General features: G+C 34.6%; 12 protein-coding genes and 1 non-coding gene across 24 annotated transcripts; 8 read left to right on the plus strand and 5 right to left on the minus strand.

The window, feature by feature from the left end:
• Window positions 1-1,744: 1,744 nt before the first annotated feature.
• On the minus strand, window positions 1,745-6,030 carry LOC128210029 (E3 ubiquitin-protein ligase RNF139-like). Its single transcript, XM_052914334.1, has 2 exons — window positions 5,650-6,030; window positions 1,745-4,170 (listed from the first exon to the last, which is right to left on the minus strand). Exons 1-2 carry the CDS (start codon window positions 5,897-5,899, stop codon window positions 2,360-2,362), a joined length of 2,061 nt encoding a protein of 686 aa, XP_052770294.1. The 5' UTR covers window positions 5,900-6,030; the 3' UTR covers window positions 1,745-2,359.
• A 21,228-nt stretch (window positions 6,031-27,258) lies between these two features.
• On the minus strand, window positions 27,259-31,995 carry LOC128209040 (E3 ubiquitin-protein ligase RNF139-like). The gene is made up of 2 exons (XM_052912853.1): window positions 31,691-31,995; window positions 27,259-29,804 (listed from the first exon to the last, which is right to left on the minus strand). The coding sequence occupies exons 1-2, from the start codon at window positions 31,956-31,958 to the stop codon at window positions 28,057-28,059; spliced, it is 2,016 nt and encodes a 671-aa protein (XP_052768813.1). The 5' UTR covers window positions 31,959-31,995; the 3' UTR covers window positions 27,259-28,056.
• A 4,507-nt stretch (window positions 31,996-36,502) lies between these two features.
• On the plus strand, window positions 36,503-36,579 carry Trnak-cuu (transfer RNA lysine (anticodon CUU)). The gene has a single exon. It is a non-coding gene; the product is annotated as a tRNA-Lys (tRNA).
• Window positions 36,580-37,899: 1,320 nt separating this feature from the next.
• LOC128209517 (male-enhanced antigen 1-like) lies at window positions 37,900-47,581 on the plus strand. 2 transcript variants are annotated; one of them, XM_052913569.1, is made up of 5 exons: window positions 37,900-38,291; window positions 38,915-39,060; window positions 40,478-40,639; window positions 42,771-42,849; window positions 43,025-47,581. In XM_052913569.1, the coding sequence occupies exons 1-5, from the start codon at window positions 38,216-38,218 to the stop codon at window positions 43,303-43,305; spliced, it is 744 nt and encodes a 247-aa protein (XP_052769529.1). In that variant the 5' UTR covers window positions 37,900-38,215; the 3' UTR covers window positions 43,306-47,581. The 2 variants fall into 2 exon arrangements, with proteins under 2 accessions (XP_052769529.1, XP_052769530.1); XM_052913570.1 differs by having other exon boundaries at window positions 37,900-38,153.
• A 3,581-nt stretch (window positions 47,582-51,162) lies between these two features.
• LOC128208755 (protein PALS1-like) lies at window positions 51,163-96,106 on the plus strand. 5 transcript variants are annotated; one of them, XM_052912311.1, is made up of 15 exons: window positions 51,163-51,268; window positions 54,443-54,990; window positions 69,746-69,855; window positions 74,216-74,270; window positions 80,915-81,790; window positions 83,541-83,827; window positions 84,727-84,882; window positions 85,228-85,389; window positions 86,029-86,106; window positions 86,461-86,663; window positions 88,482-88,597; window positions 90,083-90,244; window positions 90,754-90,980; window positions 91,866-91,979; window positions 92,665-96,106. In XM_052912311.1, the coding sequence occupies exons 2-15, from the start codon at window positions 54,474-54,476 to the stop codon at window positions 92,839-92,841; spliced, it is 3,240 nt and encodes a 1,079-aa protein (XP_052768271.1). In that variant the 5' UTR covers window positions 51,163-51,268; window positions 54,443-54,473; the 3' UTR covers window positions 92,842-96,106. The 5 variants fall into 5 exon arrangements, with proteins under 5 accessions (XP_052768271.1, XP_052768272.1, XP_052768273.1 ...); XM_052912312.1 differs by having other exon boundaries at window positions 51,165-51,268; window positions 90,754-90,974; XM_052912313.1 differs by lacking the exons at window positions 51,163-51,268; window positions 54,443-54,990 and adding an exon at window positions 61,652-61,881.
• A 1,158-nt stretch (window positions 96,107-97,264) lies between these two features.
• LOC128209041 (protein SPATA45 homolog) lies at window positions 97,265-100,671 on the minus strand. Its single transcript, XM_052912855.1, has 2 exons — window positions 100,330-100,671; window positions 97,265-98,376 (listed from the first exon to the last, which is right to left on the minus strand). The coding sequence occupies exons 1-2, from the start codon at window positions 100,571-100,573 to the stop codon at window positions 98,354-98,356; spliced, it is 267 nt and encodes an 88-aa protein (XP_052768815.1). The 5' UTR covers window positions 100,574-100,671; the 3' UTR covers window positions 97,265-98,353.
• Window positions 100,672-100,924: 253 nt separating this feature from the next.
• Window positions 100,925-148,131, plus strand: LOC128208080 (HEAT repeat-containing protein 5B-like). 3 transcript variants are annotated; one of them, XM_052911412.1, is made up of 40 exons: window positions 100,925-101,020; window positions 116,437-116,693; window positions 118,251-118,462; window positions 120,664-120,772; window positions 121,107-121,256; window positions 121,536-121,713; window positions 121,946-122,079; window positions 122,356-122,605; window positions 123,210-123,359; window positions 124,067-124,317; window positions 124,768-124,879; window positions 125,167-125,319; window positions 125,865-125,964; window positions 126,226-126,335; window positions 126,923-127,086; window positions 129,766-129,798; window positions 132,192-132,266; window positions 132,563-132,769; window positions 133,157-133,225; window positions 133,773-133,894; window positions 134,354-134,513; window positions 134,920-135,109; window positions 136,595-136,764; window positions 137,178-137,261; window positions 138,556-138,790; window positions 139,137-139,269; window positions 139,539-139,660; window positions 140,152-140,333; window positions 140,578-140,646; window positions 140,793-140,969; window positions 141,293-141,473; window positions 141,794-142,039; window positions 142,393-142,555; window positions 142,877-142,986; window positions 143,242-143,369; window positions 143,646-143,814; window positions 144,171-144,395; window positions 144,756-144,907; window positions 145,444-145,657; window positions 145,918-148,131. In XM_052911412.1, exons 2-40 carry the CDS (start codon window positions 116,568-116,570, stop codon window positions 146,238-146,240), a joined length of 6,138 nt encoding a protein of 2,045 aa, XP_052767372.1. In that variant the 5' UTR covers window positions 100,925-101,020; window positions 116,437-116,567; the 3' UTR covers window positions 146,241-148,131. The 3 variants fall into 3 exon arrangements, with proteins under 3 accessions (XP_052767372.1, XP_052767371.1, XP_052767373.1); XM_052911411.1 differs by lacking the exon at window positions 100,925-101,020 and adding an exon at window positions 104,986-105,278; XM_052911413.1 differs by lacking the exons at window positions 100,925-101,020; window positions 129,766-129,798 and adding an exon at window positions 104,986-105,278.
• Window positions 148,132-150,119: 1,988 nt separating this feature from the next.
• LOC128209044 (peptidyl-prolyl cis-trans isomerase FKBP2-like) lies at window positions 150,120-158,828 on the plus strand. Its single transcript, XM_052912860.1, has 5 exons — window positions 150,120-150,182; window positions 153,590-153,780; window positions 155,480-155,592; window positions 156,548-156,630; window positions 156,942-158,828. Exons 2-5 carry the CDS (start codon window positions 153,610-153,612, stop codon window positions 157,001-157,003), a joined length of 429 nt encoding a protein of 142 aa, XP_052768820.1. The 5' UTR covers window positions 150,120-150,182; window positions 153,590-153,609; the 3' UTR covers window positions 157,004-158,828.
• Window positions 158,829-160,558: 1,730 nt separating this feature from the next.
• LOC128209051 (AN1-type zinc finger protein 3-like) lies at window positions 160,559-170,147 on the minus strand. The gene is made up of 6 exons (XM_052912870.1): window positions 169,986-170,147; window positions 166,539-166,579; window positions 166,176-166,232; window positions 165,489-165,954; window positions 165,039-165,175; window positions 160,559-164,537 (listed from the first exon to the last, which is right to left on the minus strand). Exons 1-6 carry the CDS (start codon window positions 170,039-170,041, stop codon window positions 164,386-164,388), a joined length of 909 nt encoding a protein of 302 aa, XP_052768830.1. The 5' UTR covers window positions 170,042-170,147; the 3' UTR covers window positions 160,559-164,385.
• A 179-nt stretch (window positions 170,148-170,326) lies between these two features.
• LOC128209009 (uncharacterized) lies at window positions 170,327-192,971 on the plus strand. The gene is made up of 20 exons (XM_052912805.1): window positions 170,327-170,413; window positions 175,242-175,317; window positions 178,803-178,930; window positions 179,170-179,588; window positions 179,888-179,990; window positions 180,216-180,346; window positions 180,867-180,963; window positions 181,356-181,384; window positions 181,935-182,009; window positions 183,575-183,788; window positions 184,391-184,515; window positions 185,039-185,440; window positions 185,885-186,072; window positions 186,388-186,481; window positions 186,922-187,780; window positions 188,040-188,191; window positions 188,900-189,042; window positions 189,458-189,642; window positions 190,003-190,105; window positions 190,523-192,971. The coding sequence occupies exons 2-20, from the start codon at window positions 175,255-175,257 to the stop codon at window positions 190,676-190,678; spliced, it is 3,666 nt and encodes a 1,221-aa protein (XP_052768765.1). The 5' UTR covers window positions 170,327-170,413; window positions 175,242-175,254; the 3' UTR covers window positions 190,679-192,971.
• Window positions 192,972-193,296: 325 nt separating this feature from the next.
• On the minus strand, window positions 193,297-210,338 carry LOC128209617 (cryptochrome DASH-like). Its single transcript, XM_052913723.1, has 12 exons — window positions 210,190-210,338; window positions 208,451-208,623; window positions 201,105-201,204; window positions 200,681-200,808; window positions 198,951-199,099; window positions 198,193-198,355; window positions 197,670-197,899; window positions 197,129-197,211; window positions 196,448-196,522; window positions 194,838-194,957; window positions 194,378-194,551; window positions 193,297-194,061 (listed from the first exon to the last, which is right to left on the minus strand). The coding sequence occupies exons 1-12, from the start codon at window positions 210,253-210,255 to the stop codon at window positions 193,969-193,971; spliced, it is 1,554 nt and encodes a 517-aa protein (XP_052769683.1). The 5' UTR covers window positions 210,256-210,338; the 3' UTR covers window positions 193,297-193,968.
• LOC128209618 (uncharacterized) lies at window positions 201,508-207,926 on the plus strand. 4 transcript variants are annotated; one of them, XM_052913725.1, is made up of 3 exons: window positions 201,508-201,873; window positions 204,976-205,168; window positions 206,391-207,926. In XM_052913725.1, the coding sequence occupies exons 2-3, from the start codon at window positions 204,983-204,985 to the stop codon at window positions 207,333-207,335; spliced, it is 1,131 nt and encodes a 376-aa protein (XP_052769685.1). In that variant the 5' UTR covers window positions 201,508-201,873; window positions 204,976-204,982; the 3' UTR covers window positions 207,336-207,926. The 4 variants fall into 4 exon arrangements, with proteins under 4 accessions (XP_052769685.1, XP_052769684.1, XP_052769687.1 ...); XM_052913724.1 differs by lacking the exon at window positions 201,508-201,873 and adding an exon at window positions 201,920-202,022; XM_052913727.1 differs by lacking the exon at window positions 201,508-201,873 and adding an exon at window positions 203,984-204,596.
• A 231-nt stretch (window positions 210,339-210,569) lies between the features above and the next one.
• On the plus strand, window positions 210,570-224,019 carry LOC128207424 (S1 RNA-binding domain-containing protein 1-like). 2 transcript variants are annotated; one of them, XM_052910327.1, is made up of 21 exons: window positions 210,570-210,622; window positions 211,483-211,505; window positions 211,911-212,126; window positions 212,461-212,587; window positions 212,789-212,863; window positions 213,092-213,209; window positions 213,794-213,935; window positions 215,102-215,198; window positions 215,637-215,784; window positions 216,806-217,011; window positions 217,312-217,469; window positions 217,983-218,082; window positions 218,536-218,634; window positions 219,051-219,142; window positions 219,326-219,408; window positions 219,692-219,798; window positions 220,205-220,369; window positions 220,718-220,864; window positions 221,467-221,552; window positions 222,029-222,127; window positions 222,632-224,019. In XM_052910327.1, the coding sequence occupies exons 3-21, from the start codon at window positions 211,925-211,927 to the stop codon at window positions 222,913-222,915; spliced, it is 2,535 nt and encodes an 844-aa protein (XP_052766287.1). In that variant the 5' UTR covers window positions 210,570-210,622; window positions 211,483-211,505; window positions 211,911-211,924; the 3' UTR covers window positions 222,916-224,019. The 2 variants fall into 2 exon arrangements, with proteins under 2 accessions (XP_052766287.1, XP_052766286.1); XM_052910326.1 differs by lacking the exon at window positions 211,483-211,505 and having other exon boundaries at window positions 210,581-210,622.
• The last annotated feature ends 24,860 nt before the right edge of the window (window positions 224,020-248,879 follow it).

The raw sequence follows: 248,879 nt of genomic DNA on the forward strand, positions 1-248,879 counted from the left end.
AAAAATATCACCAATCCCACCCATTTGAGTTGGATTGTATGATGTTTACATCCACAATTGAACGGTCGTGTTAAATATTTTCGTCGTGAAAATAGCAAACTTATTATTGAAAAATAAAGTGAAACAAAAGAAGAATTAACATGACGCGGCCTGTCAGTCAAACTCGCCGGACTATACCCGACTGACCAATCAGCGTCCAGATTAGGCGGGGCTTATCAGTTGCCCGTTACTATCCGCCATGACCTCCGACAATCTGCACTTACCAACAGTAGTGTTATTACTCTGTGTTCTATATTTATTATATTAACACTGAGAGATAGTAAAGACAAGGAAATTTATTATACTGGCAGTTTCCCTTATTGCTGCTCAAATTATGCAAATTGTGCATTTTTAATGTGAACGTACATATGATAATATACGTATCTTCTTCGTTAGTCATAAAACACGAAATATCCTTATGAGTATTAGTGTATAATATTGACGACATCTCGCGATTATTTTTTTTATTTTTTCTCCTTCTTGTGCGTCAAGTTTTAAATCAGAAGCATAAATATAAATTTGCTTTTAAATTTGTTTGAACAAACTGTTCATATAGCTAAAGGTCAAAAAAACGTGTATACGTATAGATAAGACAAAATCATCTTCGTAAATGACGCAAATCAATGTATAAACCTGTACATTTATAATGACTATGATCACTTCTAACTTCTACATGTATGTTCCTTGTAAGAACAGTTTCGCATTTCATTTAATACGGATATTAATTCATTGAAAGAAATATTACGGTAGTTATATCAATAATAATAATTCACTAAACTTGTATAAAAGGTGTTTTTTTAATGGAGAAAGGAAGAAAAACAGCAAAATTCATTTGATCTAGACAATAGTCATATTTTTGTTGACTTTCGAAAGGAAATTAATACATGTTTTGTTTCCCTAAATGTTATGTTTACATTACTTCTGAAACAAATTCCGAAGTTTTTTTAAAAATTAATTATCTTAAACTTTAGACATTAAATTATTTTTACCTGAATCAAGCATTGAATTTAATTAATTAGAATAATTAACTGATTTAATTTTATACTTGCTTTTATTGCTCTGTTTTACCATGTTCCATGCATTTTTTATCTGATTGTAAATAAATTCTACGATTATTCTGTTTAATTATCGTCTGCTTCTGTGTTCATGTCGGAGGGCCCTTACTGAAGGGTCACGTGACACTGTAGGCGTAGCCTTATCGTAATCGGCGTGGTGTCAAATTTATTTCTTTTACGTTTATGGATCACATAAAACACATATAAAACCACAATTGCATACATTTGTACATTGTAAGATTTTATACCGGGTCCTTCTACGAATTGGTCGACCAGAGCAGTGGAACTAACATTTGACATTTTGAAGTTATTCTTTCTGTTCCCATTCGGGATTGATGTATAATCAATAAAATGTTAATGTTTTATACAATACCAAAGAGCTTGAGAAATAAATGTCTCTTGAATTAAATACATAAACAACCAACTTTAATTATTTGCACTTACCAATTACATTTTTGTATCCCCCAAATATGACAGTTTGTTATATTGACACGTACGGTATTTTGCGACATGCCGCAAACCGTCATGAATATTTTCACACCTACGTCTCGATCTACAGTTCGACATAAAGAAAATAGGAAATGTGTGAAATTCGACCACTGGGCCTGAAAAACGAGGTCGCCATAGCGAAAAAGTCGAGATAAAAAAAATCGACACAAACAGATTTATTTAATATAGAATAAGAAGGAATAAATTCGGAACCGGTAAAAAAAGTCGACGTATCCGACGTCGACATAGCGAGGCTCGACTGTACTACAAGTTTAAACGTAACGATAAGGATTTAATTACAAGAGCCCAAATAAGGACTAAGTACATTAAAATGGATATTAAATCACATATCATACCAAGCATTTATATATGAAACATCTTATAATATGTCAAGTCATTAATTCTAAGACGAAAGCACCACGTTATTTCTTTTGGATACTTTTTTTCAGTTAAATGTGTAAGATAAGAGAAGTTATTTCATAGAAAACAAACAAAAACAACTAGCAGAAAGTGTAACATGAGGATATTCATAATATAATTTTGATACGATATATTTTAGATATATAATACACAAAAAAAATGTAAAAATGGCTTTCAAATTCAATTTGTGTCAAATAGAACACAATTACCCGTTCTTGGACATGTTTGTTTAAATGAATTTTCAAAAGTCTTTATTATAATATGAAATTTAAGATAACTCTTATCAGTTTTTAAACCTATTCACGCGAGTTATTTTTTGTGTATTCCTGTTTTCTTGTTTTAGAAAAATGTTATCTTCATTGGAAATGTTCTTGGGGATGTTCTCGTAGAAGCGCTTCATTTCGCATCTGTTGCACTTGCTGTTGCAATTGTAATATCCGTTGTTGCCTTTGTTGCTCTATACCCGCTGGATTCTGGTTGACTGCTACAAGTCCCTGGGTAGTGAACATTCGTCGGGGAATGTCTACGGCAGTGTTACAGTATGGACACACGTTTCGCACCTGAAACCATCTCTTGAGGCAATCATGGTGAAACACGTGCCCACAAGGAAGTTTCTTCCCAACATCCATTTCAATGTAACATACAGAACATTCTGCGTTGTCTTCATTTGTAGAGGCGTTTGGAAGTCCACTTATAAAGTCCAGGAGGTCGTTTCTGTTTTTGTATTCTGCCCATTCAATGTAAATGATGCCAATAATCCCAAATGTTGCCCAAACGATATTTAAAACTACACGCAACCAGAAGAATGCCACCAAAAAGGGGGCCATCAAGCGATAGTATGTCATCAGAAGATTCGACGTCAACATTGAAATTCCTTTTATCACCCGGACAATATTCAACACTCTTTGGATGTTGTCGTTTAACTGAGTTAAATGCCATGAAATCCAAAGCAAGAAACATTCCAAAAGCAAGAAAAATACCCTCACTAATAAGGTAAGATTTCCGGTGAGATTGAACAGATGCCAAACATTGACATGTAAAGCCGGTGTGGCATGTGTGGTGACAAAAAATGTCGGTCCTATAGTTATGGTTGCTAAGACCAGTCCAAGTTTTACAAGGCGCATAGGCGATGTTCTTCCTCCTGCGTTTGCGAGGGCAAGAATTTCATTTTCTACTCTGCCAAGCGTATGCAAGAAAATTTGAAACATCGTCATCAACAGAACACCCTCTAAATTTCTTTCCCTTGTTTTTGAATCAACAGAAATTATACCTCCCTCGACGCTAACTAACATAAAGAAAATTTCTACCTGATAACGTAAGTTATCAAAGTTAGGTTGTGCTACATTCAGAAATGTGTTAATAGCATATATTAATATATGGGACAATTTTCCAAACACAAACGCCAATCCAATGAACGTTATACAATTGTTGGAACTCTCTGACAGAGAAGAGAAAATAGGTTCAATCAAATTATTCAGTTCTAAATAAGTTTTATCAGAATTATAAAGCAAAGACCAAAGGCGTGTAGATAGGTTCATGAGGATGCTCATCATACTAAAAATGGTAAAAATTGCGGTTATTAGATCGGAAACGTCCTTTGTTAGTCTAACATTCCAGTTGTTGGCATCAATTCTTTGCTTTTTCATCTCATAGTATTCCAAAAGATCATTAACACGTGTTCTTCTTTCACTGTCTTCTTCTCTTTCTAACTGGCCACGCAGTTTAAGTAGCTTTTTGTAAACACTCGATTTTTCATTTTCTTCGCATCGCAAAATTATTATTACAAGTGAGATGATCAAGAAGAAGCCGTTAGTCAGGTAGTCTACTTCAGCTACAATATACCAGGATGTCAAACTCATAAGCAGGGTTATTAAACTTGAAACCAAAGGAACAACCATTAAGACTGCATCATCGGCGTCGTGCAATAGCTGAAACATACACAATACCCGAACAACGATTGCAAACGTGGTAGGGATCCATAGATGATCTCCGGCGCTCCAGCAAGGTCCAAACGCTTCTGGAAAGCACGCTTCCTCCGCTGCACTTCGGGAAATCCAGTACACGTATTGGGAAACAACGGATGATACATAAACTGTACACGTTGCAACGTAGAATGGAAAGAGGTTCTCGAAACTGGATATAAACCTGACCAAGATCACGAAGAGTCCTAAAAAAGAAACGTGTTAACTTAGCAAAACGTCTAGATGTGTTACAGTAAACATATGTTGATGTATAAGTATCGCGTTTAATTGAAAAAAGATCGTATATAACAAGGTGACAAAATTAATATCTGAACTACTAATAGTATTAGTGCATATTCAGATTTATGATTTTGTCATCGTGAATTGGGTGTTGGGGTTACTAGCTTCTGAGTAGCCTATGACGTGTAAGAGCATATATATGCAATACATCCGAATGATTCAAATTAAGATTTTTCTGAACATTTTATCGTTCTTTGTAACATGTGTCAGGTAGAAGTGAACTTCTAAATGCTTGGCATATGCACTACTTGTGGAATTGACGCAATTCAAACGTCGGTTTGAAGGACCAGAACATACTACGTGTATGCTCAACGTTAAATCGTAGGCAAGGTTGTAAGTTACCTCCTTTAAAACAGGTTTTTAAGTATCAATTAAATAGCTTTAAAACGAAAAAAAAACGAATTTTACAGTATTTAGCTCGAAGGGCGTTTGCATTGAAATAGCAGATGTTTTTACCAGAATAGGAATAGTTAAACGCGTCAACATATGACACTACAAACAACAATCGATGATTGCTTTGTAGTGTTTGTTTCTATTTTAAGAAAAATACTTATTTACGAACAAGTTGAATGAAGGTCACTAATTTTCAATCATCAAGGAGCAACAAGAAATGTTTTATAAGCATTTTGGCAAAAGCAAATTTCTTTTACTTCTAAATAAGTCCACGTTGGAAAGGATGTATGTTTTACCCTTCCAAAAGCCTGCACTTGAAAAACAATGAAAATTTAAAATGTCAAATATTTTCGTTAATAGTTTTCTTCAACCACTCTGTATAGTGGAAGGCAATTCACAAACGCTTGCATTTTCTCAACTGTTTCTCCATGAATTTAGTCGCATTATATTGTATGAAATGTTCAAATAATAGATGAAAAAATATAAAAGCATTAGACGTCTACAAGATAGACGCAGAGGCTGACAGATTAACATCGGTGATGTAATTATTCGATGGAAACTTTTAGAAGAGATTAAGTTAAGACTGATGAAAATGGCAGCGAGTTTACGCACACGCATATTGACAGGTTAGTGTGCGAAACGGTCACATCACTTGTAAGGTATTCTGAAAAAATATTCTGCGTATTTAAAACGGGGAAACCATTCCGCGCTATTTTCAAACGAAAAATCTCAGCGAAGACTGCGTGCGGGCCGACAAGTGTGTTGCATTTATTATTCATTATTACAGAAATGAATTGTACAAAACTTAGATAAATTGTCCCATCTTTTGGCTAGTTTGCATATTCAAATACTGTTATTGGTTAATAGTATTAATTGGATAAATGTTGACCAATCAATACACGTGTTGGCTATTTTTTTCCAAACCAAAGAATTCATCTGTATTATGCAACTGGCTGCAGCAGTGTTTCATTACCTTGCACACACGCACTTACCTAGATATCTAACGATGAGGAAAGGTGCATCTAGAAGCCAGTTGTTATAGTAAGGAGCAATGCCATTCATCCAGAGATACATAATCACAACCAGTGGAAACTTCAGGGTTACTTCCAGTTTGTATTTCTTCCTTCCTGTTAAACCATCGTACCAGTCGTCCACATATGAGCCATATTCTGACAGTTTACTGTCAACCTCTAAACTTTTCCCATTTAGAAAGTCACAAAATGTTCTTATTGTCTTTGCCATTTTATACTTTAAAGACAGTTATATAGCACAAATGCTTTATTTTATTGGGCTTTCGCACAACCCTTTCTTTAACACCCAATGCTACATAAAGCTTAGATTCTAACAACGAAAGCCAAATACTGTACTTTCTATTTCCATTATTTCGCAATGACATTGACATGAATACAATGCTAAATATAGTTATATCGGAATTCCACTGGTTTTTCCAATGTATTACTTAATACTAAACCGAGATTAGTTTTTATGTTTTGAATTAATGCAGGGTTAAATCGTTTAAGTATAATACTCAACAAATATGACTAACATGTGTGTCTGGTGGTATAGGGGTCAACTCTCACGAAAATAAAGCTATTTTTCTAACAGTTTTTTGATGTTTGGCCTTTGGTTCCGGTCTAGTAATTTGACTCTAGACTAATGCAAAATATAGGTAAAATGGAATATCGGTGTTTTTGTCAATAATTAACCTTATTTATATTGTTTTTGTTTACTAAAACTAAATTAAGTTTATGTTTAATGCTACTAATTAAAAAATTCAAATTTTAAAGTATCCAAATATGACAACTGGGTTTGATTCTGCAGATTTTCATAAATATTTATTCAAAGAAAGAAATTGCATTTTATTTGGCTGAACGTTTAAAAGGCTGTTTTCTTCATTATGTTTGAAGACTTTATGTCAATGCTATACAAACACGTTTGATTTAAAGGGACTCGGCACCAGTTTATCAAAGAAAGTTTTTCAAGAAAGAATTGTCAAAAACTTACATTAATTTCAGTTCGTTGTGAATATATAACGCATTGAATCTTTCTGATGCATCACATCGCTTATGACACATTATTTTTCGCAGTCTTTGCGATTTTTTCCAATTTGGACTAGACCACGTTTGTCTACAGTCTACGTAAGTCTAAAAATAATGTATACGTAAATTTATCATCACTCTTCTAGTGACTTTCACATGCTAAATATAAACATTTCATGGCTCCTCAAAACGACGAACAGTTCAAGTAAGTCGAAAACTGCTGCGAAACAAGATAGACGCAGAGGCTGACAGATTAACATCGGTGATGAAATTATTCGATGGAAACTTTTAGAAGAGATTAAGTTAAGACTGATGAAAATGGCAGCGAGTTTACGCACACGCATATTGACAGGTTAGTGTGCGAAACGGTCACATCACTTGTAAGGTATTCTGAAAAAATATTCTGCGTATTTAAAACGGGGAAACCATTCCGCGCTATTTTCAAACGAAAAATCTCAGCGAAGACTGCGTGCGGGCCGACAAGTGTGTTGCATTTATTATTCATTATTACATAGTGTTTAATGATGTAATATCGGCCACATTCTAGCTCATTTTAACAATTTAGGCTTGTTTTCAGGAAATACTGTTCAAGTTGAGTTTAGGGCCATCTGGTGTCTAGGCCCTTTGTATGTGGGCATTGTGCCGGATGTTTACAGGAAGGCAACAGATAGATATCAAAAATAGTATAACAAAACAATATTTCGTTCTTCAAGGGTAACAAAATAAGAGCTAATTGTATGTCCATTTCCAGTTGAAATAAAGAGCAAAACCACTAACATATTATGTATATTTGGTCATTCATGTTATATATAAGTAATCAGCAAGCAATCACTATTTAAATTGTGCAAAAGTTAGATGGGGTCGCAAGGCATCGAAATGTAAGGGATCTAGCTTAGAGAACTAGCTTATTTGTCGACCGGATTCCTTACGTTCATTTAAAAGCCAAAACGGATCTGTAAAAATATATTGACTATTTATAAAGTCCCATTAGGATTAATTTAATTTCATTTGTGGTCCTTTAATAAGCCTTTGATAACACAATAAAAATCACTAAGGTCATTTTTTTCATTATTATTATTATTTTGATGTTTGACGGAAGATAACGGAGGATGTACAAAAGACAAAATAAAATATGAGGCCAAACAAACGGAACTTTTCGAACCATTTGTGTGGTATTATGTTGAAAAAGATAGCTGAACAACAGTATACGTCCATTTCAGATCAATTATTTTTAGGCACATTTTCGATCGCATATAGTGTGTGGTGTTGGTTATTGTTGGGCAAAAAGTATTATTACTCTCATTACTTAAATTAGTTTCAGAAGTCGCGAGCGTAACACTCGTCCACCAGCATTGATCAGAGCAAGGATTTTATTCTCAACGCGCTTTAATGTTTGTATGATATGTAATGCCCATATCTGTCCTGTATTCATTCTTGCTATGATAAAAGAGATACCTTCTGATATTTGAACTAATCGAAATTTGTTCGCGCGATATTTAGAACATTGTTTATTAAGTGCACAATAACGAGAGACAAATTAAATAAATTTAATTAAAAGATGAACATTTTATGTAGTATTTTGGGTCAGGCTGCCATTATTTACAACAAAGTTAGGTTCTGTTGAGTTGTTCCTTTTCCTTTCTTTGCATTCATTGACAACATCAACAACTATTGAAATTCCACTGAAAAACAGTTGCTAGCAAAAAATATACTTTAAAATGATTGACATGCTTGTTTCCATTAGCATGTCCAAATTTTACTATTGGTAAAACATTATTTATTTTGGGTTAAATGTGTAAGGGTAATTTCATAGAAAATAAACAAGCAATTGTCAATAAGCAGTGTTAGAAACATAACATTTATCATATCACAGTTGTACGATATATATTTATCATCAGCATGTAAAACAGAACACAAATACTGTTGCTTGACATTTGTGAGTTTAAGTTCATTTACAGAAGTAGTCCTTACTATCATATGATATGTACGGTACATTTGAAATCACTTCAGTTCTCAAACCTTCTCAGGGTTTTTTTGTGTTCCAGTTTTCTTGTTGTAGAAAACGTTGTCTTTATTGGAAATGTTCGTGGGGATGTTCTGGTAGAAGCACTTGGTTTTACCTCTGTTGCGATTGCTGTTTTTAATTTTGTAGAAGCCGTTGTTGCCTTTGTTGCTCTGTGCCTGCTTGATTCTAGTTGACGATTACAAGTCCCTCGGGTGTGAGGATTCGTCATGGAATGTACATGGCAGTGTTACAGTACGGACACATGTTTTTCACCTGAAACCATCTCTTGAGGCAATCATGGTGAAACACGTGCCCACAAGGAAGTTTCTTCCCAGCAAACATTAATACATTTTAACATACAGAACATTCTGTATTGTCTTCGTTTATCATGGCATTTGGAAGTCCACTAAGAAAGTTCAGGAGGTCGTTTTTGATTTTATACCTTGTCCATTCATTGTAAATAAATCCAGTGGTCGACAATGTTCCCCAGACGGTGTTTAAAACTACATGCAACCAGAAGAATGCAACCAAGAAGGGGGCCATAACGCGATAGTATGTCATCAGAAGACTGCTCGTCAAAATTGAAAATCTTTTGATCACCCTTATGCTGTCCAAAACACTTTGGATCTTGTCGTTTAACTGAGTTGAACGCCAAGAAATCCAAAGCAAAAAACATTCCAGAAGCAAGAAAAAATCTCTTATTAATACAGTAAAATTTCCGGTGAGATTGAACAGATGCCAATTAGCCGGTGAAGCATGTGTGATGACAAAAAATGTCGGTCCAATAGTAATAGTTGCTAAGACAAATCCAAGTTTCACAAAACGTAATGGAGGTATTCTTCGTACTGCGTTGGCAAGGCTAACTTTAAATTTCTATGTTGTCAATTGTTAAAAAGATCATTTGAAATACCATCGGCAACAGATCACCCTCTAAATTTCTTTGCCTTGTTTTTACATCAACAAAAATAATACCTCCTTCGACGCTAGCTAACACCAAGAAAATTACTACTTGATAACGTAAGGTATAAAAGTTAGGTTGAGCTACATTAAGAAATTTGTTAATAGCATATATTGATATATGGAACAAGTTTCCAAACACAAAGGCCAATCCAATGAACGTTATAAAATCGTTGCAACTATCAGTAGTATAGGGGCCCCTCCTTATTCAAATTTGCATAATGACATCATCAATTATAAATAGCCCTCCGTAGTCAAATTTGCATAATGGCTTTATCATTGAGATCTTGACAACATCCTCATATTTGGCGCTAATAAATTTGGTTTCGACCTAGCGTTTTGTATAATTAAGATTTAATCTATTTACATTAATAAAGGTGAAGTAGGTGTCTCGCCAGTCCAGCTTTTTTTAATTAACAGCGGATGACATGTTAATCATGTGAGTTTGATTGAGTAGCAGCAACGGCTGAAGAATCACAAAGCTTGTACTTTACGGGGACGGTCCGTCTTCATTAATCAAACACTTGATCTAGAGAAAAACACTTGAACTGTCAATGATCACTTAAAAACGTTCGCATGAATTCAGCACTTATGTTAAGAGCTCCTTTATATAAAGTCTTGACCCTTCGCGCCTATCATTGTAGTGAGATCAGTCATTAACACACAAAGAAGTCAACTTCAGAGGTAACTACATTTATTGTACATACCAATTTGAAAATAAATGAACAAAACCTTGTACAAAATTTTCAATAATCATTTTCTCAAGGAAATTCACTAAGATGTATGTTATAAATATGAGTATGTACTTGATAGTTTAAAAAAAACATTGATAAGAGTAATGTAAATTCATAAGTAATAATGTTGGTTAAATGTTTGAAGCAATAAAACGTTATCTAGGCGACCATTTACAAAAGTCTTTGTTACATTTCTACTGGTTTTATAAAACGTATTTCAAACAAAATTTCAGATAATCACTTGAAATTGTTAATCTTGGGAGACTACACGCCATAAGAAAGAAAAAAGGTCAAATATTCAAACAAGTATGGTTTACCCCCTTTTAGTAAATACAAACTAGCTTTCTGATTAATTATGAACAATGCATTATCCCAAGGTCAGTGGTCTATCGCGCGTTTACTTTTGAGTGATTAACTCTGATCCTGAAAGGTCTGAGGTTTGAAACACCCCATAGTTTTGTTTCAATGCAAACATATTTAAAAGTATCAAACTGGTAAAACAGAATACATGTTACAATCACATAAAATGTGACTAGTCCCGTTATTAAGTATTTAATTGTCATCCGTTAAGTCAACGATGGGCTGTGTATTAGAAGGTCCAACGGGACACGGGGCATACGTTGAAACTTTAGACTTTTGAATGATATTAGTGTTGTACTCTTTAGGCATATGGTGTAAAAAAAGAGTTTTCAGTGCGATAAACAGAGAGTAAAACTCTAAACGGTGAGACTCTCCATTAAATCCTTCGAGTACATGACTCAATTCATGTAGGAAAACAACTATCAAATGGTCAATACAAGAAATGCCACTTAAATTGAGTATAATCATAACCTTGGTCGAACCAGCACTCTTCATAGTAATACCTATGGGAGCATTGCCATGTGTTTTTATCAGTTTGATACCTAAAGTATTGAATTCGGTAGAACGCTGACCAATCAAATGGGTAAACAAACTTAAAACGACTTCTATAGTGGAAAAGGCTTCGTCAACTGTAAATGGCCGCCTAATATAGACATCATTATCTTCACAACCATATCTGATGCCGTACAAATTGTCAGGATATTGAAAACTAAATCTAGGTAAATTACGAGTGTTTGTTCGCACATTCCCATTTGGAAGTTCTTTAATAACTTTCAGTTTTTGCACAATATAACGGCCACATCCAGTTTGTATTAACATTAGCAGCATCATATATGCACTTGGGAAACACATTCCCTCCGTCACGTCACAGAGCTCCGGTATTTGGAACTTTTTAGCCACCTGAAAATAAAGAACACTATTTAAAATTGTTTTGTTAACAAACAAGCACACGCACACACACACACGCACGCACGCACGCACGCACGCACGCACGCACACACACACACACACACACACAAATAAAGAGAGAAAAAACAATGATAAATTGTGTTAAAAACCAGCGGTTTGATTATTTACTATGGTTTAAATCAATGTTAAACTTCACTGCACCTGAACAGTCAGATTGACCAGAGACTTAGTAATTGCCAACCGCTGGTCCATTTAAGGACACATTAATCTCACAGAACTGGTCAAGCGATTTTATGATTTAACAGGCAACCCCATGTAAATATGTTCCTGTCTATGTTCGTTACGGGAATTGTAGATAAAAAGACTTATCTTATTTCAATTATAGTTTTTTCGTAACATTTTAAGAATGATATTTTATCTTTATTATGATACACTTTTTATTTTTATTGAAAGGAATTTTTCTCTTCATTACATAAATTTTGAAAACATCTAATAGTTATCTACAATGACTGTTAAGAATTTTAGATATAAAGCAGCACTCTCAACACAGTTTAACTTGTTTATGTATAACAATACAACCAAACACCGACATACTGGTTGGCTACATTCATTTTGACCTGAGTAGCTTACTGTACAGGGGAATAATCTTTAATGTTTTTGAACATGACATGGTTAACAAAGTATTCTCCCATGATCTGAGTAGCTTACTGTACAGGGGAATAATCTTGAATATTTGAACATGACATGGTAAACAAAGTATTCGCCCATTGATTCACCTGTTAATTGAAATTTTGTCTAAATTGGGTCTATTCTTGAATTATTCCTTGAAAAGAACACTGAATTTTTCCAGTTTTTACCATTTTCCTTCGCTTGATGAATTATGATGATAGTTGATGTGTAGATGTGGATTGTTAGCTTGTAATTGGTATGCATTAGGGTAGCGAACAATGTCACTTTAACAAAAATAGAAAGAGTTGTTGTTTTACCCAACAACTTTTAGTTAAAATTAATGAATAGTGATGAATCATAGTGTGAATTAAAGCATACTGATTGGACTTGCTACCAATGTTGTAGAAGTAGATCAATGATTTCCGTACATGTAATTCATTGACTATAATTCCTGATTGCCCATATTAAAAACATGGTTTTGTCGCATTGTGACGTCTCTTATTCATTCTTTATTTACTGTCAGAATAAATATTTAAACCTAAATTCGCTAATTCGAATCTGTCTATTTCGAAATAATATTTTGTCTATAATATCTTTTTATGTGTATTTTATCAATCTTTATTTCCAATTCGAAATTGTACACACTGTCAATTTGTGTCCACTATTTGAAATACCCCCCACAAGATAAAATATCAAACCTTACTTCTTTAATCACAACTAGATTTACATAAGTCAACTAAGACTTCATACATACTTAATCTAGTCGAAATAGTAATTTTTTAAATCTTATTTACAATAAAATGTTGACAACAATTTATTGTTAGACTTTTTGGTGGTGTAAAAATGAGAAGCCATTTGTTTGAAAGCCAAGCTAAGCTTAGTTTAACGTGATTATTTAATTTGCCTTAATGACTTACCAGGTATTTCACAATCGCTATGAAATGATTATATGTATGGTTGAACATGTAAGTCTATAAATAATGGGAATGGAGACCATTGTTTGATTATCATAGACGATCTCATGCATCAGGTGGTTGAAAGTAAAGAGACACAGTTGCTGTTTACGCAAGGGTGTCATCATCGCCGTCTGAGTGTCATCTACTTGTCCCAAAATATTTTTCAACAAGGTAAATCAGCCAGAACAATCGCTTTAAATAGTTGGTATACTGTGCTGTTCAAAAATGTACGGGGTACGTCTCAGATAATGACCTTGGGACGTCAATTGTTTCCAGGTAAAGCCAATGTGTTATTGGAAGCTTATCAAGACGCAACAAATGACGTCTTTGGTTATTTAGTTTTGGACTTAACGCCAATGGGTCAAGATAAGTATAGAATGAGAACAAAGGTGTTCCCCCGCGAGAACCCTATAATCTACACACTATTATAAGGGGGATAGAGCACTTTACCATTAAAGATGAGTCGACTTGTCAAAAACATTGGAGCTACTTACAGCTTCTGATGAATACCTCGTCCAAACAGCAACGAAAAGTACTGTTGGATACCATTACCAACGATCAGTTGCGAGCGTTGACCCAGGTCGTGGTAAATTTGCTTGGAAGTATTCTCCCTATCACACCGTCACAAAAACAGAAGCTTAAGAAACACAAAAACATTATTCGCCGAATTGGAGATACGAAGCTTGGTAGTAAGAAGAAAAAAGAACTACTGTGTAGACAAAGTGCGCTTATTGCTCAACTGTTGAAATCTGTGGAACCCGCCCTACGGGACCTTATAAAATGAAATTTATACAAAAATCAGTACTGTTAAGTTACGACAAATACCAAAGGTTACTGAACCGTCCTATCACATCCCCTACATCACAGACAGGAGGAGTAGCTGAGATTGAAACCATGGAACATGTAGAAACATCAAAGGACTCTGGCTTGACCATTTCAGAAATCTTGGAAGTGATACTAAAACGGTATCGGTCTAAAGTAGAAGCGATACTGACCTTTACGTCACGAGATCCAAATGACACAATAGGGTGGAATTCAAAGGGAGAACTTATTTATAAAGGGTCCACAATTCTTGGATCTCATATAGTCGACTTGCTGAAAGACACACAGTATCAACACAAAAGTTACACGCCCGTCGGTGCCACACAATTTTACCAGGGACTGAAAGAATTACATATACCCGTCACTCTCATTGTTAAAAGTGATATAACATTGCGACCCCCAGGACGCCCAGTTGAAAAGAAAGAAAGACAACCTAGAAAAAAGTGGATACATGTATAATGAATTGGAAAGACTATTTAGCCACCATCTACTTCAACCCCAACCATCCTGCCAGTTTTTCGGGACCAGACAAAATCTATGAGGTCGTTAAATCAGAGTCCAAATATAAAATTGGGCGTTACAGAATCCGAAAATGGTTACAAGACCAAGAAGCTTACTCACTCACTCGAGGGGCGAGACGACATTTTCAAAGATCAAGAGTTATTGTGAATGGGATAGATAGCATGTGGGATATGGATTTAATGGATATGGTTTCATTGTCCAAAGAAAACGATAATTTCAAGTACGTACTCGTGGTTATAGATATCTTTTCTAGGTACACTTGGTGTCAACCATTAAAAGTGAAAACAGGGACGGAAGTGATTCGAGCCTTAACAAAAATATTAAATGGAGATAGAAAGCCAAATACCATACGGACCGACAAAGGGAGCGAGTTTAAAAACACACAAGTATCTAAGTTTTTAAAAGGACTGAATATAAACCATATTGTGACACAAAATGAAACCAAAGCCAACTACGCGGAACGGGTCATCAAAACCATTAAGCACAAACTGTTTAGATACATGTTAAAAACAAGAAAAAAGGAGTATATGAACAAGTTACAGGACTTTGTCTATAGTTACAATCACACCGTGCATAGAAGTCTGGGCAAAAACCCAGCGTCTCTTGGTAAAGACAACGAAAGTGAAAGTAGACTACAACAATACCTACTAAGACAAAAAGGTCAAAAGAAAAATGTAATGAAAGAGGTAAAGAAGAAGATAAAAAGAAAAATAGGATATAAGTATAAATTAGGTCAAACGGTACGTATTTCCCACGTCAGAGGAATGTTTGATCGAGAATATTTCCAAAAGTGGACAGGGGAACTCTTTAAAGTCAAGTCACGATATAAAAGAGAGGGAATACCTGTTTATACACTCGAGGCTTGGGATGGTGAGAGTATAAATGGAACTTTTTATGAACCAGAGTTACAAGCGGTAAACATCAATGAAACCACTGAGTATCATATCGAGAAAGTGCTGAAAAAGCGAACGCGTTACAAACAAAAGGAAGTCTTAGTGCGTTGGTTACACTGGCCAAAGAAATACGATTCGTGGATTCTAGCAAAGGATGTGACAGATTATAGTTTATAAGGGTTGAGGACGGTCTTGATTTTTTATACCATAATCATGACGACCAATGCTCTTATTATGGATTGTTTGGAAGAAGGCGAGGAAAGGGTGAAAGGCACTTTTAATGTCATGAAAGGAATAGGAATTGTACTGATTGCCTTAGTATGTGTCATACCGGGTATTGTGATGATAAGTGTGTCTGTCTCACATCACCCCCTAGACCATGAAATCAAACCCATAGATCTCAACCATACATCGTGTCTGTATGTAAAACAATACCACCTTCAGGAGAATGTGTACGGAACCCTATGTAACCAAAACGGACTGATATTTCTGGACATTCGACGCTTTTTGAACGGAACTGCCACACCTATAGGAATTCAATTGGAATTACAACAATGGCTCGCACTAAAACAGTTGACTCCACTCATCGACGAAGCCATATCCGAAGCGCGTACCTATTGGAAAACGCTGAAATCGTATAAGGGGCGCTAGGTTGACACTACTGATAATCACCATGGAAAGTCACTACCTGTTTCTGTCTAGTCAAGATTCTAAAGAACAATACCCGGCTAATACTGCTACCGATTTTACTATAGAATTACCTAAAGTGTATAACTTGGAAGGACGCTGGGAATGTGCCTTGGTAGAAATTGACCCTGGCGTCAATGCAAACACATTGTACGTATGTACCGATCTTTGTCAAGAATCTTATGTAGAAAACACAATGGCTCCCATATTGCGACGATTAAGTAATATTAAAAAAGGAAAGAAACAGTTTGAATATTCTGTACCCTTCTATGTAGAGGTTAAGAAAACACAAGTCGATCGAATTCGAATCTTTATAAGGGGAGGAATAGACACGAACAATACTATCACGCGTTGTGTTCTTCATTTACGACGATGGATGTAAACAAGTGGACACAGCATTTCAAAAGTATGGCTGAAGGAAAGCATAGACCTAATTATAAGGGACAGTACATTGTGGGAAAGGAACAGTCTGGTGGTACTGTAAGAGAACCTACAATACAATTTGTCACACCCATTGCCCAAGCGGTAGAATTAGCCAAGTCGGAACTTAAAGAAGTTTATAAGGGCAGGTCAGAAAAAACTCAAGACACGAATATCAAGACAGGAACTAAACGTCCTGTAAAGTCGAAGATAAAAAATACTAAAAAACGTTCCAAGATACACTTTAAAGATCAACTGTCCTAATGGAAAACATTCACGGTGACAATTTAGCTTTATTTCAAAACCCTGAGGTCCACGTGGGGTCACAAAAAACGGAATGGCTTATCTATAGAGCTATAAATCAACTGACTGAAGGTGCCGCTATCGAATTCAATGTGCCGGGGACATCCACGAGCTATATAGATTTGGCTAATACCTTGCTACATGTAAACTTTAACATTGTTAAGGCCAATGGTGAGGTCTTAGAAGTAAACGAGAAAGTGGGCGTGACCAACAACATTTTACATTCTATGTTTTCCCAAATAGATCTTCATATTCAACAACACCCTACCAGCGAAGTGGGTAATAATTATGCTTACAAGGCTTACTTGGATACGTTATTGGGTACGCCGACCAAACACGACTTAGATTGTATAGGATTCATCAAAGACGATAATGATTGGCCCGATGACACTGATCCTTCGGGAGGAAATACAGGATTGTATATGAGGTCTTTTTGGACGGTACAAAGTAAAACGGTTGATGTCATAGGTCATCTACAGGTAGACATGTGTCAACAAGACCGTCTTCTCTTAAATGGAGCACCAGTCAACGTCAAATTATGGCAGAGTAAGGACCCCTTTCGTTTAGCCGCTGCCCCGGACACCGAAGCTTACAAATTAGTAATTCGTGACGCTGCTTTAAAAGTGGCAATGGTAAAAGTTGACCCTGAATTGATTATCGGGCAAGCCAAAACACTTAAGAACTCAGAGGCTCTATATCCCTATACCAGATCCATCGTCAAGACCTTTGCGGTGCCGAGTGGACAATACTCCTTTATTACCGATGACCTATTTCAGGGTGAGGTTCCAAGACAATTGATTGTAGGATTAGTGTCTTCCTCGGCCATACACGGAAAGTACACAAAGAATCCATTTAACTTTCAACACTTTAACTGTAACTATGTGGGGTTCTTTGTTGATGGACAGTCAACCCCTTCTTCGCCGTTACAACCCAATTATAACAGCGATACCTACGTAGACGCTTTTAAGAGACTGTATAGCGATGGGATTCAACGTGTTACTCACTTGACTAGAAGAGATTTCAAGTCAGGAAGCTGCTTATATGTGTTTAACCCCGAGGGGGATTTGAATGATCGATCGTCTCAGAGAGCTCATACACGTTTAGAACTTAAATTTTCCGAAGGTCTACCTGAAACGTGTACAGTCATTGTCTACGCCAAGTTTCCAGCACTCTTGAAAATTGATGCCAGTCGAAACGTTACGTTGGAATCATGAACTCGTCAGAGATAAATTATCGCTTAAGACACGTGAACCAGTTTGGCGGTGTGAGACCGGCTGACAAACTTCCAAGTAAGATCAAGAGGAGACCAAGAGCGTATATTGTGAACACGGACAAAAGTCATCAACCAGGTCGACATTGGGTCGCCTTCTACTTTCCCTCAAGAGGACCTGCTGAGTTTTTTGATTCCATGGGACGCCCTCCTGATTTTTATCACAAACGTTTTAAAAACGTATTACTAAACAATTATATCTACAATGATAAACGTCTTCAACAGTACGGAACAAGGACCTGTGGACATTTTTGTTTGTATTATGTCATTCTTAGATGTCGTGGATGGAGTATGAGACGGATTGTTAATACGTTTGACTTTGTGAACTTGAACTATAATGAACGAATTGTAAATAATATATGCTAATGTGTTTTAAAATAAAATTGTAAAACTTTTATTGGTTTGTTTTCTTTTTCACAACAAGAAGAATTGGTTTTATATTTTATTGACCCCGCTCAACACAGTACGCCAGGGATTAGGGTAGTCCCCCGAACGCACTTTACAATAATGGTAGTTCAATAAGAACAGGTATACAAACATTGTACATTTGTTTCTCAGTTTTAATCCCCGTCATCAAGACGGAACCACTATGGAAGCATGTAAAATGTACAGAGTCTTTGACAAACATGACAGCTGGAAACCGTTCAGGTTCGTAACTTCCACTATAGTAGTTCACAATCTGTGTTAAATTTAACGAGCCTTCCAGTTTGAACGAGGCAGATATGGTGGTGACTTTAATATGTGTTAACTTAACACACCAGCCCGCCTTTTGTAAAAGTCGAGCATAACGTCTAAGACGTCGCTTAGCTTCTTGAAGTGTTGAGACTTTTCCATTGACTATCATTTTTCCGTTGGGGAATAACATACAATGGCCACCGACTTTCTTGTGTTTCCACTGAACTCCGGAAAATAATCTTGGATTGTAGACCATATTACAATTACGTAATGTAAGGTCTTTTAAATCGATGTTACACTGTAAGTCGGCACATACAACAACGTTGTTAATCATCCTCCTTCAGATCTCGTTTTATCGCAAAAATAATGATCAAAGAGGAGTACAAATTGTTCCGCTGCTTCTCTAGCTTCCCGTCGTCTTTCATGTAATGTTAGCCACCAGCCCACTTCATCTACTAAACGGCATACCATCCACAAGAGTCCGAACATAATGAGCGTGTGGTCGTCCAAATCAGTGTTTATATCCAGTGTGTTACAATTGTTCAACAGCATACGTCTTCCGCACTACTACTCGGGCTTGTGTTTGTCTGTCTCACAAACATATTTGGTGTTATTTTACTTTTAAAGCGAAAACCACACTGACCAAGCAAACTCCGTTTCGGAACACCCACCATCTTCAAATATTGACAGTCTGGAGACCATTTTTCATGTTCGTTTAAAGCGTTGTCGCTTTTATCCCAGTCTTTCAATTTAATGTCACATCGAAAACAAATCACCCGATCCGAAAGTCCGGTATAATAAAACCCGGCTTTAGCCAATTCGTACTTGTCAGGAACCATCTGTGGCGGATAGGTGTCAAAGGTTCGTAATCTATTCTCGTAATATTCCATTCCAAAAACTCCGGCTAGCGATGAATCTGATGAGTTCATGTTTTCAAAGTGAAGATCGACTCCAAAATGAGACTGTTAAGCGAGACACACTCCTATATACAAGGAATTTTAAGTCACGTGATGTCTATTAATAGAGTATGAAAGTAAATTCTGTTTTTAGACAGACATGTTCTAACGTGTCCATTTATCTGTCACGTGATGTCTATTTTTGGTGAATGAGTTTATTTCTATTTATAGACAGACACGTTCAAACCTGTCCATGTATCTGTTACTCAGGACTAATGGTTGTGAAAATCACAAGGATTACACTCGGAACATTTCAAAGCCCCCAACTGGTTCATGTGGTCACTCTGTAGGTAACAGGGGACCACCCCGTCTAGTTCTGGTAGCGTCCGGCCTACTTCAGGAATCAGTTCCTTTAAACACTGGTACTCTCCAGGTCTCAAACAAAGACCTTTCTTGGTAGGGACCACTTCGTTCTCGGGTTTCCAAAACTGTCTGATGTCCACACATACGCTTCCCGCTCCTATACATATGTACACATTTCCTCCTAGATGAGTTTTATAGCCGTCGTTGTTTCGAAGTCCCTGATCCACATACTCTATAGCATCGACCAAATTCTTCCATCGCATCAAGGTGAGACTGATCCCCTTCTTTGTCGGTTGGCCATTCTCCCACTCTCGAAGATCAACCCTGAGCTCCCCTTTCCACTCTTTTACTTCAATGTATCGACAGTTTCCCAATTGAAATTTCATTTTGTCGTACAAGAGGCAACACTTTTGTGACTGTTGAAACATTGTGTTTTATACACAGCAACCCACTCCCATTGGTCTAATATTTTATTTCTGATTGGTTGTCTGTATATAGAATTAAGTCATCTTCTATTTATAGTTTGTTCAAACTTGTACTCCACCACCGTCACAGGTAAAAATATATTTGATAGTTATGGATCCCTATAGAGGGACCTTATCCCTAAAAAGGGTAAATGCCTGCGAGAGGCTTGCTTTGTCTACTTTATTGGATACGCTGAAACAACAAAATCCTTTTTCTTATTGCAAATCACCCTGACTTTGTTTGTAAGGGTTTTGGCATACCCTAAAACGCCAATGTTAGACTTCATGTCTTTTTCTAAAACGAATTTATTTGATGTTAGTTTTACTCTATCTGGATCATTGAAACATTGTCGAATACAAAACATCATGATGTCCTTATTCAAAAAGACAGAGGCGTCGGTATTCTTCACCAAATGTTTTTGAGTAACGTGAGCTGATATGCACCGTTTCATGATGAAGAGCAGCAAAATAATATAGCAAAATATTTAATGAAAAGACTAACTGACCATTGCATTTTCATTGGTTCCCGCCAAATATGAGGATGTTATCAAGATCACCGTCGTGTTACAACTCACATGATTCACATTAATAAAAAAGCTGGACTTGGGCGACCCCTACTTTATTGATACATTAAATCAGTCCCCGTAAAGATTCTTCATTCATTGCTGCTATTCAATATCATCCGCTCAAAAGAGTTGGACTGGCGTGACCCCTACTTTATTGACTACGCAGGGCTATTTATAACTGATGATGTCATTATGCAAATTTGAATACGGAGGGCTATTTATAACTGATGATGTCATTATGCAAATTTGAATACGGAGGGGCCCCTATACTACTACTATCTGATAGGGAAGAAAAAATGGGATCAATCAAATGATTCAGTTCTTAATGATCGTTGTCAGTTTTATAAAGCAAAGACCAAAGGCGTGTAGATAGGTTCCTCAGGATATTCGTCATACTAAAAATGGCGAATATCGTAGTTATAAGATCGGAAACGTCCCTTTGTAGTCTATCATTCCAGTTCTTGGCATGAATACTTATCCTATAATATTTCAAAAGATCATAAACTTGTTTTCTTCTTCCAATGTCTTCTTCTTTTGCTAACTGAAAACGATATTTTATTATTTTTTTGTAAAAGCAAGATTTGTCATTTACTTCGCATCGTAAAATTATCATTAAAAGTGAGGCGATCAAGAAAAAGCCGTTAGCCAGGTAGTCTACTTCAGCTACAATATACCAGGATGTCAAACTCATTAGGAGGGTAATTAAACTTGATACCAAAGGAACAATCATTAAGACTGCATGATCGGAATAGTACAATAGATGGAGCATGCACAGTAGCCGGAGAACGATTGCAAAAATGGTAGGGGTCCATAGCGGATCTCCGGCGCTCCAGCATGGTCCAAATGCTTCGGGAAAACACCTTCCTCCGCTGCACTTCGGGAAATCCAGTACACGTATTGGGAAACAACTGACGATGCATAAACTGTACACGTTTTCATGTAGAGGGGAAGGAGGTTCTCGAAACTGGATATAAACCTGGTCAAGATTAGTAAGAGTCTTAAAAAAGAAACATGTGTTAACTAGCAATAAAAATCTAGATTAGTTATCAGTTATCTGTTCATGTATTAGTATCGCGTTCAATTGAAATATTCTTGTGTAAAACAAGGTGACAATATTTATATCTGAACTATTTATTATGTCCATGCACATTCAGTTTCATCATTTTGCCATCGTTATTTGGGCGGTGGGGGGTAGGGGAAACAATTTTCTGAGTTTACTATGTTTAGTTTGAGAGCATATGCAAGGTATCCGAACGATTCAAATTAGGATTTGATTCTGAACATTTCATAGTCATTTGTAACATGTGTCAAGTAGAAGTGAAATAAGAAAAGCTTGACATAAGCATTACTTATGGAATCGGCACAATACAAACGTTAGTTTGAAGGACCAGAACATAGTACTTGTATATTCAGCATTCACTCGTAGGCAAGCATGTTAATTACATTCTTTAAAACAGGTTTTTAAGTATTAAATAGCTTTCACACAAAAAATAGTTTTTACCTAAATAGGAATAGTTTATGGTGCAAAATTATATGACACTACAAACAACAATGACAATGGCTTTGTAGCGATTGCTTCTATTTTAACTTTTTAAGAAATTTATTTACATGTTTTTACAAGAAGTGAATTGAGGTCACTAATTTTGAATCACCAAGGAGCAACAAGAAATGCTTTGGAGCATTTAGGTTAAAATAATTTGTTCAAATCATAAAAGGCCATGTTGCAAAGGATATATGTTTTACCCTTCCATAGGCTTGTATCTAACAATGGACGATTAAAACTTGAAATATTTTCAAATTTTTTTTTGCTGTCTTTAACCACTCTTTGTTATGGAAGGCCATCCACAAATGCTAGCGCATTGTCCCAACAATTCCTGGATGGGCTATGTCGCTTTATATAGAACGAAATGTTTAAATAACAGACTAGATCAATAGGCGCATTAGACGAATCGCTAAACATCAGAAATACATTGTATAAAACTGGGATACATTGTCCCAAATTGTGGCTAGTTCGCACATTTAAATATCGTAATCTGTTAAAAGCATTAATTGGAAAATTTTGGCCAATCAATTCAATTGGTTACCAAACCAAAGAATTAAACTGTATTATGAAATTGGCTGCAGCGGTGTTTTATTACCTTGCAAACTTGCACTAACCTAGATATCTAACGACGAGGAAAGGAGCATCTATAAGCCAGTTGTTGTAGTAAGGAGCAATGCCATTCATCAAAAGATACATAATCACAACCAGTGGAAACTTCAGGGCCACTTCCAGTATGGATTTCTTCCTTCCTGACGTACCATCGTACCAGTCGTCCACATATGAGCCGTATTCTGACAATTTACTGTCAACCTTTTCACATTTCCTCTTTAAAAAGTCAGAAAAAAATCCTTATTGTCTTTGCCATTTTATATTTTCAAACACAGCAATGAAGCACAAATGATTGCTCAATGTTTGGTAACTTTATTTCATTTGATAAACCAAAAGACTGTACTTTCTATTTCGGAAGTACATAACAACATAACTTCAATGCCTTTTATCAGCGTGATAAGTCAGATTATTGCCATTGTTCTGATGTATACGTTGTTGCGCAAATAGTTTGCTTTAACTATAAAAAAAGTACTTAACATTGAAATGAAACTTGGCACACGTATACCCTGCCAGAGCAATAACGCACATGTTTAGCAAATAATATATCCCTGCCATATCATTTTGAAAGACACTGGTTCCAAAACTCTTTTTTTTCGATCAATACTCAGCAAAACTTAAATGAATTTTGATATTCGAATAGCCAATATGCACATGTTAAGTTTGTACTGCTTCATCATTCACCCTTCAAGACTTTGTTTACAAATTAATCGCTGTTTATCCTTTTTAAAGAGATTGCTTGATTTCAATAATCAACCCTATTTATACACTTTCGGTTTACTTACATTGAATAAAGTCACAGATAATTAAAGCAACTGAAGAAGGCTGTTTTCTGCATAATGTTTGAATAGTTTATAAAGCAAAGTCAATGCCATGCAAACACATTTGATTTAAAGGGACTCAACACCAGATGATACAATTGCAAGAAAAAAAGAAAACTGTTAAAAACTTACATAGAATTGATATTGTTGTGTACAACGCATTGAATCTTTAAGGTGCATGTAAAAATCAGCAAAGTCAGTTGTAGAAAAGCAGACACCATGAATGAATAAGGGATAAATACGGCTTCAGTGTAAATGTTTTTAACCAAAATGTCGTTATAGTTATTATCTTTTCGGGATCAGGCAAATACAGCTAACCTCGGAAAAATAACTGGACCAAAATGAAATCACCTACTTAATAACATTATATTTTAGGCTTGTTTTGAGGAAATATTATTCGCCGATTTAGGGACCATCTTGTGTCTAGTCCCTTTAAATGTGGCCATTGTGCCGGATGACCCATTCATAATTTGGTATCATTTGAACGAGTCGTGTTTACAAAAAAATATATAAAGAATATCCAAAATATTATAACAAAATAATTATAGTAAAGGTACATTTTCGATCGAATAAAGTGTGTCGTGTTTGTTATTATTGTGAAAAAAGCCTTATAACTCTCAATATAAAATTGGTCTTAGAGTCTTGAGGGTAGCACTCATCCACTTGCATTTATCAGAGCAAGGATTTCATTTCCCATGCGCTTTTATGTTTGCATGACTATTTCGAAGCCAGCCGTAATGTGAACGCCTACAAAATGTAATTGTCTCTTTTTCACATCGGCCCAAATAAGTCCTGCATCCATATTTTCTATGATACATAGATTTCCACCTGACATTTGAACTGATCGAATTTCGGTCGCGCGCTTTTTTAACAATGTTTATAAAGTACACATTTACGGGAGACATTGTTCGCAAACAAAAACTGTAATCTGAAAGTTATTACATTGCCACTGCCATCGAAAAGGACGGTCAGAAATGGTCCCCCGATCTATTTCGTGTTGAGAATATTTTCCGTGTAGGAGGGGAAAACAGGATGTGCCAGGTCACATTGTATAAGATAGGAGACGTCCGAGTCTATCAAATTGTCAGAAGTTTCTGTTGTAATTTTGGATGCCGTGTTCTTTTCGTGCAATATCGTTTTCTTTCTACGGGATATCAATATATATGCAAAAAGCTATAAGTCCACGTCTAGGGAAACCGTTGATAAACTAGAAATTGTAAACGCTTTTTAAAATAAATCTCATCATTCCACGTCAAATAATATAATCAACTAATTGGCATGAAAAACAAACAAAAAAGTACGATTCAATAGGATTTGCGTTTAAAAACAAATGCAAAAGAAAGTTCAGAATTACCGATAGTACATTGAAGAAGAAGTTGGTTTAAGTTATGTTCCTCTTATATGATTTTCATAAGTTGGCCTTGTTCAGGATAAAAACATTATTGAATACGATGCAATGTCTTAAAATCAGTTATAAAACTAAATTATGAAAAGAATTCAACCATCGTTTTAAATGAACTTATTTATTTAAAAGTTCTGGCATGTTTTGAATACTTCTATCGACAAGCTTAGCTATGTTTACCCTATTCTACAAATGGTTATCAATAGGCACGTACGTTTACAGTCATAGGCACGTACAAAGACATATAATGATAAGCAGTGGTATGTTTAGATACCAGTGACTTCTGTATGAAGTCACTACCAGCCAGATACGTGATCGTAATCAATGGAAACTTCCGAACCATGCATGTGCAGAGTGTTGTTCCGTCTGCCTTACATGTCGTCATGGGTATCATCAAGTTTGGAGCCATCTTTTGCAGGTGTTAATTCCACTCCCAGCATCAATGTATTAAACTGATTCCTAAACTTTCTAATCCTCTTCGTCAACATTGTCACTTACTATGCGTATTGTTTATTATGAATCTAATATACACGAAATGTTTGCATCATTCATATGTTCACTTCTCGTAGTTAACAAAAGAAGCAAATACTTTGTCCACTTACTTGCCTTGTATTTTTTACCGTTATAACGGGGAATTGTCCATTGGCCTTAAATTTCCATTTGGTATACGTAGAATAAAAATTGTCTGTCTCGCTTATTTCCTTTCTGCTTGTTACGAAACACTATTTTTATTTCTTAACATAAATCTGATTACCAAATTATAAAGAAGTCATGTTTTTGTTTTCAAAATGCATATTTCATGGATAGAAGCTTAAATAGCTAGGTTGCTCGTTTTTGAAAGCTTGTCATGATCTAAAACCCCAGTGCAAACTTATCAAATATATGCTTTTCATATTTTTTCTGGCAATTGTTCTGCAGCTGGGCGTTTATATACTAAAAACAACAACGATAAAACGGTCATGAAGCAAATTGAAATTAATTAATATATGACATTATTATAAAGTATTTTGTGTCCGTTTGCCTTTATGTACAATAAAGTTAAGTCGTGTTGAGTTGTTCCTTTTCCCTTCTTTGCATTCATTGAAAACAACAACAACTATTGAAATTGCCACTGAAAAACAGTTGCTAGCAAAAAATAAACTTTAAAATGATTGACATGCTTGCTTCCGATAACATGTCCAAAATATAAGGCAGGTAGGCAAATCATTTACATTTGTTATCTTAACTTGTTTTCAACCACGTCATGCATTGGATTGGGTCGTTTCCATGAATAAGCAAATGACCTTGAACATTGATTAAGAGATAAGTCTGCTTGATGGATTCAAACAACTTCTTAACGCCTGATAAATATTCATATAAAATTGTGTTCCTCAAGTTAATGCATACTTTGATAAGATTTACCTTTCACGTTTTTACTTTATTCAGGATTGTTGGGATAAGAGTGAGGTTGTGCACGCAAACTGGTTTAAACCCCCAGTAAATTTACATTTTACTGATTGTTCCAAGGCGGTACCTAACAATCCATGATAAACACACCTAGTTTGTATATAGTATATATGCACTGTGTTGTTTGTGGACTCCTGCTCTGTTGCCTCATCTTTCTTGCTTGTGTTTTTTTGTGTTCTATGTCTTTGGCGTTTACCCTGTGCCATTAAACGGGGTTCATGTTTAAACCTTTTTGCTACTGAGCTTGTTTCTATAAACTATATAGAAAACAAACCAAGTAAACATTTATTTGTTTGCATATATAAATCGAAACTATTTCAAACACAAGTCTGATTTGGTGACAAGAAACGAGGAACAAATTTGTGCATTTGCAAAGATGTGTACACATACATGCACACGCAATAGTCAATTTGACTCCCATACGATGTGTAATAGAACATTAAAACATCACACAAATGGAAAACAGTCTGTGAATATAACATCAAAATTTAAAAAGTGCTAAAAACAATATGGTTTTCATAATGAAATAAAAAAAGTAAACGAAGAACTACGAGAGCTAGTCTGTAAGTACCAAACAACATCGAACATAAGAAACGCGTAATTTACGTGATGTATGTGTCACAGTGGCAACATAGGTAATTTTGAAAGATACATGTATAACATATAGCGTTGACATCGGATTTTAAAACAAAGCCTGAAATAATGAGTTATAAGTCAACATTGCAAACACAATAAAACATTGCAAATACACCATTCATATAAGTATAAACGGAACGCTTAGAATTGATTTATTACAGCTAAAATAAGAAATATTCGTTACAATGGAAATCCAATCACACAACAGATGCAATATAGCATTTCATCGTTTTTATCATATAACTGAAATATCAAATAATATATCAAAAGGGAAATTCAAAACATTATTTTTTGGGGTTACTTAATAAGCAGTTATTTTACTGGAAGTCTTTTTGTATTCCAGTTTTCTTGTTATAGAAAAGGTTATATGTATTGGAAATGTTCGTGGGGATGTTCAAGTAGAACTGCTTGATTTTACCTCTGTTGCACTTGCTGTTATTGCAGTCGTAAAAGCTGTTGTTGCCTTTGTTGCACTATGCCTGCTTGATTCTGGTTGACGGTCACAAGTCCCTCGGGTGTGAGGATTCGTCGGGGAATGTGCACGGCAGTGTTGCAGTATGGGCACACGGTTCGCACCTGGAACCATCTCTTGAGGCAATCATGGTGAAACATGTGCCCACAAGGAAGTTTCTTCCCAGAATCCATTTCAATGTAACATACAGAACATTCTGTGTTTTCTTCGTTAAGCGTGGCATTTGAAAGTCCATGAATAAAGTCAAGGAGATCGTTTCTGATCTTATACTTTGCCCATTCAATGTAAATGATGCCAACGATAACCAATATAACCCAAATAATATTTAAAACTACACGCAACCAGAAGAATGCCACCAAGAAGGGGGCCATCAAGCGATAGTATGTCATCAATAGAGTCGTCGTCAAAAATGAAAACCCTTTTATCACCCGAATGCAATTTAAAGCGCGTTGGATCTTGTCGTTTAACTGAGTTAAATGCCATGAAATCCAAAGCAAGAAACATTCCACAAGAAGGTAAAATACTCTTATAAATAAGGTAAAATTTCCGGTGAGATTGAACAGATGCCAAACATTGACATGTAAAGCCGGTGAAGAATGTGTGATGACAAAAAATGTCGGACCTACTGTTATGGCTGCTAAGACCAACCCAAGTTTCACAAGGCGCATCGGCGGTGCTCTTCCTCCTGCGTTTGCGAGAGCAAGAATTTCATTTTCTACTCTGCCAAGCGTAAACAAGATAATTTGAAATATCGTCATCAACAGAACACCCTCTAAATGTCTTTCCCTTGTGTTTATATCAGCATAGATGATACCTCCCTCGACGCAAGCGCTGACGAAGAAAATTTCTACTTGATACTCCAAGTTATCAAAGTTAGGTTGAGCCACATTTAGGAATTTGTTTATGGCATATATTAATATATGGGACATTTTTCCAAACACAAAGGCCAATCCAATGAACGTTATACAATTGTTGCAACTCTCTGACACAGAAGAGAAAATGGGGTTAATCAAATGATTCAACTCTAAATAAATATTGTTAGAATAATGATACAAAGACCAAAGACGTGAACATAGGTTCAGGAGGATGGTCATCATGCTAAAAATGGCAAATATTGCGGTTATTAGATCGGTAACTTCCTTTGTCATTTTAACTTTCCAGTCCTCGGCAACAATACTTTGCTTTTTCAGTTCATAATATTTCAAAAGGTCAACAACATGTGTTCTTCTTCCAATGTTTTCTTCTCTTGCTAACTGACCGCGTAATTTTGTTAGTTTTTTGTTAACACTCGATTTGTCATTTTCTTCGCATCGAATAATTATCATTAAAAGTGAGGCGATCAAGAAGAAACCGTTCGCCAGGTAGTCTACTTCAGCTACAATATACCACGATGTCAAACTCATTAGCAGGGTAATTGAACTTGAAACCAAAGGAACAACCATTAAGACTGCATCATCGGAATAGTACAATAGATGGAACATACACAATATCCGCACAACGATTGAAAAAATGGTAGGGGTCCATAGCGGATCTCCGGCGCTCCAGCAAGGTCCAAATGCTTCTGGAAAGCACGCTTCCTCCGCTGCACTTCGGGAAACCCAGTACACGTATTGGGAAACAACCGAAGCTACAGAAACGGTACACGTTGCCACGTAGAACGGAAAGAGGTTCTCGAAACTGGATATAAACCTGACCACGATAAAGTAGAGTCCTAAAAAGTAATTGAAAAATTGATGTGTTAATGCTTTTAACAATAAAAAATCTAGATTTGTAAAAGTAAACGTTCTTACATATCTTCATGTATTAGTATCGCATTCAGCTGAAGTTAACCTGTATTAAACAAGGTTACAGAATTATTATCTAAACAACATATAGTGTTTGTGCATATTTAATAACATTAGCTTGTCATTGTCATTTATTTATTTTTGTTACAAATATTAATCAATTACTTTTTATATTATTCTATTTATTTTGAGGGGGGATATAAGCCTGTTAGTAAACTATATCTCGTGCGAGAGCATATTTAAGACATCAAAAAGATTCAAATTATGATTTTGTTCTGAAGATTTAACCATCATTTGTTATGTGTTGAAATACATCGTTTAAAACATGATTTTAGATGGATTAAAAAGTTTTTACAAATCAATAAGTGAACAGAATTTAGCTCAAATGCTCAAACGCAGGGTTGAATAGCAATAATATGTTGGCAAATTACACCAATTCGGAAGTGCCTACTAATTGTTGCATGCCTTATTTCTTATCAATAACACATATTCAAGTCAAACATAGCATTGTTATATCATCTCAGACCATTGCATACCTTCCAGGTTTTGAAGCTGAACGGTTTGTGATTAACATGATGGATCTACTTGATCTAATTTTTATTGTTTACATTTTAACTGCATTGTGTGTCCTCGTCCCTTGGAGGTGGTCATTTTACCGAAAACACAGTGGTTACGTTCGGATCAACCAATTTTAGTTTCCTTAGGGGAAAGGTACCTTTTTTATAACGTTGTTTTTAATTTTTATAGTAAACAAGTGAAGCTGGGGGTCGTGAAGCACTAGATATCATTGTTATTTTACATGCAAATTGTTTTGTTTTGTTTTCACTATAGAATATTTATGAAAGTTATTAAGTGGTTTCTGATTTAAAGGTGCCAAAATGTAAGACACTTTCCAAACAAGAGTTAGTGATGTGATTGATTCTATTCTAGGAAAGATGTTTGCTTATTTTTCACTTTGAAGTGAATATGAGTCACTATATATTTTCAAATATCTTTTTTTTTTATTTACAAAGATATCAAAAGAAAGTGTTGATTGAATTACCTGACACAAAGAAAGTGGTGTAACTTAAAAATAAATATATTATAAGGTTATATGTTTTACTACGGTAACCTTAAAATGACATCCGGCACTAATTTTATTTCGAAATAATATTTCGTAATTTCGTAATACATTGCCTGATTTCGAAATATTAACTCGTATTTTCGAAATAATATTTCGTAAAAAACAAAATGATATTTCGAATTAACGAATTACATCTCGTAAATATGAAATAATGTTTCACAATAATGAAATAAAAATAAAATAATTAAGTGTCGGATGGGGCAACATTTTTTACCCTTCCAAAAACTGTTCATTTTAGTTTGGCTTTCCTCGCCCACTCTGTATTGTGGAAGGCCATTAACAAATGCAATCGCGGTTTTCCAACTATTTTTCGATTGGCTAATTATGTAGCCTTAAAGTATAAAATAAATTTAATTTGATAACATTTTATTGCATGAGAACACATTTGACAATGAGAATATCAACGCAAATTTTAACACAATATTTAAACTGACATTATAAAATCAAGCATGCTTGGAAGGGATTGGAAGTTTTGCCAATATCAGTAAAATGAATAGACATTAGATAAAAACAATATAAGCATTAGATGTCTTACATAAACATCAGTTGTTGTTTTTTATAAAACTTGTGTAAGTTGTCCTATCTTTTGGCTAGTCTGCACATTTAAAGAACTTGATTGGTTAATAGTATTAACCTGTTTTATATTATTGGCTGCAATATTGTTGCATTACCTTATAAACGTGCACTTACCAAAATATCTAACGACGAGGAAAGGAACATCAAGAAGCCAGTTGTTGTAGTAAGGAGCAAGGCCATTCATCCAAAGATACATAATCACAACCAATGGAAACTTCATGGTTACTTCTAGTATGTATTTCTTCCTTCCTTTCAAACCATCGTACCAGTCGTCCACACATGAGCCATATTCTGATAATTTACTGTCAAACATTTCACTTTTCCCATTTAAAAAGTTACAAAACGTTCTAATTGTCTTTGCCATCTTATATTTTAACGACATCACAAATGATTTCACACTGTGGTAATTTTATTTTCACTTGAGCACATGCCTGGCGATTATAACACAAGGCTAAATATAGCTTAGATTTATGATGAAAACCACTAAACCAAATCAATACTAAGCTAAATATAGGTAAAATAGGAATACCCTATTATTGCCAATAATCAACCTGAATTCGATACTTTTGTTTATATTATTAATGAAAGCAATTTAACTCAAAATTTATATCAGAATGTACATGTATGTAAGCAAAACAAGGTATTTGTTTATGCTATAAAATGGTTTTTCCTATACCTGTAACATCTTAAGGTTTTAAGGAATGAAGATTTTATATAGGACTATATATATTTTAATACTTCTAAAATTACATGCTTGTTATAATGCTATCAGCAGAGAAGTGGGTAGTTGGTAATTCAGATTATACTTTGTTCTCTAGTCATAAGTTGTTAATGTAAAGAAATATCCCGTATTTTGTCTTTTTACCGATGTACACATACATAGTATGTCTCTTCGTTACGCATATTTGCACTCTCGAAACCAGAGATCATTTATGAGACAAGAAACATTAACAGCGTATTGAATTGAAAATGACTCAGTGTGTGAATACCACGTGATAAATTACGTCATCGATGCTACGTCGGAATGCAACATTTTACTTAAAATGAAGACTTAAAACAAAGATAAGTTTTCTTTTAATACACTATTTTAAATGAAACAAAGGGCAGTCTATGCCGTTTAAAGCGCCCCGCCTTCGTTTTATTACCGGAGTTAAACCAGATGATAAGTTTCCTCAAACACTTCGAAAAACCTATTTGCAAAATGATGTGTTGACAGTGCTCCGTCAGACGGCCGTTTTGTGAAAAGGTTTGTCGATTTTTTTAAGAAACTAATCTCTCGATCAAACTCTGGTAAAAGACCGAAGGTTGGGCTCCGTAAGCGGCGTAGACTGCGTTATGTTTCATTTAAAATGATGAAGAAATAGTGAAGTTTTCTTTGTTTAAAGTCTTCATTCGGAGCAAAATTTTGCCTCCTCGACCCCGAAGTTGACTAGGTCAACACGCTCATGAACAATCATTCACGGTCATTCCTAGAGTATTGAATTTAGCCACTTGGAATGCCAGTGGAATCATGTCAAGCGCAAGTTATTTAAGCCACTTGCTGGAAACGAATAACATTCAAGTGTGTGGCCTTTCAGAGCACTGGCTATACAGAGCAAATTTGTCATTTCTCGATTCTATAAATAACAAGTATATGAGTTATGCCTTTTCCGATCCCGACCTAGATATTATGTCCCGAAGTAAGGTGGGAAAAGGCGGTCTTGCTTTTCTCTGGAAAAAAGACATAAACCACATAATATCGCCTTTGGAACTTAATTCGGAAAGGATTATTGGTATACAAATTATGACAGCCCCAGATGCATATATCTTTGTCATACAGGTCTATGTACCATGTAAAAACCATCCAATGTCTGTGTATAATGGCTATCTTGAAGAGCTAGAAAACATTGCATGTAAATATAATGATAAGGGAACACTGATTATTTTAGGAGACTTTAACACTGAACTCCCTTCAGAGAGATGTATAAACACAATATTAGGATCAAGGGGAGCACAACTGTTAGATATAGCAAACCGACATAATCTTAAATCTTTAAATACAATGTCATTTTGTCAGGGTTCGAAGTTTAGCAATGTACCTTTTAATACTAACAGAGAAACGCTTATTGACCATATTTTTGTATCAAAAATGGCACTAGATTGTTTTACATATTGTGAAATTTTAGAGGATCATGCAACAAATGTTTCTACCCATAGGCCAATAATCTGTAAACTTAGCATTCCAAGTAACGAGGGCTCTCTTCCTACTAAACTTGGGGGCGTTATCAACTGGCACAACGTCAAACCAAACAATATAGATAATTATAGGAATTTTTTAGAAAACAGCGAGGTCCTACGTCTTGCGCTAGAACTACCCATCGTTTCCACATCAGATATTGACAATCTCTATTCGGGTATCGCTGTGATAATAAATCTAGCCACCGACTTGTTTATCCCTAGAGTAAAATTTAAACCGCATATAAAACCATATTGGAATGTAAGTCTAAAAACACTTCACAAAAAGATGGAAGTTGCGCGGGCAGCTTGGGTTACCGATGGACAGCCCCGCGACGTCACTTCCGGAAGCTACATACATTACAAACAATTAAAAGCAATATTTCGTCGAACTCACCGCCATGAAGTTCTCGCATTGATTGAAAAAGAAGAAAACCGCTTTGATAGTGCCGCTGATCTTGATAACAATGAATTCTGGAAATTAGTTAACAAACACAAAACAAAAAAGAACTTTACACCCGGCTTTGAAATGAATTTTGATGGCAATAAAGTCTCAGACCCCGAACGTATTAACCATGGCTGGAAAACATATTTTTCAAAGTTATACTCAGTGAACGGAGACAAATCTTTTGACACCGAATACAAAACGTATGTTGAAAGGGAACTGAACGACTTAACAAATAATACACGTCAAGGGTGCATACAGTTTCCAAGAATATCTATCGATATGGTTACAACAGCGCTAAAATCATGCAAAAAAAGAAAAGCTTGTGGATACGACAATTTGTTTTATGAAAACTACATCCACGGCGGAAATCACTTAATTAAATGCATAACGAAATTGTTTAATCATATGATACAATTCTCGCACACTCCAACAGAGATGAAGAAGGGCGTGATTACAGTTCTGTTCAAGGGAGGCAACAAAATAAGATCTGACCCGTCAAGTTATAGAGCTATCTCCCTTTGTTCTACTATGTTAAAACTTTTCGAAAAGATAGTTTTAAACCTTCTTGAAAAAGACGGTTCTATAGAGTTAAACCCCTCTCAAGGTGGCTTTCAAAAGAACGTAAATTGTACTATGACGTCATTTATGTTACGTGAATGCATTTACTATGCCAAAGAAAATAACTCCAAACTATATACATGTTTTCTTGACGCCAAACAGGCCTTCGATCATACCTTCGCTTCTTCTGAAGTTGTACAGAACCGGAGTTGATATTTCTCTATTTAGTATATTAAAATCGTTCTTTGAAAATAGTTTCAGTTGTGTCAAAACCAACGGATTTTCGTCTGAATTTTTCCCGATCCTACAAGGCACTCGCCAAGGCCAATGCTGTAGCCCGCAATTTTATATCCTCTTTATTGATGAATTACTACATAAGATTGACGCCTGCAACAGCAGCTTTAAGATACATAACATGGTCTGCGCATGTCCTACATCAGCAGACGATATGGTCATTATCTCTAATGTAAAAAGGGGTCTCGACGATCTCCTAGATGTCTGCTTTCACCATGCCGGAAAGGAAAGGTATTACTATAATCCATCAAAATGTAAAGTTTTAGTATTTAATGAAAATAAAAAGAGCCCTAGGACATGGAAACTTGGTGATTATTTAATTGATGAATCCGATTCATATAACCACCTTGGAATACTTTGTAATAAACAATTAAATATCAATGAAAACATATCAGAAAGCTGCCATAAGCTTCGAAAAACGTTTTTCAGTGTGACAAACTGTGGAATCGGTAAAAACGGGCTAAACCCAATCACTTCAATACGCATCTACGAAACCATTCGGAACTCCTCGGCCATTTTTTCAAAAACAACCTCGGATGTATATGGACGGTTTACACACTTAAAAAGTGGTACGTTTAAGTCCGCTGCAAATAGATCGCGTAGTAATCTTATTTAGTAGTTAAAATTTATGACTTAACTCTTGGGAATCGTAATTATGTTTGCAATAATACACTTCACTGGCAATCAATTTAAACTGAGAGCAATGAATACTACTCTTAAACACTACATTTAATTAATGATTTTATTAAAAAAAATACGGACTACTTCAACAGATGTACCGGCATACATCCGAGGTTGTTTTTGAAAAAATGGCCGAGGAGTTCCGAATGCTACGAAACGAAAGTTCTCTCAGCCGCTCTATACGGGAGCGAACTCTGGAGCGGTGTCACTTCGAACCAGTTGCTCCCCTTGGAAAGAATCCACCGGCAATGCATTAAGTGGATACAAGGGGTCCCAAAAGAATCACGCACAGACATTGCACTCAGTTGTCTTGGAATCCAACCAATTCAAAATTTCATTGATTCGAAAAAATTAGCATTCTTATGTCAATTATGTCACGCTGATCCAAATATGAAAATTAAAAAAGTCTTTGTCAACAGACTTTTATCGTTTATATCACAACCTATAAAAGCTCAGGGATTTATCCCTGATATATATAGTATTCTAGGTAAATACGAACTCACATCATACTTAACAGAATTTTCTAAGTCTTCCGTGTTTCCAAACAAATTCGTTTGGAAAAGAATTTGCAAATCAGCCATTGATGAACATGTGACAAAATCGTGGAAAAGTAGAGTACACGATGACGAAAACCTCAAACTATTCTCCCTTTTTCACTCCAATTATGAATTTTGTCTGATATGGCGATTTCTAAAAAGCTTCCCAGTCTATAAAAGGCAATGTTTCTCAATGGTCCGCCCGGTTAGCTCAGTCGGTAGAGCGTTGGACTCTTAATCGGACAACCCGAGTTCGATTCCCGGGCGGACCAGGTCACTTCTGTTGTGATTGGTTATGAAATCCTTTCTACGACCATTCGCACTGTACCACTGCCCCTGGCATGTACAGAAGTTGTCAGTTCCTTTCAGAAGTGAAGGCACCTAGTACTGGTTCACCGCCCAGGATAGGTTTGCGGTGGTTGAACTGACACTCTGGGACCCTTCAATGTGCTCACGCCGGGACCCGGAGTATAAACTACTAACACCACCATGTTCGGTTTATTATGTAAATTTTTTGCACGGAAGTATTTCATTTAATACATGCTATCATTGTAATGCAGTAACAAATGAAATTGTTCTGCATAAGGTGTTCTTTTGTCCATATTTTGAAAATGAACGATGCCGGCTATGGTCCAAACTTATAAACCTCTTAGGTGAAGAACAATTTAGACGCTTGATTTTATTAAATCTGAACCATCAACTTGTTGAGATGTTAAGAGGATTAACCAATCTTGACATTACTGATGAATGTCGAATCCAGTGCTTAATTGTAGTGTCAAATTTTGCAAAAAATATAAATTGACAATAAATGCCATTGTAACCACAACACAATTGTAAACGGACTTTATTTCAATCAAACGATAAGCGTCAGTTCCTGTCAAATGACATAGGCAATGTATTATTTGTATATATTGTAAATAACCTTATGCTTTATATGTGTCCATAACGTTTGTGTGTTTGTTTGTTTTTTGTTGTTATTTTTCTATGTCCATACTTTGTATTGTATTGTATATATTTGTGTATTTGTATATAAACTATACTTCTCTTCACATTTGGAGGATAAACAGAATAAACTAAACTAAACTGTTTAAAGTCTTCATTCGGAGCAAAATTTTGCCTTCCGACGTAGCATCTATGACGCAGTTTATCACATGGTATACACACACTGGGACTGGTGCATTCAACACCTGCCAAAACTTATTTTTTAAGGACTGGTGCATTTGCACCTCAGTCAGAATTTATTGTATGATAACTTTTTATAAAGATCTGCAAAAGGTAAAATCCCATAAAGTTGGACGTATCACTGTTTTTCATACATTAGCCAGTTTGATATTCGATCATAGAAGTCCTCTTTTTTATTTGCGACTATCCAACTAGTTGGTAGTTTGGGAATTCAGATTACCTTGCTCTCTAGTCAAAAGTTGTTAATGTAAAGAAATATCACGTTTTTTTTGTTTTTCACGTATTTGTGTTTCTGGTTTACTAGGGTTTTTGATAAAACTTATTGGAGGACCTCATTTTTCCCAAACTGTGGTACATGATATACGAGCCGCATTTTACACATTTCTTATCAAGCCTTGAAAAAAAATAATAAGCGTCTTCAGACTCCGATGATATTAAAAGGCCTTCTGACCGAAAGAAAAACAAGAGTTTCCTTTGCTTTCCTCTTTCAAATATCTTTAATTCGCGTTCGTTATACGATTTTTATGGCAATCGGTCACCGTGTTTATGTAGGTTCCAAAAGCTGCTTAGTTCGAAGCATATGGGTCGAACAGTGTCAGAGGACGTAAAAGGTTACACTACACTATTTCTGAAAGCCAAATGAACCCGATGTTTTAAGTCTAAGGTATTTAATCTCTGTCATCATTTCAAGTTTCATAATTATTACGTGAGCATACTACAGAGATAATGGGGCCAATACCGCAGCAGGAGGAAGACAGACATCGCCCTGGCCAGAATCGCGACCAGGAAATTGAGGAGGCTGGTAAGGTTACAGTGAATGTCACTAAATTTTGTACAGGTCAAATGACGCCAAAGCAGGAGCTCATTCCCACCAAATCACTGTGGGTAAGGTTTCAAACTGTAGCACAACATCATGTAGACATTAGGTTAACATTTATTTTTTAGCTTATTTTTCACTGAAGATTTTTACTGTACTGTACTCATAAAACTTGTTAAGTCATTTCATAGCTTATGTTGATTTTCTTAATTTTTTCAGTCAAATTTAAAAAAAAAGTTTAGAAGTGTTTTTAACATAAAAGTACCGGTATGTATTTTTGAGAATTTTTTTGAAAAGAAAGTATTGCAGATATTATTGACTTATTATATCATATATTAAGAGGGATATAAATAAGTTAGGAAAAATGACTTAAAACTATCATACTATAAAACAAAATCATGAAGAAAATTGGGAGATTTTAAAATTTTTGCAATCAAGAGGTAGCCTTGGCTTATATCCGCCACTAGGATAAAAATGAGAAGGTGAAAAAGCCCTGGTATTTGCCAGTTGTCTCTCCTGTTGTGAAAAAGATATTAGAATACTTTTAAATAATTGGATGATTTGAATGATTTTAATTGTTTCAAAATTGGAAAAAATGCTTATTTCAGACCACCCAGATGTGATCATCAATGCTGATGTGTCTGACACAGAGTCTGGTGATGAAGAAGGAGATATGGAGGAGATGGGTTACCATGGTTACCAGGCCTTGGGCCAGGGGCCACTAAATGGGGAAGCTAGTGAAGATTCTGATGAGGTACAGCTGCTGTAATAAATGCATTCTTTCATACTGACATGGTCTGCAGATGATCAGAATATAAGGTCATTCACTTAAAGTGAATTACTATCTTAATCTATAAATGGCTTTAGTTTAATGACCTGGAAAAAATTACCGTGCTGAACGTGAATTGTTTAGAAATCATTGCAGCTGTGATGTGCAAATTTTATGTCAAACGCATGACGTCATAACAAAAGTTTGTTTTTTAAATGACAAGCATAATTAACTTATCAATACTCCTACAATAACTAATATTAGAAATAAAGTCAAAGAGAAAAAAATCCAAAACTCCAAAATCAGATTGTAAACATACACAATTTCATCAAAACAAGGCCATAGTTCAAAATTGGAAAAACCCTTCTACTGAGATTATTATTTTGTATAGAAGTTCACGGAAATATAGCAAAGAGTCATTGTAGTGTGTCTGGATTCTCTATACTCAATTATTTTAATGCAAAATGAACAGGAGTAAATAGAACTTTGCCCCATTTTTCCTTATCACGCAGATTTATAACTCTTTAGGACCTTTCTAACTCTGTTTAACTGTACTGCAAGTCAAAGATTTAAAATCTGAAGAACAGGCTTAAATGTGAAATAGACTTTTGGGGGCATTGCCCCATACTTTTTGCCTGACTAATTTCACAAACTACTAAAAAATGTTAAATTGCTGAATTTAAATCCCAATAAAATGTTTGACTAAAAGGAATGTTCCTGTGTCATTTTGTAAGATAAAACCCAAGATTGATTGAAAAAAAAATCAGTTAACATTTATTCACTTTCAATGTCACTATCTCTATTGGATCTATCATGTTGAAAGGTCCAAACCAGAAAAGCATGTATTTTAAGTTGCTCATAGGCATCAATGGCCATTTGTTTCACAACTAAGTTTCCTTAAAGCTGCACTCTCACAGATTGACCGTTTTGACTTTTATTTTATTTTTTTGTGTCAGAATCGGCTGATTTTGGCACCAATGCCTTCAGTTGAGTCATATAAGATAACTCACAATATGAAATATCTCAATTGTTTGAAAAACTGCCGAAAAACTCATTTTTCTTAAAATGTTAGTATCACTTTTAGCAATAAAACATCAATTTTCGAACATAAAGATGAAAATGTGTGATCTGATCTTTTGTCAGCAGTCTAATATCTCTTGTTTACATATTTACGCAAAAATTGGCTCATTCCTAGACAAAATATAAAAAGGTTGCCAAAACCATCAATCTGTAAGAGTGCTGCTTTAAAGTAAAACTGAAATTAGAAATTTAAGTTTTCACTCTTGACTTATTGAACATACATGTAAAACATGCACATGCAAGGCAATGTTAGGCATGTGTTATTTAAAGAAACAAAATGTTTGTGTAATATATGATATGGGCAATCATATTTCTAACATAGGAGTCCGAGGAAGAGTCAGACACAGAACAAGGCGCAATAGAGGCCCAAGCGTCATTGTCGGGGACCCCAGGGGTTCCAGCATTCCCTGAGGAGATCTCACCGGATTTGCAGGGCCAGTACCCAGACTATCCTCACAGTGCCAACCTACCAGGCTACCTACAGGTCAGCTTTGAAAGAAGACATCATTTTATGAGCCAAAATTTTTAATGAAAAATTACAGGTTATTGAATTGAGAAAAAAAGTAGGGAGGGTAGGATAACAGATATTGCTAACAATTCTGCATAGAATGTTTTATTCCATGTCATAAATTCAATAGTTTTTATCAAATTGCTATGAAACTTGGTCAGAATACTTGATGCATTATTGCATTGAAAGGTAATACAATAAAGTATGATAACTCTAACTAGCATAACAGTCAAACCTGGTTTAACAGTCACCTGCTTTAAAAGGCAACCTGTCTTGAACATATATTCAATAGTTTATATCCAATTGTTATGAAACTTTGTAAGAATACTTGTCTGCATGTTGTCTTGAACATTGATGTGGTCACCTCTAGAAAAGCTAGGACACAAATATGAAAAGTGGTCCCCTCAAGTCAAAAACAAGGTCACTAGGTCAAATCTTAGAAGAAAAAATCCTGTCATAAATTCAACATTTCTTATCAAATTTCCATAAAACTTGTCAACACCTAAATGTTCTTGCTATCTTTAAATAGTTCAACACAAATCCTTATGCACATGGTAGTAAAAAAAAAAAAATTAATACAGCCCACTAACCATACACCCTAATGAATAAAAACGCCCATTGTCAAATAAAAAATCTGGCTATAATGCGATGTACCGAATTGCCCCTTTTATTCATAATAAATTGTGCTACATTGTAAGCCACTTTGGTTGTGGTAGGTGCGTTGACTGGCATCCTTCATCAACATTTGGTTTGTTTAAGGTGCATAGGCCACAATTTTAGACCAATGACTCTGAAAATTTGTCGGAATGGTTGTCTCTCTGCAATCTCGGACTATTTCAAATCTGTATCATATCGAGGTTTAAACTTAAACAAGTCAAATCTTAGACAAAGGATATTTTCAAAATGGATGCTGTTTTTTCTTCTATCTGATCTTTTCGAAACCTGTTTGGAATGCTACTGTAGGAAGAAGCTCAATCAAGTTCAATGATTGGTCATTTTGGTTCCAAATCTCGTCACTGAGTCATATCTTAGAAAAAACCTTGTTTACTTACCTGGTGGTAGAGGTTGTTTGTTTTTTTCTTTCGATCTTTTTGAAACTTTATCAGAATGATTGCCTGATGAATATTTAATCTAGTTGAATATATTATGGTCTTCATTGTTTAAAAAAGAGGTCAAATCTTAGAAAAAACCTTATTAACACAATACTTCTACTTCCATCTGGCGAAAGTGTTAGGCTTTTGAAGGCTCATTTTATATATAAAAACCCCCCAGCCATTTTCATGTTCAAAACATATGTTAAAATTAAACTAATTAATCTAATTCAAAAATGAGTTCTTTCATTTTTTACTTTCAGACAACAATTAACAATTAGTTTTTTGAAATAAAATATTTTGATGAAGTTTTAATCAATTTGTATATTGGTCATCTAGGGTAAAATAGGCTGCTTTGTGATATTACTTAACTTGATAAAATTCCACTAAGGGTCACTTTGTCAATTTTTTTTAAATCTTTGTTTATGCAAAAGTGGCATTTTTTCAGGTGATTGTTGCCAAACTTAATCAGAATGGTTGTGAAGTCTCAATCAAGTGTGAATATATGGGTATTCTTTGGCCAAAACATGGATCATGAGGTCAAATCTTACCAAAAAAAAAAATTGTAACACAATAGTGTGCTTTTTGCATCTGATCCTCGCAAATCCTGGTCAGTTTGAGAGTGGTAATGACATCATAGGTAATTTTAAGTGTGGGTCACTGGGATAAAAACAAGGTCAGATGTTAGAAAAAAACTTAAATTTATAAAATAGAAGCTGCATTTGTCCATGGATCCTCACGAAAATAGGTTAGAATAATTAGTATTGTTCAGCCAAAATGGCAGTGTACTCAGGTAGGCAATATAGGGCCATCGTGGCCATCTTGTTTTAAAGTAGATTGTATATTATGGAGTTGCTTTAATTTTTTCAGTGTATAAATTTTTACAGAAAAGTAACAGTTTATTTTATGTTTGATTATAAAATATTACTTTTTTTAAAATTCAACACACAATATGGACAAGTAAAGAAATCTGATTTCAGTTATTAAATCACTTATATTTTGTTTGATGTTAAAAGGCTCCTGATGTACCGAAACCAGACAAAAAAGACTTGCTGTGGAACCAGCCACACCAGGTCGATCTAACAATGGATAAAGGTAAGAATTGCTGATGATTTATCAGTCAGCAGTACCATAAAGTGTTACACTTCAAATCTAATTTAATTTCAAGTAAAGGACCTTCACAATAAAAATTATGAGAACTGTTTTTTATTTGGCCAGTTCATTTACAGTTCTAGTTTAATTATTTAATTGTTTATTTTTTCTACTGCAGGTCATGTTGAAAAAGTGAAGTCTGTGATGACTGCCATTCAGATTCCAATGGCAAACATTCCAGACTGGGCCAAATCCTTATCTGAGGACCAATGGCAAGGACATGTCGACAAACTAGTTAAAACGGAAACCAGTCCAAAGCAGGAAATTAATAAATCTAAGGATATGAAGTATGGGGATAGTAGAACAAAGGAAGAATTGAATGAGTTCACTTCTGAAAAGAACAGTAATATCAGTGGACCAAGTGAAATATCTGGGTTTGACGTAAATGAAAATACCTGAGAGTTGCAGTGTGGCACATTGTTATATTTCATTAACAACTTGTGAGCTTGAGCCATATCTGTGATATTTTATTTTAAAAACTTCCAAAAAAACTCCTGGAATAATATGGTAAATGACAACAGTGATAGTTTATCATTGTGTTTATTGATAGTATTGGTGTATTTTTCCTTGTGCATCTGGATCTTGAGTCTGTCTGTTTTTCAAAGAAAATAAGTCTAAAGTATTGTCATAGCCTTTGTGTTGTTGTTGTGCAAAAACTTAAACCTTGGCGAGAACTTTCTTAGATATTCAATTAAAAATTAATATAGAGACAGAGACAAGACACACATAAACAGTTAGACCCATAACTCTGGCATTATTAATTGTTAAATAATACCCCTTTTTCATGAAGAAATACAGTTCAGTGTCGTCTTTCGCTCTGTGGCGCACTTGTTTTTTTACACAGAAAATACAATAAACTTGCTTTGTTTACAAGGTGTCTAAAATACTAGACTCATAAATTATCACAAAATATATCGATGTTTTAGTTACATGTATAACGAGTATGTGTTAAATCTGTGTCTCGGAATTCATTTAGTTTGTATGCAGTGAAAATTACTGATTTGAATTGACTGATTTATCATTTGCCAAGTCTTTACAGCTTTACTTATTTTTAGGCATATTTCTTTTTCCTACCTGAATAGGCTGAATTGCAGCTTACAGTTGGAGAACTTTGAAAAAAAAATACGAACATTTTGTCAATATTAAAGTTTTGTGTGTCTTTCATATTTTTCACAGTAGTTTTTCAAGAGAGGAAATTGACATTCACAAGTCTTAAGAAATTATAATGCAGCATATTGTATATAAGCTTTCAATTTTATTTTATTTTTGGAAAGAGATGGAGGTATTGTTATAGCCAAGGTGTCATTGTCCGCGGTGGATTTGTAAAAAAACACATTTAAGATATTAAAATAAAACTTAATACATATTTCATGAATGACAAATAACTCGTGTTGAACCAAAACCTAGAACTTGTGCTTAAATAATTGTTGAATTTTCTCCATTCCAAATAATTATCAGAAAAACAAGGCAGTGATTGCATTTGTTTGCAGTGCTCTTGTTTTACAAATTGACCCACCACTGTTTTTCATATGGAAAGTACAGCAGGTTATGGTCTTTGGAAGAGAAATTATTAAAGTCTTAGACAATGAAATATTGGGCTCTTGTGATACAAATTGACTAGACTGTTCATAAGGAAAGTAAAGGTCTTTTGAAGAGAAATTATTCAAGACAGATTAAGGTATTAGTGTGGTTTATGGGAAAGAAAAGGAACTGTAGTATCAAAGAACAGGGAGTGAAGAGGTTGTTTCCCTTGAATGTTTAACATGCAGGATAGTGTTCATGTATCATGTATCTGCCATGGAGATGGGGTTTCATATTAAAATGAAATGAAAATATATCATGATTCTTAATAGTTCTATAACTTCTCAATGACTTAACACACAGTGTTCACCCCCCTTGAGTTCATATGAAGATTCAAGGTATATTCTTGTCTATTTTACACCACAGCAGTCAATTGCATAAAACTGGTTGATTTTTCAGTTTTGACAGCCAAAATGGTGATTGGTACATTGTCATTGATAGGTCAATATTTATCCTTTGAATAATATTAACCAATCAAATCATTTGAATATGTCGACTAGCCTAAAGATAACCTTTGGAGAACTTATATCAAAGTTTTATACAATTGACTGCTGCCATTCATATTTCAGTTGTTTTATCACTGCTGGAATATCTTACCTCATATCCTGTTTAAGATGATTCACTCGCCACAATCTGCCCTTTAGAAATGTTTTCATGTACTTGCATAGTATAATGTTTTCCTATATAAGATATGAGCCGCATCGCATGATTTTAGGCCCTGGGACACTATTACAAATGAATAATCATTGCTAAAAGATGCCAAAAATATTAGTTTTTTCTATGTTTATTGATTTCTTCCAAACCTTTTTCTTTCAAAGGATTGTTATTGGTGCATCATTTTCTTCACGAATTTTGACCATTAGTTTGCTCATGTTTCAATAGCAACCACGGATTTCGTTCTCATTTATTTTTACTGCATTTATAGTCTGTGTTCAAATCGGCCCAATAGATTAAAGACACAAAACTGAATCATCAAGTATTTATTTATGTCCCATGTTAGGAAACAAACTGTAATTATAAGCTAGTTATAATAGGTATACGTAAATGTGGCTGTTCATGTCAATAATGTACTTTCGTAATGACCACATCTGCATGACGTCAAATTTAAAAATCAAAATATGCAAGACATGGTCTCACTTGAATCTTGGGCAATATAAATGATATCATCACAAGTTTTACAGTATTTCTTCCTGAAATGTCATATAATTCAAAGACCCAATAAAACTATAAGAGAAAGAGTATGTCCCAAGGCCATAAATTGTGTGATGCTGCTCATAAGTTAAGAAAAAGTAAAAAAACAAACTGATTAAAACAAAATTTTATAAAAAAAAAAATATTTAAAAGGACATAACTTATTAACTAAAGGTTACTAATTTACTATGGACAAGCAATTTGATAAAAGTTAAAATCAATCTTTTTTTTTTATGATTAATCGATCTAAATTATGCATGAAAAAGTTTTTGCCATTTACATTATATGTATGCAGTTCATGTTTGAAAATCCAGCTCTTTGGCACATTGCATAATCTCATTTTCAGCTCCTCCATGTCTTGATGGTAGTTTTGTGATGCAGGCACATTGGGTCAAGTCACATGAGGTAGTCTCTCATTGGTTAGAAAGTAACGGTGGCCGTGTTTTCTCCCCATTAGTTCACTGGCAACAGGTTATAATTTGTATTAATAAGGCTGACTGCAAAGAAACAAAATTTGTCAAGAAAAGTCTGATTTATTAGACCAAAATACATGAAATATTTTGATTTGCTATAAAGAAGGTCAGACAGTATTTATATGAGTTTGCCTATTTTTGTAATGTTCAGTTTTTGCAATTATGTGCATATGTATTCCATATTTTGTATACTGTAGCTAGGTTTATTCATGCATACGCCTTACATCTGTCATGTTTTGTTTTCATTCATGAACAACCTTCAGATTTAATTAATAATAGCAGGCTGCTGCGTATTTCATATAATTGAAAAAGGACATGTTAATTAGAAATAACCTCAATATTTTTCATTCATTTCGTATATATTTTAAATGTTAATTAAATAAAACATTAATTTACATTAGTTGAAAAATTAATGTCATATAAGTGAACAAAAAATAAAGAAATGCCACTATTACTACTAATAGTTGTTCAGTAATATTTGTAAACTGTTTTGAACCTGATAATCATTAATCAAGGAAGTAGGTTTATATTACTTTATAGTCATAGTTCATCTCTTTTTTTTGGGGGGGGGGGGGAAGGGGGGTGGAGGTTAAAGTATAATTGCTCCCTTCCATCCACAATAAGTTTTTTATCAAATTTAATTTATTTGTATAATACTAGTATGAGCAATACTTGTAGATTTTTAATTTCTCTTACGTCTATTATGTTCATTTAGCCCAAACAAATTTAAGTATTGTTAGCAATTATTAGTTCTGTCTTGATGGAGGAAGTTCTTATCGCACTGAATCAGAACATCCAAACTATGTTTGCATTACCGATAATCCTCTTCATTGTTTTGATTTTCCAGGATTTGTTGTTGTGATTGTGTTACTACATGCAGTCACATAGCTAATACATTATTCAGTAAGTCTGTATTATTGTTTGTCTTTTATGTTACACCTTCTTGCTAAACACAGTGTCCTAACTGTTTTTTATGACCAGAATTGATATGGCTGTGGTCATTTCGAGTTCATTACTTTAACAGTCATTGTCCAAATCTATCATTGTAATTGTAAGATCCATGGTTAATATTCATGTTGGCGAAGATAATGAGAGGTTTATGATAGATATTTTCTCTTAAAGTAACTCACCAACATGTAAATTGTTTTCTACATTCTGTGCTAGAGGGCTTTTGAATGAGTAAAAAGTTAAAAGTTTTGCTGTGTTTCAAGTATTAAATTACTTTTAAGCTGATTAAGAAATAGTTAAATCAACATATAGGAAGATTACATGTGTCTTGATTTCTATAGGTAAGTTATCAGTATGATAATTATTGTTTGTTAAATTTTGTATTTTGTGCAATAAAAATAAGTATGAATACTATGGTGACTGTACATATGCTTTACATTTAATTAATAAAGGTGCAAAAAAACCTGTTTTGTTAAAATACTTGCTAGTTGTATTTTTGGCCACCGTCATTAAATTATGTTTGTTTCTAGCAGTTCATCTGTTTAGAATGTGTAAAAGGGAAAATTAATATAGCAGTTTTGCTTGGTAAAACAAAAGGCTGCAATTTCTAGAAATATGTTAAGCATATCTTATTTCATACAGCAAAATATCTTGCTTAAACTTAATTTTCCAAAAAAAAAAATTTATCAGGATTATCTTTTAAATAATTTCTTTCAAAAGTCTTCAATGGTACAAAACTTAAGTCAAATAAAACAAGAACAATGTGCACAGCTTGATCATGTTATAGGAACTTAAGGTATCTGATGTACAGTCAGGTGCTGTTTGCAGGTCTGGTAACCCTTATTTAAACAACAATCAAGTCCATTATATCAGTATTATGCTAAGCTTATTGTTTTTGTTTTGGTATAATTTAGATAAGTAACAAGATTAAGTAAGAATTTTGGTTTAATGAAATAAGCTACTTAAGCCTGTAACACAATTCAATTGTTTTAATTTACCCAAAAGGATGAATAAATATCGAAAACAGTGGTTCTTATGAAGTATACTGGTACTGTGTTTAATATGAAAAAAAGGTGCAGAAAACACAGTATTTCTACCTTATGAGACGATAGTTGATCACTGTTATTCTTTTAGCACTCACCAGTCATTTAATATTTGTGCGTTTCAAGCATAACTATTAAATACATTGTTATAATCTTGATATCAGTAATTAATATTTTCCATAAATGTATTATTTAGTTAATAGTTAAATCACTCAAAAATTTTATTAGACATGCATATGTATTGATTTTATATAAGAGTGTCACTTTAAGAACTTTGAGTAGACAAAGAATTTGAAGCACTTACATCATAAACATATATAATATTACAAACTAAGGCTTTTGGCCTTGACAGAGCGCAAAATAGATAATTTCAAGTCTTACTTCAGTTGAAAAGAAGAACAAAACATTAATAAACTACCGGGTTTCTAAAGCTTTTTTTTCAGTTATTCATTTTACATATTAGTAATTGGCAAGCAATACTCTTTCAAATTCAACGTATGAAACTAGTAAGGCTTATAGCAGAATTAAACAAAAAGCTTTATCTTACAATTGATACCTTAAAATTAGGGCCAGATTATAATGAAAGAAATGTCAGATTTCCTTCATATTTGAATAAAGAACAGTACCCATTGTGCACAATTTCCGCATTATACTATGTATAGGACGCTAGCATAGATAGGATGTAGACCAAAGAAGTTGGTGAGAAAATGGGAAAAAATCCTTAATATGAAAGATAGGACGCAGCGAAAAAATGTCAAAATCGGAGATCATAATTCTTGACAATGCATGATAGGTTTTATATTGTAATGAGATAAAAAAAACACACTGATATGTGCACCATGATTTATCTTAAAGCTGCACTCTCACAGATTGAACGTTTTGACAACTTTTTATTTTTTGTCAAGAAAATCCATGAAAACCTGATATATAAGGCTGCTGACAAAAAATAAGATTGCAGATTTTTATATTTAAGTTCAAAAATTAATGTTTTATGCATTTTTCTTAAACTGTTAGTAACCGTTTAAGCAATAAAACATTATTTTTCAAACGGAAATATAAAAATCTATGATCTGATTTTTTGTCAGCAATTTTATATCATTGGTTTGCAGATATTTACACAAAATTTGCTCTTTCCAAGACAACCAAATAAAAAAGTTGTAAAAATGGTATATCTGTGAGAGTGCAGCTTTAAGAGATCAGAAAGTATTGTTCAAACATTCAAGATACTGAGCACGAGTTTTAAGTTGGGAAGAAATTATGACAACAAAATTATATATAATTATTCATGATGAAGTGCAATTTGTGATATGAAAATAATTTTGTAATGATATCATGCCTTTTGCAAAGTGTTTAAGGCTGTGTTAGATAATGATGGTATTGAAATAGTGTGGCTATTGTAATACATGAAAACTGAATGAAACACATTAAAAATGAATGAAGAATTATTATTATGAATGCTGTTTCAGAAGAATATTTATTTGAAAATTCTCTGACTAGAATACATTAAATTGTCTTTTTGACGACTGACACTGTAACAAACAGGACAAGTCATTTTTTTCAAACGTGGACTACTTTCAATATTTACTTTGGTCTCTATATTCAATAACTATTCACAAAACAAAGTTTTTATGATTGATTAATGTTTTATGAGGCCTTTCTGGTTCAATTAAATGTTAGATGTTGTATATTTGAGTAAGAAAAGCAGTGAATGAACGATTGTTATGTTATAAGTGACAAAAAAATAGGTGGAAAATGTAATAACCGTGAATAAATATAATAAGTTTTATAAATGCATGCATAAAAAGACTTAAGTAAGCATCAAAAATTGGAAGAAGGAATAACGAAAACAGAAAATGTGGCATAGGATTTACATAGTCCTTTATTCTTAAAATAGTTGTTAAAACAAAGAATAGAACACCATTTTACATGCAATTGAAGGTAATCCCTTTTATCCATCTTTGTACTTTAATTAATTATTGCATTTATTAATTATTATTGCATTTATTAACCCTTTGCATGCTGGGTAAATTGTCGTCTGCTAAAAAATGTCGTCTGTTTTATTCTAAATTTCTTTCAATTTACTTAAAACTTTTGGGATATATTGACTGAGTGGCAAACAGCTTGGAACCTGACCAGGCGCCGAGTTACTCGGCGTCTGGTCTGGTTTCAAGCTGTTTGCAAAGCCTTTAAAATCGCCATCAGCAGCTTAAGGGTTAAGTAAATGCTTGGGAGTAAATTTTTCATACAGGTACATATAGATCTAGCACACAATGTCACAGTCAGAAAAGGCTTTAATGTTTACAATGTTAATATGAAACTATAATATACGTTTTTCTATGGCATGAAGAATCGATAAATAGATGACAATAATGACACATGAAAAATGAGCTCATGAAAATGCAAATATAACAAATTTCCCCTTGTACTGCTTAGTTTTTATCATTATTCTTTGTAAATAATAGTGTAAATTGTAAATGATAACATGTCAAAAGAAATAAAAATGACATTCATTCTCTTGTTGAATTACACGGACTCCCTTGTTTTGTATGTTGAAGATTTTCTTCTTTTGCTTTTCAATGTTGGAATTACTCTAATGTTTAAACGATTGTTGGGAAAGTGACATCTTTAAGCTCTTAGATATCTCAGCTTCTGCATGTACATGTGTATGTTAAGTCAACATTTAAGTTACTGTAAAACTATTGAATTTTTAAGATTTTGATAAAACTTATCTTTCATCCAAAATATCAAGTTATTCAAAGGATTTATGTAAAAACTTTCAACATAGTACAGAAGGGTATTAAGGGGTCCTTCCAATGCTTTATTGTGAATAGTCGGGAGATTTTATTGATATGATAACGAGATAAATAGAATGAATCATTGACTTTTGTCTGGTCATAAGTTGCAAAATATTGACTTTGTTCTGTAAACTGTACCTTAGTAGATTTGATGTTTGACTTTTAAAGTGTGCGGAAGTTTAATACCAAGTATTGACCAAGCTGTTATGATAAAGAAGAGCTGTTTAGTGATCATCTTACCATTTTTCGGCAAAACTAGATAATATTAAGCAATTTTAGGTAATTTATTTTCAAGTATGGATTTGAAGAATGTCGACTGATACTATCTCAGGTAAGGTTAACCTCATGACTTCTGTATTTCATTACATTAAATTTTAAGTCTATTGAAATTATCCCTTGAAGATTTTTGATGATTTTACCAATTACTGATAAATCAGATGATATCATATTTCGAATTCTTAAATTTAGTCAAAAAGAGTGTCTTTGTTACAAGTTTTAACGTCAAACATATGTTGCCTGTTCTAAATCGGATCCATTATTTGTGTGCTTTGAGATTCAGGATAATTGCAGCATAAAATTGGATAAATTTAAGAATAAAATTGGATATATCTAAGAATTTTGTCTTAAAAAGCAAAATAAGGCAATAATAACAAATTCAAAGGTAAACAATTTTTATGCCCCCTTCATACAAGTGGAGGTATATTGCTTTGCACATATCGGTCTGTTGGTAGACCAAACCTTGTTTGATTAATAAATCATAAAAGTTCATGTTTAGGCCTTAGGTCCTCAAACTTGGTAGGAAGTTGTGTCATGATCAGCAGATGAACTTTGAATATAGTCAAGAAAGGTTGTGGTGATCTTAAACTTAAAAAGCTTGTCTGATTGATAACTAGAGTATGCATGAGCCTAAAGCTTTCAAACTTGGTAGCAAGGCTGGTCTTGATCAGCAGATGACCTCTTTAATTTGAGGTCAGTAGGTCAAAGGTTACAGCAAAAACAGAAATGTTGTCTGATCAATATAAAGAGAACGCTTTGATCTCTGGTCTTAAAGCTTGTTATTATTATTAATTGTTAATATTATTTACTACTTCAATTGACATTTAAACAGCTATCTGTATATCTGTATAACTTGCATTGCCAATTATCTAAGCTTTATATTATCTATTGAACTGCTGTCAGGAGGAAGCTTATATGTTTTACTGGAAACAATGACTCATCAACTCCATTTGAAGATTTGAACTGGTTAATAACTATACCTACTGTCCCCAACTTTTTAGGGATGTTGGTCATGTCCCTTAGATTACCCCACCAACATTTAATGCAAAATGACTAATTGGCTGCCATGAAGGCTACATCCATTGTTACAAGAGTAGTTAAAGAGACATGATTCTCACATGAATGTTCTAATATCAAAGTTATTCACTATGATGGAACAGTCTGTAAACTTATATCGGATACCAGGTATTTGTATTTTACTTTTATCTTGCCAGTTTCGGACTGATTTAATGTCTCACCGAAATGTTTGTACTTTCACTGGTTATTTTTTTACATATAATCTGAGTCTTGCAGAAAAGAGTATTAATCAAGGAACTTTGAATTGAAATTTGACCATTTTTCCATACAAAATTGCCATATGCTGCATTTGCATTCAAAACATGAGGTATTATTTGGATGCATTTATATAGCAATTGAAAATATTACAAAAACTAAATGCCAATAAATTTGTTCGGAAAAATACATAAATCAAATTGGTAAAGCCATTATAAGCGAATATGGATTGAACTATTAATATTTAATTCTATTATTGTGCATTTAGGTAACATCATCCTGTAGAAAATTTGGAGAAATGAATATAAGAGTCTGGTGTCCCATCATTCAATTATTGATAGACCTGTAAGAACAATTTAATTTTTATATGGTCATGTTTGTTAAACAACATTTTAGCTTGATTATTCGGAGAATATGGAGAGCTATACTACTCACCCAAGTGTCGGCGTTGGCATCGGCGTTGGTGTTGGCGTCACACCTTGGTTAAGGTTTTGCGTGCAAGCCCACATAGGTTAATATCTCAGCAACTACTTGAGGTATTGCATTGAGACTTGATACAATGGTACTTAACCATCCAACCTACCTAATTAACCAAGTTAGATAACTGTACTTTGCATTTAATGCAAATAATAGGCCTTTATTATTCGACTTAGAAATTTTGGTTAAGGTTTTGCGTGCAAGCACACATATGTTAATATCTCAGCAACTACTTGAGATATTGTCTTGAGACTTGGTATAATGGTACTCAACCATCCAACCTAATTAATTAACCAAGTTAGATAAATATAGTTTGCATTTAACTAAAAAAATAGGCCTTTATTATTCGACTTAGAAATTCTGGTTAAGGTTTTGCGTGTAAGCACACAAAGGTTAATTTCTCAGCAAATACTTGATGTATTGCATTGAGACTTTATAGAATGGTATTCAACCACTCAACGTAATTGAATAACCAAGATATATAACTGTATTTTGCAAATAATTGCCCTTTATTATTAGACTTAAAATTCTGGTTGAAATTTTTCATGTAACCATATTTATGTTAATATATCAGCTCATCATGAATTGCATTGAAATCTAATCTAACAGTGATCCATGCATGTTTCGCCAAAACTTTTCAATCCTTACACTGAAAAGCGGCGGAATAGTCGAGCGCGCTGTGTCTGTGACAGCTCTTGTTTTAAAACAAAATTCATGTTTTTAAATCTTCAAAAGTTGAATGTATTTGCTGAATGGTGTGGTAGGTTTCAACGCTACAGGATTCCATACAAGTGAAGATAAATCCTCAATACTGTTCTTAACAGGTACCTAGTTGTTTCCCTTAGTAATAATTCTTCATTTTCAATGATAGGTGTGCTTTGTTGTTGCCTTTGTATTGAGTCATTACAATAAAGCTATTCCAATAACTAGGTTGCCAGGTTGACAATATTGTCAATACCAGTCAGACCAACTTTCATGTTTTTGTTCCATACATCCTAGGCATTTAATCTTGTTAAGAGAAAAATTATTAACAGCTTGTGCTACGAGATAATCGAATGTGCAAACACTTCATATCCTGAAATGCGTCTGTAAAAAACAAATGAAAATTTGAAGTGTTTAATGATTTTATAAGTATATGATTAAGTGATACTTATCTAGGTAAGTTTGAATATGGCTATAATGCTGTTTTCAATAACTTATATCAGTACCTCTCAATACTTAGTATCAAATATTGTGAAATTATTAAATCAATTAACTTTCTGTTAAAGATATGTGAAACAATGTATAATAACACAATATTAAGAAGACATTCATAGTTTCATAATGAATGATAGTTTTGTCACTTATCCAGTTAATTTGTTTTGACTGATCTATCAAAATAGCTCAATGGTTATAGTGACTGTTATAGCATTTAAATATGAAAATTATACTTCTTTACTTCACATACAACACTGATGGTTATCATTTTCCTTAATTTTAGATGACATTCACTACTTAACCCAGGAATAACCATGGTATCCAGCTTTTCACCTTACTCCACAGTGATGGACCTTAGTTTGACCTCTGAACTAGATAATGAATCGCCTAGCAACACATTTCTCAGAAGCCAGAGTCTCCATGGTAAACAGTTGCCTGGCAATGCGTCTGGTGACTATGCAAATCTGGGTCCTACTGGAAGCTTGGAAGATTTCCACAACTTTACAAATGGTTATGATTGTACCTCATCAAGGTTTGGCAGCTTAGAGACTTTAACCAGAAAAAAGCCACCAGAGCTTGACCCATTTTCAATAAAGGTAAAGGGCGAAGCAGCATCTCCTCCAAGTGCGTCTTCCAATGCAGGAAGCACTATGTTCTTTGAGATTGAGCAAGCAATGGAAGAGAATGATGAAGATGAGGGTAGTCCTGTAGAACATTTTGAGAACCTAACTATTATAGTCAAAATTCCACCTATGGAGCAGAAGTTTGGATTTTCAGTCAGTGGCGGATGTGATGAAAGCTTCCCACCAAGGGTTGACAGTATTTCAAAAGGTTTGTGAGATAAATGTTATGATATTAATAATTATTAATTTTCAAGCCCATCTGTAAGGAAATGAGCTATGCATTTAAAAAGCCTTGGTATGTTAAAACTGTCCATGGCTTAAAGGCGGTTTTCCAGCATTTCTTTTGGGGGAAATGCCTGCTGTTTCATGTCCCTAATATTCCGCCTATGCAAAACATAAGTGTATCTTAACGTTTGGTCAATGGCAATATTTATACTATTATGAATCCATTTGTAAAGCATTTAGTTTTAAAGAGCAAACATTTTCAGGCAACACTTATGTATTTAACATTTTTCTTAGACTCTTTCAACCATGCATGTAAGCTGAAAGAATTGACCAAAGTCAGGAGAAACAATGGCCTTTTATGGCATTCAAAAGTGATTATCTGCAAACCAGTCTGAGTTGCCTTGTTACCCCCCTGTTAGAACATTTCCTGTGAATCATTGTCTTAGATCATAATAGAATCTCTGAACAATCCATCAACCCTGTTAGAAGCTTTGTAACTATGACAGATCTGGTACAAACACATCAATTACGGCTTATTGAAGAATAGTTTTCTGAAAAATGTTTATCGTGAAGGTTGCTTTTCTGTTTGGGGGAAATTTCATGACAAAAGAACTGCATCCACCTGTAACTCTAGCTATAGAAATGATATATCAGCCCAAAGCTTTTTTTATCCCTTTTGTCTATGACATGTTTAAACAGTACTAGGCTAATAAATGTTGTAAATGAATTTAATTAAGTTGGTACTTATTGCACAGCAAGAGCCCTGCATACTGGTTTCTGTTCTGATAAGTTCAAAGTTTCCAAGTTAATTAAATATATTAAACTGATGTCACAATTCATGACAAAAAGAGTTTTGATATAATACAACTGAATTTAACTGAAGTAGTGTTTCTACAGGATGCATTATGTTTTTGAACTGCAACAAATATCAAGTCTGCCGGTTTTTTTTGTATTTGGTACCAAAATTTAACCCTGTAAATTGCAAAAAGGAAAATTGAAGAAAAAGTGTTTTCCTGAAATAATATCGCTTCTTTAATTCCTTTTTGAACCTGCACACCACTTTTTCAATTATCCTGTTGATTTTTCAGACTTAAAGAGAAGCTAGCTATATAGATTAAAAAAATCCTCTAACCATGAACTTTGGTTCCATTTCAATCATGCTGTGTCATTTCTTTTGTATCTCTTGTGCTCAATGAAGAATAAGAGCAAAGCCAATGTTGGTGATTGGCAGTGTTGTTGCTGCCGAAACATTTTTGCTAAATGCCCGGTGCTGCTGAAGTGACAGAACATTTCACACCAGGCAAACCTTACTGTAGATAATTATGTCAGGGACATGAATTCAGACAAGAAATGTCTTGGAGAGTATGAATTAGCATTGAAGTAAGTATTTAATTTGAGGCTACATTTACTTAAGAAGCAGATATGAGAAAAATCAATCTTATATGACAGGCACTTTTCTTTCTGTCTTCTACTTAAACTTATTTAGGCCCTGCAAATGTTTAGACCTCACCCTGTCCTTTTGTCCATTCAATTGTCCATCCTTCTCTCTATCCACATGTTCCATGTTTCAGCTAAATACTTTAAAAACTTTGATGTTGTTATAGTTATAGCCCTTGGGAATCTAATTAAAATGCAGCAAATCAATTTTTCTTTTCTTCAGAACATTTAAAGTTTTAAAAGCAATTGAATGAAACTAAAGCATCAATACATATATTGAGTGTGTGTTTTAAATGGGGGAGTGAGGTTCGGGGTTAACGGGCCTGGACTGCTTATAATTTCTAACCTTTAGAAGCCCTGCTTATAACAGTCTTTTACTAGCTCTGTCTTTTTTAAAGCATTCTAAGTTGATTGATTATTTTTAGGGTTGATGGGACTGCCCATATAATGTATTTTCCCGAATCTTAAAAAACATAACCCCCTTTCTGAAATGGTTAAATGACCCCGACTTTCATTGTTATGACTTGAAGGTGTGGTCTTATGCTGTAGGGGAAACTGGAGTACCCGCGTAAAACCTTTTTGTCTGATGTTGGTAACCACCAACTAAACTCACATGTTATGCCAGTATTCATAAAATGTGTTAGGCAGACAATCATACAAATATTGTTGTTGTTGCTGTTATTGTAGATGTAATCGTTGCAGTCTTTTTTTGTAAGTACGCGTGTTATTGAATTTGCCATAGGCATTACTTTCAAGTGCGTTAACCATTTGATGCTGGCTATGACTCTGAAACCATGAAAGAGTGTTAAATGAAACCCTAGATAAACTAAAAATACACAATTTGAATTACAGTCAAAACCTGTTGGCTCAATATTGCCTGGCTTGATTTTCTCGTTGGCTTGAACTTGATTTAAAGAACTTATATATTTTTTCTCTTTGTATTTAGCATTCCAGCTTGGCTCGATATTTGCGAGGCTCAAAGTATTTTGGCAAGTCCCTGGGATATCAAGACAACGGATTTCGACTGTATGTGTAGCAAGTCCAATCACTCTGGCTGAATTATCTGTTGAGTTATGTCCCCTGACTGGTAGGAAAAACAGATGACCTCAAGAACTTCCACAAGCTATGAAAAATGATCTAATAATTCTGTCTTGCAGGGATTAGCAAAATTCTGACAACTGATAGCTATCTTTACTTCAAATTACATAATGTCTGGCTAAGATGCATCTGTGTGCATTAATTTGAGAAATTGAAGAAATGTTATTTAATAACAGGATCAATGATCGCTTCAACATGGTGCTGAGAACGTTTTTTTCTCTCTAAGTTTTCTACTTTTGAATTTTGCAATACTTTCAACTTACATGACAACCAAAATAGTTAAATACTCACTGAAAGTGGATGAAATTATGACAACATGTGACAAATCAAGTATGTCTCAAATGATCTCAAATGGATTTTACTAAAAAATATAGTGATTTACAGCAATCTTCCAATTAGGATTTTCTGGACAATTTCGTCTTGTTGAGGAGCACATGAAACCAACTAATTTCACAGAATTGTGGTCATCTGTCTATTTGCTTAGGATTGATTTGTGGGATGACATTAACAGGACTTTGCCAAGCAAGTGCATAGGGAAATATTGGTTCAGGCTTTCTTATAACCTTTTAAGTTACTGGCTTGATCATATCAGTCTAAATGTATAATCTAAGAGACATGCAAAGTATCTTGCTCTTTTGTGTTCCTTGCTTTATGTTACATTTATGTGACATGATTTACCTTCAGAGGCAAATATGTGCATATAAGCGCAAATACCCACTTGTGTAAATTTACCCTCGGGGCATATTTGCCCCAAGTCTGTTTGTGGGTAAAACTTGGCCCTGTGGATTTTTTATGTCATATAAATGCTATTATTGATTTACCCCAGGGTATGGCAGTTTTGGCAAGGTTTCACTGAAGCTGGTTGAATGAGAATGATTTTTAGCTCCACTGGCCGAAGGCCATGGAGCTTATGTCGTCACAGATTGTCCGTCGTGAGTTCGTGCGTGCGTGCGTGCGTGCGTGCGTGCGTAAACTTTTACTTTAAACGACATCTCCTCTGAAACTGATAAGCGGATTTTGACAAAACTTCACAGGAATGTTCCTTTGGTGGTCCTTTACCAAAATTGCTCAAATGGTTCCGGTCCATTGCACAATATGGCCGCCAGAGCTAAAAATAGCAAAATCTTTAAACGACATCTCCTCTGAAACAGTTCGGCAGATTTTGATGAAACTTGACAGTAATGTTCCTTGGGTGGTCCTTTATTAAAATTGCTCAAATGGTTCTGGTCCATTGCACAATATGGCCGCCACAGCTAAAAATAGCAAAATCTTTAAACAACATCTCCTCTGAAACGGATAGGCAGATTTTGATGAAACTTGACAGAATTGTTCCATGGGTGGTCCTTAACCAAAATTGCTCAAATGGTTCCGGTCCGCTGCACAACATGGCTGCCAGGGCAAATAGAAAAACCTTTAAAGAACATCTTCTCAGAAACCGATGATGAGATTTTGATGAAACTTAACAGAAATGTTCCTTGGATGGTCCTTTATCAAATTTGCTTCAATGGTTTCGGTCCACTGCACAAGATGGCCCCCAGAGGTAAAAATAGAAAAACCTTTAAACGACTTCTCCTCAGAAACCAATGATCGTATTGCAATGAAACTTGACAGAAATGTTACTTGGGTAGTCATTAACCAAAATTTGTTAAATGGTTCCAGTCCACTGCACACCATGGCTGCCAGAGCTAAAAAATAAAAAAAACTTTATACGACTTGTCGTCGAAACCGATGACCTTTTTTCGATAAAACTTGACAGAAATGTTTGTTTGGTGCTCCTTTACTCAAATTGCCCAAATCATTTCGGTCCACTGCACAACATGGCAGCCAGAGCTATTAAAGTAAAAAATTTTTTTAAATAACTTCTCCTCAAAAATTGATGATTGTATTTCTATGAAACTTGACGAAAATGTTCGTTAGGTGGTCTTTGCTTGAACCTTTTGGCCAGTGGAGCACAGGCACTGATGTGCCTATTGTTTCTTAATGTATTTAGACCATGACCTGTTGGTTAATAAACTCTTGGGATGAATTTGGAATAACAAAATAATTTCCGTTTTTTTTGCCAGAGTTCCAACAAAACTTCAGCAGAGTTTCTCTGTTGCAAAAATTGCCTGTAATCCAGTTAGATATAAGTCAGACAACTTGAGAAAAGATGGTGATGCTTGGTGTACAAACTTTATTGTGTGTGTTTTTTTTTAATCTGCTGATAAAGATTTTTTATATTGTTTCGTACAAGTTGATTATATTTAGTAATGAGTTTTTATAAGATAATTATTTCTAAACATCACCCTGCAATAATATCACATTTCCAGATGTCTTGCAACCATTGCCATTTAAAAGAACTATTTTATGGTTTGTAAAATGCACTTTCTATGGAAGTTTTTATTTCATTACAAAATCATTAGGAGGGTTAGAACTGATGGCTGGAACCCTTCAACAACAGATCAGTGTTAAACTCTGGTTGTTGTTCTTTTGGTGTTTTGAAAAGAACAAATATGCAACAAAAGAAAATGTTAAACTCCTGACAAACTCCCAATTTTGTTCCTAGACAGGAAAATATTTAGGATTGTTTCGCTTCTGTTGAAATATATTGCTCCCTAAGTGACCCTTGAGCTAGTTGTAATTCCTAATGTCGTTAATGTAATTAATATCTCCAGCATCAGAAACCTTGTCCACAAACATGGTCAAGAATCCCAACTGGGAATCAACAAGCGCTAACAGCCTTTCACAAATCTTTATGAACAGCTAATTAATGCATACGATGAGGATCTGTCAATTTTTCCCTATCCCGCAGTGATGAAAACTTCCGTAGTGTGTTTTATTAAAGCTAGACGGATGTTCCAGTCTGTCAGCGTTGAAACGTAATGAGTATAGCTGACATCTTGTTCTGTCCCGTGCTGTATTTGGTCTGTGAAAGGAATATTAATAAGAATCTTAGCATCGAAAGATTGGAGAATTAAATTATCTTAACATGATTTGCAAACAGTGAATGTGTTATGATTAAACAAAATGTGTCTGAAACAAATATTTCAAGCTGAATGTTTGGCCAGAGATATTTCCATTTTACATTTTTGCAATGTCAAAGTAGTATTATGTCATAGAATACAATAATACTGATTATCTAAGCAATTACTAAGCTACTCCTGAACATTGAAAGCAACAAATTAAATTTGGTAAAACCTCAGACGGCCTTGCATGTTGACATGAATATTTCTTGATATCTTTTAAAGTTGTTTTAAAAAACATTTTTAACGAAGGACATCTTTTAAAGTTGTTTTAAAAAAAACATTTTTAACGAAGGACATCGTTTAAAGTTGTTTTAAAATAAAAAAAATTACTAAGGACTCCACTGCATGCACTTGAGCATTTTAAGAAATAGTAAGATTAAATTGTGCTAGTTAAATTGTGAAAAGATCAAAATAAAACTTCTTCGTCATCAAATTTTTTATTTAGCCATGTGAATTCCAAAAATGTTTATCTTGAATTTGTGATTTTCATTCAGAATTGTAAACAAATATTTCCCAGCTTAGTTGTGATACATTTAAGGAAAACAGTCAATATTGTGCTATTACTTCCACAGATTTATCTTTTGGCGAAAAAGGCTTGATATAATTAATTGCAATTTATAATTTATTTTTACAATAATTCTTATTAATTTTTAAAGACTGTCGTCAAAAAAGTTCATACCAGCATTCGTGATCTCTATATATATATATCAGGAAAATAACTGTATTCAAAGTAATAATATGATCTAATGGAACAGAATCTGGTAAGGGTTTTCCTTTGGTGATATTCGAAATAAAGAAAGTGACTGAAATTGTATAAGCATGATCTGAAGCACTTTAGGAGACATCATAAGTTATAAATTTGCAGACAGACACTGATTTGATCATGCAAAAATCTTGCCTGGTTCCCTCATAAATGAAAATTATTTGTAGTGAAAACTCTTAAGACCATGCCATTTCTTTTCCGAAAGTTTCACAATTAAACATTTCGATGAGTGTGAAGTCTGTTAAGATTCTTGGTGAAGGTTTATCATGAAGGAATATATTCCAAATAAAGAGGTGTGAGGGAAGAATATTTTGATTATTTTCATGATGAATTTTATTGAATCCTTGCATGAGGATTCAGAAACCCCGATTTCATTGACTGGGAAGAAAATCTGTCAGTATTGTTGAGACACTCTTAGACACTCACAGAACTGAGGCGTTTGGTACAGGCAGGGTATTGTTTGTGGCATATAATACGAGCAGGGGATTATTGTTGCCCATATTTGATATGGAACTGGAAGGATATGTAATCATGATTGTTGAAACTCAGGATAGTAAGATAAGACTTTTTGGTAAGTTTATTGTTAAACAAATTTTGATTCAAATTGATAAGAAAACTTGAGATCTTTCAGTTACTAAGAAAAAAAAACAGTTCATATTCCTGAAAGTGGATATTTAAGTTCTGCTTCTCACTCATTATTTGTTTGCTTTAAGCTCTTTCATGTAAGGTTACTATAACATTGTTTTGCTTTGGGCATAGTAAACAGAATAAGTTAAAGCTTTCAAAGAAAAACAACTATCATGCATAGATCCCATTATTTTAACAAGTTACTGGAAGGATATTTTGTGTCCATGCACATTTCATATGATTATAGTGTGCAACTTTTACTATATATTATAGTGAAAGGCCACAAACATGTAGATAATTACCTCAGTTATCAGCTTATTATTTTTTTTTTATAACATTAAATTTCATCAGAATCACACAATCAAAACACAATATGAGCTCTTGGCTGTATGTGATGCTCTTAAAATTTTACTCCTGCAGATTTTACATGCATCTCAGCCTTTGGTTTTAACTAAATCAGTGTGTTTTCAGTGATAATCATCAATTACCGAACAGAACAGACCAGAACAGAACAGAACCAAACAGTTGTTTGGCTTAGAAAAATAAAAATACAGTGGCTAAAAATGCAGGTTGTTTTTTAATATCATGGTAGGGACATTTTTCTAATATCATTATATATTAGATACAGTAAGAGTTTTTTTTCACAAGTGTCCTCTTACAGACGTAAGAAGCCATTTTGCTAGGACAAACAACAATTTTGTCCGAGGTGAAGCTGAGTATGTGTTTTCCTAGGTTTCTTACATCTGTAAGATGACACTTATGAAGAAAAAACGAGTAACTGTATCTGACTTATATGACGCTTAGTGTATTGCATATATTAGCGAGCAAACATAGGCATAAATAAATTAATAATTACAGATTTATAAATAGATATATAGAAATATTTTTCAGAAAGATAAACATTAGATTATTATCATGGCCTTTCTAATTACAATGTATTGGGTAGTGGGATAACTCGAAATTCTCGTGCACGGTCCGCTTACAACCGTAAGAACACACTTTTTCAATAGCTCTGTGGGTATAGTCGTATAAGAAATGGACACACAATATTAAAATGATACTAATCTTTAAGCATATGATATTCATTTAATTATTATGTTTTATGCAAGAACAGTATAAAGAGCTGTGGAAATCATTAAGAGGTTTAAATTTTTTTATAAAATTGAAACTTTAATTTCGAGTCACACAGTTCAAAATAAGATGTTCAGAACAGTGTAAAACGATTTAGTTGCTTTGCATGTACGCTGTTTATATGATGAAATTTACCCTCAGGAACAAATTTGCTTCATGGCCATATATGTGCATATAAAGCTAAACGCATATACCATATAGGATTAATTAAATGAGTATTTATGTTATATAAATGCAAAACCTGAGTTCCCCAAGGGGGTATTTCGATAGGGCTTTTTCAGAAATATTTGACAAAAAATAAAGGAAAACTTTGTTATAAATACTGTTTCCTTTATTTTATTAAATCTTTTGTTGAAATTCCTCCCTTCCTTCCTTGTGAAAGAAAGTGACTGGTATGTTCTTATACAATGTTTATGTCTAGTTTAACTGTTTTATTTTACATGATTAGCTATTTGGAATCCTTTGAGGCTCCTATGCAAGAGTTTGAAGCTTCTGCACACCATTCGTCATGTCCATTTCAAAAACATTCTACATTCTTTCCATCATTACTGTGAGCTGGTAAACAAATTTGAACAGCTAAAATTCATATGTTTTCTTACAGTCATACAATAATTGATTAAGAAGACATTTATATTTAATTTGTTAAAGAATTAAATGGTTGATGTTACTAATGAAAATAATAGTATTATATTACTCTGTCGCAATTCCATTAAACATGTAATAGCTTAATGAACTCTTGCTTTCTTAGTTTTAGAGTTATTGCCCTTTGTTAATTTTCATGCTTAAAGTTTTGTCTGGGGCATATCTTGTAGAATATAAGAGTTATCAACTTGAAATTTCATATGTAGATAGATCTCATGTGGGGGCAAGAGCAGTGCACAATAACAGTAACTCTTGCTTCCATATTTTCAGACTTTTGCCCTTTGTTGGCGTCCGCGTCCCGTTTTCACTTGTCTGGGGCATATTTTGTAAACTATTAGTGGTATCAACTTGAAATTTCATATGTACCTTGTAGATAGATCTTAAGGAGGGCAAGTGCAGTGCACAAGAACTGTTACTCTTGCTTCCATATTTTTAGAGTTATTGCCCTTTGTTAATTTTCATGCTTAAAGTTTTGTCCGGGGGATATCTTGAAGAATATTAGAGTTATCAACTTGAAACTAAATATGGCTATAGATCTTATGGAAGGCATGTGCAGTGCACAATAACAGTAACTCTTGCTTTCTTAGTTTTAGAGTAATTGCCCTTTGTTAATTTTCATGCTTAAAGTTTTGTACGAGGCATATCTTGAAAGAATATAAGAGGTATCAACTTGAAACTTCATAGCTAGATAGATCTCATACAGGGCAAGTGCAGTGCACAAAAACCATAACTTTGCATCAATATGTTTAGAGTTATTGCCCTTTGTTAATTTTCAAGCTTAAATTTTGTCAGGAGCATATATTGTAAACTATAAGAGGTACCAACCTGAAACTTAATAGATAGATAGACCTCATTGAGGGCAAGTGCAGTGCACAAGAAATGTAACTCTTGCTTCCATATTTTTTGTCCAGCAACAAATGGCAACATCATTGTCCATAAATAAATAAAATACCAATCTAACAGCTATAATGTCGAGAGTAAATAATTCGTCAGGCGACACATCTGACTCAAGGAGTTCTAGTAAAACATATAAGATATTAAATTAAATATTCAATTTCCATATAAACGCATCCGATAAATACCCCATTTTCAAATTTGCCCACTTGGGTACTTTTGCCCCTGTGGGCAAATTTACCTCAGGAGCAAATGTTGGTCATAACAATGTGGAAGTAGATTAAATCATAAATTATTGTTGAAATCACTAGCGGAATTTTTCCAATGCTTATAGGTGGAATCATCAACATATTGGTCATTCATTTTGAAAGTATACCATTTATAGTTTGTCTTATTATAATAAATAATGTAAAGAGTACAAGGGTTACATCATCTAAGAGGATAAATACTCACAATTTCTTACGCAAACAAATATGTTGAGTTATAGAAGTTGAAGATAAAAATGACAAGAGGTCACAAGGTAGGGCTCTGTCAGTAACAAAATAATTTCAGTCATCATACACGTTATCGTTTATTTGGAGGTCTATCTAAAACTGAATCATACAAGTGTGACTCCTCCAAACGAATGATCAATTTTAATAAAAACCTCCAAACAAACAATAACATATACATAATACCAAGAAATGAACGAAAATATCCACACGTAATACACTTGAGGATAAATTCCAATTTCTCCTAGAATTTCCTTTTAAGGAATGAATTGCGGGGTTGATGTCATTATCGGGCTATGAACGCAATTGGGCTGGTCAAAGTGTCTGAAGAACTCCGCGTTCATATCAAGTGATGTTTCTATTCCTAAATATCAAACTTATCTTGAATGAAGATGTAAATACAATGCAACACTTACTTGTTATGTTTTGAAAGGTGTCAAGATAGATACTAAAGACATATATTTACACCTCAACTTCCATTCCTTAAATGAACTGCCTTTCGGCTATTGCGTTCATCAATCGATGAACGCAACATCTTCGGATATGTTCGGATCTGAATTCATTGCATAACAATATACATGAAAGCTTTTGATCTTGTTATTGGTTGTATTGTGTCTGCAGGTCCCGTAAAATATAGATCAACATTTTTAAAAGTGTAAGTTTATTATATTTTAAATATAATGGTACCAGAAGTGTTTCAATTTTACGTTTTTAAAGTAATTTCAAGTGGTTGATCTTTTCCCGCGTTATTGTGACGTCATTTGAAAAAAACGTTTCCGGTTATAGTCCGGTCGTTCTATTTACAGAATGGGTAAGAACGGATTACTTAAAGGTTTTCTTAAATGAAATGAAGAATTTTTTTAACAATTCTTGAATGAAATAATGAACTATTGGTGTAAATATAAGGAATGAATGGCGGGGTTGATGTCATTATCGGGGATATGAACGCAATTGGGTTGGTCAAAGTACGCGTGGAGTCCTTCCGACTTCACACACATTGACCAACCCAATTGCGTTCATACCCCGATAATGACATCAACCCCGCAATTCATTCCTTAAATAACTCCATTAAGCACATTAGGAGTTAAAAAATTGTGTTGTAAGTTAGGTATTCTGGTACTGTAATTCAAGCAGATATTGAAATATTTTTGTCTTAAAAATAGAATAATGTTTCATGAGCATAAAGTTGATTTTTTACCTACATGTGATATGTTTTAAAACTGCTTTACACTCATACAAATTTATCAGTATTAATTTTCATGTAGGCCATAATAACCATTCATGATAATTGTTGTACCAGAAATGTTTATAAAAATGTTTAAATCATATGTACATTGTAATTCATGGACAATATACTTAAAGTTAAAAAATAGAGGATAATTGTTTGTTTCAGTGTAAGAGCGTAATATATTTCACAGAGTGAGCACTTAAAGCTATAAAATATTTATTTTTGGTGTTCAAGAGGTGAAATAAATTGCGATCTTACACTGAAGCAAAAACCAATTATTTTTAGTAGATGCCTAAAAAGGACATAAAATTACAGTAAATTGTTGTTTTTCAGAAAAGTGTGCCAAAATGTATGCAAACATAACATAATTTGGAAAATCATGTTGATTTATTTGTGTCCCAGCCCTGTGCGTACTGACGTTTAATTTGGAATTGAGAGCGGGCTTATATTTCAAAACAGTAAGAAATATCAAAATGTTATATCACTGTTCGAAAAAGTGAAATACCATTTTTATTTCACTGGTAAATCTCTATAAACCACTGGAAAGCATATAACAAAAAATATCTATTACAATCAACAACAATTTTTAATGTCTGCCTTTTTCTACAATGAAATTATTTCGTACAAAGTATGATAAACAAGCGTTACTTTATTCTGGACTTTTTTTATTATTGCCCTTGTCCGCACGTCAAAGAACATTCTGTTGAAAGTCTCCAAAAGGATAATAGTCAGAAAAAATAAACTGTACAGGGATTTTAAGCAGCATGTGAGCATCTTTGACTTCGTGTGTGGACTTACACAGTTGACGCAGAGTTATGGCCCTCTTGGTTAAAAAATAGCTTTTAGAGCATGCAATCATATGTCACATATATCTCCAAAAGTATACCAGATAGAGCCATGAAACCAGAATGTGAAATTGTGCCATGGTGGGTTTTTTTGTTACTTTGCTGAATCATTACAGAGTTAGGGCCCTTGACATTGTGAAACATGCATTCTTATGCCTAGCATATCTCCAAATGTACGAGAGCCAGGGTCATGAAACTTTACAGGAATGTTATTGAGCATGTTGATTTTGTGTACATCTATATATTCATATAGTGTGTGGCTTCATTTAGTTAGTTTGACTTATGGCCCTTGAATTAGTTTAAATTTGCATATTGAGTGTGGAATCTTGTGTTACCCCTTTGAGCCAGAGTCATGAACGTTAATCAGCATGTGAAGTCACAGGTTTTAAGCAGTCCCAACTAGAGTATGACCCTTGACATAATATAAATTAGGCAAATAGAGCATGGAATTGAGTAATAGTTATAAACTTAAAAACAATTACGCTTGTCTGCTATGTTACTGAAAACAATGAGAAGTGCTTACTTCATATATTCAGTTCAAATTAAACTTAAGAAATAAATTATGTTTTGCAGGTTTATTTCGAGGTGGAAAGTTTGGATTTGCCTTTCCATGCCCCACTCTTTTATTGTGCAAATTTTTAGTTTCAAATTATGCCCCTTGTTAAGAAAATGCATGCAAATTCCATTGTCTCAGTGGCAGAATAGTTAAGTGTGCTGTCTCAGTGGCAGAAAAGTCAAGTGTGCTGTCTTCCATTGTCTTAATGACAGAATAGTCGAGCGTTCCATCTCAGTGGAAGAATAGTTTAGCGTACTGTGTTCCATTGTTTCAGTTGCAGAATAGTCAGACATGCTGACTTCCCTTGTCTCAGTTGCAGAATAGTCAGACGTCTTCCCTTGTCTTAGTTGAAAAATAGTCAGGCATGCTGTCTTCCCTTGTCTCAGTTGCAGAACAGTCAGGCGTGCTGTCTTCCTTTTTCTCAATGGCAGAATAGTCAGGTGTGCTGTCGTCTCTTGTCTCAGTTGCAAAATAGTCAGACATGCTGTCTTCCCTTGTCTCAGTTGCAGAACATTCAGGTGTGCTGTCTTCCCTCTTCACAGTTGAAGAATTGTCAGGCATGCTGCCTTCCCTTGTCTCAGTGGCACAATAGTCAGACATGCTGTCTTCCCTTGTCTCAGTGGCAGAAGAGTCAGGCGCGCTGTCTTCCCTTGTCTCAGTGGCAGAAGAGTCAGGCGTGCTGTCTTTCCTTGTCTCTGTGGCAGAATAGTCAGACATGCTGTCTTCCCTTGTCTCAGTTGCAGAATAGTCAGACATGCTGTCTTCCATTGCCTTAATGACAATAGTTTAGCGTGCTGTGTTTCATTGTTTCAGAATAGTCACACATGCTGTCTTCCCTTGTCTCAGTTGCAGAATAGTCGGACATGCTGTCTTCCATTGTCTTAATGACAGAATAGTTTAGCATGCTGTGTTCCATTGTTTCAGTTGCAGAATAGTCAGACATGCTGTCTTCCATTGTCTCAGTTGCAGAATAGTTAGACATGCTGTCTTCCCTTGTCTTAGTTGAAGAATAGTCAGGCATGCTGTCTTCCCTTGTCTTAGTTGCAGAATAGTCAGACATGTTGTCTTCCCTTGTCTCAGTGGCAGAATTCAAGCATGCTGTCTTCAATTGTCTCAGTGGCAGAATACCCGGTAGTCAAGCAGCATGTGCTGTGTCAGTGTCAGAAAAGTTGAGCCTGCTGTCTCAGTAGCATAATAGAAGAGTGTGCTGTCCAAGTGGCAGAAAAATCAAACGTGTTGTCTTCCATTGACTCAATGGCAGAGTAGTCCAGTTTGCTGTCTCACTAGCAAAATAGACAAGCGTTCTGTCTCAGTGGCAGAAAAATCAAACCTGTTGTCTTCTATTGACTCAGTGGCAGAGTAGTCCCAGCCTTTTTTCTATAGATGGACCCATTCCCAAAACAAAATATATCATATTTTTCCCAATCTGTATTTTTTTTTAAAGTCTTTTACCTGAACTTGTTCATTCAACATCCTTTTAAATTATATGATTTATGTCACGTATAGTTTTGGGGATAATTGAATTCAGAAATTATTGATTTTCATCACATTCAGAGATTAGTATGAAATATTATCTGTCATGATTTATTGCAATAGATATTTTCACCCAAAGGATTGATATTTCAGCCCTTTTGAAAGGAAAAAGAAAATAAAAATCAATAATTTCCTCATTCACACGAGACTGAAAAGCTTGTTCTTTTAACAACAAATTTCCCAGTTTCAGTACCGTATATTTCCTGACGCAAATTTTCCCAAAATGGTCACGAAATTAGTTGTTCAGTGTTCCATCTTCAGACAGATTTTGTTTCTGAGTATGAATGATTTAAAAAATAAGATGCATGTATAACACCTGTAATGTCAACATTAAATATATATTAAGCCGTGACTATGACCAGGGGGTCGGGTATTAAATTTCTGTTAATGTAAAAAGGAGGATGTTTATGCAGCTATTAGAGCACAGAGAGGCCTCTATAAACTCTAAGACAGTGACTGTCTATTTAAATTCTCCCTATCTTTTGCAGGTTCACCGGCAGAATGCGCTAGTTTGTTGGTGGGAGATGAAATTGTTGAGGTGAATGGACAATCTCTTGATAATGCATCCCATGCAGAAGTTATTGCTTACATTCATAAGGTAACATATTGAGTTTCATTTTATACAACATTTTTTTATGTTCAGGTTTGGTGATGTATACTACATGTAAAGCATTCCATTAACATTCTTTCTGCAAAATCATATATATCTATAATTATATCACTTGATAAGTGAAATTGGTAAAGACGTTGTTTTTTAATCAAGCTACAGTTTAAACTTAGAAAATGCTGAAATATCACTAATGACTTACTGGACCTTGACATCACTAAGCAAAAAAATCAAGGGAGAAAACTCAACAAGGGGCAATTTCAAATATAGTTATAAGTTGTTGCCCTTATATTGAAAGCTTATTTATGTATTTCATTGATGTAAGCGACTGTACCGATTTGACCTACTTCCTAGTCGGCCATGTTGAATAGCTGACATAACTTTCAATATTCACTTTCGTAAACACAATCGGATTAGAGGTCTATGGTAGATATGTTTTTGTTTTATAATCATTATAGGCGTGGTAAATCCTTTCTCTGTACCTGAATATTTATTTAATGACAGATAAATGTTAGTGTTGAAAGTAAAATATAGGGACTACTTTTACAGGTAAAAAACAAACAAATTCAGGTGAGACATAATCAGACAATTAAATCCTTAGGGTTATGAGGTTGTTTATAAACTCAGAATAAGTATTTTGTTATGAATATATATCTAAGTAGTATACTTTCAATTATATAGGTATCAGGACGATCAATTGACAGTTCACTTAACTTCAGCTGTTACTTATACCTTCTAGTTTTACTTTACAAGACCAAGGGTTCCTCCCACTTTTTACAGGAAGCTAAATCTCTCCTGACATATTTAAAGACTACATTCACATCTTTTTAACTACCTTAACCACTTATGCTTAATCATTGTAGAGTCATTTGAAATGACCTGAGCTGGTTTATTATAAATATACTGTAACATGGTATGCATCAATGCTGATTACATGTAAATTAAATCACCCTCTTGGGATAACTCTGCTCCATTTCACTATGAGTTTTACCACAGAGTCTTTTATAGTCAATATATTGGGGCTTCAGCTCTTATCAGGTAGAAGATTTAGAAAATTAACAAATCAACCCTGGGCAAGATGCATATGTTTTATGGCAACAATTGCAATAAACAGCATATTTTATGAAAGCTCTTTGCATGTTATTATACTCAAAAATAATTTATAATCATTATTTTCATTTAGACTTCCAGAAAACTTATAGGTCCATGTCTAAATTAAGTTACACCTAAGTCATAAAATTAAAGCTTTGTTTTATTTGTAGGGTAGATTAATAGCACTCGAAAGTTACATTGTATTTTTAATGTGGATCATTGCATAAAGCAATAGTGCCTTGAAAGCTCAGAACTACATACACATGTATGTCTTTGCTGCTCTCCTGTTGAGCACATTGCATGTGGATAAAAACTTGAGCTGCCGGGTAAGCTCAAGTGGTAGACCACCAGTCTAATGCTCCAGCTGTCAATGGTTTTTGCTTGGCAACAGGGGCACTTTTACACAATGTTTGCTTTACTGCTATATGTACATGTAGTCTAAATTAGTAAATGTCATCAATAAAAGGCAGGAGTGCCTTAACATGGACTATTTATAAAACTTAATAACTATTCATGCAGTTTATTGATTTAATCATATTCTATTGCATGATGATACATTTGCACAATATATGAGGAAGAAAACATCAAAGAAACAGAAAAAGTTAAATGTTACTTTGTAACAAACTGTTACAAAGCTTACACTTATATTAGAGGACATGCAAAGGGATTGAGCCATGAGTTTTTCCTACATCTGGAACGACCCTTTCTTGTTCACACAAAACAAATTTAAAGCTATCAGATACAGGAATGCAAAGTGACAGGAAATGTTATTTTATTTTTTTGAATTTATAGTAATTTAAAAACAGCTACGAACAGGGTATCTGTTCACAATGTCAAGTTTTTTTGTTTTTTTTTATCAGATGTTGTTCATCATGATTGGAATTTACATAAAATAAAACAAGGAAATGCATCAAACATCATTTTTAAATCTTTGTAATTTGTTTTTGATTCCATATCTATTTCCTCTCAAATTAGGACTAAATTCATGCAAAATCGTCATTTGAACTTTCAGATACCATTTACTGTTCTTCCTGCATTAAACAAAGTGTTTTCCAGCCGTTTCCAATTATTTACAACAGATGAAATTTTGTGCAATGCTACATTAGCAAATGCAAGATGGAAATTAAATTAACTCCAATGATGAAAATAATGTTACTCTGTAATATTTTGGTAGCACCTTTCTGCCCTCATGGAGACCACATGGGCACTCTTCTACCTTCATAGATTTAAATGCTTAAGACTTTCAAATGTTTGTTTTGTTTTGATTTTAACTTATAAATATATTGAAATACATTAAATAAATACAGAATCAACCTATTTGGCAGTTGAAACCTAATATTACCTAAATTAAACAATTCCTAACATTTTTTTTCAAATTCATAATGTTCTTCACAGCCCAATACAACACATTGTGCCCTTTTTTTCTTAGCACCATGTTACTCTTCTGCAGCACCATGTTCCTCTTCTGTAGAACCCTTTCCCTCTTCTGCAGCACATTGTCCCTCTTCAGTCTTGCAGCACCCTGTTCCTTTTCTGCAGAACCCTGTCCCTCTTCTGCAGCATCCTGGCCCTCTCCTGCAGCACCCTATCTCTCATCTGCAGCACCCTGACCCCTGTTCCTTTTCTGCAGAACCCTGGCCCTCTTCTGCAGCACCCTGTTCCTATTTTGCAGCACCCTGGCCCTCTTCTGCAGCACCCTGTTCCTCTTCTGTCGACCCCTGTTCCTATTCTGCAGCACCCTGTTCCTATTCTGCAGCACCCTGACTCTCTTCTGCAGCACCCTGGCCCTCTTCTACAGCACCTTGTTCCTATTCTGCAGCACCCTGGCCCTCTTCTGCAGCACCCTGTTCCTATTCTGCAGCACACTGGCCCGCTTCTGCAGCACCCTGGCCCTCTTCTGCAGCACCATGTTCATATTCTGCAGCACCCTGGTCCTCTTCTGCAGCACCCTGTTCATATTCTGCAGCACCCTGTTTCTATTCTGCAGCACCCTGGCCCTCTTCTGCAGCACCATGTTCCTATTCTGCATCACACTGGCCCTCTTCTGTAGCACCCTGTTCCTATTCTGCAGCACCCTGGCCTTCTACTGCACCATCCTGTTCCTCTTCTGCAGAACTCTGTAGTGTAAAAATTTGACTATTGACATTGGTTGGTAGAACACCGTCTTGCACCACACTAGTCTTCAGGCTTTTTTTTTAGTTCACACAGCAGCACACTTTTACTCCCAGGTTACTCAATGTTGTCAGTTAATCACAAGTCAATTTGTGTGTACCCTGCAAACAAAGTTTGAAGGAGGTTAATTGGAGCACAATTTGTCCATGGGTTTGTCTAGCAGGCAGTCTATTGGCAAAAGTTTGTAGAGCGAACTTCACTTAAAGTATAACAGGCTATGTCAAGGTGGCATGTGGGGTAGTCATTTAATACTTCTGTGATAGATCTTGTTGACTAGTCAATAGTTCAAAGTAAATGGAGAGTTTAGCATCCTTGATAATAGCAAACTGTCTCACTAAGCTTGGCTTTGCTATAAGAAGGTTAAAAACTAAAATTTCATTTTTAAATCACAGATGTTCAAAGATTTCCTTTTTAACTGAAGAAAGAGCCTTTACGTGTAGCCTGCGAAGCTTGGCAGGCAAATTTTTGAAAGACTTAATTTTGTGTTCAAACTTGGTATGCACATTGGTCAAGTCAGTAGATGGCCACTATTGATTTTCTTGGTCTATAGGTCAAAGATCAAGGTCATGGTGGCATAATCGGTGCTCCCGACAGGCAACTCATCAGGTTTGCTGAACTCTAGCTTGATTTTCAAAGCCAAGAGTGGTATGCAAAAGGAATAAAATAAGTGTTTATTGTGTGAAATAACCTGTGTTTTATGGAAATTAGGTGCTCTGTATGTCTCTTGTCAATGATGTAGACTTGGTATTTGAAATCCTGCCTAGTTTGGGAAATTTACAGCTTCAAAGAATGTACTGCAAACAAACAAAACAATTACCTGTATGCTTCTTGCTTTATTGTATAAACTTAATGTCATCATTCCCACCGCATAAGAAACAGGTCATTATTTACTAACATATAAGTATAGTCTTTTCTAGTTGTAGTGACATTTACATTAATGGATGTGTCAATAGGAGGCGAAAATAATTAATGGTCTTGTCACATTTCAAAAACCAAACTGGTAGTTCTATGCTAGACTTGTCTTATTTTCTTAACATGAGACTCTCAATTTTCTTATACTAAGTTTTTGTTGGTTTTATCTTTTCAGTGCATCAGATCGAAGACAATCAATTTACGGGTAAAACGAAGCAAGAAAAAAGAAGGTACATTTTCCTTTTGTCAATATTTAATGTACTTATTGGCTTCTATTAAATTAACTGCTCTTGTTGTTTAAGAAGGCCATTAAGTCAATTAGCTCATCATCTTTTATTATGAAATTATTATAATAAGAAAAGTCTATAATTATAACCAGTAATTCAAATTGAATGTCATTTTTACTTTGTCTGATTTTGGAGAGAGAAAAAAGGTTTGTCATAACCTTGGATGGAGTTTGTTGTGTTAAAGATTTTAACTTTGGCCATGACCATTTCAATATATTCACATGGTACTTGTGACAGTGTGTACTGTAAAGATGGAGCAAGGCCCATAACTCTGGCTAAATATGATGGGAGTTACATACCTTAAAAAATAAACGTAAGCAAACTAGTTTTTCCCCATTTATTTCTCTTAAGAGCCAAATTTGGCCTGAAATCAACTTTAGAAAAAAATGTCAGAAGCCTTATACTGTTTGTAGGACACAGGTATTTTTTTATTGGAAATCGGAGGGACAAAAGTGCATCTTATAATCAGTCATTTATGGTACCGTATGTAAAATTGTGTCCCTTGGTTGACTGAGGAAAATGAACACAAGTTGGTGTTTGTTCTACTTGCAGTTCTTTTGTTCAATTAAAGGTACAATAAATTGAATAATCACCCTTTAATATAATAAACACTATAAATTAAACATATACCAACCCGATAGTATCTGTATTTGACATAGGAATCACTGTTCAAACCATTTCTATGAGATTTTGCTGATTATATCTTCATATTTGACATGTTTTGATCTATTGTTTAATACGTCTGAATGGTTGAGTAGATAGAGTTTGTAAACTTCTTTATTTGGCTAGGATAGATGTAATAGCGTCATACTTCTGATTATTTGTTCAAATAAATGATTTCTGTTTTTTCAGTGCATTTGTATTTTAAATCAATATTTTCAGCTTTGAAATGTTTAACTTCAAAAGGATTGATGATTTCATTAAATAGGTGTACAAGTATATGGTGACCAGACCAAAAAAATGTAGAAAATTTACTACAAAATGTTGAGATTTGTCATGCACTGTTTCGCAATAAGTGTATGATGTATGGTTCTTGTTATGACTGTATTTTAATAGATTTTGCATGTGACAAGTTGTTAAACGAATGTACATTGGATTGGTGAAGTAATAGGATTTTTCTATTGAAGAAAGAGGGAAATTTTTGTCAGTAAGTAAGTATAGTGTACATCGCCTTGTTTATAATATCAGATTACAGCGTGAAGTGCATGCAGAGGGATGATTAAATCATTGCTCATTGTCTAATAATTTTATATTTAAATTGAATTTTTGAATCATGTATGTCGTGGTGTACATGTTGAAAAAAGCATTTTGGGATAGGCAATTTATTATTATGGGTTTAAGCTAAAGAGTTAGAGGGTGCTACACCCTGTCCTTTTTGGTAGCACCCTTCTGCCCCAATGAGGACCAGCGTCCTCCTGCCTTCATATAATTAAATGCTTAAGATAATTAAGTTATTCTTTTGCTTTGATGAAATCTTAAATATGATTATAAATTCATACAAACTTGACATGTGAAATTCATAATGTTCAAATTCTTCACAGTGGGACACAGTTGGCCCTATTCTCTCTTTAGAAGAACATATATTGTCCCTTTTCTGCAGCATCGCGGCTAAAACCCTAAATAATATACAAGTTGCGTTTGTCACTAGCATCCCGTCCCAAATATCTTGTGTCATATGTTGGTCTAAAAGTATTGCACCTGCACATTTGAAACTTCATAGGTTTGTTAGTCAGCAAGGACTTTTGTGCACCTGCCTTTTTGATACAGTTCACGAGGGCTAACAAGAGTTATGACCCTTTATATAATAAAAAATGGCTGAAAAACTTGTCACATGAAGCACCAACAGTATTGTTTTTACATTCATGAAACTTAAATTCATACTAATGTTTGTGAGCATGGGCTGTTGTGCACCTGCCATTTCTCTCACATTTCACTCATTAATAACACAGCTCTCCATAACACTATTCCTCTTTTCATTCAGCATCTGGGGGTATTCATCACAACTGTGATAACTCTTTCCATTTCAGTCTATTTTCATGAATATTAGATGCATTTGAAAGCAACAGAACATGATGGTAGCATCAATTTGTTCTACAAAACATGCATAAAAAATATCAGACTGATTGCCATAAATTCCTTATAACGAGGGGCAGTTTTCGCTGATTATTTTGTCATATTGTAAATTTCTGGTGCATTTTATTACCTTAAAAGTGCTGCAAGCTGGGTCTATGCCAGTTGGGGAATGATTCTGATCTATTATTTGATATGGAGCCTATTTTAGCACCTTAGGAAGGTCATAAATAAGCTGTAGGAAAAGCCAAATTGCTGTATGTTTAGGTTTTAGTTAATGTATTGCAGGTTAAACATATTTATTCCAAGGAAGTGTCAGTGACCGCAATAATAAGTTTGTTTAATTTATAAATCATTAACTATGATCAACTTACAGTTTTATAATTAAACTTGGATTAGAAGATTATTTAATATGGTGTCACCGATCAACGAATTAACTATGTTATGTACAGTATGCTAATGACCAAATTACAGGTCATGTAAATTTAGGTTTCTAGATAGCTGAAGAGGTGAACTTGTAATGAAATCTGAGATCATCTTGTTCTCTGTTGCTTTTTTAATCATGTACACCCACATTTTCTCCCTCACTTTTAAAGCAAAAACATTCTTGATTCTGGTTGAATATATCGCAGTAACTACATCATAAGAAATAACTGAGCCAAAAAAAAAATAACTAAATGAATACTTATAATGTAGTATTCCCTGGAGAAACAAGATACGACAGAAAATAAATCATTTCAGGCTGAAGGGACATTTCCGAGAGTCTGTTTTAATTCAGGAACGAAGTCTTGGAGCAAATACATACATCCCAGTATTGATCCTTACGGGAAGGAAGCCTCTAGAAAGATTATGTCCTGCTTCCCCCAACAGATATTGAAATGCTGACGACTTTATTTCCTGATCAGACGGATTAGCAACTGGACTCGCCTGTTGATTACTTACGACATTGAATAGGTGGCATAGACTTGTGTTTTAAATCATTCATTTCACGTTCAAAGCTATCCTGTTCTATTTGTTCTGTAAATGGTATTACAGTTTGCCCTTCTTGTGTGTCAGTGAAATTGCTGAATTGCATTTAAAATTTGAAAATTATTTCTCAGAAATGCCTAGATGCCTTGATGAGGGGGAAATAAATCAATCATTTTTCCTATATACTGTCTTCATAATCACACTCAATTATGTATGCATTTCGTATGTGACAAAATAGGCCAAATTATAAATTTGTTATTGTTCATAATTTGAAATATCACAATACTCCCTACCTAACTTATAAAGGTTTAAGATAATATATTAGTCTTTGAGGTGGCTCTGGTCTATACTAGTTGGTGAAATACTAAACTGTTAACCCTTGGCAGTAGGCTTGTCTCAAGAATAGTGATAGGAAAAATCTTCAATTCTTTCTGATATTTTCCTTGTTCAGATTTATGATTTATTTTCATGATATTAAGACTTGAGGCATGCACAGTTTTAAAGATTTACGCAGTAATTTTATCCTATCAATGTAGTCTGCCATTTGACGCAGGGTAATTTCTTCAACAGTGGGTGTTTGATAGACAAATCTGTGTGTGGTGCAAGACCACCATAAATAATGATCTGTTTTTTCCTTGCTTTGATCAACTCTTCTTAAAGAATGTCATGTTGGTATTTCCAGGAAAATGTAATTATAAGGAAAATTAGCTAAGTTTCTTTTGGGTTATGGCAATAAATAGAACAAACATATTGTAGAATTGTTCTCTTTAATACAGTCAAGGAGCATTGCAATTAAGCATTGCATCTTTGTTTGTTAAAGTTCAAAATTCAGCTGAATTTCCTAGTTACAAAGAAATTCAAATCCACAGAGGACAGATAACTGGCTGACCAGCGCTGAGAATCAATACCAGTTAAATGACATGGTTAGCATTTCCTGGAATGGTCAGTGAGGTATGGTCAGTAACTGTCCAGTGGGCTAGATTAATGGCCGCCTGGACGTGGAATGCTTCACTGAAGGAATGATAGATTACGTTCTGTATTTGGTGAAAGTGAGGCAGTGATGTGAACAAGACTTGGGGAACTTTGTAAGAGGTAATTTTGCAACATGACTCAATACAAATTGGCTATGGTTTTGAGGAAGCGGGGTTTGTATAATTTCTGTTTGGAAAGAAACTGCTATGAACATTCTAAAGATTGACAAACTAAGAATGTCAAGGAATTTAGTGGTTTCCATGAACTTTGAAGCAAGTTATTAGTTCTTTCAATATGATAGTGTTAGAGCATTCCCAGTTGTTTAATGAGTTTCCAACATTTGAATTGACCACAGAAGATGTGTATAACTTTTGGCATCACATTTATTGTTAAAATTTACACATTATGACAGGATTTATTCTTGCATTTCAATGACATGCCTAGAGCAATCACAAACATAAATAATGTATGAAAACAATCACTGGTGATTTATTTGTCTGGTATGCAGGGTGTTGTTCTTGTAGGTTATCTCCCCTTGCTAATGTAAACAATAGATAAGTGAGTCAGTTATCTACCTTTGTGTGATAAAAGTTACTAAGGAGATATGTGCTGTGTAAAAGGTCCCTTTTGTGTGTGTAATATTGTAATGCTCCCAAATGCAATGAAAACTGCATGTTATCAATGTTAAAAGTGTTTATTTTTTACTGTTCATTTTAAATGAAAAAAATAATGCGTTTTTTTTACAATTTTATTGCTAACATGTTTGGGAAATCTTTCTGTAAATGTATTCAGTAAGAAACAGGACTAATACTAGTATTTCTGAAATATTTGTATACATTTGATCAAAAGGTTTTGTCATTTACATAAATTTAATGTGAAGGAACATGGTTGAAGGTGTACCTATTTTCATGATCAAATATCTCAAAAGAGTTGTACCTGTTTTCAAGTTGGAGCTCCTCAGCAACATAGATGTATTATCTTCACTGTCACAACCACTTAACTGACAATTAAACAGGCGGAACATTATTCTCATTGCACGGGATGGAAATCCTCATAATGTCCAGCAATTATATGGGACTGTTTTAGAAATGTTGTGATATTTTAAGTACAAATTCTTCTGTATTTTTCTGCCAAAGAGTCATGCCAGGTTCACAAAGTATGTAAAGCCACATGCAATGTTTTTTTCCATATTTTTTTCACTTTCATATGAGTGGGGAGCGAGGGGTTTCTTCATTTCTTAGTTTACTGTGATTTTCTACTAGTTTGACATACTATTTATGATATAAGACAATTACTGAGCAAGGCCAGTAATAATTAATCGTTTGTTCGACCTCAACCAACCCATATACCTGACCCCAACCAACCCATATACCCGACCTCAACCAACTCATATACCCGACCTCAACCAACCCATATACCCGACCTCAACCAACCCATATACCCTCAAACAACCCATATACCCGACCTCAACCAACCCATATACCCGGTAGCTAGTTTTTGTTTTGTTTAACTTCCTAAGCCCTCATTTCAGTAATAAAAAAAAAAAAAATTCTGACCACTGGGGAGGCTAAATAATACTTATACTAATAATGGCCATGGGTATTTACTGGCTTATCTAGAACCTTTATTGGTCCTTATCTGAGGCTAAAGAAAAGTCTGATCGAGAAATGAATTTATTCAAAGACAGTCACTTCAACGCGCAACTGCTGCGTTCACCAATATTTAAATGTTCGATTGTGAATCTTACTTCGGCCAGTTTTGTTATTTCCTGATTTTCAAATTGAATATTTAATGAACAAGCTCATATTTCAGTGGTTGATTTTACATTGGTTTTATGACCTTTAACCTTGCTTTGGGGCAAGCTACATATTAACTTTGCCTGCACTGTATACTAACTTTTGCATCAGTGAGCACAGTTTTATCGCTGAGGAATGTCTGTTGTGGTTTAATGGCGTTTTGCGATCTTACTTAAGGTATAATGTTTTGACTTGGTTATTTGACAATAACATAATTTATATTGTATCATTGACTCATTTGGGCACTTTCACTTGTCAGGAGTATCAAGTGTCACATTATTGGGTATCATATGATGGATAAACAATTAGTTGGGGCACTTTTATTGGAGAAGAAATTCTGCATCAGTTCTTTATCTGATGTGCCAAGTTAAGAGGACTCCAAATGTTTTAGAGTCAAAATATGGTGTAGTTTATAGTATTTGGCATTGTGTGTTGGATACATTTATAAAACATTGGCACATGTTCAGTGGAAATTTTTTCCAATTCTGACTTTTAAACTAATATAGCTCGGGAAGGATTGAATTGTTTGATTTGGAACAATTATGACGATTATTTGCTTTTGTGCTCTTAAGCATACATTGAAAAAGAAGGCAGGTTTTGTTATGGTTTTTTAAAATGTAAGAGAAAATTGTTTTCTTTTCAATGGCTGATTCGCAAAAGGAATTGCTAATTGATTCATACAGGTTATCACCTTTTAAGTGATTTGTTTACAGGTAGAATATCTGATGTCTTATTGTTTTACTAAAAATATTTAATGTCAACAATTATTTATAACTTCAGTGGCAGTTTCATCGGAGAACGTTCAAAACGCATACATCGTTGCAGTAGAAGAGGATGCTAAAAGACGACTGGAGGAATTACTCTACAATCACAAACTCACACCAATTGATATGACCAAACATGTAGGTGTTGAAAGTGAGGATAAAAGTGGTGATTCAAACGATTCTCTGGATTTATCAATAGAACGTGCAGTATTTCAGTCCTCAATGCCGTATATGTCTCAGCCTGGTCACATGACCAATGGCCATGTGGAAATGGCGGAAGTTAATGGGTTTAAAGATGGAAAGAAGAGCAAAGGGAAGAAAGGAAAGCGTGGAGGAAGCAACGAGACACCAATGATTGACAATCTACTCACAGACAGAATGAGTAGTCAGAATTCACTAAACAATGACAGTTTTGATGATATTCATAGTTCTGTAGAGTTTGATCCTGAAAAACACAGAGAAATGGCGATAGATGTGCCAAAGAATTTTCAGGGGACAGCTAAAACGCCCCCTCGTCTTCCGTCATCGACACATTCTTCTGAACGTTCAACGCCAGTTAAAGAAAGTGCTAAAATGGGAAAATCGTACACGAACAATGCTTACAGTGACGATCATTTGGAGCGAATTCGGCACCACCAAGAGGAGATTCGTAAACGTCAAGAGCGGGAAGAGCAAAGAGTAAAAGAACAGGAATTTTTACGTGCTTCATTAAGACGCTCTGAAAAAATGCGCTCTCTTCAAAAAGAGCGTAATAGACAGCAACAGGCTGGTGTAGATAATACTGCTTATGCTGACGATGACGATGATGATGATGATTCAGGGGGATTTGAAGAAGGCTACGTCAGTGGCAGACATACGCAAAACAGTCGAGATTATATGAAGAAAAATATAGGTAAGTGTTAAGCAATGTTAAGTGCTTATTTTATTGTTAATTATTGTTACACCATTGTTAATATTAAGCTATTTGATTTTAATATATGATGATAAGTATGTGTAGTATCGACAATGTTATTCAGTTTCTTTACTGAATCACTAAATTATTGTTAAATTAATTGCATGTTTAACAACACATGATTTGAAATGCAAATGATACAAGACCGAATATTTCAGCATTTTAATCCATCTTGAACAAAGACATTTGCTGGCTGTTAAAGGTGTGATATTTTGATGTCATTGCAAATTGCATAGCTGTTTTGCATGTAAAAATTGTTCAATCATCGACAATGTATTTATAAGACGCAATTATACATAAGGGAATCGTAGTTTCTATGGCTGTCAAAAACAGAATCCCCCCTGAAGACAGCCCTGTCTGGTGCTAGCACAAAATGTCTTGCTTAAATGAAGGAGAAGTTAGGACAAATAAGTTATTTTTTTAGCTTTTTTTCTTGTATGTATCATCAGCCCATATTTATAAGTATTTATTTCCAAAAGAGAAGTTTTATCACAATGTTTTTTGTGAGACAGGTGTATTTTGCAAATATGAAATTGTCTGGAATTGAGGGAGGTTTAGGTTTAATACCTCTAAGCTTAGGTGCTGTAATATTGTGCTTGATCTTGCATTTTGGTTCTTATTCAGACGTTATTCTGATTAAGGGCATTTGCAAAACTTCCACAGAAAGCTCATTACTATGATTAGATTTGTTCTTCAATGTGATTCTTCCCCGAATAATGAAGCCTGATAATTAAGTACAAAGTTTGGGGAAATATTGTGTAACATGAATTAATTTTATTTGCCTTCAGTTAAAATAAAGTCAGTCATTAGCTCAATTACTGTTTAATCATAGATTCCATTTGGCTTAATGGTGAATTTATTTGAGTAAAGACATATATTTTTTTTGAAAATTTGCCATTTACAAAATGGTTTTACAAATAATACTGAAAATGAAAAAGGAGCATAGCTTTAGTGAGACATGCTATTACAACTAGGACTGCTATTTTATGATAAATTAGAATCCTATGACTTTAAAGATAGTTGCCAGAAATAAGTCCTCTGGGATGATGAACATATCTGTGCCTGATGTGAAGGTATTATTTTTGTGTCTGGCAAAGTTCTGAGTTAGAAGCCATTATTTTATAGATCTTGGTTTAGTGTCACTGAATACTGGGTCTCCTCTGTTCTTGAAATGCTGCAAATATATAAACCTATGTTTTACAATTCCTAGCTGTAGAAAGACAGATATAGATGAATGTATGGATATGAGAATTATGTGAGGCCTTAAAATGGAAAAGATTACACACTGAATAACAAACGTAGAAGAAGATCATAACGAAAAAAAGCAGCAATTTAAGTAAAAGTTTAAACCAATTTTCAGGTTCTTGTGCAGCACCAGGTCTATTTAAAAATCTGGCTAAAATCCTAATATATCAGGGTTCTCAATAAGTTTTGTTTGAACCGTCTCAAATAGTAAAGTAACCGACTAGCTTCTACTTATTCTACTGAAAATTCATTTAGTTTTCCAAATTTGAACCGGCCCTATTGCCATTTGAACCGTCCATTTTGGCCGGCAGCCGGTTCTTATTGAGAACACTGTATATATATATATATATAGAGAGAGAGAGATTCTTAAATTCATTTTTATGCCAGTATACCCAAATTGAATTGCTTTAATTTGTATTACAATCATTATATTTTGTCTTTTCAGGTTACAATGACATTCATGCAATGTTACAACACATGAAAGGGGCAGTGCATTCTAAGGAAGGAAGAGAAAAGTTAAAATTTCTCAATGACTTCTTTGATCAAAAACAGTTTCAAAACGCAGTGAGTGTTCATCATCAAGTGCTAGACGTTAAAACGCGGAGTCCACCCGTGCAGTGTGAGTGTCAGAATTCACGGGAGGTACGTGCTGACAGCGTTGAAGTGTTGTGTTCAGTGAAAACGCCGGCCACATTGGAGCTCCTGAGCATCTTAAATAAACCTCAAGTCAAGGTAGGTTGTCAAGAGTTTGAGTTTTATAGACCGAAAAGCGTATTAATAAGCTACATGTAAAATGCATTGTCAATTCAAGTTTGAATAGTTGAAACCCTAAAATGATTCATTAACTTCTGGAAAAAAAAACTACATTATTTTGCTTTGTTTGTATTTTCAATCCAGAGATATATTGTTCCTAAGTACAGTCAACTTAAAATCATAAAAGAAATATTTAAAAAAAATAGTTTTTAAAACAGCTGCTCAAAAATGATCAAATACAGGGAGACCCTAAAAAAATAATTGGAATGCTAGAAACTGTGACAGGTTGAAAAGTTGTGAAAGGACCAGATAGCATCATTAATTCATGTGCTTTGGTGATTCGCATATTATTGATACTATCATCTGGACATTATTTTATCCTGACCTGAATACCTGCGCTATATCAATGTTTACTAAAGTAATAATGTAAATAATTGATAAAGCCTTAACCGGGAGGTCATATATACAATGTAGTGTTGTACATCTAGTATGTGACAAATTGCTGTGAAAGTCAAATATATCTTGACGAATTTTAATACCATTTCTGTCCTTAAATCAAAAGTTCATTTATGTTAAACGTTAGGACAATTTTACAAAAACTTATGAAATAAAGATACTTTTCATATATACCTACTGTTGCTTTTCCTTGCAGCATGTTTTACTCTTAAGAACTTTAATTAAACATTTAAAATACTGAAATATTATGTAGCACATTATGAGAATCGAATAGCCATCATTGGCCAGGCTAATGAATAATTACAATATTATTTATTTAATACATGTACCTTAATAGATGTAATATAGTTGGCTCTAGACCCCCCCAACCCAACCTCATATTACTTTATCACATATTCACATAAACGACAATCTCTCTGTAGGAGTTGTTACTGACGCACGACCGGGTCGGCCAGATTCAGGCCAAATCATCTGATGATAGGGAACCACCAGAGGGGAATGGGGAAATTCCTGCAAACGTTCCCGATACTGCCTCGGTCATCCGTATTGTCCACCTTGATAAAACCACAGAACCTTTGGTAAGTGGTTGGTCCATAAAATGTGTGTTTTTTTCTTCAAATTTAAGATTTGCTAATAGAACAGTTCTTGGCTGGATTGATTTTTAAAACTGTAAAGACAGAAATTCAGCTTGAACTCATTCCAAATCAGAATATTTATTCTGTTTCAAAAGAAGTCATTTTCACAGTATGTCCATTGAAAGTAGTCATATTTTGTTGAAACTATTTAACAAGTAAGGAATCATTTATATCAATGAACTTTCATAAAGGCTGAGGTAACCTGCTTTATTGTTTTATTGCCTGGAAATTAGACTTTGAAACTTTCATAATATACAGTTTTTATCATAGTCTTCTTATTTGATTCAGGGTGCAACAGTTCGTAATGATGGGGAGTCCGTCATCATCAGCCGCATTGTTAAAGGTGGTACAGCAGAAAAGAGTGGAATGCTTCATGAGGGCGATGAAATTCTCGACATTAATGGCATCGACATGAAGGGGAAGGACATTAACGATGTTTCGGAGATGTTGGTGAGTAAATACTGGGTGTTAAAATCCTAAATGGCTTCAGAGTGCAATTATTTATTTCAGGTTTGGTGTTAAAATCCTTAATGGCTTCAGAGTGCAATTATTTATTTCAGGTTTTAACTTTATCTTCAACTAGTCTTTGGTAATTTTTTAGTCATGGTACTGGAAAGTTAAATTTGCAGAGCCATTCCTCAGTTCTAGGGAAATGGTGCGGTGCCCTTCCAGTGACTGGAATTTTGCTAAAAAAAGGAGGATTTTAAATAAGTACAAACAAATTTTACAAATGTTATTCTAAAATCAAGATTAATTGTCAGTGAATGGTAAATATGTGGATTCTTGTGACTGCAAATTGCAGGCAGAACAATGTGTAGATCTTAGATTTTAAGTTTTTTGTATCTTTTTTTTCTTAATAAACAGGACAACCTAAAGAGGAATTTGACACAAAACTGGATTAAATGAATACTTGTGAAGGTTGGATGGAAAAAAAAACACCTGAAATTTGAAATAGTTACAGCTAAAATCATCTTGATTATCGCATTCTAGTAGCAAAAAAAACTTTTATGAAAATTGCGTATAAACTTAAAACGTACATTACAATGATGTTTTCTTAGATGATTTTTAGATTGATTTCTCTGATTACAGGCCAATATGACAGGAAGGATCACATTCACCATCTACCCAAGCAATGAATACAATCAGCCCAACATCTCAAGTGGCATTGTAAGTTGACAGATTTATACCATGTTCAGAGCTTTTTTTCAATTTTAAATGAGATTACCCAAGTCATGAAGAAAGTCAAGGAATTGTCATTCCAGATACACATAAGGCTTGAGGTAATACACACATGTACAGCACGACCCATAACCCTTGTATTCATAACTATTAAAGACAGGCGTTGGAGTTCGCTCTGCAAGCTTGTTATAATTTAGTAACATGTCTATGTGTTCTTTTACAATGTCCTGGAACATGACGGCTAGGCAGTGTGCTGAAAATGCTGTAGCATATTCATTACTGACAACATTCTGAAAACAAAGAAGAAAGAAATAAAACTTTCGTTTGAATATTTCATTTCAGATGCATGTCAAGGCACTATTTAACTATGACCCTGAAGATGACTTGTACATACCGTGCCGTGAGTTAGGCCTGTCGTTCAGTAAGTGCGACATACTGCACGTAATCAACCAGGAGGACTCCAACTGGTGGCAGGCTTATCGTGAGGGCGAGGAGGATTACCAATCGCTAGCCGGTCTTATTCCAAGCCGCAGTTTCCATGAACAGTAAGCAGTCAGTCAGGTGTCAAATTTAGAACAAGCCATGGACTTGGAAAATGCCTTCTTGGCTTGTTCAAATTCTTGACTTGGCAGGGCTGGTTGATATTTTTTATGCGAAGCACTTATCCTAAGAATTTGGGCTTCTTCATCCAAAAGTCTAATTTCAATGACTTACTGATAAATTTATCTATTTATCCCGACTTTGGCCAGAAGTTGTATTCATTTGCTTTTGGGTGCCAGACATATTTCTTGTTAGAGTCTCCATGAAATTGTGTCCTCTGATCTACTAAGAAAGAATACAATGTTGTGGTTCTCCTTTTGATCCTGACCTTGAGAATGATCTCTGTTCTCATTCTATTTTGATAAATTATATAATATGTTCTCTAGAACACAAAGCAATGCAGTGTTTTATGCTGAGTCACTGAATACTGAAACTGCAAATATGATATCACATTGTCTGCTCTCTTCAATTCGTATGAAGTATCGTATAAACAGCCAACAAGATCTAGTGTGAAAATATTTCTTATAATTCTGCACCGAAAAGCAGGGAACTGGTGTAATTTCTCGAAAAATGTCCTCAATTTTTGCATTGTATTAACCGTGATAATAAGACTGAAATGTTTTCTTTGTTTCTCATGAATATTCCATGGCGAATTTCTCTTAAGGTTTTTGCAGCGTTAAAATATTTGGGAATTGCATGTTAAGCACTCCTGTAGGAAAAGTATTTTGAGGATGTTTGTTTTGCCGATATTTCAAATGTCACTTTGTCTTCTAGAATTTTCGTTACAGTGGCATGTTTCATTATTCTGAAATTGGTTTTATGATTCTTTATTTTGATACACTCAATTACCTTTTTGAAATATTATGAACAGTCACAGAATTAAAATATATAAAATGGGGCCGCCAACTTATCAACACATATATCATATTATCACTTTCAAATCAGTGTTTCTGAGTAGTTATAAAGTCTATATCTATTTAAAATTTTAAGTTGTATTGGTCAGAATAGATTTTCAATTCAATTTGTGACATCGCTAATAATTAAATTAAAAAATTTGATCTAACGATAGTTTGTCATATGCTTGCTGATAAGATGATCACAAGAACACATTGATTATGAATTTTATTGAGCTTGTTTTGTGTTTCTGAAGAAAAAAGTCTTATAGTTTGGATCTTGTTGGGGAGTTGGCAATTGAAAGCTACACTCTCACAGAATAACCAGTTTGACAACTTTTTTTATTTTTCGTCTTGGAATGAGCCAATTTTATAAGATTGCTGACTACAGATCAGATTGCAGTTTAACATATTTATGTTCAAAATTAATGATTTATGGCTAAAAACGTTACTGACACTTTAAGACAAATGCATAAAACATCACTTTTTGATCATAATCATGAAAACCTGCGATCTGATTTTTTGTCAGCAGTCTTAAATCACTGGTTTCCATGCATTTTCACAAAAATTGGCTCGTTCCAAGACAAAATATAAGACAGTTGTCAAAACTTTCAATCTGTGAGAGTGCAGCTTTAAGATATTAAACCTCTTTCTGATGCTTAGAACTTTAATGACAATGTACATGTATACATATGTGAGGTCACATGACTCTAACTAAACTGTTGTGGTGTTTATGCGCTCATGATTCAATTTATGGTCAATGCTTGTATATATGGAAAAAAACAGGTAATTGAAGGTAATTTTATGATATGTCCTAAAGCCAAATTATAAAACAGGTCTCATACCCATGCATCTAGTATGTGATTTAACATCGAGTCTCGTAGACGAGGGGCAGACATTACACTTCATTGATGGTATAACAATTTTCAGGCGAGAACAAATGCGACTGACAATTGGAACGGAGAATAAAGAGAATCAGAAGAAAGGGCGCTCGTGTTCCTGTGGACGTGCTAATAAGAAGAAAAAGAAGAGGAAACAAAGAGAAGGTACATTTACTCAGATTATTTTTTCGAGTTTTGAAAACATTTAATAGTATCAATATCTATTACCCTGGATGATAGATATAATTGACTGTCTGGGCCGAAATTCATATCTGAGGCGTGAGATTGTTAAACAATGAGCATTCAGACATGCAAATCACTGAAACATTTAAATATGCATCTTTATTTGTCCCAACTACAGAAAGAAAAGGGTTTATGTGTAACACATCAATCATAGTGATGGAAGAATGTGTAACACATCAATCATAGTGATGGAAGATAATTTCTGAACACCGTCATTATGACTGGAAATAATTTTGTACCATTTTTTGCCTATCTTTAATTCTTTTTGTTGTGTTTTGATATTAAGACATTGCTTAACACAGTGAGTTCATATACTAGACTAGTTTATTAACTTTCTGCACATTGATAAACATGCTATACTGATGCTGGTTACATTGAGAGGCCCTGATTGAGGTATTATAATTAGGGATGGAAACCGGATACCAAATCGGTATCCGGATATTCGTATCAAGTATTCGAATACTATCCGGATACTCGTATCAAATTGTTTTCATAATAAGTAAATTTCCTATTATATGTCACCAACCTGTTATTTGACACAATTGTCCACTTAATTTATAAATCGTCATATGGCAATTTCACTTTTTCATTCACTCGTTCTCAGTCTTAATAATTTATAATGTTATAATCAAAGCTAAACAACTCATTTTACGTCATTAAACTCATGATGAATACCACAAAAACACCTCGCGAATTTGATAGTCACTTCGGCCCAGGTGGTTGCTTGGTTACTGCCACGTGCTTTCGAGTTTGTTATTTATCAGCAAGTTTCATGTTAAATGACGCTTTGATTATTTGATAGTCGATTGTAATTTTATTTCATTACATTGTTTGATTTAATGCAATACCTACAATTTCTGCGGTGTTTTGTAATGAAGGATATAATTGCGGAAAAGATAAGAAGACAAAAAGACAATCTGATTTTTCTTTATTTACATGCGTGTACTTTTTTATTTATCAATTTAAACTATACATGGATTAATGATCAATCCGTTTAATATCAACTAGTGCCAATTAGTGACAATTAAGCACATCTGAGATCATAAAACAACACTTGTCATTGCAAACAAGGTCATAGAGCTTCACAGGGTGCTGCACAAGGACACAATATCACGCCTTGTGCAAACACCCTTAGCAGACGATTTGTGACACATACCCGCTTCGCGACAGACACTGTTGATCACCTTAAATATTTCATCTGAAAAGTTTCATAACAATTGCTATGTCTCTGCTAAGCTATTTCATTGAAATTTTAATTCTTAACGAAAATTCGAATACCCATTTTGGTATCCGAATACTTGCGTGATATCCGGATATCCGGATACTCGGATATTCGCTTCCATCCCTAATTATAATGGAGTATTAATGTTGAATACATCAAAGTTATGACTTACTCTCGGTTTTCAGATCAAGAAGAAGCCCTATCATATCTTGAGGTTGCGCAATATTACCCAGAACCCAACAGGCGGCGCCCCATAGTTCTCATTGGTCCACCAAATGTAGGACGGCAGGAACTGCGACAGAGGCTCATGGAGTCCGACTTTGAAAGATTTGCTGCTGCTGTCCCACGTAAGATTATATATGTTGGGAGTTTTATAAATCGTGGAAAACTTGAACAAGATTCTTCAGTTCAATGTGTCACTAAAATATTAAGTTGACCAGTGACCAATTATAGGATTATAATTTGAAAGTGAATAAAAGCACAGGCATTAGATAAATATATATAAATTCAACTGATTAGCTAAAATAAATTTGCAAATCTTTTAGAGTAGATGCAAAGATTGCTTGACTGCTCAATTGTAGTCAGTGGAAGATAATTGAAAAAAAAAAACTGACTGAATTTCATAGGCAATATGGTATTTATCTTAAGGAGACATTTGAATGAAAATGCTGGCAGTGCACTATTGCTTGCAGGTACTAGATAGTTACAAAACGCGGAAAAAGGAAAAAAGATATGTAACAGTGAATATTTTATGATCAAGATTCACCAGAAAAAATGATTAAAAAAATAAATCTTATTGTATTTCAAATGCTTGCAAAACTAAATATATCTGAAAGAAAAATCTTGATAATTTCAGACACCAGTCGTACAATGAAGGTGCCTGGTGCTGCAGAAGAGCCAGAACTGGACGGGAAAGACTATCATTTTGTTTCCCGTGCCGAGTTTCAGAATGATATACATGCAGGAAAGTTTATCGAGCACGGGGAATTTGAGCGTAGTCTGTATGGTACAAGTGTGGACGCAGTGCGACAAGTCATCAGTAGTGGGAAGATATGTGTTCTCAATACGGACCCTGAGGTAAGCGTAAGTCTCATCTATTTATATTCAGTGTTGTATCAAGTTTGAAGCCTAATTAATAATGAATTCTAATTGAAGTTATTATTGTTCATTTTTGCTTTACTGAACCAAAAAAAATGGCATTAGCCAGGCAAAGACCAGCTGCCAAATAAATTGTTTAATAAGGCCAAAAGTTAATATCTATCTATTAAAGTGTTGGTGTGATCGTCTCTCTACATGATATTTGCATGCTTAACCTGCTGTATAACCCATTCAATAAAACCAAGTTATGACTAAATGGAACTTTTCATCAGCTGCTTTTAGAATGATTAAATCAGAACCTGTCTAGACCCAATGAACCCTCTAGCATTTACAAACACAAAGGCTTTATTTGTGAAATAGAGAAAAACAATCTTTGAAAACAAATTTAAATACATTAAAGGGTAAAGTGTTATAAAGTCAGAATGATGAAAACAATCAGTTAATAGAATGATGAGTAATCATGTACCAGTGGAAAATACAGATTTTTTTGTTTGCCCAAAATGTCAAATCTGTGTTTACCAAGCATGTAGACTAAACAATTAAACTTCTGAAGATCAACCCTTTAAGACTTTAAAAAAGATATAACTTTCATGAAAATTGATAGATCTGGCTTTTTATTTGCTATAAGGGGTTAATAATTTTAGCCAGCAGTCATCAAAATTAGATTTTTTGATAAAGTGCTGAGCATTTTTTTAACAAGCTCTATAATTACATTCTACCAGTTCAGGGCTTGCTGGCTTATGCCCATTCCAACCACTGAAACATTTAAAGTACATTCTTAAATGGTTCTTCAGACTTCATCTCTTCATAGTTTTTTCAAGTTTTTAATGCTTATTGAAGCGAATGTACTACATTTTGTGAAACTTTCAGGCTTTATACATGCTGTACGAGACAGACCTGAAGCCATATGTGATATTTGTCTATCCTTCAAACATCGAGAAACTGCGACTAATTCACCATCGTCTGGGGCTTACCAATGTCAAGGTAGGCAACTTGTGTAGAGTGATCAACTTGTTAACAAGAGTTCTTGTTCCTTAACAAGAGTTCTTGTTCCCAGCTTATCATACAACTTTGTTCTGTGTAGAGGGATACACACATACCAAAGTATGCAACTGCTGTATTCAATGTTTCGGCCTCAACCTTATACATAGATAATTAATTGATAAGATCTTCCATTCTACATGGCTTGTTTCTTTTAAAACATTAACATTGTATGTGGTGGTCTGAACAAATTAGGCGAGTAGATATAAAGATAATGTATCAGGGCAGAGGGTTAAACAATTTATAACGTAATTATTTCATTAGGAGGCCACAACATTGACCTGCACTCATGAAATGTAAATTGTTTAAATCTGTTAAACAAAGTACTGTGCCTGATGGCAGGGGTGTTTTACAAGAAAATCCACTCTATACACTTGTACCACTGACTCATGGCATTTGAAGTATTACCAGTTCATTTGTTCTGCTGCTTTATGATTTTGTTCAGCTGTCTCCATGACATGACAGTTTTCTGTTTGTTTCACTATTGAATTTGCCCACAATACTGTTCTTCTTGCATCTACTTTAAACAATCAGTTATATGGCTCACATCATAAAATTATACATTTGCCTTTACTATGGGAAATAGAATCAGTCTAAGTATGTTTTTTACAAATTATTATTTTTTTAGGATGATGATCTTCGCGACATTATCGAACGAGCCCGAGAGATGGAGGACAAATTTGGTCACATGTTTGACTACATTCTGGTTAACCAAGATATGGACAAAGCATTTGATGAACTTGTAACTGAAATCAACAGAATTGAGGTGGAACCACAATGGGTACCTGTTGAATGGACTCGCTGAGTGCAGGTGGATTTGTTCACATACAGCAAAGTGCAGGTGGTCCGCCAACTTGACAGTGGATTGTTTTACAGTACAGTTACTCTCTGTAGCAGTTTATCTTCAAAATTCTGTACATGAATCTGACAATCAAACTGGTGTTCATCTGATGTACAGGTCGAATCAACTACAGTTTCGGCAGATGATTCCTGAATGTTTGTGACTAAATGTGCAGTTGTTTTGCACTGCAGATGTGTTCTAAATGCAGATAAATATAACATGCAGATGACTGCATCATGCAGATTATCTGAAGCAAGTAAAACTGTTAAATGCAGAGCAGAATCTGCAGGTGAAAACCATATGCAGATGGAAACTGAATGCGCAACACTATAGAAACATGTTAAAATAAGCCAGAAAAATACATACAAGAAATTTATGCTATTCTTGGATGTTTCTTGGAAATTTTGTATAAGAGTCATTTCAAGAGTTTCATAAAATGATTATGCTAAGAATGAACAATATGGAACAATTAAGAAATTCTTGGTGTAGATAAAATTATAGAATTGGATTAAACCTACTGTACCACTAATTATACGTTAACTTGAGGTATACTTGAGTCATCGTAGCTGTACATCTATAACAACATTAATCAAATTATGGATTCTTTAGATTGTCTCAATGATTTAATTTAAAGAAATTATTTCAATGTATATGTACCAATTGACATTTTGCAAACATGATATGTAATTAAGCAGACTGGAAAATTTGTGCTCATAACCAGTTATTCAGTATTAACCTATAGAAGTTTTATTTGTTTTAATCAGATTGTGAATCATAATCGTGGTAATGATAGGGTTAACACAACTGTATATATAGATATAGAAAATGTTAGTGACACTACTTCTGCTGTAATGAGAACCTCAACTAACAAAAGTGCCTTATATGTTGTGAGTGGAGAACTAGGGTTTATTTCAAAACATGTTTTACTCATTGTGATTTCTTTCTGAAAATACTTTATCCAAGCTAGTCATCATTATATTTAACAAACATCTTCGAAAATACTGCTTTATTCATTTAATGAATTTTTCGCCAAAGGCTCAGCTTTTAGTATAGTAACATGGATGATTAAAGTTGATATTTAAAGTTAAGAAACCAGTGCAAAATGGATATAACTCTGTAAAGAAACAATAGAAGTTATGTCTCTCTTCCACCAAGCCCTCAAATAGCTACTGGCCTTGTCCCAAAGATTGGTGCATTTCATTAAATGTATTGACCAATTTATTGTGCATCAAGTTTGGTGGGTTCTAAGTGATGTGATACTAAATTATCTTTTATGAGAATGGTACAATTATATCACCAAGTATGAATGTTTGGTGCTATAATTATGGGTTTATTTTGAAAAGGCAATATCAAAACCATATTAGTGATTTTTGACATATATACTGATATTGAACAAAAATATAAAAAAATCTGGTTTTGAAAGTATATATTCATTATTGAAATATGAAACTGTTGAATGTAAAATAATACACACCACATGTGTACAGAAAATGTATTCATTTTGTTAACAAGCATGATATATATTTGTATGTTACATTAATATCAGATCATTTAAAAGATTTATTCACTTTATGCTCCATTGTACATTCCTGTAAATTCTGTTGAATGTTTCTTTTGTGACAAAGTGTGTATGTTTACATTGAGTGCCATTACCGATATGATAAGTTATATTAATTTTGCAACATATTTTAAGACTAAAACCAGCTTTTATTTCAACGCAATATATTTGTTACCACAAATACTTGTAGCGCAAACAAATATGTTCTTTAACATTTGTATAATACATGTTGCTTTTAGAGAATAGGATATTAATTATGACATACGGTATTTTAAAGTCTATGATATTCTGGGTTGGGATTCTATTGAACAAAATATCATGAAAAGGGAAGGCAAACAAATTAATATTTTGGGTGGAAAAAGGCAATGCAAGAACCATTGACTGTGTAAAGTTATTCATAACTAGCTGGAAAATGTTTTGATATAATTTGAATAAATAATAATAAATGTCATTTGGGTAACAATACACAGGTGCAATAAATATCAAACTGCTGTAAATGTCGACGCTTTCGTCCTTGTCTGGTTGTCTTAATGTGTAAAGGGCTTTATCAGTTATCAGATAATGGCAATATATTATGTATGACCTTGTCTGCAAAAATGTTCCCTGTTGAGGTATTCACAGTGACAACAAAAAATGACATTTAACCAGTTGATAGGTTTACAAAACAAACTGGTTACAATGTGTAAAATAGATAAATTATTTTATGCTTCGAGGCTTATAAGGCGCAATAACTTGCACGAATTGAGATTGCCTTTTTCCTCCGCAGGACTCATTATTGATGACTATGTCACATTTGTTTGCTGCATTGTATAGGAACTGATTTTTCAGTTTCTTAAGAGTATTTACATGTAGTGCTGTTAAGTCTTCCAATAGTGCAGTTTTTCAGCAACTAAATTTTAAAAGATTACCTGAATTGTTGTCATAGAAATAGGATCAAACCACACTCAGCCAGTCTTATGTTAGTTTGTTAGTTTTAAGAAAATTAAATTTCTTGTTACATGTACTGTTGACATGCTGGAGCCTTATTCAATAACCAACTTAAGAGTTATAGTGACCAATAAACTGAACAGAATCACTAAGGCATGTCTAAGGATAATTATATTAAGTTTGTTGAATACAGCCCCAGATATGGCTTTTTACAAATGTACATAACGGTAAGTTTAAATATCATATAACTTATTTTATAGGCCAGTTTTGTTTCCATTTTTGCACTTAAACAAATGTATATTGTTGAGTATTACAGTTATCTTTTTTATTTTAATGCTTAACTCATTTCTAAGACTCATTTTTCACATCAGTTTATGATTGTTACTAGTTTACAGAAAGTTTGAATCTGTATATAACATTTTTCATATTATATACCTATTCTGACATGTCCAGTACATTTTGAGCACAAAAGCTCTTATATAGGCCTATGTTAACTTTTGGTTGTAAATATAGTTTTGTCTTCAAACTATTTGATCAGTGTTGTGCATATAATTTTGTGTTATTATACATATTATATTCATATTACATATCATTTATATTTCATTTTATATGTAATGTATTCGATTATTTCATTTTATATAACACAGATAAATATGTAAATTTATAGAGAATATCTGTACAGCTATTAAAATATCAACTTATTACTTTAAATGTTATTATGGAACAAATAAATCTTAAGGGACATATTTCTGTTGTTTTATTTCAATGTGTCATTTAACGAAAAAAGTGTTCGCTCACCATTGTGTGATAAGCCTGTTGCTGAATTAGTAACGTGACATCTTTGTCAATGATCTCTCGGTCAAAGTTGCATAACTATGTCTAGCAAACCTCAACATAAAGAAACACAATATTTTGAAAAAATGGCATAATGTATGAAGTATATGTCTAGGAAATCAATCCAGATTTTGTTGTTATGTGCATGGTAGCAGAGCTTATTTTTTAATGGTCCCACAATTATTCAGGAGATATAAAATATGGCTCCTATAATCATTTGATGTACTCAGGGACAGTAGTAGTTATTATACCCTTAGTTGTTTGGGCTAAACGATAAGAGAAGCTAGTTATTATACCCTTAGATGTTTGGGCTAAACGATAAGAGAAGCTAGTTATTATACCCTTAGATGTTTGGGCTAAACGATAAGAGAAGCTAGTTATTATACCCTTAGATGTTTGGGCTAAACGATAAGAGAAGCTAGTTATTATACCCTTAGATGTTTGGGCTAAACGATAAGAGAAGCTAGTTATTATACCCTTAGATGTTTGGGCTAAACGATAAGAGAAGCTAGTTATTATACCCTTAGATGTTTGGGCTAAACGATAAGAGAAGCTAGTTATTATACACTTAGATGTTTGGGCTAAACGATAAGAGAAGCTAGTTATTATACCCTTAGATGTTTGGGCTAAACGATAAGAGAAGCTAGTTATTATACCCTTAGATGTTTGGGCTAAACAATAAGAGAAGCACTCGGTAGAGTCACACCACTCTTTCCGTGCTAAAAATTGTGTCACATGAAGCTCCAAATGTAGTGCACCTACACTTCACTTAAGTGTTGTGCAGCTGCAGTTTTTACATTTTACTTGGTCTTTTTATAAATACGGCCCTTGATTTGGTATAAATGGTCTGAAATTGTAACCAGAGATACAAAAATAAAAATGCCGTAACAGTAGGAAATTTTAAACATGTTGCCATGCAGTCATTATAAAGCGACCACCAAGCATGACCTTTACCTTTGAAGATTAAAGGGCATAGAGTGTATGTGGGACAACTCTTCAAGTGGTGCTTTACATTATATGAGTTCAATAGACTTGGACAAATCTCAGTTAACATAAGAAATCTTTCATTTAGAAATTTATTACATTCTTTTTGGATAATATAATAATAACATATGGTAGTGTCGTAAATAATTTTGTCTCGTTAACAATTCAATAATACTGAGATAGCATTGCATTTCAATTGTTAATATACATTTAATATAATACTGAGAATAAATACAAAATAAATAAATGTATTTTTTTAACTATTTGTTGACGAGCCAACAAACATTTTTAGTACATTAGGAACAGTATTATAAATATAATGCATATTATGTGATGATAATACTTGGTTAAAACAATATAGTTTGTTATTATGACAAGATAATACTGAAAGGTACAAGGGCACTGAGCAAGAATTGTGTAACTTATCACCAAATATAGGGGTAAATAAATCCTATATCATATCTGTCCTTCTTCGCAATTAAAACATTCAAAACCCTTTTCTTTAGGAAATAATAAATGTTAAATTGTAAATCATAATCTTCATATTAAATGTTTAAAATGAGTCATACAATGTGAGGTTCTATAGGTTCTAAGAATAATCATACATGGTATCAAAAGTTATTTGAAGTATATAAATACTGACAACCCTTATATCAGCAAAATTGATATCACAATTTGGATTAAAAAAAGAACCTTAAATTTAGACTTCTAAATGTTTGATCTTAATTAACAAGCACAAAATCATTAGTAAAGAATTCATTGAACATGTTCATGCAATCCAAAGCAGAAACCAAAGAGGTTTGACCATTCTTACATGTGAAAAGAATTATATCTTAGATTATGCAAAAGTTAGAGTATAAAAAATACCGGACAACATTGTGGTAAATAAATACACATGTCTTTAAGTGATGTTTAAATGATCAATTAAAACTTTCAAAGAAGATGTACTTGATAGGTAATTAAAACATTTATGCTCAACATTTTTTGAAAATACACCATGGAATACTATTATTAGATGTTTGTCATTTTATTCTTAAAAATGAATTTATAAATATGAAATGTAGCTTTCATCTCCCTTTTTTTGATGAAATGAAGTTTCTTTCTGTTTTTTCTTGATCTCTGTTTCCATTTTTGGTCAAGTTGTCTGGCATCTGATGTTGTTAAAGGCGCTCTTTAGATGTTAATCTGGCTATGAACTGAAACAAAAATACATACAACATGAACATTAACAACATGTAATTATTCAGAAACATCTTTAAGGGATTCATTCACTTTTTTAATGTTATCATAATGCTTGATTATATGATAAAACATCTTCTTACTTTCAAATAGAGCTCTATTGATAATATTCATTATAAAAAGTGGCAGAACATGTTCTACTTTGCCAAAAAGGGTTACTTACACTTTTAAAATAGAATAATCATATGCTTGGCTTTAAAAATCTTTGTTCAAATGAGTATAAGCTAGCAGAGTTTTGGTGTTTATTCATGAAAGTAAGAGAAATAATTCCAATTCAAATATTATAAAAAAATTGATTGCCAACACAAAATCTGCGAAGAACCCCTTTACTCTTTATGCTTAAAACACTAGAAATATTGTATCAAATGTATTACATGATGTTTAAAGAGGAAGATAATAGAATTGTATTAATTATCAATATCTTTTAGTATGACATTCTGGCCAAAAACATTGGAATAGAACTTAAGAGTTTCTGGGTTGGTACAAAATTGTTATGGAACTAAAGAAACAAAATATTATTATGCATACAAATTAATATCAATAAGAGATTACCAACAAATTACAACTGTCTTTGCAGGTTTAATAATACAGAAAAAGCTTTATGTATTATGTTATAAATTAAAGTAAAAAAAAGATTTTATATATTATAATAACCAAACAAGCAAACTGGTAAAATAATTTAAAAAAGAGAATACAGTAATCAAGTTAAGACAATTGAACAAACAAGTCCGAATTCTTGGTACTTGGCATAAAAAATTGTCAGCAAACTCTGCTATATAAAATATTCAATTTGGAAAAAGCTCTAAAAGCATTGCTTGTTCTAATTATTATAAGACTATTATTATTAACAAATGAAACACTTGCAATACTAGTAAGCATTTGTTTGTTTCTGTGTAAGTCAATGCATAATTCCAGTTTGCATAAAAACAACAACAGTCACATAGTCTGAGAGTACGAGACTAACAGAACTAGTTTTGAAAGTTTCTGAGTAAAGCAAAATGACTACATGCATGAAGCCGAATTAAATTGTGAACACTACTAATTTTCATTATGAAAATATGTCTCATGTGAATTAAATTTGTTTTGTCCTTGATCTCGGACATTATTTGTTTTCCAAAATTTACATTATATTTGACAAGAATGAAAGTCTGTATGACTCCTGACTAACAATTAAAAAAACATAAATGCAGACTGTTAATCAACTGAACTAGTAAAGCGTACATGTTATGAAAGCACTGATAATGTATGTACAATTGAAATGACCAATTACATTATGATCATAAAAACCTAAAAACTTCATCAAAACAACATAAAAAGCAATCATGAGACTCATTCTACATGGAATACAAACTTACATGCTGTAGCTGGTGTGAGAAAAATTAAAATGAATATAGATATATTTACATCTTCATGTCATTGAGTTCAATAAAAAAATAACTGAACAAATACCAGCAGCAAATAATGTCTTATAATGAAATGCAGTATAAGATATAATCAATATGAATAACTTAAAGCTGATGGTCTACAGATGACAACTGACATGCATGTGGTGTTAAATAATAATAAAAAAGCAAAATCATTATTTTATTTTTACTATGCTGCAATGTACAAATATTCAGAGTATGTATAAACAAGGTTATTTTGTCTAGATATATTCTGTGTACTATAATATACTCACACAAATCATTTTAAATGTGCTGTAATAAATGTGATTTGATGTTAATATATAAACAGATATGGATTTCCTAGCATTGTTCTTACAATATTAAGGTAATTCAAACTAAAACCTATATTCACCAGAACACTTTATGTCCAGCATAACACTTAGCAAACCAGGTATTTACTCTAAATAAGAATAAAATAAAGATAATTCCAAATGTCTTAAAAATAAACATATATTTTATACGTACATTGTTTATCACTGAAGTGCTTCCGTTCTCGATGTGTTGGGGCATTGACTTGAAATGTACATCTGGGTTCGAATTCTGGTCTATGAATGTCAAAGGCAGTGCTTCCCAAAATTTCATCTGAATGTTTTCGCTCTTTCCGACACCAGCTTTGTTCTTTTTTCATCTCCACCGCACACCAAGACTCCCTCTGCTCACCTAGTTCTCTTGCTTCAGCTGGTGAAAGTGGTTGGCGCTCTCCTGACATGTTAGATTTGTTAGTATTTATTAAATAATCGACAATATTTTAGTATTCTTGGCCACTTCCGTGTTTTCCTTTGACCCAACAACACAAAATGATACAGTGTTCTTCCGCTGTTGCTACGATTTCCTTTTCTCATAATGCAATTGTAAAGTTCACTGTAGTTCTGTTTTGATCATAAGATCATTAAACAGTATGTATTTAAAAAATTTTGTTCTTGAAATGATGGTCAAATGTTAAAATATACAGACATAAATGTCTGCAAATAGTTCGCGGACTAATACCTAAAAGAAAAGGGACTAAAACCTTGTCGAATTGACATAACGTTATAAAATTGATATTTAGTGCAGTTTAACCGTTTAACACATACGGTACGATGTTTTACAGGTTTACGTCACAGGGATTTGACAGATTCTTTTTATTTATTTTTGTGTTTTATTAATGTTTATGACAGTAAGTAACGTTATACATTTTATTGTTGTTGAACATGTGGTCCTTATTGCATGGTTCCGCATTGTGTTAATATCAATTCGTTCAAATTCAATCGCGTTGGGCAACATTTTGTCGGACTGTGTGGGTGGGGTAAATAATATCACAGATCAAAGCAACACAACAGTTAATCTTCTATGTTGTGTAGTACGAGTAAGAGCGTATGGACAGTGAGGGAGTGCACTAGTCTCTCTTCTCCTTACTAGTGTGATCTCAGCGCTTCAGCTAGCCCATTTTTTGTGAACTGCCTTTTCAATTTCATAATACCCTGCCCGTTTCATCTTAGAAGAGCTTTTTTCCTCTTGCTTTGTGAATTGGGCTGATATATATTGCCCTGATAAAAGTGCAGATCATATGTATTCTGATCATTTTCTTTCATTTTGTAATCATGTCAAAAGAATTTCTGAATGTAAATAAAAATGGAAGATAGCCTGTATCTAATAGGCAGAGTGTATGTTTCATTGATTTGATTTCCATTTAATATTGAGGTATATACCACATTTATAGATTTACACTCATGGGCAGTTAAGTGCAGATAAATGCAGACACCAACTGGCCCAGTTTAGCAATTTATCTTTTAAGGCTCGTATACTACGCCTATATCAAAATTGAGTGCTAACTTTTCAAATAGCTACGACACTAAAATCAGCAAAACCATATGGAATGATCCTTTCTAGCATACCGGACTTGTTTTTTCAGTCATGTGACCAGTGCTGGAAAAACTCGTCTTACACCCCCCATGTAAGATGAGTCATGCGCAACAACGCGCCACTTCTTATTTCTTTTATTGTTTGTTTTATAAAAAGTATATTATGCAATTTCAATAAAGCGCAATCAAAAATGTAAGTATGCAATACTATAATTAAAATTGAAAATAAATTATTGTGAAAGCGTGATTTTTAGAGGAACTATTTGATGTCAATAGAGATTTAAAATTACTGCATTTTATGACATCAGTAAACAACGTCGCACACGCTTTTTGGTGAAATGTACAATTGTGCGCTTTTTAAGTCAATTTTTTCACAAATTCAAAATTTTAGGTATGCAAGAAAAAATATCAATCATGTTTTTCCGGTCCGGATCGAAAAATCCGACCCGAGGGCACACTGCATGGCCGGTAACTTGGCAAGCCTCGATACCAGCTTACGCACGTGCCCTCGGGTCGGATTTTTCTATCCTTACCAGAAACACATGATAGATACTTATATAGTAGTTTTAAAAACATAATTAATTCTTTTTTGTTTAAACATTTAAATCAGTTAAACAATTACAAACAGCTAAAATTTAAACTTCTCTTCAATAAGTAAATAGGAGGACACAGAGCTTTAATATCAGTGTCTCTAAACTTAATGCTCTAACTACTAGATGATGATTTACTTGAGCTAAATAAAATAGTATTAAATATTAACATTTTGATCTCAAGTCACTTCTAATAACTTTATCAATATGAGCTGCATTGCATGATGTGTTTTTTTAAGTGTTTCACCTAAATGACATCTTTGGAAGCAAAAGCCAATACTTAAAATCTCCTGATGATATCTCTCAAATTGTGCAAGATACTTATTTACAAAAAGTAAGACCATGCATTGACCTTTTTGTACACTAAATTTCACACCACTCACATCTTAACTAAAGTACATTATTGAAATTACATGCAAAGTTATCATATAATATCTTTATGAAACTTAAGTTTGATGATTCATATAAGTATTTTTAAACACTAAACACTTTGTCTGTTTGAAATAGACATGTAATGAATGCAATCGCTATTAGTCCTGACAAAAAATGAGCTGGCCGTGAAAACCAATGACAACACTTTTAAAGAAGTTTGGAAGAAATTTAAACATATTGAAAAATTCAGTATTTCTGGCTTTTATTATTAACGATTATTTCTTTTGTAATAATTATGTCTGAAGGCCCACAATTGCACAGTGTGGCTCATAGATTTTATGTATTATTATACATGGGGGCCTTTTTAAATTCAGGCTGGAGAACTGGACTTTAGTGTTCTAATATTGTGCAGTTTTGCACAATTTTATTTGGAAGAGTCTGTCATTATTCATGGTGTGTCTGCTTAAAATGCTTGATGTTTGATATCTTTGTCACTTTTGTATCATTGTCTATTGTTTATCATTTAGGGATTAAATTAATAGTCACTAGCCGTTTTCTGTATTATGCATCAGCATTTCAAGATGGAGACCATATTCTTTGTGTCAACAAAAAATAGGAAAAAGGTTTTTCAAAGTAGAATTATCGTTATGGCAGATAAAGTCAATTGTTGTGATTGTTTTCAACATATATATTATACGTTGTGTAACGTTGGCCAATGGGAATTGGACCAATTTTTACTTTCACTTATCAGAGATTGAGACTGATTGATGTTCAATTAACAATCAATTATTTTCATGGTTGTACAAATACTTAACTCTGCATGTTAGCTTCATTATTTTTTAGCTACAAATAACTTATTCATTTCCTAATAGTCTGTTTTTATTTATCAAAAATTGATTTATTGAATCAAAACAAAATAAATGTATATATAATATATCAGTTATCGATTAGGACAAAATCACTATTGAATAGTCGCCCAATGTTGACGATGACAAAGACTACCTGCATGCTAGTTCTGCCTAAATGTTACTGTTACAAAATGGAAGTTAAAGTTTAGACGAATACAAAGGAAACATTCTCAGATATCATACAAAAAATAAATGATTTAAAAGTATTCACCAGTAAGAACTACGGTATTTGCAAACTCTGACCACTGATTCTAAATGGACAAGTCTGCAAGTGACCTAAATTCTGAGTGGAGGAAGGTTATAAGACCAATTTATTTTGGTCAAATACCTTCAAAAATATTTGAATTATGTCACAATGATGAAAAAATAAAAATGATACTATTAAATTTAAATTAAGAATTTGTTATGTAACATACTAAATTTTGTTCTTACTAAGCTTTCTTTACTAGAAGCAGGTAAATTTCAACTGTTTGGTCAATTTAAAGAAAGAATGTATATAATTATTATGTAATATCATTACTTTTTTTTAACTGCCACAGCCAATTGTATAAAACTTTGAAAATTTATGTTGTCCTGCTGAGGTAATCATTTGTCTAGTTTTCTCAAGAAATTATTTGATAGGTTACCATTAGTAGTATTTGTTTTTATTGTAGAAATATTGACCATTGATTAAACATTTTGGACAACTTTGACCAAACCAAAACTTTAACCATTTAAGATTTTACAATTTGCTCCTGATGTCATATTAAAAGGATCTTTTATAGGAAGAAAACATCCTTTCACTAGAAATGAAGATTGTGTATAGTGTAATAAGATGAATCACAAATATGATTCCTGTTTTGCACTTCCTTTGTTTTTGCACTTCCTTTGTTGTCCACTTACGGTAGAGCTAAGACAGCCCATTTTTGTATAAACCGGGGGTGAGTTGAGCTGTTTGCTATTAATAGGTGTTATACAGTCAACTATGCTATGTTAACAGACACTGTTTGAGTTTTCTTTTTATGTATGTTGCTACTAAATAAAGAAGCGCACACATTTTTTTAATATATATAGTTGACCCCATTTTTTTCACTTAATTCTAGACAGTGTTTTGGGTAGCGAATATCTCAAATAGAAAATGGACGAAGTCCCTGGTGTTCAAATCTTTTCTTCTCATAAAAATACAATTGTTCTTAGCTAATCAAGGAATTAAAAAACAATGGCAAGACATAGTTGTGTAATGTCATCAGTTTAATAGGCTAATATAATTAACATTAGCTACAGAACAGTATTTTCCATAACTACTAAGATAACAAGTTAAGGTGTTTAAGTAAGCTGCATGTATGAATGGTAGCTGCCAATTTCTGCATTCCAGGTTTCAGTTAGGCATGTGAGCTCATTTGTTAGTGCAACAACAATGCCACTGCTGGTAGCTGTATCTATAACATTTGGGGAATATTGTTGTATATTGGGATTCACTCCCGTTGCAGGCTAGTGGCTTGTTACGAAATGGATATGTGATTCAGAAGTCAGTGAATATTGAGATTAGTCTGCTTGTAGTTGTGGTTGAAGTTGTAGTGTATATAGAAAATACTGCTGGAGATATAAAATAAATTTTGGATATTTTTGTGTTTATGTATGTGATAATTTTTATTATTTGAACTGTGTCTGTGATATATTTGTGATTATTCAAGTATAAACTGGATTGAGTGGCTTAATTTGAGGTAAGTTGAGTATCATATTGTATGTATCTTTCATAATTATGTTTCTGGTGCTATGGGAAAAATCCGACTGACCAAATGGAGCCAGTAATGAGGCTTGCCGAATTTCTCCATCCACACCGGAAACACGTAATAAATGACAAATTTTACCAATTTTAAAAGTTTAAGGAAGAATTTGTCATTTATTACATGTTTTTTGTACACTTCACAAAAACCTGCATGCATTATTGTTTTATGATGCATGGTGAAAATATGTTCCTAAAAACATTTTTACACAGTTCAATATTTTTGTGCTTCTGTTTACAATACTTTTCATCATACTGTCGAGAAATGTTGTAATTTAAATTGCTTCAAATTATACAATAACATACTAGCAAGCAGTGTGCTGTTATGTTACTCATCATCCATGGGGGGTCAAACATACTTGTCCAGAAGGTGGAAACTCATTATCTGGTTGTTCTTGAATATCAATTATGGTAAATCCAGTCTTTTTGTCTTCAAAAGATCATCATTTTAAATGCATTAGCTTCCTCTACCAGTCATCGAAATTTAATAGTGTTTTAGATGAACAAGCCTGTTCTTCTGCCTGGCATTACATTTTTATGCCCCCACAAAGTGGCGGCATATAGGGTTGCCCTTGTCCGTACGTACGTCCCGAAGATTGTTTCCGATCTAATTCTTGAAAACCGTTTGTCCAATCCTCACCAAACTTTAAACACATGTTTGTGACCATAATATCTTGATCAAGTTCGATAGTCATGGAAATCGCTTTAGTCATTTAGGAGTTACGGCCCTTTTTTGCCAAAAATACTTCAAAAATATATGTTTCCAATCTAATTCTTGAAAAGTATGTGTCCAATCCTCACCAAACTTTACATACATGATTGTGACCATAATATCTTGATCAAGTTCGATAGCCATGGAAATCGCTTTTGTCATTTAGGAGTTACGGCCCTTTATTTGCAAAAAAAGACTTGAAAAATACGTCCCGAAGATTGTTTCCGATCTAATTCTTGAAAACTGTTTGTCCAATCCTCACCAAACTTTAAACACATGTTTGTGACCATAATATCTTGATCAAGTTCGATAGTCATGGAAATCGCTTTAGTCATTTAGGAGTTACGGCCCTTTTTTGCCAAAAATACTTCAAAAATCATTATGGCTTATTTTCTGTGACAAAAAACCGAAGTGGGGGCATCCGTGTCCTATGGACACATTTCTAGTTGGACAAGCTCTGCTGTATAAAACCCAGAACTTGAGCAAGCCCATAAAGAAAATTACCAGTGCAGGGCTTGTGGGTAGACATACAGAATTACAAAATTCTGGAAACATTATTAGCTCGACTATTCGAAGAATAGGTGGGCTCTACTACTCGCCCCAGCGTCCGCGTCCGGTTAAAGTTTTAGGGCAAGTTGGGATTTTCACTTATAAACCCAATACCTTTCATTCAATTGAGTTTATACTTCACACAGTTGTTCAGGGCCATCACATGATGAGGCTAGATAACTCCATATTATTCTTTACACAGATTATGGCCCCTGATTGACTATGAAACTTAGGTTAAAGTTTTAGGGCAGGTCGGTCCGTCCGTCCGTCGGTAGACCAAAGCTTGTCCGAGTGATAACTCAACAATTCCTGGACGTATGGTCATCAAACTTCACATGAAGGTTGGGCCTGATCAGTAGATGACCCCTATTGATTTTGGGGGTCATCGGGTCAAAGGTCAAGGTCACTGTGACCTTTAATGGTAAAATAATTTTAAAGCTTGTCCGAGTGATAACTCAACAATGCCTGCACCCATGGCCCTCAAACTTGACATGGAGGTTGGGCCTGACCAGTAGATGACCCCTTTTGTTTTGGGGGGTCATCAGGCCGAAGGTCAAGGTCACAGTGACCTTGAATGGTAAAAGGTCGTCCGAGTGATAACTTGACAATGCCTGCACCCATGGCCCTCAAACTTGACTTGGAGGTTGGGCCTGACCAGTAGCTGACCCCTATTGTTTTTGGGGCTCATCGGGTCAAAGGTCAAGTTCACAGTGACCTTGAATGGTAAAAGGGTGTCCGAGTGATAACTCAACAATGCCTGCACCCATGGCCCTCATAATTGAATTGGAGGTTGGGCCTGACCAGTAGATGACCCCTATTGTTTTTGGGGGTCATCGGGCCAAAGGTCAAGGTCACAGTCACCTTGAATGGTAAAAGGTTGTCCGAGTGATAATTCGACAATGCCTGCACCCATGGCCCTCATAATTGAATTGGAGGTTGGGCCAGACCAGAAGAAGACCCCTATTGTTTTTGGGGGTAATCGAGCCAAAGGTCAAGGTCACAGTCACCTTGAATGGTTAAAGGTTTTTCTTGTGATAACTTGACAATGCCTGCACCCATGGCCCTCAAACTTGACTTGGAATTGGGCCTGACCAGTACATGACCCCTTTTGTTTTTGGGGGTCATCTGGCCAAAGGTCAAGGTCACAGTCACCTTGAATGGTAAAAGGTTGTCCGAGTGATAACTCGACAATGCCTGCACCCATGGCCCTCAAACTTGACTTGGAGGTTGGGCCTGGCCAGAAGATGGTCCCTATTGATTTTAGGGGTCATTGGGCCAAAGGTCAAGGTCACAGTGACCTTCAATGATAAAAGGTTGTCCGAGTGATAACTCAAACTTGACATGGAGGTTGGGCCTGACCAGTAGATGACCCCTATTGATTTTAGGGGTCAAAGGTCAAGGTTTAATGTCAATGTCACAGTAACCTTTAATGCAAAAAAATTAACAAATCTTCTCCCACTGATATCTCAACAATGCCTGAACCTATGATCATTAAACTTGACATGGATGTTAAGCCTGATCAGTAGATCACCCTTATTGATTTTAGGATTCATAGAGCCAAAGGTCAAGGTCACAGTGATCTTGAATGGTAAAAGGTTGTCCGAGTGATAACTCAACAATGCCTGAACCCATGGCCTTCAAACTTGACTTGGAGTTGTATCTGACTTGTAGATGACCCCTTATGATTTAAGGGGTCATTGGGTCAAAGGTCAAGGTCACAGTGACCTTGAACGAAAAAAACTTGTCTGTGTGATAACTTGACAATGCCTGCACCCATGGCCCTCAAACTTGACATTTAGGTTTCTGGTGACCTGCTGATGACTCTGGATTTTGAGTTCATAGAGTCAAAGGTCATGGTCATAACACACTCTATCCTCACACTTTAATGGTCATAATCTTAAAACTGCCTTAACGGCCACAAATCAGCTGTTATTTCGGTCCATGCATATTTCATTCAATTGTCCATATAATCCTGACAACATGGCGCTCAGGGGGGCATAATGTTTGACAAACATCTCTTGTTAATAACTTCTATACCCTTCATTCAATTGACTTAATACTTCACACAATTGTTCAGGACCATCACCCAAAGAGGTTACATAACTCCATATCCTTAATACAAGTTATGGCACCTGATTGACTTAGGTTAAAGTTTAAGGCAAGTAAAAGTTAAGGACAAGTTGGGATTTTAATAAAAACAAACTTCTATACCTTTCATTCAATGCACTTAATAAAATTCAAAATTATTTACGACCATCTTACAACAAGACACATAACTCCATTTTAACCCTAAATACAAATTATGTCCCTTGAATTTTTTTATTTTTTTAAATTCTTTTGACAGGCACATTTTTACATTCTTAACCAGTTTTTTTACCAAGGGAAAACAAGGAGGGCTATACTATATGGCCCTTGAATTTTTATTATTATTATTATTTTTTAAATTTTATTTGAATTTCTTTTAAAAGGCATATTTGTATATTCTTTACCACATTTTCATAATGGGAAATCAAGTTATTTGAATAACTTGCGTCATTTTTCAGGTGGTGGGAGGGCAGCATCAAAGTCACCTTATGTATTGAATAATTTTAGTTAGGTTTGACATAAATAGACCAAACTTGGTAATATTACATTGTTATTGTATTCACTTCTATCACTTCTAAGTCAAAGCGGCGAAGTTGAGCGCGCTGTCTTATGACAACTCTTGTTTTTATGGTCTAGTAAAGTTAACTTCATATCAAATATCCTACCTCTTATTTTCTTATATATAGTTGAAGATATCTTTTACTTTTTTTCAACATGAAAATGTCTTTGATACCATTTCAGTTATTCCATTTTTAAGAATATTAACCATGTCTTCTATCTTGAGATATTTGAAGGTAATTAACAAGATCTTGTCATTATAATAACTTCCATGAACTTGTATAAACCTGGGGCTTGATATCTGGAGATATTGTTTACTATCTAACGGGCAGATGAACTATATTCCCTAGAATAAACCTTCAAGCTGAGTTTCCAAGAAATGTTTGATCAGCACTATAGAGCTGGTAATTAGTCGTTTATTATCTATGGTCATGGAAATTCATCATTATGAACTTTTGCCCTTCTGTATTGGGTAAACAAAGTGGAGTTTGACTTGTTTGATTTTTGAAGAATGTTTGATTTTCTACAAACCGTTGAGATATTGTCATAGTGTATACTGATGTTGTCATTAACAGCAGCCCCATGCACATTAGCTTTAACTCTTGGGAATAACTCAAAATTTTCATGAAACTTAGTACATAATGATGACTTTAACAAAATCACACTTACATTTATAAGGGTTCTAGCCAGGGTTTTAAAAGGGCAGGATAATGCAGAAAAAGGACAGGGAGCGAAGGGAGAAAAAGGCACTTGTGTGTTCTGGCTGTGAAAAACTAAACGACAAAAACATGCTAGTAATGTGTTAATTTAAGTAGTTTCAACTTCATAAGTTAGGTCTGTATGTAGTTTTAATCCTATAGTAGTCTTTGAAACATAACATTGAAATTATCTGATTATCTTAACCATTCAAATCTAAGAAGGTGGAAGGGTGCACATGGTGAGGACTGAAAGGTGGTGCTAAAAAGTGCAGGATGCAGCAACCTCCTGTAATTCTTCATCTCAATCTCAAATTAAACAGACTGAAACCAGGCCCATCACTCGATCAAGCTTAAATAACTGTCAAGTTATGCCCCTTGACCAACTGACAGATTGGACGAGCTTTTGTACCCATTTATGGTGCATTGGTATTCAGCACTTATATGGTGTTAAACAAGTTATGGTATGTACAAGCATATTTCACTGTTAATATCTGAATGCAGCATGGGTGCTATCGCGATTCCGGGGAAATGTTTCCTACCAGGTGGTAAATTTGCATGACATGTTTTTCTGTCTGCAAGGGGGCTTGTTTATGTCTTTTGAAAGTGAAACTAACGATAAAGTAATGTGCAATGCAGATTTCTACATACTTAAGATAAGAGTCTTGAAGCATGATTTGGCACTTACTCAAGAAGTTCAAGTGTGAGAGCCTTGGTAATTTGCTGGAAAATTTCAGTTATAAATTTCACAGCTGTTGAAATTTACTGTGTTTTAACATTTTCAACATCAAGAAAATATGACCATCAGTTGTATTTGTCATCATATCAAATTGGTCATAAATATTTTATATACAAACTTAAGAAAAAATCTATTTTATGTTAAACCACAAGTTACTGCGGGAATGGCTGAAATGCTATTTTAGAATGATATTGTTGCACTTTTGGATAAGAAAAGTTCTATTTTGTACCAAAAGTAAATGTCAAGCCCATACATCATTTCGGTTGAAAAAGATGAACTGTTGCACTGTCTGAAAGGTACAAAAATCAATGGATACCAGTTCATAAGATTGCATCCTATCCCTAAATGAAACAAATATGTAATACATATACCCAGTATATTCATGACCAAGTTTTGACCTGTTGGCTCAGAGATGTTAATCTTACCACCTTTCTTTGTATGGTATGTACAGTAATTTAAGATGCTTCAGCAGATAGAAGGAGAAGATGATAATGGGAAAATACAGAAGCTGGAATTTTTCACTTAATAATATAAAGAAATGAAATAATCAATTTCTTCTTGTTTATCTCTATTTAGTATTATCAGCAATCTAAAAGAAGGTGTTGTAACATGGGACCCACCTTGTACATATTTAAGACTACTGTTTTAAACCTTGCATATACAGCAGATTACGAAACATTCTTCAGTATCCCTGTGAGGACATCTAAATTCAGACGAATCAATAATATCTATTCATATTCAAATTTTGTCATGTGGAGACTTGTTGAGGGATGAACTCTGGTCCATTGCAAGCAGGCTCTATGGCACACACTGGTACTAGCCACAATAATGCGCGTATAGTAGTGTTTGAAAATCGGACCCCATTTGCTATCGATAATCGAATTGAATCGGACCAAGCATTTCGATTAACCATCGGACAATAATCGAAAATTCATTATATAAGTAAGGAATACATTATTTATACATAGTATTACGAGCATTTAAATGGTTAAACCGGGATTCAGTTCGTGTGATGCTATAGACATACGTTTTACAACAGAAAGTCAATTTTCATAACACCTTTTTGTCTTTTAACTAAACGAAAAAGAACATTACAACACAACACATACTTAATAATTGCACATTATACTGCAAAATGATGCACACTGAAACATGTAAGTTATCTTAATAATTTATCCATGTAAATGCATATTAATTTTTTGTGAACCTGTTAAATTTATCATTTCATAAGAACATCTTAATTTCATAAAACATTCAACAAAAAAAGTAATTTAGTTAATTACAAACCAAAAATGGTTTCAAAAACTGAATGCATCAAGCTGGGATCCCCGGTATTTACAGGAAAGACCGCATTTGACATCTCTTGTTTAAATGAACTCAACGAGAATAAAACTGAAAGAAAAATTTACATTTACTCGACTTTACTGTAAAACTAAAAAATACGAAGTTACCGGAAGTAACATTAGCGACGTGATTTTGGACAACCACTATCGATTGTCGCCGACATAGCATTGTCAGCGACGATTTATCGATTGTACTCAATAATCGTTTCATCACTAGCGTATAGGGATTTATTTATTTTCAACATTTGGATTTTCATTTTGTTCCCTAAACGGCACATGTCAGCTGATTTGTACCAATGTAAAATATATTTTTCAATTGTAACACCCCAATTTTTAACACTGCATTGTCAAATAAAACCACAAAAGTTACACATATATTATTTTAGCTAATACCTTTCTCTTATTACACTTAGGTGCTTCATGAAATTCAAATTCATATTGATCTGTCAACAAAGCATCATCATTGCGCTCAATATACTTAGTGCAGAGATCTGTCAATCTTGGCTAGGAAAACAACAAGTGGGATATATGGCCGTTAGAGTCGCCAAAACAAAAATCGCCAAAGACCCATAAGCGGCTGTTTATATATATACCAGCTCTGGTACATGGTGTTAAAGCAAATTCCAAAACTAATCAAAGGTTGTCTGAAATCTATCAAAGAGAAGATTTATGGATGGAGGAATCAGACAAGTTGTTTGTTCAGTCTGTTTGCAGTTTTCTGGAAGCTCTCAACTTTCCTCAGAACTTGGATGGTTGCACATGTTGGCAATTGTCTGCACAATTACCTTCACTCTTCCGGCATAGTTCTTGAGAATTTTGAAGAATTCTGTAAGGTCTTGATTTTTGTGAAGGTTTATTTTGGGGGGTTTCAATTCACAGTAGATGCTCACATATTTTAATCCTACATTTTTTGTAGAAAGGCAAATTTCAGCAAATTAAAGGCTGTTGAAATGGTTAATTTCACTTCTCTATTGAATTTTCAGCAATTTAATGCTGTAAAAGGAGTCAATTTCACTTTTCTGTCAGAGATATGACTCACAAAATGAACAATTGTGCAGCATCTTAACTGTTTCCAGATTTCAGAAAGGTAAATAGGCTATCAGGGGTCTGGTTTCTGAGCTGAAGTTTTTTTATGTTATGTAATCTGGGATGAAGTCTGGTGTTTATAAATGTTGGAAATCAGGTCAGAAAGTTTTAATTGTATTCATGTTTGTGCTGAAGCTGTTTACATTAAAGTGCCTTCATTTGATTATTATAATGGCAGTTAAAAAACAACAACACTAATCATAATGTATATTAAATTGAACAAGATCTAGGATTCAAAAAATTAGCATATTTAACATATTGTTTATGTTAAAATTGTTTCCAAACTCTTAAATTGTAAATGAATACACTTAAAAAAGTATGCGTCATTATACTTTTAAATGTATAATAAATTTTGAACACATCATTTTTATACATGTTTCTAATAAAGTCTGAAAGACTTATTATTAATACCATATGCTATAAATTTTCCTTGAATAGTGGACTTATAAGAAGTATTTCTCCTGACTAGTGTATCTAATTATCAACTCCTTCCTAAAAGATACTTTTCCATTATTCATTCAATCAGTCCAACCCACTTCCAAAATTAAAGGAACAAAAAGCTGCCAATTTCTTTCACCAGATCTGTACTCAATTAATCAATAAAGATCACAGGTTTGGCAATGTCTGCAGTCTTCAGGATGAAAATTTATTCCATCATTTAGATATAACTGCCCTGTTATGTTTTATGGGGCCAAGATAATGTTTGTTCTTAGTTTCTATCAGCCTCAATTGTCTATGTGCTAAAGAGATTATGATTTTGGGGCAATTTGGCAGAAGATAAGGCTGTTAATGAAATAGGCATTATGCGATCAGATTGATTCTTGAACTCTCCCTGTAGAAATGTTATGAAAGATGCTTTAATCTTCTGATTAATTCATTATTTTCATGCTTCCTTCAGTATAAATGTCAATGCATGATTTTGCAAATCCATCAAATGCATAAGCACGTCTTTGGATTTTTTTTTCAAATTGGGCCATAGTGTTAATACACTATTTACACTATGAAGGCAGGACAATATGAATCAATCCTTACTTTTACAATTTTCTCTGTCTGTTTTAATTGTTTTAAGATATCAAGTATTTCTAATAAAATCAAGGAAAGAAATCTGTAATAATGGGAGAGTGGATATTTGAAACATTGTTTACATTTAGAACAAATGACATCACAATTGTCCAGGGTGCAGTAATGAAATAGACGATGATTTCATAACGTAGATTGGTTATGATGCAGCATAATAATATATTATAATGTATATAAGAAGTACTAGTACAATGCAATATTGTGTTCTGAAATAGATAAAATTACCAAGTACCTTAAACTTATATCCTAGTTTCAAAACAAAGTAGAACTTATTTCTTAATTTCGAAAAAACACAGAAACAAATACAATTGTATGTACATTAATTGATTGGATTTCACAATGGCCTTATTTAGTATTCATTGTTTAACCTTTGGAAATAAGAATTCCCAAATGTAGTTACTTCAACACATATTGACATCAAACATGGCACAAAGGTAGAGATCATTGATAGTTTGATTAACTGAATACACTGAGATATGTGAGGATACTTTTCCCCTTTCTTCTCATTAAACTAATTAAAAAACACCTCAATAGCAAAGGCCTTAAAATGTCTTCCATTTCATTTTTCACATCATTTCTGGAGGCTATTTGATGCTGCTGATATAATATTAACAAATCGGTTAACAGTTATTTTAACAAAATTGGATTAAACTAGATGAACCACAGATTGTGATCGGTCTGTAAATTCCTATGATATTCTCATGAACAGGTTCTTTGATTAACAGGTGGGGAAGGCTTTCTTATCATTTGGGTGAATTTATAGCGATGCTGAAGTAAAAACATTTGAAACATAGAGTTGTCAGTGTTGCAGGCACAATTTATATAGTCTTTCTGCTAAGATGACATTTGATTTACTGTCTTCTCAAATTTTCTCAAGAAAGTAAACATTAACTGAAGAATGCCTGTGACGCAAATGTTTTTATCATATAGATGATTCCTTAATACCATTGCTCTGTATTGTAAAAAACTAGTTCTACTGCAGTGATTTTTTTTGGTGCAATTTACTGCCTTCTAAAGAATGTTTCCCCTTGCGAAAAAGTGTTCATTTTTCCCAAAAATTCATGATACAATAAATACAGATTATCTAAAGGAATAAAAGAGAAATGAGTTTCTTTAAAAAAATAACAAAATCTTGGTAAGACTAGCTCTTTTACAGCATAATGTATGCATAAAAAAGGAAAAACATTAAAACATGTATGTTAACTATTATATTTGCTATTTTAGCATGACTAAAAGTCCCAAAGTCCAAAAAAATCCCAATTTGGAAGGAACATGCAATGAGAATAATTAAAAAATAATCACTGTACTGGTATAATAATGGCATAAGCTTTTCTCTTTTTTTAAAAAATTTGAGTATTGTCATAGCCTTGGTGTCATTGTGGTTGGTATCACCATTGAGCAAAACTTGAACCTTGGCCATCACCAGAGACTTTTCGCTCATGTATAGCAAGGCCGAGAAGTTCTTTTAATCATTGTTGAGTTATGCCCCTTTCTTGACCATATGATAACAGATGAATGTTTGGGTTCACTCCATGGTGTTCTTGCTTTTATCAAGGAAATAGACTGTTGTTAGTTTTTCTGAACATAGGATATGCATTTCTAGGTCTATTTTAAGAAAATAAAAAACACTATGAACACGTTTCTGGAATTAGCTGCATTCAACATTGAAGGATTATTAAGGCTGCTAATGCTTTGTGTTGCGTTTACAGATTTTATTGCTTTTTTTTCGGTTCTTTTCTGGGAAACTTTTTTTTTTGCAAGACTCATTTTCATAAAAGATCTTGAAACACTATGAAAATGTTTGGTGTATATTTCATATTCCCATAGCCTTTGTCATGAATGTATCATAATCTAACCGCCCCGGCTGATACAGAAATACCTTCAACCTGAGAGTGTTTTAGCGTCTCCAGTGGTCATGGTTGTTTTATTTAATTTTTTCAGAAATGAATCGAGGGGTTAGGAAGTACAAATCAAAATTAACTTACCTACCCACACCTTAAAATGTGTGTCGGATTACTCTTATTGCATAACAAAATAAATTACATGATTGAAATGGACGTGAAATCTTGTAAAAATGACATTGGAGATTGTTCTCTGCATTGTATTCACTTTGAAATGAACATTTTTAGAATAAGATACACATTCATATGATTTGTTAAAAATTACCACACAAGACTACTTTAATTTTTGAAGCAGATTTCAACAATTTTTTATGTTCTACTAATATCTGTCATTTTGTCTAATTTCAGATAAATTCCCAACAATGACTACTACCAAACAAGTACCATACCAGTAGACTAAAAATAAACATCCAAATTTCCATGACTAGCTAGTACTAACAAACCATAAAGATCTCCAGAACCGACCCTTGGAGCTTAAGATGGAGCTAGCCCACAGTCTACTGTTAAATGAAGATGCCCTGTCTCGGATACCGGACAACAAGAAGAATGTGTTTGTATTTGAATGGCTGCGATTCCTCGATAAAGTGTTGGCTGCTGCACAGAAGGTGAGAAAACTGTTGATTGCTTTGGGTCAGTGTTTATATAGAGGGACTTGTATGATTACTCTTACTTGGTGACACATTCACATTTTATCAAGTGAACATGCATTATGCAGTCTTAAACATTGAATTGTAGCATGTATCCACACACAAACAAGTAAGCAGTTAAAGGATGAGTATGTACAACAGTTGATAGCTGTCGTTACCAGTGGTGTGATTAATGAGCTCAACACCCCTCACATATAAACTACTGAAGATATCTCTGCCCGGGTCTAATAACATATGTCAAACTTCATTAATCTACTCATAAACTATTATGTAAACAGAGGAAACCATCATTATTTCAGCTAGGTAAGCATTGAGCACTCAATCTAATGTGTTATGCATTAATTTTGTCATGTTCTTATAAACATAAGATTGTTCAGGTGGTCCTAAAAGTCATGTACACATTCCTTCACAAAATCAGAAATGGCATAGGTTTTAACCATTTTGCCATGTATCATGTACAGTTTCTATATGATATAGTAGCTCAAGGAATAAGAGTTGTAAGGTTGTTTTGGTTAGAAATGACAGTGCATTGTCTGCTGTTATTGAACAGATAATCCGGACTTTCCCTCTGGGCTGTCAGCACTGTCACTATAAGCCAGGATGCTGGCACAACAATGGATTATTATTCTTAGGCTGTAGGCACTCCCTATAAGTGAGGTTGATGGCACATCCATTCTAAGGACATTGTCTGTCTGTATTTACAAACAAACATGAATGTCAAGCTATGGAATTATTCATGAAAACTATATTTAAGATATTCTTCTTCAATATATTACTCGTCAAAAGTAGGTAAACTCCGTTGAGTGAGAAATGCTGGATAGAGGGTGTGAGCATCTATCTGCTATTGATAAGCTAGATGTTGGAAAATATCTTGTGAAACATTCTTTGGTAAGCAGAAAATATTGCTGGAGTGACCATACTAGAATATTTCTGGATCATTGTCAATAGGAATCAGCATTGTCTTAAGCTGATTTAGTATTTTATCAGCATTGTCTCAAAGATTGAGTCATTAATCAGCATTTTCCCAGACTGACTTAAACTGACTTTGTCAGTTATCAGCATTTTCTCAGTCTGACTTAGGTCAGTTATCAGCATTTTCTCAGTCTGACTTAGGTCAGTTATTAGCATTTTCTCAGACTGACTTAGCCAGTTATCAGCAGTGTCTCATACTGTCTTAGTCTGTTATCAGCATTTTCTCAGACTGACTAAGTCAATTATCAGCATTTTCTCAAACTGGCTAAGCCAGTTATTAGCATTGTCTTAGACTGAAATAACCAGTGATTAGTATTGTTTCAAACTCTCTTAGTCACTTATCAGCATTTTCTCAAACTGACTTCATCATGAGTTTGACACTTACTTTGGGACTTTATCCCAGTTGTCTACAATTGTAAGATAACAACGTATGCTTTAAAACCATTCTTATTCATGTGCAAACACTTTAAATCAGAGGAAAAGATCTGTGTGTTATCTTTGTAGAAACTACTGGTCTAAAACATATTTCTTTGTCTTTTTCAGTCTGACATCAAAGAGAAACAAAAGCGCCTTGTGGAGCAACTGATCAGTCAAATCAGCGAGTCCCCGGGTCCACCAACCAGAAAGCTTCTTGCTCGTTGCCTAGCAACACTCTTCATTGTTGGAGACTCATTTGCTATGTTTGATGCAATCAACAAGTGCAATGAACTAGTCAGAAGTAAAGATGACTCACCAAGTTACCTCCCAACTAAATTGTAAGTTTACTGTTTAGAATATAAAGAATAGTAGGTCTCATTTATGGATCCATAGAGGAAAATTCCCACACATTTACATTCAAATGAAGGATTTTAGCTAAAGAGTTACTCTGTCCTGTTGGTAGCACCCATCTTCCCTCATGGCGACCAGTATGTGCACCCTCCTACTGTCATAGAAATAAATGCTGAAGATAATTAGATAAATATTTTGTTTTATTAGAATTTAAAATACAATGATAAATTCATATAAACTTGACATTTGCTGGTTGAAAGTTCAAAATCATATTGTTCTAATTCTTCACAGCTGACACAGTGTGCCCTTTTCTCCCTAGGCACCCTGAACATTTTTGCAACACCCTGTCTGTTTTTAAAACATTGCTAAAAACCTAAAATAAAGCTAATCGTGGATACTGTATTTTCTCTCAGATGTTCTTGAAACATTCACTTTAATTATTAATTCTTCAACAGAAGAGATTTTTTTTCAGTTACATGAGTTAATCATACAGCATTTGGGAGAAGCATCATAATCAACATTTTAGTTCATAGACCCTCAGTTAATTGATGTTATATTTAAAAACTACAAAACCAACATGCAATCTCAGCATTTAATAGCTACATCACTAAACCTTACACTGTATTTACTAGTCTAGTAGTCTACTTGTTGGCTGCAGGTTTCTTGTATGTTGATTATAATGAGCATGTTATATGTTGTTTATGATAATGAATGATGGCAATGCGGTGGTTTCCTCGGTTTATCCAAGCCTGCAGGAAATAAGCTCAGGCATCATCGCTGAATCATTGTCAAGTCATAAGTTTCAGAAAGGAAGAAAGAATAATGAGTAGAAGTCAACAACTTGATGTTTCATAGCTGTATAGTTGTTTGTACAATGATGTCAGAGAGTATCATTATGAGTAGATGTTCAATGTTAATATCAATGGTCTTCACGTGAAATGATTAAATGATAAAGTAACTCCTGTAAACAATAAAAACTTCACATTTTCAAACACACAGTCGGGTGTGAGAATCTTTGACCGATTTCTTGACTGTTGTGACCATTTTTGAAGTTAAAGAAAATGGGCGGTACACACATTGAAATGTATTATGGTAATGAGTCAAATTCAATATAAAATTGAGTACTGTTTTTTTCTTTTGCTTTAATCACTGATAAAAGTAGCTACGGTAATAAGCAATCACATAACTTATTAGCCAGTCATTTTTATGTCTTTTCATAGCCCTTTGTAGGAAAATTAAAATGTTGACCAGATATAAGATTTATGTATGTAAAAATGTGTTTGCTGAAAGTGATGACCAGATATAAGATTTATGTATGTAAAAATGTGTTTGCTGAAAGTGATAAAAATTGAAAATGATTTTTCAATGTTATGCCTTGAGTGTAATGATGTTAAAGAAGATCCCTGTATGATGCCAAGCGCATACGATTGAATATATGATCAGTTTGGGCCTGCCATATGGCCTACAGGTCTTTGTGACCAAAAATGATGGAATACATAAAAGCATAACTTTCATTAAAATCCACAACTTGTGATGGGGAGAAAAGTAATATGCACACAATAGCTGGATACATGAATATAGTACCAGTGTATGAGAATTGACATTTAACTCACAGAATCTCCTACAGAATTTGATTTAATTATATGTCAGCCAAATGTGTTTTATCATTAGATCTGCCAGTTTCCCTTCTGATGTAATTCTGGGGAATTATTTCAACATTCCAGAAATTCTTGTAGCCAAAAACTGCTGGTGTTTTATAAACGCTATCCTGACATTGGTATCAATTTAGGTCTTAAAATTGGGCGAGGGAATTGGATTCATTTATATTCATGAAAAATAACAAATTGGACTGACAGCACTGCCCTTAATCTTTTAATAATTCGTGAGTCATGTTTCTGAAATTGATTGAAATAATAGTTTTAAATTAATAGACTATTACGCCTCTGCAGTTGAAAAAAATAAACAAGCTTTTATTATGATTTTTATCGCCATTGTTTCTTTCATTGGATGAATATGTCATATTTACCATAATGTCCTTTTCTCACAAGTAAAAAAGTTTTGAGTCGGTTATTGTCCTCTGAGAGATTTATTGCTTCCTTACCATATATAATAATAGTCCAGCACCTAACTGTTAACTGAAAAAATCATAGTTGAACATGTGCTTACTCTTCAGTGTGTGTTTTTACAGAGCAGCAGTTGCCTGTCTGGGCGGGATATTTGAGAAGATGGGACGAATGACGGGCCGATCATATGAAGAGACAGTCCAATCCCTGATTAAGTCACTCAAATCTGCAGAGGTGGGCTCTTTTCTAAGATGTTTAAAGAAGTTTCCGTCATTTAATGAAAATTACCATGTAGTGTTCAGGTAGTTGTTATGTTGCACTTGTTTTGTTAAGCATGAATCCGCAAACTCTTTCACGTTTGTAAACATACAAGATCAGCAATGAAACTTTTAGAAAAAATGACAAATTGCATGGTCAGGATGCACAAGATGCTTTCATTTACTAAAAGAAACTGATTTTATTCACTGCCTAAAATTATAAGGCCTATTGAGTTCAATGCCAGCGACCCAGGTTCATATAGCTGCAATGGTCCTCAGCAACATCAACTCTGTTCTAATCTTTGTTCCAGTCCCAGTGTCGGATGGAGACCATGTTAACGCTAGAGAAGATTGTCCAGGGTCTGGGCTCCGCGGGGCTCAACTCATTCAAAGATGTATATAAGGCAGCTAAGGCTGCTATGACAGACAGGGCTATGGCTGTCAGGACCGCTGCTGCTAAGGTTTGTGGGGCTTTGTTGGTTTGTGTAATAAAAGTTCATATCTGTTGCATAAATTATTGACATAAAAATAAATCCTATCCCTTGCCTGTCATTTAAACATCAGCAAGTACTTTCTGTTTGATTTTAGTAATGGTTCAATCCAATATTCAGTGTCATTGCTCTCTTTTCGAAACATTTGCATTTAAAAAATTGTGTAAGAGTTTAAAATTAAAAAAGATTCTAAAATAGTGTATTTGTTTATGTAAAAGGCCATTTAAGCCCATCAATTTTACACTTCAGTGTATGTACCAACTAGTTAACGAAGCTCCCTTCATGGCAACCACAGAACTAGAAACAGTTGTTTCCCTGTGTTATCGAGCCCTGGACGGCTCAAACTACGATGCCCGATATGCTGTTGCAGAATTGTTAGGCAACCTCTCTGCCACGGCTCTCAATCCCAGACCTGGCTTTACCCCAGGTACTTGATATTTCTGTTCTATGGATTTAGTAAAGAATTCATATTTAAGAAAAATAATCTTGAGCTCTAATAAAAGAATTGGTGTCCAAACAAAACCTAAAATGTTTTAATTATGTTGATAAAACTTTAATGACAAATATTATAAGCAATAGATTCAATGCACATAAAAAGTAGCTAAATACAAGTGAATGAAAAATAAAGAAAGGTGTTTACTTTGTGACTTATCTTGTAGCACGGAGCAAACCAGTCAAGTTAGAAGACGTGCTCAGTCTGTTATCGGCTGGTTTCCTGCGCGGTGGGTTCGGTGGAACCCTCATCAAGGGAAGTAACCAGGTCAACAGGGAGATCAGAGTTGGTGTCACACATGTAAGGAATTAGTCTGTGAATTATAAAAAATATGTACAATTAATATGGTTTATGACATCATACCGAAATGCATTGTGTTTTTTGTTGGATGAGAAATGAGAATAATTTCTTATGTACAGGTATGCAAGACATCTAACTATAGTATTTTTCTGCCCCCAAAAGAATCATTCGACATGAGACATTCACAAATATTTATGAATTATTCAATAAATGAATAATGTTACGAAATAAAAACTATTCTTGTCATGATTTTGAAATTAACATTAATTCTTTCAGGCCTATGTTGAGTTCACCAAATGTATGGGAGGTCTCTGGCTGGAACGAAATATCTCCATGTTCCTTAACCATGTCCTTGACCTTGTGGCCAACCCTCGGGCAACACCCACGCACGTGGATGCTGTGTATGCGCGGAAATGCGTCTCTTTTATCATACGCTCGGTGATCGGGGGAATGCTTGGGGAAAAGGCACAGATTGCAGCAGCCAAAGAGATCTGCCAGATTATTGTAAAGCAGATGAAGGTTATAGGTAGGTCGGGAGTACGGCTTTGAAATAATACAAGGAAATTTGCACAGGTTTCAGTAATTCTTAAGCATTTAAAAAAACATTTGACAACAAAGGCTGGTGCACTTGCATATTATTTAAATGATTACAAAAGTTGAGTACAATAAAGATAAAACCTTGAGTGCATTAAAAATCTTCCGGCCCGTATTACTTTGGACTTCTTCAGTGTTTTTTAATGGGATTGAACTATTTGATTCAACTATATAATTTGCCTAATAATCATTTCTTTTAGATTTATTAGACTTGAAATACGTATTATCTTATGATAATCACAACAACCTTTTTTCATTTATCAGAATCAAAATTTCATGTAACCCAAGTATGTATTTTGCTTATTAAAATAAGCTACATAAGCCTATTAAGCTTCAGAAGTTTCAAGAAATCTGGGACTGCTGTTGATGGTAGATTAAAGTTATCTTTTATAGTTCTTTACAGTTGTTTTTGCTTTTATGAACTCATTTTATGAGCTATAAATAAAATAATAAGTTTAAGTTGATATCTATACTGTGTAAGAGATAGAGAATTTCATGAGAAGTCTTTGTAACCACCATGACATTTACAACTGCAGGTGACGCCAGTGCAGATGGGTCTGACAGTAAGCAGACTGCGGAGATCACAGGTAGCCAGCACGTGTTGGTGTGTGCACTACATGAGCTTGGATGTCTCGTGCTCAGTCTAGGGACTTCTGCCAGTCCGCTTGTGGCTGAACCTGCTACAGGTAGGTATTTAGAAAAGGCTTATTTTGTGGTGATTTTTTTCAAGCACTTAATGCTGCATTGAAAATACAAATGTTTATTGAAGGAGGGCGGATTTGTCTGGCTCAGTTAAATTTGGTATGAAATGATTCTGGTTTATGTAACTGAGACAGCATTTCAGTGTACTTTCAGCTGAAAAGAAGTAAACAGAAATAGACTTGTAAAAATAGATATATACAAAGTATCAGGAGTGTTTATAACAGATCGTTTTAAAACGGTTTTAGGTAATTTGTCTTTCCAAGATCATTAATTGCTTATTTTTGCAGCCCCATATGGCAGAAAGTTAAATATCATTTGTAGTTTTTTTAAATTGAAAGTAAACATTAGTTTTCTCTCATGGCACTTCATACTACTTATGATCTCAAGGTGAATTGTTCAATGCACAAACTATTGTGTTCTTTTTGTATGGTCTTTGTTTTTTTTCTTGTATTGCCTAGCCTGTGTTCTGTAATATGTAACTAAAAATCATAGAAGAAAAGAAATATATTTTCATCAGTGCAGAAATTGTTTACTATTAAAGATAAATTTAATTAAATGTCTTCTTTCATTTGTAAAGGGGATATTTAAACCTTTTAAGTTGTCATCTTTCATTTGTTTGACTATTGCTGGCATGCATCTGTTCATTTACAGTAAAAAGACCTTTCGTTTTAACTTGAAGATATATTTTCAGGAATCATAGAGCCTGTGGTCTCTGTGTTGATCCACCCTAGTGCATCTGCCCGTCTGTCTGCATCCTGGTGTCTGGGGAGTATATCGGTAGCCCTGCCTTCCCAACTCACTCCGCTGGTTGACAGGTGCTTGGAGAGGATGAATAAGCTGAAATCATCACCGGAGGCTGTATCGGGCTATAGCAGTGCCCTCGCCGCATTACTGGGGCGTGTGTATCAGTGTCCACTGGGTATTCCACATGCCAAGGGAAAGGTAGGTTGTGAAGTTTTATCACAGTGGTAATGCTGCTTGATAAACTTTTGTTCAAGCAGTTAGTTGTGTAGCTGTTTCTTCAAAGATTTTGATTATGACTTGAATTATAATATGTTTTGTCATTCGTATTGGGAATAACGTTTCAAACATTTGTTAACATTACCTTTAATTATCAGACTCATTCATTATGTGTCTTTAGTAATGTAATAAGTAATGGATGAGTCGCTGAATAAGATAAAACTATTTAATGACTATTTAAAATAGAACTTTGGAGGTTGTTTTTGTCAAAAGCTTTCTAAATCAGAACTTTTCTGGTGATCCAATTTTCATGAGCTTAAACACTAAATGGTAATTTGAGGCAGAAAATCTTCGTGAAAAATTAATACAATATCCCCGTGCTATCTAGGAATTCCTGTTTTTTTTCAAGTGATGAAATTCTGACATTTTCAGCAAATCTTCAACATAGCTGAGGAGCTGTTGCGTACTGCATCACAGAACAGTCGTCTCTCATTACAACGGACCCAGTCTGGCTGGCTTCTACTGGGAGCACTTATGACTCTTGGTGAGCTGGGGTAGTCTTTTCCGGGTCATGCATTCCCCATTGTCTGTTTTAGCACACTTATAAGTCTGTGGTAGAGTTTTATGATCATAGGACAAAAGCGCAAAATTCAACTATATTACCCGATCCCTGAGGTTTCAGACAAATAATTTTATTCAAAATAAGAATGATTTTACTCTTGGAGAACCTAAATTTTGATTGTATGAATCATGTGTAAAAATCTAAATGTATGCATATCTAAAAATGTAATAAATCAAACAAAATTGATAAATGATACATTTGATTTCTAGGTGCCCCAGTTATAAAGGGCCATCTGCCCCGCATGTTGCTGTTGTGGAGAAATGCATTCCCCCGTTCTGTTAAGGAACTGGAATCAGAAAAGGCGCGAGGTGATACATTTACCTGGCAAGTGACTCTGGAGGGCAGGTCTGGAGCCCTTGGAGGTATGTGAGAGGAGTGGGGAATGGTGGGGGAGGATTGAGGGGTAGTGTTATTGGGGACATATATACTTACAGACTTAGAGAATTTTTTGTCTACAATAAGAAGTGAAGACCAATAGCCCTCTCATGTTTATTGAGTAGGTTATTACCTGTGAGCAGTTTTATAGAATAAAAGCATATAATATCAGATAAAAGGCAATAATGGACCAATTCTTCAACACTAATAAAGTAAACAACGTTGTTAATTGGATTGTTGTTTACTTTCAAATCATTACTGCTCTGAAAGCCTTATAGAAACACTTGTGATCTGCAGTATTTCCAACAAGATTGTCAGTCAACTGTTTAGCTGTACTTGTTTTATTTAAATCTAAGAGCACTTTATCATATATTTCACATATAAAAGTTAACACGAATGTTGATTATCATGTTGTTAACTTTAACAAAGTTCTGACCAATCAGCCCTATGTTTAGAGCTCATGTCTACAATCAAGTTAATGTTCGCTATTACTCATCCGACAGTGATTTGAAAACAATTATATCTATTTCAGCCATGTTGAGTTTTCTACAGCACTGTCGAGAGCTGATTACAGAAGATGTGATACGCCGTCTCCTGGCTCCACTTGAGTGTACACTAACCATGCTAGCACAGTAAGTGTTTCAAAAGAAAGCATATTATCTTCCATTATTCAGTTAAAATATTCAATACGGGTTAATCTTAAAAGTATGACGTTTACTTATTTAATCATACCATGTTTTTACCACTTCTGTTTGGAAACTTTACATTGAAATTAGGAACATATATGATAAAAGAAAAATGCGTGAGGATATATCCAAATGTTCAAACAAAATTGCAAATAGGAATCTGAACTATGATATAGTATAGAGATAAATGGTACCATCTGTTTTTAGTATGCCAGCTGTGATAAAGATGTACGGCAGTCACCTGAAGGCAAGTGCGGCCATGGTCAGACTGAGACTGTACGACGTCCTGTCTATGCTGCCCCCACAGTCCTATGAGGGTGAGTGGGTTTTTGTGGTTGTTAAAATGCAATTAAACTTGTCATGTACATATAACTGTCGTCCCAAATGCATGGTAGGACTGAAACGGTATGATGTCCACCATACTGTCCACCACATTTGTATGGGGGGGGGAATTAAGCTTTTGATGCTGAGGAGATAATGGAGTCATTAAATGATGTTGCTCAGATAATGGATTCATTTGAATGTCTTGCTAGTAAGGCTGTATCATAACATCATGAGCACATGGTCAGACTGAGGCTGTACAACATCCTCTTGATAAATGGGAGTTGATAGGTTTTCAGACATCTTTTAGCTGATACTAATTAATGCTGGAGTCTATGTCAGGTTTCAGCTGTGTATCAAAGCATGGAGGTTTTGTTTACTTAAGTAGTTCAGCAGGAGCAATGCAGTTGCTGATGTTATCAATGAATCATCATACACCTTCTATGCTTTGTTTGGATGCTGTCTCAGTCGTTTGAATGTGATAGATAAAAGTAATAATGTGCTCACACCCAATGTCATGTAGTCAAAATGACATTATGACGAGGGTCCCCTAATGACTTTTCTCATCTCTCTACGTCTTCAGGCACATATACTGGTCTACTAAGGGAGCTAGTGGCAGAGTTTACACTGACTGATAACCCAGCTAACACCACCACATCTCTGCTCCGTGCCATGTGTCATGTGGATGACAGTGTGATTCTCGGCTCTTGGCTTCAAGAAACAGACCATAAAGCTGTGGAAGATCAGGTAAAGGTCTTAGTTGTTGTTGTTTTTAACTTTGTCCGTTTTGTTGTTGTTTTCAGGAAAAATGTCCATGTATTGACAAAGCTGTAGTGTTGATGTAGATGTTCAAACACTTAAAATATTGGAAATGAGAATGTCTGATACCCGTTGTTACTCAAAATACTCTTTGCTTCATCATGTACCAAACCCAACGGTACTCAATAACACTCTCTGATTCATCATGTACCAATAGCCCTTGGTACTCGATTACACACGGCTGAATCATGTACCAATACCCCACAGTACTTGATTACATTCTGCTTCATAATGTACCAATACCCCACAGTACTTGATTACATTCTGCTTCATAATGTACCAATACCCCACAGTACTTGATTACATTCTGCTTCATAATGTACCAATACCCCACAGTACTTGATTACATTCTGCTTCATAATGTACCAATACCCCACAGTACTTGATTACATTCTGCTTCATAATGTACCAATACCCCATAGTACTCAATAACACTCTTTGCTTCATCATGGACCAATTCACACAGTTCTGAATTACACTCCCTGCTTCATAATGTACCAATACCCCATGGTTTGGGATTACACTCTTTGCTTCATAAGGTAGGAATAACCCACGGTACTTGACTACACTCTGCTACATAATGTACCAATACCCCACGGTTCGGGATTACACTCTTTGCTTCATAATGTACCAATACCCTATGGTACTCATTTACACTCTGCTTCATAATGTACCAATACCCCACGGTTCGGGATTACACTCTTTGCTTCATAATGTACCAATACCCCATGGTACTTGTTTACACTCTGCTTTATAATGTACCAATACCCTACGGTTCGGGATTACTTTCTATGCTTAATTATGTACCAGTAACCCACTGTACTCGATTACCATCTGCGTCATAATGTACCAATACCCCATGGTACTCGATTACACTCTGCTTCATGATATACCAATACCCCACGGTACTCGATTACACTCTGCTTCATTATATACCAATACCCCATGGTACTCAATTACACTCTGCTTTATAATGTACCAATTCCCACAGTACTCTATTAAACTTTCTAATTTACTTAATACCCCATGATTCTTGATGACACTCTTTGCTTCAGCATGTACCAATACCCCATGATTCTTGATGACACTCTTTGCTTCAGCATGTACCAATACCCCATGATTCTTGATGACACTCTTTGCTTCAGCATGTACCAATACCCCATGGTTCTCGATTACACTCTGTACTTCATCATGTACCAATACCCCATGTGGTTCTTGATTACACAATTTTCTTCAACATGTACCAATACCCCATGATTTTCGATGACACTCTTTGCTTTATCATGTACCAATACCCCATGGTTCTCGATTACACAATTTTCTTCAATATGTACCAATACCCAATGGTTCTCAGAGACAACCTTTGCTTCATCATGTACCAATATTATGTAATCCCTGAAAGCTCAACCATGAGCAATTTTGGCTTAGGGCTGCAACTGATGTCACGTTTTGTCAATTTGATTTACTTAAAAAAAATCATTGGAACTTGACTTTGTCTGTGATTTATCTCACGGTATTTGTGTACTGTTAGTGGAATGTGTGCCAATGACGCTGAAGTGGAAGCTGCTAAAGAGTACATTTTTAAAAATTTCTGTAATACACTTGTGTACAATGATGATATGCATAGATGAATGTGTCTATAGATTATTTGATAACATGCAGTTCAAACCTTATCTGATGTTACACCTGGTACAAGCATTTATTTCAGTATACCTTAATATCCTCAATGTTATAACACATATTGTGATATTTTCCAATCGAAATTTTCATTTTCCCATTAAATCGTTCATACGTAATGTCTGCTTATTGCGTTACAAGTTTTTTAATCTTAAGTTATTTGTCCATATGTTCTTCTTAATGTGGAAGCTTGTTTGCAAAGAAATAAATGTTTCCATCCTTAGTTCTCTTGTAATATTCTTTGAAAAAGACATTTTGTTCTTTTGTACAGTTTTGTATTGTAAACCTTTATTGTTAGGTTTTAAGGCAATTTTAGATTATTTGCATGAGGTTGGAAACATAAGTATGGACTGAAAAATGTGTAGCATTGTAGTAAGAGACAAACAATCTGTTAATAAGAGTGAACTGATCATTTTAGTGAACAATAATCATTTGCAGTCTCATGTTTTATGCTGTATCCTGCTTATACCCTGAACATGGTAAAAGTATGCTTTTTTGGTCATTTTTGTTTTCCGTATGTGCCTTAAACTTTATTGTACTGTAAGAGAAAATGTATTAGCAGTATGTGAAAGATTTGTCTGTAGCCAAATTGTTATTATTAAGTCCTTTAAAAAATTGTATTTTATTTTGGTCCTAAATGAAAATGTTATGAGATATTCCTATAAAACTAGACACACATGTTTTGTTTTATGGCAGTTCTTATACATGTAACTTAGTTGGGAAAGAAAAATATGTGTAGATAGCAGACAAAGCCACCCTGGAGTGAAGTGAAAATAGATCTCTTTGATCTTTAAAAGGTCACTATAGAAAAAAGTGTGTTTGACTTGTATCATTAGTGAAGAATGGAACAAAATTTGCAAGATCCCTATGATTATAAGGTCATAGGTAATGCTAGATGCCACTCTGTGATATTGAATCTTTGCATTATAGTTTGAGCCCAATCGTAGAGTCGATTATAGTTATGTAAGTATTAACTGAAATGAAAAGCATCTGTGCATTTTGATACCTTTTCCTTCGCTTAAATTTATTTGAGGAGACGTATGGTTATATCTGATCTAGTTTCCCCTTCCTTCAAACAAATTTTGGAAATATAAGCATTTGACAAAAATATAATTTTGGAGTTATGTCCCTTGATAAAATGTGAATATCGATGTTGATCATTAAACAAAACAAAAAAATTAATTATAGGGTATTCACCTCACACTTAGCGAAGGTGTATGAGTGATTGAATTGATAAATTACACACAAATCAAGTCTCATGTCATGATTTTTTATGTACTTAATAGAATTAGCAATTACTCCTCTACCAGGCAAAATATTGTGTAATGGCACCCACTTGATGTGCCCTTGGATTCTATCTAAAATTGAGGGAGGGGAAATAACCCTTGTTTGGCCTTCATGTATATCAAGTATAGACATTTTTGATTTGCATAAAGTTATTAGTATCTTCCCTGATATTAATGATTTGTTTTTTTTACCTGAATTCAGTGCATGTTGCAAGCAGATTGTGTAAGTAGCTGATAGCGAAATAACCATTGTGAATTATTGATTAGTCATGGATATTGTGATTTTTGTTCAACCATGTAAACAAAATGTAGTATGTTTGTATTATGGCATGGCATTAATGTTGTCGCTTTTGAAGTAGCAATTTCTTTCTCTTTTTTTTTGCAGTTTTTGAAAAACTCATTTTAGGAAAAAAAATTTGCAGACCAAACCTTTTTCTTGTCTTTTAGAAATAATTAGTCGGTAGTTCAAAATTTTATTTCAGGGAATGTTCAAAGACGAAAGTGATATAATTATCTAACTTGCTTTTTGAAAAATATTTCATTTGAAAATTATTTAACTTTTGATGAAATTTCTTTGATTTCAAATGAGTTTAGAGATACATTGTAAGTTGTATAAATTGTATGAAATTTCTGTTATTAGCATTGAATCATTATTTGATCTAATCTGATTGTTGAAACCAAAAAATCTTAAAAGTGATACTCATATTTAAAACCAATACATACACATGTATAACAAACATAAATTTTTAGTGATAAACCTTCAACTACTCAATAAATAATGCGCTTATGAAAAATATTAATTACTGATAACAAGATTGTAACCGTGTATTTTATAACTGAAAACGCACAGATAATAAATGATTGGTGAGTCCTTAAAGATTTACAGTGATCAGCTATCTTCCCATAAGGGAGAAATACTGTGTTTTCTGCACCGTTCTTTCAAATTAAACATGGTATCCTTCATATTAATTGTGATACATCTTATTTTGGAGTAAGGGTGCATCTTTAAACGGTTTTATATTACTGTATATTCATGTAGAAAAGCATGGTGATAAAGATGTTGTTTCAGAAGCATAAGTAAGTTGTTATTGTTGTATGAAGAATGATACATTGTATGCTTACCATTCATGAACAGCACATTTTGCATGATTGCCTTCTTAAAATGAGACTGCAAATGAACTCTCCTCGCTATTTTACATGTTTTCTGTCAATGATTGGCTTATGTTGGAGTTTTAGACATTTTCAAATTTTAGGATTTGTTCATTTTCCTGACAGATCATACACATCTTTCCTTAGATTACAGTTGTTTTTTTAGAAACTTCACATTCTGTTGATCAGTTCATTTGTAGTGTTGTATGGTAGTGTTATAAAAAAAGTTATTAAGATGTCTTGAAGTTTAAAAGCTAACATTTTACTTCGCATGAAATGACTCATTTTTATTTTCTAAAAGTTGAATACCGTAATTTATAAAATAATTCAAATAAGCACTGTACTTATCACATTATGATATGATAGGAATTTCATTAGATAAACTGAATTGATGCTATGTTGTTATGGTATGTTGAATGTTTCAAGATATTTAATAACCGCTGTAGGAGCGATAAAGAAATGATACCAGATTCAATTATCAAAATTGTATGCTCATCTGAATATTTTTCAAGTACAAGGATTGTGCTTAACCACAGTGCCTTCATTTTGCATTTATAGATATTGTAACTCAATGTTTGAATTCCCAACATCATTTATTGTCACAGAAAGGAGGGCAATTTCCCTAAAATCAGTGATTGAAATAAGCGCAAATCTGCAAGCTCTGCACTGGTGTAATGCTTAAAGCAGCTTTCCGGGATTAGTCAATTTCTGGATTTAAATGATGGCTAGTTGATAAATAAAATGCCAAGCACTAGTGCGAGAAGGCTTGTTCATCCAAAAGACTAATTTTGATGACTGTAAAATGATCAAAAAACATAAAAAGCATCAAGAAGCATCAATTCCACTTCACCATTTTTTTACAAATAAAGAAATAGTTCCACACTATTTTAATACTATTCTTTACACTGTGTGTATTTTCAGCTTCAGCCAAACAGCGCATCAGGCTCAGGTGCCTTAGAACATGACGCTCACTCACTGTTCATCAGATGCCCTGTGGTATGTGAACATTTCATCCAGAGTATTCACTTTTACAGTAAATCCATTTTATGATTCAACAAATTCAAGTCTTTTCAGGTACCTGAACTATTGTACAGAATTACATACATTTTTCAATCATCTCTTAATTGCTCTGGTATGAAGTATTTAAACAATGATGTAAATCACCAGAATGAAAATTTAAGTTGATTTTTTTGTTGATGTACATGAACAAATGATTGGGCTCAGGGTCAGTCCATGTTCTTCTTTTTGCCAAAAATAGCCATTATAAAGGACACTGTTTTCCTATTTTTCAGAGTGACCCAATCCCGGGCCCTCTGCCCCTGGGTGTGGCTGTGATTGACAGCTCTGTGCGCCTTTATGGACTGATCTTTCCGCGAGTGGCCCACAAACATCGCTACCAGATGCTACAGCACTTCAATGAATGTATTCGACAGGCCAAGTCCACGAGACAACAGGCCGTCCAGATGAATATATTCACTGCTGTCTTGTGTGCATTGAAGGTTTGTAAAGAATGTACATTTTATTTTATGTATTCATTGTGTCAAATTATTTTTTGAAAGGGGCTGGATTTTGGATAACAAGGGGCTATTTCACCAAGAATTAATCCCTCCTAGGTGTGAAATTGCTTGTAGGATTTTTGGTGAAACAGCCCCGTGATGCGTTGCAGCTCAAATGATGGATTTTGTCTTTTTGACCCATGGTATATTGCTAATGCCTATACTGTACAAAATTGTACATTATCCTTAATGTTTTCTGATTATTTTCTTATTTATTTCAGTAAGTCTCACATTTAAGCAAATTATTAAGAAATTTAAGATCATAATTTATTACTGTACATATAAGAATGAAAAAGACAAATACATATAACATTGCTCATCATTTTTCAGAGTCTGTCTGACACAAAAACAAAACTGGGACCTGATGAAGTAAAGAAAGCAGCCTTTGACCTTATATTGGTAAGTTCTTTCATATAAACCATAATAGTTTGGAATTGAAAAATAATAACAGTACTTTATTTTAAGTTGTCTGAAATTATTTTCTCATTTTGTACTTAAAGGTGATAAAAAAAGGTCTATTTCATACCAGTTAAATTTTCATATTTTTATTTTTCTTTGAAAACTTAAAAGTAAAATATGGAAACTCAACAAAACTTCTATATGCATCAGCAAATCTACTCTTCAGTACTGCACAAAAAATGGGGATTTTCGGTTAAATTTAAAATGCTTCTTGATTTTCATTTAAAGAAATTTTTATAGGTATGAAATAAAAGATATGATACATTGAATCAATTGATCTGTGGGATTCTAGTATTTTTCATTGCTTGTGTAAGGGTACATCACACTAGACTTGGGGTCTCTTTAGATATGGACTTGACACAAGAAAATCAAGGTAATGCAATGCCACAAATCATGGGAATAACAGTATATTCCCTATTTCACGTAGTCATAATTCAATATGAAGCTGTCACTCACCTACATGTACATGTACCTTTGTAATGTTCAGGGAGCTTTAAGCAGTACCAACCCAATCCTGCGATGTGCTGCTGGAGAAGCTTTAGGCCGTATGGCACAGGTTGTAGGGGACAGCAAGTTTATAGCAGAGATGGCTCAGTACAGCTTTGACAAGTAGGTGGTTTTCACTAATATCAATTATGCACATGCATGACTTAAGCTGAGGCATTTGACTTAAAATGTGTGTGTACAATTAAGGAGTTAACTTGTACCAATCTTTTTTTTTCATCTTTTTTGTTGTTTGAGTATAAAAGATAGGCAAGCTTAGTGCTGCACAGTACCAAATAGCATTATGTGAGAGCACTCCTTACTTTATCTAAATAGATAGATAGGTGGCACTCTCAGCTACTATACTGTTGCATAGGGGTTGGTTGACAGCATTGGATAGAAAACAGCTTTAGCAAATTACCCAATACACTCATATGTAAAGTTAGGAATAATGGACAAATGTTAACACCACACAATAACATGTAAGTCTTTTAATTGTATAAAAAAACAACTTGTTGGTATGTGTCCTTGCAACAATGAGATTATAATTAGCCTATCTAGAATAAGAATCACAACTACTTCTAGGTTGAAGTCAGCCCGTGATGTTGTGAGCCGTACAGGCAACTCGCTAGCCCTAGGTTGTCTTCACCGCTATGTTGGTGGTATGGGATCCGGTCAACATCTCAACACAAGCGTTTCCATACTGCTGGCCCTAGCACAGGACTTCAATTCTCCAGTTGTACAGGTAATTGTATTATATAATATACATTTAGGTAACCTAAGTGGTTTGGATTCAGGCCAACATATCAACACCAGGGTGTTTGCACATGTACATGTCTTGGTTTTAATTCTAGACAAGGTGTAAAATTGAAAATCAACTAAATTCATTTAAAAAAAACATACATAGGAGACAGTCAGGGAGTTATACTTTCAAACAAAGTTGACTTAAAATTCTTTATAATTCTATATGTCCATGTTTTGACCGTACATGCCATTGATAGCTTATAGTGTATATCAATAGTTCAAAGGTTAAGTCAAACAGACCCTGTCTCTCTTACTGTACCTGTTGTTGAATGTTCAGTTTAGTGAAGCATCTTTATTTCCTGTTACCAAACTTCACTTTAAATTTAATGGCAACTTCACACTTTCAGGTTTGGGCCCTACATGCCCTGGCGTTGATAGCAGACAGTGGTGGCCCAATGTTCCGAGGTTATGTGGAACCAACCTTGTCCCTGGTGCTACAGCTGTTGTTGACAGTTCCCCCATCCACTGTGGATGTCCATCAATGTCTGGGGAAGTGCCTGTCTGCCCTTATCACTTCCATAGGACCCGAATTGCAAGGTGTGTAAAATATATCATAAGAAAATTGGGTTTAATAAAAAAAAACATGTAACAGTATGTACCGTATTATATCATGCATAGGACGCACTTTTTTACCCCCAATTCTCGTCTTAAAAATTGCCTGCGTCCTTTCTATGCTATTAGAATTTCATCTGTTTTTTTCCAAGTCCATTTCAGGTCGAAAATATCGGACCGGGGAAGAACGCGGTAATAGTAAGTATCTGTACTGCGTCACCGAAAAGAACAACTGACATAGGTAAAATCACGCAAGTGAACACACGCAGAAATATATTGAATGTTTACTTTAAAATGATTTATTGAGAAATAAATTGAAAAAAACACGAGTGTTTACTTTTTTATAAAAGGGACGCTACTCACAAAATCTCGATGTGAGTCAGCACTTTAACTGGATTGAGTTATAACGGTAACGGAAATCGGGAAAGGAGGTAAATATCAATTAATCGTTGTTTATGATTTTAATGTTTCGATATTTTACAAAACATTTTGTATGTAACTGTTTTAAAAAATTGATAAAGGAATGTGCATAACGCAAAGTAGCATTATTGTCACTATCAAATCTTTTCAAATGTGCGAAGGTGTGAAAAACACCCGCTGTCTGTCATTAGAAAAACATCAATAGAACAAACTATTGTGATGGTAATACCTTATGGTTGTTTGTTCGCACTTTACCCGATGTGCCTTCCGCTGGCAAGGCTAATTACCGACACTTAATTATGCCGACATGCTTTAATCCGCACAGCGACAAGCCTTATCAAAACAATCATCAGTCTTGTTGCGATTGCAACGGTTGCAACTGTTGACTGTCATTCAGAAGGCATGTCGAGACTATTGCAACGGTTGCAACGGTTCACTGTCAGTCGGGACTATTACGGCATTTGTATAAGTCTTATAATATGCGTAAATGTTCTCAAAATGTCAAGACATATATCATTGTTGTGTACGCTAAATTACCAAAATACGACGATAATTATCGAAATACACAAGACAGTTATCAAAATATGCCTCATATACAATTTTTTGTTTGTTTTTTACTTCAATATATATGTTATAAATACTTGACCAACCTCAATTTTTCGGCTCCGATTTTGACATTTTTCCGCTGCGTCCTATCTTATATATTAAGGGTTTTTACCCGTTTTCTCAACTATTTTTTTGCCTGCGTCCTATCTATGCTAGCGTCCTATACATGATATAATACAGTATGCAAAATTACATCTATTGTTTAAGGGGTATTCCAATTATTTTTTAATTTTGTATCTCTGTTCTTTAATAGTTTTATGGAATGTTTCTTTATTTGGTCTTATGTTCCAAAGTTTTATGTAAGATAATGTCAGGAATCTGTAAGGAATTGTTTTTTTTCTTTTTTCTCATATTACTTTATATAGTGCAGTTATCAACATTGGCCCTCTTTGTCTATAATACATATAGTCCCCTTTTTAATAGCTTAATACTGTTCTTTTTTAGGCAACAGTGGCTCCATAGCTACAGCACGTTTGTCATGCATGGTTTGCTGTGCAATCATGCAGGACCACAGTGACTCCCTCGTGCAGGCAGAGGCTGTGTCCTGTCTTCAACAATTACACATGTTTGCACCGAGACATGTGAATCTTGGGACCCTGGTGCCGCACCTTTGTGTAAGTGGTTGATGGAGAATGTTATCTGATCTAAACGTCTAATGAAAATTGGTCTTAAATAACATGACAGCTGTTTAGAAGAAGCTGTATATTAAACAATAAAATGGAAAAAAAAATATTAGTTACAATTAAGTTGAGTCTTTTTGTAGAATTTGCACAAACTATTATGAGATCCTTCAGGGCTTTTGCTAAGCATTTTGAGAACACATAATGGTATCTGTATTTGGGAATATTTATAGATTAAATCCTTAATTTGGGAATGAAAAATCCAGTGGTAACCAGGTAAAATTGGGAATTCTGCATTATTTTGAAGTAATTTGCAATTGGGAATGGGTCAGAATATCTGACCCGTGGAATGACATTTTCTCCAGAGTTTTAATGGTACGTTAACCAGCATGATTATTATCTTCCAGGAGAAGTTGATGAGTTCCCACCTCCTGTTGAGGAGAGCTGTGGTAGCATGCCTGAGGCAGCTGGTCGCTCGTGAAGCTAAGGAGGTAATGATCAATGCTTATTCCTCTGAAAGTTGAAGATGATCAAGTGTATATATTCAAGACATGTTAATAGTAGGGATGCAAACGAATGGCAAAATTGATATTCGAATATTCGTTAATTCTTTCGATCGAATATTCGAATATTCGATTACCAATATGAATGTATAAGAAATGTAGTAAACAACTTTTATTGTTTGCTTTAGTAATAGCCGGGGCATTTTAACCCTTCTTCGTTGTAGCCGGTATACGCGAAGGACCCTGATTTTTCCAAACATTGGCAATGAAATTCCCCATTTACAAAAATATCGAACAAAAGCAATAGCCACTGAAAAAGGCGAAGATCGTAAATGCCTGGTTGAATGTCATGATGAACCAACGGGTCGTTCTGTAGGACGAGCGGCCTCGTTCTGGGATTGACATCTACTAAATATAACTATGAAAACACCAAACCTACTCGGAAATTAGATAAATAATAAAACGAAAATAACCCTGAATTTTGACCCATCTATTGTATAACAATGACCTAAATTGCTATTCTACACAGTTACATTTCAAAGCACGAATGTTATATCGAAACATGGAAAACAGCATATAACTAGCACATGTCATCCATATCATTACGGCGATTTGAGCAATACTGCACAGCTTAATTGACAGCCATGACACCACTTTGGTTGCCGATTCCGTTTATTATCCAATAATGGTCATTAGAATTTACCGAAAATAATTGAAAGTTGTTTGATGCCACTTGTCTTATAGCCAGTTTTTGTAAAATTACGGGTACTGTTTATAGTCTCCGACTATGTGTCCCTAATTAACATATGACGCGTGTACCGGTATAGTGTCATCACGACATGCCTCTGGCATTTAGGGGCCAATCGTTGTAAAAACAAGACATGCTAATATATACAACAGCACAGATGTAAGAAAAAGGTTTATTATTATATTTACCAAACAAAAAGCATCGAATATTCGAATACCAATTTTGCTATTCGAATATTAAACGTTCGATCGAATATTCGAATATTCGTTTGCATCCCTAGTTAATAGTCTTTCTGATCTATCCATCCGTACATTGTCAGATGATACCAGTGAATACTCATGTTACAAGTCAAACAATTTCTACATAATATAACAGCGCAAGGTGTAGAGAACTTAAGAGAATTAAGCATTATCATCCTATAATTTTACTACTTACATGTTGTACATCTTCCTTGCTATGCATGATTATGAAAATAGTTCTCATTAGGCTAATTTCGTTGTAATCACAATTAAATCTTATTTCATTAATTTTCAGGTCAGTGACCATGCCCTCAACCTTGCATCAGACGATGTCACAAAAGACAGTGGCAGATATGGCATAAGTGAGTCTGGCCTCGAGGGTCGTCTGTTTGCCATGTGTGACACGGAAGTGGACGGTAAACTTATCTCGGATATCCAGGACACACTTGTGAGCCTGCTACAGACCCTGGCCACTAAGAGTCTAACACGCTGGCTGAACCTGCTGAGGGAAATATTGTCTACTTCAACTGGTAAGTGCTTGCCTTTTTTCATTAATATGGAGATATATACATGTACCTACGTGCCGAAAAAGGATTGTTAGTATCTACATGTATTCCAGTCAATGTAATCTATAATGTTAAGACAGTACAGGAATTGTATTCAATTCATTGCAATTTATAATGTCATGAAAGGACAGGAAATGTATTTCAGTCATTGCAACTTTTAATATTAAGACAGGACAGGTATTGTATTCCAATCATTGTAATGTAAAAACAGGACAGGTATTCACATTCACATTAAATTGTATGTTCATGTGTAAAACAAAACATCAACCAATATTTTTACGGTATACTTATACCTGACGTTTGTTTCCAGACTCAAGCAGCAGTCCCATGGAAGAAAGCATGACAGACAAGGGAGATGATGATGAGGATGAGGATGCCGTTAATGATGCGGAGGAGTTCACTGCCCCTGAACAAGATGTCACACATCCTACTGTTGCTCCCAGGTAGGGGAGAAATTCCTAATATTTCCTCAAGTTTTATCTTCCAAAGAATTTATAATCGTTAAATATTTAAAATATGGAATGTGATCATGATTGATTTTCTATTTACTATTGACTTTATGTCACATTTTAACTTTCAAGAGTTTGCTGTTCAAGTAAAGAGGGTACTTGATTTTTTTTATTGAAAATAATTATTATGTTTGTGTTTACACCACCTCCATGACCACTTTGTAATGAATAAATATAACCATTTATTTGACTGACGTTACCAGGTGGCCTACGCGAGTGTTTGCGACTGACTGTCTCCGTAAGATCATCGTGGCGTGTGAGGAGGATCCCATACACTTTGACCTGGAAGTTGCTAGGGAGGCCAAGGCTAAAGGGAAGACAAAAGGTCTTGTATTTATACATTTTGAGCATATTCAGTACATTCAGTATATTTAAAAAAAAAAGGGTTGAAAATCACAGACAGATATAAGCTGGTATGTAGCCTGTTTGTGTCTATTTTCTTTGGTAAAATAATAACTATATAGAATACAGTCATAATACGCTATGTTGAAACCCTGTTGTCTGGATGTTAGGGTTATTTCAAACTTTTATCGAATGTGTTGGGTTTAGTAAGACATATTTTATTTCGGTTATATCGAATGTTTGTTATCTTGAAGTATTTCCCAAGGTCCCAATGATTTTGACGGCATTGTTTTGACTGTAGATCATAGTAAGAACTTATTTTCTATGTATTTTAATGTGGATGTCAGCAGAACAGAATATTTTTTTCAGATTTTGTAAACTCAAATTTGATTCAGGAACTGAACTCATCATGTTTAAGGTATTTAGGGGAAAAACTGAATATTATTCTGTATCAAGCATTGTTTACCATTGTAGCTGATTTCCTGGTGTTGCATGTGTCGGAACTGGTCAGGATGGCATTTATAGCTGCCACATCAGACAGTAACCAGCTACGCTTGGGCGGTCTGGCAGCTCTAGATGACATCATTACAAGATTCTGTGCCGTGCCAGAGCCAGAATTCCCAGGGCATGTCATACTGGAGCAGTTTCAGGCACAGGTAAGAAAGAGCCATTTGAGCTTTTATGTGTGGAATTTTGAGCAAGTATTGATTATTCAAAGTTGTATGTAATGGTTCTGTGAATTAATGTGGTTAACTGGTTTTATTCTCATGTATTTTTTATTTTTCTTGATCAGGGGAATTCTCCCAATTTCTGTATTTTAGATCAGCTTGGTGTCAGAAATCAAAAATCTTGGTTGTCTATACTTGTCCACAAATGTTAAACAGCCTTCTTCTGTTTCAGGTCAGTGCAGCCTTGAGGCCAGCTTTCTCACCTGAAACTCCCTCAGATGTGACAGCCGCCGCTTGTGATGTAAGTATGCATTGTTAGTGAATTTAATATAAAAAACATAGACAATTATTTGTAAGTGTAAACACTGTTGTAATACAAATAAGAAACAGGAGTATTAAAATGCGAACATTTACACAAGCATTGTTGACAACGTGTTTTAATCTCAGGTATGTAGCACATGGATCGGCAGTGGGGTGGCCCGGGACTTGAACGATCTACGCAGAGTGCATCAACTGTTGGTTTCCTCCCTTGGCAAACTGAGCTCCAAGAAATCCCAGTGTGCCCTGTATAACGAGGCCGCATCAACTATGGAGAAATTGGCTGTTCTCCGTGCATGGGCTGAGGTAGGAGATGGTTCTGTTCAGTTATAATAGGCTGGAGTATAGTAGATGTAAACATGTCTATTACTTATTAATGTAGATTAACGCACCAATGAGGTTTGTTGTGTATTTTCTCATAGCTTTTTACAGCAGACAACAATAGTGGTGTCAACTCTCATAGTCTCTTGAGGGAATTCCTTCAGTGTAAGCTTTCTTCACAATGATATTCGTATGATTCAATGTAGACTTCACTCTATTTGCTTTACTACAGTGAATTATTCCTACAGAAGTGTACCCCTGATAAGATATTTACTGATGTTGGAGTAACATTCATGTATTACTTGCAGGTGTACATAGAAGCTGTTGGCCGGGAGAATTCTGTTGAAGAGATGATACGATCCACAGATGATGACGAATTGAACAATTCAGGGGAGAGCCTTCTGACGCTGGTACAGTCGGAGTTGCCTACCCTTTCACAGAACTGGTTTTATGCTCTTAAAGACCATGCCCTCCTGTCACTGCCCCAAGGTTAGTATCAGTTGCCTAGCCTCTCACAGAACTGGTTTTACTCTTTTATAGACCATGCCCTACTCTCCCTTATGCCATGTTACATGTAGTAGCTCAAATTTAGAAATATTATTTTGGGATGGTTTAAATTGACAATGTCTCTGTTGACTTGACAAATTTGATTTGGGTTAAAGTCTTGTTTTCAACAATAGGCAATTTCTTTGCAGGAGTCGAGCAGTTTTTAAACAGAAAAAAATTCTGAATATTTCTTTAGAACATTATTAACTCCATATATATTTTTTTAGCTGTTTCACTAATATGTTGTCAATTTTCTTCTTCAGAATACTCAAACCAGTTACCATCAGAGGGTGGAGCTTTCTATCACGTTGACACCATGAGTGCAGCCCGGATCCACTACCGTAAATCATGGCCGTCAATCCTGCATGCATTGGCCATTTGGCTGAAGGAGGCTGGGTTTGCCAAGCTAAATAAAGGAACCGATGAGAGTGGAGAAGCCACACCGCCTAATGCACCAGCCAATCTGTACTCAGAGGAGGCAAATGCTGAGAGGCTATATCTCATCATTGGTAATTTTTATAATATGTTCTGTGTTTTAATGTCCCCTGGAAGAAACATGACTTACACATAGGAATTACTTTGTCCAGCATCCATGTTGACGGCACCACACTTTCATTATCTGATCAATAAATTTTAACAACTGGGTGTAGAGTCTTTAAACTTATAAATTTTGTGATTTGAGCTGTCATGAGTCTTTTATTTAGCATTCTTCCAAATCCTTCAATTGCCAGTAAAGTTAATGAAAATAACTTATAAAATAAGCTAAAATCTATTTGCCTCAGTACCGGTAATACATGCACATAAGTTTACAGTGTATGTGAATGTTTTCTTGTGTCATTCAATCAATATTCCTCCTCTCTAGGTACCTGTGTGGAAGCTATGTGTAACACCACTTACCATCTCCCAGAGAACACAGCCGAGACATGTCTACACGCCATACATGCTCTGCTGGAGTCGGCCTGGGCACGTGCACAGGTCGCCAAAGATCCCGTGCTCTACAGGGAACTGCTTAATGTCATGCATAGGTAAGATAGTTAAGGATGAATTTGTATTCCTTCTGAAATAACATACTTATCTTCTCTTATTTACAAAATTAAAATTACTGCCCTTTAAATAATGAATAAATACTGAATTATTTTTTTCCATGTACATGTATTTAAGTCAGAACTCGAGAAAGGTTCACAAATGAAAACAGAATGGAGCCCTGTCTTTATCTTTTGACAGTTTTAATTGACTTTCCATTTATTGATCCAGTCAGCTCAGAGGTGCAGAATTCTGATATAACAACATCCAGAATTGTTTAGTGAATGTCAGTGCATAACATTAATTTGGTTTTCCATTTGCAGAGTGTTTCTGAGCCATAACGGTGTGAAAGTCCACCTTGCGGTGATGGACGTGGTTAAATGTGTCATCACAGCTGCACAGGAACATCTCGAGTTCTTGGCACAGACAGAAGGTAATGGGAATAAGAAATTATGAAATAAATGTTGCAAGATTTGTTTTAGAAAAATGAAAAAGTGGTCTTGCTACCTAAGTTTCACGTAGTATTAATTCATTGGAATGGGATTTTTCACAAAAAAGTGGACTTTCCAAAAATCATTCATGTTAATTGGTGTTTGTTAAATGTACATAAAAAATATATTGGTAAAAACCCATGTCATCTATAGAATTTCTGCTTGTCAGATTTTAATTGACATCCCCTTATTTACAGAATCAAAATCAGAGGCATTAGAAGCAGCCAAAGATGTTAAGAAGAAAGCGTTACTACCTCCTGGTGGAGAGGGTGGGGAGTCAGGGGAGATAATTCCAGGACAGTCAATTGTGTTTGCCACGCTTGAGGTGTGTTGATAACGAAAAATTATCTGGTGAAAAATGTGAACATTTTGATGTACAATTTGCAATGTCTGTGAATAATGAGACCTTTAATCAGATAAATTTGGAATTTGTGTTTCACAGTTACACAGACATATGAATTCTATTACACTGAGTTTACTAAAATAACAAAAACATGGTGAGTATCTAACACCTATAGGCAGTACTGTTATTGTATCCTACTGTGTTTACTTATACTGTAATGTATAAAGTGAATGATGTCCTATACTTTACCTGTACCAGGTGTGTCTGGGTGTTCTGTCTCGTCGTGTGCCTTCCCTCAACCCAGCCAGTCAAAATGCGGGCTTCCATGGGAAGACGAGTCCCAGAGTTTTGACGGAGGATGTGGCCCAGTTATTGGCCACTGTGGTACAGACCCTCACCGAGCTGCCCAGTCTCTGTTCTCTGGCTGGTGAGTAGAACACCCTTATCTGTGTGGATTTTTAGCAGGACAATTAGACAAAGAAGGTGGGCTTTAATTACAGTCAACTTTGTTTCAGCTATGGTCAAGTAACTGATATGCCTATATCTCAATAAGCATGCATGAAATTAAATTTAAACTAATTTACTTGATTTGTGTATTAAGGGGTATGGAGTTTAAACTTCATATGTGTATTAAGGGATATTCAACAATCAAGTTACATAACCTCTTTATTTGATTAATGCAAATTATGGGCCCTTTTGGTTTAACCAATTTACTAAGAGGTTTGCTTACTATCCACTATCATGCTTAATCATGTTGTAACTTAAATGTATTTCTGTTTCCAGGCAGTCTATCCGTGCTTCCAACTGTGTTTCACCTCACCATGGGCCTACTGCGGGAAATGTCTCCTCGCGAGACAGAGAACCATGCCACCTTGGTTGTGACAACATGTATCAACTGCTTTAAGACTCTGCTTAGTTCCCGACGGTATGACGGGGATAAACGCCTGTCAGACTGGCACCGCCTAGTGAACAGCTGTATGGCCTCAGTTATCAGGCGATCTGTACCAGGTAGGAGATATTGACTTTGTTTAAGTTAGCAATGTGATTAACAACATCATTGTTAACTTTTAAACATGAAACATCTGATGATTTGCTCACATATTCAGGAATTAACAGTACAACTGAAAGAGTTGTTTCAATTTTTTTTAGAAATACAGGGGATCCATTAAACATTTAGAGCATTAACGCATTATTTGATGATAATGAAGAATTGAGAATAATTATGCTACTGTTGCTGTATGTAAACTTATGGTTTTTATGGGGAATTGATGAAGATAAGATGATGATGACGACAATGAATACAAGTTAACAATTGCTCAAACGCTCAAATGTTTAGGTCATGATACAATAATCTTCCCTGACTTACAGAGGGTGACTACCCAGGTATGGATGAGACAACACTGCTGTACACTGTTACTGTGTTCATCATGTGCGCACCTCAGATTGTCAACCAACACAAGGTGCTGGTACAGTCAGCTATCAAGGCCTTCCTAGACTGCTGGAAATCACAACATATTGCTGTAAGGTTTAGTTATTGTTCACCAAAACAATATTGCTGGTTCAATCTGCAATCAGACTGCTGTAAATAGATCTGTTGACTGTTGTTTTTTTAAACCTTGACTTTTGCAAATATGGGTACTGTCCAAGTTTTGAAACCATTTCTAGAGTTCATGTCGGTTGTGTCACTGTTAAAATGTGTATTGAAAGTTTTCATTATTGCGTTTATGCACTGGTGCTCACTAAAGAATGTTTATGTTGAAACAAAAACAGGCCTCACTATAGCATTTGTTCTGTTGCCATTAGAATAGTCCGCTCTTTTACATCCAAAGATAGGAAACAGGCCGCCTAGTGAAAAATATTGCAACTGTAAATATATAACGGAGTGTGTTTTCCCCTGTTATTCTTGTAGATTTGTTAATTAGATGATGCATTGAAGATAAAAATTCTGAATCAACTATCATTCTTAAAGTAATATTGAGATATATTTTATTCTTTTGTAAATAAAATCATTCTTTCAATTTAAATTTCTTTATTCCCTATTTCTCCTTGCTTTCAGGTGAGATTGAAATGTATTCAGTTATTCACAACGCTAGTGTCCAAGATCAAACCTGAAGACTCCATGCCCTACATTCACATTATGGCCCCCCAAATCATCGAGTACTTGTACAGAGCCAGCAGCCAGAAACCAAACACTGAGATGGAGCGAGACCTGCTGCTCAACTGTATTAACACATTTGAGATGCTAATTGGAGTTGCGGAAGAGAGTAAAAGTATGTATACTAAAGTTGAGCTTAGTGGAAGAAATGTTATACAGGTTCTAAAATGTTATGGATAAAAATATGCAATTAAATTGAAATGGGATTTGTCAGGATTGTAAAGTTTGATATTATGAACTTTAGAAGATCTTTTGTATAAGATGTATCAATGTTTGTGGGTAGAAACAGAGAGAAATAAAATAAATTAAGTTTTATTTGTTTGTACATAATGTGACATGTAGTGAGCTTTTGTAACATGTTCTTTAAATTTCCAGGACTCACCCTGCTGACAGTGTTCCTTCCCATCCTTGTATCCTACCTGCTAGATGAGAAAACCCTCCAGGCAGCCGACAAAATCAGCCGCAAAATACACGACGAAAGCCTTGGCCATCTGATGAAGATTGGTCCTGCGTACCCTGCCCAGTTCCGCACCATCATGACCAGCCAAGTGGAGCTGAAGGCTCGACTGGAAGTGGCGATCAAACTTAACCAGGAGACAAAGTCAGCCATGCTGAAGGCCCAGGAGAAAGCGAAAGTTGCAGCACTACCTGTCAAGCCTACCATAACTTTGAAAACGGATTTCAGTAGCTTTGCATAGTGTCAAATAATATTTCAGATCATTTACACTGTAGGCATTGGGTAAATGTAGCGGTTTATATGTTTGTACTCCGCAGCAACTTTTTATCCGATTAGTTATTTATTTTACAACGATTGTGAAAGAAGTTGTTACAACATTATGTTAATCACTCTTATTGGCACGGTGTGATGTGAGAGTGTGGTCTTGTACTGTGGGGGAAAATGGAGTACCCAGATTAGTCATTCTCTAAGTCCTTAAAAGCATGGTCGGTAGCCATGATTAACCAAACAAAATAATCATCCTACATAAAATAATCTGTGATGAACTCACATACATGATGATACATTTATACTGTTCTCACACTGTGGACCATTCATTGGAATATATCCATAGTATTAAAACTCATACGGTATAGGTTTAACGCGAAATACATGTATATATAGTAATATTTTTTCCTTTTTGTGTCGCCTGCTTAATATGGCAGAAATATAGGTAGCATTCTGTCTACCATCTTCATACCCGGCCATACACTTTCATTTCCGCTCTCTTATTATTTTTTTCTACATTATTTACAAGACCATGCAGCAACACTGATTGCCATAATATTTCAACTGAGTTTGACTTACAGTCAGGTCACTGTAGGCAACCTAGAGTTATAGCCCTTGAATTGTCAAAATAATGGGCGCTCCTGACAGGTGACACATCCGATTCACAGAATACTTGCTTTATCAGGTGTGAAAGCAGTTTATCATAGACCATGCTAAACAATGTATTGTACAAGCTGAATATGTTCTGTGCAGTTAAGTTATACATTTACACATATATATAATAATAATTATAATTAATGTGAATATGACTTTATCTGAAAAGATTTCATGATAAATGGTGCTATAAACCATGCATTAAGGGCTTGTGTTACTGTTTAATACATGCGTCATTTTGGAAATATTTCATACTTGTATGTATATTTTCATACAGTGTATATAAAAGTGCTTATTCTGACATTTTAAGTCTGCGGTTGTACCTTTTAGCATTTGCCAGATAGAACAAGGTTTTTACTGCTCTTATACAACGGTGATAAACATTAAATAGCTTGTATCTCTCTGATATTAAAAGAGCAAATGTTGAAAGTATTGTCACTTTTCATTGTGTTTTTATTAGATGAAAACAAAGGACAGTTGTTTTACAATGAAATACCACGGGGTTTTAAATCTGTATATTTTGTTAGATTTGAAAATGAAATGATTGTATATTCATGCTGTATGTATAAAGGCTTCCTAATAGTCTGCATATAGGCATATTGTTTATGTATATATACATGTAGATGATATTATGTGCAATATATCTGATAAGTTTTAAACATTGTTTTTGTATGTATATTTTGATGTGAGTTTTGTATTTAACTGGAATTATCTGAATAATATTATTACTTAAACATATCCATCGTTACATGCTTAATACATATATACATGCACATTTGAATGTTCATTTTAATATGTAAAATGCCACTGATGGACAAAATTCAGCATCATTTTATACACTATCATTTAGATTTATGTGTTTTCAACAGTTCTTTAATGTTATGATACCAAATGAAGAAAATCAAATACATTAAGAAAGTGTCATAGTAACTGCTTTTTATTTATTTCATGTATTAAGGATATGTATGACTGATTTATATGTCACTTGTTCATGCTATGCAACGATCGTGGTTAAATAACTGAAATTATATTACCAGTTTTATGGCAAAGTTCAAGTATAACTACCAGTAAACTTCATTATATTTTCTACCATTTTGTTCAAATATATCCTGGTAATATTTCATGGTAATAAAACTTGTTGTGTAGTGCTTGATTTTGTACTTGTGTAGGCAAGAAAAGCTTATTTTATGAATAAATGAAAATTGACTATATGTTCTGTTTCTACATTTAGTTTGGGCATGAGCCATGTTTTGGGAGGTAGTTCATGGTATGATTTGGGAGGGCTTGTTGGTAATGTAGTCTCATTAATTGGCCCCAGACTCCGATGTGGGGCTGGTTGGTATAGAAGCGTAATGTAGTCTCTTAAATTGGCCCCAGAATCTGCTGTGGGGCTAGTTGGTATAGTAGTGTAATGTAGTCTCATTAAATGGCCCCAGACTCCGATGTGGGGCTGGTTGGTATAGAAGTGTAATGTAGTCTCATTAATTGACCCCAGACTCCACTGTGGGGCTAGTTGGTATAGTAGTGTAATGTAGTCTCATTAATTGGCCCGAGACTCCGATGTGGGGCTGGTTGGTATAGTAGTGTAATGTAGTCTCATTAATTGACCCCAGACTCCACTGTGGGGCTAGTTGGTATAGAAGTGTAATGTAGTCTCATTAATTGGCCCCTGACTCCGCTGTGGGGCTAGTTAGTATAGTAGTGTAATGTAGTCTCATTAATTGGCCCCAGACTCCGCGGTGGGGCTAGTTAGTATAGTAGTGTAATGTAGTCTCATTAATTGACCCAAGACTCCACTGTGGGGCTAGTTGGTATAGTAGTGTAATGAAGTCTTATTAATTGACCCCAGACTCCGATGTGGAGCTAATGGTATAGAAGCGTAATGTAGTTTCTCAATGATTGACCCCAGACTCCGGTGCGTTGCTAGTTGGTATAGTAGTGTTATGTAGTGTCATTAATTGACCCCAGACTCCGATGTGGGGCTGGTTGGTATAGTAGTGTAATGAAGTCTCATTAATTGACCCCAGACTCCCGTGCGTTGCTAGTTGGTATAGCAGTGTAAGTCTCATGCATTGGGCCTCAGACTCTGGTTTGGGGCTAGTTTGCATGGAGGATAGACGTGTAGCCAAATGAAGTCTCATGCATTGGGCCTCAGACTCTGGTTTGGGGCTAGTTTTTATAGAGGATAGACGTGTAGCCAAATGAAGTATCATGCATTGGGCCTCAGACTCTGGTTTGGGGCTAGTTTGCATAGAGAATAGACGTGTAGCCAAATGAAGTCTCATGCAATGGGCCTCAGACTCTGGTTTGGGGCTACATGTAGTTTGCATAGAGAATAGACGTGTAGCCAAATGAAGTCTCATGCATTGGGCCTCAGACTCTGGTTTGGGGCTAGTTTTTATAGAGGATAGATGTGTAGCCAAATGTAGTCTCATGCATTGGGCCTCAGACTCTGGTTTGGGGCTAGTTTGCATAGAGAATAGACGTGTAGTCAAATGTAGTCTCATGCCTTGGGCCCCAGACTCTGGTTCCAGGCTAGCATGAATAGAAGCCCAGGAAATACTTCTATTGGTTTTTATGATTGTCTGTCCGCATCTGAAGGAGTGTATAATGGCTTGACCCCGGAAGTTGGATTCCATTGCCAAAGAGGCACCTTTGTTGGTGGGATAGACACCAATCAGGTACTTTCGAGGCCAAAAAAGGGAAACCCTTGCACTGTTCGGGACGTGCATGTGGCAGCGGATCAAACCGTAGCCCATGATCCAGGAAATATATAATGTTTTACTTTAAATAAGCCAGAAAACACAGCACCTATATGCAATTGTTAATTTAAAAAAAATAGTAATTGTTTATGTATGTTTAAAAAGTTATAAAACGACATTTCAATAAAATTCAATATATATATATATTATATATAATGATTTTTTTTTAATAAAAACTCTTAGAATCGATGTGTCATATTATTACTTTTTAAACAATATGAAAGGACTGAAGTGACGGTATATCATTCAGTTCAGTTATTCACAACTGTAATAACATAGGGAACAGTTTGTGTTCCCTGAGCTTTCTGTGATCTTATTTTACATCATTCAAAAAGTGTTATGTTTTTAATATTGTACCATAAGGAGCCGAACAAGAACGTCGCCCGCGCACAACATGAGTACAGAGTACACAGCCTAAAATAATTTGCCAAAGTATAGTTGATGTTAACCTTTACCGGTGAGGTGCTTTGACGTCTCTAGTTGGAACATTCAGGCTACGTGTCAGTTTATTTTGTTTATTTATTTCTAAATCGTCAAATAATAGGCCGTAAACACATTCAATTAGAATAATTGAAACATACGTACCAAGCTCAGACTTTTTGTCATTTAATATTGAGATTTGTCTATTTATTCACCGGTTTTCGTGACGTACTGTCATATTTTCGGATGTAGAAATATTTCGGACAAGAGGCAATATTAGCTACTTTTTTGGTCGAGCCCGCTTGCGTTGAGCGTGATATAGCTGTTACAGTGGCTGTTCCCTGTATGTGCGTGCGTCCGTTCGTCCGGTCTGAAGCTTGTAAATTTACCATGCATTATATATAGATAATAGAAATTCGAAAAAGCTTGCCATGTCCCCCATCATGAAGGTTCACCAAGATGAGGTGGCGTGTCGCCCACAAGACCCATGTCTGTGCGTCAATGGTCAAGGTCATACTAAGGTTGTATTGACCCTTGTCCAGGCTATACAAAATTATCTTGACTATGCATAAAAGGTTTTCAAAAAAAATGTGACATGAGGTGGCAAGTCTCACTAAAACCCAAGGTCCGTACCTCAACGGTCAAGGCTTTGCTTAAAGGTCAAAGGTTAAAGTGATCCTTATACAGGCTATATCTTGATAAAGTATTAAAGAATTTAAAAATACTTGGCATGAAGGTTCACCATGATGAGATGGTGTGTCATGCACAACACCTAGTCTAAAATAATAGACGTGTTATACGGGATTCTTCCAATCCCTAACGTCTAAACGGGAATGTGCAAAAAACGGGGGTGTTTTAAAAATATTGAAATTGTTTTAAGTGAAGTATTTTATGGTTGAAATTGATCATAAAGAGTTATATTCATATTTTACCATGTAAGTGAAATGTTATTTTGCACTAAACAAGCATTTAATGCATTAAAACAAGTTGTTTACCTTTCCAATAAAACGAAAGTTGACTGACACAGACAACAATTATGCGAAGGGGAACAACTCGATACAATCGTAATAGCTCGGCCTCCTCCGACAAAGCTTCGAGATAGACCTCGTTATTCAATCGTAACAACTCGGCCATGGCCGAAATGTTCCGAGCGATTTAAAACTGTGCCCTAAAGCCTTGCAGGTGCCCTTCATGTATATATCGTTATGTTTTGACAGAATGAAATGAAAAAAAAGCCGTCAAACTCATAATTATAAGTTGGATATTTATTTTTTTGTGTACGGAACTAATATAAAATAACATTATCTGGTAATATTTCTTGTTTTTATGATATTTTATAGACGCTATATGCTTTAACCCGGAATCCTGATCGGAACAACTACCCACTTTTGATACTAAACAATTTGTACGTGAAGGATTTGCCATATCAAAAATCTAAAAAAAATCCGTCAACGTACAATTATTTGGACTAGCACAACACCCAGGTCTGTACCTCGAAGATAAAATATGGCGTAGAGGTCAAAGATTAAAATGAGAACTGTTGATAAGAGTGTACCTTTTCCAGGCTTATCTTCACCATGCATTTAAGCATTTTCAAGATATTTGAAATGAATGATGCAGCGGAACAAGTCCTAGTTCTGTACATCAAAGGTCAAGGTCACTCATGTCAAAATGAGTACTATTGGGACTGTACCTTGTCTGGTCTGCATCTTTACCATGCATTATAGAAATCCAATGTCTGTGTCAAAGGCTCTTTCAATGGGCTTGACATGTTGCCTGTTGGCCTCTAGTTTAATTTAATAGTTCAGTTGAAATTTCTTCCTTCTCTATTCTGTAACTTGGAATTATCATTTTGACAGGTCCAGGAAAGTGCTATAATCTGTAAATTTACAGATTGAACGATGTTGATGTGTAAATTTACACATTTATTTTCAATTTGCTTTGCAACACTATTGTATACATCATCCGCCTCTATTTCATATTTGAATATGTTTTTTCTTTGGTCTGTTTTTAATATAAAAAATGACATCTGAATGCAGTGTATGGGAAAACTTTGGGAATGCTGCACAATTTTCCTGACTTCTTTAAAGCTTATGTACAATTCAATTTCCTATGTAGGACACTTAACAGTAAACAGCAAAATATTTAAAATTTTCCTATCCTTCAATATAGGATAATTAATGAATAAAGAAGATAGTACATGAAAAATTCAGGTAAAAAAAATATTTCGCAACAGGCTTATTGTTTGAAGGTAACTTTAGCCTACAAAATGCTATATGAATTCCCATTCAAATGGTAACTGAAGAGCAAATGCACTTATTTACTTACCTTATATCTATAAGCTGTTTTGATAAGTTAAAATCACCTGATATATATAGTCTTGTTAGCTCGACTATTCGAAGAATAGGTGGGCTATACTACTCGCCCCAGCGTTGGCGTCTGGTTAAAGTTTTAGGGCAAGTTGGGATTTTCACTTATAAGTCCAATACCCTACATTCAATTGACTAAATACTTCACGCAGTTGTTCAGGGCCATCACATGATGAGGTTAGATAACTGCATATTATTCTTTACACAGATTATGGCCCCTGATTGACTATGGAACTTAGGTTAAAGTTTTAGGGCAAGTTGGAATATTTATATATAACTTCTATATCCTTTGTTCAATTGACTTAATACTTCACACAGTTGTTCAGGACCATCACACAATGAGGTTACATAACTCCATATTATCCTAAATACAAGTTATGGCCCCTGAGTTTTAGGCAAGTAAAAGTTAAGGGCAACTTGGGATTTTAATAAAAAAAACTTCTATACCGTTCAATGCATTTAATAAAATTCAAAATTATTTACAACCATCTTACAACAAGAAACATAACTCCGTTTTAAGCCTAAATACAAATTATGGCCCTTGAATTTTTATTTTTTTTAAATTTGAAAGGCATATTTGTATATTCTTAACAACATTTTCATAATGGGAAATCAAGTTATTTGAATGACTTGCGTCATTGTTTGGGCGGGCTGGTGGGAGGGCAGCATCAAAGTCACCTTTCAATCGAATAATTTTAGTTAGGTTTGACATAAAGAAACCAAACTTGGTATTATTACATCGTTATTGTATTCTAAGTCAAAGCGGCGTAGTCGAGCGCGCTGTCTTACGACGGCTCTTGTTTTATGAAATAAAATTCATTGTAATTAAAAAAAACTACAGCATATTTTATGATGCAAATGCTGTATTCAGAATTAACAAAAAAAGACACAAAGAAATTGTGCAAAATAAGGTTGGAACTGAGCAGTAATGCTAAAGTAATCCAGTGATAATTCGAGACCCACTGACTACTTGAACTACTGGAATAAATTTTCTGTAGAGTTGTACATTGTTAAATGTTTAAATTGAACACAATTATTCATAAATTCATCCCTTTCCCGTTTCCTGAACCATCTCTTCTGAAGATTTAAAGCATCAAATAAAATTATTTATTTTGCAGGTAGACATTTTACTTGAAGCATGAAGATTTGGTGCTTTCTTAGTGTATTATTACTTGTGGTGTGCACAGTATATTGTGATGATGATGGGGATGACAAAAAACCCAAGAAGCTACAGATAGGTGTCAAGAAAAGGGCTGAAGTATGCCCCAAAAAGTCGCGGAAAGGTGACACACTACACATGCAGTACAGGGTAAGATTTTAGATACCGTAAATGACTGGGTATTAGACGCCCTTTTTTTCCTCAGATTTCGATGCAAAAAAATGCCTGCGTATAATAACCCGTAACAATTTTTCAAAGTTTTTTTCTGAGGTCGATTTTTAAGCTGAGAGTTTGTTTACATTTATGTAGAAAGGGAAGTTACTCGCGTCATATTGATCGATTATATACGGGTTAAAACGGCAAATTAAAGATCGGTATACGGTATATCGTAAGACGTTTATAATTTTAACAAAAATATTTTTGGATTAAATGTTTTTCGATTAAAGTTATTCAATTTAATTTTGAATAATAAATTGAATTGAACAATAATTAAACTTGCATATAAGAAAGCAAAGTTGGGCACTGTCAAAATATTTTTTGTCAGTTGTACGATAAGGTGTGAAAAACTCGACTGCCTTTAACCTGTTAACATACCAATACTACAAACTGTTGCGATAATGGTCTTGTTTATTCGCACTTTGTCACGTTCTTTATTCTTTTCTGTAGGTGTTGACATTTTGAGAACAAACTCGTACAATATAAGGTCTTTGCAAAACTTAACTTATCATTCTTGACGTATTTTGTTTACGATATACTGTCAGAAAGAATCTTACAAATTGTCATAAAAGGTACTTTTTAGTGCCATCCAACAACAAATTGTCACACTAGGTACTTTTTAGTGCCATCATGGGGAAAGTGCGTACATCGTACACAGCACGAGAAAAGCTAGCTGTTATCAGCTATGCTGAAGAGCACGGCAATCGTGCAGCGGGTCGCCAGTACACGATGAATGAGGTCAACGTACGCAAGTGGCGAAAACAGAAGCACGAATTAATGGCGGTTACTACACGGACAAGACGACCAAAGACATGACGGAAGATGAAATGGAGCGTTTCTTCGAGAGTGACGACGATGACGAGGAATTTGAGGGCTTTGAGGAAAGCGATTTAAGGATTAGTGAATGACAATTTGTGTGTTTCTTTGTGCAATATGTGCTGATTGAATGTGTTTATTTTAAATAATCTGTTATGTTTTATATCACATGAAACGAATAAAAATGAAACCAATTTTGCTTTGTGTTATCATTGTATGGTTTTAAAGATAACCATCGCCATTTTCACGAAAAAAAATTTTTTTGTCACTGTCAACAAACATGGTGGCCGAAAATGCCAGACAATTTGACATTTTTTCTATGCGTCTTTTAACCCAAAACATAAATTAAAAGTTTTTTTCCCCGATTTAGCACATATTTTTTTCCCTGCGTCTAATACCCCCTATCGTCTTATAACCAGTCATTTACGGTACATGTTGAAAATGCCAGGATTTCATGGAGAGTATAATTATGATACCTGCCATTTTATCCGAAATGTGAAAATGTTAACAGGATATAATAGAATAGATACAATAAGTAAATTAACTAACTAAATTTTTTTATAAATAATTAGATTATAGACTTTGCAAGTGTTTTTGCTCAAATGGAATTCATTTGATTGGTTTGAATGAATGATTGTGCTATATTTAGAATTTATTTAAATTTCAGACCTTTAACAAATTATTTCGTTACATAAGTAATTAAGATATGCCAAGATATACCATTATTAGTTGGGCAATGGTCTATTCAGATATTATACCGGAGTAATTGTTGATATTTCTTTGTTCTTTTCAACAAACCAACACATCTCATCTATAGGGCACTCTTCAGTCCGGTGAAGAATTTGACAGCAGCTACAGCAGGAACCAGCCGTTTGTCTTTACACTTGGAACAGGGCAGGTTATCAAGGGATGGGACCAGGGTCTATTGGGGTAAGAGAAATAAGCAATTTATCTGCAATGAGCAAGTGTAAGAGTTTGTGCATGGTTTGATATCTGCCCTAATGGAAATCACTCGATTATAAGATGTTGGCAACATTTTCTTAAACTTTGTTCAAATCTAGTTATCTTACTTACTTTTATTAACAACAAAACAAAATTTTGTTAATCCCACCCTTAAATACATCATTATTCAATAGCGTGTTAATCCCAGCCTTAAATACATCATTATTCAATAGCGTTACTAACGCTTTGCTGCAAGTTTGTGCATTTTCTTTCCAATTTTTTTACATCTTGAAGTTGAGGTTTGTTATAGGCATGGAGTCATTGTTGGCAATGTTGTGCAAAACTTAACACTTGGCCACAACTCTTATACAGTTATACTATTCAAGATATTCAATGGAACTTTAGTACACACATTGCCAGAGACAATAAACTCATCTAGTGCAATTTTAGTTGAGTAATGCCTCCAAATGTTGAGTTATGCCCCTTTTTTATAAAAAATGTGAGCATTGGCATTGGCTTTGTGGCACTGTTGTTAGATATTTATCAATAAAAGAGCTCTCCAGTATAAAATACATATTACCCACTGGGGAAAGGCAATTATTTAAATAGTATATGGGTGGGTTTTTTTTTCGCTAATTTGGACTCCGAAAGGGTAAATTTGCTTCTGTAGGAGGTGGTATAATTTAAAAGTGCCTTCCACCCGGGGGGTTATATGTTTAAATGGAATAGCTCTCAGTTGAACTTTGATGATGTTTTCTCACATGAGAAAGCATTTTGTTCACATTTCAAACAATTTTTTTTTTTTTTTATCCGACCCTTTAAAAGATGCCAGTTTCTTTATTGTTTAGCAAAGGTGATAACTATCATGTAAGAATGTTTCAATTGAAAAAGCCTTATCTTGTGACACATTGAACATTATATCAATGAAACTTTTGTATTTCAGAATGTGCGAGGGAGAGGAGAGAAAGCTAGTTGTCCCTTCAGACATGGGCTATGGTGCTAGAGGAGCCCCACCAAAAATACCTCGTAAGTTTTGGGGCTTTATTTAATTATTAGTCCACTGTTTCACAATCTTTTATCTTGGAAGAAGAATTAGAAAATGCAAAATCTACGTTTGAGAATCCAGGATAATGTTCATTCCCCAATACAATGAAATTTCAGTCCAAAAGCATGCACACATTTGGAGCAATATAAATGTACGAACATATAATTGTTTGGTACTCAGGTAGGGAGTAATTTAGAATAATTGAAATACTTTAATTACCAGTAAAGCATAAGTCATGAAACTTGTTTTATTGAAATTATGTAACACTAATGTGACCAATTTCTCATTTCAGCAAATGCAGTTTTAGTTTTTGACGTGAAACTAGACAAGATTGAAAGGCATGGGGAGTTGTAATGATGGAAGACTCTAGTGCAATCACATCATTACTGCATTTGACTGTGTTGAAGGATATTCATTTCACTATAATAGGTTTCTCATGTTGTTCATAATGTAGATAACTCATGTATGTTATAGGACACTTACTCAAGGAATTGTTTCTTTTCTGTGGCATAGCCAACTGACTTAACCTTGCCACTCATCCCACAGTTTCACCTAGCAAAACAAAAACCACATCCCTTTTCTATGTCAGCCATCAAATGGTATGAAATAATTATCTACCTAGCTACCAACGCACTTAAAAAAAATATTGTTGAGCCCTAATATCACAAAAATACTAGAGTCAATTTTCAATCTCAACTCATTGTACAGCAAAGCAAGATTCATATCATACATGTCTTCCTCTTGTTAAAGCACCACCTCGCATGGATTATGATATTGTTTGTTATTTACATACAGTCATTATTTATGCATGAAAGAGTACAACTCATTATATTTTAGCAATTGCTCAAGTAAATTTTATGCTCTATTGAAGCCAAGCCACTGCAAACAAACAATATTAAGCTACTTTGCTAAATTGGTTTAACATGATCTCTTAAACCTTCGGACATGGAATGCTGTTGTGCCAAATGTTCATAGAACAAAGAAAATCATTAAGAAATTTCAAATGTCCTGTGTATTGAATGGTTCCATTTTCCAAATAAGAGCATTAAAAATGAAATGAGCAACCAAATCTTTAGTTGTGTCCTTGTTCAAGAGTGGCGGAAGGGGCATCTTGTCAAAGAGTGTAGTACAACAGAACGTAAGATCACAAATTTCAGTTGAATACTTAGCCAGTGCCAGAAATATAAAACAGTTTTCTCTTGTTCTTCCAAACGATTTGTATCAAAAAACATCTCGTCACAACCAAAGTAAAGCATTCTTGAACTTGATCGTACGATCTGATAAATATAAGATGGTCCCTTTATCAATGCATTATTTAATTTTCTGTGCTCAAGAGTGTACGTTAAAAACTGAATAATTGATTTCATGCATAATAATTGATTTAATAATGTATAAATGACGGTTTGTTATATTGTTTGAATGGTTTTCATCACTGTGTTTGTTATTTCAGTGAGAAAATGTTCTTTCAAAATTAAGTGCTGTTTTTTTATTATACAAAATCTTTTACCAACATGTGTGTTATTTCATTGAGGAATCTGTATTAGTGTTATTTCGTTGAGAAAATATGTACAAATGTTATTTCATTGTGAAAATATGTAAGTCTTAATTCATTGAGGAAATCTTGATTTATGGTATTTGTTTTTGAAGATCTGTACTTATATTAGCATTTCTTTATTGAGAACAATTGTACTGATGCTAAGAACATATTTTTAAAAGGGATTTTACAATGTTACTGTATGTTTTGATTCTGATTTATGAAGGTTTAAGAGTTTGTTTCTTTTATAACTGTCTTACTAAATGTTAACTATTTGTTGCCCTCATTGTCTTACCTTGTATTTAATATGCACACGTGCACAATGTATTGTAAGGCTTTATTGGAAATGTGAACAAAACAACGATTTGATGTATGGACTTATTTCTACAAAATTAGGGTGTAAACCATGTTATGAAATCCAAATTGTGTGCTTAAGAACTTGTTGTGTATTGTTGTGTTGAGATATTTTTACATCACATTTTGACCTGTAAGAAACTTGCATTAAAAAGTATTGAATTATTGATTATTTGTCTTAGATTTTAGCATTGTCTTGAAATATTTTGATGGATTTTCATGTCTGTATTATTAAGATCAAATAACAATGTTTTTGTAATGTCTTGTAAGTAATAAAAAGTATATCCTATACTCTATCTTGTAGTATTGTGTTGCCTGTGAAGCTTGGCAATCACATAGGGATAACTTTGTCTGGTAGCAGAGTTGTCACCGTCACACTTTCATCGCAAGATCAATAACTTATGAATTAGTTAATGAACTTGGTACCAGGGTATGCAAATTTGAGTTTGCAACTTAATGGCCCCTATTGATTATCAATTAGTCAGTTTGTCGAAGGTCATCATTTTGTGATTTACAAGGCAAGCTCTATGTATAAGAAATGAGAAATTAAGGCATAGTTTGAAGCAAAATGACTGTGTCCTTGTTCTTTAACCTCTCCCACATGGCCCATCTTAAAGTTTGGTTGAATGAAGCTAAGCAGTCACAAGTCCCTCAGAGTAAGCACACTACTGTTGTGTTGGTACTCATCTGCTGTTCTCATTTTGATTAGTTCTGAGACTTTTAAAAGAAATTGACTTTATGATAATCATGATTAAATATTTTTTTGTTTTGTAAAATCAGGTTTTTTAAGATGGCTAAATGAAATAAGATACTTGAGTGTGTTAAGCTCAAGATCTTTTCGAAATTGGGGCCAGATCACTGTCCAGCCCTGTCAGAACATTTATGTCATTTGCATTAGGTGCTGTCACACTTACAGGATTGGGATGACCTTTTTGTGTGACCTTGACCTAGGGGCCAGGGTCTTTTATGATAACTTGAGGCTGCTGGGCAGTCGGTCTAAACACAGAATACCCATTTGAGGTTTATTCTAGTAACTATAACCTTGAGCTGAAATTCTTGGTTGTAAAAAATACACTATTCTTTAAAGGGCATACAATTGTGCTATCTAGTTTTGAAGCAGAACAAGATTGAAGTCTGAAAACTTGACTTCTGTATGTAGATTTTAGATATGATCTTGACCTTTGTTACCAGGATTTGGAGTTGCATGTGAAATCAAAATGAGGTGATATATGTGCCCAAAATGGAACATATTTGCAATCTGAACATGTTATCAATGCATTTAAGGTATGACCTTGAGGTATCTGAATGTGTATTAAACATGCTATTTCTTCTCAAGCATAACAAGTTGTGGTCTAGACAGTAATGAAATTACTGCATGGAACGTTCGGTTTACCAAGAAAGGTCTTAAATTTCAGCCTGTTGCTTGCTATCGTTCTTATACTTAAGTTATAGTTGGATTGAGTAAGTTTAAGCCACAAAGAAATCGATGAATTGCATATGTTGGGTGTATTTGATTTCTATATCAACATCAGCCTTGAGGTGTGATTTAGCTGAAATACTTAATGGCAACCAACTGCAATTCAAAACTATGACAGTATTCCTTGCAATGGTCATAAATTACCTCAACTTGTCTTACTTAGATATTGACTGTTCATAAAAACAGCACCATCAGCAGATGCTACCGGTAATTGCTGATCTGTTTCACACAGTTGTATTATTTAGGGACTTTATTGGACAAAGCGATAAGCCTTACACAAGTGCATTATAACAAAGGATACATGTGTATTAAGTTCCATATGAATATCTTAAATGACACCAGTGACACTGCATAAATGTGTATATCACCAAGGTCACGAAAATCTACCTCGATTTTATGAAGCAAAAAAAAGCAGACATGTAAAGAGGAGAGGTGCTGAACCTTTATTTTGGTCACTGTGATATTATTTTAGAAGTCCCTTATAGATTCAAATATTAGTAACAGTCTGCATACAAAAGATCTTCCAAGAAAGAAAACAAAGCAATTTTAATTGAAGCTTTATTAAGTTTAGTACCATAAAATGTGAAATATGAAAAATTAATGATATAACACAGACTACATTTCTATAACACATAAGTTGCATCCCTCGGCTGTCATTCAAAACTAAATCATAATCTATGTATAGCTGTACAGAATATAAATTAAATAAAAAAACAAAAACAATAAATGATAAAAAAAAAACACAAAAGAAAAAAAGAAGCAAGTCCTGAGCCAAGATGAAGCATGATGCCTTCTGGGGGTCCATACTCGCAGGAATGCTCCCCATGTTGTTTTTGAACAGACTCAAAACTGCAATTATATTTTAAACGACCTTTTGAAAACACTACTTTTGAAGATTATTCCCAAATATGTACATGTAGGGGTTTATAGCTTGTAAATTATATGTATTAATATATCATGATTTGAGACTTTGAATACCTTAAACACTTTATAAGAGAGAATGAACACTTAAAGCAATAATCACTATCCATTAATAAAATAGGAAACCATGTACTGGCATTATAAATGTTTTACAGTAAGGTAATGCAGTGCATTGACATTCTTTAGGAATTTTAATCCAGACTCAGTAAACAAATAATACTTTTATCCTGCATTCCATATCATATAACTTAAACTATAGCATTTGTGATTTGTTAGATAATTAAATTCCAACATGCACAAAAAATAGCCTTTTGATACGGTAAAATTCCTTTATGAAAAAATATTTCTATTCAATATTAAGTGTGCAGATCCATGTATCTGATTCAACTTTTACAATAGTTGAAAAACTGTATACATTCAATATTCAGTGTGCAGGTGAATATGTATCTGTTTTATTTTCAACTTATTGCTAAATAATAAACACAAGTAACAGCAACATAGAATTAGACTGGCCATGTGTATTTTCAATTTACACATACAATAATGACATATAATATCAAACAATAATAAAACAACTTAAATTTTAGATTCACATTATGATACAATACTGAAACAGTCAAAAGTTACTTACAGTAATATAAATTAATTTTTGTTAATGTTAAGAAGTTTTTGAATCTTTCGTTTTCATTTGTGCTGGGCATTTTTAATATGCTAAAGATGATCATTAGTAGGAAAATATGCCAGACGCAAACCCGAGAGAGATGAAAGGACAATATGCCAGACGCAAACCCGAGAGAGATGAAAGGACAATATGCCAGACGCAAACCCGAGAGAGATGAAAGGACAATATGCCAGACGCAAACCCGAGAGAGATGAAAGGACAATATGCCAGACGCAAACCCGAGAGAGATGAAAGGACAATATGCCAGAAGGTTTTCAAAGGACCCCATAGGAAATAAGCATCGAGGCTTCTCAGAGGTTACTCTTTGTTGTTTGAGATTTTATACCTGCCTGTGCCCATTGACTGCATTATGGCCTGACCCCCCTCACCTCCCATCATGAATTTGTGTATTTTTTTATGCCAACAGAGACCAGCGTTTCAAGTGAATGCGATTCCCAGCCATATTGAGATTGATAAATTTTGAAAATTATGATAACTATAGTACCACTGCTTTTAATTAAACTGATGGTGTATTCCTATCTTCACAAGCCTTCCTAGGTTGTTGCAATCAATATAATCTCAACTTCATTTCAGTGACCAACTATAATTTTTCAGGTTTTAGGTCCACATGTTTTGAATATTTATCATCCATTAAGATGTCAGGAACATCAGGCCTTATTGTATCCTTTTGTGATTAAATTTTTATGATATTTGGAGATTGAGAGATCCAATTAGGCTTCGGGTCAATAGCACTGCAGATTGTTAGTTTACACATAACAATCAAATTAAGATGACAATAAAATAATTACATCTCAGAAAATAATGCATATATTGTTGTTTATGGAATCAGCCCTTTTAAATAAATGCACACAGAGAAACAAATACCCAAGAGACATGCAGGTATTTCACCTTCAAAATGTGTATTTTTCAACCAATAGTATGATCAAACATTCATATCCTTTTAATCATATCTCCACTCCTCAGATTATCTCTGTTCATATAATACAATATATTTAGAATCAGTTAAGCTATTATTTTTATCTTTTCAGGGATATACATATAAAATGACTAATGTAAAGCTCATTGTGCAAAATAAGTACATGTGTATACATAACACAACTTATCCTTGATAGTATAACAAAATATCGTTGAAACCCCAAATAGCCACTTTTTTGCTTAGTTTATTGATTGTATGACAAGTTTTGACTAAAAATAAATAAATTTAAAGTAATCTTTTTTTATAATACACAAAACTGTTAACAGTGCCTTACCATGGATGACTGAAAGCATGTTTAATATTATATATAAAACATACAGCTAGTATTCCGATGAGTATTGATTCTATTTGAAAATCAATCCTTGTACAATGATAATTGTGTAGACCTTTTCAAGGATCTGATTTTCAGCCAAATTTTGAACCAAAAACTCACTTCAAAGATTCTCCACTTGAAGATGGTTCAAATTGCAAAGTATGTTTTGAAAAGGGAGCTTTACTATCAAGGTGAACTATGCAGGTGAAACCATCCAGGTTATACTATACAGTGTAATGCAGGTGGTATTTGGGAAAATAACTACAACATGTAGTAACATTTTTTTAAGCCACAAGCAAACTTGTCATACAATCATAGTCCAAGACCAGAAACCAGATAAATAAAGAAAAAACAGAATAATGCATACACATGCCTTACAAAATGAGGTACTTCATACTAATATACACCATTCTAGTCTACTGGGAAACAGGGAAACACAAACATACATAATGAACTATAATCAATACATGAATATGGTTATGATCAAGGTATCAGATATTCATAGTTGAAACGTTCACTGATTAAATGGATTTATTTGCAGTACACATGTTATTGTACATACCATATGACAATTTTATATTCAGGTCTTAAAATTATAAGGCTAAATATCTTTACGGCAAAATCCAGTATTTCACTTGAAACACAAGACGTGTTGCAACAGGCACAGTTAATTTCTAAATTCAGAGTTTTAAAAAGTGGATTATGAATCACAGCCTTTAGGAGGAAGTGACTGAAATGCAAGCATTTGAATAAACAAACAAAAAACAAACAAAAATTGGAACCATATAAAATACAATATACATTAGCAATTTGCAACACACAGATTCACATCTAATTAAACAAATATTTCACTTGATGGTTGATTCATTGCGAAAACATGTACCATATTAATCATTGATCAAAATAAGATAAAAATGATCCCAATGTTCAAATGAGAAGACAAAAAAATCTAATAAAAAACAAGCACATTAAGTTATTAGTATGACTATCATACCATGTTTAAAACATTCAAATTCCTATATTTCTTTATGGTTATCATAAATTTGTTCAAAATCCCTTTCTTACCAGGAAATTGAAAAAAGGTAGCGTCAATTTTCAATGTGTTGTATCTATCATTTATATTAATAAATACTCCAACAAAACTAATCTACTTATCAAAACAAGAATCTAGAAAAAAAATCTGCTTAAGTATGTTACTTTAAACATAACATTACAAATAACTGCTAAATTCTTTGAAAATGCATACATGGTTTATTAAATAAAGATATTAAACATGTACAAACAATTAAATTTAGTCCAATCAAACATATGTTAAGTCAATAAACAAGATGAATGTATACATGTATATAAAGTTGTTAGTTTGCATTAAGACTGTGCCATCATTTCAGATTATTACTTTTTTTCTATACAAAAAAATGCAGTGTACAATAGTAATAATTACTCCTAGTTTTCCCATAAGTCATCTAACATATGCCGAGATCATGAATCAGAGTCCATGCGTTTAAACGAGGTTCCGAGGTGGCGGGTTGGCTTTACCATTTTCTCACGAGCCTGCTGTCGCCCGTCCTCTTTGTGATCAAACTGGCATTTGTGGAGCTCCGGAAGACGATGGAGAGAACAAAATACATTATCTGGAATATAAACCAAAGATTTTGTTAGCTACAAGCATCAGCATTGGTCAAAATTACCATCAAATTTTACATTCAAGCGTTTGTTGCAAGTTCTTGTAACAATTTAATTTTGATGACTTTTTATCAGTAAAGGAGCAGCTTTATGGCTAGTGGTAAGCCTCAACAAAATAAATTTCTATCTTCTAGACTTTTGAAAATTACACCATTCTGAAGCAAAGCTAATATATATAATTATTCATCATTATTTTTCTTCATAAACAAATGAACAAAATAATTAAGTTATTTAGTCAAGTTGTATAGGTGCCAAATCCTACAAATCAGTAGATGAGCTGGTGGTGTATGTGGTGGCCAATTATATAACACATTAACAATAACTAACACTTTAAAGACTAAATTTAAGTTTGCTTAATGGCAATTGATATGGTAACCATTTTTTTTCAATCAAGTAAAGTATATTACAAATTACTATCTACTTAACTCTGATGAAGAAAATGAACTTACCACATCTGCATTTTCCAATAGCCCGCTGTGCCAGCTCAAGTTTACAACGGCATACGTTACAGCGTCGCTTGCTTTTGGTCCCCTGTTTTTCAGGGGATGAATCGGGCTCGGCGTCACAGTCCAACGCACTACTGTTCCTGTGGTTATAAAGTGTCATGTGACATCAAGCAGTAGTAATTGGGATAAAAATCACTCTGGACACTCAGAAAAACTTCGCATAATAGGTTTTTCCTACTATTTCATTGGGTTTTAATATGTTTTTTTCTATAGTATACTTTTCAAGAACCAACTAAATCTTTTAGAGCATTCCCAGTAAGTAGTATAATTAAGTGTATTAAAATCAGTTTATGGGACAAGTCACTGTTTCATAAGAAAGTCATATAGTATATGACTAAAAACTGTAGGCATTTACACTATTAAGAAGTTAATATTTGTCACCAGTTGATTTACCTTTTCACTCCTCTTTTTTCTGGACTCTCCAGTTCTGATGTGGAACTTTTTGCATCCAATACAGTCTTATTACTGGTAGTATCACTAGATGAAAGATCACCTTTTCCAGCATCAGAGTCAGTAGTTTTGGCTGAGGTAGAAGGGGTCACTACTGATTTTGCAGAGTCTTTCACAACTAAATCTGTGTCATCCTTTGATATAGACACTGAACTCTCAGGTGCAACAATCTCAGAGTTTTTGCCGGTATCACTAGTGTTTGAACTCTCTTTACTTGCTTGAGAGTCAGTAAACAATCTACTGGCACTGCTGCTACTGTTTTCTGTGGCTGTTTGCTGTTTCACAGCCTGTCTGATAAGCTCTTCGGCTTTTTCCAATGTGCTTGCAGCCGAAGGGTTGCATCCTGTGGGTAGGAATGATGAAGATGTAGCACCCACGTTGTCATGATTTGCATAGGCACTTTGGCGATCTGAAAAAATACAACAATTACTCTTAATCAACAGTACATTTCCATGGAAAAAATTGTACATTATATTATGCATAATTATATATTGCAGAGTTATTGTTTCCAATGCTTAAAATGTATAAACCTACACATGTTTTTTCTTTCACTTGATAAACCTACAGTTGTTTTCATTATTTAAGAATGAAGATGATGGGAAATAATTAGTAAGAAAAAGAAATACACACTTCGCATCAATTCTGACTTCGGATCAAGGCCTTCCTTGGTCTTTTCCTGGACTGTCGCTGAAATGTGAAGAAATAACAAATGTACCATATATCCTGAATGCAAGAAATATATTGCGCAATTAAATAATTAATTGAATTAAGGGTTAGTTTGTTTGTTTTTCGTTCATTTATGCAGTATAAAAGCTTGGGCTTGATTTTGCAAACTAATAAAGCGCTACTTTGAAAATTTGCAAAGTCCTGCACAAAAAAAATACAGGATGATACTTCAATCATTTTTTAAATTGCTTTTGGTTCAAAATATAAAAGCTTTTCATGAATAAAAAAATTATATATATAAATTCAAATACAGTTCATCAACGTTACCTTTGTAACATTTTGAACAAAGTCCCGATGTTTGTGAAGACCTGAAAAATAAACAACAAAACTAATAAAGCTTATAGTGCAATAATAAACATTTGAGAACTAATGATATAAGCATAATATGTACGTAAGTCAGTTAATTATTATATGTGTCACACATTGATAACATAAACAAAAGTTTTGTTGGCATTGAATGATATTGCTAATCTAGTCCGGAGCAAGATAAATCGGCCCCTTATCAAATCGGCCTACTACCAAATCGGCCCCTAAGTCGTTTCGGCCCTGCCATTTCGTCCCCTTAATTAAAATGACTCGAGACGTTTCGGTCCCTTAGTGATTTTCAACAGAGACATTTCGGCCCCTTTATTTTATTTTTTATCTTAAGTATAAAGAAAAACATTGTAGGTCGTCTTATAAATGTAAATGAGATCTGTAAATAAGTTGTAAATAACATCTTTAAATTTACAAATAGACAAATATGCATGAAAAACATTGATAAAACTGATATAAAAAATATAATTAAAATCTAAGTAACTATTAACCCTGATTTTTAATATAAAATGTTAAAAAATCTAAGAAAGTTTATTTGTTATAACTGTTAATTATTAATTGATCATTCAAAGAAAATTTGTCTTTGAACCATGCGTTCTTTGCAAGGCAAACTGTAAGTGTGGGTGTGAAAAAGACATTCAAAGACGGGTGAATGATAAATTGTCATTAGTTTGTTAATGTTATTTACAGTTGATTAAAGAAGATTTGAGTAATATAAACAACGTAAGTATATATATTAAAACGCTTCTAAAAGTCAGTACCATTTGTTTTAAACGTGTTGCTGTGCTACTGTTAAATTTTCGTGTATTGGACATTAAACACGCGTTGTTGTGCTACTTTTATTTTATTGTGTAATGGAATTTTGTTAAAAATTGTAATGTGTGATTCTGATTTGTGTATTGAGTGTGATACGGTTGTGAGGCCGCTGCAACATGCCATCACCTGCGATGTATGTGACTGTTGGCAGCATCGAGTCTGCGATACAGGTAGGTGCAAGTAATATGTTTTATAGACACAAAAAACGTATAGGAATGTATAACACTTTCCAGGTATGACTATGTTTACCGCGGAGTACTCCCATAACTCATGTAATTTAGATTAAAATGCACGTACCGCAAATGTATATCAAAGCTGTTGTCATTGACACTGGACTGGCTTTCGTGGTTTTTATTTTGCTATCATTTCTGATTACACGCGTGTCTGACTTGTGATTCCCTAGTATAACATTTTTGCTATGTTTCTTTGTTATGTTTATTGTATCATAAACGGTAGTGTTTAAACATAATTCTGTAGATCCTTAGGACATACGCGATGTACATATTCTTGTTGCTTTTGTGTTGTATGTACCACGCAGCATGAACCTTGCGGTAAATATAACACCGAAATCATTACCTTTTCATATTATACCTGAATAATGCTTGTTTTATAGATATGAATTGCAAACAAGTGACAACTTGATAGTTCTACAGATATTCTTCAACAAATTTGCATTTTAAAAAGAGTAAAACAATATATCCGTAATAAAATCCGAGTGATATAATAGTCTGTTTGAGGTGAGAAGTGAGAAGAGATAATTGGTATTATGCTGTAAGTGTGAGAATTAGCGGTTGGGAAAGTCGGAACAAACCTTGTAGACGTATTTATAAGCTTGTAAACACAAAGTGTCACAATTCCAACGCCTGATACCTCTGTGGAATGTGACAATTCGCCATAAGACCGTCTGTCTAAAAACACCTTTTAAGCCATTATGGTTTTGCATATGAATTCAATATAAGATTAATAATAGTTTTTTTTCATCCTTACCTGATTTGAATATAAATTACTGAATTTCATAAAATGTATAACTTATACATAATATTAGCAACATACTTATGTATAATATTTAAAGATTATTTAAAAAAAAATAAGTTTTAACATTTCTTCTTCAACTCTATTTCGTTTTCAAGTGTACAGATATTTTCTTTAAATCTATTTTTATCTATACCTTTGTATGCATGTATATAAAGCTTTGTCTATTAAAATAAAAAAAAAATGAAATAACATGTTTTTTACTTATATTTAGAAATAAAAAAAATAATATAAAAATATGTTTTCAAGTGTACAGACATTTTCTTTAAATCTACTTTTATCTATACCTTTGTATGCATGTATATGGCAGATTTCACAAAAATGTGACCATAAAGTTCCCGGTCAAAATTGATTTTTTAAATTTTTTGCAGGTCATTGCTTTCAACTGAAACTATTAAAAGAACTCCTAAATGAGTAGATTTGCAATGATTAATCCACTTATTGTTTAAAAAAACGGATTTTTGTATCACCATACCGATTGTGCTAGTGTTACAATATTGAAAGTTAAAACTATTTTTTCATAACAATTTGGTCCTAAGTAATATTTTGTCTAGGACCAAATGATACGTTAGAAAGTTTGCACCATCATAAAATTAAGGAGATTTTTATTTTCTCTTGTAAATTTACTGAAACTTATAAAAAAATAAAATAAAAAATAAGGGCCGAAACTTCTCGGTAATCAGGGGCCTAAACGTCTACGGGATGGGGGCGATTTGGTAAGGGGCCGAAAAGGTAACCGTTTGAGCTAGGGGCCGATTTGGTAAGGGGCCGATTTGTCTGGTAGCCATCTAGTCATACATTAAGGCAAAATCTAAGAATTCATTACTTTTTTTAATTATTAATTTTTACTGACTAAGTTGCAGACCAACTTACCTATAGATGTTATTAACTAAATTGTTTTGTAAAGCATTAATACACTTTCTGGCATAACATTTGTTTTAATTCTGTTTGTAGTAGAGGAATCACTTTCATACATGTATGTATTGTCTGACAGCAGCTTATGTACAGACATTTAGCTTTTATACCCATGTGCCTTTTAAGCCAATGCTTAAAGTTATTATAGACAGACCAAGAAGAGGTAAGAACTATTGACAAAAGACATTAAATTGCACTGACAATAAACAGCCAGGTGTAAAAACAGGAACTCATATTATGATGGGATTCTGTAGTAAATAAGTTGGTTGTGACATGTTTGATCCATTGTTATATTTCCCACTATTTTACGCTGTACTTCAGACAATTGGTTTGAGACATCATGTACAGAATTGATGTGTCTTCCGAAGGTATCAAATGAGATTCTAATCATTCAAAAAAATCTTTCATAACATTCTCTTGACACTTTCAGGCCACTTTAAACAATCATGTAAATGGCCTTTTATGGCATTTGACATTTTTTTTGTGAAAATAGATGAGGAAATGAAACGCATAAAAGGTGGAAAAATCAAAAAATCATAATTTTATCAGTAATCTACACCCTGTTGTTGGGGTAATTGATCTGTGATTGATGTGCACAGTCACGCTTAGGAATGTGAAACAAGCTCCTTTGTTTACCCCCAAAATCCACAGGAACATCTTTTAGGTTGTTGACTGCTGTCTGATTCTTCCATGATCTCTCTCGATCCTTGCCTACCCGCTCAGATTCATGCAAAATCGCCAAATTTGTCAAGATAATTGACACTTCACAGCTGGTTATTTTGATGTCAAAACGAGGCCTCTTCCGGTGCAAAGGTCATCAAGGCTTTCATGCCGTAAAATAAGATAACTCAATTTTAAGTAACATAGAATGAAATCAAATAATTTACTGTAAATGTTAAATATGCTCAAAATCAACGTTTTTGATAATTACTTCAAAAGCTATTTCGATTGATTAATGAATTTTATTTTACGACTCTTCAAAGTGATCTGCCGAAAACCAAACCCGCGGAAATGGAAGATTGTTTTGATTTTGACATATATTTTCCTTAAACACCAATCTAAAGGTAAATGCAACAAAGTATTATAAAAAAACAATATAATATACGCTACATTATGGCATCAAGTTAATATATGCTTTGGCACAGTGTAACAGTGTACTTGTAAACTCAAACCGTTTAAATGATAAATTGGTCATTTTAATTATAATAAGTGATATAATGGCATTTATGATTTAAGGCATTATGACAGTATTGTATTTTCCGTTTATTTCATTTTCAGCTGGTTTGTTTTTCGTGGATGTTTGATACTATTTTATTCTAAATTTCTAATACCAAGCTATGGCATACCCAGTCTGCGAAAAAAATAAAATAAGCATAGGCCATTCGGGCCTACTGTATAACCTATACAAATCCATAGGCCCGAATCATATTTCATAGGCCCAAAAGAAAAATAACAAGTTTGACCACTTCATAGAGTATTTAATGCTAATCTCTTGTAAAAAGGACAACAAAGAAAACACATGTTCCTTAGTCTAAAATAATAGACGTGTTATACAGGATTCTTCCAATCCCTAACGTCTAAACGGGAATGTGCAAAAAACGGGGGTGTTTTAAAAATATTGAAATTGTTTTAAGTAAAGTATTTTATGGTTGAAATTGATCAAAAAGAGTTATATTCATATTTTACCATATAAGTGAAATGTTATTTTGCACTAAACAAGCATTTAATGCATTAAAACAAGTTGTTTACCTTTCCAATAAAACGAAAGTTGACTGACACAGACAACAATTATGCGAAGGGTAACAACTCGATACAATCGTAATAGCTCGGCCTCCTCCGACAAAGCTTCGAGATAGACCTCGTTATACAATCGTAACAACTCGGCCATGGCCGAAATGTTCCGAGCGATTTAAAACTGTGCCCTAAAGCCTTGCAGGTGCCCTTCATGTATATATCGGTATGTTTTGACAGAATGAAATGAAAAAAAGCCGTCAAACTCATAATTATAAGTTGGATATTTATTTTTTTGTGTACGGAACTAATATAAAATAGCATTATCTGGTAATATTTCTTGTTTTTATGATATTTTATAGACGCTATATGCTTTAACCCGGAATCCTGATCGGAACAACTACCCACTTTTGATACTAAACAATTTGTACGTGAAGGATTTGCCATATCAAAAATCTAAAAAAAATCCGTCAACGTACAATTATTTGGACTAACATGTTCCTCAGCCATCTTCACATCATCATCAGCATCTGAGACTAAGCTGTCAATTGTCATCCTCTGAAATATATATATTTATTATATTGGATGACTCAATGATTTCAGTACCATATACCGTTCAAGTATGAAGGTTATTTCATAAAAATACTATCTGCTTTGGTGCGAGTTGAGGCTAAGCATCTTAGCAAATGCCAAAGATAGGACAAAACAAAAATAGCATTTATCAAATTATTTATATTACTGAAATTCCGTTTGCCAATCAGTGCAGGACATAGTGAAATAGGAACATGATGATGAGTTGTAGTGATCGTGAAGGTCAATGCACCTGGAATATTGATTATTTAATATAGTACAAACATTCCATGATATCTAATTGATGCAACCGAAAGGTGACATTATCATGGAATCACCTGGTCAAATATGTGAAAGTTCTTGAAATTATTTATTGTTCCACATGAATTATTATAGCTGCAATCATTAGATCAACTTTGTGTCCTTTTCACTTCAATGTCAGTCGTTTGCCAGGTCACAGTTCATCATAGCCAGTTATATGGCTTTCAGGAACACATTTAAATTCTGTTTTGCCGCAAACAGAAGAATACAAACATGAAAAAATAACAGCTCTTATATTTAGATATGTGTCAAATTTCATACCATAACATTAAAATAGGGTTTGCAAACATATATTCACGACTGGGCTTGATCAATGTCCAATTCTAAACAATCATGAAAGTCGCGAAAATATGTGACAAGCCGATTTATCAAGTCGAGGCGCTGCAATTTTGATTAATTGATACGAAATATGTTTTCTACATTAATAAATTAATGTTTTTAAAGACATGAAGTCTGTTCTGTACCTTATATCCAGGGATGGTAAAATTCCGGATTAATCTGGAATTTCGGATTTAAGGCCTCACGGATCGATTGTGAGATTAATGTAAATCCGTTGAGTTTTTTCGGGGGGGGGGGGGGGTACAGGGAGCGATTCGAGCTCAGATCGAACAATATGGGTACGAAAGGTGAGTTTTCCGGAAGTGTAAAGCCGGAAATTATCGAACCTATTAATGTCTTGGCAGTCGAGCTATATGATTGGTTAAGCTAGCATCGGGTGATTACGGAAATTACCGATGGGACTCGAAGGCAGTATCCGGATATGACAGACGACGAAGACGAATAAACGAGTATTGAAAAAAAAAACGACCACCACCAACTTCTAAAAACATCGATTCGTCGATTTAAAGGTATATTTGCTATTTATTTTTAAGAGAAATTCCCGAAACGTTTATTTTTTAAGTTAATAGAATCATAAGAATGTGATCAAGCTGAGAATGGCTTTTGCGCATGTAGCAATATTTCGGACATCGCGATTCGGATTGTTTCATAATAATCGATTTTTATTTTACAAATTTTATTTGGCGAAGTTTACGCTGTAAACTGTTTCTTTATTGTTCTCATAATGTTTGAAGCATTGTTCTCAATAAGAAGTGGCTATTGACTATAATGGAAGGTTCAAATGAAAATTAAAAAAAAAAATGAATACATATTTTGTAGTAGTAATATATATTAAGTAGGAGCAGTCAGTTTATTTTCTATTTGAGACAGTTCAACAAAACTTCTTGAGGACCCAGTTTGAGTGAGATTTAATTTCTATAGTTGTAATTTGAATTTCCAGGTATGTTGATGGTTCCAAAAGTCAGGGATGAACAGACACCTCGGCCAGTGCATCCAGTTGTTCCTGTCAATGACTGACAATTCAATGCAGAGGCCATTATACTTGGATTTATGGCTGAACATGACCTTCCATACTTCCTGGCACCACATGTAGTGAGTCTTACTTAAGACACTTGCCAAAGATACAAAAGCTCTCAGTGAATTAAAACTTCAAAGGTGTGCAACATCATATAAGATGACTTAGGGAGAGGCAAGCCATTTCAATGATGAACTTGTGGAGGACTTAAGTGAAACTCGGTTTTGTTTGAACTTAGACGGGTCAACAAACACAAACAATGAGAAAACTGTTGCAGCTATTTTTCTGTTATAGAGAAAGAAATAGTGTTGAGACATTTGGCCTCCTTAAAAATTACAAGGGCTGATTCTGAATCAATTTTCAAGGAATTTGAAAGCCTGTTTGAGAGACTTGAACTGACGTGGGACAATCTGGACAATCTAGTTTGTGTGCTGCTGGACTCGTGTAACACCATGAGAGGAAAAGAAATTGGCTTTGAGACCAGAATACGTCAACTTGTCCCTCACCTCATAGACATTGATGGCGACACAGTCAGACATGACCACAACGGCTCACTGCCAAAGCATTTACAGTCCCATTTGGATATTACTTGGAATAATATATATAATAATTAATAATATTATATTCTCATCAAATGTGCAGATAATGAAATAAATACTCTTTATGATGTATAAAAATTGAATAAATAACACTTTTACAATAAACATTTGCAAGCTTGATAATTGATATGTTTTTCATTATTATAAATCAAACATCCCACAGTGTAGACTGTTCATACACAGGCATTTGATCATAGCCAGTTGAGTTTTATGGGAAGTGGACAACTGAACCAAAATGTCGGGTGCATGTCTTATGCCTGTGACTTCAGGTAAAAAAGTAAATTTAACTTTGTTTAAAGACAAAGGTGTTTAACTTCACTGCTAAGATTCCTGATAATTGTTCTGATTGCGGATGTCTCCTGTTGAACATAATTATATCTACCAAACCGAAAGGTGTACTCCTTGAACACTATTCTAAGGCAAAAAAGGGTATGAGAAACCCTGAAATACTTGGCACTGTTATCATCCCTGTATATCGCATTCCATCGCTGAAAATTGATCAACTGGTTCTGTAATCGGCTATCCGATCGTGACGTCATCAAATGGAAGATAATTTGAAAAACGGTATAAAAGTATTTAAAAGAGTGTATACCGTGAAGCATTGTAATGCAATCCCACACTTTATGATTAATATTTGTGAACACAAAAAAGAAAATCGATTATTTGCGAAATAAAGCAAGTATTCGTCCATAAAAAATCATAGGCCCGCCGGGCGTATTCTCTGCCGATTTTGACAGGCCCGATGGATTTTTTATACGCCACGGGCATTGGGCGTGTGGCTTATTTCGCAGACTGCATACTGTCTTTCAATCTTGTCCATCGACTTTCAATCTGGGCCTTTTGTCTTTAATTTTGATCGTATCATGCTTACATAAATGTAGTGTAATATTGTTTAGGTGATTTATTATATTAATCGAAAAAAATCATCGTTGGTGTCGATCAATAGTGATTTCGCCTTAAATTTTAAATGAGCATTCTTATAGTCTTAGTCCTATATAATTTTTAGATGTTTTTTAATTAAGGCTATATGAATAAAAAAAAAGCATAAAAGAAAGTCAAAAATGCATAATATTTATTTAAAAATTATAGATTCAAAATGGCAATTCAAGCTTTTGTTCATATTGTAATTAGATCATTATAAATCGTTTTGTCAATCATTCTTCAATCTCTGATAATCAATATATTGATTATCAAACTAGCAAGGCTTTCATGATTGTTTACTAATGCCCTATTTCTAAAACAGACTTATGTTGTTATCTGCTTGCATTGCACTTCTTATACTGTACAGGAACAGGGGATGTCAATCTTTATTTCCAGGCCAAACCACAAGATGACTGGTAGACATTTCAACAGCAGATTTGATCAGCTAGTCAGGGAAAGCCCTATGCCTCAGGTTGGTATTGAAATAGAAAGTAATAGTGATACCCTTCTTTTACCAGATCTTATATTTAATATAAACATAAATTTTAAGTGATAAACCTTTAACTACTTACTAAAGTATTCATTTTGTGAAAATATACATTACCGGTACTAGTGATGTTCCGATGATCGATTATAATCGAAAACCGATTGGTTGGGCCTCGGCGACAATCGATAGTATTTAGTTATAATCGATTATCGAAAAAAAAATTAAAAAACAATAGTAAGTGTTCAGATGTTATCTTTAACAAAATGGCTGATGAAAGCCACAATGAGTAAGAAAATGAACTATTTTTTATACAACAACACTTAATAACTTCAATCATAGACATAAGGTATGTGCATATAACAGGGATGATAAAATTCCGGATTAATCCGGAATTCCGGATTTAAGGCCTCACGGATCGATTTTGAGATTAATGTAAATCCGTTGAGTTTTTTCTAGGGGGGAGGGGTACAGGGAGCGAATCGAGCTCAGTTCGAACAATATGGGTACGAAAGGTGAGTTTTCCGGAAGCGTAAAGTCGGAAATTAACGAACCTATTTACGTCTTGGCAATCGAGCTATATGATTGGTTAAGATAGCATCCGGTGATTACGGAAATTACCAATGGGACTAGAAGACAGTATCCGGATGGTCGTATCCGGATATGACAGACGACGAAGACGAATAAACGGGTATTGGAAAATTGGAAAAAAACGACCACCACCAACTTCTAAAAACATCGATTCGTCGATTTAAAGGGTATATTTGCCATTTTTTTAAGAGAAATTCCCGAAACGTTTCTATTTAAGTTAATAGAAAGTGATCAAACTGATTATGAATTTTGCGCATGTAGCATTATTTCGGACATCCCGATTCGGATTGTGTCATAATAATCGATTTTTATTTTACAAATTTTATTTGGCCGATTGAAGTTTACGCTGTAAACCGTTTCTTTATTATTCTCATAATGTTTGAAGCATTGTTCTCAATAAGAAGTGGCTGTTGACCATAATGGGAGGTTCAAATGAAAATTGGTTTGGTTCAAATTTAAACAAAAAAAATGAATAAATATTTTGTAGTAGTAATACATATTACGTAGAGGCAGTCATTTTATTTTCTATTTGAGACAGTTCAACAAAACTTCTTGAGGACCCAGTTTGAGTGAGATTTAAATTCTATAGTTGTAATTTGTATTTCCAGTTATGTTGATGGTTACAAAAGTCAGGGATGAACAGACACCTCAGCCAGTGCATCCAGTTATTCCTGTCAATGACTGACAATTTAATCCAGAGACCATGATACTTGGATTTATGGCTGAACATGCTCCCTGGCACCACAGTAGTGTGTCTTACTTAAGACACTTGCCAAAGATACAAAAGCTCTCAGCGAATTAAAACTTCAAAGGTGTACAGCATCATACAAGATGACTTACGGAGTGGCTAGCCATTTCAATGATGGACATGTGGAGGAGTTAATGGATCTCGGTTTTGTTTCAACTAAGACAAGTCAACAAACACAATGAGAAAACTGTTGCAGCTATTTTTCTGCTATAGAGAAAAAAATAGTGTTGAGACATTTGGCCTCCTTAAAAATCACTAGGGCTGATTCTGAATCAATTTTCATAGAATTTGAAAGTCTGTTTGAGAGACTTGAACTGCCGTGGGATAATCTAGTTTGTATTCTACTGGACTCATGTAACACCATGAGGGGAAATAATCTGGCTTAGGGACCAGAATACGTCAAAGTCCACCATGTCCACAACGGCTACGCTGCCAAAGCATTTAAGTCCCGTTTGGATATTACTTGGAATAATATATATAATAATTAATAACACTATATTCTCATCAAATGTGCAGAAAATGGAATAAATACTCTTTTTATGATACATAAAAATTGAATAATTAACACTTTTACAATAAACATTTGCAAGCATCATAATCGATATGTTGTTCATTATTATAAATCAAACATCCGACAGTGTAGACTGTTCATACACAAGCATTTGATCATAGCCAGTTGAGTTTTATGGGAAGTGGACAACTGAACCAAAATGTCAGGTACATGTCTAATGCCTGTGACTTCAGGTAAAATAAAGTAAATTTAACTTTGTTTAAAGACAAAGGTGTTAAACTTCACTGCTAAGATTCCTGATAATTGTTCTGATTGTGGATGTCTCATGTTGTACATAATTATATCTACCAAACCGAAAGGTGTACTCCTTGAACACTATTCTAAGGCAAAAAAGGGTATTAGAATCCCTGAAATACGGAAAGCTTCGGAGGGCTTCGCCCCCCTTGTCCCCCCACCAGGGCTTTGCCCTGGACCCATCGGGGGCCTTCGGCGGCCCCCTGAACCCCACGCAGACATTTTCAGGATTGGCAACTTGGCTCTGTTATCATCCCTGATATAATGATTAAGAGTTTAATACTGTACATGAATAAAACTACAACTCGGGTACTATCTAGTATTTTAAAAACCGATTGTACTATCGATAATCGGTTACTTGAGTGGAACCGATCATCGATAGTAAAATTGCAACCGATTCCCAACACTAACCTGTACTGATAACACAACTGTAACCGTATATTTAATAGCTGAACATGCATAAATGTTAAATGATTGGTGAGTGCTAAATTATTTACTGTGATCTACTATTGTCTCATAAGGTAGAAACACAGTGTTTTCTGCACCTTTATTTCAAATTAAACTTGGTATCCTTCATAAGATCAATTACTTTTGATATGCATTCATCCTTTTTTGTATATATTAAAACAATTGTATTAAATGGGGTTAATCTTATTTGGGAGTAAGAGTGCATCTGTAATATTTTTAAGGGGTGAGAGTGGTCCAATTGGTAGGGATGATCAAATTCAGAATTGATCCTGAAATCATTTTTATTTCAGATTATTGTACATTAATTTTGTTTGTTTTTGCAGGACATTTGCTTTAAAAACATTAAGAAGTACCTAAAAATGTATGTTAAAAAAGATTACAATTTTCAGGGTTGTAAGTAGTGATGTTCTTTCTTTCCTCTCATTAATAATTGCATTTGGTGAATTTCTGCAAATTTCCACTATGAGTTTATTTATACATTTGGAAGTGTTCAGTTGTTGATGCTAATAATATGGCTGGAAGCAACAACAACCCTCAATAACTTCAAACATACACATATATAAGCATAGTACATGCCTAAAAATGAAACTATAATTAAAGTATTGCCAAAAACCGATAATGCTATCGATAATTGGTTACTTGTGTGGAACTGATTATTGATATTAAAACTGGAACCGATTCCCAACACTAGTTGTAAGCCCCTTTACCCTGATTTGGGTCTGACTTAAAAAGTCAGGACTGGGCATTTTGGTCTGTTACCATCCCTGTAAAGGTGTAAGATTGTGGGATGGCTTTTTCATAAAATAATTTTGTTTGCTTTTCAAAAGCTACTATTTTTTAACAGTTTTATGTTCTTTTCAGATGTACAATCACAGTATGAATGCATCCATGTTTTCCAACAATGGTTTTGACAGCTTGCGGTCCAATCCGATGTCCGTTTCTGCTCTTCCAATGGTTTCATCAGTTCGTCACCAGTTTGATCCATTCAGGTGAACATAAAACATGAATAGCATCACAAATCCCTTTTGAAAAACCTTGATTGTTTTGGCTTGTAGGAAGTTAGAAGAAATAATGTATTTCCGAATCAATTTGATATCTTGAACAAAACAACAGTATTGTCTTTTTTTAACTGAAATTTCTACAACTAAAGTAATGGATTAATCTTAACCAGGCAGAGTTCTGTCAATTTAAAAGCATGAAGGCATTTATACAAAGGGGAAATTTCCAGGTCACCACAGATGCTTATGAGGGGACAGCCAACGATGGAAAATGTTAGTATTTCCACCATTTTCAACAGTTTGAAGAACCCTCAACCTAGAAATGTTGGACGCCATTTGGAAGATGAAGAAAATAACCCAAATATTCATGCTGGACACACATTCGGCACGAAAGCTAACTCCAAGAAATCGACAAATAATGCTGTTTTTAACGCTATCAGAAATACTAACAGAAATACTATTTTAATGCCGGGAAGATCTTCAACACAAACATATACTCAGGTCTTAGAATGCAATCAGCAGAGACAACAAAGACATGGAACATTAGGTAATCCGACCGAAGAACTGATTGGAGATGAGGACATGGATAGTCTGGACAACATGAGTTATTCAGAGGAATCTATTACAACTGCTGATTGTGTAAATGAAGGTGGTGAATTTGTTCCTTTTCATTTGATTGTAGTTGTTCACAGTTTATTCACTTGTATTATTATCAAAACCTAAGTGTTTAATTGAATAAAAGGCATACTGGTTACTGATATCTTGCTATTACGTGGTCTTCATCGACAAGTCAGATGTAGGTCTAAGATTGTACTTGTACTATCGATAATATGCATTGTTGTAGCTACTATAAGCTTACTCCTCTGAGCTGTATTAGGATTTCCATTTAAAAGTAACAATCATTTCCTTCCGTAAAAACTCTGTAATCCTGCTGTTCTTGTCACATAGACCTGACATCTGCAGCCTCCGAGGTTGAAGCGTGTGCGTTGTTCAACTGGATCATAAAGGTGGTTCCCGGCATGCACTCCATATGTGTCGAGGGCAAGAAGAAGTAAGTGTGGAATACTTGTGGTTTTGTTGGACACTGGCAGGTCATGTTCATATAGTCCTATCATGTATTTTATATTTTAAGAGCTCAATAGTAAAGCAGGTTATATCTGTTGTTGTTATTATTGATATTTCATAGGTTCTTTCCTGAGAAACTTTACAGGTATTAAATGATTTTATAATATTAACATTTCTTCATGTTAATCACATACCAAATGTCTTTCTCCAGCTTATCTGATGTGAATTACTGGCACAGTGGTATGGTGGTAAAACGGCTCGGCGAGAAGGTGGTGGCGACACATTCCGGGGCTGTGTACCGGCTGGTGGGAAACATTGATGTCATGGATGCTTTGTCTGCAGGTAAAAGGCTGACAGTTTGCCAAGTTTAAATATTAATGAGTTTAAAAAGCCACTTTCACATTATCTGCTGTATTTTTTTTATAATGTTTCCATCTTTGGAAATAATATTCTATAGTAAATTTATTAATAGTCCACTGTTTCCCTTGTCCATTTTTCAGAGAAGCGTTGATAATATATGTCAGTTAATTTATCAGTCATTTAAGAAAGTTGACAGATCACATATATTTTAATTAGCCCTTGTATAAATTAATTATGATCAGCCAGTTAAACTTTATTTCAAACATTTAAAAATGTTGAGTGATATAAATTGTTTTGAGTCATTTTGCAAGAAATTGCTAATTACACCTCGTGCATAATATGACCTGCAAATCAAATAACAGCTATAACAGAAACTGTGCTAAGATTGAAACTTTGTATGCACATGGAAGGTATAAGCATTGTAATTTCAATACTCAAGTATTTTCTAAGTAAACTGTATCTGCGTGTAGATTGGTCATGATTTGTTATTTGCATATTGCAGGGTTTCCGAAGCGTGTGGTTGAGGCTTTCTGGGTTGGATTTCCTGAGGACTGGGAGAGAGTGATAGCTGCGTACTTCAATAATGAGTACTTAAATAGGTACATACTTTGTTAACGAGTACTTAAATAGGTACATACTTTGTTAACGAGTACTTAAATAGGTACGTACTTTGTTAACAAGTACTTAAATAGGTACATACTTTGACAACTAATACTTAAATAGATACACTAAACATGCACTGTTAGTGCATACCATGAACTTCAAAGTGCATCAAACAACATTGTGATATCTTTTAACAAAAATCAATCCAGCATTGTCCAGTTCAGTAAAAATCACATGATATTCATCAAAAAGCATAAAAGAAATGTTAAAATGAAGCAGGACTACACTCTGCCCCTATTAAAAAGCAATAACTGCTCATCAATTTGTGATTACACCTTGAGCTTTCATTCCATTTTCACATGTTCATGTTTTTGATATTTTGTTTCAGGTCAGCAGAAGAAACAGGATCTGATGATGGTAATTATCCAAAATCTTACATCTTAAATACACACTTGATACACTTGACCAGTATTTTTCCTTGTCAGAGCTATTTACCGCCTTTTTCAGGCTCTGTTCCTTAGTAATAAATGTAATTTTCCCACTGAAATAATATTTTCCCATCTGTTTCCTCCTCAAGACCATCTATAACACAGTATATTGTAGATAAAAAACGGAGTCAAAACATGTTTGATTATTGTTTTTCTTGTTTTTTAACATTGTAAGCCATATGTCAGTATCCTAAAAAAATCCCAATTTGGAAGTCACAGATATATGGGGCTAAACACTTATATATATTCAGCAGTTAGTCCAGTAAAAAAAGAACTTTTGAGTAAATGCTGGCAAAAATAGAATTTACAACATGTTGGAATTCCAACAGATTGAAGATGTAAACAAAAACGTTATCATATACACAGCGTACGTGGTCTATTTAGAACATAGGCCTTATTTAATCTGATGGTTATATTGTCATGATTGTTTAATGCTGTGACGGTTAATTGTCATGACCATTTATTTATCTGCATTACAGACATTGCTACATTAGAAGAGACTGATGTTACCAAGGAAACAACGTTGGATCAACATGACATTGAAGTCACTGAAGGTGAGTGATACTCTCATATCTCTGTCCTTTTTAACAAGAGATCTAATGTTTGATAAATATTGATAATTTATACATGCAGGCTTAGATTATAAACTTTGTTTTGATGTGGTGATTTGTGTCTAGTCAGAGAAGAAAAATAGGGCAAAAAGCCTTGAAACACGCGTATTTCTATCAATTGATAAGGTTAGTGTTAGTCAGGGCCAGTCATACTTATAACAAAAAGACTGTTTAAATTGTAGCCTTAGGGCTTTTTTATGCCCCCTTTTGAAAAAAGTGGGGTATATTGTTTTGCACATGTCGGTCGGTCGGTCTGTCTGTCTGTCGGTCGGTCGGTCGGTCGGTCGGTAGGAATACCAAATGGTTTCCGATCAATAACTTGAGAACGCTTTGACCGAGGGACCTCATACTTGGTATGTGTATTGGTCATGACCAGCAGATGAACCCTATTGATTTTGAGGTCAGTGGGTCAAAGGTCAAGGTCAGTGTGACCTTTACATGAAAAACGGTTTCCGATCAATAACTTGAGAACGCTTTGACCCAGGAACCTCATACTTGGTAGGTGTATTGGTCATGACCAGCAGATGAACCCTATTGATTTTGAGGTCAGTGGGTCAAAGGTCAAGGTCAGTGTGACCTTAACATGAAAAACGGTTTCCGATCAATAACTTGAGAACGCTTTGACCCAGGGACCTCATACTAGGTAGGCTTATTGGTCATGACCAGCAGATGAACCCTATTGATTTTGAGGTCAGTGGGTCAAAGGTCAAGGTCAGTGTGACCTTTACATGAAAAACGGTTTCCGATCAATAACTTGAGAACGCTTTGACCCAGGAACCTCATACTTGGTAGGTGTATTGGTCATGACCAGCAGATGAACCCTATTGATTTTGAGGTCAAAGGTCAAGGTCAGTGTGACCTTAACATGAAAAACGGTTTCCGATCAATAACTTGAGAACGCTTTGACCCAGGGACCTCATACTAGGTAGGCTTATTGGTCATGACCAGCAGATGAACCCTATTGATTTTGAGGTCAGTGGGTCAAAGGTCAAGGTCAGTGTGACTGTAAGCTGAAAAAAGGTTTTCTGATTGTCCATATTTTATTTTCTTATATAGTAGACAGTAGAAATTTATATGTCACTAAATGCATGAGTTGAAGTATCAGTTTTCAGTGAACATCTAGTTTAATTATGCCCCCCTTCGAAGCAGAGGGGTTATATAATTGCTTTGCACATGTCGGTCGGTCTGTTGGAAGACCAAAGCTTGTCCGAGTGATAACTCAACAATTCCCGGACCTATGGTCATCAAACTTGACATGAAGATTAGGTATGACCAGTAGATGACCTGCCTCATATGCATCCAATGACAAATCAGCTGTCATTTCAGTCCATGCATATTTCATTCAATTGTCCAAATATTTCTGGCAACTTGGCGCTCAGGGGGCATAATGTTTGACAAACATCTCTTGTTTTTATACAAGAACTGCTTTCTTAACGCTTGAAAATTTTATGAAAGTAAAATTTCTGGACAAAAGAACTAATTTCTATTTGATTTTCACAATTCCTTAGTTGAAGATTCAGATGATGGTAATGATGAGGCAAAGAAGGGGAAAAACAATCCAAAACAGAAGAAGCAGAGGCGATCATCAACAGTGAGAAAAGTGAAAAGTCGAGCCGCGGTCAGACCTAAGGTGAGGGAGAAGGAGAAAGAGGATGTCTTGGAAAGCTGGACGATTAAAGTGATGCCTTCTGGGCAAGGGATTCAGATACTTGGAACAAGATCGTAAGTTCTTTCTTATCAAAATATTAATACGTTTACACTTTTAAGATTTGTGTGCAGTTTTTCTCCATTCACCACTGAAATTCAGATATAATTTCAACATTTGATTATGTGTGAAGAAATAAGATTATGAATATAAAATTATGTGCTACTATTTATAGAATCTGTTATATGCACATGTATATCTTGATTAATGGTGGAAACCTTTGTCTTTTTATTAGGGTTTGAAGCAAGTTAACAGTATGAAAGTTAATGCCAACCGAGGCTTTAGATCTAATATTAATTTCATTATACTGAACAAATATTATTGACACCAGTGACATCTGCGAAATGCTAAGCGTCTACTAACATGGATTTTAAACCCTATTTTATAAGCACCTATAGTGCCCAGGCGCTTGAGAAAGCTAGAAATGTATTTTTGACTGCATGTGAGTGTAGTATTCAAAATTAGCGCAGAGACATTACAGAATCACTAATGATGACTACAGGTTATTTAATATTTTAGGCAAATTAACATGAAATTTGATAATAAAAATTGTTGGTACTTGCTTTATTATGTACTTGTATTGATCTTGATTCCGTTTACTGATGTTTCCTTTGTGTAGGAATGGGCGTGTCTGGCACAGTACAGCCATCGAAGAACGGCTGGATCGAAATCGCCTAAAGTCATCATCTGGGTCTGTTTACAAGCTTAAAGGGCACATGGATAAACTTCTGGCAATTGATACAGGTGGGACCACTGTTAAATGTTAAAGTGTGGGCTGGGGAAAAGGGTTGCACATGTGAATTGTTTTATCTTTGCCCAGTGAACAGACCATTTGGCAAGCTTTTCCTGTGAAGTTTTTATTAAGCAACTGTGCCTTGTAAAAGGGACTCAAGACTCAGCGTGTATGGCAAATTATTTAGAGTTATTTTTTTACGCCATTTTAATTATAATGCTACATAATTAGCAAAATTTTAAGATGCAATCATTAGTCATACATATAGGGCATGAACTTATTTCATAGTTAATTTTGTGTATGATAGACTGTTATATAGTTAAAAGTATAAAACCTGATACTGTTGCCTTGAATTTAGTGGATTACAATTTCTCTTTCTAAATCTTAGGGTTTGTTGAGCGCTCTTCTATCATGTGTTTGATTTGAGGGTGTCACTGTGTGTTGTTTGCTTTTTATAATTTTTACATGTGATACGAATGATAGACGTACATGTACCTGCATAAATAATAAAAAATGTATATTTATATCTTAAAGGTCTACCAGAAATAGTTATCAGCAAGTTCAAACATGGATTTCCTAAGGAATGGCTTGAGTTAGTTCAGGAACATCTACTTGAACAACCAAAAGTGAAAAATCAAAGACTGAGAACTCCTAAAGACTGTAAACCCACAAAACAGCAGTCTAAGACTGTACCAAGGAATGCTGTGAAACATGAGGCTACATTACAAAAAGAGTCTAAAATTATTAAGTCAGAGCAGAATAGAAAGCCTAGTAAAACAAACAGCTCTCTGAAGAGAACCTCTGAAAGACTGAATCATAGTGATACAAACATTATTATTAAGAAAACCTCTGACAGACTGAATCAGTCTTCACCGTCAATACAGAGAAAACTCAACACATCAGCATGTTCTGAGAGGTTGGCTCCAAGTAGAATGGGTAAGACCTTATAACAATCTTCTAAAAATAGAATGTCTGTTGCTTAAATAAATAACACTGTCTAAATTTATGTATGTTAAGTGTTTATAGACACCAGCCCAACAGGATTACACTTCATTAAGGATAAGTGTAGTTGTTGTGCCAAATCTGTTTAGGGTCATTTATGTGGAATGCTTCATGTAGATTGTAAATTTAGCATCATATCAAGTACTTAAGACCAAAAATGTACATAAAGCGGACATCTCATCAATAAATAAACAGCAAAATATCATAAGATCAGTAAATTCAAATAAACAAAGTGAGTGTCAGAATTCAAAGTTAGATTTGTTTAATTAAATTTTTATTTTTAAGAACAAAATTAAATTATTCCAAACTAACAAATGAATACTTCCATTAATCACATCCCTTAAACCTTTATTAAAAAAAAACTTTATCTTCCTTTAGTTGTGACTCCGACGGGCATGTCTGTAGATGTTGAAACCCTGGGTCGATCACGTAGTGGTCGTCTCGTCAAACCGCCATTGCAATGGTGGGCAGGCCAACAGCTAGTCAGGGAAGGGGAGACATTCCGAGTTGTGGTGCCTACCCTAGGTTCTTCTCAGTATGTGCAGCAGTTTGAGGACAATTTCAGGGTATGAATAGATTTTGAGCTTTTCAAAACTTCTTATTACGTCTTTTGCTCATCTCTTTCTTTAAATCTAGAATCAATAGGTGAAAGGTCAAGGCATGGTGATGTTTACTATGAAAATTGCAAGTGCTTTCATTTCCAAAACATAACTTTTGAACAACTTGGTGTTGAGTCTTCAAACTTGATATTCACTTTGAGCATTGTCAGTAGATGGCCTTAACTTATTTTTGGTTTTAATGAAGAATGTTTCCATAAAATCATATACTTTTTCTAAAAAGGAAATGTCTGGTTGTCTTTTTAATCTTTAGACTCTATTCAGAACTGCAAAATGCGAGGACAAGGAGGCAGTAAGAAGAAAAAGAATGATTCGTTAAACACTAGCCAGTCATCTGTGAATACCACACAATCCTCAGGTAAGACATTGAACAACAGTATAGCCTTCTTGTGCACAAAAAATAGTAGGACTGGCTAATATTTTTAAAGTTGTTTCACTGTGCTTTTGCTAACCAGATTTCTTCTCTTGAAAAAGATTCAATTGTTTTAAAGGGTACATTGAAGTGTTTTACTCAAGTTTGTACTGCAAAGTGATTTAAGTTAAACCTTATTTCTTAAGCCATTATCCTATTCATAGATTATTACAAAACTTGTGTATTAAGTATGTTTCCAAAAGCATTGTACAAATCTATGAATATGATAGTTGATGTGACATTGTATGTTTAACATGTGGTCTCAGATGGTTGAGGAAACCTGAGGGGAAATTTCACTTCTTAGGGGAATCAACTCTGGTGACCTTGGCTTGAAGGGTGAACAGAATCCTGGGGCCCAAGTTAACCATTTTATTTCTCTATCGTAGGAATTGTAGATGGAAACCAAGGGGGTAAAAGGGGCAGCTCATCAAGGAGTGTGAAAGATGGTCAGGGATGTAAGGAGAAAATTTCACAAAACGACCTTGAGGTTAGGATAATTTTTAAACAGAAAACACAGCAGCATGAAGTAAGTGATAAGAATTCACACAAAAACACTGGTGGTGGTAAGAACTGTGGCAGTGCTTCAGAGATGTATGAACTTGATGGATCGGTTGATGGTGGTAGAACGAGGAACAGGAGAAGTGCCAGCAGAAAAGGTTCAAAGGTCGTGAAAGAAGTTGTAGATCAGGACAACGTTGTCTCTTCAAGCACAAATGAACAAAATATGGACTGTGATAGTTCTGTTGAAATGGAAAATGGGAAACGGAAGGCGAGAGAGATCATAACAAAACGAGCTTCTTTGAGTCGGACAAGAAATGGACAACAGGTGTTGGAAGAAAACCAGTCAAGTATGAGTGACAGGACATTGAGAAGTAGAAACTCAGTGCATGAGGTTGATAGTGATAGTGAAGGGGACTCAACGTTAGAGAAGGCTGAAGTAAAAACTAAACAGCCGGAAAAGAGGAATACAAGTAGTAGGTCATTAAGGGAAGAGGTGCTTACAAAAACTTCACTGCGGAATAGGAAAAAAATGCCCGTGATAATTGAAAGTGATAGTGATACATCAATTGATATGGAGTCAAGAGAACAGGAAGAGAGAAGAAAACCAGGAAAGAAGCTAGAACAGGGCTCTAGCAAAGGCAAAAAGAGAAAGGGGGGTGTAAGAATCTCAGAAAATGTTGTTGAAGAAGAGGAGGTTGACATGGAGGTCAGATGGACGGAGGAAGAGACAAACAAGCTTGAAGAGTAAGACCACATACATTCTTATTTTGTTATTCTTTTTTTTTAAGAAGAAATATTGAGGCATTATTGTTCTGATTGTTGGTGTGATTTTTTTACATAAACATTTAACTGTATGTAATACCAGTAACAATACATATGTATTGCAGAGTGCGTAACTCTGGTTTACTATGCCATTGAATAAACTGTTTATTTTTATAAGGTCTGAAAATAGATGAAAATATTAAAGCTGTTTATCTAATACTTATATGGCTCTTTATAACAGTGCTTGCAAAATCAACAACCCAGCCCATCCGATGTACTGGTTACGTGTAGCAGAGGCTGTCGGAACTAAAACCGCAGAAGAATGTTCTGAAAGGTTCTTCCGGGATAGTCACACAGCACGGACAAGATCGGAGAAGAAAAAACCTGTCAAGGGTAGGCAAGTTTTTTAATAAATTGTTTTTATGTAATTGATTATACGTTTGACCTTAATTGGTAACTTATTTGACTTTATTCATAAACAGTAAGAGGTGGATGGGAGGGGGCGTATTTTACATGGGACAGGGCCTCTCAAAATCACCATAGTTATGTTTCAGTGCATAGTTTAAGACATGCATACATTTTTTATATTGTGTACTGTTTGCATGGTCATACCAAAGGTATGCAGCAAATAATTTCAAATCACCACTTGATGTCCAAAAACTGCACAAAATTAGCCCAACTAAATTTTACTTCTTAACAATATATGTATAAAGGTCCTTACAAAATACACACTACTGGTATATTTATCATTATATTCATTATAAATTCATGGAAAGTAATTATACGCTTAAATTCATGAGTAGTCAGAAAATCGTACATTTGTTAAGTTTTGTTAGACTGCATTAAAAATGGCAAGGAGTACATTTCATGTACCTTGAAAAAGATTTAAGAGGCTTTGAAAATAATTTTAACATGGATCTTAGCCATTTGACCTCTTGCTTTGCACCTGACTTCCTCATACTCAAACTAAATTATTAGGATTTTCTGTCTGTTGTTATTCCTAATACATATATTGTTGATATCAAAACTTACTTAAACAATATACAGTAAAACAAATGTTAAATGACCAACATATAGCATAGTCTAAATGCATGGTTTCAGAGAAACCCAAAGTGACAAGTCTAACAGCTAACAAGGGGACATTAAAGAGAAAGCAGCAGCTCCGCGACATGCTTGATCAGGGAAACCAGGATTATGAAGATGATCTCTTTGAGTCAACACCTTTCAAGGCTAAGAAGCGAAAGGTACTGTGTTCCTTTATTTTGTTTTAAAAATTTATGAGGAGCTTTTTTCCTCACTATATCATCCAATGTAATCTGTTTGTTCAGGTTTTAGTTTAGACAAATTCACCATACATGACAATATTGCACTTTTTTAGCTTTTCTTTTTTTCGATGAAAAGAAGTTGAGATAATGTCATAGTGTAACTTTTGGACATGTTGTCTTTGGCAGTATCATCTTTAGTGTCAGCTAGCAATTTGTTTAACCTTGACCATAACTCAAGACCTTTGAAGATATTCAAATGAAACTTGGTATGTACACTCTTTGCAAGACAAAATATGTAATTGCACATTTATTCTTTACCACAAGCTTGCTTGTATCTTGCTTCCCAATACATTGTATGTTGTTTTTATGTACATAATGTACAAATGTGTTCCAGGCAGCAACCTTTGGACTTGATGATGAGGATGATGAGGCTATTTATGAAGAACTTGCTCGTAAACAAGGCAAGAGTCGCTTCGAGACACCGAAAGGTGACTTTAGCGTGGGATACATCAAACCCATGGCTGCGTCCAGCAAGAAAACCCCATTATCTAGAGTTGATGAAGACATGTTTACACAAAAGTGAGTTTATGGGTATTAATCAAGCTTATGTTCAGTTTTAATATATAAAGCAATGTGCGAAGTTTGCTGTATTGGCAGACTCCTTTTGTTTGCCTTCGGTTTGTGTAACATGTATGACATTGTGCTCTTGAATGTTATATTTTATTCAAGTGAATTAACAACACTTACTTTGCCTTTTTCTCTTTATTTTTTTTATCAAGCCATTCACTTCTTAAGTCTTGTTTGCTGAAAAATATTGTTGCCAATGCCTATAATAAGTTGTGAAAATTGCATATTATCCTGTTGGTAATATGTACTTCCAACTTTAGAGGTAATAGTTATTATAATTATTAATCCAAATGTATGTTGCTTTTTTTCCAGGAGAGACCTTGATGGCTATGTACACAGGATCATGAAGCGTAGGATGGTTAACAAGAAGAAAAAAGTGGTATCGAAACATGACACTCCTAAGCCACCAAAACCGGTACCGTAATTTTCATCATCATCTGCTGTTTTCTTAAGACAAAAAGTTGAGGTATTATCATAGCCATGGTGTTGAGGTCAGCGTTGTTGTGCAAAAAGTTTAACCTTACCTGAAAAATAATAGAATATTGAAATGAAACATGGTACATATGTTGCACATAACTTTGGCATAAATAATTATGCCCCTTTTTCGACAAGTATTGGTGTTCGTGCCTCAGTACGTGTTTACATTGAATATTGATTGTTTTGTGTCTATCTTCGTTCATGTGTTGCAATTTTCATTTCGTTAATCTGTTTCTTGATCCTGTAGTTTTGATGCTATCCCAATTATTTTAGTGATAAAAGTCATTATTCGCAACATGATCTTGGTACAACTAAAACCACTATTTTAAACCATTTAATCTCTGTTGGTTTCCAGGCAGTTGTGGTCCAGGATGATGCAGATCCAAGAATCATTCAGAAACTGTTCAAGGACATTATGAAAGAAACTAATACTGATAAGGAGAATCACGAAGACTCGGAGCATGAAGAGGATTACTACTGGGACGAAAATATCGCCGAAAATAGTTCGTGAAAATTTGAGTTGTGACGAGAATAACACAGGATTAGGTCATGAACATTTGAACTGGGACAATAAAATCACACAAAAAGTTGGAGAAAATATGAAATGTGATGAGAATATCGCGGGAATAGTTCATTGTGAAAATTTGAACTGGGACAAAAATATTACAAAAATAGTTCATGAACAATCAAACTGGGACGAGAGAATATCGCAGAAATAGTTCATGAAAAATTGAAAGATATTAATGATCTCAGAGATGTTTTGCGTCAATTTGAACAGGAACAACAATAGTTCTTAGAAATTTATAAGGGACGAAAATATTGTCAAAAATAGTTACTGATTTCAACTAGCTTGGACAAAATATTGTCAAACAGTTTTGAAAATCAAAACTGAGAAGAATTAAAAGACTGATAGATATTTTCTCCAAAATTTGGACTGGGATAGAATTATTGGTGAAAATATTTTTTGATGAAAACATAGATGAAACATACTTCCTGAACTAAGAACTGTCAGATGTAATTGTTTTATGAAATTAAGAATAGAAAAAAAGTGTTTAGCAGTTGAAGAACTTGTTATACAGAATAGAAATGAGATGGAAAAAAATGTTGATTATGGCAGGGATATCCCCCAACATCGTTCAGTTACAAATATGCAAACCATTGCACAGCCACAGACTATTGCACAGTTTTAATAGCTAGTATCTTTTAGTATCACCGATGCTTGCTTGTAAAGAAAACTATCATTTTATGTGAAAATCAAGACATAATTGTACAAATGCAATTTCTGTTTTTGATGTTTACGGAATCATGTTTGTTATGTTCGAATGGTCACATTACTTTCAAGAGTAGGTCATTATAAAGCAATCCATGATTGCATGTGTAATTTTCAATGTAATGAAAGAATACTGCGACGTTTGAATAATGTTGTGGAGTGGTTTATTTTAATTACAATGCAAAAGCTTCACCATCATTGGTTAACATAAATGGTGGTGATATATAGATGCAACTTATTTATTGTAACCTTGTCCTCATATAATGCTTTGCACCCTGACTTTAAAAAAGAAAAAAAAAAACAGCATGATATATACCGGTAATAAGAGACTAAAAATTTGTCGCGGAGACTCAAGGTATTTAAATACAGTCATTTGTACTTTAGTATGTGTCAATTGTTGAAGCTATTATATTATCACTTATCTGCTTATAAAAAAGAAAATGTCAGGATAGATCTATTGTTTAGCGCTTTTGTCATTGTTGCGGACGGAGTCGTGAAATATTTTTTTAAATTTTAGTCAAAACTCAAAATACCATTTCAAGATATTCATATGAATCGTTAAACACATATTGCCAATAACAATATACATTTACATGTATAACAAGGCAAATTTTAATATAATATTTTAGTTATGCCCCTTGGCCAACTGCAAAGAACAGATGAGTGGCCGCTTATGGTGCTCTGTTTACTGTAATTGCTTTATTGTTAACAATGCAGTATCGTTTTATATGAAAATAAATTTTATAAAAAGCTGTTAGTAGTTCACGCTTAATATGCACATTCTAAATAGTGTGCAAGTTTTCAACCTGCATGAACTAGATGTTTCAGAGAAAATTGAATGTCAATTTAGAGTCAATCCTCTAAATTGTGTTGCCTCTAGAGAGATAGCAAGATGCTTCTCTTTCATTTGACCAACAGGCATTAAAGGGAAATCATCCATTTTGTTTATCTTTGCCTGGATGTTACATTGTATAAAGATGAACATTGTTCTCCAAGAACATTTTGAACATGATGGCTTACCATAGTATCTAGTATGTTATTATTGAGATAGTACTCCTCTGACATAACTAGAATTCATGGAGTCGGATGTTATGCTTGTCAAAATTAAAGGTCACCTTGACCTTTTACTGACTCCAATGTGCATAACAGGTTGAAAGCCTATGACAAGTAATTTAAAAGTTATTGATCTGTAAGCGTAGCCCTGGCCATGAATCTTTGAATATATGTCTGGAGTGTTCAATCTTGTGTTCATCATGATGTGGTGAACATTTGTGCACAGCTGTTTCAAAATCCTTATTGAAGAGATAACAAAATCTGACCTTTGACCCCTTATCTGTTACTTGTCCTTGAAGGCATATAAATAGAGCCTCTGCATAATTAATTCCGTAAATATTTGTGCCAATTTTATTAAAATCCTTCCACAAGTTATGGAGTGGATACTAACAAATGGCTTTCTAACCTATGACCTCCTTCACCTGAAAGGTTACCCATCTTGAATGTTCTCTCTACATGCTTTAATATGTGATAGACATTAAGTTTTGGCCTTTGACCATGAATGACTTTATGACCTTGAAAGTATGTCACTGGAACATGTGCGTCTACATGTTATCTTGTATGTGGTAAAAAATTAAAATTTCAAAATCATTGAGAGTTGTTATGATATGTAAATGGATATCTGATCTTTGACCTTGAAGGAACATACATTTGTGTCACGGTATTTGAACATTCTTCCATTAGTAATAGTTATTGGGAAGACTCAAAAAAATGGTTCTTTTCTTGAAAATGCTTTTATGATGCTTCTTTTAAAATAACAAAACGTTGGAAATAGTAGTTTACTTTTATTATTCATTATTGTAAATATGAGGAAGGCAGTGACATAAGTTTCTTTTAATATTTAAATCATAAAGGAAAATCAATTTACCATTGTATATAAAAAAAAATCTATTGCACCAAAAAAGTAATAATACACAAAATATTACATTGGAACAAACAGCACAGAAAAATCGGAAAATTGTAAATGTACATTTTTAACAAGTAAACATAATATCAAGATTTTTAAGTAATGCCCTAAATGAATCAAGATCTATTCTCCATAACAACCTAAAAAAAATGAAGCAAGATAACTCTTATTTTAAAGAAGAGGTAGTTTGAATAAGCCAGTTTCAATGGCAACTTAACAATTCTGTAGAGCTATATTGCCACACAAATTACTTCAATGTCTTGTACATATTTTGGACGTGTATCCAATCCATACTTTTAATTACAAAATAATTAATAGCCAACAGTCATCCATCTGTAAGAAAGTCTCATCAAATTTAATTAAAAGTTTATCGTCCTTATGTAGAGAATACAGTAGATAATAATTTTCAAAGTCAAAACATACATCCATTTCTCTTCTGCGTGCCTCAAACCAAAGTATCAAGCACTAAATCTCTGGTAGCCTTGAAGTAGATGTCCATTCCCCAAACCAAATTACCATTTCCCACAAAAATGCTTAAACAGTCATGTTTTAAAGCCTCTAGAACCAAGCCTTAGTTAGACTTAAAATAGAAGTCCATTCCCCTTTTTTGCCCACCGCGACTTTGACCACGCCCCCTGGCTGATCCATGACCCCCACCACCTCTCTGAAATAAACAATGGAACATGTTTAAATTTTCCAGGTTAGAAAATGGCAATGAGTGATATACTTCAGAAGACTGATCCTTTGTTAGCACAAAAAAACATTCAATCAACAACAATTCATTGTCAATTCAACTTGGCACCATATAAAGCAGTTTCTACATTTCATTTAATGATGCTTAGGGATTAGAATATTTACACCACAGAAAGTTTGGTGATAGCAGTAAAAAAAAGTTCCGACTACATGTGTTTAAATGAACTTTAAGTAGCAGATTTCATTTTTTTCTGATGCCAAGGTTTTTTTTCATGAAACATACTTACAGTTTTTCCTGCATGCCTCGCCCATTCTGGCGCTATGACGACAGGGTTGGGGTAGGTCTCCCCAAGTGACACATCTGCCTTGGAGAGGGCGGAGTTACTGAGAGTCCACACTGTGTGAACACTGCCCCCTGCCACGTCCTTCAGCTCTGGCACCCACAGTCGCACATAGTCACCCTATTGGTAAAATAAACAACATACTTAAACAATCTTCACATATAGTTGTTAATTCATTTAGGAGCTACTAACAGTTCTAAAATGAAATACAACAGGTTTGTTCCAAATTATGTGAATAAGTATAATCAATCTTAACATAAGTTATTTTAGATAAATACAACATTTTTACGAGACATGGGAATATTCAAATATTTGCACAGCAGAAGTGGCAACAGCACCAATACTAATACATTGTACCTCAAGGTCTGTCTGAAAAACAACATTAGAGTTAAAAACTGCAACCAACCTGAGGGTCATAATCAAGTCCCTGTTTCACCATGTTAAACTTCCTGTCCTCCCTAGGGTCGTTCCCGAGACCAGCACTGTACAGCCAGTTACCATAGTTACTGCAGACATCATGGTCAACCTGTTGACAAAATATTATTAAAGGGAAAAATAGGAAAAACTAGTAGGAGAGAAATCATATATAAATATATAAATGTGTTTTTTCCATCTAAGAAATGCCAATTTTTTGAAATTGTACATGATCTAGGGACTCACAGAAGCATTGTAAGCAATTTCTTTAAGCTTTGGTCTTATGGAGTTAATTTACTTACTTCTATCACACAGCGACTGGCAAATACTCATTTGAATATAATTTGAACAAGAGCCGTCATAAGACAGCGCGCTCGACTACGCTGCTTTGACTTAGAATACAATAACGATGTAATTATACCAAGTTTGGTCTCTTTATGTCAAACCTAACTAAAATAATTCATACATAAGGTGACTTTGATGCTGCCCTACCACCAGCCCGCCCAAACAATGTCGCAAGTCATTCAAATAACTTGATTTCCCATTATGAAAATGTGGTTAAGAATATACAAATATGCCTTTCAAAGGAAATTTTTAAAAAAATCAAGGGCCATAATTTGTACTTAGGCTTAAAACAGAGTTATGTTTCTTGTTGTAAGATGGTCGTAAATAATTTTGAATTTTATTAAGTGCATTTAATGAACGGTATAGAATTTTTTTTATTAAAATCCCAACTTGCCCTTAACTTTTACTTGCCTAAAACTTTAACCTTAGTCAATCAGGGGCCATAACTTGTATTAAGGATATGGAGTTATGTAACCTCATTGGGTGATGGTCCCGAACAATTGTGTGAAGTATTAAGTCAATTGAATGAAGGGTATAGAAGTTATTAAACAGTATCCCAACCTGCCCTTAAACTTTAACCTAAGTTCCATAATCAATCAGGGGCCATAATTTGTATAAAAGATAATATGGAGTTATCAAGCCTCATTATGTGGTGGCTTTGAACAACTGTGTGAAGTATTAAGCCAATTGAATGAATGGTATTGGACTTATAAGTGAAAATCCCAACTTGCCCTAAAACTTTAACCTGCCCTAAAACTTTAACCTAAGTAAATCAGGGGCCATAAATTGTATTTAGGATAATATGGAGTTATGTAACCTCATTGGGTGATGGTCCTGAACAACTGTGTGAAGTATTAAGTCAATTGAACAAAGGATATAGAAGTTATTTATAAATATTCCAACTTGCCCTAAAACTTTAACCTAAGTTCCATAGTCAATCAGGGGCCATAATCTGTGTAATGAATAATATGGAGTTATCTAACTTCATCATGTGATGGCCCTGAACAACAGTGTGAAGTATTAAGTCAATTGAATGTAGGGTATTGGACTTATAAGTCGCTGGGGCGAGTAGTATAGCCCACCTATTCTTCGAATAGTCGAGCTAAAAATCACACCTAAATCACACCTGGAACTTTTGATGAGGTTAAATCATAATAAATGAGACAAGTATATTGTTAACATTTCACAATAAATTATTTTTTTTAAGTGAGTCCCCGAAACGCCATCTTTTTTTAATTACAAGAAGGATTTTCTCACGAGCATAGATTCGAACCACTCAGCTCCTAATCTCCAGTCCAGTTTGAGATCTTTTGTGAGAAAACTGGCTACATTCTGCAAATACAAATGAATATATCAGTTTAAATCTCCTTATTTTCTTTTTTCCTAATTATTTCAAACTAACAAAAGTATTAATTCCATTTCCCTACAACTACAGTAACAAGGAAAATGAAGGTTAAATGTAAGCTTATTTTTTTATGAAAAACTGTCATGCTTTAATAGCAATTTTATTATTGAATACATAAAATTGTGTAAAGTTTATATTTAGTTCTTTATAACCAGAAAATGGAGAGAGATATCAGAGATCAACATATCAAGTCTTAACTGTATGTGGAAATTGTACAGCTGTTCATATCGAAGAATAAATTTGTGTTTAAAAAACTTTTGATCCCATCATAGGAGTTATTATATTTGCATGTCTTACTATGTTTTGTTTTTTTATTATCTGTATACCCATATTTCGGGTCAACAGTATTTGCATGGATGAGAAACGCTGCATTTAAATCCAAATAAATCATCCTTATTCAATTCCTTCTTCTTTCTTCAACTTACAGAAAGCATACAATTTTAGCATGTGCTCACAATTAATTTTATCTTATGAACAAAATAGAAGTTTGTATATGTAATGTTTAAAAAGAATGTTTAGGTACAAGGCCTGACCTGTCTGCCTCTGTTGGACATGAACCCTGTAGCAGCCATTTCCCGCATGTTGGCATCCACGAACGGGACACCAGTACGCCCATCTAAAATGGTAATGTATGTTTAATACATTGAGCAACGTTTAACAATGTTTTTATTGCTGTGAATCCTAAACATCTTACGACTGATTTTCACTGTCACATATAAAGGCAAACCAACTGGTGCTTTTCAGATTAGTTATTATATAAATAAAGAATCTCTGGGTACAAAATGCAACATGTGTATGCAGTTCAAAATTAAATGTTACAAGTGCATTCATTCTCATTTACGGTATTAACAAGAAGCATCTTAGTATGCAACTGCTTCTCATCAAGACAACTTTAAGTTCAAATCTGACATGCAAGTTTGAATTATGGTCACCAAATGACAATTGTGAATCATTCTAAGCAGCCAATGTTATAGCATAAAACAGCTTTGTACATTCTTTCAAAGGTTGAAGCTCCAATAAAAGCATGTACCATGTTTAGCAATACATGTACATTTGTAAAAAGGAATAACAAACCTTTCCAAGCCTCAAACAGTTTCTTGTCTTGTTTCCATTGGATATGCTTTCCCTGGATTCCCGACAAATAGAACAAGCGGTTTCCGTACTTGAGAGCCACAAATCGGAAATAATCTCGCCACAATAGTTCAAATATCACCCAGTATGTTGACTGGTTAGATGTTCGCTCTTTTTCATATCTTTTAATCTCGTGGTAAATTTGCCTGGGAGATATGCACCCGATAGCCAACCTAAAACAATGGAAAGATAAGGAATTATAAGGTAATGCAAAAATGAATAAATTAAAAATATTCTGAGCAACCTTTATTAGCTCAGTAATGTACCCACTTATAAAATACCAGTACACATGTATGATGTTAAAGGTTTTCAATGAACAAATATAGTAAGATTTTAACAAATGAAATCTGTCACTAAGTATGAAATAAACCCTTGTATATTTCAAAGTAAAATCCTGTAACATGGTAGAAAATAGTTCAAGCCAACAACTACACTATCACAAATACATAATACAATATCACTTTACCAAGGTGAGAACTTTGTGGAATACTCTGCCCCGATCATGCCATTACGTGTTTCCTTATACGTGGCAACAGCGTCCGTCTCCCACAGGAAGTTGTTAAGTCTTGACAGGGCAGTTGTCTCCCCTCCATTGAACGGGAATGCGGACCTCGGATCCACAGGGAGGTCTGTGTTAATGTACATTTGTTGAAATACAACTAGACCCTGAATAATCTTGCAATTTACACGACGTTGGTTGTTATTCAACCATTCAATTGATCAATTAAGGGATTATATTTCATCAATAAAAAAAAATTGCACATGATTATATAATACATTTCTCAGACAAGGCCCTCGTTCGCTTCATGTTCTTGAGTTATTGATAAACGCATTGAGTAACCATGCAGATGGTTGGTGTTCTCAAATGATCAAGAAGCATAATTCAACATATATTTTAGCTGGAGTTATGGGACATGATACAAATAAATAAACTAAAGGTAAAAACATGTTGATATATGAAACCTGCTACAAATAAATAGATTTACATTAAAAAATAAAAACATCTTGACCAATTTCTAGTGTTCTTTTTATGGTTTCAGAGTAATGAAATACATTGTAGTTAATGCCAACTACGATTTTGGTAGGGTTCAAACACCAATAAAGTGTAAAGCCCATATCCATTTATATAAAAATTATGACCTTTTTTGGGTTAAAATACCCTTTGTTTGAAATAATTATCTAAATACATTTATAAACTTTGTTTCACATGCATTACAAACCAACCTTTGACCCCAAGTTCTTCCATGGTGGGTATGGCTCCTTCCTCTAACCCCTCTGGCAGCGCATTGAGACGTTTTGGCATTTCCATACATGGCCGAACCTGACAGCCCCCCTCAACACGCTTACGGAACATTGTGTACACATCCGGCAATCTGGTGGGTCATGAACAACATTGTTGAGTTACAGTACAAATGTTTTGGATTTCTCAGGATGGAGTTGATAAAATGATGTTTTTCAATCAAAAACACATACTGCAAAATAGTTTTTTCATATATAATTTTGGTTAACAGTTTAACATAAAATAAAATTGTTTTATTTCATCTCATTCTGTTTATTATTTTGATGGTCTTATGAACTTGAAAAATCTTGATGATTCTATATGAAAACATGTTATTTCTAATTTTACTAAGTTGTTAGTGAAAAAAAAAGGTTTTTGATCAATTACATAAATTTTAAACAAAACAAAAAAATAACAGCAGAAGAAAACACTAGAAGCAATCAATGCAATAACAGCTCACAGCTGACATTGTGGCAACTTGAGACTGCACGAATCATAACTGATGTAAAAAGAATACTGCAATACATCAAAACTTTACAATAAAGTCACCGTTGAACCTCTTAAAAACAGATGGCTTAAACATAAACTTATTATAAAATAAATCTGACACCAACATATTTATCACTCTTGCATTCTGAACAGCCCAATCACAGATACACTTTCAGAAACAATAATTCCATCCCACCTATAATTTGCAAATCCCAACTCTTTCAAATATCTTTCTGCCATTCATCATGTCAAAAATCTAACCAACTTTTCAACATTTGCCTAAGAATAAATTGAATCCCTCAGGACCAGCTTCGTCTTTCCTGTATCCAATTTCTCTGGAAACACCCCTGGTTTGTGTGACCAATTTAAAACTGAAGCCCATTTCCAAATGTATTGTAAAACCTTTTAAATTGCGGCAAGTCTTATTTTCTAACCTTCAATGCCCTCTGACCTTTAATATTTTTTTATATGGAGATGATCACTTAACCCATGAAACAAATAAAGATGTCAATTTATAATTTTATCAGTTTTTTACAAGTTCTTTCTGCCAGTGACATGTCAGACTAAAATGGACAGAGATCTCAAGTCCCCCTAAGTAATTGCAATACCTCTTGTTTTCTTATCCCTTATTCATTAATATACTTGTTTTTCAAGTGTGAATTAAATATGTTTAAACTAAAAACAATAGCACTAAAAGCCAGCAAAATCAATAATACCAGAAGCAAGAATTATAACATCAGAACCAAGAATTATAACACCAGAAGCAAGAATTATAACACCAGAAGCAAGAATTATAACATCAGAAGCAATAATTATAACATCAGAACCAAGAATTATAACACCAGAAGCAAGAATTATAACATCAGAACCAAGAATTATAACACCAGAAGCAAGAATTATAACATCAGAAGCAAGAATTATAACACCAGAAGCAAGAATTATAACATCAGAAGCAAGAATTATAACATCAGAACCAAGAATTATAACACCAGAAGCAAGAATTATAACATCAGAAGCAAGAATTATAACATCAGAACCAAGAATTATAACACCAGAAGCAAGCAAAAACTATAACATTAGATCCAAAAGCTATAACACCAACAGTAAAAACAACAACAATAACACCAGAAGCGAAAACTTAAACAAAGGAAGCAATAAAATCCATAAAATAAAAGATAAAACTTACTGTTTGGCAGAAAATGGGAGATCATCCCTATGGAACAAAGTGTGACCCCAGAGTGACTGGACTTTGACACCACATTGGCCACACGCTTTCCTAACTCCTGCTTCGACATCTAACTCTTCACTTGTGGCCTGAAAATGAACAAATTTCACTGAGCTTTTAACAAACACCTTAAGCATACTTTTGTTGTAGATTTCATTTAGCAACTGACAATAACAACCCATCAATTCTTTAAAAAATTCAAAGTTGTACTCCACACCAACAAATTTTATTCCAGATTTCGCTATTATTCTCAGGCAGAAACATACAATAACTTCTCAAATCAAATTGTTCATAGCTGTGAAAAATGCATTATTATGGCCACAAAACATGAATTTTTGATGGTTATGCAATACAACAAGACTCCTGTATTTCCGCCTTGCCTCACCTCCTCTTGGAAAGTCACAGCCTGTACTGTTCCGGGTCCCAACTGCTGTATAATCTCTGGGATAACCACCTCTGGCTTGCCGCGCCGAATGATAAGGCCACTGTAATACGTACATTGTACTAAGTTAGGGAGTGTTCAAACTGTCCTAAGATGCATGATATAAGATTGAATGCACTGAGCAGTATTTTTATAACAAACGTCAAGTTACCTGAGTAGTAGTAATCAAATATTAATGTTGTAAAGTCATGTTGTTTAAAGTCCACCAAGATGATGTACCATAAGCTTGGTAAAAATTGGCTCAGTTTGAAAACTATTTGATTTTAAAGGCAGTGATGTGTGATTTGATTTTCTACTATATCTAAAGAAAACAGTGCATATATATATGTACATAGTTTTCAATGAACAAGGCATGTGATCATAATTGCAGCAAACATTGTAATTTGTTGTAGATTAACTGTGTGCTTTCTTGCCTTTTATTTAAAGCAGAATTATCTTTAACAGTAATTCGAACACATTTATCAATCTTTTCACCATTTAAAACTATGTAATCAAGGGAAATTATTGATAACAATCACTAGTACTTTAGTTTAACAGTTGTCTCCCTTATTAATGTCCCTATGGTAACTCTCTAAATAAACAATTTAAGTGAAGCAGACCATGACTAAATCCATTATAATACAAGGGCTGAACATATTAAACATGTTCAGATCTGACAAGATTAGTTCTTGACTTTTTAACAGTTTGGACCAATACCTATCCAATACAAAAGGTAATGTGTGTTTATGTTAGCATTAGTTTTAAAACTTGTTACTTCATGTCATATTTTATTTAGTTACTTCATGTATTTATTGTCTTTAGTTACAATACTAAAGTAACTTATTAAGGAAGGATATTCATTTGGTTAGCTGTGTAAGGCATGTATGTATAATATTTGGTTACTTAAAGCATTTTTCAAATTGGGATTGACAATATTTCACATACTTAAAAGTTTAGTTTGCAAGTATTTGCAAGTCTCAATAAGACAATTTTGTACATTGATTGCAGGTTATTAGGTATCTGCATGTTATATTACTGTACAGAATTTCCCCTGTTTTAATAAAACACAATGGTACCAGTAGGTTTATAACTTGCACATGGTATTTTGAAATGAAACTGGTGATTTGTCAAATTATAATACTAGACTAAGTAATTATGGCAATTCATTTTTAATATGAAGCTCAAATACTATACACTAGCAGCAACTAGTTGCTGTATTTTGCTCATTAGTTTAAGTAATTTAACACCATGGTTACCAAGTATTAAATGGAAGGTAATTTATAGGTGTTTTCCAGACATCAATTTCAGACTTCTGGATGAACAAGTGTATGGTAATGCTTGGCATTATCACAAATCAACATGCCCTTGGTTGGGACTTGCAGGGCTTGGGGACTTGCAGGGCTTGGGGACTTGTGCTTATTTTAACCACTGTTTTTAAGAGTTTCCTCACAACTTTTTAAGAAATCATGCAGTTTTCCCAAGTTTTGAAGCAGCCTCAGAATATGTGATTTCCTTCATGCAATATTTTCTCCCAAAAGCAAAAAAGTTGGCGAAAAATAAGCACGTATGTTTTATCTATGATCACAGAAAGCTTCAAGGCCACCAGGGATTAACCCATTTCATTCTGAGACCCAGTTAGATATGATACCTTGAATATCTGGGCATTTTTCAACAACTGATAAGCCATCTGCCTTTTTATGACCATTGTGTTGTATAAACACTAATAACTTCTTTATTATTGGTACAAGACCCAATAAAGATTACATATTTGGAAAGGAAATAAAAATATGCACATGTTTATGTAAGTTTTATTAGCAAATTATTTTAAATAAATTATTTTTTGCAAGTTAACCAGGTGATGATGAAAAAAAAAACACCAAAAAATAAATATTCACAAATTGAAAGCAAAAAAATCACACATAATTTTTTTCAAATGTCACATAATCCAATGGAATGTAGGACTAAGTGAACCACTTCCCAAGTGAACCAGGACTAAGTGAACCACTTGGTGAGACGTAGTGAACCATCTATATGTTATATAGGGAATATTGTCTTAATGTTATATTATGTTTCAGAGTTTATTTTCCTGTTTATAAATGATTTAATAGTTAATATGTATAAATTGTTTATCATATCAAAGTGTTTAATTATAAGAATTTTGTATTTTGATATATAACAATGTTTTGAAAAAAAGAAAAGAATGAACAACAAAATACCTTTTTATCTAATCCTTATAATGAATATATTATCAATACATCCTACTTTGTTGATTTTTTTTTAATATTATATTTATGCATCTCTTGTATTTATGTTACTATTTTAATTGTCATGAAGCTTAAAAGTCTTAGGTTTCATGCCGTTCATGCTTCAATTTCTAACAGCTAAATAAACATTTTTAACAGATTAGCAAATGTGTGAAGTCTTTCATTCAAATGGCGATAATTACTAGTTATTATCACCTTTCAGGCAGTGTGGCATCACACAATGGCCACTATATAATGTATATGTGGTTCACTTGGTCCTGAAATGGTACACTTAGGAACTGGTTCACTTGTGGAATGGTTCACTTCGTCCTGCACCCAATCCAATGTATGAAAGTTTCTAAATTAATCTGTCTTTAAAATGCAGAAAGAATTATGCATATATTTTAAATCTATAAAAAGTTATAACAGTTTATATCATCCCATGTCCACTTCGGAGCAAATCGGGCGGGTGGATGTTCATCGCGATGTTGATTGGCATAGCAGTTTGAATCCTCGACCAGTAAGGTCCAGAAGTCTTGCCCCAATAACAGTTTTATTGATAAATGACAGTAGTGCAATAGCCTGGCTTTCTTGGGTCATATTGTTCTTTAGGACCACCATTCTTTGTATTCCCACTTGGAAACCTTGGGGTGATCCTCTTTGTCATTCAGTCATTCTAGAACTCTTCAAGATCGTCATAAAAACTCCACCAAATAATGCAAATGTCATAGTTTGTGATTTCTATCGATGTTTTAATATGTCTTCTGTTTGTATCAAACAAATTCACATAAACTTCGTCATTATAACCATCCCAATATCACTATCGTCACTGTGGTCGAAAGTCCTATCCATTTCAACCAAAATTTGCATCAAAATCGCAATAAAAGCTTAAATTTAACTCGATTTTTGAGTTTTAAAAATATTTCTTCATTAAAATTTTCTGCGCATCTATCTGCGCATAACATCCGGTCATTCCGGAAAACGTATAAACCGGAAACAATACAGTCAAAACGAAAGTAAATAAAGTGAAAGTTCAGTACGTCAAAAACTACACCTTTTGGTGTATCCCGCATGTAAAGGGTAACTACACCAAAAGGTGTATCCCGAATGAAATGGGTTAAGGTACACTTTCCATTGGAAAGGAAATACATTGTACCATTCAATTTTCAAATGATCAATAACTGACAATGGATGAATGATCACACTATAAACAGTAAATCAATATTATTCAGCTTTCTAAATGAGTTTTCATTGAAAATTACAGGAGAAGAAATGATTTTTGGAAATAAAGAGTATTTCAGTGATCAGTACATGTACTGGTATATGAATTTGGTGAATAAATGAAACTCATAATTCTCTTCCATACTTGAGTTAGAAAATACAGGACCGAAGATTTAAAACTATTTCAATGATAATCTTACACTAACTAACATCATGAACCCTATTAAGGGTATTTTGAATTGACCACAAAAGCAACTGTTTGAATTTTTGAGTCATGACACCATTAAATTTTTCAGTCAAATTTGAAACTGGTACATTAAAGACTCAACACTTATTTAAAATGAAATATTTTGTATCTTGTTTTCAAACAGGGGAACAATGGTACAGCGGAGATCAACAATGGCCAACGACAATGGACCAGAGTTAAAGACCTATAACTACCTGAAGAGTTTCTTTGAGGGGCCAAAACTAAGTGAAGAAGACATGAAATTACCAATGTGGCAACGGTTCAAGTTATTACAAGATATGAGAGCTAAAGATCCGGCAGGGGCAAGGAACTCTGCCGTATGTATTTTCTTTCTTAAGTTTTGCCTTGGTTTAAAATAATTGATGCATTTCTCTTTCATCAACTTCAATACATTTTAAACTTAATTTTTAATAGCTTTAATTAAGTTTATTTTTAGCAAATAACATTTAGATACTAGTATATTATTTTTCTGTAGGATATAGCATTATACTATTCTAGTGACTCAAGTTTTTATTAAAGTGAATCGCTCATGTTTTTGGACCAAATAATAGTTTTCCCAGTGATATCGAAATTGCAGAAAAAAGTAAAGTTATAGCATAAAAAAGTATCTTGATTTTAGTGGGGTTCAAAACCACACTGGTTAAGAAAAAAAGTTAGAAAACAGCTAGCTAGTCCACATGGCACCCGGGACTTAAACAAAATTGAAGGATATATGTTGACCTATTAAGGATACCTTAATAACATCACATAATAATGTCCATCAACCTATCTCGCAACACCACAGCTGTTATTAATTTTCAATTGCTTAATAAACGCTAATGTCAATTGTTGGTTCAAAAAACGATAATTGAGTAAATATCAACATTTGCTAAATGGTTCCAGCTTTTGGTATTTTTGTTTAACACTCCTTATGATTTGCAACACTTTATTTCATAATTGAATAAAGTGCATTGTGCAAGCCATGAGTAAGTCACTTTAAGGAAACAATATTTATTCAATACCAATTTTTTAATAATAGGCATTAGAGAAGGTAAATATATGTGTCTTACTACTAATTCAAGTAGAAAAAAAGTATATTTTTAGGCATATGTGTGTTGATGTGTTTGGTGTTTAAATCTAAATGCTTAAATTTGCATATTATTTCGGTAAACCAATTAGTGCAAGTGTTATTTGGATGTGTATATTGGATAACCATGGACCAATCGATAAGCTTTTTGGTAACCTATGACCAAACCAAGACATATACAGCTTATTATTCAATAAGCTGCAGTTAGAAACACTTAAACAAAATAATAACTGTATGTTTAATAACTGTATGTTTCTGCATTGCTGTGTGCCCTTGAAATAAAACATTATCAAATTTCAGTAGATTTAACATTTATCAAACAAATTCATCAATGATAATGCATTAAGTGAGTAAAGAAAACCAAGCTGCAACAAAATATTCATCATAATACGGGCAACGTTGTTCAATTTCATGCTTCAACATACAAAAAACTGCGAATATATTTTCATCCAAACACTTGTCCTTTTTTTCAGATATTTTTCCGATGTCTGCTGTTGTTCCAAGCTCCAACACAGTTGTATGTCTTCATTGCACACATAGTCCCATTCTTTTTTGGTGACTACGGACCGTGGGTAGAATACTACATGAAAGTCTTCGTAGCCTTCGTGTTCTTCAATGGAATGGCTAACTGGCTGTGTGTCATATTGTATGACCCAGGTTATTATAAGACAAAGGATAACCCAAACTTGCAATTAGGGAATTTTGATCAACCACCAGATCAATTTGTTCCATTGATCGAACAATCATCAAATGGAATGAACGGACATTGTGTCTATGACTTGACTGCAAAGGAAGGATTACCCTGGGAATTTTGTAACGAATGTGAAATGTACATTCCACCTCGATCTAAACATTGTAAACATTGCAAGAAATGCATCTTGAAACGCGACCATCACTGTTTTATGGTGGGAAATTGTATCGGTTTCAAGAATCAGCGCTACTTTTTCGTGCTTGCTTTTTACGCCCTGATAACTGGTTTGGTTGGCGGATACTTTACATACAAATACATTCAAATTGAGGTCTGGCCGCACATGTATTCTTGGACCTACCTCATCCCTCCTGTGACAGTTGTGCAAACATTATTCGGACAACTTACAATATTTGAGTGCTTACTAGTATTTCATGTAATTTTAGAATTTTTGTTTGGCACTTTTGGATTTATTTACTTTACATCTCAGTTGACCGTTGTTGCTCTTGGAAAGACATTATACGAACTGTCACGGCAAACTGGTGTCAAGAGCTCCAACAGCATAAACAGAAACTTCCGATCAGTATTTGGTGACTTCTGGCTTTTAAACTTTATTTTCCCCATGACCCTCATTTTCCGACAAAGAGATGATGGAATTCATTGGGAAGGAATTAAGATAGATTATAATGGAAATGAGAAGAAAAATGAAGATGCCAACAACGTTATATAGAGATTTAACAGTCGACTCGCTCACTCGCCCATTTTTAATCATTAAAATGTTACTTCATGTCATCCAACTATTACTTTGATTTACTCTTTTTGTTCAAACTGATACATCATTATTAACATTTGTCCTGGCCTCAATTTCTCAACAACCATAACAGGTTAAATTCTCGTATTTCAATGAAGTTTTGTTTTATAAATAAATACAGTATATCATGCTCATGTTTAAAGTTGTTTCTTTAAAGCTAAAAGGAAAAAACAAATAAAAAAATAAAAGTACTTCAGCTAGTTTGATGCTGTAGTAAGGGACTTAAAATTGATCAAGAAATTGGGGCCAGATCTCAGTATCATTTATATTGATTTTTTGCATTGAAAAAGCTTTCATTAATATGATATCTTTATACATCTACCACTTAGTATTCACAATTTGCAACATTTCTGGCAGTTGTATAACAGGAAATTTTTACTACATGTATTAGTCAATCTTAAAAATGTTTTATTATCAATAAAGCATATAGACATGTTTATGGACCCATTCCTGTGTATGACTCTTTTCTAACCTTAACTATCTTGGAATTACTTCAATAAAATAAAATGTTTGAATCATTTTGTGTCATTGTTCAGTTTACTTAATATGTTCTTAATCATTACATGATATTCTCACAGAGCATTTTCAGGATTACTGCTCTGGAAACCCAAACTGAGGAGAGTAAATCCACTAGTTAAATCTACTTGACTATTTTAACGCCCACTTCATCATGAGTAGGCTACGGATTAAATATGAAATATTACTGTCATATTATGAACAATATACAGTAACGTCTACAGCAGTTTGGATTTTAGTAAAAGTCACTAAATATTGATGAATAAATGAAATCCATGCACTCAATACCAACCTGATCATGTGATGAGTTTGGGATTTAAAGATTATCCTGTTGAAAATACCCTCAATATTTATCAGAGTAATTAAATATATTGGGAAGAAATGTGATCTTAATAGAAATTGATGTTCAGTTGGGAAAAAAACATTTCTGGACTTATTCTTCACGTTCTTTTGAAAGGGATAAACATGCAATAGCATAAATGCAACCAATTAGATCTCAATCTTAACTTCACAATTACCTTCCATGTGATTTTAACATTTGTCGCAGATCGGCTAGACTCTGCAGAAGGAACTTGAGTCTGTGTGGACCAGTTTTAGGAAGGCCGAACTTGTAGGTGCCAACATAATGTCGAGGGTCAAAGCAGTACACTGGTACTAAATGGGTCCCATTTCTGTTCGCCCATAGAAGCGCCTGTAACATAGAGACCACTGTTTGAGGAGTTTAATCATAACCAGATAGCATCATTTTAAGTAACCAAAGTTTAAACTTCATTTAAGTAAAAACAGTAAGAGAGACATATTAATGGATGTTCAGTGATACTTATCATCTAGTCATTTCATTTGTATTTGTACCACGGTTCTACCAAGGACAAAAGACATGAAAAGACAGATAGACCTAGGGGAACCATTCAATAGCTCAGAGTGTTGACTCAGCAGTGATACAGTTACAAAATCTTGTTGTCAGTCAAAGAATGCTTTCCTATAAACTTTGGGAATACTCAGATATTTATAAGACTTTTAAAATATGTAGTGATGTCTGAAGTGTGTGTGAGTTAAGAAACAGCAAGTAACACAGTAATCTAAGTTGGTAGAGCCTTTCATACAAGTTTACTTTACTGGTGTCAGAAATGGCATGTATGATGAGTGACTGGCTCAGTCTAAAAGCTTTAATGATGAGAGGATTGGCGTGTGTGTGAGTAATGCACCAGTCATTTGTAACCATGCCCCCCCCCCCAAAAAAAATCTTTCGGCCCAGCCAAACCCAGGTAAAATCCCCACCCTGCAAAAACAAAATACTGGTTAAATCCCCACCAATTGTGCCTGTACCCTGAGGACATCCTAGTTAAGGCACCATTCCCAAGTAGTCATTCTAAAATGCTGTCCAGGCTTTTTTTTAATGATGGTTAGCCTGTCCATTCCCAAGTATTTTCAGCGTGAAAAAACACACCACCACATTCTAGTCCACCTAAATGGCCGTCAACGAGTCTTTTGACGATTTTCTTAATATGGCAGACTCGTGACGTCCACCATCCCAGCAAAAAGTAGCAAGCGGTCCTTGCGCAGAGAATCCTCGCGGCCACAATTTTGAAATTATCTCCGTTATAAATTCAAATTTCTACGAAAAATATTATTGCCTACTATTAAACACATATTAAGTTATGTCAGTATGCCCAAAAAACATGTTAAGTTATCATAAAACACTTACAAGTGTCGATTGTTTATCGAGTATCCCGATATCGGTAAATCTGGGACAAATCTGACTGGTTGTGTACATGTATAACGGTATTCGTGACCCATAATATATTAATGTGAAAATAACAACTCTAATGACAGATTAAATCCAGTTCAGATCACTGTCAGATAAAAATTGAACAACTTTGTCATTATTATTCAACATCAATGCATATTATTACAGTATATCATTTCGCCCGTTGTTAAATGGTAGAGAGTTGTAGCGTTACAGGGATACATAAGAAATGTCAAAATAAAAATAAAAAAGTATCCCTGATCGCTCATTATTGTAGCTACACCACATTCATTCCGCACTGAGGGGCTATCTGTAAGTTAAAAACGCAGCATCCATTGCTATCCCCCGTTACACCAGACCGGGGCGGGGGGGGGGCGTGATTTTACTGGTGCATGAGAAAAAGCATCTTGGTAGCTCAGTCGGTAGAGGCTAGTGCTAGTATTCCGGCTGTCATGCGTGAATGCAGTCTTGGAGCGCACATTGGGACCAATGTTTTCTTGAATTATTTACCTCATTATCATGGATCCTCAAATCATTTCGAAGCATGTATAACGTAACTCGCATCTTAGAAGCCATTATAACGACAAAAATCGCACGGTCTCAGATTTACGTAATAGGATTAATATTACATGCAATATTGATATTTCTCACCGCCGGATGTTTACGTGTGGAGCAGACAACAACTTCGATACATATTAATAAATACAGGGCAAATACTTTTATTAACTAAATTAAAACATTATGAATCAGATCTGTATTATTTTGTCTCAAAAGGGATTATCATTAAGCTTCCGAAGTTAGTGCACGAGGACTTCATGCTTTAGATACAATACAATGTGAAAGGGGCAGGTAATCCAGACATTTGAGCCTGTCCTCTTGATTAAAACGTTGTGTGCTGCCAATAAACTGTTGTGTCAGAAGATCGCGGTTAAAAAGTTATTTTGTAAGAAATGTTGTGATTGACATTCAGTAATCTCATAATATAACGAAATTATATCGCATTAAACGTAGTATTCACATTTTCTCTGGCGATACATTTCCCTATTACCATGTTTATTCAAAGGCTACATACGACTAAATATTACAGAGCAAAAAGCATTTAACTGTACTGTAGCATTGACTATTGTAGATCCCTCATTTTCTGTTACATTTTGGTTATAAGATAAGATTTATTTCATGTCTCAAATGCAAGATACAATAAACATAAGCTCACTAATCATTTTAACTGACTATTTTTTAACATAATGTATAATAAGTGATTATGATTAATTTATTTATACAGTATATTGTTTAATAACAACAACTTAATAACAGCGTATATCTCTTTTAACAGCTTAAAAGAGATATAAAAAGGATATTTTATATATTATGGAATTCAGATCAAATGCTTAATAGACAGATGGATTGCATTGGTATTAAAATACATGTATGAAACAAATATATTGATGTTTTATATATATAATTTTTAACCATTTTATTACTAAATGGAACTTTGGTGGTCGTAATTATTAGAACCTTTATCTAAGCAATTAAATCAGATTCCATCTCAACAATATATCCCATTCCTATAATAGAAAGGATGAGCTTAGGTCAATTCCTATGGAATTTTAATTTATCCATGGCACAAGTTGTATGAATGGCACAAATAAGACACAATGGCTAATTTCTAAGGACACAAGAGTTAGACTACTGGTACATATATTGGAGCCATGACAATCAAGTTCAGCCCTTGAGACGCATGTGACCTTCACACACACATTGCTTTTTTGTTTTGTTTGATATTTCAATTCTATGACATTTCAGGAACCAATCTTGGACATTCCATGGTAATACCTTTCAAAATGCAAATGCAAAACATTGTGTTTGACTATGCTGTGTATATTTTGACTGCTAAATTAGATGTCAGCCATAAGAACAAGGAAATAACCACTGAAAACAACCTGCATATTTTTTCTTTCAATATTTCAACTGGTTTTCATTTTAGTTTGTATCCTAAAATGATGATCAAACATAAATGTAAAAAAGTTTGATTAATCATATTTTTTTCAAAAGACCAGTCTGTTCCTAATGGACACTTACCAATTTGTCTAAATAAGCCATGAATAAGACCTTGCTTTCAACTCAGGTTGAGGAATTAGCTATTTTCTGACTGGGTAAAATCTGCAAACCACTTCAAGTAAGGGTTTGAAAGCTTTCATTTGAATTTTGTCTTTTTTCCAACTTTCATGTAGATATTTCCATCTTTATGGAAGGCAAAAGTGTTAAGAAGAAACCAGTGAGCAGGAAGAGGTCTGTGAAAAAAGAACAAGATGATGATGAAAGTCCTGTACCTTCCAAAAAGTTGAAGACAGAAATAAAGAAAGAGGATGGAGGAATGCCGCATGTATCGGAGCAAGAAAGCCTTGACATTAAGGGTCGAAAAGCTCCCTTAAAATCCAAAGTGAAAAGTATGTATGTATTCTTTAAATTTATCAATCTATTATTTGTTGATTTGTCAAGTAGCTTAACATAGTGCATCACTGCATGGTGAATTTGTGTTCAATCATGTATGGAAGAAACAGCAGGAAACAATAGTGTTAAACACCAATGAAATCTTAAGAAAAAAATGGCCTTTTAACCCTACCAAATTCCTTAAATTTCATGAAAGCCAATATTTTGTCGTGAATAAGTTTAAGCATTCAAACAAATGTGCATGATTCAAGTATGGAGATTTATGCCTCTATTAGTCGTCAGTTATCCTACCAATGTTTCAGAATCTGTAATGTATATTTTCCTACCCAGCTGAAGGTTTCTCAGTGTCTTGGAATGAGGAGTCTGTGATTAGCAACAGGCTTGATGTTCCAGTGTGGGCTACCACCAATGTAGTCAAACTGTTGGACGAGGGATGCACAATTCCTTTTATTGCCAGGTACTTGTGATTCAATGTTTTCTTGCTTTTGTGTGATAAGCCACTGCATTCTTATTTAGTGTTTATTTGCTTTCCACAAAACTGCTTAGAATGCGGCACAGTGTTTAATTTCTCAGTTCATTTTTAATTAGTTTACCAGCTATAACAGCCTATGATTGTTTGAGAAATAAGCCCTGCCCTAGTTGTTTGTCACTTTTCCAGATATCGGAAGGAGCAAACAGGAGGAATGGAGGCAAACAAGCTGCGGGATACGTTAACACTGCTGGAAGATCTCAGGTATTGTGGAAACATGTGTTAGCTTTCACTTACCAGTCTTAAAAATGCAAATACATGTATGAACAAATATGATAATAAATGCCGGTTTGTATCTTAAAGTTTGAAGTGGTCATACATGTAAGCCTTTGCTTTTATAAATGGTAGTAAATTGTTAATAATATACCTTGACCTTGGAGGTAGAGTTTAGATGAGTTTCATGAGACTTAAAAGACAGTATGTATTGAACAGGGCAGTTGAGAACAAGGTGAAGTCTGTGAAGCAATCTATAGAAGAAAAGGGGAAGCTAACAAAAGACCTTGAGACAGCATTGAGTAACTCACAGACACTTCAGGAAGTTGAAACTCTGGTGAGAAAATCCTGATACCCATAATAAATCTGGCCTTCTTTATGGAATCATATATTAGAGTTTTAAAGCTATAAGTATTGCTTGATTTAATTGATTGATAGAGTATTTAATTACTTGTTTCTACAGCAAAGGCTGATGATTATTTCACTGTCTACTCTTATGCGTAAATCCCTACTACAACCTCCTAGAAAGTCAATTGAGAATGGTATGAGAATCAAACAAAAATATCATTGAAAACTTGTATAGAATTCAAGAGTACAAGTCAGTTGATTTGAACATTCACAATTGGCCATTCAGTTAATAGAAATTGATACATGTACTGGCTAGGGTTATTCCATTTAGACATACAACCCTTCCCAGGAAGGCAAAATAAAGTTATCTTTTAGAGAGGCCCCTGTTTTTGTTTTTTATAACAATATTGGAAGAAAACTTACAATTTAAAAGTGCTTTACTCAGGTGGGATGTACATGTATGCTTAACTGGAATAGCCTTTACAATGTCTCTATATGTGTACCACTACATAATTTGATTTAAACACAGTGAGAAATATGAAATGTGTATTATCTGGATTGATTTCTTTACAGTATGCCCCATTCAAGCCAGGGAATAAAGGAACACTTGCAGAGAGGGCGAGAGCTCTGGGCCTCCAACCCCTGGCCTTGAAGTACATCAGTGGAAGGGGATGGAAGACTGAGGCTGATGCTTTCATAAAAAAAGACACTAAAGGTGAGATATGAGTTTTGAAGTTTTTTAGCTAATGCTTTTGCATCCCTCATATTATGTCCATGCAGTTCCATATAGTCATTCATGTGCATGTAAATGTATGTTTAAATTTCATAATTTATGCCGAAACTAACAGCTGTTGTTTTTGTTACAAATTGTGTGAATACCGATTTTTTCTTTAGATGAGTTTAAATTAAAAAATTGTTTATTTTGTTGAGGTATCTTAAGCAAAAAACTTTCAACTTTTATTTTACCCTGTCTGTTTTTATGCCCCCAAAGGTGGGCATATTAAAATCGCACCGTCCGTACGTGTGTTCTCCTCAATAATTCCTGTTCGGGCTGTAACTTTCTCTTGTATGAACAGATTTTAAAATGTTCCATGTCCCTACCTCTAAGGTCAAGGTCACACTTAGGTGTCTATTCACAATGGAATGCTGCATATAAAGACATAGAGTATAGGTTGTCTTGTCAGGGCTGTAACTTTCTCTTGTATGGACAGATTTTAAAATGACTTGCCACATGTATTCGACATACCAAGACGATGTGTTGCGTGCAAGACCTTTGTCACTACCTCATAAGCATTCCTTACTTCATATTATTATGAAATGCTGCATATATGCATATATAGATGTCATGACCGGGCTGTAATTTTGTCATGTATATGACAGATTTACAACAAAAACTTGGGACATGTGTTTGGCATATAAAGATTGTGTGTCATATGCAAGATCCACATGCATACATCAAAGGTCAGTGTTTGATCTTTAACTTTTCATGTACTAACCTTGTTCATAGGTCAATGTCACATTCGGGGGCATTCGTCACATACTGTGACAGCTCTTGTTTTTTCTACTTTGTGGTCCTGTGACAGCCTTGGTGTTGTTGCTGTCAGGGTCATTTAAAAAATCTTTAACCTTGACTTTTTAAGATATTCAACTAAAACATTGAACACATGCTGCCAGAGAATACATGTACAGTAAGGCTCATAAATATGGCTGTAATTATTGTCAAGTTGGGTCCCATGGTTGAATTAAAAAAAACAACAGACAAGCATTTTCAGTTTGCTCTGCAGTGATCTTGTAAGTATCTGTGTATTTTTTTCCATAAGATTGAGAAATTGTGAAACTTTTCCTATGATAATTGAAATTTTGTTGGACTAATGTTTGCAGGTTTGCAAGATCAGAAAGAAATCCTGGAGGGAGTGAAACACATTATAGCGGACATTGTTCACAAAGACCCAAAGGTTATGGAGACAGTCAGAAATGTGTATGTTACTTACTTGGGTTGAAAATGGACTTCTGGTTGTTGCTTTATTTAATATTGATCATTTTATGCAGTTGTCATACATTCAGCAGAAACACAGATGTATGATGAACTACATATGGGTGGCATAGATTGGAAATCACCAGATTTTACGACAAAACTGTGAAAACAACAATTCTGATGGCATCTAATTTTCATTAACCTTCAATGTATAACCTGTTGTCACTGGACTATGTGTAAATTGTGTTATTTCATTAAACCTTATCTTTCTATAAAACAACTAGTAGATACAATGATGCTTGTGAAATCTTACACTGATTAAATAGAAACATTAATCAGGCAATAGCAGTTAATAATTGCAAAATACAATAACTTCTTTACATGAACAAAAAAAATACAACAAATTTTCCTTGCATATGAATAAATGTTTTGTCTTCTTAGAGGCCTGGATGGCCAAGTCTGGATCTACAGCTGTGAAAACAAGGGAAAGAGACCAGACCCCAAGCCCGGCACAAAACCTGAGCCCACACACAAATATGAGCTCTACTTTAACTTTCAGAAGGCTGCCAAGAATGTTCAACCTCATCAGGTGAGTTCTATTATTCTGGTGGAAAGTTTGGTTTGAATGGAAAACATTTATTTTGTAAATGTGTTGAAAGAGAGAAAAGGGTCGAGGTTTAATGGATAGTTTTTATCATTGGTTGACCTGGTTAACATAATAAAGTACATGTATGGATTTGTTCATGATAGTGTTTATGAGCAGTTGACCTAGCAATGAAAATAAAATAACCCCGCTACAATAAGCAAAGAAGGGATTAAGAAATTGCATCAAAAGCAAAAAGTGACCATAATGGGAGGTTTCTGTTTCAACTTTTATGATTTGATCCCCAGTTTGTAAAGTGCCTGTTGCTAGGGCATGTGGGTGTTTGGAAACTGATCATACTTGTAAGGTTGCAGGCTTTGTCTTTTGTTTGTAATTTAACTGCTTTTGCCTGGATGTCCTGTTTTACCTTGACTAGATGGGTGGTGATAAAAACATAACAAGAATTACTGAGGGCTATTCTATTTAAATATGTAACCCCCAAGAGGAAGGCACTTTTAAAATATACCAGCCCCTACAGAAGCAAATTAACCCTTTTGCAGTCCCAAGTTAGCAAAAAAGACACCCACCCATATACTGTTTAAATAAATAATTGCCTTTCCCTCGTGCTTCATATGTTTTACTGGAAACGCCCTGATTCACAGTAAACTAAAATTTATGATTTTCTTCCGTTCCTCCATATTTCAAGTTGTAACATACAGGAAGACAGCAAGAAACATGCAGGGGTAATTGTTCAGAACTTTGTTTAAGCATAAAACATTGAAAATGTTATCATTGTTTACTTTCAAATCTTTACTGCTCTGAAAGTTTGATAGATGCACTTGTGATCTGCAGTATTTGTAACAAGCTTTCAGACAACTGTTTCAGTGCTTGTTTTATCAAAATATAAGTTATACGAGCACATAATCAACAATTTGATGATTAAAAGTTAACAACAATGTAATTAATCAGGTTGCTCACTTTATCAAAGTTGTGAACAATCAGCCCATTGTAACACATTTGTTTGCAGATTTTAGCCATTAATCGAGGAGAAACACACAAGATTCTTGCAGTGAAGTTGGAAGTTCCGAAGTTTCTCGAACAGCAGATAATCTCCACATGCTGTCAACGAATGCTGCATGGAAACGTGAACAATGACAGTCGTGTCATACTGTCTGAAGCAATAGATGATGCCTACAACCGTCTTATACTGCCTCAAATACAAAGAAATGTCAGGTACTGTGAAAGGTGGTCATGTAGTGTTGTTTAATGTTTGATTAAAGGTCCGGTACAACAACTGTTTATGTTAGAAGCAATATTGAAGGGATAGTTGTTATGTTTTGCTCCTTCCTGACTTTTTTCTAATTTATCAGGCCTATTACTGTCAAAATTGGAATTAATAGAATTAATTTTATACCTTTAATATTCTGAACTAATTGTTTATCAGTCATTCACCAGATTATACATGCATGTATATGTAGTTGAATAATTCAAAGAGGATGATAAAATTCTACTTTTAATTAATTCTAATTCTAGATCTAACCTGACAAAGCAAGCTGAAAAATCCTCCATAGAAGTGTTTGCCAAGAATCTGAAGAACTTGTTACTTCAATCCCCACTGAAGGGCCACGCCATCCTTGCCATTGATCCCGGCTTCTCACAGGGCTGTAAAGTAGCAGTCATCTCACAAACTGGTACGGAATATTACATACTCATTTAATAAGCTTGTCTGATCTTCTAAGAAATAGCTGAGGATTGATTTGCCATAGCATTTTTTTGTAAAGCTAAAAATTGCCTGAATCTGGAAACAATAATTATTGAGTGTTGGCCCCTTTTTTAACTGATAAAGAAAAAAACAAGAGAGTGTTAGTGTTCATTGTGCTGCTCTATTTTGTCAATGATACATTGCTTCTCAAATATGTTCAAGCTGATGCATACATCTGTAAATGTTAAATGTTTAAGCATGGAAATGAATTTTACAAAAAATATTACAATGAAACTTGGTACAAATGTTCTCATTGTCAATACTGTATTACTCCTATGGATAGCAAATTCCACCACTCTGGAAATGCCATGCTTCTTGATGCTGTAAAGGTAAGAAAGGGGATCGAACCTTGGATCCTCTGATCCATGGTCTAATAGCCTAACCGCTTGGCCATGGCCACTGATGGTTTGTTTGAATTTATTTATTGTGTTTTTGGTTTTAGGTCAGGTGTTAGCCACAGATAAAGTCTTCCCATTCAGCAAAGTAAACACAGTTCTATCAAAGGATAGAAATAAGCTAGAAAACATGATAGTCAATCACAAGTAAGATAGTTAATCACAAGTAAGATATATTTTAGTTTCTGATTTGCATGCTTAATGAAGAGTGTAAATTCAGTCATGAACATTATACATGTACAACCATAAACATGTTAATTCCATACATAAAATGTCATTACAAGAAACAGAGCATTAATAATGCCTTAATGGGCTGCTTATGAATCCTTTTGTAACATATTTTACAAATGATTAATTAAAACATTTACTTTTAAAACATACAGTCATCCATGTTTACTATAACAAGTAAATTTAATCGGAGATGATATGAAATGCATGATAAATCGGTATGCTTGAAAATAAGATGGTAACAATAATTTTGTTAATGTTGTGATTGATCTTAAGCTTCTCCTAATGAAAACTGATTTGGTAAGTGTAAGTAAACATTATTTTGAGTTGACTGTACATGTACAACACTATTTGTTGTTATTCTGTTTCCAGGGTATCTGTGGTTGCTATTGGTAATGGAGTGGCATGCAGGGAGACGGAGACATTTGTGTCAGATATGATCAAGAAACTTTTCCCAGATCTGAAATACTGGTAAGTATGTCAGAAACACATTTGAAAAAAATATGGAGAACCTGTTTATGTGCCTTTATATTATGGATGTGTAGACTTTGGTAGTACCGGGGTATATTGTGCTGTTTTCATCGCATAACTTTGCTGACATGCTGCTATAAAAGGCACCAGAATATAAAGAAAGGATATGGAATTTATAGCAATGGGTTTTATATTTCCTCTTTCAAGATTGGTATTTTTGAAGCCAAAAATCCTTAGATAAACAGTATGTTCACTTGTATTGCAAGCACTCCGATCAACCTAAATTATGTACCAAACAAAATTCATAGCATGGTGTGTAAAAGTGGAGCTGCTAGTATTTGTGGATTTGAATCCCTGTTTTGGGCAAAGTGTTGGATGTTGTTTATTTAACAAATCATCTTACAAATCTATTTAAGCATCGTGAGTGAAAGTGGGGCCTCTATCTATAGTGTATCGGACATTGCCCAGAAGGAGATGCCAGAGTTGGACCCCTCTCTCAGAGGGGCTGGTGAGATCTTAATTTGAAATACAACATTGATGATTAGTAAATAAGTAATAATTTAAAAGAGATATAAAAAAGTGGACAAGATTTAATGTTATTTAAACAATATATTTGGGAATGAATACAGTTTTCAAACCTGAACACATCAATTTTAGTACTCCATGTGTACAAAGGAATGTGTTCTTTCAGTGTCCATTGGCCGAAGACTTCAGGATCCCCTGGCAGAGTTGGTGAAAGTTGACCCCAAACACATCGGAGTAGGCCAATATCAGGTGTGTATTAAAACTTACTGAATGGCATGATTTAAATTGTGTCAAAGGATTCAAATGTTAAGATACTTTACCAACTCTCACAAACAACATTATTTTGAAGGAAAAATGACATGGTTTTGAAACAGCTTTTTGTGTTATTAATTTCAAGCCATTTTTAGAACATGGTTGTATTGGCACATGTAGAAAAAAATATTACAGTGCTCACTCAGTGAAATAAACTGCAACACTATTCACCCTTTATACATCATAAGTGAATACAGAGGCTCCTTTTGTTCTCCCCCAGCATGACATGCCCCAGAACCAGCTAAAAGTCTCCCTCGACTCAACTGTGGAGGAGTGTGTCAGCTTTGTGGGTGTCGACCTCAACACATGCAGTGAATGTCTTCTCAGGTGTGGAACTTCTCTTAGTTAAAACAAAAGTTTACTTGATTAGCTGTTTTCTTTCATGACTAGCAACTGTGAAATCTTGACTGTCTGTCATAAGGTATCATTTGACTCAATCATTTGAGTCACATCATTGTGGCTGAGCATCAATGGAAACATGCACAGCAAGTTTCGCTACAGGTTTGAATCTTAAAATAAAGGTGACGTTTTGTTGTCAAAATTCCTCTTTAAGATCTTAGTACAGCCATCAAAGTTAGTTTCTGGCTTTGAAAATGATCACAAATGGGCCTCTGCAGTGCATTTTTGTTTTTATTTATTTTAAGTTTTGAAAGCAACATTCATAGTGTTAAGAAAACAATAACATATGAGTAAAAATAACTCTTTTGCTTAATTGGTTTAATCGTTCTTTCAGTCGAGTATCTGGCTTGTCAGCTGCGAGGGCCAAGAAAGTCCTGGAATGGCGGGAGAAGTTTGGTCCGTTCATCTGTCGTGAGCAGCTTATGTCAGTGAAAGGGCTTGGGGCTAAGACCTATGAACAGGCAGCTGGCTTTGTCAGAATTCACACACTGAATCCTGAGTAAGTATTTCAGATTGATTTTATAATCAAACTGAGACATTCATTAAATGTCCTCAACACTTTAACAAAAGCCTTGTACGATCTCAAATAAAGTATTCGCTGCTATGTTGGAAATAAACTTGGCACATTTCCCCAAAACAGGTATTTGAATTAAATTCTTAGCTAAACTAGGTATGATAAAGAAAACATATCAGCTAGTTTTAATGACCTAGCGAATGTATATTAGAAACATTTCCATTTAGGCAAAACATTGATTGGTGCATCATGTGGATTGAATGATGACATGAAATAAACATTAATCTGAAGTTTTTATTCATCTTTAAAAGAGGTATTATCATCATTTTTTAGAGTCTACAGAGGAACAACTAAAAACTCAGATGCTGAGGAAAAGAGGGGGAAGAAGACAAAAGGCAAGAGAAAGGCGAGTGTGGAGATACAACCAAACCCATTAGACATGACTTGGATCCATCCTGAGTCATACCATCTCGCACACAAGTAAGAGGGTGTAGTAGATCATAGTGAAATTTCAAGTAGTGGAATATGTGTGGGATTAAAAGATGATCTTAAACAGAATCCATAAAGCAAGTTTGGTAGAATTTTTAACTTAAACTTGTCTTCTTCTTTTTTTAAATAAAAGCTGAATATGAATAAAAACTAACAATGTTTGTATGACAAAAATTAATAGATACAAGGAAATGGTATAAAATAAATTCAAGTGTGATGAAAAGAAGAGGGGAATTAAAATAACCAATGACATAAACTAGGATTGTTTTCCTAGAAGTGTTATTACTTAGATGCATTATGAATGGTCCCAGAACAGACTTTACTTCAACATGTACATGTATTAACATTACTTAATGTTACAAGAAGATTCAGTATGAAATTTAGATTCAGTATGACATTACCATGTTTTTGACAAATTATGTGTATTCTCTGTCTGCATTATATATCCTTTTTCCATAGATCATTCACAAATATGGGATTGAGTGAAGTGTGTGTGACAGTAACACTTTTGTAAGTCATGACATTTAATGTCTTTCAAATATAATATATGTTTTGTTCACATTTAAAAATTTAAGTATGTTTTCCACTTGTAGATTTGTGGAGCTTGCTTCGGTAACATTGGATGACATAGGACAGAAAGACTTTATTAACAGAGTCAACCAGTACCTGTCACAACACAGTTAGTATACTATATCATACATTTCCCAAAAGCAACACTTTATTCATTAAAAACAAGAGTGCCGCAAGTGAATGCCAGGAGCTCGAAAAGAAGCATAATTCAGCAATTAGTGAGCCCAAGTTATGGCCCTTGCTATACATGGGTGTTCACTGTTAAGTTGTTTACTACGCTCCAAGTTGACGTATTAAATGTTTGTTTTTTTAAATTGAAGCCAAGGTAAAAATTATTTCAATAGTATATGGGTGGGTGTCTTTTTCACTAATTTAGGCCCCCAAAATATAAATTTGCTTCTGTAGGGGGTAGGCATGATATTATGTTGCCTTTTCCCAAGGGTTATGTATTTAAATGGAATAGCCCTTACCATATAAAATATATTTGGATGGCTTGAAATTTTTAGGATTGATATTTCTCCACGCTCGTCATTGTGAAGTTAGATTGTAACTTTTCTTGTACAATGATCCCATTTTCTATTGCAGGTGTCAGTGACGTATCCAGCCAGCTTGGGTGTGGGGAGCCCACTGTGAACCTCATAGCAGACGCCCTTCGACGCCCCCTTACATATGATCTCAGAGATGGTGGGTGGACTTGATTTTCACCTCTGCCTGACTGATCAATGATATTTCAAGTTTCAATTTCTTATGATGGAATGATTTTACAGTAAATAGGTAGATTTTGTACATAACCTACCAAGATACACTTTTTTACCTGCTGGATAAAGTAACTTCACAAGTTTTTCTTGTATTGCTTTTCTTGCAAAGATATGTTAAAGACTGTGTTCCATGCAAATCATGGCAAACACTTGGTCTATTAGGGGTGGTATTACACTTGTTTCCTATACTTGTTTCCGGTGTATATCTTTTTGACAAATTACTGTAGAGTCTTCAAACTTGGAATACAAATTGGTCATGGCCCTTATATGACCCCTATTTTTTAAACCAAAGGTCGAGGTTGTGGTTACTTTTACAAGAACAATGGTGGACACTCACCACATAGATTTATGAAATTCTATTTCATTATCATATAATAAAGAATATTATTTTGACAGTGCATTTAAAGTTTTGATATCTATTATTTTCCAGAGTTTGACAAGCCTTTATTCAAGAAAAGCAAGACAGACATCAGCAAACTGAAAATGAACGACCAAGTGTCTGGAAAAGTTAGTAATGTGACCCACTTTGGGGCCTTCGTGGATATCGGGGTTGGGAATAGCGGCCTCGTGCACACAAGCCAGATGTTTGTTAAAGACAAGTATGGACAGAGGTCAAGGCACAGCCTTCAGATCGGAGAAATGATTCAAGCTACCATTGTAAAACTTGATCTTTCAAAAGGGCATATTGGATTAAAACTTGTAAAAGTTCTGTAATATTTCAAATACTCTGACCAAAAAAATATTGATTTTTAAATAAAATCCAAAAAGCAACAAAAAGTTGTCTGATTAGAGAACATTCTGTCACTAGTAGTAGTATCTTAGTGGAAGTCGGAATTAGTCATTAGTAGTAGTATCTTAGTGGAAGTCGGAATTTTCATTCTTTGTTAATATTTGTAATGTGAACATTCTGTCACTAGTAGTAGTATCTTAGTGGAAGTCGGAATTTTCATTCTTTGTTAATATTTGTAATGTGAACATTCTGTCACTAGTAGTAGTATCTTAGTGGAAGTCGGAATTTTCATTCTTTGTTTATATTTGTAATGAGAACATTCATTTTTTTTTCTTTTTGCTTTATTCAGTCTGGGTTTATTTGTTCTGGTGATATTCATTTACTTTGATACCATGTTGTGTTCACTAAAATTGTTAAGTTTAGGTTTTTCATGTGACATTCAATTATATGGGTTACATACATGTATATATCATTATATGTAAATATTTGTTGATAATCTATGTGAAACATATACATGCTGTATTTTAACATTGAAGAGCCTTTTCATGTAACATGTTTTACTTGGTAAGAATGTGTATGAAATAATTAATATGATCACTTGGTCTTAAACCTCAGGCCCCAGTTGCTCGAAACTTCTTAAGTCTCGTACAACAGGTTTAAGCTAATCTCACTATTTTTTTTTATTTTTTTTATAATTTGTGTTATATTTACTTATATAAAATATTTTAGTCTTTAAATAGGAATTGTCTTGATGATTATAACATTTAACCATGTTTCATTTATCAAAATCAAATATAGTATGTATTTTGGCCTATTAAAAAAAGCTTTTAAAGCCATTTAACCTTAAAAAGTTTTGAAAATTTGGGCCCGAGGTCTTGGCTTCTCATTAAAATGTACCTGAGCAGTATAGGACTTTTATTGATAGCACTCTTGTGAATATGTGTATAAATTAATGTATGATTGTGTTTGGGAGTTTTCTTGTTCAGTTAAACTTCAAATTGTTCAATGTTATTAATGTCCTTAAAAGGTGCAATGTTATTAAAATAGGCCCGTTGTAGTTCAATTTGCATTTAACAATTTCTGTTGAATAAAAATTTAAAATGTTAATTTTAGTTTGAATCTTTGTCTATTCATATTATTAGTCCAGGTCAAAGCTACTGCTTTAAATCCAATGCTATTCCATATAAGAAATCTACTCCAGGCTCAGTAACTCAAAAGAGATCTCCTATATTTCTCACTAAATTCTAACAAAATTTGATTGGTAGCGTACATCGATAGCGATGTTGGGCTAGCATTTGTTGCTCAAACCAAAGTCATCTCAGCATCTACTGTACAGTTCCCAACAAATCCTCATTGGCAATTGGGCTGAATTCCCGGGACCTCAAGTAAAGGTTGGTTGTCCGGTTAGCGCAGTGGTTAGCGCACTCGCTTCTCACCAATGTCGGGTCGGGTTCGATTTCCGGCCTGGGCGCATGTGAGCGGTTAGCGGTCACCAAGCCGGACAAGTGGGTTTTCTCCGGGTACTCCGGTTTCCCTCAGAACACAAAACCACACTCGCGCGCAACATCGTGCCAACAAGAGTGACTTAGTATAAGCTATCATAGTTTCCTTCACAATCGTTGTAAAAATATATAATGTTTAAAGTAAGTCAATGTTAGGCGATTACAAGTCAAAAAACAATTTCTGTTCCGACAGCTGCAGTCTCCTCGAATGCTCATGGAACCTGGACTGGTAGTTTACATAAAGGCCTATCATAATCATGTTATTACTGCTCTCTGTGTCAGTGTCAAGGTCATTGCCACTATATGCTAAAAATACTTTGTCCATGTAATAGCTCTCATCAAGTCAACATTAATCTTGATAGCATCGTTTTTGATACAGCCTCATCTAATGCCTATGTAGGAATTTGCACAGATTTGATTCAACTCTTTGTTCAGGTAAACTGTATAGAGACACATTGCGCATCTTATCATGCACATGAAATTGGCGGATTAGAGGCATGAAGTTGAGGGCCTAACGGCGTAAAGCTGGTGGCCTAGCGTCCTTAAATTGTTTTCTATTTCAAAGTATTTTGTTCTTCATTTGTACTCTTCGAAAAAAATAAATAAACGCTTTATGCACAAATTACCACCCCGTTTAGCGAATTTTGCAAACTATGTTTGGGTATCAAAAACTAGGTGAAAACTCCTGAATAATAGAAACGAGTTCTGTTCATTTTAAAGCTGCACTCTCACAGATATACCATTTTTACAACTTTTTTTTATTTTTGTCTTGGAAAGGGGAATTTATTTGCAAAAATATCTGCAAACCAATGATATAAGACTGCTGACAAAAATCAGATCTTAGAATTTTATATTTCTGGTCGACGAAAATTAATGTTTTACGGCCTAACGGTTTAAGAAAAATGCATAACACATCAATTTTTTAACTTAAATATAAAAATCTGCGATCTAATTTTTTGTCAGCAGTCTTATTTAACTAGTTTCAATGGATTTTCGCAAAAATTGGCTTGTTCCAAGACAAAAATAAAAAAGTCAAAACGTTCAATCTGTGAGAGTGCAGCTTTAAGAAGTTTAAAAACAAAAAAAGTCGATAATTGTTTTCTATTTTGATGCATTTTTTATGCATTTCCTCCGAGAAACAAGATAAATAAACGCGTGGTTGCTAGGTCGGTTTTTAAGAAAACGCTGAAACTAATTTAGGCCGCTAGGCTAGTAGCTTCACGCCACTTGGTCGCAGGGACGCTAGATACACCTTTTTTAGGAAAACCGCTTGAAATGGAAGAAAACTATTCCTATTAGGGGCTAACAAACGAAAACGCATGAACAGATGCTTTGAAACAAAAAAAAAATAAGTCTGCTAGATCGACCTTTTGGAAAAAAAATGTTGATAATCGCCACAGGAAGCTAAACTGTGCATACAAATGTGATTTTGACATTGTTCTCGACGAAATCGCGTCAAAACATGCTTCGAAATAGAAAACAAGAACCACTAGGCCTTCCACCAGGCGGCTAACTGCACGCCGCTTGGTCGCATATGGCCGCGAACTTCACACCACCAACCAGATCGCTGCCTTCACATTGTCGCTTGGCCGCTAACTTCACGTAAATCTTCCAAACGAGAACAAGATCACAAAAATGAGATAATAACAAGCAATATTATCGCAGCAAATAACAGTATAGAGACATATGAGTGTATTGCATTTGTGATACCGGGCTTAACGAAAACATGTAACCTGACAAGTCCGATAGAATAACGTTTTTACTGATCAACGTTTTTTTGGTCGCATCGTGCTCGGCCGCATGACGCTTTTGTTTGCATAGAGCATTTGAATTGACAAAACAAATTAATATCATCTTTCGCTCGTCTGTCTGTGGAACAAAAACGTCGGTATACTGTGATTGCCTGCCATACCATTTGCCATTTACATCTTGGTACATATGTTGCCATATACACACACAGCATGAAAAATAACTCTGGCTTTAATTGTGTTAGAGTTATGCCCCTTGGTAGACTGGAAAAAACAACAACAACAACAACAACAGACGAGCGTTTTCTCGGCGGAGCTCTTGTAAAAATAAATCGCTCATGTGAAAAGCAACGACCAAAGCCACAATTACCCCGACCCCGAACAAAACCCACCACCTGCAATTGCTGGAACGGACTTAATACACCCCTACACTGTTTATTTTAATTAATATTGTTTAAAACGGTCCGAGTAGCCTGACATATTGTAAACTGTAATAAAGGGAAATAAGATACAACGTTTGCATTATATCATAGTAATAACCGACGAAAATGTCAATACATTCCCTTTGTTTGAACATACATGCAAATCTGAATAAAATGTATCTTGTGATTCTAAAATGATTTATATTCATGCTTTTTTATTGATATACAGTTTTCAGTATAAATCAGATTCATTTTCAAATTCATTTGAAATATTCCCTTGCTTGCATGTACTGTGGCCTAAATCAGCTTCATTAATTGGATGTCCAAAAGTGCAAAATGGGTGTGTCCCACATAACAGGATGTTTATTTCATTAGAACTCAAATTGTCTCGCACAGGTGTTACTAAGCGTGGATACCGGTACAGGAACACTATAAGGCATGTGTCGAATTCGTATCGAAAACGAGCTATTTGGACTATTTCAAGACTTTAGAGAACTAGAGATTTTAAATGGAACTTGAACAGAGTGAAATCAACAAACTTATGGACAACCACAATTTTCTGGTAAAAACTTTTTTCAAGAACAAATTACTTGAATATGAACCAACATCAAGAATTCTCGAAATATTTTAGTAATTAGCATTCTGCTTAAATTCTATTATTAATTTATGTAATTAAAATCTGCTTTAAAAAACTTCTTTTTTTTTTTATTTTATTCACTGTAATTTGAATGCATTCTCATAGAAAAGTAAGATGTTAATGTTGTTTTATTTAGTCAAATATTACCCGAAACTGAATTTAACCAAAATCACGGCGGTTAGTTATTTGCAAACAACTAATAAGTTAATAACAAACCGAACGAAACACATTCACATATTTAATAGCGTATTGCATACATGTACGTCCAAAAGAGAAATCATCTTAAAGTCTTCTTTTACCTATACCAGGTTTCGGGCGTCGGACCGGAAGTGGAACCGGAATTTCGGAGCATTAGGGAGGAGACTGTTCACCAACAGGAGCTGGTCGGCCGCAGTCTGCCACGAACCGTCAGGCACAGGGCCAGGAAAAGGTGAGCCTTTAGTAATGATGCGCGTGCGCGTGCGTGCATGTTTGTGTGTGGTATTTTAATGTCACATATCCATTCCGGGTACCACCTAAAGCTGCACTCTCACAGGTTCTAAGTGATATTTGATAAAGAAAAAGAACCTTTTCGCGTTGACCACTCGCAATGCAAAGCGGTTACAGCCCGGCCACGTCAAATTACAAGGTTTTTTTAATTATGACTCTTAATTGTGACCTTTGTTTTAATATGAGTCTTTTATGCGGCACACCGTCTCGCCGTGTTGGTCGTTTGTGCCAAGCTAATTCAACTCACCTATACAAAGCCAAGATACAACTCGGCCACGCCAAATTACTAAGCTGCAGCCCTCATATTCCATCGTACAACTACTTTTGACGAATGATCACTAAGAGTGACCTTGACTGTTTACATACAGACATGAGTCTTCCAAACACACACTGTCAAATCATGATGAACATTACCGCCAAGTTATTTTTAAATACCCCAGTACACGGCCAAGTTTCAGCTTTGACACAAGGTATTATAAACTCTTTTTACCGATCACCCTAAATTGACCTTGACCTTTGGCCTACACATCTCTGTTTTACAAACTTGTAACACACCGCCTTGTGAACGTGTATGCATATTTTCCCCGACACGACCATCCTAATGGTTTTATATAGAACTATATGTGGAAACAGTCACCTATACAAGGTGTCAGTAATTTCTAGCCAGCGGTTGATGAGAACGAGTGCGGTGGACAAAGCAATAACAAAAGGAAATTATTTGATGGTAAAATTTAAGTTTACAACATTAGCCTACATTTATGTCAATATACGAAAACCATGTTGGAACAGCCTGTCCTTACACTAGACACATGCAGTGGCGTAGCTACATATAGGCCTTGTAGGCCTGGGCCTACAACTTTTTTTGAAAAATGACAAAATTTAAATAACCCAAATATACAATAAAAGACTAATAGCTGCTCAAACACTTTGAACAACTCAAAATTTGTTTTATGTTAACTAAAGGTTGGTGTTTATTGAAACTACGTACAGGGTTTATTGCTTGATTTTAATGTAATCATTGCAAATATAATTAAGTGTGTGTAATGCACACATGAAAGTCCCCAAACTCACATAGAACCATCGGGCCTACAAGTTTTTTAGGCCTAGCTACGCCCCTGACATGTTGGAGCTAGCATTTCAAAAGTATAGCAAACTCCAATGTGGCTGCTAGTTTGACGTTCTGAATGTGATTGAACTACTTTGTTAGGTTACGCAAACTTATAAATGAATGTTGTTGTTTGTTTTGACAGGTCACCTTTACCATCGGGCAGAGGCAGTGGCGCATACACACAGTGCATGTCGGTCAAATCCCGCCATGTACTACGGACTTGGTTCTATGAGCACGAAACCAGCCCATTTCCTTCCGGTGAGACAAAACGGAAATTGGCGAAAACTGCAGGCTTGTCATATAAGCAGGTATGTGCATGGCGCAGCCAACTTTAAATTCGATGGTGTATACATGAAAATTAAGTGTGTCACGCATCCAATACACAAATTTAAGAATATAAGTATATGGGACAACTTTTGTAAGAACATGTGTTTCGGTGAGACCCACCTGTTGGACAGAACACGAGTTTTAAGTCGTGAATTGTTGAACTCCGTGATCACAAATTTGTGATAAATGTGATTTCTGAACTTTGCGGTCCAACGCAAGTTCATCTGACCATTGTCCCCGAAATGAGACATTGCACGACCTCAATGCATGACGAGTTACAGCTTGGCTACAGGGGTATTCCCCCTCCCAAAACCCTTACCCCTTTGTGCGTAACATTCAGAAAGGCCTGGCTACGCCTCTGTCAATCTAAGTCAATTCCAAAAGAAATCCTTGCGTAGGCCGGAATAAAACAAACCATTATGATACACAGTGTAAACAAAAAATATGAAAATGAATGTATTATACTTGATATACCTACATTCAAACACTTATACATACGTTAGAAAATTGGTTACGCTAGTGTTTGGCCAGCACGTACAGTATTGTAATAACCGTCTTGAATGAAATGTATCTTCTATATCATTTTCAGGTGACCACGTGGTTCATAAATGCTCGCCGTCGGTATCGTAAGCGACAACCCGCCTGTCTGAGAAACGAAACCGCCATCGATCCAAAGCAAACGACTGGCAACATGAGTTGCATACATGATTCCAACAACAATTGTGTTAGTCAAGGCAATAAAGTTGTTCAATCAAAACCTACTATAAGCCGTCGCCCATTTACTGAAAATAGCCCGGCGTCTGAGATTGCATATAAAGGTTGCAGTCGAGAATCTACTAGTTCAAGTTGTACAGATAACCATCGGGATGCTACAAAGCAAGATGTACCACCCACAAAGCATTGGTCAGGACATGTAACAAAGGAAACGCGTGACATGCTCAGGAAGAAAATTACACACAGAATGCGCATGGAAAATGAGAAACGTGGGGCTCAAACTGTTGATATGACTTCAGAGTCACAGCAGGAAGAGCACTCGTTTGAAAGAACATCGAACTGTTCCCAACCATGGTATCATGTGGCAGTACAGCGTCTGTCTACTTACACTGATAACCCTATTGATCTTTCTGTAAGCGGATGTCAGGCAGAAATGCGAAGGATGAAGACGTTTCTAGAAAATGAATGTTACAACAGTATGAGCGAAGCCGCTGAGTACCAATGTCCCGTTTTTAACTTCGAAACATACTTGAGGCAAATATCAACCGGATTTTACCCGAGAGAAGAATCAATCAACATATACCAAAAAGGAACATCTACCTACTTATACAAGAGGGAAACCCCTACTAAAGTATATCCGAGGGATACATCTACCGATGTATATCCGAGGGCAACGCCGACCGTAGTATATCTGAGGGCAATATCTACCGAAGTATATCCGAGGGCAACATCTACCGAAGTATATTCGAGAGCAACATCTACCGATGTATATCCGAGGGAAACACCTATTGAAACGTATCCGAGGGAAACACCAATCAAAATGTATCCGAGGGAAACACCGATCGAAATTCATCCGAGGGAAACACCGATCGAAATTCATCCGAGGGAAACACCGATCGAAATAAATCTGAGGGGAACGTCTACTGGAGTAGATCAAAAGGAGACCTTTAATGAAGTATATCCGAAAGAAAGCTCTTCAGAACTTTTCCAAAGGAATACACCTACCGAAATAAACTCGCGGAAAGAATTGACCGAAATATTCCCTGGGAAAACACTTCGTTGCTTTGACAGTAACCAAAGTGTTGATTACTTTAGTGAAATTGTGACGAATGAAACCGAATGGTCGCCTAAAAATCGTCCAAATCGGCCGGAATGCTACTATGGTTTTAGAGGCCATGGTCACAACGCCATCGATTTAAGTATTAAAACAGGATGTGAAGGAACAATGTCAGGCCAAGATGTTTCTACAGAGAGGTGGTTCCGTGGGGTTTCATTCCAGTACTACAAGGATATTTGCAAGTAAGTGAAATGTTGGATAGGGGTTGATAATAGCTGAAGTTCGGATACATTGGTATGGTTACAATATGGCGTAGTAAGATCTGATACTGATAAACAGACAAACGGACACACTTTCTTTAACATTCCTTTGTCAAATAATAGATCTTAATGACCAGAAATGGTTTCTACTAAGGAATTGCAAGCGTGATTTTTGCGTACTAATTGCGTTGAAAAGGAAGATCAATTTGTGTGTAATGACATAGCTAAATTTTGCTTTACACCCCACCAGCAAAAAAAACATCGTACATTTTATGTTTTATGAAACAACATTGATTTTGATGTTTGTTTTCAGCCCCGAAGTTGTAGCGCCAATCAAGGAAAACATCCAGTACCGGGGGCATGGAGACGTTGGTTACAATCTCCAAAGTCTTACTGACACCGCCTTGGTCCGGTCAAGTTCAACTGTGGGTTTTCAAAACTCTAGTAGTTCACAGTTATACGCATCCTGGGATACTGACCAATGTGCGAATGAGTCCACGAAACAGGACACACCAAGCGACTCAAGTTCTTCATTGGCCATGGAAGAAGTCCCAAGGTCAAGGTCAACGATTTGTCAGGCCGAATTGCAATGCCAAGTGGAAATGACAAGGTCAAACGAGCAGGTTGCTGTCGAGATAGGACCGGGTGTTCGGCCAGGAGTTGCTCAGGTAATACACCGATATGTAATAATGTGTTAAAAGACTCCACAACTACAAATTTGGCTAAATGTATTTTTATATTAATAACTTCAAATTATGAAAATGATCAGGCTGATTAATGTATTTATATTTTAAACCATCGTCTAAGATAAAGTAATGTCTGTCCTATTCTAACACAAGATGTACCGAGTTCGACCTATGCAAAGGGCGGTTTGTGTAAAGATTGTTGTTTGCACGGATATGTGCGTCACAAACAGTAGTAAGAACCTTAAAATGAATATTAATGGTTTTGGAAACAATTTCAAATGGGTCTTAGCCTCTTTACCCTGCCTTTGGCGTGAATCTCTCAGACGTCAGACCAAGAAATGCAGAGTTATGGCCCTTGACTTATTAAAATATTGCCAATTTGGTCCTGTGGTAACTCAAAAAGTATCAAAGTAAGGTTAATGAATCTGAATGTGGTAAAAGGGCAATATGGAGATTATGCACCTTAGTTTATTTTTTTCGTCAGACAAGATGATGCAGAGTTATTGCCATTGGCATAAAAAATATAGCCACTTTGATTCTGTGATAACTCAAAAAGTATCAAGCTAGGTGGATAGAGGGCAATACGTCCAAAGTAGACATGGGTGATCTGGTAGGTTTAACGGCTAAAACTGTTGCATTTTGATGGATAAAGTTTACTGTAAATACCATTAGTTCACTATCACATGGGCTGGGTGACTTAAACAATGTATTTAATGGTAGGATTTGTTAAAGGTTTCATGGAGGTTCTCTTGAGACACGCTCATCCTTTTTCACAAGGCTTTCAACTGGTAGGGGACACTTGGCGCCTACTGCGCGGCGCGCTTGTTTAATCTGAAACCTTACACAAACCTAACACATGGAGTGAGGCAACATTCCAATCGTATTTGGTGCATAATTAATTAAAGTTAAAGTGTCAGATGTATAATATCATAGGTCGTTTTGAAGCCTGTTGGCGTATTAGTATGCCCTCATCTTCGCAGTGACGTTGCACAAAAAAACCTTGTCTGATTAATCACTAGAGTATGCTTAATCTTACGATCCTCAAACATGGCATGGAGGTTAATGACTCCTGCTGAATTTCAGGTCAGTAGGTCAAAGTTCACGGTCGAGGCGACCTTTAAAACAGAAAGCGGGTCCCATTTAGAGCTGTAGTATACTTGGTCCTACTATCCTCAAGACTTGAAGGGATGTTGGTCATAACCTACATTTACAGCACATGCATTTGATGCGAATTGAAGATTGGTTGACCGTAGGTGCCATAGATGTTTAACAAGCATATCTTGTGCTCTTATATTAAAGCTGCACTCTCACAGAGTGAACGTTTTGACAACTTTTTTTTTATTTTTTTGTCTCGGAATGAGCCCATTTTTGCGGAAGTCCATGTAAACCAGTTATATAAGACTGCTGACAAAAAGTTAGATCGCAGACTTTATATTTAAGTTAAAAAATTGATGTTTTATTAAAAAAAATCAACCATTAGTAACGGTTTAAGCCATAAAACATCAATTTTCGAACGGCAGTTATTTACGCAAAAATATAGCTCTTTCCAAGACAAAATATTTTTTTTTGTTTTTGTTTAAATGGTATATCCGTGAGAGTGCAGCTTTAATGGATATCCTTCCGGCAAAGCTCAATCGGGGCATATGTCACGTGACTGTGACTGCTTTTGTTGGCGTAAAAATAAATTGCAATTTGGCTATTTTGATTTGATTTCTTCTTTTAAATACAATCTGCCATAAGTATAATGTTTCTTTTACGTTTTAGAAATCACTCTGCAATACACTTTCATACGATACCAAAATTACAAGGAGTCACCAGGCAACATTGTTTGACATTATACACCAGTCAAATGCAACCACGCCCGCCCCCCCCCCCCTCCACCACGCCAGGAAAATGGGCCGTGGTTTAACCTTCGTTATGGCCCCGCAGTACCGTCGAATGCGCTGGTTTTGTCTTTGCTCCCAAAATAGCGATGAATTGGCCTTACCTAGGGTCCCTGAGGTGCGGGGGCATTTGACCAGCAGTTCGTTCCAGCATAGCGGAGATTTTACCCGGGCTTGGCTGGATCGAATATCAAAGTCCGCGCTATTCCCTGGACCTTGGGGCGTGGTTACAATTGACTGGCCAATGATATGAACTAACATAAACTTTATTTGCACACCGGACGCCTAAGTTAATTGATAAATAAATTCAAATAATTTCCTATTCCTTGTTTCTAGCTAAAGGACGACTTGGGAGAGGACACTGCGGTCGAAGGGCTGATGTGTTTGCAGAACGCCGGAGACCCACCGGTTGATGGAGCGTCGTCTACGTAGCTTGATGTTGTAGGATTGATGCAAACCTTCAGTGTTGGATACACACATTGTCGGTTTTATGTACCACGAGGAGTGCTTCAGTGCCAGCTGTACTAAAGGGACTCACTGAAACGGATCATTTTTGTAACTTTGTTAAAACTGAGTTATTTTTATAACTTTTATGCACATACTCTCGAACATAATCTAGTTAACCCGCCTCAAATCATTCCAAGGCAATTTAATAGTGTTTAAATTAACGTGTTTCGTCACAAAGAACATTTTCTGTCACACTTTCCAATAACTATTAACAGAACAGTATTTTATTCACGTAAACTGAACAATTTCTTGTGACATTTAAATACATTCAAACAAAACAAGCTGCGAGGCACTGCATTGTATGTAAAATGGATTTTAATTATATTGAATCTTTAATTCTAAACAATATAAGCTATATGATATAGAGCATATAAACAATGTAGTGTAGAGAGGTAAATGGTAACATAACTTGGAAATAGTGGAATAGTTCTTCGACAAAATATCTCACTGCATTACATGCACGTACATTTAAAGCTTCGTATATGTACTTACTTAACAACAATATTTCAGACTTCTTTTCTGGTGACAAGAGTGCTCTTATTTTAAATTTGGATGATGTTTTAATGTTATATAACAAACATTTTGTGCACATTAGTTTTTTTATTATAAATCTGACTTTGCACTTTCTTGGTTACATGTTATATATTCACATTTACAATATTTCTAAAATGACCAGGTACATCACATAGTTATACCCCCCAAAACAAAGTTTGTGGGGGGGGGGTATACTGGAATCGGGTTGTCCGTCTGTCCGTCTGTCTGTCTGTCCGTCCGTTTTTTTTTGTCCGGGATTCATCTTTGTCGTTATTGAACAAATCTTTTTCAAACTTTCAGATATTAATGGCCATGATGTAAACTTGCGCCTCTGTGAAATTGGTACGGGTCACATGACCCTGACCAGAGTTATCTCCCCTTGATGTGTTAAAGTAGGCAAAATAAGCCCTGTCCGGGATTCATCTTTGTTATTATTCAACAAATCTTTATCAAACTTTCAGAAATTAATGGCCATGTTGTAAACTTTCGCCTCTGTGAATTTGGTACAGGTCACATGACCCTGACTGGTTTAAGGGTTACTTCAAACGGCAATTGTTTGGAGTTTTACGCGGCAAACTGTTCACTTCGAACCAATTTCTAGTAGCACATCCCTTACACTGTCCACATGTTCAATCCTGTTCTCCCGTTCCAAGGCACCAGTTTTTGTTTGATAAATTATGTGGGTAGGTTATATATAATTTAATATTACTGAGTTACATTGTTAATTGTTGTTGAACATTGTTATAAAAATAATGATATATATATTAATAAAGATTTCAAAATACACCATAGAGAAATATTATTAGAAAACAGTCATTCTGTCAAAAGTTAATTTGAAGACATAGTTATGTTTATTTGAGGGTATCAAGGACTGCCCGTGCACATGCATAAGGGCTCGACCCCGCCGTGGCGCCATCACGACACTAATTTGTGTTTAAGTGACATAAGATAGTAGTGACTGCAAATCACAGTAAAATCCAGACAATAACCTAAAAAGTCTTGAAGAAACAGAGCTAGATACAAGAGATCCAGGAGAAATATCCTAGTCTTTGCGAAGAGATATCTTGGTTCTTGAACATGCTCGGTGTTACGGGATACAACTTTCCTGAGTTGGACCGTACAGAGTACATATTTTCTTTTATGCCGAGTGCTAGGCAAGGGCGCTACTGATACCATATTTTAACGTCTCGGTTTGACTCGGAAACACTTAGTTCGTTATGGCTCCTCAATGAAGTGAGCAAAGCCCGGGCTTATTTAAGATCCACTTGCGTCAATTTGTGACCTTCACCTTTGGAGGAGGGTCACATGTTGTCTCGGTCTTTGCAAAGGCCTAAAACAACTATGCGCCTATATGAGGGATATAACAAACATAGATTATTATTTTTCTTAGTACTTTTTAATTTGGTGACATAGCATATTCATTTGTTGTTCATTCTTTGATATTTGAGAATGCAAATAAAATAAACTTTTAGGTGCATATTTAAAGTAACGGACCGCTCACAATTGACAAAGTACATGCATATGTTGGTGGAAAGGAAGGCTCTGTTACCACGGTTGTTTGTCTGCTCAAAATGAGACTTGAAGTTATTTTGTCTTTTATTTGTAATACATATTTTATCAGCTGTAGAGAGGAATGCACAAGAAAACCTTAGAACTTCCACAACTATACAGTATGGAGGCGGCGTCTGGTCCTTAAAAGCATAAACGTTTTTGACGATGGCGGGTTTTTATATAGGATGTTGTTAACGCATTTTGACCTGCATCTACCTTAGCAATTCATGGATCAGTTTAACCGTAAGGCAACGTGGTCAGCCCATAATGAAGCTACATATGGGAGCACATCACAAACGCCTTTGTCATGAACATTATAATCATCATATGTTGTATTTAAATGTTAGTGCATGCATAAAGCACCAGAATAGATACGATCTTTAATGTTTATTTACTGTTGATGATACTGACGCTATACATGCATACATGTAGGAGCTACGAATTTGACCTTAATCCGCTAAGCAAACCAGACATATAATTTACAATTCTCATTTTTTACAAAGTGTTAAACACATAAGCAACTCAACTCAACTCGACTCAAACTCCGTTTATTTACTCATGCCATTATACATGACAAATTTTATGAGATATACACACTACATATACATGTAATCCATGCATGGTGACAGTTATGAACAAACATATAAATTTATGTCTTTAATATTACATAGTGATACCCTGAGTCGGGTATCGGTGAGTCATTTATTATAAAATGAATGATCGTTGTGTAAAATACAAGACATTCATATTATTAGCATTCAAATCAATTTACACTACTAGATTCTTGATGTAATACAATTAATTTACAAAATGAGAACAATCCTATTCAAATTCATGTATGTACCAAAGTTGATAAACCAAATTAGATTTGTGTGCATGTAAACTATTATTTTAATTGATGTTTCATATAACTTATACTATATATACATATAAGCAGACAATATGTAAATTGCTATTCTTTAGACCACCAATTCCAAACAATATTATAGGATGCCTGAAAAAGATATACTTAAATTTCAGCAATTAATGCTTTTATTTGATACAGATTGTTTGTTTCACTTATATATAAGTACACATGCATTTTGTTCATATATATATATATATATATATATATATATATATATATATATATATATATATATAACCTTAAAGTTATCAAAGCAAAATGATACAATTACAGAGAACAAGGAAAATATGTTAAGTACACACATACAATGGAAAAAATATAAATAATGAATGTACATTAAATGACATCTACAAAGTATTGACAGCTTTAATACACATATCAATCAACCATTTTAATATCAAACAGTATATCTGTACTGGTTGTATGGTTTTCAAGCTATCCTAAAGTTCTCATCAGAGACATATACATATATATTATTGTACTTGGGGGAAAAAGTAATAGTCACACAATTGTACAACACAGATTGCATGTTCGAGGTGTTGTTTAATTCATTTGTTTACTATCTTATGTCAGAGTGCCTATATAAATAGGGTTTAATAACTTGTTGTATGTAATAGTAACAGTCATACAAATATTGCACAATCTTGGTATTAATTTCGTATTTACACAATCTTTCATCTATAGTTGTATTCTTTGCCAGTTGCCTGTTTCAATGAGCATCCTATGATTTCTTGTTCTTATTTCATAAAATGGATTTGGCTGTATATTTGCCATCATAGAAAGATTTTTCAAAACCAACTCCTTCATGAAATTTACATAAAATACAGCTTGGAATTTTTACAATTTCCACAGATTTTATAACGTAAATATGCCTTTATTATAATTGTACGGAATCCCTCACCCGTTACATTACATGTTTCCTTTCACAAATAGTTGCCTGCAGTTCACCTCTTATAATTTCAATTGAATAGGTTTTATTTTCGAAAATGGAAATGAAACTCTTGAGCAGAAAATAATATAACTTGCAAGCTTGGATTAGCCTTAAAAAATGCAAAAAAAGTCATATCGCATTCAATTTTGTACAGTTGAAATAGATCCATAACACAAACCAGAACACTTTTATATATGTAAAGATAGTATTGGTAATTTACTGAACATTTTAGAAATCTTTCAAATGATGTTTTAATTACGTAGGGTCAACAGGTATTGACATTTAGCATCCTAAATAATGGAGCTATCAATGGACAAGCTTAATACTTGTGGGTCGGATGTCTAATTCTAAATTTGTTGTCTTCCACCATACTGAGACGAAGCCGGGAAATGGTATTCTTAACATCAGCAGGAAGTTTTGAAAAACGTTGATGACATTCTTTTTGCATTTCTAGCAGTCTTCGGCTGTTTTCAGAATAATATGTTGTAACATTTCCGTCTATTTGGAAAATTGATACACCTTCATACAGAGTGCCAGAGTTGACACTTTTGACCAATCTCTCAAACTTGGCCGCATTGAGGGTGTAAAACATTGATCCAAAATAGCTTAGAGCTGTAAGCACTTTTTGGAAAACAGGCTTGTAATTCAATCTCACCACATCGAGTTGCAGAATTCTTAAGCACTTTACAACATCTTCCAGCTGGGATAAATCAAACCCGTATTGATCTTCAACATCAGTGACGTCTTCCAGAATGTTCTCCATAGCGTCTTTGCATTTTGAAATCAGAGATTGGACTTGATACTTCTCACTAATATCGGCTATCAGGTTAAAATTTTCTTCTGAAAACAAAATAAAACACAAACATACAAGCACTGTTTTGTCAGAGTGACGCATATTTGGAAAAATGCTTTGCCCAAAACAGCTTGACAGTTTAGATGGGAATTAGGTGTAACAGTAAGGACTTTAGACAGCGGAATATTTCCGAGACAGGCTTTGGATTTTGGATTTCCACTAAGAGAACCACACTCAAAACAAGAGGTCCATGATGGCCTTAAAACGCTCCCCTATGCAAAGGACCACAACTCTGTGATAAAGCATTAATAAAAATGTTGCAATTTAAACATATCTTTACTAATGAGGATGCCTTGTTTTATATTTGTAAAGGATCATGCAATGAAGCTTCCTGTAAAGTTTCATTGAATGTGGCCTGGTAGTGTCAGAGGAGATGTTTTCTTAAAGAAAAACAGGAAGTTGGCCAGATTGTTGTTGCTGTTGATCAATCGTGACCCCTTGTTGTATTTTTGTGGACTGTTACCCAAGAAAGCTCCCTGTAAAGTTTCATTGAATTTGGACTGGTTGTTTCAGAGGAGATGTTCTTTAAAGCAAAACAGTAAGCCATTTTTTATTTTTTTGTTGATCAATTGTGACCCCTTGTTGTATTTTTGTAGAGGGTCAACCAAAGAAGCTTCCTGTAGAGTTTCATTGAATTTGGAGTTGTAATTTCAGAGGAGTTCTTTTTTTAAAGCAAAACAGGAAGTCAGCCATTTTGTTGTTCTTGAACAATTGTTACCCCTTGATGTATTTTTGTAGAGGGTCACCTAAGGAAGCTTCCTGTAAAGTTTCATTTAATTTGGAGTGATACTTTCAGAGATGTTTATTAAGTAATTGTAAGCGACCCACGCACAAAACTTAAAAAATCAGACTAGCTTAAAGTTCCAAAGTCCAAAAATACTTAAATATCGATCCCAAACCATCCCCTACCCTTCCAAATGTGTGACTCAAAATCTGTTTGCTATATATTGAAGTGCATTATCCATTTATTGTCTGTGATAAAAAATAAAATCAATCCAACAAAAAATGAAGAAGATGTGTCCATTTTTCAAAATCATCCAAAATCCATCTAAACTCATGTTTTTTTCCAAGCTGGCCTTGGGGATGTTCTAGGACTCAATTATTGGTACTGAAAGCAATGCCAGAAGCCAGAACCACGCTGACGCAAGCGATCCAGTGGTAAACTGAATGCAAAGCCATAAAAATTTGGTTTATTTAAAAATTTCAGGTTTGTTAACAAGGATTTTAGTACTTCTTATTTTAATGGCATTTGCCTTCAAATAAAAATATGTAGAAATAAGGAATTCCAATGAAAATGTGGGGCCTTTAAGGGAATTTAAGCAAAGCTTAGAATTTGTATCGATATTATAGGACCGCTAGAAAGCTTGCTACTAGTATATTCATATATATACAAAATCTTGACATGAAATAAATATGGCATTTTAAAGCTGCACTCTCACAGATATACCATTTTTAAAACTTATTTATCTTTTGTCTTGGAAAGAGCATTTTTTTGGGTAAACATTTTCAAATCAATGATGTAAGATTGCTGACAAAAAAATCAGATCATAGTTTTTCATATTTCTGTTCAAAAATGAATGTTTTATGGCTTAAAATGCATAAAACTTCAATTTTTATAACTTAAATATAACAATTTTTTTGTCAGCAGTCTAATATAACTGGTTTCCATGTATTTTCGCATAAATTGGCTTGTTCCAAGACAGAAAATAAAACGGTTGTCAAAACATTCAATCTGTGAGAGTGCAGCTTTAATGGTTTTATCAAGATCAGTCACATATATTAATTACTCAATCCAAAGACAACGATCAGTCTTAGTTATAACTCTATCCAAATTCAACAATTAGTCTTAGATATAAATATATCCAAATACAATGAACAGTCTCTGATATATTTCCTTCCAAATACACTGCTCAGTCTCAGATATAAATTTCACCAAATACACTGCTCAGTCTCAGATATATTTTTCTCCAAATACAATGCTCAGTCTCAGATACAAATTTCACCAAATACAATGCTCAGTCTCAGATACAAATTTCACAAAATACAATGCTCAGTCTCAGATACAAATTTTACCAAATACAACGCTCAATCTCAGATATAACTCCGTCCAAACACAATCAGTCTCAGATAAATAAAAGAGACTTTGATAATATTACCTTCCACTTCTTTCATTGTTGCTGGATCTAAGCAATGGAGAAACTCCAGAAAGTTTTCGCGGCTGCAATCCTGAATCTCAACTTTGCCTTCCGAAGATTCTTTAAAATGCCCATCTTCAAACATGGCTCTAAAAACCGGCGAAGCCTGTATAATGAATCCCTTTGACACAAAAAGTTGTCCTTTGTCACCAAAATTAAACACAACCTCGTCATAATTGTATCCCTTTTCCACAAACGGTTCGATATTTCTTGCCGCCATTGTATGACTAAGGGAGGCTACATAATATGAAAGGCTATGAGGTTACAAACCACTAAATATTTTTCTGCTTCTGCTTCTGCTTAGGTACGATGCAGGGCCTGTTACGGCGTAGCGCACCGGGCGGGGGCGGGGGCGTTTAATCAAAATGGAGAGCGGCCCTAAAGCTCTCCACTGTCTGTGCGTGGACTATACTATTATCCAGATGGTTCCAATCCTGACACGTTTTGACAAAGAATGAATGTTTTAACTGCTTAGTTTTGCACTGTTGAATTAAGAATCCTCGATCATGATTGATCACTTGTTTGTCAATAATGTTTGTTGTAATACAGTCTTGAAATTTAGTTGCTTTAATTTGCCTCCTTTGCCTAGCTGGCTGTAGGAACTCTGTAGGTGGTGTAGTGCTGGCACCAAACCCTCGGCCACCTTATAGAAGAAGATCAGCCTGCTACCCTTCGTCGATCTTGTAGAGTATGAAGTTTCAAAGTTTCAAGCATGTTTGATACACATCCTTCTTCTCTGGACTTGTAGTTCCCAGTTATAAAACGGGCTGCCTGACGCTGAACCTCTTCTAGTTTTAAAATGTCCTGTTTTAGGTATTGGTAGATAATCGCACCGTTATCAAATATAGACCTAACTAGCGCCAGATATGCTGATTTTCTACATTCCTCTGGGCAGTGTCTCAAGTTTCTTCTTAGGAGTGCCATAGTTGAGTTTGCTTTTTTGGTTATCTTAGTATTATTGGTTGACCATGTCAAGTTCTCGGAGATTGTTAAACCAAGGTACGGGTTTTCAGTAACTTGTTGTAATATATGTCCACATAGACTGTAAAAATGTGGGGTTTTGTTGTTGACACTCATAGTGTAGCACTTTTTAGCATTAAATTTCATTCCCCATTTATCAGCCCAGTTTTCAAGTTCTTGGAGATCATTCTGAAGTGTGTCATAGTCTGTCTGATTTCTAATTTTCTGATATAGCAGGCAGTCATCTGCAAAGAGGCGTACTTGTGACTTTACTGATAGGGGCAGGTCGTTTATATGGCATAGAAAAAGAAGCGGGCCCAGTACAGTTCCTTGGGGTACACCGGAGTCCACTGTGGCTTTCTGGGACCATTCACCCTCTACAACAACCTGCATGTGTCTCTTAGTCAGGAAGAATTCTAACCAATTCTTTGACACCAAAGCTTTCTAGTTTGCAGAGTAGTTCTTGGTGCGGGACTGTATCGAACGCCTTAGAAAAGTCAAGTATAATGACATCTGTCTGGTGACCTTCGTCATTGAAAGTAAGGAGGTCTTTAAGGGTTACTAGGAGTTGCGTTTCGCATGAATATCCTGAGCGGAAACCATGATTCAAGTTTGTTAAGATCTTATTCCTTCCCAAATGGTTCAGCAGGTGTTTGCAGATGATATGTTTAAGTGTCTTACATAGAATTGACGTGAGGGACACAGGCCTGTAGTTCTCAGCAAGGTGGACGTCTCCCTTCTTGTACACAGGTGATATGTTCGCATTTACGCAGTCGCATGGTATCACGTCGCTGTTTGTTGACAGTTGAAAGATTGAGCATATACCAGGGGCAAGCTGGCGTGCACAATACTTAAGTATGACGTTAGAGATTTTTTCTGGACGCATAGCTTTAGATGTGTTCAGTTTGGAGAGCAGTTTCTCGACTCCAGGAGTAGTAACGCATAATGATGGTAGGTCAAACTTGTATTGTTTTTCAAGCACAGGTAATGATCTATGTGTGTTTCTGGTGAATACTGAGATGAATTGTTCCAGTTATATCTGTGCCTTGCCTGTACCTTCGTTCACTAGTACTCCTTTTTGTTTCAGCGGTGCTGTGCCAATGTTGTCCTGGCGTTCAGATTTTATATATCTCCAAAATGGTTTGCTATTGTTGTTTTCCAGGCCTTCATGAATTGTCTTATTTATGTAATTGATTTCCGCCTTTTTAAATTCCTTTTTACACATTTTCTGATAACACTTAAATTCAATCCACTGCTTGGTCTTCTTTGCATGATTATAGAGTCTTTCCTTCTCGTTATTTTCTTTAGAGTTCCATTGAACCAGGGTACAGTGTTTCGTTTACGGAACATCTTTGATGGAAAGTTTGTGTCCATTATAGACTGAATACCAGTTTTAAGCCTTTCCCACATCATCTCAACATTTGGTCCACTCATATAAACCAAGTCGTCAGATAATTTACTACACTCCAGGGAGATGTTATCCCAGTTAGCTTTGGAGTACAAATATACCTTTCGAGGTTTTTCAATGTTATGGAACGGTTTGATATCCGAGTCTGTGACTACCATCGCGTGGTCACTAATTCCAGTCATACTTATCGAAGACTTCGTTAAGGATGGGTTGTTTGTGAATACTAAGTCTAATATATTGTCTTCTCTTGTAGGCTGAGTATGTACCTGCATGAGATTGTGTTCGATAGACATGTCGATGAGTTTCTGTTGAACATGGCGATCACTAGCGATAAGTTTAACTGACATATTTTCCCAATCAATATCCGGGCAGTTGAAATCACCTGATAGTACAATGTTTTTACTTTTCTTGTTATCATAGAGTTTTTTCAGTGACATATCAAGATTGTTAAGGTCGTTCAAGTTTCTATGAGGCATGTAAAACGAACATAGGAATAGGTCTTTCTCATTCTTCATTTTAATTTTAGTCCACTCAATTTCACAATCAGTTACAAGGTTAGTTTGTTCAACTGCTATCAAGTCTTTTCTCACACCTGTAAACACTCCACCTCCGCGAGTCAATCTATCGTTCCTATGAAAAGTAAAGTTATCAGGGAAGATTTCACTTGACTTGATTGCCCCTTTAGATGGTTCCTTACCAGGTTTGATTTTTCCTATCGACCCTGACACCAACGTGTGATGAATTTGTTGATGTTGTTTTTGCTGTGTTCTACTCGTGTACAAAACATTAAGCAATATTAGAGAAGACATACATGTACCACTCTTATAACATTATAAGTAATATATATTGTGTGGTAACCTTGTGCACTGCAGACAAAAGAAAATACCTTTAATTGCTGTTAAAAAGACAAACAAAAATGAACAAAGCAAAATACAAATCTACTCCCTCAAAAGCTTTGTAAATTTAAGATGAGGTTTCTAGATATATTCACTTCCATTTCCTATCGGGACGGCGTGCAGGGGTATTTATCACATTCAGTAATAGTACTAGTTTCAACTACAGATCATGTATACATGTATTCGTGATGATGCCATTGTGTTCCACGTCATGTACAGTTTGATGACTTAACCCCTTCCTCTCGTTCCTCGCCTCTTATGTGTAATGATACTGTACATCATTGTCTTCTAGGCCATTGTGAATTGATATTCTGTCAATTAAATCACCAAAAGACTAGTTGATCCTGCAGCCCCCTCACCATGTGGAACGAAATCGTCTTCATATCGTTACCATTGCTGCTCCCATCAAGTCGTCGGCTAGTCAGACATATCCCAATCTCCTGAAAAACGCCACCTTTTCGATTATATGTCTGTCGAACGTCATATTCTATGTGATGTCATCATAGCATTCCCATCTACTTACGAGAATAAGCGCCATTGCCTACCTTACACCCACCCTCGTCACACCAGTTGGTGTAGACCAATAAACTATATTTCATGAAGGGAAGTTATTTGCACTCGAGTCAAGACGCCAGCTTTTTGTTAATATCCTATGGTAATTAGAATATATATGCTGACGCTTACGGTACGATGTTTTTTAACGTTATTTTCTTAGAAGTCTTATAACTCCTCATAATGTTACATACACATGTACTGTAGATCTGAAGCAATGAAGAGAACGAGCAAACTGTTGACACTGTTTCGGGCAATACTATTTCCCGGTCCCGGTCTCATCCGGTCCCCGTCTCCTCCGGTCTCTGTTTTCCAAATTTTATAGTAGCTTTCGGGCGTAATCGAGATGGTGTGAATGACAGCTGGGGGTAATAGGATTACAAAAGATTTCAGTTGATTAATACATTAGATATTTGTTCATATACTATGCACATGAAGTTAAATAAGTGTAATGAATAGCAAATACATTGTGTTTATTCGTTTTTAAATTCAGTTATTAGTATAGTTTTGATAATAGTAATAAAAGAATTGAGAAATGATACATAAGCAGTTAGAGATTTATTGAAAACTTCAAGTTGACCAAAAAAAATATTCTGCTAAAGTTGTGTAATAATGACAAAGGTTTTCGAATGTATTCAATGTTAGCGAAAAGCACAAAACATATAAACGAAAAATGAAGACGTGGTGTGTTCCTTACTTAAGAATGGCGCAACTTCAAATAAGCACTCTTCATCAAGACATACTGTTTATATATTGTATTCTATTTTGTAACATAGACTGTAGAAGCAATTAAGATTGTCAAATAATTTAACAAACATCGGCAACACAATCCGTTGCTTGGGGCCATAAGTTATGAACCGGGAATTATGAGACCTGATGAGACCGGATTTTACGAGGAGAGACCGGGAATTAGTATCGCCCCGAAATCCAATCGGGATTAGGAACCCACTTATTACTCCCATATATTTATTGTATGCACATTGGAATATACTGGATAAGGGGTTTATATTTAAACTCTGATAAAAATGATTCAAAAATGCCGAAGCTATAGAAACTTGAACATAAAAATGTCTCGTGACGAAAATTCAAGGGAAATCAGATTTTGGATTACAGGAATCCACTAATAATGCACCAGTTAAATAATGACCCCCCCCCAGGTCCGGGGAATATCGGGCACATTGACTTTTGGTCCAGCCAACCCGGCTTAAATCCCAGCCCTGTGGGAACGAACAGATGGTAAAATCCCCGCCAAATGCCCCCGCACCCCAGGGACTCTAGGTGAGGCCCATTCCCCGCTATATTTAAAGCGAAGCAAAACAACCGCAGTCACCCGGCACTGCGTTGCCACATGAAAGGTAAAAACACGGCCCATTTCCCCGGCTATCCCCGGTAAATGCTCGAAACTGGGGGGGGGGGGGGGGGGGCGGGTATGCACATTTGTTTTCGTGTTTTTTTTTAATGTGCAGAATATGTACAAAACTAATTTCAGAAATCCACAACTTCCATACACACCCATAGTACAATGAGGCATCCTCATTTATGGCCCTTTTTTATATCGCATTATAATTTAAAAAAAAAAACACACAACAACACAAGAACACGAAAAGCGATGTATCATCGATACACATGCATTATGTTTGTTTTCTACAATAATGCTTGCTTTGTCTGTGTGTCTATTAACTTTGGTTCTTGGCTATATTTACAATTTAGTTTCCGGATACTAGGAAAAGGGATAACCTTTATTGTCGGACAATTTTACATGTTGTTTTACAATAATGAAAAACAACATGTATACAAAATGAAATGACGTAGACGGCGAAAGATAATACCAACAAAAAAGTTTACAATGGTTCTTCGTGATGACCTCTGCTGGGCTTCAAAAGGAACAGTATCGGCGTGTGCACAACCAACACCGGACATCTAAGAAGCTGCCATTCAAAGCAAATGACAAAAAAAAACGAACATATGCAATGGGCTTTTAGCATGTGTGTATGTACCAACGTGTTGGAGAGGTTAACTTATTGATGTCTGCATTCAAACAACGAATAACTGATATTTATATAAACGTGGGTTAAATGATTCTACTAGAGCAAGATCACACATACTGTTTGCAAATTTTAAATTTCTTTCTTATTTGTCAAATGCTAATATATTAAAATATAGGCTACAAACAGATAAGAGATAGAAACCGGTAGATGGCACAAACCTGTAGCAATACCGCGCACTATGATAGAAAATGACTTGCATGCTATTAATTTGAAGATAATTTTTATTTTATTCTTGAATGTCAACTGTATAAAGAACTAAGAAAGAAATATTGAAAACATATTATTATACCGCACCGACTACACCTACTTTTTATTTTATTATTTAAATTTCAAAATGTTACTGCAAACAGAAACGTTGCCATTTATCTTTATTATAATGAAATGGAATTAAGAGAGTGATATTTATTGTATTCAGGGTAATATTGTCAACATAAACTGCTTCACCCTTAAATATTACTATATTAATTGATGCTACTAGAATATTGTTTGGTCGCATGATTTGCTGTGTTTATAATTTTGATTAGTTGCGAATTTGTATTATACCTTGACTATGTTTAGAAACATGTTTCGTTATTATGTTATGTTCACGCATGGGTATTTTTGTATATGGATTTAAAAGTAAACTGTAAAACTGTAATGGTATTCAGTGAGAATGCGCACAGTCACCCCTTTTGGGCTAAGAAAGTAATAGTCTTGGCTTATGTGCAGCCAACACCGGACATCTAAGAAGTTGCCAAACAATAACAAGAACATTAATTTAGGAGTGGTATTGAGTAAGGATGTGCAATGCCACTCGTGATGGGATGTACTAATAATGATTGGCTTGTGCACATCAAACACTGGACACCTAAGAAATTGCCTTACACTAGCTGTCACCAATGACGGGAATGAACAGTAATACACGGCGTGTGTACGGTTGAAATTAACCTCTTATAAATTAAATCAGTATTCTTGAAATAGTGAAAAAGATTGAAGTTTACCAGTTGACGCCAGTTGAGATGTCTAGTTCTTTGGCTGTTTTGTCTTAGTCATTGTCTTGGTCTTGATATTGACTTGTGTTTTCGTTAGGTGGGTGTTTTACCCTTTTGAGGAATGATCAATTCAACTGGATAAACAAGTAAGTGAGCTATATAACAGCTCACAACGTAGACAAAAGAATAAAGACATTACATTTACAATCTTGTTTTTGGTATTAATTGTTATGTAAAATCATGTCTAAAAGTACTAGTATTCGAAAATAAGTGATCCATGGAACATTCAATTGAATCTGTTATATCCTTGAAAATATAAAGATCAAGATTCTTTAGTGCATACATTTAATTATCATTTACATAAACTTCTTTTACAAGTTCATGAAAAAACAAGAACGTTATTTGCATCTTTTAATTGGACTTATCATCGACATACTGGATTCCTGTAATCCAGTTGGATTCCTGTTGTATAATAAATGGTTATTTTACTTTTACTACGTCGATTTGGGGTCAATTTTATCTAAATTTGAATTATAAACCCCTTAGGAAGTATATTCCAATATGCATAAAATAAAAACATCATTTGTCAATAATATATGAATTATTATTGGATTGTATTCCTGTTGCAACAATGTGTACACACCGGTCTCAAAAATAGACAGTAAGACCGGTGTGTACACAATGCCTGTTGCAATGCATGGATAAACCGAATTTCTGTTTCGCCGTGTACCGGATATATCCGTTTCTTACTATACGTTTTGTCTAATGAACTTGCGCGCGAAGAGAAAATAGTCAACATCGT

This window comes from Mya arenaria, chromosome 11 (assembly GCF_026914265.1).
Source record: "Mya arenaria isolate MELC-2E11 chromosome 11, ASM2691426v1".
Classification (NCBI taxonomy): domain Eukaryota; kingdom Metazoa; phylum Mollusca; class Bivalvia; order Myida; family Myidae; genus Mya; species Mya arenaria.

Bases quoted from the DNA above. Each gene is read 5' to 3' on its own strand.
- LOC128210029 (XM_052914334.1), bottom strand. From the start codon at position 5,899: ATGGCAAAGACAATAAGAACATTTTGTGACTTTCTAAATGGGAAAAGT. The intron at 4,171-5,649 runs GTAAGTGCGTGT...TTTCTTTTTTAG, and splicing joins CCTCATCGTTAGATATCTAG to GACTCTTCGTGATCTTGGTC.
- LOC128209040 (XM_052912853.1), bottom strand. From the start codon at position 31,958: ATGTCGTTAAAATATAAGATGGCAAAGACAATTAGAACGTTTTGTAAC. The intron at 29,805-31,690 runs GTAAGTGCACGT...ATTACTTTTTAG, and splicing joins CCTCGTCGTTAGATATTTTG to GACTCTACTTTATCGTGGTC.
- LOC128209517 (XM_052913569.1), top strand. From the start codon at position 38,216: ATGGGGCCAATACCGCAGCAGGAGGAAGACAGACATCGCCCTGGCCAG. The intron at 38,292-38,914 runs GTAAGGTTACAG...TGCTTATTTCAG, and splicing joins CCAGGAAATTGAGGAGGCTG to ACCACCCAGATGTGATCATC. The intron at 40,640-42,770 runs GTCAGCTTTGAA...TGATGTTAAAAG, and splicing joins ACCTACCAGGCTACCTACAG to GCTCCTGATGTACCGAAACC.
- LOC128208755 (XM_052912311.1), top strand. From the start codon at position 54,474: ATGGTATCCAGCTTTTCACCTTACTCCACAGTGATGGACCTTAGTTTG. The intron at 84,883-85,227 runs GTAAGTGGTTGG...TATTTGATTCAG, and splicing joins ATAAAACCACAGAACCTTTG to GGTGCAACAGTTCGTAATGA. The intron at 86,107-86,460 runs GTAAGTTGACAG...ATTTCATTTCAG, and splicing joins CCAACATCTCAAGTGGCATT to ATGCATGTCAAGGCACTATT.
- LOC128209041 (XM_052912855.1), bottom strand. From the start codon at position 100,573: ATGTCAGGAGAGCGCCAACCACTTTCACCAGCTGAAGCAAGAGAACTA. The intron at 98,377-100,329 runs GTACGTATAAAA...TTTTTGTTTCAG, and splicing joins GCACTTCAGTGATAAACAAT to TTCATAGCCAGATTAACATC.
- LOC128208080 (XM_052911412.1), top strand. From the start codon at position 116,568: ATGGAGCTAGCCCACAGTCTACTGTTAAATGAAGATGCCCTGTCTCGG. The intron at 132,267-132,562 runs GTATGTGAACAT...CCTATTTTTCAG, and splicing joins TGTTCATCAGATGCCCTGTG to AGTGACCCAATCCCGGGCCC. The intron at 135,110-136,594 runs GTGTGTAAAATA...GTTCTTTTTTAG, and splicing joins CATAGGACCCGAATTGCAAG to GCAACAGTGGCTCCATAGCT.
- LOC128209044 (XM_052912860.1), top strand. From the start codon at position 153,610: ATGAAGATTTGGTGCTTTCTTAGTGTATTATTACTTGTGGTGTGCACA. The intron at 155,593-156,547 runs GTAAGAGAAATA...TTTGTATTTCAG, and splicing joins TGGGACCAGGGTCTATTGGG to AATGTGCGAGGGAGAGGAGA. The intron at 156,631-156,941 runs GTAAGTTTTGGG...TTCTCATTTCAG, and splicing joins AGCCCCACCAAAAATACCTC to CAAATGCAGTTTTAGTTTTT.
- LOC128209051 (XM_052912870.1), bottom strand. From the start codon at position 170,041: ATGGAAGAATCAGACAGCAGTCAACAACCTAAAAGATGTTCCTGTGGA. The intron at 166,580-169,985 runs GTAAACAAAGGA...TTTATTTTTCAG, and splicing joins TGTTCCTGTGGATTTTGGGG to GTCTTCACAAACATCGGGAC. The intron at 165,176-165,488 runs GTAAATCAACTG...TTATAACCACAG, and splicing joins GAAAAAAGAGGAGTGAAAAG to GAACAGTAGTGCGTTGGACT.
- LOC128209009 (XM_052912805.1), top strand. From the start codon at position 175,255: ATGACTGGTAGACATTTCAACAGCAGATTTGATCAGCTAGTCAGGGAA. The intron at 178,931-179,169 runs GTGAACATAAAA...GGAAATTTCCAG, and splicing joins CACCAGTTTGATCCATTCAG to GTCACCACAGATGCTTATGA. The intron at 180,964-181,355 runs GTACATACTTTG...ATTTTGTTTCAG, and splicing joins AATAATGAGTACTTAAATAG to GTCAGCAGAAGAAACAGGAT.
- LOC128209618 (XM_052913724.1), top strand. The intron at 205,169-206,390 runs GTATGTATTTTC...CCTTTTTTTCAG, and splicing joins CAGGGGCAAGGAACTCTGCC to ATATTTTTCCGATGTCTGCT.
- LOC128209617 (XM_052913723.1), bottom strand. From the start codon at position 210,255: ATGGCTTCTAAGATGCGAGTTACGTTATACATGCTTCGAAATGATTTG. The intron at 200,809-201,104 runs GTGAGGCAAGGC...GTTCATTTTCAG, and splicing joins CTGTGACTTTCCAAGAGGAG to GCCACAAGTGAAGAGTTAGA. The intron at 194,958-196,447 runs GTGAGAAAATCC...TTTTGTCAACAG, and splicing joins AGTGGTTCGAATCTATGCTC to GTTGACCATGATGTCTGCAG.
- LOC128207424 (XM_052910327.1), top strand. From the start codon at position 211,925: ATGGAAGGCAAAAGTGTTAAGAAGAAACCAGTGAGCAGGAAGAGGTCT. The intron at 220,370-220,717 runs GTAAGTATTTCA...ATCATTTTTTAG, and splicing joins ATTCACACACTGAATCCTGA to AGTCTACAGAGGAACAACTA. The intron at 221,553-222,028 runs GTTAGTATACTA...TTTCTATTGCAG, and splicing joins CCAGTACCTGTCACAACACA to GTGTCAGTGACGTATCCAGC.